Genomic DNA, 240,573 nt, shown 5'->3' on the forward strand with positions numbered 1-240,573 from the left:
AATTAAAATCTTCATTGAAGATTTTAATTTATTAAAGAAATGACATTACAAATTGATAAAATTAAAACATCTACTCATGATATAAAAAACTCAGATTAATCAAATTAAAAACGGAAAAAATAATTAATGTAAGTAATTCACAATTAAAGAAAATGGAGGGATTTTACCCTTTTTAATTCCTATTTTAGCACAGCTCTTGGTACAGGTGCTCTATCTGGTTCTGCCTGTTTTTGTGTTAATGAAACGCTAAGTAAAGTAACTGGATATGGTTGTAAAAAAGATCTGGAAAGGAAGCATTTAAAATAACGAGGTATATCCAATAAGATGATAGAACAGAATATGAAAGATGTCAAAGTATTCAGAGGTACTTATACCAGATTTATCACTTAAAAAGATGAAAAAGTTTGAAAGTAGAATTATTAATTTAAATGTATCTACAGGACTTGGACGCAATAGTTGAACTCATTGGGTCTGTTATTACAATAATCCTAAGTATAAGTTTAGAGAATATTTTGATCGTTCTGGTGAATGTGATTATGAAACAATAAAATTAAATAACGTAATTATATTGAAAAAATTTCAAACTACCCTAAAACATATGGTAAAGAAATAAGATATAATTCAAGTTTTCTGCTAGAACCAACCTCGGTAAGCTGTCGTTATTTTTAATGTTGAATATTTTATTCCTTTACTGAGAACCAAGTGATTATAATGAAGAATGTTTTAGTTTTTCAACTTAATAAATGCGATTGTTAATTTTAGAATAAAAAATGCTGAATCAGAATATTTTACAATTGAATATGTTTTTCCTATTCCTGTTAATAAGGATTCAAAGATGGCTTTAAAATCTATGTCTATCTGGGTTTCATGGAATAATATTGAAATATGATATAATATGCAAATAATACATCAAGGATTTCGATATATACTTATTGCATGTGGAATCACACATTAAGATAATAAAATTTTTTTAATAAAACTACTTGTAGAAGACCCTCTTATTGAAATAATTTAAGCTAATTTTTGCTATATAAAGATTTGTAATTGAGTTAATATATGAATATAAAATCGATTTAAGAGAAGATAAATTACATCTAATTTTGGGATTTGAACCAAAGTTAAATGGAAATAACCATCAAGAAGGAAAATATATGGCAAATATTTCTAGAGGAATTGATGATATTCATATTCATTGTGATGTAATTACAGGAGCTCAAATATAATAATTTTAGTTCAGATATTTTATATTCGTATAAGCCATCTAAACCACCTGGTAGTTTAATTAAAATTTATAAAATTAATACTTTATTCTTTCCTGTTATTAGAACAGATGACGTTCTTAGAATTCGAATGTATATTTCGAATCAAGATAATGAACAGATAGATTTGAATATGAGAGTTTTATATAGATTACTTTTAAGCTAAAGATATAAACTTTTCAGCTTCATAAAAGAATTAAAAGAAACATAGATTATATGCAAATCGAAAACAATATTAATGTGGTAATATATTCACTGAAGGAATATATACTGATGATAAACAATTATTAGAAATTTTAGGAAAATCAAAAAACAGCGATTGACGATTAATCTAAAAAGTTATTCAAAATAAAACTTGAAAATATATAAACTAAAAAACCTGTTGCTAAAAAACTTGTAACAATCGATGGCATACTAGCTAAAAATAAAATACAAGATCGATATGGATCTAGTTTGAAACAATTTTCGTAGGCTGAATCCTCATAAATTGAAAACATTTGGGATTTAAAATCTATTCTAGATTATTATCACAGTGAAATTGCTAAATATGTATATAGAAAATATAAAGAAGATAATGTTTATGTTAAAGAATCTGAGCGATATAGGTTTATTACTACAAATGTAAATTCACCTATATTATATAGTAATGGTTAGATATGCTTAAAAAATAATGCTTCCATAGGAACTGATAATAATTCATTTGTAAACGGTGGAAATATGTTTAGATCTACAAGATTATCAATCGCTAATGCAGAATCAAATACTGACTGGGCTTCATTAATTCATCAAGTTAATGGACATAAATCTTTCAAGATATTATTCCACTTCAGAGCTAAAGATGTGTTATATTACATTGATATTTCAGAATAATAATAGCAGATCCTGATAAAGATATAAAAATGATAATTTATCAAATTGAAAGACAATGTATCTTATAATGAAGGATTTAGACTGAGATGGATTCTAATAAAAAGAGTAATATAGTATAATTTTGGATTCCATTAAGACAATTATTTGGATTTTCTTAACGATTTTAGAATATTAAAGAATATTAAATTATAGTTTGAATTTCAAAGAAGCAGTGGTAATGATATGGTTTTTACAGATGTTGGAAATCCTAATTATAAAGTTATCGTATCTGATTTTGCATTAAGATTATCTAAGGTAGTAAGTATCTATTCATCTATTGAAGCTGTATTTAGACGTATAGCTTTGAATTCTGTACCGATTGAAATTACTTCGTATTCTGCTACAATAAGTAAAAGTTTTCAACAAACAACATCAAATGATGCATGTCTTATACGAACTACGTCTGATGAGGTGTTAAGTGTTTCTGTCATTCCACTATATGTAGAAAATAAATATTCAGTACAGTATAATATGATTTTTGATAATTTAGATGTGATTGAATGCTGGGCGATGTGTAATAATGAAAAAATTCCAATAGAAAGTTATAAAACAAATTTAAAGGTGGACAGTTAGAATATAATTGATTTTATTCTGAATTATTAGCAGCTGGTTTAAACACTACAGAAAGTGGTTGTCTTATAAGTTACGTTATTTATTTTATCTCATTTATTGAGTTATGATTGCATATCATTACATTACATTACATCTCATTCATTTAAATTTTCTTTCAAAATTATAAAATTGTAAAACAATTGAGTTACACATAGGAGTTACACATCCTATGTGTAACTCAAAAGCATGAGCTAATCCATGGTACAAGAAGTGTTGCAATTACACAGCATAAATAGTGAACAAAAATATTGACGACATATTTAGAAAATAATTTCCTTATCCTTATAAGGACTGGCTTAAAGGGGCGAAGCAAGAATACTTTTCATCTTCCCCGTTATCTGTAAAGGACTGTGTAGGGATAAGATATTATTGAGCTATTAAAGCTCTGATCATGGCAGAAGGGTAACAGCAATAGCCGAGCCTCAGTTAGAACTTCATTGGCTACAGCACTGCCATCCATTACCCTCCAAGGATATTGGATTGAATGAATGAATCACCGCATCTCCACTTTAGAAAATAATATTTTTCTATATATAATATATACTACTCATATATGCATATGGAATAAGTGTTCTTATTCCAGGTGAAGAACACTTATATATATATATATATATATATATATATATATATATATTATACATGTGTACACGTGGAATAAGAACGATGCAATTCAGTAATTACTTGAATATTTTGTATTGGTTAATTACTTTCTGTACAATTACTCTAAACAAGTTTTCAATATTCTTATAAAAATTTAGGTACTGTCTAATCAGATTTCCGTATGTGTTCGTCTTGTTTTCATTTCGTGTTAAGAGCGGTAAGCCGTTGAAGATTTTGGAAGCCAAAAATAAAATGTCTGTGTATTATTTCTTTTTTTTGCGATTTAGTGATAAAATATTTTAAGTCAGCTTTCCTGCAGAAGTATCTTTTCTACTATTTACGTACTGGTTATCAGCCTTTGGGAAAAGTAGCATCCTATGAATATATAGTTGTCTAAGTCAAAGATATTTAATACGGTACATTTAGCGTTTATTTAATGTTGGATAAAAGGTGTATTAATTTATTTTTTAAAGAGATTAATGGTGTCAGTGTGGGGTGATATGTTCCTCCCCAGCTTAGCATACGGTACTGTATATCAGTTTATATCCAGGTGAAATATAATGTTCTTAACATTGTGAGAGTTAAGAATTTCTTTAAGAAGACTCGAGATAGCATAAATCTTACTTTGTTGCATACGTCTGTAGTATGTGACTTCCAGCTAAAGTTGCTGTCTATTTTTAATCCTAGGCAGGTTATAGCACTCACATTTTCTATCTCTATATACTTACAAGTATGTTTACTGTTGCAGCTCCAGTTATGAAGGAATATATGGTTGAAAAAAATTGGTTTTAATATTACGTGATTTTTGAATTCAAAAATTATAAATTTCGTTTTTCCAGCATTGAGAATGAGTTCGTTCACATGAAATCAATTTGTCACGATTTGCAAATCTGTGCTCACCATATTTTGCGTTTCATTTACATAAATTGCAGTGAAAATCAATGCGGTATCATCTGCACAGGTATTTAATTTACTTCATAACTAGGTCACAGAAGTCGTTGTTGTAAATTATAAATATAAATATTACTGGCCCAAGAACAGAATTCGGAAAACACACCTAATTTTACCTTAACGAAACTGCAGTAACTTTTGTTGTTTTTTACTGCCTGTGGTATAGACCTTAAATACCTCTTAAACTAGTCATGTGCAAATACTTGGTTTCCCTGAAAGGTTTCCCTAAAAAATTATTGGTCATTACAAAATGAAATTAACGGTTATTATTTAAATTGATATCTATATTTTTTTTCTAGTTCAGATATTATGCTCCAATTTTATAATAAGCGATACTTTTGCATATATATATATATATATATATATTGCATATATATATATATGTATATATATATATATATATATATATATATATGCATATATATATATATATATATATATATATTGCATATATATATATATGTATATATATATATATATATATATATATATATATATATATGCATATATATATATATATATACATATATATATATATATATACATATATTGAAAGGAGATAAAATGGAAATGATAGAAGACCTGAATGAATTGTTTGATGTAGCAAAAGAAAAGAGTGAGAGAGTTAGAATGATTAGTCTTTTGCCACGGTATGACAGTGAAATGTTTAAAAGGAGGGCTATAATTGCGAATGACTTTATGCATGGGTTATGTATGACGAGTGGTGTGGAATTTGTGGATGTGTGGAGTGAGTTTGATGGGCGAAAGGATCTATATAAGATAGATGGCTTACATTTGAATGGTTACGGTGTAAGAAGACTTGAGAAAGTGTTGCTGAATGTAGTGGATGTGCAAATTCAGGGAAATTAGATTTGTTAGGGGGGGGGAGTAGAGATACAGTCCTTATGGAGGCAGTTGAATGTAAGAATGAATATAATATGCCAGAGCAAATAAGGACAACAAATCTGAGTGGGATAGTTAATATAAGGCATCAAGGTAGGGTTGGGGCTAATTGGGGTCTTAAATTCATGTACACTAATACTAGGAGTATTAGGAACAAGAAGGAAGAGTTTTGGGCTATTGTTGGCACTTCCAGACCACAGGTTATAGGTATTAGTGAAACATGGCTGACTGTAGATGATATAACTAGTGGGATTGAATGTGATGGGTATAGTGTGTTCAGGAATGACAGAGAGAATAAAATGGGGGGAGGAGTATTGTTGATGATAGCTGATGAGCTCCAGCCAAGGAGAATAGAAGTTGAATTGCAGGATAGAGAAAAGAGCACATTTGAGGCGATTTGGTGTGAGATTGTGGCTAGCAGAACTAAATATACAATTGGGTGCTGCTATAGACCAGGTGATGGAAAAGATGGTGGTGACAGTATGCACAAGCAAATAGAAGAAGTGGGTGGAAGGAGGGTGATTATGATGGGAGATTTCAACTATGGTCGCATTGATTGGAGTGAGGAGAGGACACACGGGAGGAAGGAACTGGATTTTATGCGGTTATTAAGGGATAACTTTCTGCGACAGCATGTAATGGAAAATACTAGGTCAAGTAATTACATCCTCAGATGTAATTAGTAGGTCAAGCACAGAGAGTGCTTGACCTAGTAATTACATCTGAGGATTTGGCTGTAACAAATATGACCACATTGCCACCAATCGGTGAGAGTGATCATAGGGTCTTAACTTGGGAGGTGGCTAAAGGTTTGGAATTTTTAATTAAGACAGGGTACATGTGGAATTATCGTGCTGGAAAGTATGACAAGCTTAGGAGTTTGATTGGTTCAGTGCCATGGCATGTACAACTGCAAGGACTAGAAGTTGATAGTGCATGGGAGGTAGTTAACAAGTGCTTGCATGAAGCAATGGCTGACTGTATACCTAGAGTCCGAATAATAAATCAGGTAGGGGTTAAATGGATGAATAACACAATTAAGCTTGAGTTGCAAAAAAAGAAACAACTATGGAGGGAATTTAAGGAGAAGGGTGACCGGCAGGCACATGAACGGTATAAAGCGCAGGCCAGAAGGGTGACGAGTGTGGTAAGAAAAGCAAAAAAGGATTACGAACGAACATTGGCCATGCAGGCTAAAGAGAATCCTAAACAGTTTTTTAGATATGTAGCAAGTAAAAGGAAAAATGTACATGGCAGATTGATTTTAAAGAATGCCGATGGTAGGGAGGTAACTGAATCAGTTGAGATAGTTGAGTTACTGAGTGAGCACTTTGCAAAAGTATATCATCCAGGTGGTGACATTGCAGAAACGAATAAACCAGTAGATTATACAGGAATTGTGGTTAATGAAGTGGAAGTGAGTAGTCTATTGCATAACCTCAATGTCAATACACCTGTGGGATTGGATGGTATACCAGCTCGTTTTGTACGAGAAGCAGCTAATGAATTGTCAGTACCCTTGACCATTTTGTTTAATTTGAGTCTCGGGTCTGGGTTAGTCCCGAGCGGGTGGAAAGACGGGAAAATAGTTCCACTGCATAAAGGTGGTTCCAAGACTGCTGTTGTAAATTACCGACGGATTAGCATATCAGGAATCATTGTCAAGGTCTTAGAGAAATTAGTCAAGAAAAGAATACAGGATTGGATAGATGAAAATGGGATATTGTATGGGGGACAACATGGTTTTGTGAAGGGTAGATCATGCCTCAGTAACTTGCTCACGTTTTATAACACAGTGACGGCTGAACTGGATAGGGGTAATGGGTTTACAGTGATACTACTGGACCTTGCCAAGGCCTTTGATAGGATACCACATGGAACCCTAATCAGTAAACTGGAGCAGATGGGTATAGATATAGGGTTGGTGAGATGGATAAGAGGGTGGTTGAAGGAGAGATATCAAAGAGTGGTTTATTCAGGAGTGGAGTCTAAAAGACGTCTTGTGACTAGTGGAGTGCCACAGGGCTCTGTTCTTGGACCACTGCTTTTCAATTTGTTCATCAATGATATTGGAAGGGATCTGAGAGGAAGTGTTCACTTGTTTGCTGATGATGCAAAGTTGGGTAGAGCAATTGTGAGTGCACAAGATGTCAAAATTTTACAGGATGATTTGGATAGTTTGGAGGACTGGGCTAGGAAAAATGGATGTCAGTTTAATGTGGCAAAGTGTAAGGTTATGCACTTTGGGGTGAAAAGAATAGCAGAAGTATATCGCATTGGTGGAATCATACTCCAGGAGATTGATGAGGCCAGGGATTTTGGAGTGTTGGTGGATAGGGAGTTGAAGTTTAGGGCGCACATTGCAAAAGTAACTAAAACAGCTCACCAAATCACTTGGCTTCTGAAAAATACTTTAACATGCAGAGACGAACAAGTTGTTGTTCCTCTGTATCGAGCCTTGATAAGACCCCATCTGGACTTCTGTGCCCAGCTATGAGCACCAGGGTTTCTTCGTGATGGGAGGAAGTGGAGAGGGTCAAGGGACGAGTGACCAAGATGATAGCAGGTCTGTGGAATGAACCTTATGAGAATAGGTTGAAGATTTGTGGGTTGCAGATATTGGACGATAGGCGAAGGAGGGGTGATATGATTGAGACATTCAAATTACTGAAGGGTTTTTATAAGATTGATCCAGAAGATATTTTTGAAAATATGACTGGTGGTGGGAGGACTAGGGGCCATGCATGGAAGCTGGGCAAGAGCGTGGTTGACAAGGGTGTTAGAGCTAGGTTCTTTACTTGGAGAGTGGTAAATGAGTGGAATAAGCTTCCAGAGTCTGTTGTGGGTGCTACGACCGTGAATGAGTTCAAGGCAAGGTATGATAGATACTGTGTGAATGTTGAATAGTTGTTCTTGACATGATGTTAGGGCCTCCCTCAATGAGTCTATCGACTCCTTGGAGTTTCCCGGAACAATAATAATAATAATAATAATAATAATAATAATAATAATATATATATATATATATATATATATATATATATATATTTTTTTTTTTTTTTCAATTACAAAGTTTTGTATTACAAATTTCCGCTTCAGAAGTTCGATGAATCAACAATATTATTGTCATATTTCTTTTTCTCGTGTGGGAGAAAAACGGTAAAACGTCACTCATAATTGTACCAGATGTTATATAGCCAAATATAGTAAGAAAAAATCATTTGTACTTTCTTTTCAACTTTTCAAAACACATAGAAAGAACATTGCAAATTCACCCAAGGAAAAAGAAAATACTCCATATTTTTCTTGTGTTATCTGTTTTTTTTATTGCACAAAGAAAACATCTCTGCCCATAAGAGGGTAGAACACAAGAGAGCAAAAATATGCAGATTGATTACATTATAACTAATAGAGAAATCTCAGAAAAAATTATTTATCTAAAAGTTCTAACATCAGCAAATATAACGAAATTTCTTCCAGTTTATATACATGGCGTTGTTGAAGTAGCTAAACCTTTGCTGCTATTTACACTAAAATGAATGGACATGTTTCCCCAAGTGATCTACGTTTGTAACAGTTGTCTTGAGAATGATTTATAAAATAAATTCTCTAACATACCTGCACATTGAATGAGTTTATAACCTTCCCCCTCCCCCCCAAAAAAATAAGATTATGCATATGCTCCTTTTCTTTTAAATTAATTCAAATCCTCTTTATCAAGATAATTGTATGAAATAATTTATAATTTTTCGATAATAAAAACGAAACTGATCATTATAATTTAAGAATTTATTTTAGCATAAATAGTGCATTAGCCTAAAAAAAAGTCTATATATATATTTTTTTTTTTTGTTAGGATGTCTACTAATCAAAAATTGAACACGAAATACGACATTCTTGATGTACCTCGCACTACAGCTTGAGGCATTTTAGTGTCCCTTCTGGCTAAGTGTTCTGTTTTCTTTTTCAATAGCTTTGAGAGTAATCTAAGCCTTTATCTTTTCTTCCAGTTAAGAGAATTACTATCAGGTATTTCTAAGGCGTAAATCACTTCAGAAATAGCAACCAGCAGCAGAAGTAGATGTAAAAATATTTAGATTATTTTGAGAAAAAGTAACAAAAATAATAATACTGAACTTTCTTTTGTGTGGTATGCATATAAACAGTTTTACATGGTAAAAATATATAGCATAGTAGTTCTAAAATTTCAAATAATGTCAGAAGACAGTAGAACAGCTTATTTTAGATTGCAAAGAAACAGCACAGAATTAGAAGTTTCATGGTACAATAATCTGATTGCCTTATTTCTTTTGTCAAAATGATAAAACGAAGTAATATATTTTGAATACGGTATGGAAACGTTTTCAAAAGTGCAGAAATTTAGAGCGGTTATGTAATTGAATGCCAGGAGAGGATTAAGAGGAAGGGAGTAAGAATTAGGAAATCTTCAAAATGAGCATAATTTTGAATCATTCTGTATTTGATATCCTTCATATTATATTTTCAACATATCTGTGGTGATTACGCATTGGATATTATCGTAATGTGCATCCTACAAAAAAAAAAAAAAAAAAAAAAAGAAAAAGCGAAGAATTCCTTCTAAAACATCATTGGATAAATAAAAAGAATAGCAGTCGGAAACCGAGTTATGCAATATAACATCTTTTTTTGCTCATAAAACAAAACAAAAAAAATCGTTTCTAAAACTGAAAGTGATGATCCATATAACGGTATTTTGCTAGAAAAGAAAGCAAAAGGTCATACTTATTTTAATAAATATTGTTTAAAATATAAATATGTGACATATGTTGAAAGCAAACATTTGAAAATTCGCGAATAAAATTATTTCTATATTTTGAGTAAAGAGAAAGAACAACCAGTGCAACTGTTCTGTTGCACTTATTTGAAGAATAAAATATAGCAAATTTACTATTACTAAATACATTCACTGCAAATGCTGATCGATGGTCATTTCAGGATTGATTTTCGCAGATGTGAAATTCGTTTCAATTTTTGAGAAGAAACACCATAAATCATTTTAGAGGCAAAAAAAAGTCAATTACCTTAGGACAGTATAGGAAATTCCAAGTAAAACAGTGTGGGTAAAGACAGGTGACACAAAAGTCATCTACTAACAGTTAATCCGCTAATTGCTCAAAAATAGTTGCAAATGGATTAACAGTGGAGGGTGGTAATGGCATGATAAAAGGTAGAATGCTGATGAAGTTTTGATCCAAGCAGAATGTTATGGTGGTCTGAATATTTCATTCACCTCGGCTGGTAGGAAGGTTAAGCCCGGAAACTTGGGATTTTCATTTTGAAAAATGGCAAACTGGCGGGAAATAACATGGGCGACACATCTTGAGATGCTTCGAGAGTAATTCCAAATATCAGAAAACTATAAACAAAAGCTGTCATAAAATAGAAACTAGCATCATTCAAGTACAGAGAGTTCCTGCCGGATTATATTTTTCTATCTTTATATATTTTTTTTTTCAAGCAGCAACATTGAAAATATCAAAGCGCCTCCTTAGTACAAATGGAACAAGAAAGTTTAGTTGCGATATTTGATTGGAAAAGTCCTGATTTCTATTTCGTCATCACGAGAGTTGAACTCAATTCGACGGATTTGATGTAGATTAGCCAATCTACCTCAGATGTGTACAGAGGAAAAGATTGGAGTATCCTCCCGTGATGAGTTCTTGGAGGTGTTACGTGGTAATAATAAAAAAAAAAATAATGGAAATTACGAACGCACCGGGAAAGCTGGTGCGTTTAATGTGGTGCGTTAAATTTAACCCATGCTTATACATGCTATCGTGCTATTTATAACGAAAACAATCTTGGAAACAAACGACTCATAATTTTCTTGGTTATGCTTTAATATTTTGGAAGGTTCTTAAAAAAAAAAAATAAATAAATTTTCATTTCTTTGGATACATAAATCATTATTTAAGGAGAACTGTTGTTTGGATAATCTTTATTTATTATATCCGTTTATCTGTTACCCCTGATGGGATATAGTTAAACCCATAGTACATTCGTACACTCGGTACGAAAAACTTATAGCGCAATCCTGAGTACGTATCAGAACTAAAGTTTTTATTTATTCATTATTATTATCTCTTCTTGATTAATCTTACTTTTAATTTTTCTTTTTACATAGTTCCGGAAATCCAAACCTTTAACTTTTTCAATGAAATTCAGGCCTTCAGTAAATAGAGCGATGTTCCCATCGTATTTAATACTATTGTACTTAATAAATTAAAGAGCCAAAAGGCTTCCCTTCGGCGATGCAAAATCATCTACATAAAGTGCATATTAAATCGAGCATCATGTCAAATTCGAATGCAGAAACTATAAAAGTATTCGGCTACAAAAACTATAAACTATAAAAGTATACCTGTATTCGGCTTTGAAATGATGTTGGATTTAATATCCACTTGATTGAGATAATTATGCATCGCCTCTCCGACGCTTCAAGTTCCTTAGTATCGAGAGTTTTTGCTATCTTAGGTTTCTTCCGAAATTTTGCTACCGGTGAGGTGGACTTACATTTCGGAAGAGTTTTGCCGAAGACAGCATTTTCAGTCTCTGGGGAAGATGATTTCCAGTGTTGCCCACATGGGGCCATGTCGGTGGTTGCTTTTCCCTGGACCCCACCCCCCCCCCCCCCCACCCCCCCCCCCCCCCACCCCCCCCCCCCCCCACCCCCCCCCCCCCCCACCCCCCCCCCCCCCCACCCCCCCCCCCCCCCACCCCCCCCCCCCCCCACCCCCCCCCCCCCCCACCCCCCCCCCCCCCCACCCCCCCCCCCCCCCACCCCCCCCCCCCCCCACCCCCCCCCCCCCCCACCCCCCCCCCCCCCCACCCCCCCCCCCCCCCACCCCCCCCCCCCCCCACCCCCCCCCCCCCCCACCCCCCCCCCCCCCCACCCCCCCCCCCCCCCACCCCCCCCCCCCCCCACCCCCCCCCCCCCCCACCCCCCCCCCCCCCCACCCCCCCCCCCCCCCACCCCCCCCCCCCCCCACCCCCCCCCCCCCCCACCCCCCCCCCCCCCCACCCCCCCCCCCCCCCACCCCCCCCCCCCCCCACCCCCCCCCCCCCCCACCCCCCCCCCCCCCCACCCCCCCCCCCCCCCACCCCCCCCCCCCCCCAATGGCTGCTTCCATTTCCTGTTTTTTTTATTTTCTTTTTTCTCCTTGCTATTGCAACGACCAGTTGCCAGTAGAATAAACGTTTCTTCCGTTTTTTTTTTTTTTTTTTTTTTTTTTAATGTTCCATTTTTCTTCTGTCCTTTCTGAATATGACGCATTTAGTCATAGCTACCGTAATTACCGGTCAGACTCGTAAAGGTTTCGTTACTAACGGTTACGTCGTGAGTTATCGGTGTTCGGCAAGCCGTTCTGAATTTTACTGCCGGTAAATGTAAGTACACTCTCACAATAGTGAGAATTTAAGGGCGAATATCATTATAATTTTGCTTTCGATACGTGCTTCCCATAATTCAAATTTGAGATATAATTGCGAAATGAAATGTTAAATTACAGAACGATAAATATACGTAATAACTTTGCAAACAGCAGTAAATTATCTAAAATAATTCACTGCTTTTTAAAACTTATACGGCATGAAGTGCAGTATGCGTTTTAATCAGAAATTCTGCGTATTTGTACAGATAATTGTCGCTAGGGGACAATCCGCTTATCTTCGTATCAATCTCTATATACAAGCGATAAACTTCCCCTCGTGCAAAGTGATCTGTGTTTTAGTTTAGTTTTGGTTGTGTTCCAGAAATAGCACAGCCTTCGATAGGTTGGGTAAGTGACAATTATGTCCTTTATCTGTTTATTTGTCAATCATTATTCCTTTACATTTTAGAGTACATAATATTTCTTCTGAAATAAATAATATTTCAAAATACTTTTGAAGAGAAAACAAAATGGGCATGAGCTAGGTAATTTTCATTTAATGTCATAATTTTCCCTTCCTTCCTGCATCAGTGAGTGCGGTGAAGAGCGAGGTAGGTCGTGCAGTTTTCGTGATATCTATCGATTTATTATTCAGTGCATTTGTCGCGAAGAGAAGACTACAAGGGACTCGGATAGGTTGGAATTACAGTCGTATTTCTTGTGTTGTCTCCGGCAGTTTGCTTTTCGGGATGACCACTTTAGAGCAGAGACTAAAGGATTAATGTTAAAAACTTTTTTTCATGTAATCGGGAAAAGTTGTGCCATTACCGTTGTTACTTAAGTAGGATGGTTTTGTTGGGACTCTCTCGCACAGGAATGAAATATTCCCATTACAAGTTCTATTTTTAGTACTTGAATTTTAAGGTCCATGCAGTTAGTCTAGTGGCTATGCGCTTTGCAACCATATGCCTGGGGAAAGGGTATCCTAGGTTCGATTCCCGTCGAATAAGGAGCCTAAGGATCTTCTCAGCCATAACCAATTTAGCCGGTCTTAGGCGTGGACAGCAGGGTTTCTCCCCAGTTTAGCTGGGGTTTTTCATCCCGCAAGCAGGTAAACCGGCCCCGTGAACACACACACGAATTACAGTCATGATTATCGTCCTTTGGGAATGCAGGAGAGGAGTGACGAATCGGCTGCATTAATTCGCCAGTCTCATGAAGAGGGGACTCACCTCATCCTAGGACGGACGAGAAAAATAGTATTTTAAGATGCGTGCCTTCTGCTTCCCAACGATCTGCATTCAAGTTTAACTTATTTCACTTTTTTTTTCTTTTCCCACAACCATACTGTAAGCAATTTAAACTTAATCCTTGTGATTACTTCATGGCTTTGCCTTTTTGCATACTTTTTGCATCAAGGGATTTTGCCAGAAGTTTTATTCAGTATTATCTAAGGTACATTTGCTTGATATTCGTAAGAGCTCATCAGATGAATCACGTACAAGTTTCTGATGTCTTATATCCACGTAAGACAATGATAAAATATGGAGAAGTCAAAGCGTGAGATTTTGCTATATTCCACTTCACAAGAAACTGAATACAGACAAAATTCAATTCAGCAAAAGGTTTAAGAACATTATGAAGAGGGGGTGGGGTGAGAGTTTGTAGTATTTTATGGACTCGCCAACTTACGGATCGTTGGCAATATCCTCCTCACCTTTATTCAGAAATAATTAAACCTTTTAACTCCTTTACATTCTATTACGAAAACGGGCATTATTTCTTCTTTGAGCCCAACCCTTTGAAAATCTGTACCAATTTGATGACAATCTCTCGCCTTTCAAAACCAAGACTTTTCCATTTCGCATATTCCTCATGCGGCCATGAGATATATCGGAAACTGTAGTGTTACAGCCGTTATATGTGCGGTGGGGGGGGGGGGGGAAGAGACTTGCTCTAAAGATCGACTATACAAGCGGATGAACAGAACATTTAAAATAACCTCACTTGAACAGAAATGAACTCATACGGGTCATTCTTGTAGAGACCGCGTCATGAAAATTATCAGGTAACTAGGCACTTTTATGATCTTCATTCGCTCATAAATTATCCGGCTAAATGGAAATGTCATTTGCCAGCTGATTATTTTTGTTACAGTTTGTATCCCCTTGTGATATAACAGAATCAAAGTTATTTGGTCAGTCGGTGTTGACTTTGCGTAATCTGTTCATTCGATTAAAGAGTATACATCTGTTGCTCACAAGGATATTTACAGGAAGAAAATTAGTGGTTCTGCACTAAATAATGATATTGACACGATTCTGGTATTGGTAATTATCTGCAGGCTGCAGATTCAAATTCCACCGTGGCGTTTTGGGAATGTCTCTAGGTAGAAGTATATATGAGCTTAGGTGTTAATTAAATTTTAAGTGTCAAAAACCATTTAAGTCTTCATCACGAAATATTGTGCCAAGTGTTTGGCATAAATATGGATATTCTAAATCTAAAGAAAATTACCCAAACATGAGGTAAATACCTGCCTTTAAAACAAAATCCAGAAACTATTTCCACAGCAAAGTTGTTGGACGCATGTGATGTGAACCGGAAACAATGTTTCATTTAGAAAACTGAAATATGTACACCCTCAAAAAGCAGCTTTTCGCACCAAATAATTCGAAAACAAACTACAGAATATGAACACAAATAATGGATGCTCGCAGAGCTTTTTTAAAAAAAAATAAACAGATGTACGGTGAGAAACATACGCCACTGAAATTATGTAAAAGTAAGCACACCATAATTGGGGACAATCGGATTAGACTAAGATGTAGAACTGGAACAAGTGAGCCACCTAAGAGTAAACAAAATATATTTTAGATGTAAACAGGCCCCTCCCCCAAAAAAATTGGATCATGCGAGTATATGAGACTAAACCTTTCTGAGATTTGTCTAGGACGGAGCGATGCAAGCTGAAAGATTTCTTCTGGAAAGAGCAATGGAATGACATTGCTTTTCCACTATTGAATGAGATCCCAGATATTGAAGTTGGCTGATTGATGAATGGTAAGAAATATTTTGTGTGTGTGTGTGTGTGTGTGTGTGTATATATATGCACACACACACTAGAAATATAAAGCATATTAGTGCTGTGTGGGATTACGAAATCCGATAACCTTTGTATAAATGAAACTTCTTTTTTTTTTCAGACTATTTCAGCCTTGCAGTACAACATGCAGAACAACTTACATGATTTTTCACCGCAGTGAAAAATCATGTAAGTTGTTCTTTATGAATATCCATACCACAATGCGATGTGAACCAGTCTGTTGGAAACGGAGCAGAGGCTCTTCTGTTCATTAGTCCATCAGTTTATCTCTCAGAAAATTCCATGCAAACCAGCTAAAATAAAGTGTCAAGCGCTACCTACAATTCATTTTTCACTTGTTCAGTAATGACAAATTTTTTTCAATACTTTGTGTTTTGTTTTTCCCATTTACCCTCGGTTCGAGTATCCAACTATGCTGAAGTAGTTTTCCCGGAAGGCAAGGATATGATTTCGATTTGTATTATCATTCATATGGTAGCGCTTAGTGTTTTTTTAGATAAAGAAAAACAGGAGGTGACTGTAAGTAATATATGTTGGACACAGGTAATTTAGTCATATAAGCCCAGCTCTTGCAGCTCAATTATAAAAGCCTATTCTATTCTGACATTCGTTTAGTGATCCTTTATTTCTTACTTTTCTTTTTGGCAAGTAAAGGGGGGGAAGATGAGAGATCGCCAAAGCTTAAAGAAATCGGAGCAAAATAAAACCAGTAATTCTCAGATTTATCTGTATGAATTTTGGTAAATATAAATCGAACTATTGATTTCCGTTTATTTATTTATTCTTATGGGAAAAGGAAAACAAAGCAGCTAAAGCTCAATGTCCAATCCAGAAAGTCAATCCAGGGCCTCATTCGTCACCTCGTGGATATCCTGGAGGGCAACACCATGAAATTGGCGCTTTGGGCAGTCATTCACAATATGAGTACAGGTATCCCTTGCTTAACGCGGATTTGATTAACGCGGCGAAATTAATTGCTGCAAGAGTTTTTATTAACGCGCCTTGAACCCTGCGGAGCTCGCAGCTGATCTGGCAGATGCATGCAAAACGTTAATATAAATATTCTTACACAATTCAGTGTATATAGCTTGGAGGTCATGAGTAGCTGTGTATTCTTATATTACGAGTGATATTCCGCACTGTTTTTTGCTGCAAGTTTGGTTTAACACATATCATGTAGACGATTGTCATATTTGACAGTAAATTGTATCTGAGAGATACCGCGACATCCGATGTCAGTTTAGCATGGTTTAGTTTTTTTTTTTTCTTTGTTCAATAATTTCTAGATTGTAACTGAAAATAAATAAACCATCGTGTATTACTGAAATAGAGAGCCAAAGGCTTATTTATCATACATCTCCTCTAGGAGATGTGCTTTACATTATGGAAAATACTAAGGAAAGCGATCTAGAGCTTGTTCCACCTTTATTACGAGTTGCCCATAAGGTTGCTTATGCTTGCGTAAGCCGAAATTTTAGTTTCTATATATTCGGCACGAAACTCTTGTAGTTTCTATATTCGGCTATGAAATAATGTGGGATTCAACATCCACTTAGTTTGTACCGTCGTGTATTATATTTGCAGTGTTTTTTCTTTGTTTCATTGCTTGTTTGCCCAGGTGTGGAGAGTCATTTTGCTTGTTATCGTCGAATTTATGCCGATAAGAAAAAAACAAACTGTTCAAAACGACTCTTGATAAACTTCTTTTGATAAAAAAAAAATTGCAGTAAATAATGTTGGTACAAGTATTTATTAAACATTTATTTTCATTCATTTTTTATCTTTCCTAAAATAGTACCATATAAAACGAACTATTACTATAGTAATCGATCATGGGCGAATTGTAATTTTTACCATTGATTACTAGATTTGATTAACGCGATTTTGATATCCCCGGTAACATCGAGGGATTAGTTAACCGCGTTAATCGAGGGATACCTGTATTTGATTTCTGTTTACAATACATTAGCGAAATATTGGTATATTAATGAAGCCTTCCTAAGTCTCGTTTAACCTACATTTAGGGGGAGCCTATATTGTCGTTTGTGTTTACTTCATATCCCCAATAATAAAACCTTTGTTTTATGGAGAAGGGGGAGTGAATCTGTGAAGCAGTCATCGTCCACAGTTTTTGCCATTTGAGTCCAGTGATATCGTCTACTCACACCCGAAATTTGATAGGAAAATCGGCTGGAGCTGGACTTCAAAAGCCGAGAGAAAATGCTGATATGAGTGCTTCATCTTTCTTTAATATTACTGGATTTTGAGGAGAATATTGCTTTGTAATGTAGTATAGGCCGCTCTTCCTGATAGAAAGGGTCGGTGGCGATATCCACTGTCCTCTAGAATGGTGAGAAGGAATTTACTGAAGATACTATCGACTACTTTCCTTCGATATAAACCAGAGCTTAAAAGATTTTTGTCTCTGGTAAATGTAGTGAAGGAGACCTCTCATTTTCTTGAAATATCAAGAGGTTTTCAGGGGCGAATGCTGGTCTTGAAATTCACGCTTGCTCTTCTTATCATTCAGGGAGTGATTGAAGTCTAATTAGTGGAATAATGAAATACTGACTATTTAAAACTATATATATTTAGAAATTTATGTACATTTAATCATACAAATACAGCATTATTTTACAAATGATATTCTATATTTTTCAATTTAGCTACTTGAATACAAATTCTACCCTACGGTTCTTCTTTAAACTGGTCAATAACATCGTCATAAAAAGTTGGTTGTAACTTAACTTTCCCAAGCAACACGCACACTTGTAAAGGCTGGCTGAAGCTCACTGGCTAGAGCTACTTTGACTAGTTATCAACGTACGAGGGGTGGTCGAAAGGTTCTGATAAACGCCTAGAACAAAAATGCTATTAAAATCAACTGATATAATCACACGAAAGAACATACTAGTAGCAGAGTTACGAAGGTAACTTATGTTCTTTCTTGTGGTTATATCAGTTGCTTTTAATATTATTTTTGTTGTATTTGTTTATCAGTACTTTCCAGACTCCCCTCGTATGTAATAGCATTGTTAGGAATTTAAGTTCTCTTTGTATCGATGTGAATGAGGAGGGAATCCTATTTAAACAGTAACTGCAATATTAAAGACAAATTTAGCTTTTTCTTTATTAGCAATTATCATTTGAAAATTTATATTCATTATTTTTATTTCTTTTAATTAGTTGCATTTGTCCATCATGCCCACGTGTCATCACTGCAATATATGGGTTTCTGAGTGGAATTTCGACAATCATCTTTACAAATGTCCCGAAAGACTTGTGAATTGTTCTTACTGTGGATATGCTTACCAACAACATTCCGTAAGTAGTTTTTATATCTTATTGATTGCGTTGTATTCGCTATTGTTGTTAGTTTAGTTGAGCAATAATTTTGTTCAAGGGCTTGTTTTATGGTTTAAAAAAAATTAATATTAGAAAGAAACTATTTGTCGTTAACTTTGGAGATTGAAACAGTTCACTCCAAAACATGAAAAAAAATCTCTGATCGCGACACACATCTTTCTGAAATTTCTATTTCTAGTGATTTCAATGCATATCAAATGTGCTCTAAAAAGCCCTTCTGGGTTTCTTCTTGGAATTTCGACAACCTTCTTTATAAATTCCCCGAAAGACTCGTGAATTATTCTTACTGTGTTATTATGTTAATTTGCCTATTGCACTGTTTTTTGTTGTGTTTAATAAATTCCAATTTAGTTGTGAATATTAACTTACATTTCTTTTGCTGTTTTTTTTTTTCCCTGTTTCTCTACCAGAATCACGAAAACAACTGCCAGTCCGCTATAGAAGAATGTCAGGACTGTGGAAAGCGGATTCACCATAAAGATATGGCTGATCACAGAGAGTATTTTTGCTCACGGGTGGAGGAGTGTCCTGGGTGCTACAAGAGATTTGCTTATGATCTTATTGATGTAAGCTCTACAACAAAAGTCATTTCTTTTGAATTTATTATTATTTACTATGCAAGTAGTTATGTGTTTCCAAATCATGACTATTCGCTTAATCTTTGTCCTATAAAATGCACACTTTCTGGGTGGAATCAAACAAGTATCAAGATTGACTTTACTTGCTGATAATTTTTTACGATTTACTCTGCAGGAAATTTCTGAAAAGGGGCAACTCGAAACTGATCAATAATTCTTTTGCACATGCACTTCACTTCAGTGTAATGTGCATTGACATATCTTTCAGTCGACTCAAAATATCTGGGTTAGTAGTGGTCTGGGAGGAAGTCGAGATGTTTCATCTAACGTTATACACCCTCTGTCCAAAAAGAAACCGAACTTTTCGAAAATAGAAGAAACTAGCGGCGCTACCTGTTGTATCTTTTTGTTGTCGAAAGGGGCAACCTTCATTAGTGTTGTGTGAACTATTTATTACATTTGTTTCATTACAAGCAGAGTTATAGTGCCAAGAGTGACAGTGTGTTTTGACGAGCGGTCGGTCGCGGCGAATTCTCGCTATGAATCGCTTCAAAACTTCGAGATAAAACTCACCATTGACCGTTTGTCCAGGCGGAACAAATTATTTGTAGATAATGCCCTTGGAATCGTAGAAACAAATCCACATTGTCTTTAATTTTGACTTCTCCAAGCAAATTTTTTGCGGATGCCCCTTTTCTGGTGTTCTTCACTCAGCACTCTGATTCGGGCTCATACTCAAACCACTACGTTTCGTCACTAGTAACGATCGTTTCAAGGAAACTTGAGTCCTTACGAGAGGTTTTAATGAGGTCCTTAAAGTGTTCAATTCGATACATTTTTTGATCGTCGGTCAACTTGTGGGGACGAAATCACGAATTCAATTTACGAAGGCCTAAACTCTCGGTCAAAATGTTGTGCACAGTTGATTTTGGAATCCCCAATTCATCTTCAATCAATCTCACGAACGATTTCCGGCTTTCTTTGATGAAATCATGCACTTTTTGGATGTTAACTTCGCTCAGTCCAGTTTTTGGACGGTCCTGCTTTCCGTCGTCCTCAAGCGTCTCACGACCACTTTGAAATCGATTAAACCACTCCTAAACTTGAGTACGGGATAAGCATTCATCACCGTATGCTTTTTGAAGCATTTGATGCATTTCGGTAAAACGTTTACCAAGTTGAACACAAAAGTCAATCGCAGCTCTGTTTGAAACTCATTTTCCGACCGTTCGTCAAAATACTGTCACTCTTGGCACTATAAATCGTCTTCTAATGAAACTAATGTCATAAATAGTTGACACTACACTAACGAGGGTTGCCGCTTTCGACAACAAAAAGATACAACAGGTGACGTCACTAGTTTCTTATATTTTCGAGAAGTTCGGTTTCTTTTTGGACAGAGGGTATAATATCCGGAATAATATGATGGTGGCGGTAGTTTTGTTTTGCAAGCGCGCATTTTTTTATCTTCACGATAGCTAAGTCAGCAGAAAAGCACACTCAATTAACTTTGACGCAAAACATAATTGTCTTTTAATGTGTCGAATGCCTCAATTTTTCTGCAATTCTGGAAACTTCTTTGATAGTCATAGAGTAGATTATTTTTATTTGATCTTTAAAGGCTGCTTGTATCGATATTTAGATATGCAAATGATATGATGATTATTTTTAGGATCACAAGAACCATTGTCTGTCTATTAAGTTCGAATGTGAATATTGCTTGTGCAAAGTAAATCGAATGAATTATGCTCTTCACGTGAATGCGAGATGTCCAAAAAGATGGGTGGAATGTTCCTCGTGTGGAAAAGAAGTAGCAATGAAATGTTTGGATGTAAGTCTAAAGAAATCGCTTTTTGAAATTTAAAAATTGTACTAATATTTCTCATTTGTTTCTAAATAATTGAGCATAACCCTTTCTCTAATCACATAAAGGGATACTTAGAAAAGGGATTATGCTTTCTCATACGGAGATCAGGGTGATTTTGCAGATTCATAAACTAAATTTCTCCAAGAAGCTGTTTTTCCCTGGAGGAGATTCAATAAACCCTGGAGATTAGATATAATCAAGAGATTATGCTGTAGTCTTAGTTCTCTAATTAATCATTTAGTCTGCCAACATTTCAATTATGCCAGGTTCGCTTATTATTATTTTTTTTTCTTTTAGGATCATGAAGAAGAATGCAATTATGTTAAGATCCCATGCGAGTATTGTAATGCTAGAATAGCACGCAAGGATTATGACGAACACGTCAATTATCGGTGTTCCAAGAGAATGGCGGAATGTTCCTTTTGTGCAGAAGCTGTGATGATGAATTGCCTCGATGTAAGTCTGAAAAACAACAATAAGTAATGATATAGCAAGTGAAGTTCACATAATTTCTAACCTCAGTTGATTTTACGTTATTCATAAAACATTTTATCTAGAGAGACTAAGCAATTTGATACGAAAGTTGCGAACGTTCTGTAGAGGACAGTGTAGGGATAAGGTGTTACTGAGCTATTAAAGCTCTGATCATGGCAAGAGGGTAACAGCAATAGCCGAGCCTCAGTTAGAACTTCATTGGCTACAGCATGGCCATATGTAAAGGTAAAGCCGTCTCTAAAAATTCGGACGATCCCTAGGCCACTCAATTGTGGCCTAGGGATCGTCCGTCCGGCGAAAAACCGTCCATCTCAGTGTTGGCTCCACTCAGTGATGGCCTTCCACCCACATACCACCACCGAGCAGAACCGCTCATATTCCGAAGAAAAGCATTCACCAACAAAGCCCCTCAGCGGGCCGTGCCGGAAAACACTTTTCCCGGAGACTCAAATTGCTCCCTTAAGGCAAAAACCTTAAGAGAGCGAACTCTAACTCTCGAATCTCTTTTCCCCATTGGGTAACAGCAACAGGCCGAGCCTCAGTTAAACCTCATTGGTACAGCATGGCCATCTATTACCCTCCAAGGGTTTATATGATAGCCGAACTTCATGACCTAGTCCTTATAAGGACTGGCTTAAAGAGGCGAAGCAAGAATGCTTTTCATCTTCCCCGTTATCTGTAGAGGACAGTGTAGGGACAAGGTGTTATTGAGCTATTAAAGCTCTGATCATGGCAGGAGGGTAACAGCAATAGCCGAGCCTCAGTTAGAACTTCATTGGCTACAGCATTGCCACCCGTTACCCTTCAAGGGTACATCTACATACGTTGGACTTTCCCATCTTCATGACCTAATAAGAAATTAAAATATTTATACATTTTGATAGGAAACAAAAATGTGTTTTGAAATTGTCAAATAAATCTAAAATCAGTCAACTAATTATTTTAATTATTTATTTAAAGAAATAAACTAAAAATTAAAATGCATGAGAATTTTTTACAATTTATCTTATATTTTTAAGAAATGAGATGCCAAATAAGCTTTCAAATAAAGTTACATGGCAATGTACTTAACTTCCTTAGAGTAGTCGTCAGACTTCGCATTCTTTTCGAGTCCTCGTTTCTCAAAATGCACCAACACACTGAAGTCGTTTTGTGTGTCCATTCAGACAAATGGACAGAAAAAACATTCTGGGATTCTTGCTGGATAGACTTAATTCAATTTCAGACAAACTTTGTCTCGTCTCGTCACTCTATTTCCCTCAGATCACTTGCCGTGGCACAAAGGGGAGAATGTGTGGACATTATTTCAATAACTGCTCTGCTGTGACTAGCTATCCCCCTGAAAAAAAAAAAAAAATGTTGCGATTTAGGATAAGCAGAAATATTATTACATGACACCTCCGAAAGAGGGCACTCTACTCTTCGTCTGTACTATTTAATCCACCAACTACACAAACTGCTACTACCATCATCATCTACTTCCCACCACCACTAGTATTTTTTCTTGTATATTGCGTGTGTTCAAGGCCGATTTGTCTGTATGCAGGATTAAAAACTCGAGTTTCCAGGGGTGAAAAAAACAAAAAAAAAACTAGGTTATAGCGTATTTATGATGCAACATTTCTGAAAATCTTCAATTGCTATTTTGTTTTTATTATAAGAGAAACATTAATGCAAAACAATTACTTAATAATATTAATTAAATGTTTGCTCTACGGGGATATGGCACATAAAACTGTTTATAAGCTCTTCTAAATTTAAATTATAAGCTATTTCCGCCTCTATCGATATAGTTGCTAGACCAACCAATCTTTCTTGGGTGATTTAAACTGATTAAGCTTGTAAAAACTTCTTTCCGCACTTGCTACGCTAACAGGAATTGTGAGTGTAACGACGGCGCCTACCGCAATATGTCTGAACGAGCGCCCGTATTAAACCCCGCCATGAGGCAGGCTGCCTCTATTCTATACCCTATCGATGTTTACACATTTGGCGAAACGCAACTAAGTCTGAACTCACGCAGAAATAAGTGATACTCAACATAAAGTGTAGAATTTAATAGAAGGAAATAAACACAGAAATCTGCCAAAGTTGGTTTCTATCTTTATTTCCAAGTGAAAAACGTGCCATTTCTAAACGATAAAATGGCCAAAGAAGCACATTTGGCCATTAAGTAATGGACAAATTTTTGGGTTAAAATATAAAAACAAAGTTTTTTTTTTGTAATTTTCCTAATGTACGAGATTGCTTTTAGCGAATCAAATACTTGGATATGCAAATTAAGATTTTTTTTGTTTATTTGTTTGTTTTATATTCTCTAGGATCATGAAGATAAGTGTCATTTCGCCAAGGTTGAATGTAAATATTGCTACTCTGGAGTAAACCGGGGGGATTTTGGAGACCACGTAAACTTCGAGTGTCCGAGGAGATACGTGGAATGTTCCTCTTGTGGAAAAGAAATTTTGCTGTTATCTCAGAAGGTAAAATGAACATTTGTTACTAGTGTGTGTGTGTGCGCGCTCATTTAATCAATGTACACTTACGAACTCTTTTTTCCAGAATAACGCAGTTGCATTCTCAAGTCATACTTTAAATTCTTAGGTCCTATGACAGAACTATTAAACAAATAAGAATTAATTACACATTTCCATCCTTATAAGGACTGGCTTAAAGGGGTGAAGCAAGAATGCTTTCATCTTCCCCGTTATCTGTAGAGGATAGAGGACAGCATAGGGATAAGGTGTTATTGAGCTATTAAAGCTCTGATCATGGCAGGAGGGTAACAGCAATAGCCGAACCTCAGTTAGAACTTCATTGGATACAGCATTGCCATCCATTACCCTCTAAGGATACGCTAATTTAATAATAATATGATATAGAACTGTTAATGGTGTATTTAACTTTAGTTAAAATTAAAAAAAAAAAATTTCAAATTTTAAATAAAAGTTCTTAAGTAAAATATGCTTCATAATAGTTTCATAATTATTTTTAAAGAATACAAAACGTTTTATTGAAAATATGTAAAAGTAGCATTAATGTCTCCATTTCAAAAGTAGCTCTTATAGAGATAATTATAAGAAACGTTTTCCACAGTAGTTGCTACCAAAGAAGCAACCCATCGATCACAAATGCCACCGATCATCAGGTGGAATAAGAGAACATTCAGTGCATCCATCTGGTGACATATTAACTTAACAAGGTTAGCACACTGACGTTATTTCGTCAATAGTGTCATAGAAGATTACACGCAGTGAGGTCTTACTTTTCCACAGCTAACGATGCATTTTTGTCTGCACATTTTACCTGGTGAGTATGCCACCGCCAAAGTTGTCTATTTATGCACTTTTGAGTACTAAGAAAGTTGATTTTCTTCCTAATCTTCACTGGTTACATAATTCTGTCATTAATGACTTGTTCACCCTCATAATTTTTCTTAGCACTTTCCATATCTGCATTTTGTGGAGATTTTCATCTTTTATTTCTACCCCAGCTCTTAGATCCATAAGTTAAAATTAGTTTGAACACTTGGTTCTTCATGTTGGCTAATTCCTCTGACTGTTTTTGTCAAGCTTTTGACTTTCATCATATCCATGCATTACACGTCTTATTAATTCCTTCTATCTGTATAGCCTATAAGTCGTTAGATTGCCTTCATTCCTCTTGGTGACAGTCATCTGTGTTCACATTCACACAGTTCATGCTATGACTGCGACACGAATCGAAGTATTAATGTCAAGACCAGTGGCGGCTCGTGGCTTGAAATCCTGGGGGTGCTGCAACTTTCGAAATATACATACACACTGTAAGTACAGTGTATACGTGTTTGGATAAAATATCAAAATTTTTTTTAAAAAATTAAACATGAAAAAATATTGTTTATTATCGATAAAATTATAGTTTAGTATAATTCAAAATTACTTGAAAATTAAATCCATTTAGAGACGGAGTAAATACATGAAAAATACACGATGAGCACTACGAACACTCTACTACTGGCGCAAACTGCATATAAACAAAAAAAAAAAAAAGTGGAACTGCGCGACGGACAGTGCCGCATTACGCTAATAGCTTGTATCTCACTATGACGTGCATATGCTTGCGCGCGTAGCAATATGACACTGTGGTAAACACAGTGCTGCTAGCGTCCTTTGTCCTCTTAAGTGCTACAAGATGGATTTTTATTATTTTTATACAAAATAAGAAAATTGTATAGGATTGTTGATGATAAAATTAAATATTACAAAGCAAATATAAATAAATTAATAAATAGATTTATATATCGAGAAAAAATGGGTGTGCTGCAGTTCCACAGTGCCTGTGCATGAGTTGCCCCTTGTCTTGTATTGCTTGAAATTGTCAATAATTTGAAATCCTTATTTCTAGAAGCTTATGATGTGTTTGCTATATTGTGCTAAGTAGTAGCATAGTTTTTTACTATGTAAAATCTGAGCCCAAACACACTTAAAAAAATACTTATATTATTCATTTCATGAATATATTTCACCAATTGAAGATAATGTTAATGATTTTTTTTTTTTTTTTAGGAGCACGAATCTAAGTGTGATTTTGTCAAGTTGAAATGTTCGTATTGCGATATTCAGGTGATTCGCGTCAACTACGCTGAACACATAGAAAAGTGTCCTCAACGAAGAACGAAACTGTGCAAATTCTGTGGAATGCGTATCAGAAATAACGAGATTCTTGTAAGTTAGATTTTAAAACAAATTATTCAAATAATCAATTGATAAATCCTCCATTATTTACACTTTTATTTCTATTTTTTATTTATTTTTAATAAAAAATAGATAATACGATAAATATCATAGCAAATTTAAAATACCTTATTAAGGGATGTACAAGATTCCATAAGTTGCTATTGGAAAAACAGATGCATCCCGAATCGATCTCTGGTACCCTTGCTTTTGGCATGTTTGTATACTTTATTAGGATGAAGTTATTGGTATATACAATGAGTCATCATTAAAAATATAATATTAGGTATTCGAAAGATTTATTTTATACTTGTAATATAACTTATATTAGCTTTTTAAATAGCTTACAATCTTTTATTTTTATATAATTTTCCCTTGATGTAGGAACATAAAGAAATTTGTGAATATTTCAAACTCAAATGCCAAAAGTGTTCAGTTTATGTTTATCGAAAAGACTGCTATAATCACGTGAGCTACAATTGTCCAAAGGCGCTTGTAAGATGTTTCTTTTGCAAAGGACAATTTAAAAGAGAGAAAACAGGTGTAAGTATTTTAGAGTAATGTCTGTCATCAGTGCTCTGTGTAGAAATCTGTAGATACTTACACAGAACTAAAACTGGTATTTCACACTGAACCGCAATAGATATTTTCTCTTTCTTTCTTTTTTTTATTTAAAGGGTAGTTACTGTTAAGTATCTTAAACACTGTAATGATATTAAAAATTCGAAAATAATCACTTATATAATATTTATTAATATTATATTTTATTATATAATATTTTCTTAATATTCAATTATTTAATATAATATTTATTATTATAAAATATTATATAATAATCCCTAGTGTTCGAAGAATAAATTGGCTTGGGGTAAAATGGATGTGCAACCTTATTAAGCAAGAAATTTAAAAGATTATGTGGAAATAATATCTTGAAAATAAGATGGGTTTTGAAATATATAAAGCTTGGGCCAGAAAAGTAATGGGCATTGTAAGGAAAGCTAACACGGAGTATGAAAAGAAATTGGGCATGCAACAGCTAAAGGCAATCCAAAAGAATTTTATCATTATGCCGCAAACAAAAGAAGGAATGGAGGTGGATGAATAACTTTATTGAATCCAGATAGCACTCCAGTGTCCGAAGCTAAGGAGATTGTTCAGTTGATGATTGCTCACTTTGCTAAGATATATCAACCAGGTGTATGTAGCATGGTGCACAGTGCTGCTGCTACGTTGGATGAAGAGTTACAGGTTCATGAAAATGAGGCTGAAGAGCTCTTGCATAACCTGGATGAGAATTTGTCAATAGGGATAGATGGAATATCAGCTTGTCCGCTAAAGAAATGTTCTGCTGAATTGGATAGGCCTTTCACACATTTGTATAACTTCAGTCTCAGCTCAAGAATGATACCACAGGAATGGAATTAATGTATGATAGGTGCAAGGGCGGTGCAAAAACTGATGTGTCTAACTACCGACCTATAAGTATCTCTGGTGTGGGAGTGAAGATTTTACAGAAGTTGGTAAGAACTCGCATACAGTGTAGAATGCTTGAATGCTTGTTCCCTTCAGAGCATAGAATGCTCTGAAGGGAACAGCATGGGTTTACTTAAGGAAGGTCATACTTTAGCAATTTGCTCATATTTTATAACAATGTTATGGCCGAGTTGGATAAAGGGAATGGATACACTATGATACTGTTGGATTTTTCTAAGGCATTTGATAGGATACCACATGAAAAGCTGTTGCACAAACTGGAGAATATGGGATTGGAATATAATCTCTTGACGTGGATCAGGGGTGGTTGACAGAAAGGTATCAAAAAGTGGTATACACTGGGTGTGAATCTGCCAGATTTAAGGTAACCACTGGTGTACTTCAGGGTTCAGTCCTTGGGCCAGTATTGTTCAATCTGTACATTAACGACATCAGGCAGGGTCTAACATCAGATGTGCTATTGTTTCCAGATGATGCAAAGATAGGCAGGACAATCAGGAATGCTACGGATATTCAGCAATTGCAAAATGATTTGAATAGGCTGGAAATTTGGGCAAAGGAAAATGGCTATCAGTATGGCACGCAAATCCTGAAGCGGGCCCCTACTTGCCGCTCAGGTTAAGGATAACGCATTGCTATACAGTCTACAGGGTTTAAGTTCAATTAGTTTAAATGATAACACAAAAGTAATCCCTCGATTTATACGTTCTTTAAAACAGGCGCATTAATCGAAAACGCACTAATCGAATAGAATAACCTGTGAGAAAGTTTTTAATTCAAAAAAGAAATTTGTTCCCCAAATTTCTTTTTTGACCTTTAATTTATAAAAGAATTAGAGTATATCTCGGGGCCTAGTTAATAGAAAACCATGAAGCTTAAAGACAATAAAACATATTCAGCATATAAATTTATTATTCTACTTCTTAACAAAGAACTGAGCTAAAGTTTGACGGGCATTCCGTTTCTTTCATACAACTGGAAGTATGGCCCTATTGCCTCTTCTACTACTTCTGCAAATTTTACTGTTTCTCTCTTCATCTTAATCTAAGCATTGCAGATTAAAAACTTCGATTGGACGAAAAATATGTTCAAACTGTTTCTGTGAAACCTCTTTGGGCTTGTCAGTAATTAAATTTTCTTCATATTCTTCAGGATCTTCCCGCTGTGCATCTAAATTTAGTAGGTCGAAATCACTCAACTTCTCAAAATAAGATTTAATTAACTTAGATTCATTTTTGAAAAGCCTATAAAATCATTTGCACAATGTGCAAGAATGTGCTTCCAAACAGCTCGCATATTGCTAAGAGCAATTTCATTTTGCTTTGTGACTTTATAACCCGGCTGAGATTTCTCTCATTTGGCCAGAAAAGTCTTGGAAGGCATTTACTTCCAAAAAGGCCGGGTGCATCGACATTAAATATTTGTTGGTCACAACCAGCCCTTTCTTATACAAGTTTCTGCATAATTAGCAGCCACCTCCATATCTGCACTTGCAGCTTTGCCTGTGATTAGAACATTTTTGGGCTATTTCTCTTTCTGAAACGTTCAAACCACCCAGCACTAGCGTGGAATTCTTCTTTTCCACCATTGATAGCCCTTTCTTTCTAGGTTTCAAAGAAACTTGATGCTTTTGATTTAATAAAGTCAGTGCTTAGCAGGATCCGTTTTTGGTTACAATCTTCTATCCATGTAGAAAGAAGTCTCTCTAATCCAATCATAATACTTTGATTTCGAGTGGTCTGCATGCATGATGAACTTGAAGCAGCCTTACCTTTCTTTTTGTATTCAGCAGCTTTGCTTAAAATTGCTCTCATAATTAATTCACTCATTTTTATGTTCTTGTCTTACCTTTGTCTGGACTCGCCTTCTTCATTTTCCTTTATTATTTCAAGTTTTTCTTCCAATGGATACTTTTAAAATCTTTTTCACGCTTCCACTTTTTTGCTCGCTAATTCTTTTATTCATGATTAAAGATTAGGAAAATACTTTAAAGTAAAAAAATGAGGAAAACAATTGCAAAGGAGGCACGAGATATGATTATCAAAATGATTACCAGAAGACATAAATTTTGCGGGTAAATTTGGAACATATATACACATGGAAATAGTGTAATATTACATTCAAAAATAATTTTATAAAATGTTTCAAATGGGTAACTAAATTATTTCATCCCGGTGAGTGATTTCTAAAATAGTTGGCCATAAAAATATATAGACAGAAAATGTTTAAAATTTGTAACATTTATTTTTAAGGTGTATATAGGCGCACTAATCGAATTTGGGTATCGAAAAAAATGACGCACTAATTGGGGACGCATTAATCGAGGGATTGCTGTTTATTTAAAAGAACTACCAACATCTGCATAATAGAAACTAATGATAATATTCAAAATTACTTCAAAGTATATTTTATAAAATTACTTCAAAGAATATCAGTAAAATCAACTCGCTTAGCCAAATCATTTTCGATGCACCAAGTTGCAAGGTGATTAAGTCGTTCTTGGCTACTAAATCAGACATTGAGATTTTATATATTCGAACTAGAACGTCTTTGCTTACTTGAGAAATTTCTTTAAATATTTTTAATATCTCAAATTTGTATGATATGAAAAGAAATAAGTTTATTTCATACAAAAAAATCATAACTAAAAAAAAAAAACTTATTTTCTTTTACTTACTAACTAGCAAAATTTTAATTAAAATAAGACAAATCTTCTCAAATAAAGAATTTTGTAGAAAATTTTCAATTTCTTGAGATCAACTTAATTAAAACTATCAAAAAGCTTTCTCTTTTACGAATAAAATAAAATTCTCTCGGCATCCGTAGCATAGGCTGGTAACGTCAGCGCTGCATTGAAACGACGGCGTGCATAGAAAGCAAGACGGACGAACGAAAACCGAAAACTAAAGCGAATCCTTTCGAATGGGAAGTTCGAAAGAGCGACTATTAAGTCTGAAAAGATGGTAATTGGCTGGAAACGATTGCAAAAGCTAGTAGTCTCCCTCGGCATATATTCATATTTTATTTTATAAAGGTTTCTTTTTGTCTTTTGTTAGTCTCACTAAACTGGCTGATCCGACAAGACGGGCCCATTATTCCGGTCCCCCAGGCTACAGCCCTGTCAGCCCTGCCTTATGGGGCTCTGGCTATCAGTTTAATGTTAGTACGTGTAAAGTTATGCACTTTGACGTGATTAGATTTCCAGCGGCATATTATATTAGCGGGGTAATGCTACAAGAAACTGAAGAGGCAAGGGATCTTGGTGCATTGGTGGATAAGAATTATCAGCTAACTCCTTTTTATTCCCGCTTATGGAGCGGGCGAGGCCATTTAGCCCTATCTAACTAATTAAGCTACACACAGTGTCGCTTAATTAGAGAGATGGCTCAACATATGCCGCCATCTCGTGGTCCCTAACATAATATTTTTAATATCTGAAAATATTGTGGGTTCTACGGTCGATTTTCTTGAGTTTACGAGACGAAAAACTCGAGTTTCCGGGAGTAAAATCCCGCTTTCCCCTGCCAGAGATCGACTAACTTGGGAACCGTCAAAAAAAAGCTTAGAAAAATTTCCTCTCGTCGTCGACTAGATTCGAAAGCAAGTCTTCCTTCGTGCGAACAAGCGCCGTGGTGTACAAACGCCACATCCACTGAGCTACACAGGCTCCCGGATAAGAATTTAAATTTCAGAGGTCACATATCGAAAGTTGCAAATTCAACTTGGAGGATAATTGCGATGTTGAAGCGAACCTTGACATGTAAGGACAAAGAAGTCTTCCTCTTTATAAGGCTTTGATAAGGCCACATATGTATTATGTGGCCTTGTATTATGTCGGTTCCAAGGGGATAAAGATGCTGTGGAAAGGGTACAAAGAAGAGTTACAAGGATTATATCTGGATTATGGGATTTAGATTATGAGGACAGATTGCGAGTATGTGGATTGCTGACTCTGGTTATCAGGAGAAAGAGGGGTGATATGATAGAGGTCTATAAACTTTTGAATGGGTGTTATAGCATTTCAAATGACGAAATTTTTCGTTATTTGGAAAGCGGGGAGAGAACAGGGTGGCATCCATGGAGAGTAAGGTTGTTCTCAGTCAAGAAAGGGATAAGAGCTAGGTTTTTCTCCCAGAGAGAGCAGTGAGTGAGTGAAATAATTTGCCCTTAGGGGTAGTGAGTGCATCTAGTGTGAATGAATTTAAGTGAAGGTATGATAGCTGGTTTGGTTGATTTATAACCTCCCTTGATGAGTCATTGACTCCCTGGAGGTCTCAGATAGTAATAATAACATAAATAAAAATGACATTATTCGTTATTAACATACGTAGAATTTTTCTTCATTTATACGGGAAATATCAGTTACTTGTTAATTGTTTACTTAAGTTACTTGTTTCCACTGTTTCTTTAGGACCATAAGGACGCGTGTGATTTTATTGAAGTTAGATGCAAGCTTTGTTCCATGAACATACTTCGCAAGGACTATAGGACACACGAGGATCAAAACTGTCCCAAAACCCTGTTGAAATGCCGATTTTGCGTAAAATACTACCAAAGGAGTACTCTCCAAGTGAGTGATACTCTTTAGAAAAAATTATTGCTAGTTTTGAACTTTATTTGTATATATAATTGAGAAATTCACGTCATATCAGATTGAATAATTGAATGAATAGATTTAAGTATCTCTACCGCGCTCAGTCTAATTTATTTATATTGTTGGCCTACTGAAGAGTGCCTCTGCTGTACTATACATCGTGGTTTACGAAACCACAAAGATCGCGGTTTCGTATTCCACTGTGACGTGGTTATTTGGGAATGTCTTTAATAGTGATGGAGGATTTATTTACTGCCTGTTTATCGAAGACCTCGAAAATTGCCTGGGAAAAAACACCGAGAGAATAAAATCGTTTTTATTGTTCTGCTATCGGTGATTTATTGAAGGAACTATAATAGCAGCTATCTAGTTGAGGGGGGAAAAAAAGTCCCTATTCCTACTACTACTATAGTCAGTTTTACATCGCAGTATGTTGCTAAATAAATAAATGGATGGTCTAAGAATACAAGTGACACTTGTGACATTAAATTAAGAATTATAAACACGTTAACACAGGAATATTTTAATGTTTGCCAAATATTTCAGTCTGAAACTAACAGACTATCCTCAGTGGCTTGATAGGAATAGTTTTTACAAGGTGGAATACAAACAATTGATCATTCAAAAGTAGAACGAGCCGCGTGATGTTACATTGCTAAGCATTAAAGAGATGCAAATTTCATCAGTGATGAATAAATTATAGGTATTAATTCACAATTTCAAATAACCATCTTAATTTATACATTCAATTAAAGATAACATTAGACTAATGTAAGAATTAAAGGTCTGAATTTAAAAAAAAATTTAGTGTGGTATCCGGATTAAATGTTCTCATATTTTTGACAAAGATACACAGCCATTTCGATTAAAGTCAGGGCGTTGAAGTAAGGCCTCAGCACTCTTTGAATAGGCGTTCGAATTTATAGCGACATTTGTGTAGAAGGCGAGTCTTGGACCAGAGAATGTTGTGGCTTGTCTCTATCCCGTGCTTTGCCAATCCAGACATCGGATTTGTTGTGAAGAATGTATGATTGATGTTCTTTAATTCTTTTTTCTATAGAGGGTCCAAAGTAGGATGATTACAGTTACAAGGAACTTGATACACACCAGGCAAACACATAGTTGAGGGTTCATCTTGAAAAGAGGGGAAATAGGTGGATATTTTGTTAATAGGTATATAAGTGGCTGTTGAATCATATTTCTTCAGAATTCTTGAAATTGGTTCTGAAATCCCGGAAATATATGGAATTGGAACTCGATGTATTTCATTCTTTGTTGTTGTTCTGGATTGGATTATAGTGAATCGAACAGATGTGTATTTTTTTTCGGAGAAGCCATTTAATTTCATGTGATGTTTAATAGTTGAAAGTTCTTTCTGTAATTCATGGGGAGTTGAGCAATTAGTTCTACCTCGTCGAATTAAACATTTTATGATTCCTGTTTTTTGATAAGGATGATGGGCAGATTGTTTGACAATGTAACGTCCAGTAAAAGTGGGTTTTCTGTAAACTGTTGTCAGAATACTTGAAGGTGAACGGATGAGGAGGATGTCTGAAAAGGATAACTTGTTGTCTTTTTCAATCTCCATGGTAAACTTAATAAGAGGATGTAAGGAATTGATTTTGGCTAAGAAGGAAAGGAATCTGTTGTGAGGCCACACTGAAAAGATGTCGTCTATATATCTAACCCAAAAAGATGATTGAGGGAATATAGACGAAAACCGGACGTCTTCTAGATGTTCCAAATAAGTTGGCTAAAGCAGGTGAAAGTGGACTTCCCATGTTAGTTTTAGACTGAAATATTTGACAAACATTAAAATATTCTTGTTTTAACGTGTTTATATTTCTTAAGAATACAAGATTTGACAGCTAAAATAACTGTAAACCATGTTTCTATCTGTTTTGTTAATTTATGATTTATATAGCATACCGAAAAGCTCTTTAATTATCAGTAAAATACTGAATTACTTGTTATTAATTTCTTCGCTACAGAGTCATGAAAAGAACTGCGACTTGGAGGTCATCAGTTGTTCCTCTTGCAATGACTGGCTATCTCGCAAGGATATGTCGAATCACATCAAAGAAGAATGTCCAGAAATAGATATTTCTTGTTCTCACTGCAACAAACTATTTTTACGAAAAGATATTCAGGTAAGTAAGGAAAAATTCTTGGATCATCCTGTTCAGTAATTTACTGCATAAAGAAAATATTTTTAATTTGAGATTTCCACGCATAGGTGGGCCAACTTGATGTTTTAAATACTCGTATTAGTTCTTATATGATCATTGAATTTGAAAATGACATGTTTTTATCTCATTCAGACTCATCAGAATAACTGTGACCTTGTCGAAATACAATGTCCACATTGCCGCATTACGATGCTACGAAAACAATTGGAGTGCCATACCAGAAAAGATTGCCCGGAAACAGAAGCGACGTGTTCTGCTTGTGAAAAACAAGTTTTGCGAAAAGAATATCAGGTATTTTTTTTTTTTATGAAATCAGAAATAAATATTATACAACATAATCTTAAACTATACCTATTTCTTTGCAAGATTCATGGCAGAATGAGCTGTAAAATAGTAATTTTATGTAGTAGCGAATCTTTAGAAGCATGTATTCGATTGCAGTAATTATAGCAAGATAAAAAGGGAAAACCAACTTTTTACAGGATCATCTGAAAAATTGCGATCATGCTGAAATCCGTTGCCCTCAATGCAGCAATGGAATTTTGCGACTCAATATAGATTGTCATTTAGAAAACGAATGTCCAGAAACGGATGAAAAATGTTCAACATGCGGAGATCTATTCCTACGCAAAGACATGTCGGTAAGTCTTATTTTCTTTTTCTTACTATTAAATTAAACTTAATAAATAAATGTAATTAAGTTAAAGGTGGACACAATGAAGTACACATTTGATGCGAGTTTAAATCACTTGGCTATGATTACTTAAAATAGTAAATTTTTTATTCATGCTGAAATACTAGCTCGTCCAATTAAATCTAATTAGTAAATGTTAATGATATATTCAATACCTTTAGAAATGAAAATTTAGCGAAGCGTGGTCATATAAAACATTTTAAATACGTCATTTTTAAATGCCGTATTTAAAATGTAATGTTTAATTTCCACCGTGAACAAAAACCTTGCTTGTCGCGTGAAGCTTCCATAGTTCATAGACTATTCGCTGGAGGGCAGTCTTTTATAAAAATTTATAGCATTACAGTTATAGCATTGGAATTGTGCTCGTTTGCGCATGCTCTCTTCGAATTGCTAAATGCCAGGCAGATTGTTTCAGCCTCTGACTGCCCTTTTCAATAATGAACAACTTACTAAACAAATCCAGTTTGGAACTATTGATTTAATACTTTTTCTGCGCTATTCCCAAGTTTCAGTCATCATAATTCTAAGGAACATTCTAATTCCCCTGTGCCTTCAAGGTTTCCTTACTTCCAGCTTTTCTATTTAAATAGCTTATAACTATTTCTGGTTAATCTACAATAATAAGGCTTCTTTTTCTTAAGATTAATAAATAACTATAGAACTTCTTGATAATCATTAAGATACTAAATATTTTTCAATAACACAGATTAATTCAAGTGAAGTTGTAATAATTCAGTACACCATTTTATTTTCTGTATTAATAAAAATGATAAGGAGCTGAATTAACTTTTCCTTCTTTCGTTCGTTCATAGATCTTTTCTAGGTTATTCTTCCTCTGTTAGCTTTTTTTTTTTTTTAAGAATCGTTATATATTTCAGATTTTGTGTTTTATAAAAGAGAGGGCTAGAAAGTTGTGATAAATACCTAGAATAAAAATGATTTGGTTTGTGCAACAAAAAGGATTTTTTTTGACTCGCAGAATTGCAAATGATGCAGCAGCGTTGTAGCAAGTTAATTTCTTGGGAAATATGTAGAATAATGTTTCAGTTACATGGTTCTACCTCAGTTCCTTCGTCGTGATTATCAGAACTTTCCAGACCCCCTTTGCATTCATTTTATTGTTTTTTTTTATTAAATAGGCATTGAACAGCATGAATTTACTAAGGGAAGATAATGTTTCAGTATCTTGCTAGCATTTTATAATACTATTAGCATTCAGTTAAGCACGCGGAATGATACACCATGATGATCATGGACTTGCTGAGGCTTTTGACAGTACACGATTTGGGACACTATTACAAGAGCCGCAAGATTAAGTTTATAACTATTAGCATTGACTTAAAAATAACTGACCGAAATATATCAAAAGGTGGGGTGTATTTGGAGAGTGAGTCTGCAAAATATAAATAGATGATTGTATCCTAGGGATCGGTTCTTGGTCCGTCCTTTTCCAATCTTTACATTAATTTACATTCGGAAGGAATTGAGAGGAGACTTACAGTTGCTTGCTGATGATGCAATGATAGCCAAGGTTCATTACAGTATATACAGTTGCATTGACAGCAATGCAACTGTATATACTGTACTTGCAAAACGATTTGAATAGGCTGGCATTGTGTGCATGAATAAATGACTACCAGTGCCGTTTGGTAAAGTTACGCACTTTGTTGTGATGAAATATCCACACGGCGTACTACATTGGTGGGATTATGCTAGAAAAGACTGGAATGTCGAAGTTTTAGTAGATTTGAAGTTGAAATTTAGAGGCCGTATAGCAAAAATCGTAAATATAACTCGCAAGATTTTTATGTTGAGCCCATGCACGAGAGGTTGGTAGATCAACCTATAGTACATAAGTACCGTGTATGGGTTAAAGATAATTGCAATATTAAAACGAACAGTGACATGTAAGGATCAGGAAGGCATGCCTTAATAAGACCTCACCCGGATTACTGTGAGAGGTGAATGGTAGTTTTGATGTCATTACTATGGAACGTAGATCATGAAGTCAGATCGAGAATTTGTGGGCTGGAAACAGGAGAAAGATGGTGATATAATAGTTTTTCAAACTTCTGAAAGGGTCATCGTGTGATACTAGTATATGGAATTTTTTTATTTTATGGAAATAACTGCACTGTTGATGCAGGGAAAGAGGCCATCGATGGATGTGTCGAATGAACGAACAGAGAGGGATGAGAGGTGAATATTTCTTTCACATTGCGATGCGTGATTGAAAAATTTGCATTTGGGGGTAGTGGGTGCAGGCAGTGTGAATGAATTAAAGATAAGGTATGGCAGCGGGTATGAGTAATGTGCCTTCATTGACAAGACCTTGATTATGGTGATATCATTTCCTCATTGTGTTACCCATACATTATATTTACACATCCAGAACTTTCATATATCTAACAAAACTTTTGTTCGTTGGGTTCACCGTATCATGGATAAAATAGGCCTGACATTAACAAGGATAGCTTCGATAAAATATATAAAGTGACAAGATGAATCCTGCTGACTGCAATATAAAGTTCTGCTTCATGCACTTGGACAGTAATATGCATTCTTCAGTCAAAATATTACCACCCTTCTAATAGTTCTTAGACCTCCGTCTTTCTGCTAAAATTGCCACTAGTTCGGAAATTACATGGGCCTTTGTGATCTCCGAACACTACAGGAAGAATGCAGGTCTTCAGATTTCCTCCCTTAAATATCACCTGGAAGTCAATGGTGGGGTAGGCGAACTCCTCACGGCAAAGTGATATCATTTTGTTGTAATCTAGGCAAAATGATATCAGGAACATTTTGCCATCTAGGAATACAATCACCACGAAAGGGTGGTGATTCATCACCCGTAATGGAGATGTACTTTATAGCTTTCATAGTGCGGGTGCACCGGTATTAAGAATGCAAGAAATTGCAGAAAAATATCCCCCATACCAAAAATCTGTAGTCTTGCCTGTTTCTGCTGGACAATATTAGGTCATTCTGCTTAAGCCTCAGTCTATCGTCCATTCCATTTGGCTAGAAACAAGTTTCATCCAAAAAAAAAAAACTTTCTTTCGAAAGTCAGTTGCTCAGCGACGTCTCTCAAACGCAGTGTAGACGTAGTCGTCGATGATTTGTAGTAAGTAAATTACCCTTAAAGATATAGGTGGTTTTTTTCTGTTGACCATATTTCTGAGTCCCACCGAGATGGGTCAATTTTATTGTGGTTTGGAAAAATGCTGCCTTCGTCACATGGTTAAATTCCATCCTGCTCAGCCTTTCTAGTTTTTGATGTTGGGTTGCAAAAAGTAAAACACACTGCAGTCACGTTGTGATGACCGCAGAGTGCCTCGATTAGGCGTGGGTGCCTACCATAAGTCCAGCGACTGCTGTTCTGCCCAGTATCCTTCTAAACTTGGAACATCTAAACTGAAGATCTGCAAACAGCCTACAATACTGTCATTTTTCTGGACTATGTCGCCCTTCAACGAGTATCCTACAATCATGCGTTTTTCAAGTGTCAGATTTGCATCCCTTGGCGGGGTAGACGGGCACTCTACGTTACATAAATTAAGTATGGTATAGACCGTAATGCTGATACCATATGATGAGATGGAATGGTCTATTGTGTAAGACAGTGTTTCTCAAGGTGGGGCAATTTGAATATTTTGGGGGCCAATTAGAAAATGTACATGTACATATTTATATTATACTTTTTCAGAACTTGGCTGACTGCTATGCTAGAGGGGGACCTCAAAATCTTTGAGACGTTGAGGTGGGGAATGAACCAAAAAACGTTGAGAAACACTGATGTGAGACGTGGTCATAATATTTTGAGTGGACAGTATATTTTTATCGCCAAAGTTACCGATGCATTATTAAAATATCAGTCATCAGCGATGGGAGTAATTTCAGGACGTACTTTGAAAGCATCCATTAATAATTCACATGTACTCTTATCTGATAATGATATAAGTACTCATGAGGAACGAAGGCATTTACTTCATTACATGTAATCAGAGAAACAAGATGTGTTATATTTGTGTTTGCAGTGCTAAAAGAAGAAACGATTTCGCGATGACAGGGCTGTTATCTGCAGTGCCGAATTTGACAAATAAACATGTATTGTCATTTAAATAAACTATTTAATTTTTGTTCAGTTCAGATTTCTTATTTGATTTTAATACTGGTATTTCAGAAGCACCTGGTTTCGTGTGTTCAGGAGATTTCCAGTTCTAGTACTGATGAAAACGAGGATTGTCTGGATCGTAATGAATCAACGCCTACTGATTTAAGGAAGGAAGAGATAGAGGTTCGTTGCAGTATTTTGATTTCCCCTTACCACGTTGAATACCTTTCTAATATAACAACTCAAAACGTGCTGTATAAGGGTGTTTAAAAATTACTCGCCTGAAATAAAATCGGTTTAAGGTGATGTGTTCAGACGAAACCATTCAATAGTTAGTATATTTCTTAATCATTTGTCTTTCTAACTCAAGCTAACAATTTTCGATGGCTCACATTTCTTTAAACTTTCATCCAACATTTTATATACAGAATATTAACAATTGATTTATCATTTCAGATCCTGAGAGAAGAAAATGCGCAGTTAAAAAGAAAAGTGAAACTGCTTGAAGAAATGGCTGATGAGGGAGAGGTTAGTCTAGTAGTCTTTCTTTTGTTTGGCTGATTATTGGAGGCACTTATGCATTTAAGAATATTTAAATGTCAAAGTATTGTGAGTGTTTGCAGGAAAACAAGTCCACTTGCAAATTTCTTCATTAAAGTCGGAACAACAGTCACTCTTCAATGTTTTATTGAGTTCAAAGATTCTAACTTAAATTACTGGAGGATTGTTTGCAATGTAAGAGGTCTAACAGAAAAGTAGACACAAAATTCGTATATAAAAGTGTGTATTCAATGAATCGTCTAACTCGTAATCAATTTCACAGTAAATTCTCTGCTCGAAGCCCACTGGTTCTAATTTTTCTTCTGTTTAACAGGATCGGAAGTTCTCTTCTACCATGCTCATTGGACGTTTTCTACAGTCTCAAATTTGTATACCTGCCATCTTATTCTTGAGCTTGTAGAAAAGAAAGTCAAACGAGCAGAAAAAATATATTCCTGTTCCAACACAGGAATGTATTTTTTCTGCTAAATACTCGCGAGCTGACAGAGCAAAATGTTCTTCTGTTCATTGGACATCCACAGATGCCTCATGGTCGCTCTGATGCTCGGTATGACCATACGGCATATTCTGACTACTTCTTACACAGACCATGACATCCCATCATATGGTATCCGTGATGTGCCACACTAGTCCTCACCATACAGTCGTGTTTTATGCTTTCCTGGAGACTTCAGCTCTCTGAAAACCACTCGCTTCACGCACACACATACCATCCATCCATCTAATTGAGATCTGCCCTTTCTTCTTTTTCCAGGAACTTTACCTTCTATTACTCTTCTGAAAAGTCCTCCTAAGAAGGCGCATTAGCCTGATACAAGATCCAATCATTTGTAATTTCTGGACGCAACCTTTCAATGATTTCTTTTATAGCAAATTTGACAGACATTCTTCCAGGAGGTTATGACAGGCCGCATGTACGATGCTCATCTTCCACGCTCCCACCCCCTCTTAAAACATCTTGTGCCATTTAAACGCTTAAGCATGTGATAAAGGATCAATACCATAAACTCGCTTAATTTTATCGAACGTTTCAGTAGCAATTTTGTTCAGTTTAGGCAATCGCACAACGTTGTTGAAGATTTCGCTTTCGTGACGAACATACCACACATACACCTACTAAAAACACTGACTTGACAACTGTTTTGGAATTTGCGCAGCTTCTTTTCTTAAATTAATATATAATTTTGAATTTTTCTTCTTTTTTAGGAGCTACGGAAGGAAAATCAAGAACTAAGAAGCCAACTGCAAATCACTACAAATAAACTTGATGGTTTACTGTATGACCTTTCAATGTATTTACTGGTAAGTTAACTACTAACAAATAAATAAATAAAATAATGAATTACTTGGTGTTTGGTGCAACGTAATGGTAATATCATTTTTTAAGGAGATTAAATTCAACACTGTAGGCATCTAGGTTTGTTGATTGAGGTTGTAATACTGTATAACTTTAAGATGATTATTTGGATTCATCTTAAGTTATAGAATAAGTATATTATGGAATGAAAAATGTTTATATAATATACTCTCCTTTAATCGATGCCCTTACTTGAAAAACAGTATAGGTTAACTCGATAGTCGTATTTGCATATGTATCGATTTTAATGAATCTTCTTGTTGCTGAGGTCTTGTGACTTGATTGTTTAAACTAAGTTCAAATGCTTTAAAAACTTCCCTGAGGTTTCTAGCACTAAAAGAAATAATCGGAAGCATATTAAAAATAAGATATTAATAAATGAAAATGTATTTTTATAGCTTCATTATTATATAAAAATGCATATAAATTAAGTTCATTTCTAAAATATACTTCAAATTTATGAAATTTTTAAAATTAAGAAAATATTCAATTTTATAAATACACCATTTTCTTAAATAAATGTGATAATTAAAGGAAATCGGGAGAGCAGATCGACCGTGAGATGCGGTGATTAATACCCTTGGAGGGTAATGGATGGCAGTGCTCTAGCCAATGAAGTCCTAACTGAGGCTCGGCTATTGCTGTTACCCTCCTGCCATGATCAGAGCTTTAATAGCTCAATAACACCTTATCCCTACACTCTCCTCTAAAGATAACGGGGAAGATGAAAAGTATTCTTGCTTAGCCCCTTTAAGCCATCTTTATAAGGATAAGGTAATGTAAATTATGTTACCCTGGTGTCAACTCACTAATCTCGCCATTCAAAAAAGTTATGTTTATTAATTTCTGAAATAACGATTTCTTCGCTAAATTCATTCTACTTTCTCCTTTTTCATAAATTACAGTCCCTTAATTTTTGAACTCTAGAGTGAATTAGCATGCCGGCCTGGAGAAGGTTGCTCCATAAATATGCTTTGGCAACAAAATTCATACAAAATAAAATACGATTAGATTAGCTGGATATTTCAATGCTACACTGTGACTATTCATGGTGAAGAAATATATACCAATTAAAAATTTTTATTGTAAACAAGCAGTGTATTTTGTTCATTTATAATGTATTATAGATTAAACCCATTTTATTTTTAATTTAATCCAGAAACAAGGTTTTGGGCCTAACGCAAGGCATGGTAACATGTGTTCGACCAATCCAGAAAGACAAAAACGGATCAATGATCATCTACGTGTCCTGTTGCATGCCCACCAGTGTCGACATCTTCAACTATCCACAGATCCAAAGGAATCGTACTGTTCCTTCTCTTTGTGTCAGAGAATGAGAAATGTAATCAACCACATGAGTACCTGCAAAGTTGGGAAAACCTGCCCAGTTCCACATTGTGTGTCTTCGAAAAAGATCATTGCCCATTGGAACATCTGTACCGTCAGGAAATGTCCGGTGTGTACCCTTAGTTCCGGTTTCACGCCTCAGGGAGAATCCGATGAGCAAACCCAAGCAATCTTGGAGACGGATGGCACAGACAAATTAGATTCAATGTCCTAATAGTGGAATTAAAGTAAAATTTCGGATAAACTGTTGATGCTTGTAAATACATTTATATATAGCGTCTTAAATATATAACGAAATGGTTATTTTCCAGGAAAATAAACGACGATATTTGCTAATTTTGTTAATTTCTGATCTTTTGAAATTTGCTAATCTTTAGGTTTTGTTGTATTCAATAATACAAATATTAAAAACTAAGTCTCGTTTATTATTTGAATCACCAGATTCGTCTGTAGCATTTTTAATAATTTTCGAGGAGAAACTATATTACCTAATTGCATTTTAACAATTTTATTATTTCGTCGATATTTTTTAAATGCTTTCTATCAGATTTTTGCTATATGTTGAAATGCTTATGCATTCTGAAACTCATCTATGGCGAGAGTATAGCATCAGTGACGTTTCAGTAGTAAGTTTTTAACTATAAATGTTAGGAAAAGAAAGTGACAATGTTTTTTAAATCATGATTGCCTAATAACAGTTTGTACTTAGATATTTAGTTGTATAGATCATGATCCCAACTTTAGTGCTACGAGAGAACGATAGGCCCAAAATCGAGATCGTATGACGACAATCGGTTGGGTCTTGTGAACCTTTCACAACTTGAACTCAAACCTTTCATTGTTTTGTATTCCTTAGGATAAACAGCAAAATAACTGGCCTATGCGATTAATCGGCAGCATAAAGAAAATTGATGGACACTTGCCATTATGCTCCATACTAAATGCATGAAATCATACCGTGGAATTGACCAAACAATTCCTGAACCAACAAAACTAACATTTGAGCATGCGTACCACTACTCCGAGGATTCAATCTCTTATTTGAAATATAAAAAAATCTGCCAGAAGTAAGACTATCAGATCAATGCATTTGATTTTGAGGGATACTTGTGGATATCCAATTTGCCAGTGACTGCGTTAACTGTGTGTGTGTGTGAAAAATTGCTCCAAATCCTCGTACATCATGTGCCCTGTTCATTGTGTTACATTTTACGGATGTTTCATGAAAAAATAGCTAAATTTTCTACTTTAAAATATTTAATATTAGCTTATAATGCGTACTACCTGCTCACTGGTTTCAATGTTCAAATCGGAAAAATCAGTTCTGCTGATTTTCCAGTTTGAATAGTAGTTCTGCAAACTACTGTGCAGTTTGCAGAACTACTGTTCAAACTATACTGTGTAGTTGCCAAATTGCTTCAACAGTCTGAGTAGGTTGCTTTTATTAAGAGAGAGAGGAGGGGAACACTAATGCATCATGAATGTAAATAGATGCATGAGCGTATGGCGCATACTTAAATATTTCAATGAAAGACATTGAATAAAACCAATTCTCGTAACAAATTCCCAACAATAACAAATCCAATCCATTTTTTTCGTTATAAATGTATATTTAATGCGTATTGGTGGGTTTCATATCATTTTTGTGTTAATTACATTTAGAATTCTTAAATATTTATTTCTTTAGAGGATTATTTTTTCTTCTCCTACCCGAAAAGGAGTAGGGACAATTCCTTTTGCGCCAACTTCAGGAAATAGGTGGGCACTCCTCATCGTCAGCAGTAGAGTTCATTTCTACCAACCGTTTTTAGAAGAAAGAATGATGAGAAAAGTATACAACTGCCATCCTCTGTTCTAATCGAAACTAGATTATAATATGGTGTGAAATCATTAGTTCACGGGTGCCATTTTCTATATTAAAAACGTATTTTTCAACCGTATTATCTGCTCCATAAATCAGTTCCTTTAGTCGCTGATTAAATCAAATCTAAGAAGTTACGTATTACCCTTTCTATTGTTTTATTTTTAGCATAAGGTGGCAATACGATCGAAGGCAAATGCATGTATGATTATTATTACATATCTCCTGGAGTCACTTTGAGGGAGAGAGAGGTTTATACCATTAACAATTAAAACTATAATGAGAAATATGCATTATATTATATTACAATGTGAATAAGTATATAGAGATTACCAAAGTCCACAGAATTACAGAAAATCTCTCTGCCTGTAACATATACTGAAGCTTAAACTCATTCACAACACACTCGGGCAATGCATTCCTTGCGCTGCTTCCAGGGGCGCCCTCTAGTTCTCGCCCTTTCCTTATTTTCCAATCTGAAAAATCTCTCAAATCCATTCGATAAATACTTCTCAATCATATCATCCCTTCGCCTTCTATCAGCCAAACTCTGCAGATTACACGATATCAATGTATCCTTATAGCTAACACTACACAGTACTGAAATCGTTTCAGTCAACTGCCTTTGCACCACCTCTCCAAAATATCTTCGTCCCCCCTCTAAATTTCGGTGACTAGATGTGAGCATAGTAATACAGATGTGGATTGATCAGGGCCTTATACAGTGGAATCGGTACCATTTTATCTCTGTTAATTAATGTTCGTCTTAATATTGTAGCACTCCTCTAAGTTGTGTTAATCACCTTTGCAACACGTCCCTTAAATTTAAAATTCCGATCCACCGTAACCTGAAGATCCGTACTTCCTCCAGCATACTTCCTCAATAGAATAGGCAGTATCCCATCTGCAGTTTCCAAATTTCAAAACCTTAAATTTAACATAATTAAACCGGTATCTCCATTCATATTCATCTGCTCTCGTTTCCAGCTTATTCAGATCCATCTGAAGAGCCACTACATCAGTACTACTCTCAATAACCTTCCCCAGCTTCAAATCATCTGCAAACAATTGAATATCTCCTTGAATTTTAGTGACAATGTCATTGATGGAAAACTTGAAAAGAAGCGATCTCAATACAAATCCCTGTGGAAGTTACTCTACTATAACTTTCCTTTTCCCCAATATTGTCGCTCCATACATAACTCTTTGAGTATATATTAGACAACCAATTGCCAATCCACTCCAACTTAATATCCAAATCCATACGTTGCAGCTTAATAATAATGAAACTCGTGTGTTCGTTATAATCATTGTACCCACTTAAACTACAATGTGCCTGAAAAACACAAATGATCATGGTTATCAATAAGCAGTAAGGAATTTCACAGTTGCTGAATGCCAGTATACTGATACATTAGTAAACTGATTAAGGCTGGAATTTGTAAATATTCGTTTTGTAAATATTCTGCAAGGCATATTTATTATATGCTTTCCATAAGGGGAAAAAACGCGGATATATAAATGCTAATATGAAATGAAATGTTAACTGCAATAGCATAAAAAATGTAGGAAATCTTACTAAATGGTATTTCATCGAGTAGTTTTCATTTAATGTTGCAAATGTATTATTATTAAGAGCTAGCGTGCAAACTCAGGAAGATTTGGGTATTTTAGTTATGAACATTAACACAGATTTGTTCAGGGGAAATTTAAGTAATCTTTCACAAAAAAGCTCCTGTAACATATAGAATAAAGTAATAACGATAGTGATTGATTAGAGAAAAGTACAAACTTGTTTTTAGTTTAATTTGCTGTTCGACAATTTTATTACGGCATGAATGATGGTATTAAACTTTTTTTTATGATCTGACACTGAGAATGGGGACTTCATGTGATGACTACGAGGATCAGTGCTACAAAAGTGAGTAATGTATGGCAAGGTGTGATTGTGCAGGAAAATTTGAATAAAGTTTTGAACACCTGTACCCACTGATGGAAAATCATACTGTTTGGGAAACTATATCGGAGGAAGCACAGGATCTTTGAATGATGATTGGATATAAGTTCGATGTTCAGGAAACGTACCACAACAGTCTTGAACTTCCAGTCAGTCTCTAAAACGTTAAGTTATATAGGGCTAAAAATGCCTCGTTTCCTCCGTGTAAGGCAATTTTAGGTCCTTATTTTAGGTTGTTCTTAAATACTGTTATAAAGTATGGTAATGTTAATAATTTAATATAGCAATTAATTAGCGATAGGTGATGTTACACAATTTCACCATACATACAAATAGGAACTAACAGAAAAACAAAACCAAATATAAAGAAATAACTGCAGAAAAAAATGAAATGGTTCTTAGATAAAATGAATCATTGTAGATAGATTTATTAATACTAAGGTTATTATTATATATGAACGAGCAAAAATCAATTGCGTTTAATTCTACATCATTTTGTTTATCTAATTCAGTAGCAGGGGCGAATTCTGCATGGTTGCTATGCTTGCTGCGCGAGCTCATTAATCGAGAAAGAAATAATATTTATTTGTGAATAAATGCACTCATTTATAAGCATTCCATTTAGGCTTTTATTTTTGTAGACAGAATGTCTTAAGCTTGCGCGGCAATAATTGAGCTTTGCGTTATGTATCGAAGGCCGATGCTTGCTCGTCTAGTCAAAGCTACCTTGGCTTGCTCGGTTGTAAGAGCTTCCATATCCTCGCAGCAGCGCTGTGATTTCATTCGCGCGCATAGCCATTTCACATCGTCTCACTCTCTTGCTTAAACACAGGCCATACGCAGTCACCGTAGCTCTAGCCAGTGAGCTTCAGCCAGTCTTTGCAAGTGTGCGTGTTGCTTCGGAAAATTACGTTACAACCAACTTTTTTATGACGATGTTATTGACCAGTTCATAAAGAAGAACTGTAGGGTAGAATTTGTATTCAAGTAACTAAATTGAAAAAGATACAACATTTATTTTACAAATGATATTTTATTTGTATGATTAAATGTACATACATTTCTAAATATATAGTTTTAAATAGTCAGTAATTCATTATTCCGCTAATCAGACTTCAATCACACCTCTCACTCTCTGAATGATAACAAGAGCAAGAGTGAATTTCAAGTCCAGCATTCGCCCCTGTTCAGTAGTACATCTGTTAAAAAGAAAGTCTGGTATTACCTAACAGAGTTTAAACAGCCGTACAACCGTATAAATTATTTAATTGACTTTCGAAGTAATAAATTTTTCTTTACAGAAAAAAATCGAAGAAATTTCGATGTTACAGATGACTTACGTTTAGTTAAGTGCAGGTTTACTAATACCAGAAGCATCCGCAATAAACTGGTGAAATTCTTAGCATTATTAAATGCAAACCAACCCCAAACTATTGGTATTAGTTAGACCTGGTAGAAAGAAGAAAGATATCCTTACAGGGATATAATGCAATGGATAAGGCGTATTCAGAGAAGACAAACAGAATAAAAAGGGAGGTGGACTATTGCTTAAGATTATAGACAGTGAACGTGATCGAGTCATTAATCCAACCAAAGGCTTTAAGGCAGTCTGGTGCAAAGTAAAAGTTTGCAGGAAAAAAATATACTTGGGTGGTGGAATAAACAAGGTCAACTGAAGATGATTTAGAACTGCACAAATTAACCAAAGGAATATTATTATACGCATACCAGTCACTGAAATAGAAACCTTTATGCGAATATAATTAAACGCCACTTACGCAGCATATATGCAAAATACTGTCACGTGCATCACCACGTGCTATAGGCAGCTCCTTAGGAATACTGCTGGTCAGTAATGGTCAATAGTGTTGATCATAATGGGAAAAACAAACGATCTTTCGGAGATGTGGGCGCCAGCCTGTCTGGCTGCAGCCACGATTACGAAAACAGCAGAGCTGTTTTCTCAAAAGGTGAGATACCCCGGCTGTTTAATCAGTGGAAAAATAATATAAATTGCTTGCTAAGAGGAGTAACTGTGGTCCTAAGACTGTCAGTAATGCGACAATGGCTGCACAAAGAACTTCCTGTATACAGTAGCTGACGAAGCATTTCATAAAGACCATTGCCGACTCATATCTCACCGAATTATGCGCTGGGTATTGGAAGAGGATTGGTATTGCCAGTTTCATCCCTATACGGAAACCAGTCATTTCTGCGAAGTTTCCAGCTCAATGGTCAGTATGTGTAGGTATTAGTGAGACTTGGCCTCAGAGGCAAATGAAATAAGTTGAATTGAATGTAAAGGATCCAGTGTTTTTAGGAAGGAGGGACATGACAGCAGAGATGGGAGTGTGTTGATAATAATATCGAATCATTTGAGTCCTGTTAACTTAAAAAAAAGCTACGATTGCAATATTAGTCATCACAATTAACCACGCAGCAGTGATTTTAAGTTATTTAGGGTAAAATAGAGTCTAATAAGATCAAATACTTGGATCGTTGCTATTAATGACGAATCATTACGGACGAATTTAATTATCCTAATATTAAATGAGTTGCAATAAAATCTCACTAGGCTAATTATTTGAACTACTAATAATCCTCCTCAAGCAGTATATAATAGATGAAATTCGAAGAGTGTATACCTGATTACACTACCAGAAGTGGTTTTAGTTAAAGACCAGAGATTGTACTGGGAGAGAGTTTGCAATGTACTGATCAACGAAATGGCTCAGTATGTGGATGCTCCATTAAGAAATGGGTTACATGCTGAACTACAGGCAGGAAATTATAACCAATTGAGAAGAATACTGGATTCGCTGTCGTGGTGAAGAGTGCTGGATTGGAAGGATCGGCAGTGTATGGAAGAGTAAAAATATTTAAATGATATAATATCGGAATGTATCATTTAAATATTTCGAAGATCAAATAGGTGCATCATGGATACATTCTTATTGAGCAAGCGAATTTAAAGAAAAATATTATTTGAAAGAAATACTGTGAACTGCCTCAGTAAGCTGAAGTCAACCTAAAAGAATAAGTTTGCTGATGGTTTGCTAAAGAGCTGTTTCAGCTAATAAGTGTCTTTTATTAAGGGTTATCAACCGGTATATGCAACATGGAGCTAAGTGCTATCTGTACACCGGATGAAGAATGTTAAGTGCATGAAGAGGAGGTAAAGTTGTTGCATAAACTGAACAAGTATTTGACAATCGCGCTGATATTCCATTAGAATGAATGGGATGTCGATGTAATGCTTTTTTGATTTCTGCAAAGCTTTTGATAGGAAACAGCATTTAAGATTATTGCATAAGTTGGAGGGAAAATGATTGGACCATAAACTAGTAACATTATAACAGGATGGCTGTCATAATGTCGAAAAGTGTGTGTAGGTGGTGTCAGTCTGCAAGATTTAAGGTGCCCATTCTTGTGCTCCAGGGATTAATCCTCGCTCCATTGTTATTCAGTCATTCCATTAATTACATTAGAAAGGCTTTGACTGGAAACATACACTCTGTTAGACGATGGTGCAAAGATAGGTGGTGCAATTAGGAATGCTACTGACATCCAAGTCGTCCAGAATGATTTAAATAATCTGGAATTGTAGATATATGTAAAAGATTGTTCAGTGTTAGTAAATGCAAAGATATCTTGTATAAAGATATTTAAAGGTAACAATGTTATCACTATGGTGTGATAACATATCGAGTGACGCATTATATTGACCTCATTACGCCAGAAGGAAAACGATCAATTTAGAGATCACGGAATTTTAGAAGATAGGAAAGGGAAGTTCAGTGACCATATAGCAAAGACTGCAAATACATACAGAGCTCGGAGGATAATTGCAATGCTGAACCGAACATTGATATCATGTGGGGAGTGCAGGTAGTGTGAATTTTTTTTTTTTTTAATTTATGTTGAACCCATACACGAGAGGTTTGTTGATCAACCTGTAGTACATTAGTGTCGTATATATGGGTAGTGGGTTGGGAAAGGAGGAACTTGTTCATATTCCTTGGGAAACACAACAGAGGGAAGACTGTTCCACAATACAGCAGTTGTAGGGATGAAGGAGGAAGAAACCTGTTCAGTAGCTTTCAAGGTGCACTCTGAAGGGATGCTGAGCAGCAGCTGCACGTGTTCCAACGAGCTTAGTACTAAGTAGGGGAATTATTGATGCTTTTCAGATGAACATTTCCAATGGAAATATTTTCAGAATACACATAGTGCAGAAATCAAACGTCTGTGTGAAAGTCGGGGAGTGAGTTGGTAAGAGATGGGTCATTAATAATTGTAATTACTCTCCTTTGTTTTGAGTCAAACATTTTGAGGGAGTCTTTATGAGCCCAAACCCATATCTGTGGACAATATTCAATAGCTGGACGGATTTGTGATTTGTAAAAGGTTAACAGATGTTTTGAAGTGAAGTAGTGTCTTGAAGAAAAGAGAAATCCTAGTTTTTTAGAACTTGAGGATGCAACGATTGCGATGTGTTTATGCCAGGAGAGTCTTGATGTCATGGTATTACCTTAAATTGCCTGGAAATGTGGGTGTTGTCAAAAATAATAATGGGGGTTCTTTTTATGAGAGATAAGACAGAACAGGGTTTTATTAGCATTGAAATTGAAGAGGTTATCTGAACCCATTAGAGGATGGCTTGGAAATCAGAATTGAGGGCGGTGATGATTAATGTTCTGTAGGTTGAGGTGAGTAAGGTTTTTCAAATGAAAGGGAGTAGTGCAACGTGATGTCATTTGCGAAAGTGCGTAATGTGTTAGATGTCAACTGAAGTAGATCATTGATATATAGCAAGTAGAGAGTTGGTGAGAAGATAGAACCTTGTGGAACCTCAGCATTAGTTGAGTGGTGAGAAGATAAGGAACATCCACAACCACACATCATGTGCATCCAGACAAAGTTGGCAATCCAACTACAGACCAAACGATGGCAATTTGATTAGTAAGCTGTTATGACAGACCCAGTCAAAAGCTTTGGAGATATCAAATGCAACCACTTGAGATTCACCAAACTTCTCCAAGGCATTTGTCCACAGATATGGGTAAACATATGTAGTAGATTCATTGAAAGCTTGAGTCACTATCAGTGAGAGCTCGATGGATGGAGACTGGCTGTTCATTTTATCTTCAAAAAGTCAGAATTGTGATAAAGGAGCTCCGCCCATTCCATGTGGGGGATAGTAGAGTTAGAATATTTATTATTACACACTTTCTCAGCAAACCAAAAGTTTCTCAGTAACAAAAAGCAGACTTCTTTTGGTTACTGAAAGAAATACATGTTTGGTTGGAAGTCAATAAAGAGATAAACTACTCTCGTAATAAATATTCTAACGTAATCCTTCCTTTTTTGTTCCAATTGTCTCTCAGAATAATTCATACTTAATTGCAACTCAGAACAGGCATTTCCCAACAAGTATTGTTCACCAAGAAAATGCTCCTTGTCACAAGGCTCGCGTTGAGCAAGCATAGTTTGAAGAGAATAGCCAAACATTTCATATGCTCATCTAGCTGCATAATTATCCTGATGTGAATTTCATCGAACATTTGTCAGATTCATGGGAAATCTCCACATTGTCTGGTTACAACAAACCTCGCTCGATCACTGACATGAGGTACGTTATTCTGTCTAGTTGGTCAAGAAAACCGCAGGATACCTTTTTTTTTTTTTTTTCGTGGTCTAGTGGAGTCGATGTCAAGACGAATAAGTGATTTTCTCGGTCAAAAGATGCCCACCACGTTAATGGGTAGATGGTCCTAATGTTTTGTCTCACGAGTGTATGAAATATATATATACACGTATATGAAATGAAATATCACACTTATCTTGCTCAGTATAGATAGGGCAACCTGATGGACAAACATTCCTATATCTTTCATGCGATAAATGATAGCGTTCACTTCATCCTCTGATTACACAGGATATGATATACTTGTTAAAAAAATGCTTTGTAGACGATTTGTTGCAAAACGCAATACAGACAAAAAAGGAATGATGGCGAAATACTTTACGTGTTGTGTTGGATGTAATTTTATTTTGTGCAAAGAATAATTTACCTCTTAGAGGTGCGCAAGAAATTATTGGTAATCCGAATGCAGGAATTTTTCTAAACTTGATTGAATTAATAAGCCGATATAATATGACCATCGCAGAACATGTTGCTAATCATAAGGGGTCTGTTTCATACTTATCTAATAAGATTCAAGACGAATTTCTTTTGCTCTTAGAGAACCATGTGCGAACTGAAATTCGAACATGGTTCGAACCATGAATTCAGAATTAAACAATCGAAATACTTTTCCTTGATGTTTTACTGCACACCTGATGTATCGCATCACGAACAAATGTGCCAAATTATTTGATATGTAGTTATTAGGAACGATTCTATTTCGATTGAAGAAAGCTTTATAGATTTTATAGCGATAAAAGAAAAAACTGGTAGCGGTTTAGCCTATGAAATTGTCAATAAATTAGAAAAAGATGGACTCGATATTCTAAACGTTAGAGGTCAAGGATATGACAATAGGGTGAACATGGCGGGTGTTTATAATGAAGTACAAGCCATAATTTCTAAAAAAAAACGAACAAGCTATGTACATTACTTGTGCGGCTCACAGCCTTAATTTGGTTTGTAAAAATGCTGCTTCTTCAAATGCTAACATGATCACATTTTTCGGAATCGTTCAGAGACTTTACACGTTTTTTTTTTGTGAATTCGACGACTAGATGGGATAAACTAATGTCTGTATTAAAAACAACTTTAAAAGGTCATACAGACACACGATGGGCCTCAAGAGCAAATTCCGTCAAGGAATTGCACCAACAAATACCCCAAGTGTATAAGATATTAATTGATTTGGAAAATGAGCATCATTGCAATGCGCTGAAATTAAAAGCATATTGAAACAAATACATTTTAAAATTCTTATGTACGTTATCTACCTGGAATTTAATATTGCAAGAAGTTGATAAAATAAACAAAGTTTTGCAATAAAAAACGATAACTATAATTAAAGCTTCACGTTTAATAGAAGGATTATCTAATTCCTTGCAGACTCCATATGGGATGATTATCTAATTCCTTGCAGACTCCAAATGAAAGACTCCATATGGGAAAATATTTTTTCTAAGAGTGAAAACTTGGCTTCAGAAATTGAATTGTCTACAGATTTTGAAAACAAACGAAGCCAAATTATTAAATTAGATGATCAATCTCAGCAATCAGTTCCTTATAATGATAAATATTTACTTACAGTAGAAATGAAAGGAGTAATAGATATTTTAAAAACACAACTTAGATAGAGATATGAAAAACTATATGGGATTTCGCCTGACTTCGAATTCTTAATAGGTGAAAAATGAAAGTCGATGGATACAGAAAATTAAAAAAAAAAAAAACAGTTTGTGATTCATCCTTTAAACATCCAAACGATATAAACTCTGTAGAATTATTATCAGAAATAATCAGTTTCAAAAATCAGGCAATGACGTTAATTCCAGACCTTAAAGCAGCTACAAGTTTAGATCTTTTAAAAACGATTCATGAATATAGTTTAGTTCTCAGTCCTATCCAAATTTAGAAGATTCATTGGGAATAGTCCTAAGACTATTCTGAATGCATCTTGAGTGAAAGAGGCTTCAGTAAACTAAAAAATTATCAAAACATATTTAAGATCGTCACTTGCTCAAGAAAAATTGTCAAATATGGCAATTTTATCAATCGAATAGGAATTTACAAAACAAATAAATTTTGATAAAATAATTGATGAATTGGCTTCACCAAAAGCAAGAAAAGTAAAACTTTAAAAAAAGATTTTATATTGCACATTTATTTATATAAGTATTATTAATATTATTTTGTCTCTATTATTAAATTAAATTATTGAAAAAATTTTAATATTCTAATTCATCTCATGTGCAATACTTATTTTCTGTTTCTTTTGTTAAGGTTGGCGTGATTTCATTTTTAATATGTGTAATTTTATGTTCCTACTACTATTGTATTATTACTGCATTCTGTGACTTTTTTTATTTAATAATTAATAAATTTATTTTGTTCCCAAAATCATTTATTTATTTATTTATTTTTAATACTTATTAGAAATAAAAAACTATATACATAGGGGCGAAAATTTATCGTCCTGCCTCAAGTGAAAATACCTCTAGGCCCGGCTCTGATGCTAACCATTCTTCGTGCTATGATACGCCGCTATGCATGAAAACCTACCAGTTAATCTGCCCAAACAGCTTTTGAAGTATCGAAACTATGAAACATTACAGCATGCGCGCAGTGTAAGTATGAAAGAGGGCATGCGTACTGCGCTTCTGAAATGTGTGATTTGTGACATTACTGAAAAGATAAAACAACTTTACGAAGCAAAAGTTTACAGATCAATATTTGTATGCTTTTTACAACTTTGCGAAGGATGTTTCGTAATAACTCTCTGCACCAAGAATTTACCTCACGTGAATCAGAGCAATATTCAATTAACTGTCGAAGTAACGTATGAAAACAAAATACAAACAAAAAAGAAGAGGAAAGTTATTTCCTTCTCTTCTACTCTCGTGCCAGGATCATGTCCTTTTCATGGTATTCCATGTAAATAATGTAATTTCATAGGATATTAAATATTTTATTTCGAAATATTTAATATTTTTCATAATGCTTCATACTTGCTTAAGCTTAAATACATTTGAATGGATTACTTGTTATATAACATAATAAAATTAATTTTGTGGTGGCGCTTTTACTCATAAGGTCGCTTTCACTAATGGTCTAAAAGTAAGTTTTTTTGTTTTTGCCTGTTTTGTGCTTAAAAATCAGTAAATTGAATACTTGCATTTTGTATCTAGTTAAAAACCAGAAGTTAAACTGACTCTGTACTGAGATAAGCCGCATTATGAGCTCTGCATGCCACGTACACTAACAGTATCGGTTCAGTGTAAAGTATCGCTTCTGCGTTTGTTCGCCATATTAAGTAGTGGACTATTTTCTCTTGACATATACAATATAAACAGGAGGTCAATTTTTCTTACTTATTTTCAGGAGAAATATCCTTATCCCTCTCAATAACTCCTTACTTTTCCAAAACGATCGTTTTTATAATTAAGCAAGCGGTTGGCAAAACTTCACGTGCCTGCTAGCCGATGAATTGAATTACGACATCAGATATGACGTCATTGTCATCTTACACCAGGCCTACATATGTTTGGGAGTGGAATTAGTTTTGATTTTATGTAACGCTAGCCACGTGGGCAGAAGCACGTGCATATATAATTGTCCCACGTTATGCCGGGTAGTGCTCTCTCTGAGAGAACTCGTTGCGCTGTAATGGGTCGATTACATATGCTATTTCAAATTTTTTTTTTTTTTTTTTTTTTTTTTTTTGATTGAGGAAAAAACATGTGGACGAGTCACTGAAAAAACTGCAGAGTAGTATAATACAACTGAAATTTCGAAATAAGCATAACATGCAATTTCTTACATTTTAGTTATAACAGACAAAAAAAAAGAAAATTACGGCTCTTCACTACATTTTGAATTATTCTATTTCGAAAATCAGACTATTTCCATTCCTATGGTCTTTTCATGAACATGGGAGCCTAGGGGAAAGCGCAGCAGAAGCATTTGTGTACCAAATTTATTTTATATGTATACCAAATGGGTTATGCTGTTATCAGATTGTTATAGTGTAATTTATATGTATTGAAAAATAGGAGTGATAGCATTCATCCTTGTCCTACTGCTCTTAATATTATTATTACACCCTCCATGGAGTCAGCTGACTCTTTGCAGGAACATTCAACTAAGAACATGTACTCAATCTTAATATCCTTAACACTCCATACATTAACAGCATATTCCAGTAATTCATGCCATTCATGCACAATTCTCCATGTAAAAATCTACTCCTCACGCCCTTCTTCATCAGACACCTGGTTTTCAGAAGGATAAAGAGATGTTGGAAAGGGTCCAGAGGTGACTGACCAAGGTAGTTTCTAACCTCTGGAATGTCGAGTATGAGGAAAGATTGAAAAGATGCAACTTGCAAAGTCTGATGGAAAGGAGAAAGAGGGGAGATGTGATAGAGACCTAAAAGTTATTAAGGGGTTGTTATAGGATCAATGCTGGAGTGGTTCTAAAGAAAATAGTGGGAGAACAGAGGTCATCTCTGGAAACTGTATAAAGAGGGTGTGTGAGTAGGGGAGTGAGAAGCAGGTTTTTTACATGCAGAGTTGTGAATGATTGGAATGCCTTGCCTGAGCGTGTGGTGTCTGCAGAGAATTTGAGTGTGTTTAAAGCACAGTATGATGAGCTGTGTGTATGATAAAAGGAGCTCCTAGATGAGTCTTTGACTTCGTGGTTCTTGGGTAATAATAATAATAATAACTTCTAGGGATGGCTTATGGTTCTTCCCCTCTCACCTTCTACTATTTTTATAATCCTCGGGATTAAACTAATAAAATCTCCTCACTAACTTCAACGTCTATGCCTCTATCATAACTCCTCTTTTCCTCCTATCCACCAAACTGCAATCCACATTCCTCCATAGCCAACATTCCAGAGTCCTGATATTGTCAGTCACTCATCTCTGGACCCTCAACAATGTTTTCACATCACAGTGAACTCCAGGTAACCAAATCTGATCTGACCAGTGCTCTAAACTTCAGACTACTGTCGGCCATCACTCCCAAATCTTGAATCTCATCCACTTCCTTCATGACAGTATAGTATGCCCACAGATGTGAGACCCTTCAACACTTCTGTGCATGTCAAAAGAAGGAGAATCCATTCCGTTTATAGGGTAATTAGTCCGTATTGTGGGATGAGTTGTTTATTATTACACGTCGGAAAATTAACTTCTCTTTTATGATCATTATAGTTTTTAAAGTGGTAACTATTTTGCTTGTATAACAGAAAATTTTACGTATAAAGCATGTGATTTCACATGTTGGTGACCAATTCATACATTGCCTTATTTCTTTCTTCCCTTCAACATGAATTGACTCTTCTTGACAGCCTGCCATTTCATTTCTGCACTCCAAAATGCACTCCTTTTACTTATTAATGTGAAAACTACAATCCCACTGCTTTGTTCAAATCAAAAGATTATTCAAATCTTTTTGAAGGGAATTTGAATCATCAGCAAACAACTGAAGACTCCCAGTCAGTCTACATGATATATCATTTTCAAACAAGTTAAGCAGCAGGGGCCTCAAGAATAGAACCCTGGGGCATGCTACTTGCTACTCTCCTTTTTTTTTTTTGATGCATTTTTCCATCATACACAACTTGCTGGTATCATTCAGAGAGCCAATCACCAATCCATCCTCTGCAGCTTGTTCACCAATTTATCATGTGGTAATTTATCGAACACTTTTTGCAGAGTCCAAGAATATAACTGTATATGATTCTCCCTTATCTAACATGCTTGTTATACAATGCAAATAAATTTCTAGAACAAGATATACCCTTTACATATCCATGCTGAGTATCATAAAGAATACTATGTTCATCAACCCAATCTTGTATTCTCTTTCTAACCAATGTCTCCAACACCTTGACTATAACTGCAGTTATACATAGTGGTCTGTAATTGTTCTAGTAGCAATGTAAGGTCCGTAATTGGAAACTTCTGTCCTAGAACCATGCTTGTGGAATGGTACTATTTTCCCTTCTTTCCACTCCTTAGGAACCTTACCTACTGCAGACTTTCATTAAATAACTAGGTTGTGCACTGGTTATTTAATGTTGTGCACATTCTTTAAAAATGTGTGCATAAATTCCTTAATATCTAATCCAATCAACATCTGCTAAACTTCTTTCACTTCCAATCCTCTTAATACTTTTCTCCCTTCTACATGTTGCACAGCATCATTTACACCATTATGATATACACTGATGACTATCCATGAATATCAGCCTCCCATAATTATTTTTCCTCTTGCTTGCCATATATCAGAAGAATTCCCTTGAATTAATCTTGGTCTGACCAGACACTCACCGCTCATATGGCTGAGTGGTAAGCGTATCCGCTCTCCGACCAAACGGTTGTGGGTTCGTATACCGCTGTGGACATAGATGTTTGTAAGTCTATGAAAATACTAGTGAATGATGGTGGGCAGTAGATGGCATTGGTGTAGTTCATTGTAGTGGGTCAGTTGAGTGGTGGAGACGGAGGGTTGTGGAGGAAGTGTGCCCTCCCTCGAGGACTCCCTGGAGATATCACATAATAATAATAATAATAATTTTTCCTTTTTTACCATGCTTGTCACCTTCCTAGCCTGTAGTTTATATTCTTTATGGATCTGATTGTCACGAACTGTCTTATACCTAATCCATAACCTTTTCCTTTCAAACATAGCTGCTTAATTTCACTATCCATCCATTTAACTCTTAACTCTATTTACTCCCCTAATCCTTGGAATGCAGTTATACATTGCTTGTGTCGGAGCTTATGAATTTCCATGCACTGTCATCTTTTCTGCACAGTTCATCTTGCCAACATATAGTTGCATTGTAGGTGCATTGTAATGTAGTTGCACCGTTGTTGCTAGCCTGGTTGGCTGAGTGGTTAGTATATCTGCACTCCAGCCAAAAGGCTGTGGGTTTGAATCCCACCATGGGTATGAATGTTTGTGATTTCTGTGAAAATACTAGTGGTGGCGGACAGTAGATGCTATTTGTGTTGTTGCAGTTCATTGCAGTTGGTGGATTGAGTGGTGGAGACAGAGTTGTAGAGCAGGTGCCCTCTCTCGATGAGGCTTTCGACTCCCTGGAGGTATCACATAATAATATTGATGTTAGTGACTACAGAGCTTCCTATAAACACCAACTTCAGAATTCCACATGTATCTTTGGCAGTAACCTTTTCTTGTTTCGCCACTTCCTACACAAGTACCTCATGATCACTCCCACCGACTGGTGACATTGTTAATACCTCATTAACAACTACATCTTGTGAAGTTGTAGCTCAGGCCAAAAAAGCAACGAATATTGTGAGGAAAGCTAAAAGAAAGTACGAAGCTAAAGGCAATCCGAAAGAATTATATTGTTATGCCGCAAGCAAAATAAAGAATGAATATGGAAGAATAACTTTATTGAATGCAGATAGTACTCAAGTGTTGGAAGCTAATGAGATTGTTCAGTTAATGAGTGCTCACTTTGCTAAGATATATCAACAAGGTGTATGTAGCATGGTGCACAGTGCGACTGTTACGTTGGATGAAGAGTTAGAGGAGGTTGAAGAGCTGTTGCATTACCTGGATAAGAATTTGTCAATAGGGACAGATGGAATATCAGCCTGTTTGCTAAAGGAATGTTCATCCGAATTGGCTATGCCTTTTACGCATTTATAGAACTTGAGTCTCAGCTCTGGAATGATGCCACAGGAATGGAAGGAATGTATAATAGGTTCAAGGGTGGTGCAAAAACTGATGTGTCTAACTACCAACCTTTAAGTTTCTCTGGTTTGATAGTGAAGATTTTAGAGAAGTTGGTAAGAACTAGCATACAGAAATGGGTAGACAAACATGCTATACTCTGCAAGGAACAGCATAGGTTTACTAAAAGAAGGTCATGTTTTAGCAATTTGCTCATATTTTATAACAATGTTATGGCCAAGTTGGATAAAGGGAATGGATAATGTTGTATTTTTCTAAGGCATTTGATAGGATACCACATGAAAAGCTGTTGCATAAACTAGAGAATATGGGATTGGAATATAATCTCTTGACTTGGATCAGGGGATGGTTGACAGACAGACAGATATCAAAAAATGGTATACACTGGGTGTGAACCAGTGGTGTACCTCAGGGTTCAGCCCTTGGGCCATTAGTGTTCAATCTATACATTAATGACATCAGGCAGGGTCTAACATCAGATGTGCAATTGTTTGCTGATGATGAGATAGGCAGGGCAATCAGGGATGCTACTGATATTCTGCAATTACAAAATGATTTGAATAGACAGGAAATTTGGGCAAACAAAAATGGCTATCAGTTTAATGTTAGTAAGTGTAAAATTAGGCACTTCGGTGTGATTAGAGTTCCGGCATATTATATCAGCGTGGTTATGCTGCAAGAAGCTGAAGAGGCAAGGGATCTTTTTATCAGTGGATAACAAGTTCAAAGGTCACATAGCAAAAGTTGCAAATACAACTCAGAGAATAATTGCGATGTTGAAGCGAACTTTGACATGTAAGGATTAGGAAGTCGTTTTACCTCTTAATAAGAGGCAAAACGCTCATCGAAGGCTTTATTAAGACCATGCCTGGATTACTGTGCACAGATTTGGTCTCCCAGGTTCCAAGGGGGATAAAGAAGCTGTGGAAAGGGTGAAAAGAAGAGTTATAAACATTATATCTATATTTTGGGATTTAGATTATGAGGACAGAGTGTGAGTATGTGGATTGCAGAACTCTGTTTAACAGGAGAAGGAGGGGTGATATGATAGAGGTCTATAAACTTTTGAATGGGTGTTATAGGATTTCAACTGATATTTTTTGCTATATGGAAGGTGGGAGAGGGAAAACACAGGGGGGTCATCCATGGAAGTTAAGTTTCTTCACAGTCGAGAAAAGGATAAGAGCTAGGTTTTTCTCGCAGAGAGAGTGAGTGAGTGGAATAATTTGCCCTTAGAGATAGTGAGTGCATCTAGTGTGGATGAATTTAAGGGAAGGTATGATAGTTAGTTTCGGTGATTGATATCCTCCCTCAATGAATTCTTGATTCCCTGCAGGTGTCAGATAATAATAATAATAATAAGTTATCACCAAATCTAAAACACTAAAGTTTTTTCTATATGCCTTCCCATTCTGATATTTGTTGTAATTTATTATATTTTATGAGCTGGTTTGGATATATATTTAAATTGGTTAATGTTTTAAATCATTTTTGTCTATTTATTTCATCAAAAGGCTTTTTCATAATCAATGAAGGGCACATTTCTTTTTTGAAATTCTCTTCTCTTTTCAATTAATAATTTTAGAGTGAAAATTCAGTATATTAGCATTTTTGGAATTCATTTTATTCTAGTAGTTTGTCCTCTACAATAATGTTTAGTTTCTCTTTTAATATTCCTGCATATATTTTGTATCCTGCATTTAGCAGCCTAATTCCCCTGCAGTTATTGCAGTCATCTTTATTTCTGCTGGCATGATTTGCCGAGTAGTTAGCATCTTCGCTTTCCAGCGAAGAGTCTGTGGGTTTGAATTCTTACCAGGGGCATGAATGTTTGTGATTTTCCTACTAGTCCTGGCACAGTATGGTCTTTGTGCCATAAAAATCAAAAATAACTAACTCTTTATTTTCTTTTGCATATTACATATACAAATACATATTAATTATTATTATTATTCAGGCCTCCATGGAGTCAAAAGACTCATCGTGGAAGGTCTTTCCTAAGAAACACAAAGTCTATCATGACTTATCGAGAGGAGGTCACCCCTAAGAAACACAAAGTCTATCATACCGCTCCTTAAACTCATTGACCATTCTCACTCTCACCACTCCATCAGGCAATGCATTCCATGGTTCAACCACCCTCCATGCAAAGAAACCACTCCTCATCCTCTTGCTCACAGTTTCCTTTCGTAACTTCCAGGGATGGCCTCTTGTCATCACTCCTTCCTGCTGTTCAACCAAGCAAAAGAACTCCCCAGTGTTAAGTCCCAGGAAATTTGCTCACAGTTTCCTTTCCATGGAATCAAAAGACTCATCGTGGGAGGTCCTTCCTAAGAAACACAAAGTCTATCATGACTTATCGAGGGGAGGTCCCCCCCTAAGAAACACAATGTCTATCATACCGCTCCTTAAACTCATTGACCGTTCTTGCTCTCACCACTCCATCAGGCAATGCATTCCATGGTTCAACCACCCTCCATGCAAAAAAACCACTCCTCACCCTCTTGTCCACAGTTTCCTTTCGTAACTTCCAGGGATGGCCTCTTATCATCACTCCTTCCTGCTGTTAAACCAAGCAAAAGAACTCCCCAGTGTCAAGTCCCAGGAAACTTGCTCACAGTTTCCTTTCATAACTTCCAGGGATGCCCTCTTGTCATCACTCTTTCCCGCTGTTCAACCAAGCAAAAGAACTCCCCTGTAACTACCTCTCAACAGTTTAAAAGTCTCAATCATATCACCTCTCCTTCTTCTATCTACCAACCTCTGCAGTCCACATTCCCTCAGCCGATCCTCATACCTATCATTGTACAGTCTTGAAACCATCTTTGTTATCTGCCTTTGTATCCTTTCCACAGTTAATTTATGCCCTTCAAATCCTGGGGACCAAATCTGAGAACAATAATCCAAGTGTGGTCTGATCAGGGTCTTATACAACAGAATGATAACTGTTTTATCTCTACAGATCAGCATCCTTCTCATTATTATAGCAATCCTCTGTGTTACCTTCACCACCTTTGCAATATGTCCCCTAAATTTCAGGTTTCTATCAATCATCAACCCCAGATCTCTTGTCTCCCCTACTTCCTACAGTTTATTTCCTCCCATAGAGTATGCAGCGTCCCATCGATGTTTCCCAAACCTCAAGACCTTACATTTTGCTGCATTAAACTTATACCCCATTCATTTGCCCATCTATCTAGCTTATTCAAATCCTCTTGCAGGGCTACCACATCTGCACTATTACTATTAACCCTTCCCAGCTTTGCATCATCCGCAAACAACTGAATATCCCCTTGCAATCCACTGACATGTGTCATTGATAAGGTTAAACAATATGAGTCCCAGTACTGAGCCCTGTATGACCCAACTTGTAACCCTCTGCTTCCATGAAACTGCCCCACCATACACAACTCTGATACCTATCGGACAGCCAATCCTGAATCCAGTTGACCAATCTGACTTCCAGACCCATGTATTGCAACTTGAATATCAGCTTATTATGTGGCACCCTGTCAAATGCCTTTGCTAAGTCTAGGAAAATGGCAGTATATGCCTTTCCCTCATCTAATGCTCTTGTAACTTTATCATAAAAGGCTAGCATATTGCTAAAACAAGAGCGCCCCTTCACAAATCCATGTTGACTCTCACAGATAACATTACCCTCATCTGTCGAATGCTGTATACGGTCCCTCACCACTTTCTCCAAGATCTTACTAACTACTGATGACACACAAACTGGCCTATAATTAGACACTTCCAGTCTGCTACTGCTGTTATGCAATGGCACTATCTTACCTTCCTTCCATTCCATGGGCACCTTTCCCGCAGCCAGCTTTTCATTGAAAAGCTGGGTCAAAGGCACCGTCAGTTCCCTACCACATTCTCTCAAAACTCATGGTGAAATACCATCCAGTCCCACAGCTTTACTGACATCCAGAGTACTCAGTATTTGAAACACACTCTCCTCCTGTACCTTTAAACATCGAACCTGCCCAATCCCTCCAATGAAGTTTTCATTGAACAGTTCCACTATGTCCTCTGCATCAGTCACTCTATTCCCATTTTTTACATATTAAGATATTTACATATTAATTATAATGAATTTTGCATGGCAAATACTGGCTTGTGGAATATATTGTCCCTAAATGTACATCATTAGAAATATATGCTCATTTTTGTAATTCAAAATTCATCATTTCTTATATCATTTAGTTGTGGTGTTTCAATATCTACATCAGTAACTGTAGATTCATTTCATGCTTACATTCTCCAGTATGGTCGAAGCAGATAACTTTTGTCGGTTGCCATGTCAGCACTGTTATGCTTTCGTAAATGTTGAAAATTATGATTTTCATGTAAATGAACGATGCCCAAAAAGACTTGTGGAATGCTCTTTGTGCAGACTAGAAGTACCAATGGAATCTCTAAAGGTAAGTTGATAAAAAATAATTCTCAGTCAGAAACTTCAAATGAAATATCACTTTTAGTTAATCAAATTGCTAGTGAAGTTAATTCTTTTTTGTTTATAAGCATATCTTATCTCATCATCTTTTGGCTGTTCACTGTCTCTATAGAATAGGAGACATTGAACAGCCACCTAAGTTCTCATCCCACGATGAGTCTTCGGACTCCTTGGAGGTGTCAGGAATAATAATAATAATAATAATAATAATAATTTTCAATGCAGAAACTCAACTTTTCAGCGGAAGGTAAGTTAGTCAGTCTCATATAAAGGTGGCAAAACTTTTTTTTTTACTTCTGAAAATACATAATTTTCTTTCTGAGAGACTGTCAAACTGACCAGAGAATACATGTGATTAATATGACATAGTATATTGGCCTACATAGCCTAATCTACCTTGGGCTAAAATAACTTCAATTGATTATTATTTTTTTCTTGATTTTCCCTGATGATTTCATTCCAAGTGGCTCCATGGAAATGGAGCCACAGGACTCATCATAGGAGATCAGCACTAGTCAATACAAAGTTTATCAAACCACTCCTTAAACTCATCCAGTGTTTGCACTTTCACCATTCTCTCAGGCAGTGCTGCACCCAGAGGGAGGGGCAAGGGGCTCTGTCCCCCCAAAGAAAAAGGAAAAAACATGAGAAAATTTTCCAAAAATCTTTTCCTAATTCATTTTCCTAGTTCATTTTTTTTATTTATGTTGTGTCGTGTCTTCTATTTCTATACTACTTATGAATTAGCGATCATTGTAGATGCTCAGTCATAGGTCGTGTGCGATGCATAGTGTGTATTCTCAAATCGACTACTCACCCCCCCCCCCCCCCCCCCCCCAAGATTAAATCCTGAGTGTGCTACTGCTCTCAGGCAATGTGTTCCATGCTCCTACCACTCTCCAGGCAATAAAAAAAAAAAAATAAAAAAATAAAAACTTTCTTACCTTCTTACTCACTACTTTCTTTTGCTACTTCCAGGGATGACCCCTTTTCCTTGTTCTTTCCACTCATTTTACCATATGAAGAATCTCTTCAGTGTTAATACAATAATATAAATGTTTCAATCATAACCCCCTCTTTGTCTTCTATCCACCAAACCCTGCAGTCTGCATGCCCTCGTTCTGCCCTCATAATCAACACTGTACAGTCCTGATATCAATTTTGTAATACGTCTCTGCACTCTTTCCAGATTACTTCATCCCCTTCAAATCCTGGTGACCAGATCTGATCTGTCAACGGTCTGATCAAAGATTATATGATGGGACCACTACACTTTTATCTATTTTCGTCAATATTATTATTATTATTATTATTGTTATTATTACATGACACCTCCAGGGACTCATCGAGGGAGGACACCTACTCTTCAGCACTCTGTCTCCACCATTCAACCCACTAACTACAACACACACAGTAACTACCATCATCATCATCATCATCTACACCAATGCCATCTACCACCCGCCACTATTATTTTCACAGACAATCACAAACATCCATGTCCATGGTGGGATTTGAAACTCGCCATCAACATGGATGTTTGTGATTGTCTGTCCTCAATATTGCAGCATTTCTCTGAAATGTCTTCACAACTTTTACAATATGTCTTCTGAACTTCAAATTTCTATTTAAAATCACACCAAAATTCCTTGCCTCCTCCACTTCTTATAGTATAACTCACTAAGTGAGTATGAAGCATCCCATTTGTCGATCCCAAATTTTAAAACTTTATATTTAGTTGCATTAAACTGATATCCTGCTGTTATTTCATAATTTCCTGAAAATAATATAAAATTTATTATTATTATTATTATTCGTGACACCTCCAAGGAATCCGAAGACTCATCGCAGGAGGACACCTACTATACAACTGTCTCCACCACTACACTGAACCTCTACTACCAATCATCTCCATCAACGCCATCCACCCCCCCCACCACCACCACAACTAGTATTTTTTGTCTGTAAATTGAGTGTGTTCTGAAGGGCTGATTTCTCTGTATCCGGGATGAAAAACCCAAGTTTCCGGGAGAAAAAATCCTGCTACCTCCGTATGAGATCGGCTAACTCACCTTTGATTGAAAAATTTTACATAAAGATTCCTCCCATCACGATGAGAATTGAACTTAGGCCTATTCCAATCGAAGGGTGCAATGCAGTGGTATAGCTAGAGCTTTTGCCACTCAGAGCGGTCCCCGAGCTTGCTGCCCCTCTCAATACACACCAGAAATACTACAAAAAGTCAAAATGATGTATAGGGAAATAAATTAAAACACTATGTTTATTTTTGAAGTAAAACTTTAATTCCAACATTCTAAAATGTTATTTGTCTTGCTTTTCTGTTAGCAAAATCATCAATTACATTGGCAAAGTCTATTTCATAGTAATGTAGGTAATTCTTAATCAATTTTATTTAGAAAAACTCCTCTCACTCACAACTAGCAACACTTACAGCAATTGTGAGGAAAATTCGCAGTAGTATTACAATATTTGGAAATGAGTTCTCAAGACTGTATTTCAGAATTAACTGCAAAAGTTCAAAAAGGTTCAAAGTGCTGCCCGGGGTGGTCCGCCACCTCCGCCCCTCCCTAGCTACGCCTCTGGCACAATGTACCGTTGTTCTAATTGCGCTATGGAGACATTTAATAATATTTTATTTTATTTTCATTAATTTTATTTATACATTTCTTAAGCTATCTTTCTTAGATAACCAGTTTCTAAAGACAGTAAGCTGTCTTTAGAAACATGATTTTTGATTTTCTGAATCTTTCATTTCATTATTTCTGATTGTACAGTCTTTCTGAGTCCTATCAAACAGCTTCAGAAGTTTTTGTTAACTAATCACAAGATGCAATTTTCACTTTTATTTTACCTTACTGTATGAAATGACTTGTATCCTCACAGTAAAATAAAACATACTTGAATTTCTTTCAACTGTTTTTATAATAGCGGTCCAAAGTATTCCAAATGTAATAGAAATTTTAGATGTAATAGAAATTATTTTGTGTGCAACAGCAGATTCCTATCTTTCAAGTGTGGTCTGATCAGAGTCTTATACAATGGAATGATAACCGTTTAATCTCTGCAGGTCAGTGTCCTTCTCATTATTGCAGCAATCCTCTGTGTTACCTTCACTACCTTTGCAATATGTTCCCTAAATTTCAGGTTTCTATCAATCATTAACCCCGGATCTCTTGTCTCCCCTACTTCCTACAGTTTATCTCCTCCCATAGAGTATGCAGCGTCCCATCGATGTGTCCCAAACCTCAAGACCTTACATTTTGCTGCATTAAACTTACACCCCATTCATTTGCCCATCTATCTAGCTTATTCAAATCCTCTTGCAGGGCTACCACATCTGCACTATTACTATTAACTCTTCCCAGCTTCGCATCATCCGCAGACAACTAAATATCCCTTGCAATCCACGGACAATGTCATTGATATAAAGGTTAAACAATATAGGTCCCAGTACTGAGCTCTGTGGACCCCACTTGTAACCTTCTACCTCTTTGATATTGCTCCACTATACACAGCTTTCTGATACCTATCGGACAGCCAATCCTGAATCCAGTTGACCAATCTGACATCCAGACCCATGTACTGTAACTTGAATATCAGCTTATCATGTGGCACCCTGTCAAATGCCTTTGCTAAGTCTAGGAAAATGACAGTATATGCCTTTTCCTCATCTAATGCTCTTGTAACTTTATCATAAAAGGCTAGCATATTGCTAAAACATGAGTGCCCATTCACAAATCAATGTTAACTCTCACAGATAACATTACCATCATCTGCCCAATGCTGTACATGGTACTTCACTACTTTCTCCAAGATCTTACTAACTACTGATGACACACAAACTGGCCTATAATTAGACACTTCTAATCTGCTACCGCCCTTATGCAATGGCACTATCTTACCTTCCTTCCATTCCATGGGTACCTTTCCCGCAGCCAGACTTTCATTGAAAAGCCAGGTCAAAGGCACTGGCAGTTCCTTAGCACATTCTCTCAAAACTTGTGGTGAAATACCATCCAGCCCCACAGCTTTACTAACATCCAGAGTACTTAGTATGTGGAACACACTCTACTCCTGCACCTCTAAACCTCGAATTTGCTGTATCCCTCTAGTATTCAAATTGACTCCTCCAGGATGAAATACTCTAATAAAGTGTTCATTGAACAATTCCACTATGTCCTCTGCATCAGTCACTCTATTCCCATTTTTATCCCACAATATCATTCTTCCACAGTCATTTCTCCTTCTACTGGCCACATAGCTAAAAAATTCCCTACGAATTTCCTTGGATCTAAGGGCCAATCTTTTCTCATATTCCTGTTTCTCCTTCCTTACTATACTAGTCAGTCTCCTGGCCTATCTCTTATATTCTCTCATGCATCTTCTCTTCGCCTGTCTCCTTATATCTCTCTTCCATAGCCTCTTTTTCGAGTACAGTTCCTGTTTAATATTGTTTGTCATCCACTTTACTCCAAATTGTGTCCTCTTCATCACTCGTGGAATACAGCTTACCAATGCTGCTAACAAATATTCCTTCACAATTTCCCAAGCACTAATGATATCCCAGCCTTCCAATTCCTCCCTCCACGAAACTTCCCCAAGTTGACGTTTAAGACTATTATAATCACCTGCTTTATAATTCCACATACGTTCCCGCCTGTTTGATACTCCTGCATGTCTATTCATTTTCCAAGTCAAAACTGTATGGTCACGCTCTCCAACTGGTGGGAGAGATGTCATCTCAGTTATTATCAACTCTTCTGATGCTATGACCAAATCCAAAACTCTTGAACCTCTTGTTCCCTCTGTTACATGTTGTCTAAGACATTTGTCCCTCAAGAATTCTAGAAATTCCATTCCCTTATTGCTACATGCATCTTCCTCTCCCCAATTTATACTGCTGTAGTTAAAATTTCTCATGACAATCATTCTTCTTGCACTTGCCACGCTCAACTCTCTCAACATCTCCTGGTCCCCACCCTCTGTGCTCCTTGGTCTGTAGTAACACCCCACTAAATATCCTGTCTTACCCACCTCCACCTCAGACCATATGCTTTAAAAATCATTAGTGTCACAGCCTTCCAAAGCCTCCACTCTTAGAGGACATAGGTCGTCACTTATCATAAGCAGTGCTCTACCATAGAAAGGGAAGGGAAAGCAGTACTCTTTCCCTTCCTATTCTGCTGAAAAATGCTGTACCCAGCAACTTCTATTCCTGTTATTATATCCTATTGTGTCAACTACGTATCGGTAATCCCGATAAATTATGTATCGATTATGTGAGGCAATTTGTACCTGTAATTTCCAGTTTGTTTAAATAATTCAATGTTTATTAGTATTCCTTTATAAATACCTGAAGAAGGCTGCCATATGCCGAAACTAGTAGTATTTATCATTAAAATCTTTATATGTTATATCGGTTTTATAGTCATTAAATTTATATTTTCTTCAAATGTACAACAACCGAGTAAAAGCCGATCACCACATATATATATATATATATATATATATATATATATATATATATATATATATATATATATATATATATATATATATATATATATATATACATACACACACATACTACATGTGATTTAAAAATATTAAAATGTTAATTAATATTAATATTTAATTCATTCATCCATCCACGAGTTTACTGGATATCATCAGATGCTGTATGGTCACTTAGTGACATTCCACACTAGTCCTTGCCAGTTGGTCCTGTTATATGCTTTCTGGAGGTGCTTCAACTCTCTGACGACCAGTAACTTGAATGGCATAATAGTGAGAATGTGTCAGAAGGGAGGATTGGAATATGTGGATGCTTGGAGTGCATTTGAGAGCAGAGAGGAATAGTATATGAGAGACCACTTGCATTTGAATGAGGAAGGCTGTAAGCATCTGGAGAGATTGCTGTTCTGAATGACTCAGTGTGTCCCAGTGTGGATGGTAGCAGGGGTGGCCTCTTGTGGGAATGGGTACTTGGGAGAAGGGTGATGACATCAGGTAACACTGAGCACAGTGGAGTCTAGAGTGATAATGCCGGGTATAGAAACAATGGCATTTTATGCTTTATACTAATGCCAGGAGTCTTCGGAATAAGGGAGAGGAATTGGTGGCACTGATAGCATCAGCCTGGCCTGGGTTCGGTTCAATACGAAGAAGTTTCACTAAATGATTAGGAATGAGTGAACTTGCTTTTTCTATTTTTGTAAGGAGAGATTCTTTAGGGATAAATTTTGGTGAGGGAATAAAATTGATATAGATAATTCAATGTTTATTAGTATTCCTTTATAAATACCTGAAGAAGGCTGCCATATGCCGAAACTAGTAGTATTTATCATTAAAATCTTTATATGTTATCTCGGTTTTATAGTCATTAAATCTATATTTTCTTCAAATGTACAACAACCGAGTAAAAGCCGATCACCACATCTGTAGCCTAAATGACGAGGCATCTCTAATGAACATACAAAGGAATTTTAAAAAAACATTGAAGAAAATAGGATTGAAAATAAACAGGTTAGTTTTCCTCAAATGTTGTAAGTTCCATACAGTTTTTCCAAATTTCATCTCTTTTAAAGAAAAGATAACAACGGAACACGCTAAAAGAATCTATCGTAAAGCTAAGATGGATCTCCTCAGCGAAAGAATTACAGACACAAAACGTTGTTTAGCTGTTTTGTTCAGCACAAAAAGATCTTTAACTCAAAAACTTGAAGAAATTATGGATAATGTTAACTTATATGATTTTATCATTAACAGTGAAGCACAAGCCACACGAATACAAAACAAGAATAAATATACTCTTATCAAGAAATTTAATAATCTAATAAGGACACAAAACGGATCTGGTCATAGTGAAGCCTGTATTAATCCTGAAAAGGTAGTAGTGAACAAATCTTCTCATATGTTAACGGATGCAGAAACGGATATTCTTAGCAAAGGTCTCAATTTTATTCCCTCACCAAAATTTATCCCTAAAGAATCTCTCCTTACAAAAATAGAAAAAGCAAGTTCACTCATTCCTAATCATTTAGCGAAACTTCTTCGTATTGAATCGATTTTCATTATAAATAATGCCAAACCTCCAACAGATAATATTTCAGTGGCTGAAAGAAGAGCCCTAAAAAATCTAAAACAGAACAGCAACATTATTATTTACCTGCAGATAAAGGCAACTCCACGGTCCTCCTCAACTCCGAAGATTACCACAACAAATTGCTTCAATTACTTGGAGATAGTTCAATATATTCAATTCTTCAGGAAGATCCTACAAGAGAATTACAAAACCGAACAAACAACTTGTTAAAGACTGCGAGTGAACTTCCTCATAATGTTCGCCTCTCATTACGCTCTCTACATCCTCTTATCCCACGCATCTATGGAGTTCCCAAAATTCATAAAGAAAACACCCCTCTTCGCCCAATTGTGGAAGGAATTGATTCACCTACATATAAACTTTCAAACTATTTAGCAAAGTACCTCAAGTGTTTCTCCAATAAATCTTCATCTTTCATCAAAAACACCACAGATTTTGTTTCTCATATTAAAGATATTCTCATCGATGAAAATGACATTCTAGCCAGTTTTGACATTATATCTTTATTTACTAACGTTCCTATGGACGAGGTACTTACATTACTACAGGACAAATTATCCAAAAAAATGTTCACTTTATTAAGCGTTGCATTCATTCAGGTTACTTCAGATATCAGGACTTCATTTACCAACAAAAACAAGGCCTGGCAATGGGAAATCCTTTGTCCCCAGTGCTAGCTAACATCTTCCTTGAAGATTTTGAAAAGATAGCCATATCTTCCTCCTCACTTAAACCAAAAGTTTGGAAAAGATATGTTGATGATATATTCATTATTTGGAATCACGGGCACACATCTCTCACAGATTTTCTTCGTCATCTAAACATCCAACATCCTAATATAAAATTTACTGCTGACTTAGAAAATAATAACTCCTTACCTTTCTTGGATGTTATGCTTACATGGTGCTCTGAAAGATTAAAAATCTCTATGTACAGAAAACCTACGCATACCAATAGATATCTGCATAATCTTTCTCATCATTGTCCACCACAAAAACTTGGAACTATATCTACCTTAGTACACAGAGCACGTTCTCTCTTAAATGAACAAGATGAACTACAAAAAGAAATGAATCACCTCACTCTTATTTTTAAACAAAATGGATACTCTGAAAAAACAATTAAGAAATTTCTTCTGGATCCTCCTAGGCAGTGCACAACAGAGACTATTAATTTTAAAGGTAGCATCTCCATTCCATACATTAGCACAGTCTCCAAAAAAATAGCTAAAGTCCTTAAAAAATATAATATCAGGACCTTCTTCACCACACTTCCTAAAATCCGTTCTCTAATCAGCCATCCAAAACCTACTCATCACAACCTTAAGTACCCTGGAGTATATAAATTGTGGTGCGATTGCAATATCCCATACTTTGGACAAACAAACAAATCTATTGAACAAAGAATAGAAGAGCATAAGAGAGACATCTCTTACAAAAGATCTCATGCAACGCCGTTATCCAGTCTTATTCTTTTTTCAAATAATCCTAATGATAACCAACAAAGCCACTCCGTTTGCTGGAATAGATCAGAAAATATCTTTCACTGTGATGATGAGTTTGAGAGGAAAATTGTAGAATCAAGAGAAATCCTGCTGAATCCGGTCCACTTAAACAACAATTTAAGTTATAACATCCCAGATAGCCATGCTACAGTTGTTCAATATTGGCGTTCACGTGAACCTTCACGCACGATTGCAATAAACAATGGCACGTCAGTTGGAACAACTTGAAATAATACAACATTTTTATGTATCGATTATGTGAGGCAATTTGTACCTGTAATTTCCAGTTTGTTTAAATAATTCAATGCCCCAAGGGGTCCTTAGCCTCATCGAGGGAGACCTTAAACATCATGTCAACATCTATTCAGCTTCCACACAGTATCTATCATATCTTGCCTTGAATCCACTCACATTCGCACCCACAACAGACTCTGGCAACTTATTCCACTCATTCACCACTCTCCACCATGCAAAAAGCCTAGTTCTAACACCTTTGCTAATCACACTCTTGCCCAGTTTCCAAGGATGGCCCCTAGTCCTACCACCACCACCACCATACCTGTTCTGAAAAATATCCTATGAATTAATCTTATAGATACCTTTCAGTAATTTGAATGTCCCAATCATATCACCCCTCTTCTGCCTATCAACCAATGTCTGCAATCCACAAATCTTCAACCTGCTCTCATAAGGTTCATTCCATAGACCTGCTATCATCTTGGTCACTCGCTTCTGGATCCTCTCTAGCTCCTCCCCATCAAGAAGAAACCCTGGCGTCCAGATTTGGGCACAGTAGTCAAGATGGGTTTTATCAAGGCTTGATACAGAGGAAGTAACTTGCTTGTCTCTGCTCGTCAAAGTATTCTTCCGTATCCAAGTGATTTAATGAGCTGATTTAGCCACTTTTTCAATGTGCCCCCTAAATTTCAACTCTCTATCCACCAATACCCCCAAATCCCTAGCTTCGTCAATCTCCTGGAGTACAGTTCCACCAATGTAGTATACTGCTGCTAATCTTTTCACCCCATAACCTTACACTTTGCCACATTAAATTGACATCTATTTTCCCTAGCTCAGTCCTCCAAACTATCCAAATCATCCTGTAAAATTTTGACATCCTGTGCACTCGCAATTGCTCTACCCAACTTTGCATCATCAGCAAACAAATGAATAGTTCCTCTCAGATCCTTTTCAATATCATTAATGAACAAATTAAATAGTTTGCTGTTTTAAGGATACTTGTGACATAAGACTGAATGATAATTGCACGTAAACACAAGAAAGATATTTAATCAACCAGATATTTCGGTCTGGAAATAGCAGACCATCCTCAGTGGTATTACAAGAACAATTATAAAAAATACAAGCTAGAATATTAACAATAGATCGTTTAAAATAGAACAAGCCACGTGATGTTATATCACTAAGTATGAAACGGAATATTTTGAAGTAAATTTATAATTGTTCTTGTAATACCACTGAGGATGGTCTGCTATTTCCAGACCGAAATATCTGGTTAATTATATATCTTTCTTGTGTTTACGTGCATTTATCATTCAAATTAAATAGTTGGGGTCCAAGAACAGAACCCTGCCGCACACCACTAGTCACAGGCCATCTTTTGGACTCTACTCCTAATAAGCTACTCTCTGATATATCTCCGTCAACCACCCATCTCACCAACCCTATATCCATCCCCATATGCTGCAGGCTGATTAGAATTCCATGTGGTATCCTGTCAATGGCCTTAGCAAGGTCCAGCAGTATGACTGTTAACCCATTACCCTTTTCAAGCTCAGCCATCATTGTGTTATAAAACGTGAGCAAGTTAGTGAGGCATGATCTACCCTTCACAAAGCCATGCTGTCCCCCATTCAGTATCCTGTTATCATCTATCCATTCCTGTATTCTTCTCTTGACTACTTTCTCCAAAACCTTGACAACTCCTGATATGCTGATCAGTTGATAATTTGCAACAACAGTCTTGGAACCTCCCTTATGCAGTGGTACTATTTTCCCCTTTTTCCACTCCCTCGGGACTAACCCAGACCCAAGACTCAAATTAAACAAAATGGTCAAGGGCACTGACAATTCTTTTGCCGCTTCACTTAACATCCGAGCTGGTATACCATCCAAACCTATAGCTGTATTCACATTAAGGTTTTGTAATATACTATTCACCTCTATTTCATTCACCACAATTCCCATATAACCTGTTGGATTTTTCATTCCTGCAATATCACCACCTGAATGATATACTCTTGCAAAGTACTTGCTCAGTAATTCCACTATATCAACTAATTCAGTTACCTCCCTACTATCCACATTCCTTAAACTGTTTGGGATTCTCTTTAGCTTGTGTGGCTAATTTCCTTTCATAATCAGCTTTTGCTTTCCTACCACACTCGTTACCTTTCTGGTCTGTGCTTTATACTATTCGTGTGCCTGCAAGTCACCTTTCTCCTTAAATTCCCTCCACAGTTGTTTTTTTTTTTTTGCAGCTCAAGCTTAATGGTGTTATTCATCCATTTAACCCCTACTTGATTTACTATCTGGACTCTAGGTATACAGTCAGCCATTATCTCCTTCAAACACTCCTTAACCACTTCCCATGCACTATCAACTTCCAGCCCTTGCAGTTTTACATGCCATGGCACTGAACCAAGCAATCTCCTGAGCTTGTCATACTCACCAGCCCGGTACCTCTGCATGTACCCTTTCTTAATTGAAAATTCACACATTTGGCCACCTCCCAGGTCAAAACCTTATGGTCATCTCACCAATTGGTGTTAAAATGGTCATATTCATTACAGTCAAATTCTCTGATGCAATTACTAGGTCAAGCACTCTCAAACCCCTAGTATATTCTATTACATGCTGTCTCAGGTAGTTATCCCTTAATAACTGCATAAAATCCAATTCCTTCCTCCCATGTGTCCTCTCCTCCTTCCAATCAATGTTACCATAGTTGAAATCCCCCCCATAATAATTACCCTCCTTCCACTCATTGCATCTATTTGTCTATGCATACTATCTCCACCACTTATTCCATCACCTGGTCTATAGCAAGACCCAACTGTATATTTTGTTCTGCTTGTCTCAATTTCACACCAAATAGCCTCAAATGTGCTCTCTTCACTATCCTGCGGTTCAGCTTCAATTCTCCTTGGCTGCAGTTCATCAGCTATCATCAATAACACTCCTTCCCCCATTTTTTTCTCTATGTCCCTCCTGAACACATTATACCCTTCACATTCTATCCCACTAGCTATATCATCTTCTGTCAGCCATGTCTCACTAATGCCAATAACTTGTGGCCAGGAAGAGCCAACCAAGGCCAAAAATTCTTCCTTCTCGTTCCTAATATTCCTGGCATTAGTATACATGAGGTGCTGAAGCCTCTTAGTCCCACTCCTATCTTGATGCCCTATACTAGCTATTCAATTTTGATTTGTTGTCCTTCGTACTAGCTCAGGCATATTATTCACATTCTTACACTCAACTGCCTCACTGATGTCCGCATATGCACTCCCCCTTCTCCCTCCCCACCTTAACAGCTCTAGTTTCCCTGATTCTGCACATCCACTTTCACTTTGTTCGGCAACACTTTTTCCATTCTCACCAAATCCATTCAGATGCAATCCATCCATCTTATATAAGTCTTTTCGCCCATCAAACTCACTCCACACATCCACAAACTCCACACCATTCCTCATACATAACCTGTGATTAAAGTCGTTTGCAATTATGGCCCTTCTTCTGAACTCTTCTCTGTCATACCATGGCAACAGACTCACTATCTTAACTCTCTCACTCTTTTCTTTTGCTACCTTTAGTAATTCCTTCAAGTCTTCTCTCATAGTGAATTTATATCCTTTCAAATCATTCATCCCTGCCACTATTATCGCTTCTTTCACCCTCTGCTTTTGCACTCTAATAGCCTTACTTACATCCTTAATTTTCGGACCCAGCATGTATGATTTTATTGAACTCTCATCTTTTATACCTCTTACAAGTGAATCTTGTATACCTCTTACAAGATTCACTTGTAAGAGGTGTACAAGTGAATTCTTAGTTTAATCTTTATCCAAGTGAAAGCAAACAAAATTTGCATGTGAAATAACTTTACAACACTCGTTCCTTCATTATCCTTTCACTACCAATCATGCTCTCATTTTTCTTATCACACACTCGCTTCCTTCCATTAGCTGATGCACTCGGTAAGCAATTTTGTAATTGCTCCAGCTCCCTATGTATCACTCTGCGCAACCGTGCAATCTCCCTCATTGCAACTAACTCCTCATTTTTATTATCACTCCAACTATTCTCACACTCTGTACTTTTACTTTCACTCTCAATCTCATCACCGTTCTCAATACTATCTGGCACTACCTCGCGAATTTTATCATATCACTATGTTCTATCACATTATTGCTTTCATCCATTAAATCGTGACCTGAGACACACTTCAAATCCTCACATTCCTGACACTTTTGGTGCACTTTCCCACCACTATCATTTTCGAACCAAACTCCCACCGCTCTCAGGAAAGCATACATCCCGCAGATGTTACATTGAACAAAATCCTTTGGGTTAAATTTATTCAACAAAGAAGGCAATTTGGACGGCATTGTTTTTTTGCTTATTGGTGGCATGTGCTACGCTATGTATATATCTTATCAAAGTACTAATTAACACTAATTTAAAACAAACTTTTTATGCTAAACAGATTAACTCTGCAATATACTATAATTCGAGCACAGTTGTTAATTAATAACTCTATTTTTTTTAAACTAAATTATTTATCTTTTGCAGCTCTTCAGATGTAGGTCTACCTGTTACCTTGTGCTGCTCTAATTTTCATATTGGCACAGCATGGCCTTTGCTGTCCTTGTGCAAGTAAACTTTAAACAAACCAAACCAAATCCTACTCCAAGTCACCAATTCACCCATTTAAGGATACCCATTCCTTTTTTCCAAAGTAATGTTGTTCATGAGATAGTTTAAAATGTTATTGTTTGGGAGCTCCTTGTCCAGGTTTTTTTGCAGAGGCTCACACTATGTATATGTGTGTGTGTGTGTTAAAGATATCAAGCAATTTTAAACCTGGTTTTAATCCATTTCTTAAGTAAGCAAACAGACAAGTAAGTGAAGTTTGCACCTGCAAGTAGTGCAAGTCTTAGGCAACTCATGGTAAAGGTGGAATAAGCTCTGATCACTATTCTTAATATTTACCCTTAATGCAAAGCACATCTCCTTGAGGAGATGTATGATGCTATGCATTAAAGGCAAGGGCCACTACCCAGACCGGTTTCGACCTTTATTGAGGTCTCATCAGTAGGATCCAGGCTTAGAAATACCAAGGTTTAAATAATATAGACCTTATAAGTATTTTACCAAAACAAGTTACCATAAGGTGCTTGACCTTATTAAATAAAAATCTCAGGATGAGAGATAGATGTAGAAAGTTCTCAATATTATCTACATATATATATGATATAAGCATACCCTAAACCAATTTATTTTTATATTTAATGTTCACAACCTAAAATAACAGTATCAGCTTTTGCTGTGACTGGGTAAATAACACAAAATTTATTCACTGATGTTGTATCCACTTTCCTGGTAGCCATTTCCTTAGATAAATCTGCAGTTCACCCCTTCCCCCTTATTGCTGTACTCTTAATACAACTTCCATTTATTGAAAAATCTTCACTGAATCTGGCTCATAAAATCCTCTTGTTTAACTTATATATATAAACTAAAGATGCCAAGAAATTATATTCTTGGTTTAATCTTTATCCAAGTGAAAGCAAACAAAGTTTGCATGTGAAATAACTTTACTACTGGGCAACTCATATATAGAGGCTAATGACTTCACATCACTTGCCTTAGCATACTATAATGCAGTATGTGTGGTTAGCCTAGTGGCTTTGTAACCATATGCCTGGGGAAGGTGTGTCCTAGGTTCAATTCCCATCGGTGCCGAGAGGAGCTTAAGGATCTTTCTCGGCCATAGCGAAGTTATCCAGTCTTGGGCGTGGACAGCAGGATTTTCATCCCGCAAATAAGCAAACCAGCCCCATGAACACACATATATACAGATACAGTCAGGAATACCTAAGACAATCCCTCCAGCCATAGGTCTGAATTGTCAGTTATGCTGGTCCCGAGCCCGGATAAAAAATAGAGGGGATTGAGGCAGTGCCGTACCTCCCCGTAAAAGGGGCTCAGGGCCATTGAATCACTATATGAAATAAAATAAATAACCATAATGCAAAGGACATATCCTTATGGACATCCATAATGTGCCTCTATATACGAGTTTCCCAGTTGTGAATTTACTTCACGCGCAAACTTTGTTTGCCTACACTTGGATAAAGGATTAAAGAAAGAATATATTTTCTTGGCATCTTTAATTTATAATATAACCAAGTGGAAAAACTTTCAACATTATCTTATATATCTCTGTTCTGTCATCCATTCTCTGCGCTACAAAATCTGCAGTCCACTGTTCTGAAATCATTTCAATCATTCTCCTTTGATCCCTTTAAACTGAGGAGACCAAATAAGTATTCCAAATGTGATCTAATCTCTGTCTTATATAATGGTGCAGTCATTTTTTTGTCCTGACATGTGAGTATCCTTTCATCATTCATCGGTTTAGCTGGGGTTTTTCATCCCGCAAACAGGGAAACCAGCCCCATGAGCACACACAGATACAGACAGGAATACCTAAGACAATCCCTCCAGCCGTAGGTCTGAATTGTCAGTTATGCCAGTCCCGAGCCTGGATAAAAAATAGGGGGAGGGGGATTGAGGTGGTGCCATACCTCCCCGTAAAAGGGGCTCACGGCCATTGAATCACCATATGAAATAAAATAAATAACCATAATGCAAAGGACATATCCTTATGGACATCCATAATGTGCCTCTATACACGAGTTTCCTAGTTGTGAATTTACTTCACGTGCAAACTTTGTTTGCTTACACTTGGATAAAGGATTAAAGAAAGAATATATTTTCTTGGCATCTTCAATTTATAATATAACCAAGTTGAAAAACTTTCAACATTAACTTATATATCTCTGTTCTATCATCCATTCTCTGTGCTACAAAATCTGCAGTCCACAGTTTTAAAATCATTTCAATCATTCTCCTTTGATCCCTTTAAAATGGTTTTCTGCATCTCCTCTTCTGTAAACTGAGGAGATCAAATCAGTATTCCAAATGTGATCTAATCTGTCTTATATAATGATGCAGTCACTTTTTTGTCATGCCCTGTGAGTATCCTTCTACTTTCATGCTATCTTTTTGTCTTCCAATGTTGTATGCAATACAGTTCCACTGGCATGCAATAGATATTTCATCCATGGAAATAGCCTTTAAATATTTATACTATATCTTCTACCTTATTTACCTTCTTATCTTATAACCCTTCTTGGTTATAATTCTATTAGTGGCAGGACACTTTGTATTAGACTTAAAGCTCACCCTGCTAATGTGTCAAGCATGGTAGTTTATGCACCCATAAGTAGGATGAAGAAAGTGAGGACTTCTATGAAAACTTACACATTGTTTTGGACTTCCTACCAAGGAGAGATGTACTTTGCTTCTTAGGGGACTTTAATGCAAAAGTGGGAAAGAGTATGAGAGTTAAGCCTGAGCATGGCATGTTTGGTCTGGGTGAATGTAACACCCATGGTGAAAAACTGCTGTTGGAATTTGCCCATACTAACAGATTAGTTATTACCGATACCTACTTCCAGAAACACCCACGATGGACCTATACTTGGACATCTAACATTGATAGGTCAAGGCACCAGACTGATTACATCCTGCCTCTCCAACAGTAGAAGACAAGCATTTCTGACCTGCACACTTTTTTTTTATGTTGCCCACGAAAGGCTATTTTGTAAACATATAGTACATTTTGTACCTTGGGTGCAAAGGATTTTTTGTTTCTCTTTTCAATTTTATATATATGTTGTTGTGGTTATAACCTTTCAGCTGTTTAGGGGCAGCTATATATGCTACCATCTAGGGAAATGACTATGAGTAAGATGGTATCCCTTGCCTTCCTTGCTGTACTAATCTTATGACTGTAGCTCGAAGAATTCAGACTCCTTTTGGTAATGTGTTTCTTAGACTAAAGTTTTTGATTGTGACCAGCATGCAAAACTGTTGGAAGTAATGAAAAGAATGGGTTTCCTCAACACAATCAGGCTGATAGCTAACTTGTACAGGGAGCAAGAAGCCATTCATATGGGAATATCCCCATTCCTCATCTGTTCCATAGGACTGATTGAGCCCTCCTAATGAGGGATTATATATTTATGAATGTAAATCCATGTGTGTTCATCGGGTCGGTTTGCCTGCTTGCAGGATGAAAAACTAAACAGATAAACTGGGGGGAAACCCTGCCGTCCACGCCCAAGACTGGCTAACTTGGCTATGGCTGAGAAAGATCATTAAGCTCCTTACGTCTTCAACAGTAATCAAATCTAGGATACTCCTTTCTCAGGCATATGGTTGTGAAACACATAGCCACTAGGCTAACCGTATGGACTTTATATATATAAAAATATATAGAATCCAGTTTACAATGGGAAAAGGAAAATAATAATAGTTTACCCTTCCTGGACACCTTAGTAACACTCCTTCCTAATGGTAACCTTTCCTTCACTGTATGTAGAAAACCTATTACACAGGCAGGTACATCCACAAACTCCCCCACCGTCCACCCCTCTCAACAATATGGCATTATTAAAATTCTTACCAATACAGTCCAGAATCTTTGTTCCAGTGGAACCTCCCTTTCAACTGAACTAAACCACATACACAACACCTTCCTTTCTAGTGGCTATTGCAATTACAGAATTAAAAAAATAATCATTTCCTTCCCCATCCCCCCAGCCATCTCTTCAGAAGGATTTAAGAAATGCCATCACATACCCTGCATCTATGGGACATCAAAAAAAATAGCCAGGTCCTTAAAAATGTACAACCTCCACACAGCATTTAAGTCCTACTGTAAACCTGCTACCCTTATCCATTCTACCAAAGATCAGTTATCTCCTCTCTCTCTCTCAGTACCTGGAGTATATAAAGTACCCTGTTCCTGAATGCTGGCTTACTTCAGACAGAGGTAGATTAGCAATCATCCGTTTAGAAGAACACAAATCATACATTTGCAATCACAACTATGGTCAGTTTGTCCTTGCAGACCATGTTTTGGATGCAATCCACAGGATCTCTTGGAGAAAAATCACCTTGCTCCACCATAGTAAATTCAAAAAAGAAAGACTGTTTTTAAACATTTTCCAAATTTCTTAATTCGGGAAATGTTTCCCAAACTTACCAAAATTTGGGAAACATTAATTATCAAAGGTCCCACTTTACATCCTAGACCACCTACAAATGCCCATAGAGGGTACACCACCTAGATAGGAATTTAGAGTCACCCACATGTTTCACTTAGTATTGTGTTGTATTTGAGTGTGTGTTTCAAGAGTTATTTGTAATCCCTGAAGATGTCTCAGTGACTGAGACAAAATATTGAAAGTATTAAAATTAGTTTTTAATCCTTTCATAGTGCTGTAAATATTCCATTAAACCTCCAACATGATTAAGAAAAATTATGATAAAAAAAGACACAAGTATTTTGATATTGTTGTCGCCAAAATGATTTTGGAGAAATAGAGAATTAATTAAAAAATAGAAATTATATTAGAGAGCTAAAATAGTTATATTGTAAAACACTTACATGGCTAACACTTGCGAAAAGAAATATAAAATTTATTAAAAAAAACTTCGATATATTTTTCAATACTATCCAACATGGACATCATCAGGGAGAGAAGAGAAGATGTTTTACATTTAAAACATGAATCACAAGAAATGAGTCACATAGCATGTGTTTCTTAACTTTTGTCTAAGTCACAGACAAGTTGACAGGTGAATGCACCATTATGGTTCAAAGGGCCAAGTTGGATAGCTTCTGTAACTAAAATTTAAATAAGATGATCAGTATTTTAAAAAATAAAATAAAATATGAACTGCTAATGGCATTACTTCCCAAAACATTGAAACTGGTACTCATTCAGAGTGATTTGGATGATTTTATAAGGTTTCACATGTTTCATGGTACAGACAATCAAATTTGAATATGCTAAAATAAAGAATCTTTTTCAGTTTCCATAAAATCCTGTGTTTAGTGTCATTGGTATGGGAAAAAATTCCATTCTTGTCAGATTCTAAAAATGCAATGTCTATACCAATATGTTCTTGGATTCTAATCTTAGTAGAATAGCCAATCTCTCCAAAGTAACAAAACCAATTAACAGGGCACTTGATAGACACCTTGTAAGGAGAGAGACAGAGAGAGGTGATAATTTGTCCTGGATAGATTATAGAAAAGAGGACAGCTTTGGATCTGGTTTGAAGGAAGTATATAAATTGTATTTAGGAAGCATCCGTGCTGTTTGTTCAGATGTTCATTTAATTTGATGATGTTGATGATTTATCCCTTCAGTCATTTTAGACTCTATGTGACTTTGTTGACTTGCCCACAAAGTGTTTCTGGTGAGATTTTTACAGGATAGTTCACCATTGCTCCCCCCCATTTTATCAATACTGGACGATGTCCTAAATGACATCGTCCAGTATTGTTCGACGTCAATAACGTTTTATATCTGCATTCTGTTATTTGAGTTTATGAATAGCCAGACGGTTATGATTTGTATTTATTAATTCTCTTGTTTAAACTTTAAGTTATACTATTTACACCCTGAAGATGTAAAAACTACGATTTACGAAACTTGTCGGGAACTATTATTTCAGTATTTTGTATAACTGATGTAATCACCGAAATATATCTTTTGGTAGTAATTTTTTTTCTGAGCAGGACGAAACTGCAAAGTTCAGTGAAATGAAACCCAATATGAGGTTGAGGAAAAATGTACAGAAGAGTAGATTTTTCTGGATGTTCCATAAAATAATCACCCAAACTTGTGAGATAGGACTATCCATCATTATTCTTTTTGATTTGATCAAACAACTTACTCCCTCCCATAAAATAGCTTGCATCAATAGTGAAATCTGGTTAACAATAGATTTAGGAAAATCAGCTTGTTAAAATCAAAGTCTCTTGAAGTGGTATGTTAGTGAAAATGGAAACTACATCAGTGGGAACCTGTATTTCATTATCTAGCAGACACAGATCGGTAATTACTTCTTTGAAGTCAAAATAGTTATATGAACATTTAAACATTAATGACAGGCAAATCAGTTTCTCCATCCATTTATTATAATATTATGAATTATCTAAAATAGAACATCGAAACGAATAAATATAAAATGTGAAATATTTTACGTATTTATATATTATTGTATATGTGGACTTATATTAATACCTGTGTATTAATACCTTCAATTTCTTTATAATGTTTTTTTTTTCCTCTTTTCTAGTCTTTTATAGGCCAATATTTCTTAATTAGTATGTTTTTAATTAGACTTTGGTATATGGCATTTCAACAGAGAATGAGGAAATATCTGATATTATTATTAATATTATCATCCCAAGACTGTCATGCAATCAAAGACTCATCTAGGAGGTCCTTTTGTTATACACACAGCTCATCATTCTGTGCCTTAAACTCAAATTCTCTGCAGACACCACACTCTCAGGCAAGGCATTCCAATCATTCACAACTCTGCATGCAAAAAAACCTGCTTCTCACACCCTCCTTATACAGCTTCCAGGGATGTCTTCTGGTCCCCCCCCCCAATATCCTGCCATTTGCTGTAAAACCTTTCTAATATTGATCTTATAACAACCCCTTACTAACTTGTAGGTCTCTATCATATTACCCCTCTTCCTCCTATCCACTAGACTCTGTAAATTGTATCTTCTCAACCTTTCCTCATATTCGGCATTCCAGAGATCAGAAACTACCTTAGTAAGTCGCCTCTGGACCCTCTCCGACATCTCTTCTTCCTTTTGAAAACCAGGTGACCAAATTTGTGTGCAGAAGTCCATGTGTTGCCTAATCAAACCTTATACAATAGAACAAGAATCTCCAAGAAGAACAAGAAGTCAGTGTCCTAAGCATCATTCCCAGAATTCTTTGTGTTGTCCTCACAATTTTGGCAATGTGTCCCTAAATTTCAGATCCTTATCCACTATCATCCCAAGATATCTTATTTCCTCCACCTCCAATATAATATGTCTAATAGCAATGTGTGCATTCTCCATCCGGTATGTTTTGAATTAATAAAAGCCCATGTTTCTAGGAGGAAGAAAAATCCTGTCATATGAAACCAGCTAAATCACCTTCAATAAAAATGTCTATAAACAACTTATGTTCAAGATAGGATTTGAAGTATTATTATTAGACCACCAGGGAGCCAAGGATTTATCAAGCCAGGCCATACTTCACCCACAAGAGCTGTCATACCTTCTCTTAAACTCACTCACACTAGATACACTCACTACTTCAAATTGGCAAACTGTTCTACTCACTTGCTGACTGATCTGAGATAAAAATTTAGCTCCTACCCCTTTCTTAATTGTACAGAAACTTAACTTCTATGGAAACCCTCTTGTCGTCTCCCCCACCTTCCATATAATGAAAAATTTTATTAACCAATTCTCTATAACAATCTGTCAGAAATTTAGAGACCTTTTTTATCATACCAATCATCTTGCTCCTGTTTAGGAGTGTCTGTTACTCTCATTATGTCCTCATAATCTAAATCACATAATCCTAATATAATCCTTGTAATTCTTCTTTGCACCCTTTCCATAGCTCCTTTATCACTTTGGAACTCAGAGACCAAATCTGAAAACAATAGTCCAGGCACACTCATATCAATACCTTGTAACGAGGCAAAATGACTTCCATATCAATGCTTTTTTTAACATCATGTATTATCCCCTGCTTTGTATTTGCAATCTTTGCTATGTGAACTTTGAATTTTAACTTCACATCCACCATGACTGAAAGATCTCTAGCCTTGTGAGTTACTACAAGCATAATCCACCAATGGGTAGATTATGCTTGTTGGATATCTAATCATGCCAAAGTGCATAACTTTACATATACTTACTTAATATATGTATTAGTGTTAACTTCTTTGTAGGATAAAACTACCAAATAATATCAGTTTTATGTTTCATTCTCTAGAAACACCAAGATAAATGCGACTTCGTTAAGCTTCAGTGTGAATACTGTGATGCCAAAGTGAATCGAATGAATTATGTGGATCACGTGTCCATCAGATGTTCAAAAAGCAAAATATCAAATGCCATCAAATGTTCCTTTTGTGGAGAAAAGATACCAAAGGAATCTCAGAAAGTAAGAGAAAAGAACTTTTCTACATCAGTCACATGAAAATCATTCTCTTATTTCAGTGAAATACTTGTCTGTTTCATCAAATGATTTGTATGCTCACCATTTTCATGAAAATTCTGAATTAGTGGACTATTTGGTAAAAATGTGATAAAGTGAATCACATGAATTATGTAGGTCATCTGTCTAGTAGATGTTCAAAGAGAATGGTCACATGTCCCTTTTCTGGAGAAAAAGTATGCAAGGAAAATTGGAAAGTAAGTGAAAAAATTTTTCAGTAGCTATGAACATCATTCTCTTTTTTGTTGAAATACTAGTAATTTTTAACAAATGGTTCACATGTTCACCATTTTATCTTTGCAATGTGTGATACTATTTCTCTTTCAGATCTCTTCCTCATTATTATTGTTTTCTTCACATTAAAAAACAAAAAGAAACTTTACCTTCAAACACAGGAGGTCCGAACTTCTCATCACCCTTATGGCTCCAAACCTATAGCACTATACTGCTGTGTATATTATTATTATTATTATTATTATTATTATTCAGGCCTCCATGGAGTCAGAAGATCATCGTGGGAGGTCCTTTCTAAGAAACACGTCTATCAAGACTCATCGAGGGAGGTCCCTCCTAGGAAACACAAAGTCTATCATACCGCTCCTTAAACGCATTGACTGTTCTCGATCTCACCACCCCATCAGGCAATGCATTCCATGGTTCAACCACCCTCCATGCAAAGAAACCACTCCTCACCCTCTTTCTCACAATTTCCTTTCATAACTTGCAGGGATGGCCTCTTGTCATGACTACTTCTTGCTGTTCAACCAAGCGAAGGAACTCCCAGTGTCAACCCTGTAACCACCTCTCAACAGTTTAAAAGTCTCTATCATATCACCTCTCCTTCTTCTATCCACCAAACTCTGCAGTCCACTCTCTCTCTCAGCTGATCCTCATAACTAACATTGTACAGTCCTGACACCATCTTTGTTATCTGCCTTTGTACCCTTTCCACAAATAATTTATCCCCTTCAAATCCTGGGGACAAGATCTGAGAACAGTGGTCTAAGTGTGGTCTGATCAGAGTCTTATACAACGGAATGATAACCATTTTATCTGTACAGGGCAGCGTCCTTCTCATTATTGCAGCAATCTGATGTGTTACCTTCACTACCTTTGCAATATGTCCCCTAAATTTCAGTTCTCTATCAATCATCAACCCGAGATCTCTTGTTTCCCCTACTTCCTCCAGTTTAACTCCTCCCATAGAGTGTGCAGCGTCCCATTGACGTGTCCCAAACCTCAAGACCTTACATTTTGCTACATTAAACTGAAACCCCCATTCATTTACCCATCCATCTAGCTTATTCAAATCCTCTTGCAGGGCTACCACATCTGCACTATTTCTAATAACCCTTCCCAGCTTCGCATCATCCACAAACAACTGACTATCCCCTTGCAATCCATGGACAATGTTGTTGATATAAAGGTTAAACAATATAGGTCCCAGCACTGAGCCCTGTGGAACACCACTTGTACCCTTCTGCCTGTTTGATACTGCTCCACCATACACAACTCTCTGATACCTATTGGACAGCCAATCCTGAATCTAGTTGACCAATCTGACATCCAGACCCATGTGCTGCAACTTGAATATCAGCTTATCATGTGGCACCCTGTCAAATGCCTTTGCTAAGTCTAGGAAAATGGCAGTATATGCCTTTCCCTCATCTAATGCTCTTGTAACTTTATCATAAAAGGCTGGCATATTGCTAAAACAAGAGCCCCCCTTCACAAATCCATGTTGACTCTCATAGATAACATTACTTTCATCTGCCCAATGGTGTATATGGTCCCTCATTACTTTCTCCAAGATCTTACTAACTGCTGATGACATGCAAACTGGCCTACAATTAGACACTTCTGGTCTGCTACCGCCCTTATGCAATGGCACTATCTTACCTTCCTTCCATTCCATGGGCACCTTTCCCGCAGCCAGACTTTCATTGAAAAGACAGGTCAAAGGCACTGTCAGTTCCTTACCACATTCTCTCAAAACTCCTGGTGAAATACCATCCAGTCCCACCGCTTTACTAACATCCAGAGGACTCAGTATGTGGAACACACCTGCCTCCTGCATCTCTAAACCTCGAATCTCCCCTCTCCCTCTAGTATTAAAATCGATTCCTCCAGGATGAAATAATACTCCAATAAAGCGTTCATCGAACAATTCCACTATGTCCTCTGCATCAGACACTCTATTCCCTTTTTTATCCCACAATGTCATTCTTCCACAGTCATTTCTCCTCCTACTGGCCACATAGCTAAAAATTCCCTAGGATTTTCCTTGGATCTAAGAGCCAATCTTTTCTCATATTCCAGTTTTGCCTTCCTTACCATACTAGTCACTTTCCTGGCCTGTCTCTTATATTCTTCATGCATCTTCTCTTCACCTGTCTCATATACAAGTTAAGCTATTTCAGTGTGTTAGACAGTGAATGGATGTTGACCAGATGCTGATTATGTGATTATTGGCTAGCTGGAAGGAAGAACATCCATGAAAATATCTGTATAAACAAGCTTAAGGCAGAACCATTGTCTTTGAGATACTTACTGTAAGATTCTGTGTTAGAGAGAGAGAGAGAGAGAGAGGCTAATAATTAACCCAGTGTCTTCTTTCAGAGAGTGTTGTGGTGCACCATCCCATAGGTGTAAGTCTGTTTAAGCACACATCTGACCTCACATGGAGTTCTACATAGCTCTAATAAAGTAATATAAAGTTAGAAATGAAGACTTCAAGAGGAATTTTTTTAAAAAATGAACCTAAAGAAAATAGCTTCATGTTAGTTTCACAAGAAATTATACAATTTGGTTAAGGAGTTTATGAATGAAAGAAAAATGAATACTAGAGAAAGATGAAAAATGCTTGGTGGTTTAATACAAGGGTAAGTGTGAGATTGGATGTAAAATGATAAAGAATGAGTCATTTATACAATAATGTGATTAAGCAAGAACAGGAGAGAGGAGAGAGAGGCATACACTTCACAAGTTTATAAACTGTTAGTCCAAATTCTGATTGGTCAGACCGTTAAATCAAATTCTTTATTTCATGTGGGTGTGGCTGGGCTCTAACTAGTGATGAGTGGATTCAAATCTAACTTTAGATATGAATATTTGTAAATGTTTTTGGTTGGTAGAGGAATTTTTCAACATGTAAAATTGTCTGCTTTCTTATTTGGAGTTGTGAAGTGGCTAGAAAGGTTTCCTGATTAGTCCCTTCTGACGTAGCACATAGCCCACTAACAGTAGTTTTATTAATATTCTATAGGCTTACAATGTTTCATATGGTGAAAAAAGAGCTATTGTTCTTAGCAATATGCTTGATACCAGAAACTGCTTGTTTTTACATTTCTGCAGTGTATTGATATATACACTGTTCTGTATTGATATATACTCTATAATTAATATTATTTTTATTTTCTTGATCAGTATGAATGTGCATGAAGGGAAGCTGTACTGTGTAAAGTGATTTCTGAATTCTGTCCCTACTGCATTGATTTTTTGCAAAAGCGAACATGTACTGCTCAAAACAATTAGGGGATATTCTTGTTATTCTTGTTAAAATTATAATTTTTTAATCTTGTTAAAATAAATATCAATTATTTAAACAATATCTCATCAATTACACCCTATCCATAAGAGATATATTTATTCATGTATAAAGTACCCAATAGTTATAATTATTTGCAGAAATTTATAATTATCCGACAGAAACTAAAATATCGTCTAATTGTTTTGAGAGCAGTGTATATAACATCACAACCTGCAGAAGCATCTATTAAAGACAGAATTGTGTTGCATTGTGTTTGTCATAGTGGTTGAAATCTATATCTATTCTATTTGGATGAGTGTAGTGAACGGATATATTTTCAGTGTTTAGTGACTGTTCCAATAGTAAAGTTTTTACTTTTTGCTCTGGTTCACTGATGAAAACAATGGAGGAAATTGTAATGTTCAGCAAGGATAATAGGTGAATATTGGATCACTTGGTTCCAATATCCCTTAGTTCTTCATGTCTGTTAAAGGCTAAGTGACGATCTTCCCCAAAGTCATTTAATTTTGATATGAGGGTCGGCTGAGGGAATGTGGACTGCAGAGTTTGGTGGATAGAAGAAGGAGAGGTGATATGATTGAGACTTTTAAACTGTTGAGAGGTGATTACAGGGTTGACATTGGGGAGTTCTTTAGCTTGGTTGAACAGCAGGAAGGAGTAATGACAAGAGGCCATCCTTGGAAGTTACGAAAGGAAACTGTGAGCAAAAGGGTGAGGAGTGGTTTCTTTGCATGGAGGGTGGTTGAACCATGGAATGCATTTCCTGATGGAGTGGTGAGAGCGAGAACGGTCAATGAGTTTAAGGAGTGGTATGATAGACTTTGTGTTTCTTGGGGGGGGGGGACCTCCCCTCGATGAGTCTTGATGGACTTTGTGTTTCTTAGGAAGGACCTCCCACGATGAGTCTTTTGACTCCATGGAGGCCTGAATAATAATTAAGTGATCACTTATCATTTTTAATAATTTCAAATAATTAACATTTGAAAAAAAGTATTATTATAAGTACAATCAGCATTATTAGAACATTGCTGATGAAACTGAGACTAACTTCATTGAAAGGATGAAACATGGTGGATAAAAGAAACTCAATAAACAACAGAAAAACAGAATCAAACAAACTGAAGGAAAGGGACAAGAAGATCTGTAACTCAGTTCAGTGTGTCCAGAGTAGTCTGTGTGTATAGATAAAATATGCTACACATATTTTATCTACTTACCTTCATAGCTTACCTTGCTTCATTTCTGTGCAACACATGCTGACAAGCTATGCATAACTGCAAGCAGTGCTCTGTTTCAACTTGTGTGAGTACAGAAGCTAGTGTGAGTGAGCATCAGACAGTTGGAAAGCTGTGATATGAAGAGTTGCAATATTCTCTCTCAAATAAGATGAACATGAAATTGTAGCATGCATGAAGCAGTTAAGTGTACTTACTAGAAAAAAGTATGGTGATGAAGCTAGCGTATGGTGATATTTCTTGATTAAACTGTGATATCTTTTATCATAGCAATGGATAAAGAACACCAAAGTTATGGTGTCATTTTGGACATTTCTATATTCCCTTTCAATTTATTTAACAGTTTGTGGTGTGGAAGTCTATCAAAAGGTTTTGCAAAATCTAAATATACCACTATATATGCATCTCCCTAGTCCATGACATTTGTCGCCTTGTTACAATACATTACCAAGTTAGTAAAACATGATTGCTCTTTAACAAACCCATGCTGATAACCACAGAAAATACTGTTATCTATTATAATGCTGCTGTCATCAACCCATTTCTCTTAACTTTTTTATGTTAATTGCTTTTTGTTTTTTTATGCAATGTATTTTCTTAAAGAATAATGCAAAAATATCTGTTTCATGATGTTCTGTACTGTTAGTTTTTCATATATAGAAATCATTAAAAATTATATCAGTTTTATGCTTTATTCTCTAGGAACATGAAGATAAATGTGACTTTGTTAAGCTTCAGTGTGAATACTGTGATGTCAAAGTGAATCGCATGAATTATGCAGGTCATGTTTCCACCCGATGTTCAAAGAGAAAAATACTAAATGTTATTTGTTCCTTTTGTGGAAAAGAAGTACTGAAAGAATCTCAGAAAGTGAGTAAAATGAATTTTTCTACACAAATAACTATGAAAAGCATTCTCTTATTCAGTGAAATACTCATCATTTTTAATAATAGTCTACATGTTCACCATTTTCTTCACCTGTCAACTGTAAGGAGATGTGAGCAGAGGAGAGTGGTTTGTGAGTGGAATGCATTTCCTTAGTGTGTTGTGAAGATAGACGCATTGAATCAGTTTAAGGCATGATTGGTTGAGCTTTGTGTATTATTATTATTATTATTATTCCGGGCAACTCCAAGGAGTCGACAGACTCATCGAGGGAGGCCCTAACATCATGTCAAGAACAACTATTCGACATTCACACAGTATCTATCATACTTTGCCTTGAACTCATTCACGGTTGTAGCACCCACAACAGACTCTGGCAACTTATTCCACTCATTCACCACTCTCCAAGTAAAAAACCTAGCTCTAACACCCTTGTTAACAACATTCTTGTCCAGCTTCACTGCATGGCCCTAAGTTCACCTGTAAAGTTTAGCTGTAGGTTCACCGTTTTTTGTTTTTTTTTTTGCAAAAAAAACACAAAAAAATGGTGAACTTACAGCTAGCTCAATTTCCAAACTGAGTGTCACAGTGATTTTTTTAATTCTTTCAGTATATTTTTCAGACTGCTACTGAGTTAGTTTGGACCCAACTACTTAATAAACAGAACTGTCACGTATTTCTTTTGGCCTAGGGATATGATAAAATTACCGGGACACTAAGAATGGGAAACCAAGAAAGTTTCAAATCTTAATCAGTTATTATTATTATTATTATTATTATATCCCAAGACCTCATGGAGTCAAAGACTCATCTGGGAGGTCCTTTTATGACACACTCATCTCATCATACTGTGTCTTAAACACACTCAAACTCCTTGCAGTCACCGCACTCTCAGGCAAGGCATTCCAATCATTACAACTCTGCACGAAAAAAACCTGCCTCTCACTCCCCTACTTACACCCTCTTTATACAGTTTCCAGGGATGACCTCTGGTTCTTCCCTGATCTCCCACTATTCTCTGTAGAACTTCTCCACCATTGATCTTATAACAACCCCTTACCAACTTTTAGGTCTCTATCATATCTCCCCTCTTCCTTCTCTCCACCAGACTCTGCAAATTACATCTTCTCAATCTTTCCTCATACTCAACATTCCAGAGGTCAGCCTTAGTCAGTTGCCTTTGGACACTTTCCAACATCTCTTCATCCTTCTGAAAACCCAGTGACCAAATCTGGGCACAATAGTCCGTGTGTGGCCTAATCAAAGCCTTATACAATGGAACAAGAATCTCCCTACTTCTACACGTCAGTGTTCTCCGCATCATTCCCAGAAGTTCTTTGTGTTTTCTTCACAATTTTGGCGATGTGTCCCCTAAATTTTAGATCCTTATCCACTATCACCCCAAGATCTCTTATTTCCTCTACTTCCAACAATATATTCTCACCAAGCATAAATTCTGCATCCCATCTTTGTTTTCCAAATTTTAAAACCTTACATTTTGCAACATTGAACTCACATCCCCATTTGCTTGCCCAATCACTCAATTTATTCAAGTCTTCTTGCAAGGCCACAACATCTTCACTACTCTTTATGGTTCGTCCCAACTTTGCATCATCTGCAAACAACTGAATATCTCCATCCAAAATATCATTAATATGCAAGTTAAAAAGTAATGGCCCTAAAACAGACCCCTGAGGAACTCCACTAGTGACTTTTATTTTCCTGGATATTGCACCCCCATACACAACTTGTTGATACCTATCAGATAGCCAGTCTCCAATCCAATGCACTAATCTAATATCCAACCCCCATCTGCTCTAGTTTGACTGTCAACTTATCATGAGGTACTCTATCAAAAGCCTTTGTGAAATCCAAGTATATTACTGTGTATCCTTCCCCTCTGTCCAAGGAAGCAGTCATTTTATTGTAAAACATGACCTCCCTTTAGCAAATCCATGCTGTCCATCAAAGATTATACCATTGTTTTCAACCCATCTCCGGATCCTAGTTCTCACAAGCTTCTCCAACAACTTAACCACAACACCTGACACACAGATAGGCCTATAGTTTGATGCTTGAGTGCAATCTAACTGCTGTTCATACCTCTCTTTAGCTACTCTCACCAACCAAGTCACCCTCCTTGCATGGCCTTTGTAGACCTCATGAAGTGGCACAATCTTGCCCTCCTTCCACTCTTTAGGAACTTGACCAAGTGCAAGATTCGTACTAAAAAAATATGTCAAGGCAAGTGTCAACTCTCTGGCACATTCCTTCAGAATATGCAGTAATATATTATCAAGTCCTACAGCCTTATTTACATCTAGTTTACTCAACTTCTCAAACACCTCTTGCTCACTTACAGTCAGTCTCTCCTCTTCATCATCAACTGCTCTCAATCTCTCCATGAAGTCACATTCACAAGATTGAAAGATCTTTATGAACTGCTCATTAAGTATCTTCACCACACATTCTGCAACAGCTGTCTTTATACCATTTCCTCCAATCAATGTCATCCTTCCATAATCATTCTTTCTTTTGCTGGCTACATATCGAAAGAACTCCCTAGGATTCTTTTTGGCTTCATTAGCTAACTGCTGTTCATACCTCTCTTTAGCTACTCTCACCAACCAAGTCACCCTCCTTGCATGGCCTTTGTAGACCTCATGAAATTGGTTACTTCCACTTCTCTTATGCTGCCTCCACAATGCCTTTTTCTCTGTGTCGCATGCTTAATGTCTTTATTCATCCATCTCACACCTACCTTATTTAACCTTCTCACCCTTGGAATACATTTAGACATTGCATCTACTAAATAGTTTTTGAAAATCCCCCAAGCTGCATTGATCTCTTTTCCAGCTAACTCCTCATTCCATGCTACACCCGCAAGCTGTCTCCTGAGCTCTTCATAATCACCCCCCCCCCTTGTAGTTCCACATATACCCTTTTTTCACAGGGGTCCTTGCACTGCTGGCAACCACCCAGGTAATCACCTCATGGTCACTTTCACCAATTGGTGGATGTTTTGACACCTCATTTATAATTACATCCTCTGATGAGATGACCAAATCCAAGACCCTTAATCCTCGTGTGCCCTCTGTTACATACTGTCTGAGGTAGTTATCCCTCAAAAACTCAAGAAACTCGTTTTCTTTACTTCCAGTTGCTATCTCTTCATTCCAGTCTATATTGCCATAATTAAAATCACCCATAATGATCACCCTTTTCTTATTTGCTTGGCTTATTTGACTATACATTTCACTATCACCACCATCCACATTACCAGGTCTATAACAACATCCCACCAAGTATTTGATTCTATTCACCTCTATCTCACACCATACTGCCTCAAAACCACTGGCCCTATTTCCCTCTTGCATCTCTACCTTGTATGGACATAATTCTTTCTCTATCATCAATAGCACTCCCCTCCCTTTTTACCCCTTCTGTTTTCACGAAACATATCATACCCTTCCATCTCTATTCCTGTCAGAATGTCGTCCTCATCTAACCATGTCTCACTTATTCCGACAATCTTTGGGTGAACAGACGCAATTAGTGCAACCATTTCATCCACCTTGTTTCTTATACTTCTAGCATTGGTATACAAACATGACAACAGCTCATTTCTGGATCTACAGCTAGTTCCACTGATACCACTCACTCGATGTGATCTCTCCATGCTGGACTGGGGCCATTTCCCTTTCTGCTTCTTCATTTTAGAACTCTTTTCAATTTCATCTGTTTGCTCTTGATCCCTGGTTATCCCATTTCTTTCCTGCCTACACATGCTCTCACCTCCTCTTGGAGCATCCACCTTTCTCACGCTGTGTACCCCTGGCCACCCTGAGCCTCCCTGTTTCCCTGCTCCTCTTGCACACCCATTCTCTCATTTTCTATACTCATACCACTCACTTCCCCATTCATTTCCACTTGTTCAATCTCTCCTGCTCTTCCACATCACTTCCCACTCGATCTGATTCATTCTCTCTATTCACTTCTCTACCTTCCAGCAGCAGTCTCTCCAAGCAACTCACACCATAACCACTGAAATGCAGTCCATCGCTCCCATACAGCTCACTTTGTCCCTCAAACTCATTCCACACATTAACAAACTGTACTCCCATCTCCTCATACATTTCAGCCAGAATATCATTCATAATCCTTGCTCTCTGCCTCATTTCACCACAATCATACCTGGGCAACACACTGACTACCCTTCCTGTCACACTATTCTCTTTTATCTTTCTAAGCAGCCTCCTGACATTCATTCTGACATGCTCTTTGTTCTCTCTCAAATCATTTGTACCAATTAATACAATTAATTCTTTTGCTTGCTCCCGACTCATATCCAATGCCTCAATCACTCTACTCATTTTATCGCCTGGAAAACATACCTTGTGCATTTTATCCTCTAGCACACCTTTAATAATGGAGTCACCATACAATGCCACTCGCTCATCTTTCGTTAACTCTTTCATGCCATCATGATTTATTTTAATAGTTTTGACCTGAATTCTCTTAATTTCATTCCGCATCCATTTCATTTCTTGCCTCATTCAATCCAATTCACTTTTCGAATCTCGCGACACATTCTCCCTACCATTAAATCTTTCCAACTTTCTAACTCTCGACCCCATCTTCTCATTTTCCCTCTCATTCATCCTTCTTTGTTTCCGTAATTTCAGTCCAACATACATCCAACTTTCACTCTCATTTATCTTGCTTTGTTTCCATACTTTCAGACTAACATGCATCCAACTTTCGCTATCATTCTTCTCACTTTTACTCTCATTCATCTTTCTTTCTTTCAGTATTTTCAGTCCAACATGCGTCCAACTTTCGCCATCATTCATTCTTTTTTCGCTATCATTTATTCTTTCGATTTTTTTTACTTGCAATTTCTGCATCACGCCATTTCTACTTTCATTCGTTCTCTCAATTTCATTTCTTTCCATCACTCTCGCCTCACTTTCATCCCTGTTAACATCCGTTACTGTTTTCAAATCGCTCTTTTTCTTTTTTCCTGATTTTTTAACATTTTTTCGCCTCTCTTTCTCACCATCCCTCTCTATCAAACGTGCACTCACAACACAATCGTTACTAACACTTTCTGTCATCAATTTCATATTTGCATTCATCATTTCCTCATTCAGGTCACACCTTGCACACACACTCTCCTTCCATCCGCGCTAAACATCCACAAATCATTTATGTAATTGAAGGAATACATATAACAGACCTCACACTCAACGAAACAACTGAAATCTAAATTAAAATCATGGAATGACAATGCCGCTGCCATTTTTTTTTTTTCCCTGCAGGTCACTAGGTCTAATAATAACGATTTTCTAATTGGTTTAGGCAAGAAAAATCCCCCAATACTCTTACTCAAACAATTACGCATATATAATTAATTATTCCTAGAATAACTTATCTGAATCAGGAGCTCTTCTTAGGCACGTCCACAGCGCTTCAAACAGTTGCTGAACAAGATGATAAACTAGGCTGCTAATATTCAGAAAATAAAATGTGGGCATGTTAAGGATATGTGGTAATTGTTTCTCAGCTGCATAAATTCATTTTCTGGTATTTTAACACTAATTAAAATGTTCTGGTGCTTTTTTTTTTGTTGCAAGTACTTGATCACTTCAGTTGCATATCAGTCTTAAATATATAAATTGGACTGACATTTATGTTTACATCTCTAATGTGCTGGAATGGCATGCTAAGTCTTTCTCATTTGCTTATGCCTATGAGGATTCCAATTAAAGTGTTAGGAAAAAAATTTCTACAAATGAACTTCATTGGCTGAGCTGGTGAGTAGCTGAAAACTGTGTATAAGACTGCGTGTGTACTTCGTATGATGAATCTCTGACTCAATGGCGGTTAGATGTTAATAATAATAAAAATAATAATAAAATTATTTACAGATTGACATTTCATTAATCAATTGATGGCACTATTTGGGAGTAGTTCCTTAAGCCTGAAGGGTTGGAATGCATGGAAGAGTCACCAACGATATGACATAGTTAGTCCAATGCCACACGTTCAAAAGATTGATTGTGAAATTTCTCACAGGCTTTATTCAGTCCTAAATCTGTTTAGTTCTGGCTCCCGAAGTGTCGAGGTAGATTGAATCCTGGAAATTTGACAGTTGGATCTGTGATGAAATACTTATTTGTAGTTTGAAGTACACACACAGTCTTATTAATTTAATTTAATGGAACTTCCAGAGTCTTCTCCGAAAGTTCCATTAAATTATAACACAAATGTAAATCAGCACCTAAGCTTAACTACTAATTAGGGTCATCGGTTAACTTCTTGGGTTTTGACAATGTTATTATCTTTGATTTATGCCAAAGTTCATATATAGGGAGCAGTAAAGTAATGTTTTTTTTTTTTTTTTTTTTTTTTAATTCTCTAGGAACATGAAGATAAATGTGACTTTGTTAAGCTTCAGTGTGAATACTGTGATGCCAAAGTGAATCGAATAAATTATGTGGATCACGTGTCCATGAGATGTGCAAAGAGAATGGTCAGTTGTCCCTTTTGTGGAAAACAAATGCTGAAAGAATTTCAGAAAGTAAGTGGAAAGAAATCTTCTCTGTCAATGAATATGAAATCATTCCTGTAATACTTGTCACTTTATTTTTACCAAATAGTTCACATGTTTGCAGTTTTCTTCACAGTGTAGCAGTGTTTGCACTGGTATCTCTTCCTTATTATGAATGCCTTTTGTGCATTAAAAATTTATCATTTATAAAGAGGAATCTAAACATGATTTGATCTGGAGATTGTAATACCTAAAGCACATCAGTGCCATGTATTGGCAAGTTAAGAAAAAATGAAAGAGCTGTGTATATTTTTAAAACAACTAGAAATTGTACTCCTCTAAGACACTGAGGTAAATGGGATGGATGAAAGAAGACAAGCTGGTTCAGTATGTTTTGAGTTGGACAGTGAGTGGATGTTGACTGGTAGTTCTTAGGTGGTTATGGGCTTGACAAAAAGTGGAGGAATAGTGCCTAGCAGTAGAGTGGAGCTCTTTTGGGGCACTATCCCACAGGTCAGAAGAATATTTTAAAATAGGGCAGATCTGAGATTTATATAGTTTTAGGAGTTGCATAGGAGAGAAGTAGTCTTGAGAAGAAATCACACCTAAAGAAGAAGCAGACGAGGCTGTGGATATGATGTGATTTGCTTACACCACAAACACTGGAGATACATCTGTTCATGAAGACATATCTGATCTAGCATGGAGGTCTAGATATTATCAAAGATGTAAGGAGGTGAAGCGTGGTCATTCTTACATAAAATAAGACAGCATTGCATTTTAGTAGCAATGAAAGTTTATAAAGTTATTTCTCTCACTAAAATATCACAAGGATATCAGTGTTAAGGTGGATACTCTTTTTAAAAGATCATCATTATGATGATCTCTTATCTTGGGATTTATGGGCTCTGTGATGTTTGACAAATGGGAGAAAAAGGAATGGTGAGAACTGTGATCATGGATAGGAGAAAGAGCACATGCAAAAGTTCCATGGTGTACTCCCACTTTGGTGGGAACATCTGCAGAAAGGAGGTTATCCATCATGATATACGAGGGTAGTCTGAAAAGTTCTCGGCCTCGACCATAGATGGCAACACTGTTGGCAAGATTTTTTTTTTCTAAGTTAGTACATCTTTCATAAGCATCCATGTGAAATTGCAAGTCATTCTATCAAATAGTTTGTTTTATACAGCTTTCTGAAGCAAAAGTGTCATCTGTATCCCTTGAAATGGATAAAATTGAGTATTGTGCACTTATAATATAACTGTACAATTTTCAACAAATAACTGTACAATTTTACAAAATTCTTTGTAAAAGAAGGTTTAACAACAAAAGAAATTCATTCAAAGTTCATAAAAGTTTATGGGTACTCTTCTCCTTCATTTTCGACAATTAAGAAATGGAATGCCGAGTTTAAATGTGGCCTTACCAGTCTTGAAGATGATCCACGTGAAGGCCATGCAAAAAGTGTAACAACATCAGAAATCATTGATCAAGTGCACGATATGGTATTGGATGACCATTGAGTCAAAATGCGTAAAATTGCTGAAACTATAGGCTTTTCAAAAGAATATATAGGATATATTTTGCATGAAGAATTACAAATGAAAAAGCTTTGTGCAAGATGGGTGCACCGCTTCTTCACAGCAGAAGCTGGTTCTTTGCTGTTGAACAACCTGTTCAACAGCAAAGAAGACAAAGTTGGTTCCATGAAGGAAAGGTCATGGCATCGGTGTTTTGGAATACTAAAGGCATTTTGTTTATTAATTATCTTGAAAAGGATAAAACAATAACCGGGCAGTATTATTCCGATCTTTGAACCAGACTAGATGAAAAAATTAGTGAGAAAAGACCTGGTTTGCAGAAAGAAAAAAAACCATCTTTTATCAGGACAATGCACCTGCCCATTAAGGTGTTTTAGGAATGGGAAAATTAAGAGATCTGCATTATGAATTGTTGGAACATCCACCCTATTCAAAAAATATTCCCAAACTAAAACTCTTTCTTGTTGGTCAGCATTTTTCTTCGAATCAATTGCAGTTGTAGAGGGGTATTTTGCAGATCTTACTGAGAACCACTATAGGGACGGGATAATGGTGCTGGAGCATCGCTGGAATAAATGTATTAGTCTTAAGGGAGATTATGTTGAAAAAAAAATTTTGAAATTATAATTTCATTTTTTCATTGTTAGGCTGAGAACTTTTCAGACCATCGCCATGTGTATGACTGGCATAGGGAAATTGGCAGTCTAGTTGCAAAATAAACAAGTTAAAAATGAGAGGAGATGAAGGGAAAGTGTATGTAAGTCATGCAATCCAGTGGTGGGGAGACAATAATGAGAGAAGGGAGAAGGGAGATACCTTTGAACATTTACAGATTCATTCAAATTCTGATTTGATAGAACATTAAAACATATTGTGTACATAATTTTTTGAATGTAGGGGTGCTTAAGTAGGGGTGCTTAAGGGTCAAAGCTGTATAACTGAGAGGAGACCTCCACATAGCCTTTAGAGGAATGCGGAGAACCGACCAGGGCTTCTGACCTAATGTCCAATCCTCACCTTCTCGTGGTGCACCCTGTTGGGTATCTACTTTGATACTGAACGAACGAGGATGGGCTGGCAATTTGGGATTTAGCCGACCAAATTGTATTCTTATTGGTTAAACCAAAATAAAAAATGATGGTACAACATGACAAAATTTCATGCCGGCTGGGGCGTCGCCCGGTTAAACAAGGCCCCCGTTGTTTTCGCCAGGGAACCAGGGCGAACAGCGAAAAGTCAGCTACTGGAACAAATCTGAAAACAAACCCCAACTCAACATCACCAGAGTTAAAGATCGGTACTATCAACGTAAGAAGCCTGAATGGCAAAGAAATGGAGCTAGCTGAGGAATTAGATAAGTACCAGATCGACATAATAGGGGTGACTGAAACAAAAAAGATCAAAACTGGTGAGATCTTTCTGAGCAATAAATACAAAATGTTATATTCAGGCAATGACAATCAAGGAAAAGAAGGAGTAGCCATAGTATTCAACACAAAATACGAGGCTAATCTTCTTGAATGGCAGTCAGTCTCAAGTAGAGTAATGTGGGCAAATATGAGAATGGGGAACTGGACAATGAGACTTATTTGTGCCTATGGTCCCACAGAAGGTTCTACTAAGGTAGAAGTGGAGGAATTTTTTGAGGCTTTAGAAAAAGCAACTGACACAATGAAAAATGAAAAGTTGGTCCTTGTTGGGGATCTAAATAGTAGAGTAGGAAATGATTGTGAGACATACAAAAATATTTTGGGAAAATTTGGAGAAAAGAGCAAAGCTAATAATAATGGCAAATATCTGTTGGATTTCTGCTCAGGACATGGACTGGTTATTACTAACACCATGTTCCAACATAAAAATGTGCACAAATTCACATGGAGAGAAGAGGCTAGGAATAAGAAAAGTCTCATTGACTATGTTATTGTTGATAGTGATGTTTTCTCCCTGGTGCAGGACACCAGAGTGTACAGAGGATTTGAAATTGGAAGTGATCACTATTTAGTCTTGAGCAGGATTAAATTGAATTTCATATTGAAAAGAATAACATGTAAGAAAGTTTTAAAGCGAATAAAAGTTGAGCAGCTCTCAGATGTGAACTGTAGACTAAAATACAGAAATATTATTGAAAAGAAAATGAAAGAGTTTGAGAACAGGAATCAAACCTTGGAGATTCAGTGGCAAACTCTGAAGGAAACATTGATTGATTCTGCCAGAGAGGCATGTGGTGAGGTTGTGTGCAAGGATAAAAAAATCAGAACTCCCTGGTGGACACAGGAAGTTAAAGAGGTAGTGAAGGAAAAGAAGAAAGCATATCAAAAGTTCCTGGCAAATAAGTCAGCTTTTACTCTTACAGAATACAGAGACAAATGTAAGAAAGCTAAACAGTGTGTAAAACTAGCTAAACAAAAGTCATGGGAGGACTTTGGCAAGAATATAGAAAATAAATATCAAGAAGGTGGCAAAATATTCTGGAGGTTGTTGAAGAAGCTTAGGAATGGAGGAAAGAGTGCTGTAAAAGGAATTAGAGATGATAAAGGTGAAATGAAAACAGGAGAAAAAGATATCCTTGAAGTATGGAGTAATTACTTTGAAAAACTGCTAAATGAAACAAGCAGTGATGACAGCACAGTGATAAAAAACACTGACCAGGTATGCAGTCAGGAATACATATCCATACTTGAAGTAGAAAAAGCCATCAAAGGCTTGAAATGTGGAAAGGCAGCAGGAGTAGATGATATTCGACCAGAAATGCTGAAGTATGGTGGTATAAGAGTCTTACAGTGGCTGCACTGCATAGTTCAGAAAGCCTGGACAGAGGGACGAATTCCCGATGATTGGAGTAGAGCTCTCATAGTACCTATATATAAAAAGGGAAATAAAACTGAATGTGAGAATTACAGAGGTATTTCCCTACTGAGTGTTCCTGGCAAGATCTATGCAAGTATACTTGAGAAACGGTTGAGAAGAATTGTGGAAGAAAAGCTTGGTGAAGAACAAGCTGGATTCAGGCCAAATAGAGGCTGTCAGGATCAGATCTTCACTTTACGACAAATAGTCGAGAAAGCATGGGAATATAACAAAGATCTGTATTTAAGTTTTGTCGATTTGGAAAAGGCATATGACAAGGTGCCAAGAGAGAAGCTATTCAATACGCTGCAGTTATATGGTGTCAATGGGGCATTATATCAAGCAATACTTAGTCTTTATTTGAGTTGTGAGTCAGCAGTTAGAATTGAAGGAAGTACAGGAAGATGGTTTAATGTTAATTCTGGTGTGAGACAAGGATGTACATTATCCCCTCTGTTATTCATTATCTATATGGATCACATTATGAAGGAATGTGGTATTAAACCTGATATCAAAATTGGAGATGTTAATGTCAGCTCTTTGCTTTATGCGGATGATGTTATACTTCTAAATAAATCCGCTACAAGTCTGCAAGATTCTCTGACTAAATTGAATAGCTGTTGTAATAGATATGGTATGAAGGTCAGCAATAAAAAGACAAAGACAATGAAAATAGGCAGAATCATTGAAAATGTCAACTGTGTTGTGAATGGAGAACCTGTGGAACAAGTAAAACATTTCAGCTACTTAGGCACAATTTTTACTGAAGATGGTAAACTAAATATAGAAATAGACAACAGAATCAGCAAAGCTGGTATGGTGGGAAGTCAATTGAATAAATTCATATGGAATAAGAAAGAAATTAGTCGGAACACTAAATTAGCTGTATACAAGACTGTGTTCAAACCAATTTTAACTTATGGATCTGAGAGCTGGGTTAGAAGTAAAACACTTGACCAAAGACTAGAGACCGCAGATATGAGAGTCCTGAGAAAGATTAGAGGCGTGAACAGATGGCATCAATGGCAATATCATATTAAAAATGAGGATATTAGGAAAGAACTTGACATTGTCAGCATCCAGGAATGCGTTAGCAGAGCTAATCTCAGATGGTATGGTCACTTAAATAGAATGGGAGAGGAAAGATTAGCAAAACAAGTGTTCTCTGCCAGGTTGGCAGGAAAACGACCCAGAGGAAGACCAAGATATAGATGGATTGATACGGTACAAAGTGCCTTAGATGATAGAAATATAAGATCTGATAATGTTGGAGTCTTGACAAGTAACAGACTGATTTGGAGGAAAATTGTAGATAGGAAGTTAGTAATGATGTAATTTTTTCATGTAGTACTGTCATATCCTGTACACCCCTTGAGGGTACATGGCAGGAATTTGATGATGATGATGATGATGATGAATTTTTTGAATATCACTTATCTCCCTAGGTGGCTGAGTGGTTAGTCTTTTCATCTTTTTCAAACCAAATTAGTGGGTAGATCAATTTCACCACTGCATATGAATGTCATATTAGTTTATAGAGTTGTGCAATAGCTTGAAAAAAAAAAGTTCCATGTTTGTGGTCTCAAAGAGTAGTTTTCCTGGCTGATCCATCCCTGAATTTTCTGGTAGTATTATTAATATTCTATAGTATTATTATTATTCTATAGTATTCTATATTATTAATATTCTATTTTAAAATGAATGGAAGTATAGGTTTACAACTTTGCATGGATGCTGTTCACAATTAAAAAAAAGTTTCAGTACTGGTAATATGCATTTCTAGGATAATGTATGCCCTTACATTTCTGCAATGTATTGATGTATGCTGTAATAAATCTGTAATATATGCTGTAAATAAATGTAAATATATGCTGTAAAAAAAAAAATGTATGCTGTAATAAAGGATTAGTTTAATCCTTTATCCAAGTATCAGCAAACAAAGTTTGCTCATACTTGGATAAAGTATTAAAACGCATAATGCAAAACACATCTTCTTGTGGATATGTATAATATTATGCATTAAGGGAAGGGCTGCTACCCAGACTAGTTTCGACCTTTATTGAGGTCTCTTCAGTGGCAGCCAGGCCCAGAAGTGGAGATACCAGGCAGAAGCAATGGCAAGGTCATCTTTACCTATAGGAGTTGCCAAAAGGTGTGCCACCTTTTTATTAAATTACTCTGGATTTAGAGAAAGATATTGAAAGTTTATTTTTCACTTGGTTAGACTATAATAAATTTAGTTTAATCCTTTATCCAAGTGTGAGCAAACAAAGTTTGCATCTGAAAATATCTTCAGGACTGGGGTAAGGTAGTACAACACTGGACAACTCATAGCAAAGGTGGACCAAGCTAACATCACTCCTATCTCAGTATTTCCCATAATGCAAAACACATCTCCTTGTGGAGATGTATAATGTTATGTATTAAGGGAAGGGCTGCTACCCAGACTAGTTTCGACCTTTATTGACCACACTTGGATAAAGGATTAAACTAAATTTATTACAGTATAACTATCATCATCATCATCATCATCATCAAATTCCTGCCATGTACCCTCAAGGGGTGTACAGGATATGACAGTACTACATGAAAAAATTACATCATTACTAACTTCCTATCTACAATTTTCCTCCAAATCAGTCTGTTACTTGTCAAGACTCCAACATTATCAGATCTTATATTTCTATCGTCTAAGGCACTTTGTACCGTATCAATCCACCTATATCTTGGTCTTCCTCTGGGTCGTTTTCCTGCCAACCTGGCAGAGAACACTTGTTTTGCTAATCTTTCCTCTCCCATTCTATTTAAGTGACCATACCATCTGAGATTAGCTCTGCTAACGCATTCCTGGATGCTGACAATGTCAAGTTCTTTCCTAATATCCTCATTTTTAATATGATATTGCCATTGATGCCATCTGTTCACGCCTCTAATCTTTCTCAGGACTCTCATATCTGCGGTCAAGTGTTTTACTTCTGACCCAGCTCTCAGATCCATAAGTTAAAATTGGTTTCAACACAGTCTTGTATACAGCTAATTTAGTGTTCCGACTAATTTCTTTCTTATTCCATATGAATTTATTCAATTGACTTCCCACGATACCAGCTTTGCTGATTCTGTTGTCTATTTCTATATTTAGTTTACCATCTTCGGTAAAAATTGTGCCTAAGTAGCTGAAATGTTTTACTTGTACCACAGGTTCTCCATTCACAACACAGTTGACATTTTCAATGATTCTGCCTATTTTCATTGTCTTTGTCTTTTTATTGCTGACCTTCATACCATATCTATTACAACAGCTATTCAATTTAGTCAGAGAATCTTGCAGACTTGTAGCGGATTTATTTAGAAGTATAACATCATCCGCATAAAGCAAAGAGCTGACATTAACATCTCCAATTTTGATATCAGGTTTAATACCACATTCCTTCATAATGTGATCCATATAGATAATGAATAACAGAGGGGATAATGTACATCCTTGTCTCACACCAGATTTAACATTAAACCATCTTCCTGTACTTCCTTCAATTCTAACTGCTGACTCACAACTCAAATAAAGACTAAGTATTGCTTGATATAATGCCCCATTGACACCATATAACTGCAGCGTATTGAATAGCTTCTCTCTTGGCACCTTGTCATATGCCTTTTCCAAATCGACAAAACTTAAATACAGATCTTTGTTATATTCCCATGCTTTCTCGACTATTTGTCGTAAAGTGAAGATCTGATCCTGACAGCCTCTATTTGGCCTGAATCCAGCTTGTTCTTCACCAAGCTTTTCTTCCACAATTCTTCTCAACCGTTTCTCAAGTATACTTGCATAGATCTTGCCAGGAACACTCAGTAGGGAAATACCTCTGTAATTCTCACATTCAGTTTTATTTCCCTTTTTATATATGGGTACTATGAGAGCTCTACTCCAATCATCGGGAATTTGTCCCTCTGTCCAGGCTTTCTGAACTATGCAGTGCAGCCACTGTAAGACTCTTATACCACCATACTTCAACATTTCTGGTCGAATATCATCTACTCCTGCTGCCTTTCCACATTTCAAGCCTTTGATGGCTTTTTCTACTTCAAGTATGGATATGTATTCCTGACTGCATGCCTGGTCAGTGTTTTTTATCACTGTGCTGTCATCACTGCTTGTTTCATTTAGCAGTTTTTCAAAGTAATTACTCCATACTTCAAGGATATCTTTTTCTCCTGTTTTCATTTCACCTTTATCATCTCTAATTCCTTTTACAGCACTCTTTCCTCCATTCCTAAGCTTCTTCAACAACCTCCAGAATATTTTGCCACCTTCTTGATATTTATTTTCTATATTCTTGCCAAAGTCCTCCCATGACTTTTGTTTAGCTAGTTTTACACACTGTTTAGCTTTCTTACATTTGTCTCTGTATTCTGTAAGAGTAAAAGCTGACTTATTTGCCAGGAACTTTTGATATGCTTTCTTCTTTTCCTTCACTGCCTCTTTAACTTCCTGTGTCCACCAGGGAGTTCTGATTTTTTTATCTTTGCACACAACCTCACCACATGCCTCTCTGGCAGAATCAATCAATGTTTCCTTCAGAGTTTGCCACTGAATCTCCAAGGTTTGATTCCTGTTCTCAAACTCTTTCATTTTCTTTTCAATAATATTTCTGTATTTTAGTCTACAGTTTACATCTGAGAGCTGCTCAACTTTTATTCGCTTTAAAACTTTCTTACATGTTATTCTTTTCAATATGAAATTCAATTTTATCCTGCTCAAGACTAAATAGTGATCACTTCCAATTTCAAATCCTCTGTACACTCTGGTGTCCTGCACCAGGGAGAAAGCATCACTATCAACAATAACATAGTCAATGAGACTTTTCTTATTCCTAGCCTCTTCTCTCCATGTGAATTTGTGCACATTTTTATGTTGGAACATGGTGTTAGTAATAACCAGTCCATGTCCTGAGCAGAAATCCAACAGATATTTGCCATTATTATTAGCTTTGCTCTTTTCTCCAAATTTTCCCAAAATATTTTTGTATGTCTCACAATCATTTCCTACTCTACTATTTAGATCCCCAACAAGGACCAACTTTTCCTTTTTCATTGTGTCAGTTGCTTTTTCTAAAGCCTCAAAAAAAAACTAAATGAAAAAAAAACTAAATCAGTATAACTAAATGAAAAATAAACTTTCAACATGATGTATGCTGTATTATTAGTGTTGTCATTATTACTTTATTTATTATCTGTTGATTGGTATAAATGTTCAAGAAGGGGAAGAAGCCGTAGTCTTGCGAGTGATATTGGAAAATCAACAACGAAAGTGAAATTCTTTCATTGCTGTGCTGATTTTTTCCAAAGCTAATGCATGAAGCAACACAAATGGCTGAAGTATTTCTCGAGAGAGAGAGCATTGTATTTAAAACAGTGATTTAAATATTGCACTTTATTGGAATGAGTGCAATGATGGTACCTACTTCTGTCTTTCTGAGGTTATTCCAGTGGTTGGCATTTCACTTTTTGCTGTAGTTCCTTCATAAAAACAGAGTATGACATATGAGGAAGTCAGGAGTGTATATGAATTCAATACCTCTCAGATTTTATTTCCCTTGAAGGATGAATGAAGATCTTCTCCCAGGTATTTAGTTTACCTCCTTAAGTGACCTCTTCCTATTTTTAATAATTTCAGATGATTAAAATTTGTGAATTGAAGTTATTATGATCGTAGCACAATTAGGGGATTGATAATTGAATATGGCTTACTTCATCGAAAGGAGAAAATACGTATATTTTCTCCTTTTGGTGTATGCTAGACCTCCTTAGCAAGGAGGTCTAGCATACACACACAGATAGGAGTGTGTATATGCTAGACCTAATTGATGTGAGATCAGCAGATGCCATATAGTTACATACAAACTTTCTTTGCTTACACTTGGATAAAGGATTAATACAAGAATATAATTTCTTGGGAGTCTTTAATTTATGGTATAACCAAGTTAAAATACTTTCAACATCTATCTCTGACCCAGAGTATTTTAATAATAAGATGATACACCTTTTCACTTCTTATATATATGTAAAATATATGATCTATGCATTACTTAAAACTGGCAGTGAATTCTCTGCCTTTAGCTTCTGGACACTTTTCTTGATATTTGAGACGGTTTTTGACTTTGACAAGAATGGACACATTTTAATCGATCCTGATTAGATTGCATATAAAGTTTTTCAGGAATCTCACATTACACTGGTGCTGACACAGTTTGATTCCTACTTCCTCCACTCTGCATGAAACATGCAAGAGGTCTAACCGCCGGCAGGCCCCACCCGCTATGAGGACCAGTGGTGGATTTATGGTATTATAGGGAGGTAGGATCTCAATCTGTTAGCCAAGTAGATTCTTGACACTCCTTTTCCCTATTTTAGGGCAGTTATCTATAATATTTTGTTGCTGGTAGACACCTGTGTCTACAGGATTTGCTAGTGGACCCTCAAAAGTCCGCTGGATTATCTGTAATCTGCTCGGGACACCTGAGCAATCCTAATTCTTTCTCTATCTGTGCCTTTATACATTTTTCACCTATTGTTGTCATGGCAAAACTTCTGAATGAGGCCATATTTGAGGAGGTGTATAAGGAATTCCTCAGATTGGGAAAGCTGCTGAGTGACAACTGGCTTGGGAAAGTTAAGCTTTTTGATACATTTTCCTCCCTCAGCAGTCACAGAAGACAAAATGGATGATTTAAGTGACGAACACATTACTCAGATGCAATCAAACTCTGTACACTCCCCAAATTTAGAAGCTACATCCCAAGACAGCATCTATCAAACCTTGGAAACAAATACAGAATTCCAAACAGTCAAGAAGAAGAGGAAAATCTCTACCAACATCGAAGAACCCGAAACAACAGGGATGGAAGCACCCAATGTACCTAAAGAAAAGGTACCACCAGTTATCTTAAGGGATAAGGATAAATGAATTCCTGTCTCATCAGCCCTCAGGGAGCAAAACATCACATTCTCATGGGCCAAAAATTCTGATGAGGGAGTTAAAATGCAACCTGCTACAGTCATGGATTATAGACAAATGACCAGATTTATGGACAATACCAATCTTCCATACCACACCTTCACTTTACTCAGCAAAAAGAACCTGAAGGTGGTTCTTCGTGGGGTAGCCGAATGCATCACTCCTGAAGAACTGATCACTGACCTCACAAGACGGGTCCTGTCCCTAGTTAAAGTCAGCAGGATGTTCATAGATCTGATAGTAGTATGTGGACTCAAAATATCAACTGAGCCACTCAGGAAAAGAGCATCTGCAGGACAGTGTCATCGATGCCAAAGGTTTGGGCATGCCCAAAAATTATGTAAGGCAGCCTTCAGGTGCTTGAAGTGCGGCGAGGGACACCAGACCATCACATGCACCAAGCCACGCTCTAGTCCAGCCTGCTGTGCAAACTGCAGAGGACCTCACCCCACCAACTGCAAGAGATGCCTTTCCAATCCAAAAAATTGAGGATCAGCAAAAGTCAATCTTGCTCCTCCAAGTAACAACGTTTTAAGCTACCAAGCAGGTTGTCCCCCAGTCCAAAACACCTCACCTTCAACTACACAGGAAGGAATAACCATGACCAAAACATATGCTGAGGCTGCAAGAACTAAGCCTCCTACATCTCTCGAGCTATAAAGCTCCAACCTAACATCATTTTTAACAGCTTCGCTTGCCACCATGCTGCAGGAATTCAGCAAGACATGCTCCTCACCATCTTCCATAAAGAGATTCCTGCAAGGCACTCAAACCATTATAACAGCTATCTGTCATGAGTAAAAAATTCAAACCAAAAGCTCTTAGGATAATGCCATAGAATGCAAATGGATTGATGAACAAGGTCTTGGAACTTCAAGAATTTGCGACTCGTCTTGGTGCTGATATCACCTTGATTGGTGAAACACACCTAAGACCAGCTGATAACCCAAAAATCCGTGGATACACTATGTACAGAAACGACAGAATTGGCACAAGAGGTGGAGGCACAGCCATATATATTAAGAGTTACTTGAATCATAATACAATAGCCAAGCCCCAAACAGTAAACCTGGAGGTGACCGGTGTGGAGGTACATACCTGCAATGCTGGCAGTCTCAAGATCTATGCTGCTTATAATCCTTCGAGCATTCCTCTGCTGACAACAGATCTGGACTCCATACTTGGTCCAAATGACTCCATAATAATAGCAGGAGACCTCAACTCAAAACACACAGCTTGGTACAGCTCTTCAATTAACACCAAAGGCCACACACTGTTCAACTTTGCAATGCTCAACTCTGCTATTGTGGCCGGACCTACCGAGCCCACCTACTTCAGCCCTTCGGGTAGCTCGGATGTACTAGACATCATCATCTTTAAAAATATAAGATACCAATTCAAACTGGAATCAGTTAACGAATTATCTTCTGACCACAGTCCCATAGTGCTTAATCTAGGTTCATCAGATCATTTCTCTCCTCCGCACACATTCATACCATGGGACAAGTTAGCCAAGGTTCTTCCCGATGATATTGGTCCGGTGACCAACATCAGTAAAAAGGAAGAGATAGCCTCAGCAGTAAATAACCTAACACTACAAATTCAGAAAGTAATAGAATCAGTTATGCAATCCACTGTCTTCCACCCAACCAACTGTATCCCAGAGGAAATCATGGAGCTAATCAGAGCAAAAAATAGAGCCAGAAAGAGATACCACAATAAAAGAGCCCCACAAGACAAAACAGTATTGAACAACCTAAACAGACAAGTCTGTGAAGCTCTTCAAAAACACAGAAACAACCAATTGGAAACCAAATTGGCTAACATCAATACTGAAGATCATTCTGTCTGGAAATTCTTAAGAGCAATCCGCACCAAAAAGCAACTCATACCTCGCTATACAAACCAAGAAAGAGACAGTTCACAAAGATGAAGAGAAAGCTGAAGCGCTAGTAGATAACCTTGAATCTCAGTGCAATCCATTTTATACAAATCTTAATCTCAACCTTATATACAAGATTCACCGTCATCATGTTAGGACAACCTTACGATAGAACACTGTTAATTCTGAACACATCACTCCTAGAAATCCAGCAGAAATGATAAATATCATCACCCATCTAAACAGTTAAAAAGCTCCAGGACCAGATGGCATAACTAATAGAATAGTAAAACTACTTCCAAGAAAGGCCATAGTCCATCTCGTCAACATTACAAAATGCCATTTTTAGATTTCAGCATTTTCCTACTACATGGAAAACTGCCACCATCATGCCATTGATGAAGCCAGGAAAAATACTCACCTTCCCAAAAGCTACAGACCCATAAGCCTGTTGTCCAGCCTCAGAAAGGTGAAAGAGAAAGTGATCCTCTCAAGATTCCAAGCAGAAATAGATAAAGTTAAGAATTTTGCCTAACGAACAGTTTGGCTTCCATAAGGCCCATAGTACAGCTCAACAAGTACACCGGCTGGTAGAAATCATTACTAAAGGCTTTTTTTTACTAAGTAATTTAAGGAAATTACAATGTCATCTAGGATATACATTAAAATAAATTTTAATATACTTCAATATTTCGTCAACGTCACGTTGCCATTTTCAAGAAACTTAAGAACAAGACACGTGCACGCAGGCACAACAAACAGTAAATGAGGAAGCTATTATTTCTCCTAAAGTTCTATGATGCCCCCAAGCAGGCAATGTTAGTATTCTTGGGCAATTTGGCTGAAGGTCTTCTGATGTAGGTTTCCCAAATTTGAGGCAGTCTCATGCAGCCAAATTTGTTGAAGTTTGGATTGTTTCTTAGGGCTGAAGCTGATTCCATGAAAAGCCTTTCATATTTGTATTTACTACAGTGTACTATCATGACTTTCTTCCACCATATTCTATGGCAGGTATCCAACGCATGGTCATAAAGACCAGAGTGGCTGTATTGGTGAAACCGGATGTAGTCCTTGTGTTCTGAAATTCTGATATTGGCTGTCCTGCCTGTATGGCCAAATTAGGACAGCTTACAGCTGCAAGGGACCAGGTATACACCAGGTAGGTCTGGGGGGGGGGGGGGGGGAGGTCTTTAGTAGAGCGGATAAGGGATGCCAATTTTTTATATGGTCTGTAACAAGAAGTTAAGTCATGTTTTTTTAGGATTTTTGTAATTTTTTCCAAGGTGCCTCTGATATAGGGTATGGTGATGGATTTAGAGTAATCCTTGTTGTGAGGGAGGGGGAGGAGGGGGGTTGTGGTTTACTGGTTTCAATATTTTTTGGATTTTTTGGGGGGGTAGCCAATGGCTGAGAAAGTGTTGAGAATGTGGTTTAGTTCTGTGGTTAGGGCATTGTCATTTGAACAGATAAGTTTAGCCCTGTTGTGTAGTGTCTTAATGACTCCATATTGTTGCAGGGAGGGGTGGTGGGATTGTTGGTGAATGTATCTGCCTGTATGGGTGGGTTTTCTATAGACTGAGAAAACCAAGGTTCCATCAGGCTGGCGGGTGACTAGTGTGTCTAAGAAAGGAAGGCAGTTGTTTTTTTCCTCTTCCAGGGTGAGTTTGATTCTGGGGTGTTGGTTGTTTATATGTGTTAGGAAGGAGAAGAGTGCATCAGAGCTATGTGGCCAAATAGCGAACACATCATCAACATAGCAAAGCCAAATGGTTGGTTTTTGTGGGGCAGAGTTTAAGGCGTTCTCTTCAAAATTCTCCATGTAAAAGTTGTCCAAGGGTGGGGAGAGTGGAGTACCCATAGCTGTCCCCTCTATTTGTTTGTAGAATTTTCCATGCCAAACAAAATAACCTGAGTTCATTGTGAACTGAAAAAGGGCTGTGATATCGGGAGGAAATTTAGCTTGGATTAGCTCTAAGGATTCTTTGAGTGGGACATTTGTGAATATGCAGGAGACATCAAAACTGACCATTATGTGTGTGTTTGAGTGTAAGGTTTTCTATGCTGGCTTTGAAGTGGGCTGAGTTTTTTATGTGTGAAGGTGTGTTGCCAGTATAGTGTGAGAGAGCTTTGGCCAAATGTTTAGCTAGTTTGTATGTGGGGGAAACAATGCGATCCACTATGGGATGTAATGGCACATTTTCCTTATGTATTTTTGGGAGTCCATGCATACGAGGGGGGGGGGTATGGAGTTAAATGGTTTTAATTTTTTAGTGATTTCCACAGGCCAAGAAGTGACCTTCTTAAGGAGCCTGTGGAGTTTTCTAATTTGTGAGTTGGTGGGATTGTATTCGATAGGGAGGTAAGTAGCCTGATCTAACAATAAAGCTTTCAGATTACCTGTGTAATCCTTTTGGTTAAGCAATACTGTGGCGTTCCCTTTATCAGCTTTGGTGATTACCAATACAATTTCACCAATACAGCCACTATGGTCTTGCTGACCATGTGTTGGATACCTGCCATAGAATACGGTGGAAGAAAGCCACGATAGTACACCGTAGTAAATACAAATATGAAAGGCTTTTCATGGAATCAGCTTCAGTCCTAAGAAACAATCCAAACCTCAACAAATTTGGCTGCATGAGACAGACTGCCTAAATTTTGGAAACTTACATCAGAAGACCTTTCAACCAAGCCCAATCACCCAAGAATACCAACATTGCCCACTAGGGGACACCATTAGGACTTTAGGAGAAATAATAGCTTCCTGCTTCTTCCTCATTTACTGTTTGTTGTGCCTGAGTGCACGTCTTGTTCTTAATTTCTTGAAAATGACAACGTGACGTTGCCGAAATATTGAAGTATATTAAAATTTCTTTTAATGTATATCCTAGTTGAAGTTGTAGTTTCCTTAAATTACTTAGTAAAAAATGCATAACCAACGTCTAAGCCTTTCCACGAGAATTACAATAATCCACGGAAATGATATCGCACATAAACCATGTCATTACGATAAAATGAAGTTAAAGCTATCAAGACAAATGAATCGTCTCACCTTCCTAAAATTCTGACAGGATAACCAGGTAATTCTTAACTGTGTGAAATTCAAGTACCGTTTCTCTTCGCAAAAGGCTCTTCGTATTTATAACCGTGCCAGCCAAGCCTTACTCATAGAACAAATTGCTATGCCTCACCGTTTCCTGAATGATGCTAACTTAGCTATACAGGCACTTGAAGATGACCTTTCAAGCACCTTAAGCCACAAAATTTTGGTCTATTTTATACAACATCTCGTGCACTGCAGCGGAGAAAGAATTTAAAAAAGTACGAGATCGACACATCAAAAAATTTGAAAATTTAAAAAATAACTCAATCTCGAAACCACAACTTCCTACCGAAATGGTAGTCAACCTTTCGTGATTTAGTGTAAAACCTGAAGCACTCGACGGCCTCGCATATGACCACAACTTCGCTAACGCGCCCAGAAGAATATCTGCTGAAGATATTATGATAAGAATTGAACGCGGGATACGACACCTTCCAAACCGCTTCGCCAAAGATATTAGACTGGATGTAGCTTGTGTTCTGACCAAAGCTAAACCACCAAAAGCCAACATGCCCAGTAAGGAAATTAAGTCTCTACTGGAATTAAAGAAAAACCAGAAAATAATAATGAAGTTAATAAAAATAATCCACTCTTACCTGAAAGACAGATATATGCAGGTCAGGGTCAGTGAAACGGTTTCGACCAGACACAGGGTCTCGGCAGGCGTGCCTCAGGGATCTCTTCTGGCCCCTCTCTTGTTCTCAATCTATGTAGCGGACATCCCTCTGAACCCAAGAACAACATTCACTGCATTATATACAGATGATATGGCATTGATGGCAAGATCTCTGAGCACAGAACTGGCAACTAGAAGACTTCAAACCAGCATACGCATTTTAGAAAAGTGGATGGCGGACTGGAGGATCCAAGTTAACCTCCAGAAAAGCTCATCCATACTGTCTACTAGAAAGAAAATTCATAGCATGGAGGACATTTATTTATTAGAAGTAAATATTCCATGGCAGACTGAAGTTAAATATCTTGTAGTGATTCTTGATAGTAAACTCCTATTCAGCAAACATATAAGTTACATTACCTCAAAGACATCCAAAGTCTTAGCATAGCTCTACCCTATGATCAACAGACAAAGTAAACTGGACACACAAAAAATTAACAATTTACAAGATGGTAATTTTTATTATTATTATTATTATTATTATTATTATTATTATTATTATTATTATTATTACAGGTATCTCCATGGAGTCAGTACACTCATCGTGAGAGACCCAAACTAGCAAAACAATATCTGTAATATCTCTTCTTGAATTCATTTACAGATGAAGAGCTCACAACTAAGTCAGGCAATGAGTTCCACTCATTCACCACCCTCCAGGCAAAAAACCTTGTTTTGACACCCTTGTTAACCACTTCTTCTTCTTCTTCTTCTCTTCTGTCTAAGACGGGTTGAGTCTTCTCTTGAGCAGGATCTTCCAGTCTTCTCTATTCCTTGCTGATTGAAAAAGTTCCTTATATGTTCTGCATCCCGAGATGTTCTTTATTAATTTCAGCCAGGTAATTCTTGGTCTTCCAGGTCTTCTTTTTTTTCAGTTGGAAAAGTATTGATTAGGATGTTAGGAAGTCTGTCTGCATCCATGCGTACAGTGTATCCAAACCATCTCAGTTGTTGTTTTCTAATTTTTTCTATTATTGTCTTTTTATACAATAGTTCTTGTCTGACTGTGATGTTTGTTTTCTTTTCTATCCAACTTGTTCTATTTATTTTTCTTAAGCATTTCATTTCAAATGCCAGCAGTCTTTTCTCCTCTCTTTTTTTAACTGTCCATGCTTCTGCTCCATAGATGACTGTTGGTATAATTATTGCTTCATATAATTTGATTTTGGCTTGTTTAGATATCTTGTTTGTTTTCCAGATTTTCTGTAATTTTCCCATGGTGGTCCATCCTATCGCTATTCTGTGTTTGATTGTTTCGAGTTCATCTATTGTCTCTGTTAGTTTTGATCCAAGGTATATGAAGTTGTCTACTTGTTCTATTTGTTCTCCGTTTAGGGTGGCTGAGATGGTAGTTCTGTTCCTCCCTATTTTCATCACTTTTGTCTTTTGTATATTTATTGTCATGTCATATGTTTTACAGGTTTCATTTAGCTTGTCGATCAACTTTTGTAGTTCATTTGAGGTTCTTGCAAGAAGGACGTGATCATCTGCATATTTGATATTATTTATGTTTAAACCATTGACATTGATTCCAGGCTCATTGTCTATTGCTTTCTTTACAACTTCTTCTAGATATATGTTGAATAGGCATGGGGATAATGAGCATCCTGGCATTATTCCTTTTTGGATCTCTATGGGTTCTGTTGTGAGAGTGTCCTTTTTAATTATTGCATTTGTCTTAGAGTAATATTTTATCAGAAACTGTATTATATATTTGTCTATTGCTTTTTCTAGTAGAATTTTGAGAAGGATTTCTCTGTTGATGTTATCGAAAGCTTGTTTAAAGTCCACAAAACAACCACACTCTTCTTTAATTTCCAGGGATGACCTCTTGTTCTTCCATCACTATCACACAGCTGAAACATTTCCCCTGCATCAATCCTATAAAAACCTTTCAGTAATTTAAATGTTTCTATCATATCCTTTCTTCTCCGCCTATCAACCAACCTCTGCAATCCACAAGCTCTCAATCTATCAATGTAGGGATCATTTTTTACATCACTAACCAACTTAGTCACTCTTCTCTGAAACCTCTCCACAGCCTCCTCATCTCCAAGGAATCCAGGTGACCAGACCTGAGCACAGTAATCCAAATATGGAAGTATCAACACTTTATAAAGGGGAATAACCTCTTTATCTCTGGATGTCAGTGTGTTCCTCAACAACCAAGTAATCCTATGTACAATCTTGGACACCTTAGCAATGTGTCCTCTGAACTTCATCTCCTATCTACCAACACCCCTAATTCCCTAGCCTCATCAATCTCTTGGAGTACTGTTTCATCAATGTAGTACACAGCTGGTAATCTTTTAATCCCAAAATGCATGACTTTACACTTTTCCACATTGAACTGACATCCATTACTTTTTTCCCATTCTACCAGCTTATTTAAATAATCCTGCAAACTTTCAACATCAGCTTGATTTTTTATTGCGCTACCAAACTTTGTATCATCAGCAAACAACTGAATATCTCCCTGTAAACCATCCTATATCATTTATATACAAATTAAACAACAATGGCCCAAGCACAGAGCCCTGAGGCTCTGTGCTTGGGCCATTGTCACCTGCCTCATCCTGGACTCGGCTCCTCCATACACCACCTGGTATCTCTCCCTGAGCCATTCTCCTATCCATATCACCAATTTAGTATCCATTCCCATCTGCTCCAATTTGCATAACAGTGTTCCATGGAGTATCCTGTCAAAAGCCTTAGCAAAATCCAGAAGTACCACTGTGTAGCCAGTTCCTTTGACCAACTCACATGTCATTCTATTATGAAAAGTTAATAGATTGCTAAGGCAGGATCTACGTTTAACAAAACCATGTTGGCCTCTATAGAGTATCATATCCTGATCCACCCATTCTTGAATTTTGTCTTTAACCAACTTTTCCAATACTTTTACCACTACTCCTGAGATGGTGATTGGTCTGTAATTAACTACCGCAGTTTTTGAGCCACCCTTATGCAAAGGATCCACTTTGCCTAACTTTCACTCCCTAGGGACCATACCAGAGTTCAAACTTAAATTAAATATCCAAGTAAGAGGGGTTGACAATTCATTTGCACTTTCACGCAATACCCGAGCTGATATTCCATCTAAGCCTATAGTAGTGTTTGCATTTTAATTTTGCAATATTAAATACCTCTGATTTCTTAGCTTCATTTCTCACATTAGTTATTTCTACAGTTACAGAGATATCCTCACTTGGGTGATAGACTTTTGAAAAGTGATCATTCAGTAACTCGACTATTACATCTGATTTTGTCACCTCAATATCATCAGCACCCACTGAAGTTATCCTTCCGAAGTCATTCTTCCTTTTATTTGCCACATAGTGGAAGAACTCTTTGGAATTACCCTTGATCTCTTTGGCTAAGGTCTTCTCACAATCTGATTTAGCTTTTCTTACTATGCTGGTAACCTTCCTAGCTTGAGCCTTGTACTGCTCATGGGTGTACTGATCGCCTTTCTCCTTTTAAATTTTCCATAACATTTTCTTTTTTTTTGCAGGTCAAGCTTGATACCACTACTCATCCATCTAACACCTGCCTTGTTTGACTTCCTGACCATGGGGACACAATCTGATATTGCTTTCCTCAGATACCTGCTTATTTTATCCCATGCACTGTTAACATCTTTCCCCTGCAATATGTTCTGCCATGAGATGACTGCAAGCTCACTCCAAAGCTTGTTATAATTGCCTAACCTGTAGTTCCGTATATACCCCTTCTTAATAGAAAAATCCACAGATTTTGCAACCTCCAAAGTCAATACCACATGATCGCTTTTACCAATTGGAGGTAACGAGGACACCTTACTTATGCATATATCCTCTGAACCAATAACCAGGTCCAACATTCTCACACCACGTGTCCCTTCATTTATGTGTGTTTCAAGTAATTATCTCATAGAAGATGTATGAACTCCATTTCCTTTTTGCTACATGATATTTCCTCCTTCCAATTTGTATCAACTTAATTAAAATCCCCCATAATAATCACTAAACCTGCACTCATTGCACTAATTTGCTGATGCATGAATTCAATATCCCCCCCCCCCCTGTACTCCCTGGCCTATAGCAGCATCCAACTGTATATTTGGTTGCATTGGTCACTATTTCGCATCAGACCGCCTCAAATGAACTCTCATTCACATGTCTATCATCTTGATATACTACTTTCTTTGACTGCAACACATCAGCTATCCTCCTCTCCCCTGTTCTATCTTCTCTATCCTCCCTGAAAATACTGTACCCATCACATTCAATTCCAGTGACCACATCTTCTACTGACAGCCAAGTTTCACTAATGCCTACAACTTTTGGTGAGATTGCACTGACTTATGCCAAAAATTCTTCTCTCTTATTTCAAATGCTTCTTGCATCAGTATACAAAAATTGCAGATTCCCTCTAGATCTTGTACCGGCTTTAGAACTGATATATAAGTCACTAATTTCAGTAGTCCCATGCCGATTTTTATCCCCTCTCTTCTGCAATTTATTTTGTGAATAAGGATCAATAAATATACAATCAGTGCTAAAGTTTCTCTCTCTTACACTCAACCTTTTCAATATTAGTTTCTCTGCCCAATTACTTTAGCTTGTTCAGATCACTTATGCCCTTCCATGTTCAGATGCAGCCCATCTCTAGCATACAACTGTCTTTTTCCTTCAAACACACTCCAAACATGAACAAATTCCAGACCTCTTTTTTTCCACATTCTTGCAATCATATCATTTATTATCATCGCTCATCTACTTAACTCATAATTGTCAAAACTAGGCAGCATACACACTATCCTCCCATTGACACTTTTCCTCTTCACAATATCTAACAATGTTCTTAAATCTTTTCCTACCCAATTTATACCACCACTCAGGTCATTTGTACCCACCATAACTATCATCTTGTCTGCTTCATGCCCTTTCTTTATTGCTAAAGCCACTCTTTCTATTGTCCCACCAGCCAAGCACTCCTCATGCATACCACTCTCCATACCCTTAATCATAGAATCACCATATATCTTATCACTCTAAACTTCATTCAACTCCACACAAGCGTCACTCATGGACTCATTTTCTATGCTATTCAGCATGACTCTCCCAGTTTCATTACTCAATGCTCTATTACTTACCCCCCTCACACACACTCTCACGACATCTCGTTTCTTCTAGGGCTCTTGTGGTTTTATTTTGTTGACTCCCAATCACTCCCATACTATTTATTACTGCATCATTCACCAAAGACTCACCCATACGTAATCCTGTTCTAGTTACTTCATCTGAAGTAATCTCTATAGTCCTAATTTCTCTGTTTAACACATTAAACTCAGTTTTAACTTCCAGTATCTCCTTACTGAGCACTTCCAATTCCTCATGCAGAAGATGAAGGCCATTTTTCATTTTCATGAACTCCCGCCGAAGTTCTTCTGCTACGGTCCCAATGTCAGCTTCCATTCCTAAACGCTCCAGCCTATCCTGACACTTCTCACATACGTCGATATTTTCGTTCTTCTCATTTAGCCAGACCGACCACAGATCCTTCATATTCTTTGGTGCATACATGTAGCAGTTTCCACAATGCATCCATTGCGAAAAATCTAACGCTGAGCCAGCCTTTTGTGTAGAAGTAGAAGTCCTGCGCGCCGCTGACGTTTCTTATTGGACACCATCTTTACACGTTGAAGTAGTGAAACAAACGGCAGTGAAAACACAATATATACAACACAGTTCCAAACAATAACACCACTGAAGGACACTTGTATCTAACCGATGCACAACTGCAGCACAATTTGAGACAAAAAGCCACACTATATTTAAATTTAAAAACACATTTTCTAGCCTAACTAAACATGACCGACACATTCACCAAGGACACTAGCGCCACCCATTTGACTGGTCAACACTTACACATCCCCCGCATGGAGCCAGACCACGAATTCAAACATTCTGAAACTTCAGAGATTACAGAATAAGTGCCTGAGGATGATTCTAGATGCCTCTTGGTTTATTTGAAACTCCCAGATCCATCTATAATTTAATATCTCTTATATCTTTTCCCTTCTCCATGATCTAGCAGGAAAGTTCTTACCATGCCAGCAAAGGTTGGTCGATTGGTAGAGCCTCTGCTGCTAATGGCTCAGTTAAGCAAGCTTGAGCGTGGTTAGTAGTTGGAAGGGGACCAATCGTTCGATGCTGTTGGCACACTTTCCCTCGATGAGTCTTTGGACTCCCTGGAGGTGTCAAATAATAATAATAATAATAATGACAAGCAATCCCAAACCCAAGGCCCAAGTCAATCCTACATCCAGCTGAACACAGCTAATCTCACTGCCCTCACAGGGCGAGCTTAAAGTTCAATAACACTCCATTCAAAGATTTTCCTTCACAAACAAAGAGGAATATGAAAAGCATTATATGCTTCACCCATCAAGCCAATAACGTTCTACGTTCTGAACCTTGGTATCCTTCCAAATGGAGATTGCAAGTAAACTCCCAAAAAAGCACAGCCATGCTCTTCACTAGAAGACTGGTATCTCCTATATGAGACGTCTTCCTGTTTAATACCAAACTTCCTTGTCAGACAGAAACCAAATATCTCTGTGTAATACTGGACAAAAGACTAACTTTTTACCATCATATCAAGGCCCCATGTGTAAAGGCATCTAAAGCCATCGCCCAGCTCTACCACCTCATTAATAGGAACAGCAAGTTAAGCAGTTTTATTAGAATTAAATCTTCTATTCCAGCTGATGATTCGTCCTATAATCACTTATGCTTCTCCAGTCTGGAGCCATACCTCCAATACTAATACTCTCAAATTGCAATGTGTGCAAAACAAATGTTTACCAATGATTCTGAACACTCCATAGTTTGTCAGACACGTTCATCTTCATCGAGACACAAATATCCCTTATATATACTCTTCCTTACAATGTCTAGCAACAAAGTTCTTCCTAAAGACGTCTACTCACTCCAATGAACTGGTTCAGCAAGCTGTCAAGTATGATGAAACGGGTCTATTCAAACACAAAAGACCAAAAACCATATTAATTTCCTGTAATGATGCATAATCTCCATGCCTCTTCAGGGCGAGCAAACAGCTTATATATTTTCCCCTCACTGTATCCTTATCAGATAGCAGGGAACATAAAAAGCATTATCTTCACCCTTGTAATCAGTTCTGTTATGTTATGTTAAACCTTGGTATCCTTTCTTGGTCAGGCTCCCAGTGATGATATTTAATGATATTTTTCTTTGAGTTTTGCTTTTGGGCAGTAGAGAGTTTCTACTTAGCAGCAGGCTTTTCTCTGTTAATGATTGGGGCCACCACTGAGTTTTCTGTTCAGGAGTAATGACTCCAGGTCAGGAGTGATGAGTTTGGTGGTGATCCTTTGTGGTCACTTATTGAGAGCAGTTCTACTCTTTGATAGGGTGAGTCTGTCACTGGGTGGAACCATCACTGAGTAATGGGTTAAATGATCCTTCAGTTCACTCATTGATCGGATAATCTAAGGGATTGTCTGAGTTTTGGAGAAAGCTTACACTTGAACATTAATGATGTTCATCTTTGGCCCTGCTTTCTTCCTGGGGAATAGAGAGGTTCTGATCAGTGTCAGGTTTTTGCCTGTTGCTGCTGAGTTTCATGCCTTGGCATTAGTCAGGTCAGAAATGATTAGTTTAGAGTAGTGATCTGTTAGAGCAGGCATGGGCAACCTTTCCTAGTTTGGGGGCCAAATTATCATTCTGTCTCCGAGACAAGGGCCAGACCAAATTATTAAATAAAATAAATTAATGTTAAATGAATTAACACAAGTTGCTACTTTATATTTCATTTATTTATAATAAATGGAATTTTTTATAAATTCCATTTATTATACTTGCTTTGGTTTAAAGCTCTACATAAATTTTATAATATAATGAATGACATAACAATTTAATGTGAAGATTGGCCTTGTACTTCAACTTCGAGGCTATCAATATTGACGTTAATATTACTTAAGGATAACCGCATAGAATTTTCAAGGTTTTCATCGTTATTCTTGTCCGAATTTTTGATTTATTGTATTTCATCTTTTAAAAAAACTGTTCACACATATATGTGCTGCCAAAAAGACAAATGCTTTTTCTTGAAAATTCACATAAATTTGTATATTTTTCTTCCACCAAAAAAAATTTATTCCGTCAAAGCAATGTTGTTAAATTGTGATTTTAGCACTAAATCCACCTGAAGCTCAATAAGTTCTGTAAGTTTTCTGGCACATTATTTACATCAACATCCATTGGACGAGCAAATATAGTGAATGTGGAGTCTTTCTTTTTGAAGTCGGCAAACCTTGTATCAAATTGCTCTATTAGTTCCTTCAGTTCATCTCCATAACAATTATGAGAGATATTTTTATGAGTTGCTAGAGTAGGAAAATGATAACAATTTTTAGCTCTTATCTGACTTTCCAACAATCTTAGTTTATTACAAAAAGCTTTGACATGTCCATGTAGTTCATGAACCAATTGTCCTTGTTTTTACAATTTAAGATTCAGTTCGTTTAGGTATCCGGTGACATCTACAAGGAATGCTAAATCACACACTCACTCATCATCTTTTAATTAGTTAATTGTGTTTCCTTTAAGTCCATAAAATCTGCAATGTCTTGTCTCAGATCATAAAATAGTTTTAACATTTTACCTTTACTCAACCACTTCACTTCACAATAATAAGACACATCTTCATAATCCGAAAATAGGTCTGCCAAATACTCCTTAAATTGACGGTGATTAAGTGCACGTGACTTAATAAAGTTAATACTGGCTACTACAACTTCCATAACATTTGTGAATTTAATCGATTTTGCTCACAGATTTTGTTGGTGGATAATGCAGTGAAAATTTGTTAAATTTTCTGGATAGATCTGTAGTTCTATTGCTCTTTCATGAACTATTCCAATAAATTCCTTCTGTGCACCAACCATTGTAGAGGCTTCATCAGTGCATATGCCAGATAATGAACTCCATTTAAGCCCAAATATCTCGAAGACTGTGTTGACTGTTTCAAATATATCTTCACCGGTAGTTGTTCCTTTTAACGGCTGAAGGGCCAATGATTCTTCTGGGATGTTGAAATCAGCATCAACTCCTCGAATAAATATTGCTAGTTGTGATGTATCGGAGGCATCGGTGCTGTCATCCAAAGCAATTGAAAATGCTTCCAATCTAGCAATCTTCTCTTTTAAATTTTTTTTGATATCATCAGATATAATTTCTATCTGTTGGACAACAGTACGTCTCGACAAACGAATATTCTCGAAGTCTTTTTTCTTTTCAGGACATATTATACTTGCAACATCCAGCAGACATTCATTGATAAATTCTCCTTCACCAAATGACTTAGAATGCTTAGCAATATTTTTGCTTACCACAAAGCTGGCTTTGGCAATGCTGTGGTGCTGCGTTCTTTGTTTGTTGAACATTTGCTGCTGGGTATCCAAGTTCTTCTTCAACTTCTGTATTTCATCTTTTTGTAGTTGTCCATCAATTTTTAGGTGATCCACATGTCTCGAAGTAAAGTGTCTCTTCAAGTTATATTCTTTGTTGACGGATACAGATTCGTTGCACAGCAAACATACAGGCAAACCTTTATTCAGAATAAAATAATAATCCTCCATCCAGTTGTCTTGAAAATGCCGATTCTCTGCATCTACTTTTCTTTTTTTTTTTGCAATAACCCCTGACATTGTCCCAAATTTATAACCGATATTCAGAACTGCCAAACAAAACTGTCTTCTACACCGCAGGCACTGAACAGAACATAACATCAACGCAGGCACCGAACAGAACATAACATCAATGCAGGCACTGAACAAAGCACAACACCAACACAAGTACTGAACTGACACATTGTAACACGTTCACGCACGCCGCTAGTCAAAGTGAGAAAGAGACCTTGGTTGGAGAAAACATAGTCTGTTTTGCGCAAGTCATATGACGTCAGCTTAATGTGAGTTAGTAGAACATAGCATGTTTTCTCCCACCATGACTCAGACAAACTTCGCTGAAATAGATTAGGGCCAGATCAAAAGAAGTAGAGGGCCGGCCCGTGGGCCAGGGGTTGCCCATATGTGTTTTAGGATCACTGACATTTAGATCTATAACTCGAAAATTTTTTGAGAGTTACCTCCACATATTAACAGAACCTCGACAAAAGTTGAAACTGGTCTGGATAGTAGCCCTTCTCATAATGCTTAGCATTATACACATCTGAAAGTGAGGTGTGCTTTGCATTATTATTATTATTATTAAGAGAGACCTCCAGGGACTCAGATGAGATGGAAACAACATTGTATTGCAGATTGAACAAGTTTATTTACTAGAATATCTCATCTCCTATTTATAAGCTGTGGTGATTGTGGTGTAGTTTTAGTGTAGTGATATTCCTGCTGATTAAGCTAGGAGATGTTAAAAGTTTATTTTTCACTTGGTTAGACTATAATAAATTTAGTGTTTAATCCTTTATCCAAGTGTGAGCAAACAAAGTTTGTGCCTGAAAGTATCTTCAGGACTGGGGTAAGGTAGTACAACACCAGGCAACTCGTTGCAAAGGTGGACCAAGCTAACATCATTCCTATCTCAATATCTCCCATAATGCAAAGCACATCTCCTTGTAGATATGTATAATGTTATGCATTAAGGGAAGGACCACTACCCAGACTAAACTAAATTTATTATAAGCTAGGAGACCCTTTATTGTAACTCCAAAATAGCACCAGAACTTCTGTTGTTCCTTTGGATGTCATCTTTCTGTATTTCATATGATGCTGTGGTTGTGCGAGTAGAAATCTGTCTGAGAATTAACAGTGTAATGCACAATGGCACATATAAGAATTGTAAAAGAATGATTTCAGGAAATAAGTGTGCATTATGTGACTGTGAAATTGGGGAAGAAATAGTACAAAAAATCGAATACAGAAGGAGCATTTCTAATTATGATTAATGTTTGGCCATGTACTCATGGGTTTGTGAAAAACAAGATAAATAAACACTGTGTAGATTTAAACAAGATCACTGATATATAATTCCAAGGTATTTTCTTCTGAATTGTGATTGTTTCTCCACGTTTTTTTTCCTCTCCTGAACTAGATTATCTTTGTCACTCACTTAATACTTTACTTTTCTTTAAAAAATATCCAACTTCATCATCAAGTTTTTAAATACAACCCAAAATATCTTTAAATCAGATAGAATAAGTTTTTTCATCCTCTTTTCGATAACCATTTGTGTAATGCATTTGTTTAAATAATGAAAAAGAGACTAATAATGAAAAAGTAATGAAAAAGAGACTACGTATCTGATGATATTTATGAGTATGCTTTCTTAGATAAGAATCACTAAAATATTATAAGTTTTATGCTTTATCCTCTAGGATCATGAAGACAAATGTGACTTTGTTAAACTTCAGTGTGAGTATTGTGAAGCCAAAGTGAATCGCATGAATTATGAGGATCACGTGTCCAGCAAATGTTCAAAAAGAATGGTGGAATGTTCCTTTTGTGGAAAAGAGGTGCTGATGAAGTGCCTAAAAGTAAGTTAGTAAATTTCTAAAAGAAAATAAGTTACTAATACAGAAAACTTCTGTATTAGTAAATTAACTAAATTGCAAGGTGATGAAAATTTCCAATGAATTGTTACATCCCACGAAACAGTGAAGACACTATGGAATAAAATAAAAAAAATGGAATATATGAATCAACTGATTTCATGCTACTGTTCTTCTAAACTGCGATCATTTCCTAAAAATTTATTTTCTCTGCCAAACTAAATTTATTTTATTCTTACTCTTCAGCTATCAAAACTCTGACACTTTTCATCAATTAGTTAAATCACTAAAAAAAATATTCCTCTCAAGCTGTTAGCAAAACCACTAACAAAATAATTTTCCTGTCAAGCTGTTGAAAGAGATATTGTATTTTTCTGTAGACAGTGTCTACTGAATGTAATGAGTGCTCACTTCACTAAAATAAGATATATCAAACAGATTTTCCGTCATGAAATATTTCATTATATGGAAGGTGGGGAGAGGGCATTCATGGAAGCTGTTTGTTTGCAGTTATGAAAGGGATAAGAACTAAGTTTTTCTCTCACAGAGCAGTGAGTGAGTAGAATAGTTTGCCTTTAGGGGTAGTGAGTGCATCTAGTGTGAATGAATTTAAGAAAAGGTATGACAGTTAGTTTCGGTGATTTATAACCTCCCTTGGTGATTTATAGCCATGATAATCATAATGATATAGAGGCTATATCATTATGATTATCGGAGAACTTGAGGTCTCAGATAATCATATTGATAATAATGTTTAATTCCTTCATATGTCATTTTTTAGAGTTAGCTCTTTACTTTTAAAATGTATAATATTGAATATTTTATACTTTTTACTTTATTGAACATTAAGTTGCTGAGTAAACAGCTTTTTTCTGCTTGAAGCACAAAATGTTAGCTGTTTCTAGTGTAGTTGAAGAAAAATATGTCATTTCTACTTTCTTATTAAAGAAGGAATCAAATTTTTCATAATTTCCAGAGAATGTGTGGAAGGTATGGTTAAAAGGGTATACATGGAAATTAAATTTGCTTTAAATTAAAAGAAAAGAAACTGAAAGCAACTTCTAAAGTGTTCTTCATCATTGACAATATTGAGCACATCATTCAACTTCTGCAATAATTGAAATAAATAAAAAAATTAAGGAATGAGGTTACCATTTGCCTAAAAAATGTACACTATTGTTAGTTTTCTTTTCTATTGTAAACTGGTTTCTTTCATGTAGACTATTTAGGTGACAGAGGAAAGAGCCTAATGTGTCTGGGCCATGAGGCCGATGAGAACACATCATCTATATAACTTAGCCAGATAGGTGGTTTGAAGGACAGATGAGTCTGTGGCTCAATTTTCAAAAAAAAAAAAAAAAAAATCAGCTAACGCCTTTTTATTCCTGTATATAGGGCAAGGCCCTATATACAGGAATTAGATAGTTAGATAGGGTTGAAAGGGCAAGGCCATTTCAGCCCTATCTAACTTTCGGAAACACTGGTACCTAATCAGAGATAGCTGGCACAAGGCTATCACTAATTAAGCGGCACGCAGTGAAGAGAGACGGCTCAACAAGTGCTGCCATCTCGTGGTCCCTAACCCTAACACTCGTATTTAATGTCTGAAATAATGTGGGTTCTACGGTCGATTTTCTTGAGTTTACGGGATGAAAAACCCAAGTTTCTGGAAGAAAAAGCCTGCTTGCCTGTGCCAGAGATCGACTAACTTGGGAACCGGTCGAAAAAAGGCTTATAAAAATTTCTTCTAGTCGCTGACTAGATTCAAAACCAAGAAGTCTCCTTTCATGCGGTCAAGCGCCATGGTGTGCAAACACCACATCCACTGAGCTACACAGGCTCTCAGCTCATTTTTCAATGTTTTTTTTTATTTTTTTTTTTAACCCAAGTAAAAATTGGCAAGTAGGATGAGAGAGGAGAATCAATAGTAGAATAGTAGAAACCAAGAAAAATATTCAGAATCAATGACAAATTAAAAGAGATCTATGTTGTCAGAAGGAAAAACATTTTTTTAGGAGTGTTAAGGTTCAAGGGAATACTGGTAAACAGGTGATATCTTCTCCTTTACTGTATACAGAAAACACTCACACAGCCAGATACACTTCTCCACCTCACACATGCCTCAACAATATGGTGCCATTAAAAGTCTAACCAATGTAGCCTACAATCTTCATTCCAGTGAAACCTCTCTTTCAACACTTCAACCATATACAACAGTTCAGACTTAGAGCTAAGTCTGAACTAAGTTATGTTTATCTATGTTTTTCCGTGAAGTCACTTTAACAAAAACTAAATATACAACTGTATATGTATGCCCCTTGTTCATTGTACTTGTTATGATAAGTAAGCAGATTGCTAAAGCATGATCTTCCTATGCTGGCCATCAAAGAGAATTTTGCTGCTGTCAACCCAGTTCCGAATCCTTGTCCTCGCTAGCATTTCCAACACTTGATCATAACTCTAGACAATCAGATTGGCCTATAATTTGAAGCCTTAGTCGTATAATCAGGGCCGTATTCATGGGTGTGCGAACTGTGCGGTGGCACAGGGCCCCACAAAGCACAAAAAATTGAAAAAATAAATCAATTATTTTTTTTAATTATTATATAAATTAATATTGAAATTATTGTATAAAAAAATATATGTATATAATTTTACAACCAACTATTGTTGTTATAGTAAGCGAAATAAGATTGTAGCACTAGAGCGATAGTATTTGAAAGTACTCTAAGAATACAGGGTGTTCGGGATAAATTTGACAGTTTCGTAAGGAAAAAGAAAATCTTCTTTGTATCTATTAAATTTAATGAATTGACAAAAAAACATTACAGGCAGAGTTAATTACAATACTATCAACAAGATTTACTCAAAATAACCACCATTAGCATCGATCACAGCTTCAATTCTGCTTCGGAACCTCGAACAAGCTGATGCTACAGTCTCCCTGGGAAGAGCCGCAAAAACTGTTTTAATTTTATCCATTAACTGGGCTTTTGTATTACTGGAAGTGCGATTGGTGTCTTTTTCAACTGCGCCCCATACAAAATAATCCATGGGGTTAAGGTCTGGGGAGTTTGGAGGCCAAACATTTGGACTGGTGAAGTCGTAGAAATTTTCAGACAACCATTTTTGACTTTTCCCAGAGGTGTGGCAAGGGGCCGAATCCTGCTGCCATACATACAGCCTACCATTGGCTACCCTTGTTATCCAGGGCTTGACTACAGTTAGCAACTCCACGAACAAAGCCCGAATTCCAATGCCAGGGTTCTTCAACACCTGTTCCTGCAGATTTGCGAGGAATTCTGCTGTACGAACGCAATCAGATCGTCTGCTAGGGATCTTTCTTCTTGCTACATCCTCGTAGTCACCATTGCAAGTCTCTAGTTCATTCCTGATTGTTTTTACTGTATTCAGGGAGCATTGGGCAGCAGTCGTAATATCCTTATTTTGATGGCGGGCACGAATCATCATGATACAAGTTATTCTCTTCCATGATTCAGGTGGGTTCCAGCTATCCATCCTTTCTGACATCTTGTATATGAATGAAGAAGGGTCCAAACTTTTAAATGAAGAGAAGTGTGTGTTAATACATGTAACTTACGGAAAAATATAATTAATTATAAATATGTCAAATTTATCCCGAACACCCTGTATATAACAATATCGTACAACACAGTGTTAAATAGGGAAAAGTGCATTTTAAAACAGGTGTTTTTAATAATTGTAAGAAGTTTTTTTTATTTTAGTTTATGATTTTATGAACAAGTAAGCATATACACGTACTGTCATGGCAATTTTTTATGTGACATTACTTGCAAAACATCTTAAAAAATATATTTTGTAAACTGGTTTTAGGTTATCCGACATCAAAATTTTTCTTCAATTGCAGTTTTCAATCTATATTAGATTTATTTATTTTCTAATATTATCTATTTTAGATATATTTTATTTATCAAGTAAGTAATTTTGTTTTAATTTATTAACTTATTTTATAATTAAGTCTATCGTAATTAATTCTAGAGTATGACTAGTCATGAGAGAGATTATTATGGAAAAAAATACCCAAGTGGTCATGAAAAACGAAAGCAAAAACAAGAAAAAGAAGCGGCTGAGGAACATCAAAGAAATTCACTGTTTAAATTTATGAAGTTGAACTCATATTTGTTCAGATATATCAGTTGATAACGGGAGTTTTGAAATTACTACAAACAGTTCTTCGGCTTCAACATTAATTAATAATGAGAGTTCTGAAATACTCAAAGGAAGCAGAGAACATGATGTTTGGTCAAACAGTGAGTATTGAAGATCCTAAAACTGAGACACCAGAGGAAGGTGAACTATTTACTATTGATGATCCAGCAGCATGGCCCAAAATTTTGAACAACACAACACTAACACAAATTATACAATGTGGTCCACCGTCTCCTCCAACTAAAAATGATTTTCCAAATGATGACAACAAGAGGTGTTTTTCCACAGCTCACTATGTTAGCACAATTGCAAATGGAGAGAAGCAAAACAGAAGATATCTTGTATATTCAAACTCTTCCAACTCTATTTTTTGTTTTTGTTGCAAATTATTTCTTCTGATGATAATTTTTAATCTAATAATGGCTTCTCTGACTGGCGACATGTAAGTGAAAGATTAAAGTCGCATGACGAAATCCAGTGCACATGAAATGCATGTATTCATGAACACAAATGGAATGTAATTTAAAAAATCACAACACAATTGATCAGGCAAATCAAAATGTCATAAAATTTGAAGCAGAACGGTTAAGAAATGTTTTAAGATGAATAGTAGCAGCAATTCTTTATTTATCCAAACATAATTTAGCTTTTAGAGGTAATTTTGATACTTTGTACACAGCCCATAATGGTAATATTTTTGGAATCATAGAATTAATTGCAGAATTTGATCCACTTTTAAAAGATCCATTCAATGCGATGTTCGGGAAAAAAAATTATAGGTAAGAAACAAAATTCGCATCTATCACCCGTTGTGCAAAATGAATTAATTGTTGATATGGGAACCAAAATTCACAAAATATTGTAAATATGATGCGACAGGCAAAGTACTATTCAATAATTCTCGATTGTACTCATGATGTTAGTCATCAGGACCAAATTTCAGTAATTTTTAAATTTTTATATATATTTGAAGCAGATATTGAAATTCGTGAACACTTTTTGATGTTTTTAACAACTAATCACACTACTGGTAAAGGTATATATGAAAATATAAAATCACTTTTGAATAAATTAAATCTTAAATTGTCAGATAGTAGAGGGTAAGGGTGTAATAATAGAGTGAATATGACATGAGTATATAACGGAGTCCGTGCTTACATTTTAAATGAAAATGAAAAGGCATTTTATACTCCTTGCACCTGTCATAATTTAAATTTGATTTTAGGGAATGTCACAAAATCATCAATTATAGCAATAATTTTTTTTAATGTTATACAAAAAATATATACATTATTTGCTGCCTCAACTTCACGTTGGGATATGTTAAAGAAATTTGTTAAACCATTAACTCCAAAACCATTATGTGATACAAGATGGGAATGTAGAAAGAATCAGTTAGAGCTGTCTGTTTTCAAATTCCAGGATTTTTAAATGGACTAAAAGAATTATTTAAAACTGCATCAGATAATACTATCAAAGTAGAAGTGGTTTCAATATATAAAAAAATAGATTCATTTGAGTTTATACTAAGCCTTGTAATTTGGTATGAGCTTTTGTCAAAATTTAATTTAGTAAGTACAGTATTATAAAATGCAAAAATTTCCATAGACGTAGCAACTAAGCATATTAAAGAGTTAGCGCAGTACTTTGAAGAGCAGAGAATGTCAGGATTTGATAGCTATTTTGAGATTGCTAAAGAACTCTCAAATCTATTAGAAATAGAAATTAAATTTAAAGAAAGTCGAGTACATCGAAGAAAAGTATTTTTTGATTATGAGACGCCTGATGAATCACACATAGGTGATAAAGATAATTTTAGGATAAATTTCTTTTTTGTAATTTTAGATACCGCTCTACAATCTGTCAAAAAAAGATTTGAATTGTACGAAATTCATGAAAAATCATTTGGATTTCTTTATAATATGAAATTAATAAGAAAAATGACAGAAAATTAATTAAAATTTTGCTGCAAACAGCTGTATCAAAAATTAAATACAGATATTGATGAATCTGAATTTTACAATGAATTAATTATTTTTAGAAATATTGTCGCACCCATTATTATTTTAAAATTCATCATTGCAAATAATTTGTCAGATATTTATCCAAATATTACTACAACATTTAAAATATTATTGACTAGTCCAGTTACAGTCGCATCAGCAGAAAGGTCATTTTCCAAATTAAAATTAATAAAAAACCTATTTGCGATCTTCTATGTCTCAAGAACATTTATCATCCCTAGCAATAATATCTATAGAGTATGAAATTGCAAAAAATTAGAATTTTGATAGCATTATAAATGATTTTATTGATAAGAGCATTAGGTTAAATAAAGTTTAATATATTAAGATTTCTTTTAAATCTTATAAGTTGTTATACATATATTTCATTCTTTATAGTAAAAATTGATTTTTTTTTCATATTTTTATATTATTATTTATATTATTAAATAAATCATTGTTCTGGCATATTTATGTGATAATGTGTACTTACATAATAAAATAATATATCATATACATACAAACATTTATTTTTTAACTAATTTTTTTCCCTTTACTTAAATTGATGCTAAAGAGCATATTTGTTTATTGATGTGCATAAATATTTTTCATATTTGATTTAATTAATTAACAAGATATTCGTCTATTTAAAATTTCCATAAAGGTTACTAACTTTAAGGGGCCCCGCTTTTCCATTTTGCACAGGGACCCGCAAAATGTAGAAATGGGCCTGCTTATCATCCCCTTTATGAAGCAAAACAATTTGGCTCTCTTTCCATTCCTTTGAAACTTGGGCCATTCTAAGACTCATTAAATACTTCAAAGGCATTTTTGGGCCAATCTAAGACTCGTGTTAAAAAGTAAGTTAAATACTTTGTAGGTATTTTTATCAAATAGGTAACTAACAGTGAATTCATGAAATGCAAGAATATCTGTCACTTAGCATATTTATGCATCCTTATACAAAATGACTCTGACCTGAAGATGCTCAATAGGCTTCTTAATCCCACATGTGTTCTGCACATACCTGCAGAACAAATGAACAATCAAATTCATTCAGAGCAGCAAACATTGCGATGCTACTTAAAATAACTTTTAAGTAGCATGTGCAATGATTAAGAATAATTGCTCTCCTTAAACTGGAAAACTTACAAATCCAATTAGAATTATTTTGATTTACAACAAGATTATGTTCAAAAATCATAAAACATAATTACACATGAAGCTGTAAATTAAATTTATGCAGAAAAAATGTTGAATATTGTATAATGCTCTCATAGATATTAGAGTGACAGTTATTATATTTTATCTTCTTTAGGACCATCAAGATGACTGTAAGTTTGAGAAGCTTGAGTGTAAGTATTGTTCTGCTAATGTGAATCGCATAAATTATGATGATCACGTGAATGTCAGATGTCCTAAGAAGATGGTCAAATGTTCCTTTTGTGGGGAAAATGTATTAATGAAAGCTCTGATGGTAAATCAAAATAAATATTTATTCAATACCAATATAAAATGTTTTTATACCTGGCTATCCTGATCCTTAATAAAATAATTTGTAATTGGAAAGTGGTGGGGGTGGATGAATTTCCAATAATCTAATGGTTTTGTTATATATGATGCATAAGAAACATATTCTTTATATAGAAACATTGAAATCAAAGGGGAAAAACAACATGTTGTTCCATATCTTTTATAATAATCATAACTCAGTCAATAAGCTGTGAACCCCAGGGAAACACTCATGACTCTCCAACCTAGGGCCGTTACCAGGTTAGATCACGCTCTGAGGCAAACAATTAAATATCACTTCCTGCTGAATTATAAGGCAAAAATATAAGAAACTCTGCAATTGCTATTTTGTTTTTATCACAAGAGAAACATTAATGCAAAACGATTACATAATAATATTAATTAAATGTTTGCACTACAGGGATATCACCCAATAAAACTGTTTATAAGCTCTTCTAAATTTAAATTATAAGCTATGTAAGACTAACCAATCTTTCTTGGATCATTGCTGCTCACAAATAATTTTTAATCAGTTTAAGCTTGGAAAAACTTCTTTCCATTGCTAACAGTAATTGTTATCATAGCGACACCATCTACTGTAATATGGCTGAATGAGCTCCCTTATTAAGCTATGCCATGAGGCAGGCTGCCTCTATGCTACACCCTGTCGTTGGTACTGCTCCAACCATTAGGTCATTGATTGAAAACCTACTACCAGTATGGGAATTTGTGACTGTCTTAAGGTATCAGATAATTTTTATTGTCTAGCATATGACCACCCTGCTCGTTGGAGATCTAAGGTGGATTAAAAAAAGTTCTGTTTTAATTTATTTAGTGGACTAAAATTATTTACCATATATAACTATTATTTAGAGGACTAAAGTAGTTTCTTCGGGATTCTGCTCTGTTTAATTCAGAGTTGTTTTTTTTTTTGGCTCAACCTCATGCAGTGTGATTTGTGTGTTGAAACTGACTCTTTGAAAGTTCTATCCCTCTCAAAATATGAGACTTGAGAAGAGCATAAGGATTTATTTGGTGTTCCAAATTAAGAAGTAGAGTATTGTCTGTTGAAGTCTCTTAATGCTGGGGATGCTAGTACATGAGGTTGAATGTCAGGATGATACCAAAGCAATATAACCTACTTACAAGTTGATTATACTAGTTAACTATTCTTATTTTCTAACCAGTTTGCATAATATATTGTAATATATATTGTACAATATACAGTATACTATATAGCAGCATTTCCCAAATTTTTTCTATGACGGAACCCTTCACAAATCCTGATGTTTTAATGGAACACCTTGGTTAGAGTCGAGTATCATCAATCTCATATTCAATGTAAAGCTATGCACACACTATTGCTGAAGCAGGCTGTATCGCATTGCAAATATGTGACAGCGCACTACAGGTGTGCCAGGCTACATCTCATCGCATTGACCTTGCTTGTGACTGCAAGTTTCCTAAAACAGATAGCTCTGTACTTCACTTCATACTCAGAGTTGCTGAAATCGCGTGTGGCTGAGTCAAGGCCAGCGCATGCTGGCCTTAATAGCACAATTCACAAGGAAAATGAGAAGCTCCTGATTTTCAAACATGTTTGAACTTGTTTCAGCATTTAAAACCATTCCAGGCTCATATTAATTTTGATAATTTTTCACGGAACACTTATTCACTTTCCACAGAACATCAGTGTTCTGCGGAACACAGTTTGGGAAACCCTGCTATATAGTATAATATTTTGAGGCAGTACAAGATGAATAATGACAATAATCAATTACATGTAGAGTATGAAAAACAAGCCAGGAGAGAGACTCAGTTAGTAAGGAAAACAAAAGTGCAGTATGAGAGAAATTGGTAAATCAGGCAAAGAAAAGAAAAATCCTAGAGTGTTTTTTAGAAATGTGGCAAGAAGAAGGAAGAATGATCATGGTAAGATGATGTTAATGGATGAAAATGGTAGAATGGCAACTGCTGCAGAAGACATTGTTGAGGTATTCATTGATCAATTTATGATAGTATTTCATTCTGATCAAGGTGGAGTCATGAGGAACTTAAGTGTAGAGAACATAGAAGAATATGGCTTAATTGTGAGGTGAGCAGGAGATATATGAGGAAATAAATAATCTTGACATCAATAAATCAATAGGATTTGATGACATATCACCAATAAGGGAATGTTCCAGGGAATTAGCAACGGAGTTGGCATGCCTGTTTAATAAGAGACTTACAAACAGCACAAGTTCCAAGGCAGAGTAAAGAAGGTAAAATTGTTCCTATGCATAAAGGTGGTGATAGGGCTGTGGCTTCAAATTATAGGCCAATCTGTATATCTAGAGTTGTGGTTGAAGGTACTAGAGAGATTGATGAGAAGTAGGATACAGAATTGGATTGAAAACAGCAGTATTATTTGTGGTTATCAGCATGGGTTTATTAAGGGAAGATCATGTTTACAAACTTACTTAAGTACTATAACAAGGTGACAAATACCTTGAACAGGGAAGAAGTATATATATAGTGGTGTACTTGGATTTTGCAAAAGCTTGCACACAACAAATTATTAAATAAATTGAAACAGGTGGAATTGGATAACAGACTTCCGAGTTGGATCAGTGACTGGCTGTCAGATAGGTATCAGAAAGTCGTATACAGGGGGTGCAGTATCTTGAAAAAGGAAGGTCACTAATGGTGTACCACAGGGGTCAATTTTGGGACCATTGTTGTTTATTTTGTATGTTAATGATATTGGGATGGGTTTAACTAGTGATATGTAGCTATTTGCAGATGATGCAAAACTGGGGAGAACAATGCAGTGTCAAGCAGATGTTATGACCTTACAAGAGGACTTAAATAGATTGCATGAATGGGCAGGTAGTGAGTGGAACTGTCAGTTCAGTGTTGCAAAGTGTAAGGTTTGAGATTTGGTAAGCAACAATGGGATGCAAAGTATACACTTGGTAGGGAAACTTTAAAGGAAGTAGAGGAAATGAGAAATCTAGGAGTGATGATAGACAACAACCTGAAATTCAGGGACCAGACTGCACAAGTTGTGAAGATGTCACATCTGATAATTGCAATGATGTGAAGGGCTCTGACATGCAGAAATAGAGAGGTTATGATGCCATTGTATAAGGCCTTGATCAGGCTTCATATAGTTTATTGTGCACAGATTTTTTGCCAGGTTTTCATAGTGAAGAGGATATGTTGGAAAGGGTCCAGAGATGATTCAACGATGGTCAGTGGGCTTGTCTTTGGAATGTGGAGTAGGACAGATTGAGAGAATGTAAATTGCAAAGCCTCATGAATAGGAGGAAGAGGAGGATTTGGTTTGAGACATATATGTTTATGAGACATATATATAAAAATTACAAACTAGTCAGGGACTATCAGGTTGACATGGATTAGATTCTTCATAAAGTGATCTGGGAGTGGTGTTGGACAAGGACCTGATATTCAGGCACCATACTTCACAACTTGTGACATCTGCACAAGTTGTGAAGATGTCACATCGGATAATGGCAATGATGCAGAAATAAAGAAGCTATGATGCCAGAGGGAAATGGGGATAGAACAAGTGGCAATTGTTGGAAACTCTATAAGGTGGGTGTGAGCAGGTGAGTGAAGAGTAGGTTCTTTGCATGGAGAGTGGTTGTCTGAATGTGTTGTGAATGCTGACACATTGAGTCATTTTAAGGCACAGCTGGATGAGCATTGTGTGCAATAGAGTGTACTTCTCATGATGAACTTCTGACTCCATGGAGGTTGGATGTTAATAATAATAATAATAATATTGATAATGATATGAAATGAAAATCCAAGACTTGAGCTCCAGGAGGAAAAGTCTCATTCAGCACAAAAGGAAATGACTAAATGATTTTTTTTTTAATTTTTAATTTTTTTTAATGATCTTCTCATCCAGAAAAGATTATTAGTAAACCTACAATGCATTTATACCATGGGTGAGGTAAGGTTTTTTTCCTTCAATTTTATATATACAGGTAACCTTCATATAAAGCGGTACTTATACAACGCGGTTTCGATATATAACGCTGTCTACAAATTGTATTATCCCTTGTTGAACGCAGTACTCATACAACACAGTTTCAATATAAGATGGTCTACAAACTGTAGTAACCCTTTATCTTTTCATATATTTTTCAATGCGTGACTTAAAAATCAAATTTTATCTTCGTTAAATTTGCGTCTTCCCGTATCGTGCATGTAGTTATAAGTAGCGATTTTATATTAGGGGAAATACCCTTTAGCACGCATGTACATCAATTGTATATCGCATAAAGTGTTTATTGTTGAAAATTGGCTTCGTTTTCTGCCAGGAAAGCACATTAAAAATCATAAGTGTGTTAATCTCAAGCTGAGCACTTTATTTTTTGGTGAGTTACATACAATATGTAATGCTTTTTTTTTTTCATGTAAAAAAAAATTATTTTTATAGTAATGACGATATGGTTGAAAATGAAATTAGTGAATTAATTGATGGGGAAATAGAATTAAATGAGGAGGAACTGGTACAATTAATAGATGACGTCGAACCAAATTACTGGGAAAGTTCTGCGAAGATTCTGATTGTGATGAATCCATTAAAGAATTCAGTTTAAAGAAATTAGCAGAAGGATTGAACTTGGCAAGAAAGTTATTTTATGGGTAATAATCCCTCAATGGAGCACTCTGGAAAATTCACCAGTCAATTGGATATTTGTTTAGCTCCGTATTATTAAATTTTATAAAAAATTGCAGCATATTGGTAAGCATGGTCTTATTACTGACTTCTTGATAACTAAACCAGCCAAAGTATGCAATAAGAATTATACAAATGATGTCCAAGAGATTTCAAGTGATGACGACGTCCAGCCACTCATAAATAAAGAACATCTACGAAATGTTATTTTTGAAGACAGTGATGATGATTAAAATATGCACTTTATTTTTATTTTATTTTGCCTAAAACATTTATGCTTTATATGCAATGAAGTTTACGTACAATTTATAATTTTTTATAATTTTATACTATGTATTTGTTTCATAGTTTATATGTTTTCTTAACTTACATGAATTACCTGAATTAAATAAAAATATTTTTTTTGTTGGATATGTTATTGTTTATATAATCTTTTATATATAAACTTTTATATATTTTTTTTTATATAATTTTTTATATAAAAAAAAAACGATTTTGGAACCTAACCTTACTTTTTTCTATGTGATCTGAGTCTCGCATAACGCGATTTATATAACGTGGCATTTCTATGGAACCTAACATCCGTGTTATATGAGGATTACCTGTATATGTATTTGTAATTTTGATTTATTTTTACATTATGTTTATTTAAATAATAAAGTAACATAATAACCACAGTGAAGTCTTTAATTATTTAAAAGGACAGATATTTCATACTAAAATTAATAGTACACCTTCAGTGTCTGTAACAATAATAGGAATTGAATACAGGCAAACTTTCGGTGGATCACCTATTAAAATACAATTGTTACCGCATGCTAGGAAATAATAGAAATAACAAATTTAATCTATTAAGATAAATGGATTTTACATAAGATAAAAGTCTCCCAGATCTTTGAGAGAGACATACAGTCATTTCTATTTAAATTCGCTCAGTGTAAGATAGTTTCACAACTTTCTTTGAATAAGCATTCATATTTGAATCTGCATCTGTGGAGGAGAACTGCTTTATCCCACTGGACACTATGAGTAGAGTCAATACTGTGCTGCGCCAGACCAGACCAGACTTCAGAGGTTTGTTATAATCAATATAATATTGATGTTTTTTTATTCTTTTTCCCAAAGAACGCCCAGTTTATCCAAAATAAGAGACATCGCATTCGCAAGGTATTTGGTAAACGCCAGCCAAAGATAGAGAAGACAGTTTGTCCTTTGTAGAAGCTAACAGAGAAGAAATTTTGTTGATAGGAATATATGTTGGAATCAGTTGATACTTTTTCAGAATTCTACCTCTAGGTTCTGAGATTCCTGGAATGTACGGAATAGGAACTCTGCAGACTGTTGAAGAAACTGTAGGTGTTGGAACATAACAGTCAGGTATCTGTTGGATTTGATTGGAGTTGTAATCATCTGATTCCATTAACTTTTTAATGATGGAAAGTTCTTGTTGTAAGATTATTGGGGAAGAGCAAACTTTATGTGCTCTATGAATTAGAGATTTAAGAATGCCAAATTTTTGAGACATGTGGTGCATAGACTTTTTGTGAATGTATCTGCCAGTAAAAGTGGGTTTTCGAAAGACACTTGTAGATAAGGTACCAGAAGACGTTCTAGTAAGGAGGATATCCAAAAATGGTAAAGTACCAGAGTTTTCTTTTTCCATAGTGAATTGGATGCGTTGATGAAGGTTATTTATCCCTTGCAGAAAAGTGGAATGGTCATCTTCAGTGTGTGGCCAAACAACAAAAACATCATCGACGTAATGGTACCAAAGAGATGTTTGAGGATGAATGGATGAGAAAATAGTATCTTCAAATTGTTTCAAATAGTAGTTTGCCAAAGGTAGAGACAAAGGCCTACCCATGGCAGTACCTTCAATTTGTTTGTAGATTTTGTTTTTCCAACTGAAATAACCTGAGTGGATGACATATTCGAATATCCTTGCGATATCTGTAGGGTAATCTTCATATAATGAATTGATTGTGTCGGTTAATGGGATATTGGTGAACAGAGAAATGATGTCAAAAGTGACTAATATTTCAGAATCTGTAATTTTTATATCCTTGATTTTTTCAAAAAATCTGTTGAGTGTTTTATATAGGATCTGGAATGACTAGTGAGAGCACTTAAGGAACATGATAATACCTTTGCAATCTGATAAGTTGGAGAGTCAATGCAATTTATGATAGGTCATACAGGACAGCCTTCTTTATGGATTTTTGGGAGCCCATAAAGATGAAGAGTTCTTCCAAAGTAGGTGTGTATTTTATCCACATAGTTAGGATCCCAACTTATAACCTCATCAGGTAATTTATTTTGCTGTTTAATTTGTGAATTAGTAGGATTACGTGCGATCTCTTGGTAGGTCGTGGTGTCTTCTAATAGGCTGGATACTCATAGTCATAGTCTCATGGTCTCATAGTCAGTCTTATTCATAATTACAATAGCTTTTCCTTTATTGGCCTTAGAAATGGATATTATATTATCTTTTCTTAAAGAAGTTAGACCTTTAATTTCAGCATTTGATAAATTGCATGGAGGTAATTTGCTTTTGAATAACGAAGTCGCAACTTCAAAACGTAGTTTGTTGGCATCTTCGCTAGAAAGTCCTGACAAATTGCGTTCTATATTATGTAAGAAATCAAGATAAGGAATGCGTGAAGGAATAACAGCAAAATCAAGGCCCTTTGCTAAAGCACTGGTTTCGGCGGTGGATAATGGTTTGTAGACGTACTGTCAGAGGTAAGGTTTCTCTTTTGCTTGTTATATAAAGAGTTATATTTTTTGCATAAGATTTTGAAGATTGTACTTATAAGACCTCTTATAAGTACGAAATATCTAACTTGTTTAAGAAAAGATAATACAATATCCATTTCTAAGGCCAGTAAAGGAAAGGCTATTGTAATTCTGAAAATTCTGAAAAAGTATCAACTGATTCCAACATATATTCCTATCAACAAAATTTCTTCTTTATTACCTTCTACAAAGGATAAACTGTCTTCTCTATCTTTGGCTGGCATTTATCAAATACCTTGAATGTGATGTCTCTTTTTTTGGACAAACTGGCCGTTCTTTGGGAAAAAGAATAAAAGAACATCAATATTATATTGATTATAACAAGCCTCTGAAGTCTGGTCTGGCACAGCACAGTACTGACTCTACTCATAGTGTCCAGTGAGATAAAGCAGTTCTCCTCCATAGATGCAGATTCAAATATGAACGCTTATTCAGACAAAGTTGTGAAACTATCTTACACCGACCGAATTTAAATAGAAATGACCTCATGTCTCTCTCAAAGATCTGGGAGACTTTTATCTTATGTAAAAAACCATTTATCTTAACACGTTAAATTTGTTATTTCTATTATTTCCTAGCACACGGTAACAATTGTATTTTAATAGGTGATCCACTGAACGTTTGCCTGTATTCCATTCCTATTACTGTTACAGACACTATAGATGTACTATTAATTTTAGTATGAAATATCTGTCCTTTTACTAATTAAAGATTTCACTGTGGTTTTTACATGTTACTTTATTATTTAATTACTATGCCACAGGTTCCACTTAAAATCATTATGTTTATTTATTTATACATATTTTTACATTTTACATCTATGACAACAGATGAATCAGGCATGTGTTATCCAGTCAGTTGAGAATTTTGTTTGGATCGTATTGGATAGTACAGAAAATGCCAATGCATTTTCTGTACTATCATATTATTTTCACTCATGCTGCTATGGCTAGTCACACCTTGTCTACACCTTCCTTGCAATGCAAATATTGCACAGCAGGATTTTTATTTGTATAGTGAAATGACAATTTAATAGCATCATTAACTAAAGAGCAGTAAATTCTGCTTTCTTAGCAAAAAAAAAATTATATTATATATATGTTGTAATAGATTTAACAGTATTGATATGAACACAGATCGATAAGAAAATAACTATTTATTACCTTAAAAGCTAATATTTAGCTGCTGGTATTATATCCAGCATCTTCAAAGCACACAACACAAAGTTTGTTACAAATGCAGGACAACCAATAAGTTAATAAGTTAAGTTAATAAATTTTCTTATCCATCTGTGTTCATATCAATACCGTTAAATCTATTACAGCATGTCTGATGAACACTTAAGCCTATCCATGCTTTTATATATTATATATATTTCCAAAATTTCTTATATAATTTAAACTGTTACAGATATTGATTATAGTGATTGATTAAAGTGTCCTCTTACTGCTTTAATGATTATCAGTTTATCAATTGTGACTTTGACCTGCAGATAGTGGACAGATAAAATTTTATAAGATTAATATCACATGTTTTTTCCCACTTGGTTAGACTATAATAAATTTAGTTTAGTCTTTTATCCAACTGTAAACAAACAAAGTTTGCACCTGAAGTATCTTCAGGACTGAGGCAACTCATGGTAAAGGTGGACTAAGCTCTCATCACTTGTCTTAGTATCTCCCATAATGCAAAGCACATCTCCTTGCGGAAATGTATAATGCTGTGCATCAAAGGAAGGGCCACTACCCAAACCGGTTTCGACTTTATTGAGGTCTCGTTAGTGGGAGCCAGACCCACCTCTGGGTCTGGCTCCCACTAACATATAGGTAAATATGAGTTTGGCAACTCATATTTACCTATATGAGTTGCCAAAAGGTGTCTCACCTTATGATTAAATTACTCTGGATTAGAGAAAGATGTTGGAACTTTTTTCCAAGTTGGTTAGACTATAATAAATTTAGGTTAATCCTTTATCCAAGTATAAGTAAACAAAGTTTATGCCTGACATGTAGACATGTCTGCAAGGAGATGTGTTTGCATTATTGGAGATACTAAGACAAGTGATGAGAGCTTAGTCCACCTTTACCATGAAGATACTTCAGGTGCAAACTTTGTTTGCTTACACTTGGATAAAGGATTAAACTAAATTTATTATATTATTATTACCCCATACCCATGGAGTCAAAGACTCATCTAGAAGGTCCTTTTATCATACACACAGCTCATCATACCATGCCTTAAACACACTCAAATTCTCTGCAGACACCACACTCTCAGGCAAGGCATTCCAATCATTGACAAATCTGCATGCAAAAAACTTACTTCTTACTCCCCTGCTCACATATACAACTTATAGGATGACCTCTGGTTCTCCCCCAATCTCCCACTTTTCTGTAGAATCTCTCCAACATTTATCCTGTAACAACCCCTTCCTAACTTGTAGGTCTCTATCATATCTCCCCTCTTCCTATTATCTACTAGACTCTGTAAATTGCATCTTCTCAACCTTTCCTCATATTCGACATTCCAGAGGTCAGAAACTTAGTCACCTCTGGGCCTTTTCCAACATCTCTTCATCCTTTTGAAAACCAGGTGACCATAAAACCATATCTATGCACAGTAGTCCATGTGTGGCCTAATCAAAGCCTTATACAATGGAACAAAAATCTCGTTACTTCTACATGGCAGTGTCCTCTACATCATTCCCAGAAGTCTTTTTGTTGTCCTCACAATTTTGGCAATGTGTTCCCTAAATTTCAGATCCTTATTTGTGGTACTTCTGGCATGTATGCATCTCAGCAGTTGGATATGTGGCGGGTGAGAGAAGGGGAAGTGCGTATATGCACAAAATGTCAGCAATGGGGGGGGGGGGGATTTAGTGAATTAGATATTACGATAACTGACCTCGTTACATCAGGAGCAGGAGTATTTTGAGAGATGAGTAGTATGATAGGTGAGAATGACAAATGAAACATGAATGAAAAAATAAGAATGGGGAGTGTGGAAGCGTTGAATGATTGTGAAGTTTTCAGACATTGTCTTAATTGGGAGGATGAATGTGAGTAAGAGTGACTAATTTGTGCAGAGGGATAGATGAGCTGAAAGAGGAGATGGAAAGTCTCAGGAATGAGAAGTATGAAAGATGAGATTAGGCGAATGGAAGAGATGAGTGCAAGGCAAATCAGAGTAGGAGTGAGAGAGGGGTATGGGAATGATTGAGGGGAGAATAGAAACAGTAGAAGAGAGGGAATAAGAGAGGTATGGGAATGATAGAAGAGGAGAGAATAGAAGAATAGAAACAGTCAGAGAAGGGGGAATGAGAAGAATGAGAGGAAGTGCTGAAATCAGGGATAGAGTAATGCCAGGACAGCAGTTAAGTAGGGGCACACAAAGTGAAAGAGTTAGAGGAGAGAAAGTGAGGATTGCAGGTGAGCAATCAAGGAACAGAGTGGTAAGAGCTGTGATGTATGGAGACTCGATGATCCATGGTGTGCAAGATAGGATGCCAGAGAAGCGTTTGCCTGGAGGAAAACAGTAGAGAGTGTGGCTACAACAATTAAGCGGGGTGAAAGGGTAGATGAGACAATTGTCATGGTGGGCACAAATGACTTAAGAGGCAATGTAAACCGACTGGAGAGAGATCTGAGATTCTTGCTCGAGGTTGTACAAAAGAAAATGCAGAGAGGAAAGATTGTGTGTGTGTAGCTGAGGTATGATAGTGATGAGCTGAGCAGAAAAGCAGTAATAATGAATAGCATAATAGCCAGAATGTGTTAGAAGAGTGGATTGGAATAGGTGGATGCTTGGAGGGCATTTGAGGACAGAAAGGAACTGTATGCAAGAGACCACTTGCATTTGAATGAGGAAGGATGTAGGCATCTAGAGAGATTGCTGTTTTCTGAACAAGTCAGTGTGTCAATGCAGGGAAACTAGAATTCCCAGAGTGGATGGTATCAGGGGTGGCCTCTTGTGGGAATGGGTGCTTGAGGGGAAGGGGGGGATGACATCAGGTAACACTGTCCAGTGTTACCTGATGTCATCCCAGTCATATCATATCCCCATCATATCATATCAAATCCCACTGGACTGATGTCATATCAGTCCAGTGGGGTTTGGAGAGGATATGACAGGTATAGAAACTGACATTTTTATACTTTATACTAATGCCAGGAGTATCAGGAATAAAGGAAATGAATTGGTGGTGCTGGTGGCATCAGCCTGGCCAAAGATTATTGGGATCTCTGAAACATGGTTGATGGAAGATGATATAATAACAGGAATAGAAGTAGCAGGTTACAGCATTTTTCGGCAGGATAGGAAGGGAAAACGTGGTGGTGGAGTACTGCTTATGATAAGTGATAACTTATATCCTCTAAGAGTGAAGGATTTGGAAGGCAGCAACACCAGTGGTTTTGAAAGCATATAGTATGAAGTAGAGGCGAGCATGACAGGCTATTTAGTGTGGTGTTGCGACAAGCCAAAGAGCTCAGAGGATGGGGAGCTGGGGCAGTTCCATGGAGGGTGGAATTGTAAGGCCAGGATATCGTTATTGCTTAGGAAATTGTGAAGGAATATTTGTTAGCAGCATTAGTAAGCAGTATTCCATGAGTGAAGAAGTGGACACAATTTGGAGTAAAGTGGATGACAAACAACATTAAACAGGAACTGCATGTGAAAAAGAGACTATGGAAGAAATATAAGGAGACAGGTGAAAAGCAAATGCATGAAGAATATAAGACTCAGGCCAGGAGAGTGACTAGCATGGTGAGGAAGGCAAAACTGGAATATGAGAAGAGATTGGCACTAAGATCCAAAGAAAATCCTAGGGAATTTTTTAACTATGTGACTAGTAGAAGGAGGAATGATTGTGGAAGACTGACATTGTGGGATAAAAATGGGAACAGAGTGACTGATGCAGAGAACATAGTGGAGTTGTTCAATGAGCACTTTATTCGAATATGTCATCCTGGAGAAGTTGGTTTTAATACTAGAGGGATAGGGTAGGTTTGGGGTTTAGAAGTGCAAGAGGAGAGTGTGTTCCAAATACTGAGTATTCTGGATGTTAGTAAAGCTGTGGGACTGGATGGTATTTCACCACTGATTTTGAGAGAATGTGCTAAAGAACTGACAGCTTTGTTGACCTGGCTTTTCAATGAAAGTCTGGCTGTTGGAAAGGTACCCGAGGAGTGGAAGGAAGGTAAGATAGTGCCATTGCATAAGGCTGGTAGCAGACTGGAAGTATCTAATTATAGGCCAGGTTGTGTGCCATCAGTAGTTCTTTTAAAGTCTTGGAGAAATTAGTGCGGGGCTATATATAGCATTGGACAGATGAAGGTAATTTTATCTGTGAAAATCAACATGGATTTGTTAAGGGATGCTCTTCCTTTAGTAATATGATTGCCTTTTATAATAAAGTGACAAGAGCAGTTGATGAGGGAAAGGCATCACTTTTTTTTTTTTTTTGGATTTTGCAAAAGCATTTGACAGAGAACCACATGATAAGCTGATATTTAAGTTGCAGCACATGTGTTTAGATGTCAGGTTAGTCAAATGGATTCAGGATTGGCTGTCTGATAGGTATCAGAGAGTTGTGTATGGTGAGGCATTATCAAGGAAGCAGCAGGTTACAAGTGGGGTTCCACAGGGCTCAGTACTGGGACTGTATTGTTTAACCTGTAGGGAATTTTATTCAATGGCATTGTTAATGGATTGCAAGGGGATATTCAGTTGTTTGCAGATGATAAGAAGCTGGAAAGGGTTATTAGTATTAGTGCAGATGCACTTGCCCTGCAAGAGGATTTGAATAAACTAGACAGATAGGTAAATGAATGGGGCGTTGGGTGTCAGTTTAATGCAGCAAAATATAAAGTCTTGAAGTTTGGGCTACATCGATGGGAGGCGACATACTCGATTGGAGGAGCAGTACTGGAGGAAATAGGGGAGACGAGGAATCTGGGGGATGATGATTGATAGAAAACTGAAATGCAGGGAGCAGATTGCAAAGGTGCTTATGGTAACCCAGAGAATTGCTGCAATAATGAGGATGATGACCTGCAGAGACAAAAGAGTTATCATTCCATTGTATAAGACCCTGATCAGACCACATTTGTTCTCAAATTTGGCCCCCAGAATTTGAAGGGGATAAATTAACTGTGGAAAGAGTAGAGAGGTAGATAACAAAGGTGGTTTCAGGACTGTACAATATTAGTTATGACATTCGGCTGAAGGAATGTGAACTTCAGAGTTTGGTGGATAGAAGAAGGAGAGGTGATATGATTGAGACTTTTAAACTATTGAGAGGCAGTTACAGGGTTGACACTGGGGAGTTCTATAGCTTAGTGGAACAGCGGGCAGGAGCGATGACAAGAGGCCATCCCTGGAGGCTGCGAACAATAGGGTGAGGAGTGGTTTCTTTGTGTGGAGGATGGTTGAACCGTGGAATGCATTGCCTGATAGAGTAGTGAGAGCAAGAACAGTCAACGAGTTCAAGGAGTGATGTGATAGGCTTTGTGTTTCCTAGGAAAGACCTCCCACGATGAGATTCTTGACTCCATGGAGGCCTGAATAATAATAATTATTATTATTATTATTTACTCTCAGTGGCACACCCAGTGGGAGGGGCGGGGGGGGGGCCCTGGCACCCTCTATTATTTATTACAATTATGCACGAAATACGCACAATAAGTATAAATGAGAATTATATTTAATAGTCTTATTATTATAAGTGCACCTCTGTGATTCAAAGATTCACTGTAGGTTGTCCACTAACTTCAAAACTAACCATCAGTACCTGCACAATACCTGTCACCTATTCCTTTGAACTCATTCACTTAGAAAGCAATTACAACTGGCGTTGGCAAACCATCCACTCATTCACTACTCTCCAAGCAATATATTAGTCCTCACCAGTGGCGCACTCAGGATTTAATCTTGGAGGGGGCCGAGTGCTCAGGATTTAACCTTGGGGGGGGGGAGAGTTGAGTAGACAATTTGCGAATACACACTACGCATCGCATACGACTTATGACTGAGCATCTGCAGTGACTGCTAATTCATAAGAAGGAGTATAGAAATAATAGAAGACATGACACAACATAAATAAAAAAATGAATTTTAATTAGGAAAAGATTTTTGGAAAATTTTCTAGTGTTTTTTCCTTTTCTTTGGGGGGGGGTGCCCAAAGAAAAGGAAAAAAGGAAATGCCCCTTGGCCCCTCCCCCTCTGGGTGCACCACTAGTCCTCACACACTAGTCGTGTAGTCAAAAACTTCCTCCATATCAGTCCCATAAAACCCCTAAGCAACTTATGTCTCTATCATATCCTTCCACCTTCTTATCTGCCTATCAACCACCCTCTGTAACCCACAAATCTCCAATCTCTCCTCATGTGGACCACACTATAGGTGTACTACTGTTTTATTCACTTACCTCTAGATCCTTTCAACCTCTTCCATGTTTCTGAGAAACCAGGGACATCACATTTGCACAGAGAAGTCCAGATGGCACCTTATCAAAGCTTTATAAAGAAATACATTTACTTGCTTATCTCTGTTCATACCAGTTTTCAACAATAAGGTGAGACTATGAACTATTTTAGTGACTTTTGCAATATGGCCTCTGAAATTCAATCCTCAATCTGTCAATGTGGTAGACAGCTATTAAGTTTTTCAACAGAATGCATAACCTTACACTTGACCACAGTAAACTGACATCCATTCTCTTTTACCTACTGTGCCAGTCTATGTGGTTAGTCTGAAAGGTTCTCTGTATCTACCATAGATTACTATTATTATTATTACTATTATTATGGGTGACTCCAGGGAGTCCTTAGACTCATCGAGGGAGGCCCTAAACATCATGTCCACACAATTATACGACATTATCACAGTATCTGTCATACCTTGCCTTGAACTCACTCACCATCATAGCACCCACAACAGACTCTGGCAGCTTATTCCACTCATTTACCACTCTAAAAGTAAAAAACCCAGCTCTAATACCCCTGCTAACTACACTCTTGCCCAGCTTCCATAGGTGTCCCCTAGTTCTCCCACCACCAGTCCTGATCTCAAAAATATCCTCTGAATTAATCCTATAGAAATCCTTTAGCAATTTGAATGTCTCAATCATTCATAAAAAACATGTCTCAATCATTCATAAAAAACCCAGCTCTAATACCCCTGCTAACCACACTCTTGCCCAGCTTCCATAGGTGTCCCCTAGTTCTCCCATCACCAGTCCTGATCTCAAAAATATCCTCTGAATTAATCCTATAGAAACCCTTTAGCAATTTGAATGTCTCAATCATATCTCCCCTTTTCCGCCTATCAACTAATTTCTGCAACACACAAATCTTCAACCTATTCTCATGTGGTTCATTCCATAGACCTGCTATCATCTTAGTCACTCGCCTCTGGATCCTCCCCACCTCCTCCCCATCAAGAAGGAACCTAGGTGACCAAATCTGGGCACAGTTGATGAGGTCTTGTCAAGGCTCGGTACAGAGGTACAATAACTTGCTTGTCTCTGCTCGTCAAGGTATTTTTCAACAACCAAGTGAGTTGATGAGCTGATTTTGCTACTTTTGCAATGTGCCCCCTAAACTTCATCTCCCGGAGTACAGTTCCACCAATGTGGTATACTGCTGCTAATCTTTTCACCCCAAAATGCATAACCTTACATTTTGTCACATTAAATTGACATCTATTCACCTTAGCCCAGAACTCCAATCTATCCAAGTCGTCCTGCAAGATTTTGACATCTTCTGCATTCACTATTGCCCTACCCAACTTTGCATCATCAGCAAACAAATGAACTGTTCCTCTTAGATCCTTCCCTATATCGTTAATGAACAAATTAAATAGCAGTGGTCCAAGAACAGAACCCTGCGACACACCACTAATCACAGGCCATCTTTTGGACTTTACTCCTGAATAAACTACTCTTTGATATCTCTCCATCAACCACCCCCCTATCCATCTCACCAACCATATATCCATTCCCATATGTTGAAGTTTACGGATTAGAATTCCATGTGGTATCCTGTAAAATTCCCTAGCCAGGTCCAGCGGTATCACTGTAAACTCATTACCCTTATCCAGTTCAGCCGTCACTGTGTTATAAAACTTGAGTAAATTACTGAGGCATGATCTACCCTTCACAAAGCCATGCTTTCCCCCATACAGTATCTTAATTTCATCAATCCATTCCTGTAATTTTCCCTTGACTACTTTCTCCAAGACCTTGACAACGACTCCTGATATGCTGATCGGTCAGTAATTTGCAACCATAGCCTTGGATCCTCCTTTATGCAGTGGAACTATTTTCCCCTCTTTCCACACCATCAGGACTAAACCAGACCCAAGACTCAGATTGAACAACATGGTCAAGGGCACTGATAATTCTTTAGCTGCTTCACGCAAGACTCGTGCCGGTATATCATCCAATCCCACAGATGTATTGACATTAAGATTCTGTAATAGACTATTCACATCCACTTCATTCATCACAATTCCCATATAAACTAATGGTTCCTTCATTTTTTCAATGTCACCATCCGGATGATTTTGCAACTCCACTATATCGACTGATTCAGTGACCTCCTTATCATCGTCATTCCTTAAAATCATTTTGCCGTGTACAGTTTTTTTTTTTTTGCTTGCAGCATATTGAAAGAACTGTTTGGGATTCTCTTTAGCTTGCATAGCTAGTTTCCTTTCATAATCTGCTTTTGCTTTTTTTACCACACTCATTACACTTCTGGCCTGCACTTTAAACTGTTTTCGTGTGCCTGCAGGTCACCTCTTTCTTTAAATTCCCTCCACAGTTGTTTCTTTTTTTGCAGCTCAAGCTTATTGGTGTTATTCATCCATTTAACCCGTACTTGTTTTACTATTCAGACCCTAGGTATATAATCAGCCATAACCTCCTGTAAATGCTCCTTGACCACTTCCCATGCTCTATCGACATCCAGCCCTTGCAGCTATACATGCCATGGCACTGATCCAAAAGCTTGTCATACTTGTCAGCATGGTAATTCCACATATTAATCAGAATCTTAATCAAAAATTCCACACCTTTAGCCACCTCCTAGGTCAAGACCTTATGATCACTCTCACCATTAGATGATGATGATGATGATTTATTACTATGGATGAGACTTGGATTCAAGAATCCATACAGCAGTCAAAACTGGACAGAAGCCGGTTCAGCAGCGAAGAAGACAAAGTTGGTTCCATCAGAAGGAAAGGTCACGACATTGGTGTTTTGGAATGCTAAAGGCATTTTGTTTATTAATTATCTTGAAAAGGATAAAACAATAACCGGGCAATATTATTCCGATCTTTGAACCAGACTAGACAAAAAAATTAGTGAGAAAAGACCTGGTTTGCAGGAAAAAAAAAAAACATCTTTTATCAGGACAATACACCTGCCCACAAAGGTTTTTGGGGAATGGGAAAATTAAGAGATCTGCACTATGAACTGTTGGAACATCCACCCTATTCCCCAGATTCAGCTCCCTCCGACTTCTATCTCTTTCCCAAACTAAAACTCTTTCTTGTTGGTCAGCATTTTTCTTCGAATCAAGAGGTGATTCCAGCTGTAGAGGGGTATTTTGCAGATCTTACTGAGAACCACTATAGAGACAGGATAATGGTGCTGGAGCATCGCTGGAATAAATGTATTAGTCTTAAGGTAGATTATGTCGAAAAAAAAATTTTGAAATTATAAATACGTTTTTTCATTGTTAGGCCAAGAACTTTTCAGACCACCCTTGTACATTCTTCTGACCTTCCACCACTTCACTTTCATTATTATCACTCAATATTAACATTTTCCAGTCTTTTATCAATACTCTCTATTCTACTATCACATAATTCTTTCTCTCTGCACTCGCTCTTAAAACACTTACTATGCTCTCGCTCACCACTTTCACTCTCCTTTCACAAATCTTTCATTTCTCATGGTGAATACATCTCTCAAACTCTACACTGGATAAAATCAAACAAATGTAATTCACCCAACAAAGATGTTCTGGCTGCCATTGTTTTACGCATTGTGCCGTACCGAGAGAATATATACTTTAAAGAAATATACATATTTTACTTAAATCTAAATAACTCATTCTATCATTCACTCTCATAAAAAAAATTAACTGAAATAAGTAAACTCAGTATTATCAGCAGAAATTTAATAAAAGTTATTTATCTTTTGCCAGGGTTATGAACCAGCGATAGTTACCAAATATCCTTAAATCCAATTCATAAGGGAGATGATAAGAGTAAGGCTTTGAATTATAGACCAGTCTGTGTGTCTGGAGTTGTGGTCTAGGTATTAGTGAAGTTAGTTAGGAATAAAGTTCAGAATTGGGTTGACAACAGAAAAATGCTCTTTGGTGGTCAGCATGGATTTACTAAAGGAAGATTGTGCTTTAGCAACCTGCTTACTTTTTATAATAAAGTGACAAATGCATTGGATAAGGGTATTGCATATACAGTGGATTATTTAGATTTTGCAAAGGTGTCTGTTAAATTGCCACACGACAAGCTGGTAATTAAATTGGAACGGATGGGGCTGAACAGTAGATTGGGTCACTGGATTGGAGATTGGTTGTCTGCTAGGTATCAGCGAGTTGTCTATGGAGGAGCGATATCCCAGAAGAGGAAAGTTACTAGTGGTGTACCTCAAGGGTCTGTTTTGGGTCCATTGCTGTTTAATTTGTATGTAAATGATATCTGGAGAGGTCTGAATAGTGATGTGCAGTTGTTTGCAGATGATGCAAAGTTCTGCAGAGCTATCAGGAGTAGTAGTGTGGATGCTGTAGCTTTGCAAGACGACTTGAATACACTGTCTGAATGGGTAAATAAGTGGGGATGTCAATTCAATGTTTCAAAATGTAAGGTTTTGAAATTTGGCAAGCAGATATGTGATGTAAAGTACACAATCGGTGCGAATATCTTGGAAGAGGTAGAGGAAATGAGAGATCTGGGAGTGATTGTAGACAAGGATCTAAAATTTCTGGGACATGTTACTAAAATAGTGAATACAACACAGCGGATAATGGGAATGATGCAGAGGACATTCTTGTAGAAGTAAGGATGTTATGGTTCCTTTGTATAAGGCTTTGATCAGGCCACATATGGATTACTGTGCACAGATCTGGTCACCTGGTTTTCAAAAAGATGAAATTGCATTGGAAAAAGTTAAGAGGCGATTGACTAAGGTGGTTTCTGGTCTCTGGAATGTAGAGTATGAAGTCAGATTGACAAAATGCAATTTGCAGAAATTGGTGGATAGAAGGAGGAGGGGGGAGAGATATGAGTGAGACCTATAAGCTGTTAAGTGGTTATTACCAGATTAACGTCGGGGAGGTTTTGCACAGAATGGGTGAGGATAGCAGGTGAACAAGAGATCATTCCTGGAAGCTGTATTAAGGAGGGTGTGAGCAAGGGAGTGAGGAGCAGGTTTTTTGCATGGAGAGTGGTGAGTGATTGGAATGCATTGCCCGAGAGTGTGGTGTGTGCAGAGACAGTGAATATATTTAAGGCATAGTATGATAAACTGTGTATAACAGTGGACCTCCCACGATGAGTCTTTGACTCCATGGAGGTTTTTATAATAATAATAATAATAATAATAAATCCAGCTGAAATAGGTTTATAGCAATAATATAGTATATTCTGCAAATGCATTTTATTTCAATTTATTAAAAATCTGGCATCATTCTAAAAAGAATTATATAAATAGGAAGACCTCATGCTATACTTATATAGTTGAAGTTCTAAAATGGGATTGTTTTTCTGCGACTGTTCTCATGAATATCTCAATAAGAACATATGGAAACAGTCACACAAAAAAAAAAAAAAAAAAAAAAAAACTCTAATTTTGGAACTACACATAAACTGTGTCTTTATACTTAAACAGTTTACATGTAACTTATACAGTGCAAATAATGTGCAATTATCTCATAGTAAATGTAAAACATCATTATGTAAATCTTCAAATCAAATAATTTTTTAATATTATCCAAAGCATATAATAAAATAAAACATGAAAACATTCAATAATAGATAAAATTACCAGTTTTAATATAAATATAGAGAAGGCAAAGATACACCAAAATCTTTTTTTTGTTTTATGTACACATAAAAGGAAAAATAAAGACAAGGATTATGTAATAAATTACATCATTCAAAATTCATGATCCAGAGTAATGAGAAAGATATTAGTATTTTCATTTAATATATACACTATATGAAATATATAAGATATCAGGAGGTTGTGGAGAGGATTCAGAAATGAGTGACCAAGCTAGTGACAAGTCTGTCGAATGCTCCCTATAAGAATAGACTGAAGATGTGTGGGTTATAGAGTTTAGTTGACAGGGTGGAGAAGAGGGGACATGATACAAACTTATAAGTTGCTAAAGGGATTCTCTAAGATTGACACAAAAGAAATATTACAAAGCATTAGTAAGGAGAGAGAGAGAGAGAGAGAAAACAAGGGGTCACCACTGAAAGTTGTGCAAGAGTGTGGTTAGTAAGGGTGTACAGATCAGGTTCTTTGCTTGAATGAATGGATTGTCATTCACCATTGCCCCAATGGTGAATAAGTTTAAGGAGAAGTATGATAGATACTGTGGGAATAATGGTTAGCATAAGTCTTCTTCAATGAATGTTTCGACTCTATGGAGATACCATTCAATAACTATTATTATTATTATTATTCCGGGCAACTCCAAGGAGTCTACAGACTCATCGAGGGAGGCCCTAACATCATGTCAAGAACAACTATTCGACATTCACACTGTATCTATCATACCTCTCCTTGAATTCATTCACGGTCGTAGCACCCACAACAGACTCTGGCAGCTTATTCCACTCATTCACCACTCTCCAAGTAAAAAATCTAGCTCTAACACCCCTGCTAACCACATTCTTGCCCAGCTTCCGTGTATGGCCCCTAGTCCTCCCACCACCAGTCCTATTCTCAAAAATATCTTCTGGATTAATCTTATAGAAACCCTTCAGTAATTTGAATGCTCAATCATATCACCCTTTTTCCAACTATCGACCAATTTTTGCAACACACAAATCTTCAACCTGTTCTCATAAGGTTCATTCCACAGACCTGCTATCATCTTGGTCACTCGTCTCTGGATCCTCTCTGCCTCCTACCCATCAAGAAGAAACCCTGGCACCCATATCTGGGCACAGTAGTCTAAATGGGGTCTTATCAAGGCTCGATACAGAGGAACAATAACTTGTTTGTCTCTGCTTGTTAAAGTATTTTTCAGAAGCCAAGTGATTTGATGAGCTGATTTAGCCACTTTTGCAATGTGCCCCCTAAACTTCAATTCCCTATCCACCAACACTCCCAAATCCCTGGCCTCATCAATCTCCTGGAGTACGGTTCCACCAATGTGATATACTGCTGCTATTCTTATCACCCCAAAATGCATAAACTTACACTTTGCCACATTAAATTGACATCTATTTTCCCTAGCTCAGTCCTCCAAACTATTCAAATCATCATTTTACAATTTGACACAGGATGTCAAAATGTAAAATTTTGACATCCTGTGCACTCATAATTGCTCTACCCAACTTTGCATCATCAGCAAACAAGTGAACAATTCCTCTCAGATCCTTTCCTATATCATTGATGAACAAATTGAAAAGTAGTGGTCCAAGAACAGAGCCCTGCGGCACACCACTAGTCACAAGCCGTCTTTTGGACTCAACTCCTGAATAAACCACTCTCTGGTATCTATCCATCAATCACCCTCCTATCCATCTCACCAACCCTATATCCATCCCCATCTGCTCCACTTTACTGATTACAGTTCTATATGGTATCCTGTCAAAGGCCTTTGCAAGGTCCAGTAGAATCACTGTAAATCCATTACCCTTATCCAGTTGAGCCGCCACTGTATTATAAAATGTGAGCAAATTACTGAGGCATGATCTACCCTTCACAAAACCATGTTGTCTCCCATACAATATGGGATATTTTATGGGAGACATATGGGATACAATATGGGATATATTGGATAGATAATATTTCATCTATCCAATCCTGTATTCTTTTCTTGACTAATTTCTCCAAGACCTTCACAATGATTCCTGATATGCTAATCAGTCGGTAATTTTTACAACAGCAGTCTTGGAACCTCCTTTATGCAGTGAAACTATTTTCCCCTCTTTCCACCCTCTCGGGACTAACCCAGACCCAAGACTCAAATTAAACAAAATGGTCTTATTCATCCGTTCAGCTCAAGCTTAATGGTGTTATTCATCCATTTAACCCCTACTTGATTTATTATTCGGACTCTAGGTATACAGTCAGCCATTGCTTCATGCTAACACTTCTTAACTGCCTCCCATGCACTATCAACTTCTAGCTCTTGCAGTTTTACATGCCATGGCACTGAACTAATCAAACTCCTAAGCTTGTCATACTTACCAGCCCGATAATTCCACATGTACCCTGTCTTAATTGTAAATTCCACACCTTTAGCCACCTCCCAAGTCAACACCCTATGATCACTCTCACCAATTGGTGGCAGTGTGGTCATATTTGTTACAGCCAAATCCTCAGATGCAATTACTAGGTCAAGCACTCTCTGACCCCTAGTATTTTCCATTACATGCTGTCGCAGATAGTTATCCCTTAATAACTGCATAAAATCCAATTCCTTCCTCCCATGTGTCCTCTCCTCACTCCAATCAATGTGACCATAGTTGAAATCTCCCATAATTATTACCCTCATTCCGCTCATTTCTTCTATTTGCTTGTGCAAACTTTCTCCACCATCTTTTCCATCACCTAGTCTATAGCAGCACCCAATTGTATATTTTGTTCTGCTAGCCACAATCTCACACCTAATGGCCTCAAATGTGCTCTTTTCTCTATCCTGCAATTCAATTCTATTCTCCTTGGCTGCAGTTCATCAGCTATCATCAACAATACTCCTTCCCCCATTTTATTCTCCCTGTCATTCCTGAACACACTATACCCATCACATTCAGCCCCACTAGCTATATCATCTACAGTCAGCCATGTTTCACTAATGCCAATAACCTGTGGTCTGGAAGTGCCAATCATGGCCAAAAATTCTTTCTTCTTGTTCCTAATACTCTTAGCATTAGTATACATGAATTTCAGACCCCACCATTAGCCCCATCCCTACATTGATGCCTTATACTAACTATCCTGTTCTGATTTGTTGTCCTTATTTGCTCGGGCATATTATACTCATTCATACACTCAACTGCCTCCCTAAGGTCTGTATATCCCCCCCCCCCCAATAAATCTAGTTTCCCTGATTCTGCACATAATGATAATGATGTATCACAATATAGAGAATGCCCAGTTACTTTTAATAGCTGCACTGATATATGCTTACTTTGTTTACATTAGGATCATAATAATGTGTGCCATTTGAGAGAAGTTGAATGTGACTTTTGCTCTGTGAAAGTAACTCGCAAAGATTATGAATCACACAAGGATTTGTATTGTCCCAGCATGGTTGTCAAATGCTCATTTTGTGATAAAGGATACCAAAGAAAATATATTCAAGTGAGTCTGATAATATTGGATGCTCAAAATTTTATTCCCAGTATTACTAATGTGAATACAACTAAATTGAAATTATAGCTTCCTAACTGGTGAAAATGCTTGACTATGGAATTTAGAATAAAAATTTGATATACAATATGATTTTATTATGTTATGATACTCTATGATTTATGACAGAAAATATTATAAATAAAAATAAATCCTTTAATGTTCTTTATTCCCAAAGGAATAAGTAGAAGCTCTTTTACTCCTAACTTTCTTGAAATTTTGTGGGTAGGCAATCTCCACTTTCGCTCATCGCTGATAATGAGTTCAAGGCTATCAATGCCTTCATTGATATGAAGGAAGAGAATACCACAGCAGGCAACTGCCATCATCTCATGGTCCTTATCCTTATCATCATGTCTGTATTATTTTCTTAAATATTGCGAGTTCTGTGGTTGATTTTCTTTGGTTACAAGGTTGAAAAACATGAGTTCCAGAAAGAGAATAAAATCCCTGCTTTCCTATGCCAGAGATTGATTAACTCAGGGACCACTTGAAAAAAAAAAAAAAAGCCTAGAAAAAGTTCCTCTAGTTTGCACTCAATTGTAATTCTAGCAATTAGTACCTTTTGCTATATTATACTATACCATATATTATACTGTAGTGTAATATCCATAGTGGGGAGCTGCAAACAGAATGAACCATTAAGGTTTGTCAGATAAGTGTGGGTGTACTGACTGTATAAACAAAACATGATTGACATGTGGTGCATTAGGAAAGTATGAAGGAAAAGTACAGTGTACTGGCTCAGACATCACCTGAATAAACAAGGTCCTCATATGCTGAGCGATTCGAATTAACAACTCAGCTACCAAAAGAAATGCAAGAGTAAAACTACCAAGAAACATGTTGTCAGTAGGAACTAGAAATGTCTGCACTTTATGTGTTACCAGAAGAAGATGGAGTGACACCAATGTGATGTGATTTGACGAGGTTGAATTTCTCCGTAAAAGTGGAAAAGAAGGCGTTATTAGGATATAAACCAATAAATGAAAGAATAATAATGGCGACATTTGCAGCAAAATCATTCAACATCACAGGTTCAGATTTAATCATCCCACTTCAGAAAGTATTGGAGAAGAAATAGCTATTTTATAGCAACTTGGAAGTCATCTTAAAATCAGTACCCTAGAAAGATATTATTAGATTAGATTACTAAATCACTTAAGGAGTTGACAACATAGATAAGAGTATAAATTAAATTACACTTTAATAAATATTTCCGATATTTCGGTAACATCATGTTGCCATCTTCAAAAGGAACTTACTAAAACGGACACGTGCACGTAGGCAAAACAACACAGTAACTGAGAATGAAGTGTTGAAGCTATTGTTCTCCTAAAAGTCTTGATGGTGCCCCTAGCGGGCTAACTAGGTGTTCTTGGCCATTGGACTGAAGGTCTGCTGATGTAAGCCTCCCGAATTTGGGGCAGTCTCATGTAATAGATGAGATTGGAACAGATAATGGGGCATGGGAAAGAACAGTAGGCAAATATGGATATGGAAAAAAAGCATTGGTTCCAAAACCAATGGTTTTTTTCCCTTCTACATTCCAAAAGGAGTGTAGAAAGTGGTCATGGCAGTCATCTGAAAGAGCAAAGAATATGCTTGACATGATGCTCATAATCAAGAGCTATAATCAAGATGAGCTGCATTAGTCCAACAATGTCAAACAATTCTCCTTTCTTCCATAGTTATATAATGATCAGCATTAATTTTTAAAAAAAATATGGAAACAACTATCATGTTATAGTAAAACTTTAGTTTGATATAAACCAAAATGATGGTTAAAACCAATGTTGTAACCTTCATATCAAAATCATCACCTGGAGTTTACACGTATAGACAAAGAAACCAGCTACGTTACAGTCTTCATAGCAGACTGCTAGAGAGATATGTATGGACATTGAGTAAGGAAATCAAAGGGAAAGTGTACAGGTTAGTGCTCAAGAAAGAACTGGAAGAGGAAACAGAGCGCCTGCAATCAAGACAGCAGTAGAAGAAACAGCCCCATAGACAGAGAAGCTAAAAAAAAAAAAAAAAAAGATGTGGAACTCACAAGTGGCATTAAATCTAATTCAAGGAAAAGAACATTAAGATGCAACAAAGTGAAGATGGCAGTTAGAAGAGATAAATCAAAGTTGTTATAAGAACAGTACAAGGATATCAATAAATACTATGGGAATACAGACCAAGAGAGGTGTATATACAAGATGATCAGAACCATCAACAAGAAATGATGTCCAAAGCACAGAACCATAAAAGATGAAAAGAGTTAAATTTTGATGAACACAGAATAAATACAACACATGTGGTCAACATACTGCTCAGAGTTATAAGAAATATGGAAATGCCATCATTAGAATAATCAAATACCTGATATGTGCTCTCAGTTGAGTGTACACGATATTACAGTAGTACTACTATATGGAAAAGTTACATAATTACTAACTTCCTATCAACAGTTCTCCAGATTGATCTGCTATCTATCAAGACTTCACTGTTATCAGATCTTATATTTCTATTTTTTAAGGCATATACTATTATATCATTCTACCAGGACCTTGTTCTTCCTGTGGGTCTTTTTCCCTAACATTCTGGCAAACACTTGTTTTGCTAACTTTTCCTTTTCCATTCTGTTTAAGTGACCTGAGATTAGCTCTGTTAACACATATCTGAATGTTAACAACATCAATTTTCCCTCTTTCCAACATCAATCTTTCCTCATTTTAAATGTGATACTGCACTTAATACTATCTGTTCATTCCCTTATTCTTTATCAGAAATCTCATATCTGGGATCTCTAGTCTTTGATCAAGTGTTTTATTTCTAACTTAGCTCTCAGATTTGTAAATTAAAATTGATATGAACACCATCTTGTATACAGCTAGTTTAGTGTTTTGACTAATTTCTTTCTGTTATTCCATATAAATATTTTTGTTGTCCATTTCTATATTTTAATTTGCCATCTTCACTAAAAATTATGCCTAAATAGCTGAAATTTTTTGTTCTATAGGTTCTCCATTTAGGATGCAGTTAATGTTTTTTTTAGGGGTGGGGGTATTTTCATTGTCTTTGGTATTTTATTGTTTTTTTTTCATACCAAATTTATTACAACAGTTATTCAATTTAGTCACAGAGACTCATGAACTTGTAGTTGACTTATTTATTAGTATAACATCATCTGCATGAAGCAAAGAGCTGGGATTAACATCTCAAATTTTGATAACAGGTTTAACTCCTATTTCCTTCATAATGTGATCCATATAGATGAATAATAATGAAGATTATGTGCACTCTTGACAGGGAGATTTTAAGGTTCAAAGAGAGGTTAATTGATGAATTGAGGGATATATTACCACCAAGCACAGAGGATGAGATAGGTGTACGGAATGAGGTTGTAAAAAATCTGGAGAACCATAAACTTCCACAGGAAACATGTGCTTACTGGGAGATGCTGAAACAGGCTGGTGAGGTGATGATAAATGAACTGCTGGTTGTATAATATTGTGTGCAGTGAAGGGAATGTACCAAAAAGAATGGACGGAATCAATTCTAATATCCACAGAAAAATAAAACAAAATGGACAGCAAAAACTGCAGAACAATTACCCTGATGAGTCATATGGGGAAGTACTTACAATAATAGTAACAGAAAAAATAAATAAACTAATGGAAGAAAATCTAGAAGATTCAAAGAAGCTGGAGTGCTGTGCACCAAATATTAATATTAATTGTAGAGAAAATATTCATACCTGGTTTGCTCACTTTCAGAAAGCATTTGACAGTACAGATCAGAAAGAGTGGTGGACAGTACAGGTACTCAAATCCATGACTTATTTTTTAACAGTATTAACAACACCAAAATTTTAAACAAAGAGATGTTTTATTTACTGCTTATATTTTGCTGAATTTCAGCTCAGCATCATTGGAGCAGTACACACTTGTACACATGATGGTGAATGAGTGAAACAATACAATTTCAATGGACAAAAGAGCTAAAGTCATATTTTTGGCACCCTCTAATGAAAAAAAAAAAAAAAACCAGCTATGTGGGAGTTTCTCTTAGGATAACAGTCTCCCAAATTTTTGGCAAATTAATGCATCCATATTTGTTAAGGTTGGGAGAATTCTTCAAAGCCATTGCTGACTCAAAAAATAATCTTTAAGATCTGTAACGACTCCTAAATATCACATTCGTTTTCTTCCATCTGATCCTGTGTGAAGGAGTGTCCAATGCATGGTCTGCCAGTCCTGACTTGCCATAGTAATAGTAGCGAATGTATTTTTCATGTTCTTCCAGGCAGATCTTAACTGATCTTTCTGTTTTCCCATAATACGCCAAGTCACAGGGAACTTCATACACTCCTGGGTGTGCTAAAGGGTGAAGTTTATCCTTAGGTGAGTGGATCAGAGTTGCTAGTTTGACATGAGATTTGAAAGTGGTGTGAAAGCCATGTTTCATCAATACTTTGGCTATCTTTTCTAATGTACCGCTGACATGAGAGATACTACCCATAAGGAATAGAAATGGTCATGTTGTGTTCTTGTGTATTAGGGGAGGGCAGAATAATGGGACTCTGTAGTATTTTATCTATTTTGTAGGGATTATAGCCATTGGCCAAGAATGTATGGTGCAGATATTTGAGTTCTGTGGTCAGAGCTGTATTGTTAGAACAAATGGCTCTGGCTCTGTGTGTAAGTGTGTTTAAAATGTCATACTGTTGGACTGGATGATGACATGATTGTTTATGTAGGTATCTTCCTATGTGTGTAGGCTTTCTGTAAATGGAAAGAGATAGTTATCCATCTGAAAGGCTGGTGATTAATGTGTCAAGAAATGGTAAGCAGTTATTCGATTCTTTTTCTACCGTGAAGTGGATTTTGGGATGTTGTTGGCTGTTTAGGTAGGTGACAAAAGCCTCCAAAGTGTCCTGTCCATGGGGCCAGATGGCAAACATCATCTACATAGCATAACCACACTAGTGGCTTATATGTAGCTGTAGTAAGTACTTTGTTTTCAAAGCGTTCCATATAAAAATTTCCTAACAGGGGAGAGGGGGGAACCCATGGCAGTGCCATTAATCTGTTTGTAGAATTTTCCTTCCCATGTAAAGTAACCTGCATTCATAGTAAATTTAAATAATTCAAAAATATCAGGGGGAAATTTAGACTTGATTAAATCAAGAGTGTCTATAAGTGGTACATTGGTAAATAAAGAGGTGACATCAAAACTAGCCATTATGTCTGAATTTTTTAGGATAAGATTTTTAACTAATTGAAATGGACTGAATTTTTTACAAAAGTAGAGGAGCTGCCAGTAAGGGGAGCAAGTGACTTGGCTAAATGCTGGGCCAGTTTATATGTGGGACTATCTATGCTATCTACTATAGGGCGTAAGGGGTCAGGGGTCAAATCTTATGGGGTCGACAGGAACCTGATATGTCTAATGCAGAATATAAATGATAATGCAGAGGCTGCTGTAAGAAATTGTGGAGTATCATGAAAATGGTTCTGGACAACAGTAGGCACGAGACACAGAGATCTAATATCCCTGAACATCTTTATCATGTTTATGGAAAGAACAGTGCATCTCATAAAGGAGAAATGTAAGGGGAATTTCAATTCACGTTACAAAACTCAATAGTAGACAATTTTGTCATTATCAAACATGATGAAGAAGAACTAGCAAGTATAGTGCTGAGTTTAAATGAAGAAGGAAAGAGCTATGGTTTGATAATGATCATTGAAAAAGCTTCTTCTTCTGCTTCTTAAAGTGTCATCCCCTAGAAGGAGGTTGGCAACCATCTCATGGAACTTTTTTCTTTCTTTTGCTGCTCTGGAACATTTATCATAATTCAAGCCAGTCCAGTCCTTAATGTCTTCCAACCACATTCTCCTGGGTCTATCTCTCCCCCTTTTTCCATCTAGTTTCCCTTCTAATATTAATTTCTGAATGCCATCTTATCTAGTTAGATGTCCGAAATATTTAAGTTTTCATTCTTTACTTATTTTCATTAATGTTCTTTTCATTTTTGCTTTCTTTAAAACAACTTTGTTTTTCATTTTTTTCTCTCCACGATATTTTTAACATTCCTCTGATGGTCCACATTTTGAAAGCTTCTAATTTTTTCTCTCTTCTTTATTTAGAGTCCAAGTTTACTGTTGTAGAGAAGGCTTGACCAGATATAGCATTTTATTAATCTTTTTCTTGTGTCTATGTTAATGTCGCTGGATGTTAGAACAGATTTCATATCAATAAAGGCTTTTCTTGCTATCTCTATTCTTCTTTTTATTTCTTTAAGGGAATTTCCTGTCTGTGAACATTTGTCCGAAATATATAAAAGACTGGACCTGTTCAATTTTCTTTTTGTTAACAGTTATGTTTAGTTTCTTATTTATTGGTTCTTTTGATATAATCATGCACTTTGTTTTCTTTAGGTTAATAATTAATATCATGTTTAAGCTTCTGTTGTAAATTTTTGTGACTAAATTTTGAAGATCATCTTCAGATTGAGCTATATGGAATGTGTCATCTGCATACCTGAAGTTGTTGAAGTTCCTACCCCTGACTTTTACACCATTCAGTTAAATATTTTTAAAAACTGGCTCAGTATATATATTATAGAGTAAGGGTGTTAAGACACACCCTTGTCTTACTCCTTTTTTCATTTCAAAGCGTTGTCAGAATATGCATTTTTATATCTTATTGAGGCTATTTGATTCTAGCATATATTTGTAATTATACGTAGATCTTGTCCTTGAATAAGTTGTCTTGAATGCAGAATTGTATCAATCTCTCGCCTTTCTGATCCCACAGGTAGTGCAAGACCAAGGCAACTCGTGGTAAAAGGGGTCTTGCACCACCTGTGGAATCAGCTAGTCTTGCATAAATTTCAGGCGCAAACTTGACATTTTGTCTGTTTGCTTACTTGGAAAAAATGGAGTAAAACCAGGTTTAAAATTGCTTGGTATCTTTAACATAACTATACCCAAGTTAAAAATACTTTCTACATCTATATCTCCTCCGAGATTTTTATTTAATAAGGTTATAACACCTTATGGTAACTTGTTTTGGTAAAATACTTACAAGCTCTGCATTACTAAATCTTGGTATTTCTAGCCTAGCTCCCACTGATGAGACCTCAATAAAGGTCGAAACCGGTCTGGGTAGTGGCCCCTTGCCTTTAATACAAAACATCATACATCCCCTTCTTGGAGATGTGTTTTGGCATTAAGGGTAAATATTAAGATTAGTGATCAGAGCTTGCTCCACTTTTACCACGAGTTGCCTTGGTCTTGCACTACCTGTGGGATCAGCTAGTCTTGCATAAATTGCAGGCGCAAACTTGACATTTTGTTTGTTTGCTTACTTGGAAAAAATGGAGTAAAACCAGGTTTAAAATTGCTTGGTATCTTTAACATAACTATACCCAAGTTAAAAATACTTTCTTCACTCCCCTAACCTAAACAGATCCGATGGTCTACGTCTTTCCCCCTTGTGGGAGATAGTACTTTATAAAGCAACAAATCTTTCCTAACATATAATTGTATACACATATATAATTGCATACACATATATATTTATAAAAAAATAAAAATAAAATAAATAAAATGTATTTATTTATTTATTTATTTTAAATTATTATAATTGAATAATTAAATAATTAAATAATTATTATTTATTAATTAAATAACTAAATAATTAAATTTAAATAATAAAAAATAAATGAATAAATAAATAATAATAATAATAATTAAATAAATTTAGGAAATTTAACCTTAGCTACTTAGGTGGTGTTTTGTGAATATAAGTTATTGTTTAATTAGCTTTGTACCTATAGTGATAATGCCTGTGATACTCAGGTGAAAATTCTACGAATAAAGAATAATTTACATGAGTTAATTCCGTTATTATAATAGTTAGTAATATGTCTACTCATGGTATTTCCTTACTGAAACTGTTTGCGGCTTGGGACATTGCAGAGGTTCCAACTTCCAAAGCATAGCTCGTAAGATATTTCCGTTTCTCCATGGTCGACTATAGGATAGTAACGTGGTGAGGACCCAATCCCTTCCATGTCTGCAATAGCCAGCTAACTTAGCTCACTCTGCCAGCCATTGATCTGTATTGAGATTCTTCTGCCAATGATGAAACAGCAGATATCATTGCAGTCCTAACATCTTTGCCAGAGTCCCTTTAGTCAGCCATTTTTCAAGGTTCTCTGTAAGCCTTCATGGCTACCATATCGGCCTGAGGTACACGAAGTCCCCACTGTGCTTCACCTTACAAAGCAATCCTCTACTTAATGCTGCTTCCACCCTCTACGACGTGGACATGGGGTTGGGCCTTGGAGAGTTTGAAAAAGCTAAAACAATGATATTCAGAGACAGGAGAATGAAGTGGGAAGAGACGGGGGGGGGTCATTTATACCCAGGGTGCATCATGATACAAGATTTAGACCTGAAAAGGAGATAAGATCTTGTATAACAAAAGTGACAAAGCTGAGTGCTGGAAAAATGTGTATTCATAAGCTCCCTCTTTGTGAGACATCGGTAGTAGTGAAAGGGTCTGTGAGAAAAATATTGGTTTTGAAAGCACTTACACAAGAATTCTATGAATTGGAATGGGTGCAACTGAAGAAATGCATCCATTCAATATGTAGAAATATATAGAAAACTAAACTACAAAGAAAATCTAATGCAGAAAATAATTTGAAGGAATCTTCAGCTGTTTGGACATATCTGCACAATGAATAACAGTAGAAAGATCAAAATCTTGATATTTGGTGTAATAAATGATAATAACTGAAGAGGACTGCCAAGATCAGGATTGGTAGATGATGTGAAGGATTGGTTTGGAAACAGTTTGTAGTTAGTCACTTGGCAATGGAGTAAGACAAATAGCAAAGAATGATGAGAAGAGCTTCAGACCCTATTGGACAGTGGACTGATAATGATACTGGATTATAATTACATTAATTTAATAAAATTAGAATCAATGTTATGTTCAACACTACATTATTTATTGATAAATATATTATTTGAAATTTTAAATATACATTAGCACATTATTATTAGTTAGAAATATTAATTTAAACATAAAGTATTATTGCTTGTTGGAAGATTTTTTCCACTTGGTTAGACTATAAATTATATATTTAGTTTAATCCTTTATCCAAGTGTAAGCAAACAAAGTTTGCACTTGAAGTATCTTCAGGATTGAGGCAACTTGTAGCACAGGTGGACAAAGCTTCACATCACTTGCCTTAGTATCCCATAATGCTTTGCATTATGGGATACTAAGGCAAGTGATGTCCTTACAGACATGTATGCTATGTGTTATGTAAAGGGTCACTACCCAGACCTATTTCCCTGTAATAAGTGCATGGTTACCTCTCCAAAAAATCGTGAGATCCCCCAGATCACCCACCAATGAGTGACCCAAAGGATCAAAAACTCAGCGTTGTTCCCCACAGTAACAGGCTCATCTGTCACTGAGAAGAACTCTTAGCATTTGGCTCTACCCAGTTGCAGGCTCACCCCCACCACCTAACAGAACTTCTCATATTTCATCTGAGTGGTAACAGCAACAGCCGTGCCTAAGTTAACTTCATGGACTACAGCATTGCCATCCATTACTCCTCTACCTGGGTAACAGCAACAGCCAACCCTCAGTTAGAATTCATTGGCTACAGCATTGCTATCCATCACCCAAGCTTCCAACCGGTTTCGACCCTTCGAGGTCTCATCAGTGGGAGCCAGACCCAGAAGTGATACCGAGGTTGAAGCAATGCAGAAATCATATTTACCTATACAAGTTGCCAAAAGTTGTCACACCTTATTATTAAATTATTAAATTACTCTGGATTATAGAAAGATGTTGGAAGTTTTTTTTTTCCACCTGGTTAGACTATAAATTATATATTTAGTTTTATTTAGTTTAGTTTAAATTATATATTTAGTTTAGTTAGAGAAAGATGTTGGAAGTTTTTTCCATTTGGTTAGACTATCAATTATATATTTAGTTTAATCCTTTATCCAAGTGTAAGCAAACAAAGTTTGTGCCTGAAGTATCTTCAAAACTGGGACAACTCGTAGCAAAGGTGGACAAAGCTTCACATCACTTGCCTTAGTATCCCATAATGCATAGCACATCTCCTTGCAGACATGTATAATGCTATGCATTATGGGATACTAAGGCAAGTGATGTGAAGCTTTGTCTACCTTTGCTACGAGTTGCCCCAGTCCTGAAGATACTTCAGGCGCAAACTTTGTTTGCTTACACTTGGATAAAAGATTAAACTAAATATATAATTTATAGTCTAACCAAGTGGAAAAAACTTCCAACATCTTTCTCTAATCCAGAGTAATTTCATAATAAGGTGTGATGACACCTTTTGGCGACTCGTATAGTTGGCAAAAGGTATCACTTCTGCGTCTGGCTACCACTGAAGAGACCTCAATAAAGGTCGAAACTGGGTGGAAGCTTAGTTGATGAATGGCAATGCTGTAGCCCATGAAGTTAACTAAGACTCAGCTGTTGCTGTCACCCAGGTCCTGGGGGAGGGGTAATGAATGGCAGTGCTGTAGCCCATGAAGTTAACTGAGACACGGCTGTTGCTGTTACCCCCCAGATGAAATATGAGTGGCTCTACTCGGTGGTGGGGTGAGCTTGCCATGGAGTAGAGCCAATGCTGAGAGCTCTTCTCAGTGGTAGAGCAAGTGTGTTACTTGGGGGGGGGGGGGAAACAACGCTGAGTTGTTATCCTCCAGGTCGCTCATTATTGGGGGATCCCACATGTTTCTACAGAGAGAGAGAGATAACCCTGCACTTAAACAGGGAAACCGGTCTGGGTGGTGACCCTTTTTATAATGCATAGCATTATACATGTCCACAAGGAGATGTGTTTTGCATTATGGGATACTAAGGCAAGTGATGTGAAGCTTTGTCCACCTTTGCTACGAGTTGCCCCATTCCTGAAGATACTTCAGGTGCAAACTTTGTTTGTTTACACTTGGATAAAAGAGTAAACTAAATATTATATATAATTTAAAGTATTATTGCCATATATATATATATATATATATATATATATATTGCCATATATCAGCACACTATCCAAAAATCTCAGTAGAATCTTAAAGAAATTTAACATACAAACTTGCTTCTCGACTCTTCCAAAAATAAGATCAAGTTTCAGCAACCACAAACAATCTCACAAACTTCTACAATTCCCAGGTATACAAAGTCACATATGAGTGCGGAAAACCTTACTATGGCCAAACGGAGAAATCTGTCCTCCTACATCTCGAGGAACACCAGAGAGACATTGCTTACAAGAGAACCAGAGCTACTGCCCTATCAGGCCATGTCCTGTTTTCAATAAACACAAACAATAAAAGCTGCCAACATGAAGTAAATTGGACAACAACTTCAAACCTACACATTTGCAATGATGAGGTAGAATGCCGCATTGTCTAGTCAACAGAAATCACCTTGGACCCTCTTCATATGAACAATAATCTCAGCTATAATTTGCCTGACTCTTTCGGCTCTACTATCAGATACTGGAGATCACGTGGTTCCACACACGCACAAGTGTACAACAATAGAACTTTAACGCGGACTATAGCTCAACTTCATAATAACCGTAATTTACAGTCGAATATTATAGCTTTAGAGTGTCTCAATGTTTTTTTTTCAGTGTCTTTTAATAGCTTTCTGTGTTCTTAATGCCTGATGAAGTCCATCCCGATTTATTTAAAAACAAAACATGTCGCGTTTTCAAATAAATCTCAATTTGTTATAATTCTCGGATTTTAAGTCAGTTTATATTAATATTAACATATCCAATCTCCGAGTTAATAGTAATAGTCATATATATATATATATATATATATATTAATGCCATATACTAATATAGTATTATGTTGTCTTATTATTATGATATAATATTCATAATAGGTCAGCTCTTTGGATTTGAATACTGAGTTAATTCTCCTTTTCATTAGGAACATCATGATGTGTGCGATTTGAGTGATATTCAATGTGATCTGTGCTCTTTGACAATGACTCGAAAGGATTACAAATCTCACTTAGATTTACAATGTCCTAATATTCTTGTGAAATGTCGATTTTGTGATAAGGAACATCAAAGAAGTTCTCTTGAAGTGAGTTTTTCAGTTAGTTGTTCAAAATTTTGCTCTAATTAAATATAAGGATTAATCAAACCATTTCAATGAACTTAACATAATTCATGAATATATCTGAAACATTTCATATCTTCACCCATTCAATGGAATATCAAGTTTAAATAAATTTGTTTAGCATAACATAATGCCCTCCCTCAATGAGTCTTTGGATTCCCTGGAGGTGTCATGTAATAATAAAAAGAAAAAGTGGTGCTAAATTGTTTCTCTGGAATACGAGTGTACTTAAGTGGTTGTTTTTGAAGTTATTTGTTGTCGTGATATTGTGTATTTTGGTTACCGAGAAGACTGGATCGGATATATAATGGTGGAAGACAAGACGAAGCTAAATTTCAATTACTGTGTTTAGTTTTATTTCATTTTATTTAGTGTACTTAATGTTTTGTTTTGCTTGTAATTGTTTATACTTTTCTGATTTATTTATACACCGTAATACTTATTTAGCGTTTATTTTTGACACTAATTAGCAACACTATTTTGAATAATTAACGATTACGCTAGTAGTCCCTCAGCATTAACGAATGATGGTGGATTCAGCTGCAGTCGCAAATGGCATGTAACTAAGTCCTCCGCCATTCAAGAACTCTATTATAAGCAATATAATAAGGGAGTTTGTGGCATGCAGTACTTGCAGCATGTATGCGTCTCGGGAATTGGATATCTGGCTTGTGAGAGAGGGGGGAGTGCATAAAGTGCAGGCAGTGGGAGGAAATAAATGCAGTAGATATCTCAATAACCGACCTTGTTGCTCCAGGAACGGGAAATGAATACCGGAAGACGAGTAGTATGATAGGAGAGAATGAAGGAAAAAAAATATGAATGAGAAAATTATAGTTGATGGTGTAAAAGACATGAGTGACATGAGAGAAATTTTAGGAGATGGTTTTGTTTAGGAGAATGAATTTCGATTAAGAGCGACTGACCTGCAGAGGGAAATAGAGGAGCTGAAAGAGGAGGTGGAATGTCTTGGGAGAAGCATGAAAGATGAGATTAGGAGAATGGAATAGATAAAGCAATGCAAATCGGAGTAGGGAAGAGAGAGAGAGTTTTGGGAATGATAGGAGAGGAGAGAATGGAATTGGATGTGGAAATGGAAATGGAGAGAATGGAAACAGTAGGAGAGAGAGTATTGGAGTGCTAGAAGAAGAGAGAATGGAAACAGTAGAAGAGAGGGAATGAGAGAGAGGTATGGAAGTGCTAGAAGAGGAGAGAATGGAAACAGTAGAAGAGAGGGAATGAGAGAGAGGTATGGGAGTGCTAGAAGAGGAGAGAATGGAAACAGTAGGAGAGATGGAATGAGAGAGAGGTATGGGAGTGCTAGAAGAGGAGAAAATGGAAACAGTAGGAGAGAGGGGTATGGGAGTGCTAGAAGAGGAGAGAATGGAAACATTAGGAGAGAGGGAATGGTAAGAGGTATAATTTATGGGAACTCAATGATCCGTGGTGTTCAAGATAGAATGCGTGAGGAGTGTTTGCCAGGAGGAACGATAGAAAGTGTGACTTTGGCAGTGAAGAGAGGTGAAAGGGTGGATGAGATGATTGTGATGGTGGGAACAAATGACTTGAGTGGTGGTGTAAATAGGGCAGCGAGAGATATGAGATTCTTGCTTCAGGTGGTACGAAAGAAGACACAGAGAGGAAAGATAGTGTGTGTGTGTTGCCTAGGCATGATAATGACTAGCTGAGCAGAAGAGCAGTAATATTGAATGACATAATAGCTAGAATGTGTGACAAGAGAGGACTGCAATATATGGATACTTGGAGTGCGTTTGAGGACAGAGAGGAATTGTATGCGAGAGACCTCTTACATTTGAATGAGGAAGGACATAGGCATCTGGAGAGACTGCTGTTCTGAACAAGTCAGTGTGTCTCAGTGAGGATAGTAGTAGGGGTGGCCTCTTGTGGGAATGGGTACTTGGGAGAAGAGGATGACATCAGCTAACACTGAGCCCAGTGGAGTCTAGAGGGGATAATGCTGGGTATAGAAACAACGGCATTTATATGCTTTATACTAATGCCAGGAGTATCCAGAATAAGGGAGAGGAATTAGTGGTGCAGATAGCATCAGCCTGGCCAAACATTATTGGGATCACTGAGATGTGGTTGACAGAAGAGGATATAATAACAGGAATAGAAGTCGCAGGGTACAGCATGTTTCGGCAGGATAGGAAGGGAAAGCGTGGTGGTGGTGGAGTACTGCTTATGATAAGTGACGACCTATGTCCTCTAAGAGTGGAGACTTTGGAAGGCAGTAGCACTAATGATTTTGAAAGCATGTGGTGTGAGGTAGAGGTGGGCAAGACAGGATATTTAGTGTGGTGTTGCTACAGACCCAGGAGAACAGAGGGTGGGGACCAGGAAACGTTTAGACAGTTGAGTTTGGCAAGTTGCTAGAAGAATGATTGTTATGGGAGATTTTAACTACGGTAGTATAAATTGGGGAGAGGAAGATGCATGTAACAATAAGGGAATAGAATTTCCAGAAATCTTGAGGGACAAATGTCTTAGGCAACATGTAATAGAGGGAACAGGAGGTTCAAGAGTTTTGGATTTAGTTATAGCATCCGAAGAGTTGATAATAACTGAGATGACATCTCTCCCACTAGTTGGAGAGAGCGACCATACAGTTTTGACTTGGAAAATGAATAGACATGCAGGAGTATCAAAGAGACGGGAACGTATATGGAATTATAAGGCAGGTGATTATAATAGTCTAAGATGTCAACTTTGGGAAGTTTCATGGAGGAAGGAATTAGAAGGCCGGGATATCATTAGTGCGTAGGACATTATGAAAGAATATTTGTTAGCAGCAATGGTAAGTTGTATACCACGAGTGAACAAGAGGACACAATTTGGAGTAAAGTGGATGACAAACAATATTAAACAGGAATTGCATGCGAAAAAGAGGCTATGGAAGAGATATAAGTGAAGATAAGATGCATGAAGAGTATAAGACACAGGCCAGAAGAGTGACTAGTATGGTAAGAAAGAGGAAACTGGATTATGAGAGGTGATTGGCCCTAAGAGCCAATCTCATAAAGTTACAAGAGCATTAGATGAGGGAAAGGCGTATATATTGCCATTTTCTTAGCGAAGGCATTTGACAGGGTGCCATATGATAAGCTGATATTTAAGTTGCAGCACATGGGTCTGGATGTCAGATTGGTCAACTGGATTCAGGATTGGCTGTCCAATAGGTATCAGAGAGTTGTGTATGGTGGGGCAGTTTCAAGGAAGCAGAGGGTTATAAGTGGGGTCCCACAGGGCACAGTACTGGGACCTATATTGTTTAACCTTTATATCAATGACATTGTCAGTGGATTGCAAGGGGATATTCAGTTGTTTGTGGATAATGTGAAGCTGGGAAGGATTATTAGTAATAGTGCAGATGCGGTAGCCCTGCAAGAGAATTTGAATAAGCTAGATAGATAGGCAAATGAATGGGGATGTCAGTTTAATGCAGCAAAATGTAAGGTCTCGAGGTTTGGGAAACATCGATGGGACACTGCAAACTCTATGGGATGAGTTATACTGGAGGAAGTAGGGGAGACCAGAGATCTGGGGTTGATGATTGATAGAAACCTAAAATTTAGGGGACATATTGCAAAGTTGGTGAAAGTAGCACAGAGGATTGCTGCAATAATGAGAAGGATGCTGACTTGTACAGATAAAACAGTTATCATTCCGTTGTATAAGACCATGATCAACCACACTTGGACTATTGCTCTCAGATTTGGTCCCCAGGATTTGAAGAGGATAAGTGAACTGTGGAAAGAGTACAAAAGTGGATAGTAAAGATGGTTTCAGGACTGTACAATGATAGCTATGAGGATCGGCTGAGGGAATGTGGACTACAGAGTTTAGTGGATAGAAGAAGGAGAGGTGATATGATTGAGACTTTTAAACTGTTAAGAAGTGGTTACAGGGTTGACACTGGGGAGTTCTTTCACTTTGTGGAACAGCGGGAAGGAATGATGACAAGAGGCCATCCCTGGAAGTTACAAAAGGAAACTGTGAGCAAGAGGGTGAGGAGTGGTTTCTTTGCATGGAGAGTGGTTGAACCATGGAATACATTGCCTGATGGAGTTGTGAGAGTGAGAACGGTCAGTGAGTTTAAGGAGTGGTATGATAGACTTTGTGTTTCCTAGGTGGGGGGACCTCCTCTCAATGAGTCTTGATAGACTTTGTGTTTCTTAGGAAAGACCTCCCACGATGGGTCTTTTGACTCCATGGAGGCCTGAATAATAATAATAAAAGACTGGAGTTTAATAAGTAATTATCTTTCATAAATATTTATGAGCTATAGCAAGCCAGATTTTATTTACTTAACATGTTTTGCCATAACATCTCTCATGTTTTTGTACTATATATAGATTCATGAAAAGATCTGCAATTTTGAGGTGATCCCTTGCTCAAAATGCACAACTCGGATTATTCGTAGGGATATGCAGAACCACCTGAATGAAGAATGTTCGACGATGGATGCTACATGTTCTCAGTGTGAAAATTTATTTTTGCAAAAGAATGTGCAGGTAAATTTTTAAAAATACTTAATTTTTATTCATTTCTGATTTTCAAATTATAAATATTAAAATAATACTAAATGAAGAAAATATATGAAAATTACTCCTCTTTACTGTTTTGTAAGGTGGGATAGTTGTTATTTTAGTAATTTTATCTCCTGTGGTGAGTTTCTCTCACCACAGGAGACAAAATTTTGTAAACACTCACTAGTGCCACAGTCTTTTTTGTCTTGAGTATTTCATATTCATATAATTAAATAACAGATAATTAATAAAAATCATTCAAACTGAATATTGCTTTAACACATAAATAAAATAATATCTAGAATCTTTTTTTTTTCTAGATACATCAAGAAAATTGTGATCTGGCAGAAATATCCTGTTTGCATAACAATGAGAGAGTTCTTTGCAAAAATATGGATTGTCATGCAAGTAAAGAGTGTTTGGAGAAAAATGCAGTTTGTTCAAGATGTGAGCAGCTATTTCTACTAAAAGATCTGATTGTATGTTTTTTTTTCTTATTAGTTTTGTAATTTCATTAGCAGTAAAATTATATACATTAATAAGTCAAAATATTTGGTATGTGTTTAATAAATTACAACAGCAATACAGAATGTATCAGTGTATCATTTGTCAACAAAGTTCTCCAACCAAAATAAAAAAAAATAAAAAAAACATTTTGTCTATCTGCACATAGGACTGTATATTTGCAGAAAACTAAATAAAATGAATAAACTTCTAGGCACTTAGCTTGCATTTTTCACTTTTGATATCTTATTCGGCGCTACCATTTAGGCAAACTAGGCAACCGCCTAGGACGCAAGCCATAAAGGGGCGCAAAACTTCAAGCTATGCTTTATTCATACTTTACTAAAATATCAAAATTAATACCTGTCTACATTCCGATGAAGCTGGAATGTAGGCAGGTCTTGGACTGCAATCTTCCTGGTACTCAAAACCTCAGGTAAGAAGTTTCAGCATACAAGCTTGAAGATCGCTTTTGGCTTCATTGACTTCCTGCAGCACTAGGACATCTGATTGGCACTTAGCATTGGCTGTTCTCCCAATTTTTCCTATTGCGTGGGTTCGCCGTAAAGTCTGGTCCTCTGGGTCCGACTGCTTCTGGTTCTTCGCCAACTGCCTCTGGCTCCCTTCGGTAACAGCACTTTGCCTCTCTTGCTTCGGTAACTGGATCTCACCTCTGTTCTCTCGGCAACTGGATTTCGGCTCTCCTCTCTTAGCAACTGGACATGGACTCTCCCCTGTCAGCAACTAGACCTCGCCTCTCTCTCGGCAACAGGGCCTGGACTCTCCTCTCGATGTTCGGCTCAGTCCTCTTTTATTTTTGCCTTCTCATGACCTTGCACCAAAGGTTGTAAACCCCGAAGAAATCGGCAGTTCTTCTTGATCTTTTTGTTAAGGCTGAGCCATTCTTTTTTCTCCTCCGTGCACTCTATTTTTCTTTGTCTTGTCGGGTAGTGGAAACTTCTCTGAAACTAGAGGATCTCTTTGATACGAACTTTGAAGGTGTTCATGCACAGAGCTCGCAAACAATTTTCTCACACACTATAATCATAAACAACTTTCTTGTGCTCTTATACATAACTATTATACAAAGTTCTGATGGCAAGGCATTGCCTTTGTTTTTGATATTCTAGAAATTTTAAATAAAACAGTTATTATGTTAAATATTATTTACATTAATATTTAACATAAAATACATAGAGACAAACAAGGTTATTTTTGTAACTATCTCATGAGACTTGACCTCTGTAAAAATCGATGTAAAACGCTTTGATATTTCTAAGCAACATCAAGTTTTACAAAGTACCACCCCTTCATGAAAAATTTTTAAGCCATGAATAATTTTTGCATACAGTGCTTCTGTGTCGTGGGTCATATATTCTCTGGGTTGGACAGTACTCAGGTTTGTCATCTAATTTTGAGCTGGGACTGCCATCAGCCTGATCTGTGGGCTCTTCTTTTGGGTGTGACTGATGCTGTGATTCATGTTTGTCACTATCCCTTGAGCGTCTAATTCCCTTCTGACCTCTTGCTCTCTTTCTATTTCTCCTGTTACCTATGTGGTGATCTCCACTATCATTTATTTCTAAAGTGTTTATTTGTATTCCATTCTAAGTATTTTTATCTGTGGCCTCTAATTCCTCTTTCTCATTTTCTGCCACCTTGACACTTAAGATATGTAAGGTCTCTCCCGCTTTTACCTGTTCAGTATCTCTAACAGTAGGGGAATCAGGCATAGAATTTTCCCTGTCTTTCTTATCAACAATTTTATTTTTCCTTGCCTCCCCCTTTCCTAACTGGAATGGTCATTCCCTGTGTTGTTCTCATCAACATTTTCACCAGCTCGATGCCTTTGACTACCTCTCTGCCAGGCAACCTGGTTAAATCCCAAAATGGAAATTTCCCTTTTAGAGAAATCACATGAGAACTTATGTTTCTCTAAAAAGTATGTTCCGAGAACTACCTTTGCCATGGTTTCAGAGGATTCCCAAAGAATTAACAACTGGTGAAAAGTTTAACTTAAAATCCGGCAACCACATTTTCACCTTCACTTTCTCCAAGGCATAAACAGAGGAGTTTGTTATTCCCTTCTACATGACAGGTGTTCTTAGTTTAGTGATACCGTCGTATACTCGGGAATCCAACTTTCTGAACAGAGATCCGGTTATCACTGAAACTTGGGAACCAGTGTCTAGCAAAACTCTGCACTTTAGCCCTCTTATTTTTCCCCTTATTAATGTCATGGAATTTTCATGCTGATTTCTAATGTTTCTTGGCCACTTCTTAGTCCTCCATGTGGGATGATGGTGAGTCATTACCACAACAGATTTCCATTACATCCTTCTATTTGAGTCTCTTCTACTTCTATAGCAAATTTTGGCAATGTCCTCAAATTTATTGCATTTATAGCACTGAGGTACTTTCCTCTTGTTTTCCCTTTCAGTACACTCTTGTTCAGAGCCCAGCTGCTCCTTGGAGGTTTTTGCTTTGAACTCCCCTAACTGGTTTAGAATGGAGTCAAGTTTATCTAACAAGGGCTGCTGTAATCTTTCTACCTCTTTTTTTGATATAAGAGTATATTTCTTCCATGTTAATAGACTTTGCAACACTCAATCTGTTGTGGTGTATGTTATTTACTTCTGTGGCCTTATTTCCCCTTTTTTTTCCTTTTAATTTGTCTTTACTTTTTTCTTTAGAATTCCCTAGATTTTTCTCTTTCTTAACCTCTCTCTTTTGATCTGACACTTCAGTAATGTTGCATATCTGGCTGGCACTGGATTCAGGATGAAGATTGCCTAGCCTTTCTTCTTTTTTTTTTATGGCCTGATAGCATTCTTCTAAATTATTTATCTTCCTTTTGTATGCTGTCACTTTATATTCTTCTCTCACTCCTAATCTGAATTGGTTGAAGACAGCCCAATCAAAGTGATTCTTTTCATCACTGGACACCCTCAGGCTATTAGCTAAGATAAGCAACCTATTGTAATAGTCAGTGATAGATTCTTTTTTCTCTTGTTTACATTTTTGCAGCCTCCACAGGTTCGGACCCACGCTTTTAATCTTGGAAAACTGAGATATCAGGGTATCCTTGAATTTGTTGTATTTCAAAGTGTCTCTCAAGACACTTTGGAATACAATAAATTTGTATTCCAAATTTACTTGGCCCTGCCAATCAGTTCATTCCTTAATATTATTAGAAGCTGGAAGTCCGATCAGTTTCCGACATTCCTTGGCTCCTCTACAAACTTGAAGACGGACAACACATCATAGTGGTCCTCTCCAGAGAATTGAGAGATTATGAGGCAAGGATTTACTATTCTAAAGAATTCTACATCCTCCATTGTGTTAGTACTAGTGGCTCCCGAGTTACTACTGTTCACATTCATGGTTCTTAAAAAAATTTCTTACACTATATATATATATATATATATATATGGGAATTCATTTTTACTCGGTTGGAATATTATGTGAGAACTTTAATGACTGAAATCGAGTTTCGGTTTCAGTCATTAAAGTTCTCCCATATATATATTTATGAAGAATTGAATGACTAAAACTGAGATTTAAGTAACAAGATTTTAATATAAAAACACTACTAGTTTCGGCCTGTAACAGCCTTCATCAGGTGACATTATAAAAGAAAGAAAAAAGAAAAAACACTAAACACTGAAGGTTAGAAGACTATGAACAACATAGAGAGTCTCTATACATAATTAGCATGAAAACATAGTTGTATTTAAAGCTGTTCTTTCATTTGTTGCATTGTTGGGAGAGTGCGTGCTTGCAGCATCACGTGAATGCCAGTACATGATTACAGCTGAATGACTATCTGGGAGGTTGTAGCTCAAGTTATTATTTAGATGAACAGGATTGAAGATGATTTCTCTAGATTCCACGATTTTTCTCTCTAGTTCATCACTGCAACGGAAGATGTTAGTAGATTTTTTCCCAGCAGACTTTGTGACTTTGGTTTTCATCATTAGGATTAGGAAAAGGATATAACTTGATAATGCACTGGCTCACTGTCTCATGTAAGTAATGTCCCTCATGTGTTCTTCCATACGCAATTCGACAGATTTGTCTGTCTGCCCAAAATAAGGAATATCACAGTCACACAATATTTTATATACACCAGGGTATTTGAATTGATGATGACAAGGTTTTGGGTGGCTTATTAAGAAACAGATCTTTGGAAGTGGAGTGAACAAGGTTCTGATATTGTATTTTCTTAGAACTTTTGCTAATTTATCTGAAACTGTACTTATGTAAGGAATAGACATCACTCAGAAGAAACAAATAGATTGAAAGGCAATATATCTATTCCTTACATAAGTACAGTTACCTCTCCTGCTTCAGTAACTGGACCTCACCTCTGTTCTCTCTCTACTCTCCTCTGTTGGCAACTGGACCTTGCTTATCCTCTCGGCAACTGGACATCGACTCTCTCCTTTTGGCAACTAGACCTCTCCTCTCCTGTCTTGGCAACAGAACTGACCTGAACTCTCCTCTGTCAGCAACTACATCTCGCCTCTCCTCTCTCGACAACAGGACCTGGACTCTCCACTCGATGTTCAGCTCAGTCCCCTTTTATTTTTGCCTTCTCAGGACCTTGCAACAAAGGTTGTAAACCCCGAAGAAATTGGCAGTTCTCCTTGATCTTTTTGTTAAGGCTGACCCATTCTTTTTTCTCCTCCGTGCACTCTATTTTTCTTTGTCTTGTCAGGAAGCAGAAACTTCTCTGAGACTAGTGGATCTCTTTGATACTAACTTTGAAGGTGTTCATGCGGAGAGCCCTCAAACAATTTTTTCAAACACTTAATCGTAAACAACTTTCTTTTGCTCTTATACATAGTTATTTTACAAAGTTCCGATGGCAAAGCATTGCCTTTGTTTTTGACATTCTAGAAATTTTAAATAAAACAGTAAATACAATCAATTCCCATAGGCTTATTTACATTAATATTTAACATAAAATACATAGAGACAAACAACGTTATTTATGTGACTTGACATCTGTAAAAATTGATCTAAAGCACTTTGGTATTTCTAAGCTACATTGAGTTTTACAAAATTATATTCTTGGTTTCATCCTTTATCCAAGTATAAGCAAACAAAGTTTTGTTCGTTGTTTTGTTAGTGTTGTACGGTGACTCGTTATTAAGAGGTGTGATAGATGAGAGTTTAACTAAATCGTACTTACTGGGTGTAAAATTTAAGGATGTAAGTGAGAGTATTAGAGCGCAAAAACAGAAGGTGAAAGAATTGATAGTTGTGGCGGGTACGAATGAATTAAAAGGAGATAAATTTTTTATGAGAGAGGACTTGAAAGTATTGTTAAAGGTAGCAAAAGAAAAGAGTGACAGAGTTAGGATGGTGAGTCTGTTGCCGCAGTATGACAGAGAGGAGTTTAGAAGAAGAGCCATAATCTCAAATCACTCTATGCGCAGGTTATGCAGACTGTGTGGTGTGGAATTTGTGGATGTGCGGAATGAGTTTGATGAGCAAAAGGATTTATACAAGATGGATGGCCTGCATTTGAATGGATTTCGTGTGCAGAGACTGGAAAAAGTGTTGCTGAATGAAGTGAAAATGGATGTGCAGAACCAGGGAAACTAGAACTACCAAGGGGGGGGGGGGGAATGGATATGCAGACATCAGTGAGAAAGTTGACTGTAAGAATGTATATAATGTACCCTAGCCAGTGCTAAAAACAGGTAATCAGAATGGAATAGTTAGAATAACTCATCAAGATAGGGGTGGGACAAAGGGACCTCTGCATTTCATGTATACTAATGCCAGGAGTATTAGGAACAAGGAAGAATTTTTGGCCTTGGTTGGCTCTTCCTGGCCACAGGTTATTGGCATTATTGAAAGATGGCTGACGGAAGAGGATATAGTTAGTGGGATAGAATGTGTAGGTTATAGTGTGTTTAGGAGGGACAGAGGGAATAAAATGGGGGGGGGGGGGAAGGAGTGTTATTTATGATAGCTGATGAATTGCAACCAAGGAGAATTGAAGATGTATTGCAGGATAGTGAAATGAGCTCATTTGAGGCTATTTGGTGTAAGATTGTGACTAGCAAAACAAAATACAGTTGGGTGCTGCTATAGATCAGGTGATGGAGTAGATCAGGAGTGGGGAACCCCTCACCTGTGGGTGAAATTTCGCCCGCGAGTCTATTTCAATTCGCCCCTTTGCTGATGTACTTGTATGTACATCAGCACACTACATACACCATATATAAGAATTAAAATTTTCCAGTCACCCCCGGAAGTTTTTAAATTAGCAATTTTCACCCTTGATACTAAAAAGGTTCCCCTCCCCTGGAATATATGGTGGAGATAGTATGCATAAACAAAATGATGAAATGAGTGGAAGGAGGGTAATTATTAAGGGGGATTTCAACTATGGTAACATCGATTGGAAGGAGGAGAGGACACATGTGAGGAAGGAACTGGATTTTATTCAATTATTAAGGGATAACTATCTGAAACAGCATGTAACGGAATATACTAGGGGTTTGAGAGTGCTTGACCTGGTAATAGCATCTGAGAATTTGACTGTAAGGAATATGATCATGTTGCCACCTATTGGTGAGAGTGATCATATGGTCTTGACCTGGGAGGTGGCTAAAGGTGTGGAATTTTTGATTAAGACAGGGTATATGTGGAATTACCATGCTGGCAAGTATGAAAAGCTTAGGAGATTGCTTGGTTCAGTTCCATGGCATGTAAAACTGCAAGGGCTGGATGTCGATAGAGCATGGGAAGTGGTCAAGGAGCATTTACAGGAGGTTATGGATTGTATACCTAGGGTCCGAATAGTAAAACAAGTAGGGGGTTAAATGGATGAATAACACCATTAAGCTTGAGCTGCAAAAAAAGAAACAACTGTGGAGGGAATTTAAAGAGAAAGGTGACCTGCATGCACACAAATGGTATAAAGCGCAGGCCAGAAGGGTAACGAGTGTGGTAAGAAAAGCAAAAGTGGATTATGAAAGGAAACTAGCTATGCAAGCTAAAGAGAATCCCAAACAGTTCTTTTAATATGCTGCAAGCAAAAAAAAAACTGTACACAGCAGAATGATTTTAAGGAATGCCGATGGTAAGGAGGTGCCTGAATCAGTCGATACAGTGGAATTACTGAGTGAGCACTTTGCAAGAGTATATCATCCAGGTGGTGACACTGAAAGAATGAAGGAACGATTAGTTTATACGGGAATTGTGATGAATGAAGCGGAGGTGAATAGTCTGTTACAGTACCTTAATGTGAATACATCTGTGGGATTGGATGGTATACCGGCACGGTCTTACATGAAGTGGCTAAAGAATTATCAGTGCCCTTGACCATGTTTAATATGAGTCTCGGATCTGGTTTAGTCCCAAAGGCGTAGAAAGAGGGGAAAATAGTTCCACTGCATAAAGGAGGACCCAAGACTACTGTTGCAAATTACCGACTGATCAGCATATCAGGAATCATTGTCAATGTCTTGGAGAAAGTAGTCAAGGGAAAAATACAGGAATGGATTGATGAAAATGAGATACTGTATGGGGGACAGCATGGCTTTGCGAAGGGTTGATCATGCCTCAGTAACTTGCTCAAGTTTTATGACACAGTGACGACTGAACTGGATAAGGGTAATGGGTTTACAGTGATACTGCTGGACCTGGCTAAGCCCTTTGACAGGATACCACATGGAATTCTAATCCATAGACTGCAACATATGGGAATGGATATAGGGTTGGTGAGATGGAGAGATATCAGAGAGTAGTTTATTCAGGAGCAGAATCCAAAAGACAGCCTGTGATTAGTAGTGTGCCACAGGATTCTATTCTTGGACCACTGCTGTTTAATTTGTTCATTAACGATATAGGGAAGGATCTAAGAGGAACAGTTTATTTGTTCGCTGATGATGCAAAGTTGGGTAGGGCAATAGTGAGTGCAGAAGATGTCAAAATCTTGCATGATGATTTGGATAGATTGGAGTTCTGGGCTAAGGAGAATGGATGTCAATTTAATGTGACAAAATGTAAGGTTATGCATTTTGGGGTGAAAAGATTAGCAGCATTGGTTGAACTGTACTCCAGGAGATTGATGAGGCCAGGGACTTGGGAGTGTTGGTGGATAGGGAAATGAAGTTTAGGGGACACATTGTAAAAGTGGCTAAATCTGCTCATCAAATCACTTGGTTACTGAAAAATATGTTAACAAGCAGAGACAAACAAGTTATTGTTCCTCTATATCAAGCCCTGATAAGACCTCATCTCGACTACTGTACCCAGATTTGGTCACCTAAGTTTCTTCTTGGAGAGGAGGTGGAGAGGATCCAGAGGCGAGGTACCAAGATGATAGCAGGTCTATGGAATGAACCTTATGAGAACAGGTTGAAGATTTGTGGGTTGCAGAAATTGGTTGATAGGCAGAAAAGGAGCAATATGATTGAGACATTCAAATTGCTGAAGGGTTTCTATATGATTGATTCAGAGGATATTTTTGAGATCAGGACTGGTGGTGGGTGAACTAGGGGGGATATCAATGGAAGCTGGGCAAGAGTGTGGTTAGCTGCCATAATAAGCTGCCAGAGTCTGTTGTGGGTGCAGTGAATGAGTTCAAGGCAAGGTATGATAAATACTGTGAGAATGTCGAAGAGTTGTGTGGATATGATATTTAAGGCCTCCCGCGATGAGACTAAGAACTCCTGGAGTCTCCCGTAATAATAGTAATAATGTTTGCATGTGAAGTCACTTCACAGCTGGGTTACTTGCATATTGAGGCTAATGATTTCACATCAGTTGCATTATTATTCTATAATGAAATACACATATCCTTACAGACATGTATAATGCTTTGCATTAATGGAAGGGTAAACTATCCATTCCAATTTCATTGTATAAGTGAAAGGAAGTCTCCAAAACCACAGTTTAGAACTATCTCCCATATCACTCTATACTGAGCAAGTGCCAGCAACCCAAAGGATCATTTTCCTCTGCAGTTGTCCCACTCAGTGCCAGGACACCCTTGCCATGCACAGGAACCCTCCGTGGTGGCTCACTCCACCACCAAGGAGAGCCATAAAGTCAACAGTGATTCCTGCCACTGAGGAGCCACTCATATCGCTACACAGTGACCACTTTGCTGTTTTAAGTGGAGGATTATCTCCAAAAACTCATCAGATCCTCCAGGCCACCCAATAATGAGTGAACAGAAGGGCCTTTTAACTCAGCGTTGTTTCACTCGATGACAGACTCACCCCATCACTGAGAAGAACCTCTCAGCATTGACTGTACTAATGGCAGGCTCACCCCACCACCAAGCAGAGCCGCTCATATTCCAGGGAAAAGCATCTACTGACAAGTCCCCTCACTGGCCATGCCAGAAAACATCTTCCCCAGAGACTCAAAATGCTGTCTAATGAAATCTAAGCTCCCCCCTCACTGGGAACTGGATTTGGAAGAAACCTGAGAGAGAGCAAAGCTCATATCCCTCCCTGGGAGAGCAACCACTTCTGCACAAAAGCACATCAGTGGGAGCCAGATCCAGAAGTGATGCCAAAGTTGAAGTAATGCAGAAGTCATGTTTCCATATACAAGTAGCTAAAAGGTGTCACACCTTATTACTAAAATAATCTGGATTAGAGAGAGTTGTTTAAAGTTTTTCACTTTGTTATGCTATAAATTAAAGATGCCAAGAAATTGTATTCTCAGTTTCATCCTTTATCCAGGTGTAAGCAAACAAAATTTGCATATGAAGTTCGCTTCATGACTGGGTTGATATGAAGTCATTAGCCTCTATATACAAATAACCCTCTCCATCCAATAACTTAATCCACGGTATTGTTCCAATTGCCTCCTAAGTTTGTCATAATCTCCTGCTTTATAGTTCTATATATAACCCTTTCTCACAAAAGTGTTGGCCACCACCTAAGTGATAACTTAATGCTCACTTTCACCAACTGGAGGAAGATGTGACACTTCATTTACAATAATATCTTCTGATGATATAATCAAATCCAAGTCCCTCAATTGATGTGTAGCCTCTGTTACATACTGCTTAAGATAGTTGTCTCTCAAAAACTCAAGAAATTCATTCTCTTTCATTCCAGATTCTCTCTTCGTTCTAGTCTATATTGCTATAATTGAAATCACTCATAATGATCACCTTTATCTTATTAGCTAGATCAGTTTGCCTAGGCGTTTCCTTCTCACTGCCTTCCACATTACTATGTCAATAGCAACACCTTAACTGAACATTTCATCCTATCCACTTCCACTTCACAAAATACTGCTTCAAACTACTGTTACTATTTCATCCTCATTAAATCATGACTCACTTATTTACCAACAATTTTGGTCAAATGAACTCTATCAATGCTACAGTTTCGGTCCCCTTGTTTTGAATACTTCTAGCATTTGTAAACATACACATTAGCTCATTTCTATTTCTCTAACAAATCCCATTCATCCTGTTTCACAGATATGACTCCTTCACACTTCCCCCTGTCCTCCATTCCTCTCTCTTTCTATCATCACTGGTGTCCATGTGTTGGAGAGGAAGACCAACCGGTCTTAGACCAACAGGTAGATCACCAACCATCCACTTAGAAGAACACAAATCATACATCTGCAACCACGACTATAGTCAGTCTGACCTGGCAGACTATGTTTTGGATACAACCCACAGGATCTCCTGGATGAAAACCACCATTCTCCACCACAGTAAATTCAAAAAAAAAAGACTGTTTTTAGAATCTGCAGAAGAACTTGGAAATCAACGGAATCTAAATAAATATGGTTGCATTAAACTTCCAAAAATTTACCTAGATAGGACTTTAGCACGTGTTTAGTGTTGGATTTGAGTGCATTATTACATTTGTTTTGTAATCCCTGAAGATGTCTAAGTGGCTGTGACAAAATATTGAAAGCATTAAAATCAGTTTTAATTCTTTCTGAGTGCAGCATACATTCCATTAAGCCGCCAACATAACATCACTGGTGTCATATGCCTCCCCAGACCTATATTTCACCCCCCACATCCTTGAGTTTCTTAATCCTTTCTTACACACCCAGTCGACTCCTAAAAACATCTTCTGCACTTCTGACGTAGTGTCTGCTTCGTACATTTTCCTGTTCACCCTGTGTTCATTCTCTCTCATTCTTTTCACTTGTGCCACTCATCTCTCCATTCACAAACTCGCCTATCTTACTCTCTTGCTTCTTCAGGTCTTACATTGACGTTATTCATTATTTTCTCTTGCAGCTATAGTTTTTCCAACTGACTCACACCAAATCCATTTAATTATAGCCTATCTCTTTTATACAGCTCTATCTGTCCCTCAACTGATTCCACACTTTCACAAATGGAACTCCTATCTCCTCACACAACTCTACTAGCATACCATAGCAAACCATTCATAATCTTCTCTTGCCTTCTCAATTCATCATTATTATACCTGGGCAACATGACTAGCTTACCTACCACACTGCTATCTTTCACTCTCCTTAACAGTCTTCTGAAATACATCCTTTCATTCTCCTTTCCAGTCAAATGTTTTTGACTAATTTTTCTCTTATTCCATATAAATTTATTCAGCTAACATTTATTACCCCGCATACCAGCTTTGCTTATTCTGTTGTCTATTTCCAGATTTAACTAACTTGTCATCTTCACTAAAAACTATGCTTAAAATAGCTGAAATATTTTACTTGTTCTATAGACACTCCATTCAGAAAGCAACTGAGTTTTCTATGCTCCTGTCTGTTTTCATAGTTGTCTTTTTATTACTGATTTTCATGCCAAATTTGGTTTATTCAATTTGGTTACAGAATCCTAGAAACTTTCTATATATATATTTATATATATAAATATAACAATGTTATGTCCAAATTGGATAAAGGGAATGGATACACTATGATAATGTTGGATTTTTCTAAGACATTTGATAGGATACCACATGAAAGGCTGTTGCATAAACTGGAGAATATCGATTGGAATATAAACACTAGACTTCAATCAGGGAATGGTTGACAGACAGATATCAAAAAAGTGGTGTACAGTGGGTGTGAATCTGCCTGATTTAAGAAGACCAACGGTGTACCTCAGGGTTCAGTCCTTGGGTCATTATTGTTCAATCTGTATATTAATAACATCAAGCAGGGTCTAACATCAGATGTGCAATTGTTTGCCAATGATGCAAACATAGGCAGGGCAATCTGGGATGCCATTGACATTCAGCACTTACAAAATGATTTAAATAAGTTGGAAATTTGGGCAAATGAAAATGGCTGTCAGTTTAATGTTAGTGCTTTGCGTGATTAAAATTCCAGTGATATATTATATTAGTGGGTTTATGCTACAAGAAACTGAAGAAGCAAGGGATCTTGGTGTATTGGTGGATAAGATTTTAAAGTTCAAAGGTCACATTCCAAAAGTTGCAAATACAACATATCCACAAGGAGATGTGTTTTGCATTATGGGAGATACTAAGGCAAGTGATGAGAACTTATACCACCTTTTCCATGAGTTGCCCCAGTCCTGAAGATATTTCAGGTGCAAACTTTGTTTGCTTACACTTGGAGAAAGGATTAAACTAAATATATAATTTATAGTCTAACCAAGTGAATAAACTTCCAACATCTTCTAAGAACTCAGAGGATAATTGCGATGTTAAAGCGAACCTTGACATGTAAGAATAAGGAAGTCATTTTGCCTCTTTGTACGTCCTTGATAAGACCACGCATGGATTATTGTGCACAGATTTGGTCTCCCTTGTTCCAATTGAATAAAGAAGCTGTGAAAAGGGTGCAAAGAAGAGTTACAAAGATTATATCCAGATTATTGAATTTAGAGTATGTGGATTACAGACTCTGGTTAAGGGGAGAAAGTGGGATGATATGATAGAGGTCTATAAATTTTTTAATGGGATAGGATAGCATGTGATGAAATTTTTCATTATATACAAAGTGGGGAGTGGACATCCATGGAAGTTAAGTTTGTTTACAGTTAAGAAAGGGATAAGAGCCTGGTTTTTTTTCTCACAGAGCAGTAAGTGGAATAGTTTGCCTTTAGAGATAGTGAGTGAATTTAAGGAAAGGTATGACAGCTAGTTTGGATGATTTCTGGGCACCCTTGATGGGTCCTTGACTCTCTGGAGGCTTTAGATAATAATTCTAATAATAATGTACATGACTAGTTACTATATATAAAAACTATAGGTAAGCACTTGATCAAGTAGTCACAATCTCACTGTTATAAAATCACAGTTTTATTATTATTAATGAAAAAGGGGGGGAAAGTAGCTGTTTTTCTCTTTTTAGTGCTTTTCAAGTGAGAAAGAGTGAGAGAGTGTATGAGGATTTTGCTTTCAAAAATGAGTTTTTCATCTGGCTGAAATTGTCAGAAGAATTAATTTATGGCTTCTATTTGAATGCCAGGTTACTCAAACAAAATGTAATCATTTCTTAATAAGCTTTTTTCTTTCTTTTATTTATTTATTTATTTTTACTGCTAAAATTTTAAAAGAAATACATAAATTCTAAGTTGGAAGGACTTGGTCTCAAAACCAAACTGTTAATGCAGTATATGATTTTAGTTAATACATACTTATTTGTACTTTTATTTTATGATTATTAATTGAAATGTAGAGTGTTTCCCTCTATGCAGCTGAAACTTGGACATTGAAGAAAGAAGAAATTAAGATTTTGGAAAGCTTTGAGATGTGGATTTGGAGAAGGATGGAAAAAATCAAATGCGCAGATAAAATAACTAATAAAGAGGTCTTAAAAAGAGTAGAAGAAGAAAGAAGTCTGTTAAGGAGAATAAAAAGAAGCAAGGGGAAACTGGATCGAACATATTCTGAGAGGGAATGGAATCATCAGAGATGCCGTCAAAGGAAAAATAGACAAAAAAAGACCCAGAGAAAGAGTAAGGAAAACAGTGCTAGATGACATGCTGAATAGAGGCAGGTACACAACCTTGAAAGAGAAGGCTCAGAACAGAGGAGAGTGGAAGGAAAGTTTCTGCTACTAAAAGAAGAACCTGCTCAATTGCAGAATACTCAAGAAGAATTGAAATGGAAGCAACAAAAAATTTATGAGAACACCTGATTCTAAGAACATCTGATCCCAATAAAGCATGATATCTCAGATGTCACTGGGATACATTTGGCATCTTAGTTTCCATTTTCCATCTGAACAACTGTTCAAACAGTTTTTGGATTAATGTGATTGCACATCACATAGTCACATCGTTTCTGCAGTGAACAGACTTTCAGTTTTTTAATGAAAGTTACAGAATAGTAAGCCTTCTTCAACAAAACACTTGAAACACTTTTACTGAAATGCATTTTGGAGTATCAAAAATTATCTTGGTGAAATTACCTTATTTATTTATTTTTTGTTTGAATCTCAAGAAAATCAACTATAGAACTTCCATTTCAGACAATAACATATTGTTTTAAGGTTAGAGACTGTGAGTTGGCAGCAGTTGTCTGCCATACTCTATTCATCAAATGCTGCTTAAAACTAGTATTAGTTGTGGGCCAGCTATCTGGGTAAGGATGGAGATTGACTTGCACTAGAGCTGCAGAAAGTTAGATAAGGCTAAAAGGGCCTTGCCTACTCCCTTTTAGAATAAAATGCATTCTTCTTCTTCTTCTGCAGCTTCTCCCACTTAAGTGGGGTCACTGTTTGTTATGAGTCTCCTCCACACCTTCCTGTCTTGGGCTGTCACCACATCCAAGTTCTTCATCTTCAAGTCCTCTTCTACCAGCTCCCTCCATCTCTTCTTTGGCCGCCCACGCTTCTGCCTTCCTTGCACATCCATCTGCATGACCCTTCTTCCCACATATTCGTCCTCCCTCCTCATCACATGACCAAACCATCTCAACCTTGCCTCCTGTATTTTCGCTCCTAAGTTCGTAACTTTCACTGTTCCCCTGACATAGTCATTTCTCAGATGATCCTTTCTGGTCACGCCGCACATCCACCTAAGCATTCTCATCTCTGCTACTTCCATCCTGCTAATGTTATTTTTCCTCAGGGCCACAGTTTCTATAGCATATGTCATAGCTGGCCTCACTACTGTCCTATAAATTTTGCCTTTCAGATTGATCGGCACCCTCTTATCACATAACACTCCAGCCATCTCCCTCCAGTTCCTCCAACCTGCTTGTATCCTGCATCCCACTTCCTTCTCACCTCCTCCATCTTCTTCCACTGTCGAACCTAAGTATCTAAAGTCTCTCACCTTCCTGATGACATTTCCTTCCAGCTCCAGGTCTGTCTCCTGCCCACTGCGCAACACATATACTCTGTCTTACTTCTGCTCAGTCTCATACCTCTCTCTTCCAGTACTTTTCTCCATCTTTACAGTTTAGTTTCTGCTTCTTCTCTTGAATCTACACACAGCAAGATGTCATCTGCATACAACATTGTCCAAGGTGCATCTTCTCTCACCTCCTCTGTTATCACCTCCATCACAATATTAAACAGAAACGGACTTAATGCTGACCCTTGATGCAAGCCAACTGTTACTTGAAAACTTTCTGTCTGTCCCAAACAGGTCCGAACACTTGTCTTCACATTTCTGTACATTTCCTGCACCAACCTGACATATTTCTCCGGCACCTTCTTCTCCCTCAGACACCTCCAGACTTCTTGCCTTGTCACTCTATCGTATGCTTTCTCCAGATCAATAAATAGCAGATGTAGCTCCCTTTGTTTCTCTCGATATTTTTCCATCATCTGTCGTAACCCAAAGATAGCATCTGTTGATGATCTACCAGGCATGAAGCCAAATTGTTCCTTTGCAATCTCCACCTCCTCCCTCAATCTACCATCAAGAACCCTTTCTAGGATCTTCATTGTGTGGGACATCAACTTTATTCCTCTGTAATTTTTACAGTCTTGTGCATCTCCTTTACCCTTGTAGATGGGAACAAGAGTACTCTCCCTCCATTCCTCGGGTATATTTTCCTGTTGGCAAACTTTCATGAACAGGTCCCACAGCAGGTCAATTCCCTCTTCCTCCAGTGCCTTCCATGCCTCCACTGGAATTCTGTCGCGGCCCACCGCTTTTCCATTCCTCATCCTCTTCATGGCCTCCGTCACTTCCATTCTACTGATGTTCTGCACCATCCCCTCAGAAGGCTGCCCATCTCCTCTGTGAGTCCTTGCATTTTCCTCATTCAGAAGTCCCTCAAAGTATATTTTCCATCTGTTTCTTATGTCCACATCCCTCCATAATACTCTTCCTTCAGCATCTTTGATCTGCCTCACATGTAAGATGTCCTTAGCTGCTTTATTTCTACATTTCGCTAGTTGGTAAATTTTTCTCTGTCCTTCCTTTGTTTCTAATTGATCATACAGATCTTGATATGCCATGGCCTTCGCCTGTGCTACAACTCTCTTGGCTTCTTGCTTTCTCTCTTTGTACACCTCTCTGTCCTCTTCCACTCTTGACTCATCCCACTTCTGCTTTGCCTTCCTCTTAGCTGTCACTGCCACTTGTACATCATTATTCCACCACCAACCCTCCTTCTGCTCTCTAATCTTTCCAGATGTCTCACCAAGCACCTCAATTGCACAGCTCAGGATTACTTTTGAATTATGTTTCCACCAATCTTGTACAATTTCCAGTCCATCCGAAATCCTCTCTAACACTCTCTCCCTAAAACGATTCCTCACACTCTCTTCTTTTAAGCGAAACCACTTAATTGTCTTCATAAAATGCATTAACAGATTTATTTATATTGATTTTATTGAATCTAAAGAATAAACAAATGGTGCATAGGGCTAAACTTTGCAAATTATGCTGATGTTCTGTTTTGACCAAAAAAATGCTTGTGTGTGTTTGTGTGTAGTAGAGATTAATTTTAGATTAGTGTTTCATGGTGATGAGGGTATGTTAGAAATGGTTCCAGAGAAGATTCTCAAAGGTAGTCAGTGATCTTTGGAATGTTAAGCCTTGTAAATAGGAGGAGTGGGAGGATATGATTGAAACATATAAGTTAATCAGGGGATGTTATCAGGTTGACATGGAAGAGATTTTTCATAGAATGGGAGGGGGGGGGGAATAGAACAAGGGGCCATCTCTGAAAACTATAAGGAGGATGTGAGCAGAGGCTTGAGGAGAAGGTTCTTTCATGGAGAGTGGTTGGTGAGCAGAATGTGCATTGTCTGAGTGTGTTGTGAATGTAGACACATTGAATCAGTTTGAAGCATGGTTGAATGAGGTTTGTGTGCGATAGCATGTACCTTCCATAATGAGTCTCTGACTCCATGGAAATCAGATGTTAATAATAATAATAATAATAATAATAAACAGAAAATTTGTAATCTTAATGTGAAAGCCATAAATGTATTCTGTATAAGCCTATATTTGTCAGAGAAACTGTTCTCTAAAAATTCTGGTGTTTTCAGGCACATATGGTTTCCTGTGTTCAGAAAGGTCCGGGATTTCCTTCTAGAGAGGAGAATAGGGATAGTTTGGACCAAGAAAGTCAATGTGAGTACTCCACCACTGAAGAAACAATGGTAAGTGCACACTGCCCTATTGTCTTATAACTGCACTGCACTGCAATGCAGTCTCTGTGATCATTTCAAATTTGGATTTTTAAGATATTTAAATTTATTGAATTCAAATTAATTAAGATGTTTTTATTACCAATTATATTTTGTGTTTATATTTTAAAATGATATAAATGTACATTAAGCTAAAATACAATATAATTTCCTGATGCAATACCCTTGACTACTTTCAAAAATATTACTCTAAGATATTTTCATTGAAGGCATTATTTTCTTATCTGCTCCTGCTGTTTATTTCACAATACTTTAACACATTCTTTTCTATTTTCAGAAACTCTGGAAAGAAAACGAGCAACTGAAGGCAAAACTGGAAATGTTTGAAGACAGTCATGAATCAGTTGTAACTGAATTGAACAGAGAAAACATAGAGGTGGATCTGTATCTTAGTGATTATTTTATTTTTCTGCTTATTACTAACCTAAATTTTAGAATATGTGAATATACCAAGTATATTCACAATCATTTTATGGTAACATATTATGTGGGTAATATTTATTTGGTTTCCTTCCCTATAGGAATGCCAGCATAGCTGTGGTTATGTAATATTACATCAAGGTAGTTAATATCAGGTGCACTATGTCTGTAAGCAAATTGTATTCTTTTGTTAGTTTTCTGTTTATAGAGGAAGAGTCCTTTAGGTGTCTTCTTCAGTGACATATATAGATTGGTTGCCTTCCTTGGATAATTGGAGACAGTATTCATTGTTTGGGCGATTTTTAAACAAAAGAAGTTCATATCAATAATGTCCAAATTCTAACTGGTATGAAGATGGCAATTGTAGGTGGGGGGATGATACCATGTTAAATGTTAGAATCAAAAGTTACAGGATGTTTAATTTGATCTAAAACTTATTCTTTAAGAAACAGACATTTATTTTAAGAAAAATATAGCTCTTGAACATTTGCTCAGCATTTTTGTCTTACGTTCTGCTCAACACCAATTATTTTGATGATTAACATTGTGTTCAGATATAATACCATATAATCCATTTTCCTGCAGATATGGGTGCATTATCAGAACTTTTAGGTAATACCAAAGTTGCTATTAGCATTAATCTTTGACCCACCCAGGATCCTGAAGGCACTATAAGTTTACAACCTTTCCTAGATAAGAATGTTATAAAAATGTTCTATGCAAAAAACATCTGTTTGTCTGTTCCACTGTCAGTGATATTAACATTTGTAGTTTTGGATGTTTAATATTGGGGATAAACAACTAAGGCTTTAAGCATTATCTGTCAGATGCATGTATTTTTTCTGACTGGCTTGTCTCTTTTGCAAGATAGAGCCCTGTGTTTCTCAGAATAAAATCTATCACCTCTATTAGACTAGCTCACATTTAGCCAAAAATTTCTTAAAAATGTTCGTCTTCACTTAAATAGGGAAACCTTTTTAGTCAAAGGTTTAAAAAGCCTGGTTGATAAAGACTTCTTCTATAAAGGGATTGAATTTATTATTTTATTTTAATATTTGACTGACAAGAAAGCTCACAAGACCTATAGCATATCAGTGTCATGTATGGCAAGTAGATAAGAGGAAGGAATATATTCACTTTTTTTTTTTTTTTTTTTTTTTTTTGAACAGCTGAAGTATTCTTTGATTCTTTGAGGAAGACTGAGTTGGTGAGGCTGTTCTAAAGAACAGAAGCAGGTGGAATAACAAACAGAGGAGGCAGAGAAATTGGTTTGACAAGTTGCAAACTGGACAGTAAATGGGTATTGGGTGTTATACAAAAGTATTATTATTATGTGATTAAGTTTTAAAAGAGGTAAACCGTGAGTAGACATAACTATACATAATAAATAACGGAAAAACTCACATAGAAATATTATTTAATACTATAATTTTCGCCTGTGTGTCACAGGCATCTTCAGTACAATTGAGCACAAAATTAAACACTGACAATTCCAAAAAGCGCCACCTAAGTAGCTGGTGTAAGATAACTAAAAAGGTCAATCACTTTCCTAAAAAAAAAAAAAAAAAAAAAAAAAAAAAAAATTAATACAATAAAAAGTTAGGAAAGATTAGCTGATTTGTAAAGTACTATCTCCCATAAAGGGGATAGACGTAAGCCGTCGGATCTGTTTAAGTTAGGAGAATGAAGTAGAGTTTCACATGCTTCTTTATAAAGGCGTTCCATGAGAAACTGACTTTTGTGAAGAACTCTTGTCTTTCTCCAATGAACTCTGTGTCTAGTGAAGATGGCATGTTCTGCAAGTCCAGACTTTTCAGGTTTAAAGTATTCAATATAAGATTGGTGTTCTTCTAGCCGAATGGAGACAGATCTTCCCATTTGTCCGAAATAACATAATCCACAAGAGCACGGAATCTGGTAGACACCTGGATGATTAAGATGTGGAAGCTTGTCCTTTGGAGAAGCGAGAAAGGTGGAGATTTTTCTAAACGGTCGAAAGGCAACAAAAATATTCAGTGGTTTTAAAATTTTTGCTATACGTTCACTGATGCCTTGTATATAAGGGATGGTAATGCGCGTTATTTCCTCTGGGTTTGAAGAGGGAGACATATTAAATCTACTCAAAGTTCTTTTAATGAAGCAATTCTTATAGCCATTAGATAGAAAGGAAGAAGTTATATATCGTATTTCTTTCTGTAAAAGATCGTCTGTAGAACAAAAGGAGTGGGCCCGATGAACCATTGTTTTAATAGTTCCTGCCTTTTGACTGGGATGGTGATGAGATTCCGCATGGATATAATGGCCTGTATGAGTCTTCTTTCTATAAACTGAGAAATGTAGGTTACCATCTGGTTGGCGAAGAATTAGAAAATCTAAAAAGCATAACTGCTTATTTGATTCTACTTCTAGGGTAAACTTGATCCTAGGATGAAATGCGTTTAACTTTTCGAGAAATTGTTGAAGTTCATCAGAAGAGCCATTCCATACAGCAAAAATGTCATCGACATATCTGAACCAATGAGTAGGTCTGGGAGAAATATTGTCAAAGATACGTTGTTCAAAATGTTCCATAAAGAAATTGGAGATAGCAGGAGACAGAGGATTACCCATTGCTGTTCCTTCAATTTGTTGATACAACTTATTTTTAAAAGAAAAAGAACCAGAATTTATTACAAAATCAAATAAGTTTACAATGTCTGAAGGAAATTCCTGTTGTAGTAATTCAATACTTTCCGAAAGAGGCACATTTGTAAATAAAGAAACAACATCTAAACTGATCATGATATCAGAAACGTCCAAATGAAGATCTGAAATTTTATTTTTGAAATCCAAAGTATTTTTTATATAAGTATCAGTTCTTCTAGTTGAAGAGGAGAGTAAATTAGATAAAAATTTTGAGATTTTGTAAGTGGGGCAACCTATACAATCTACGACTGGTCTTAACGGAATGCCTGGTTTATGAAATTTTGGAAGACCATACAATCTAGGTGGACGACCGAAGAAGGTTTTAAGTTTTTTCTTTTGATCTTCATTCCATGTAGATACATTATCTATAAGAGAATTAAGTCTCTTCCATTGACTCCGGGTAGGATCCGATGTAAGAGGCCTATAAGTTGAATAGTCGCGAAGTAAAAGAGACATTTTTCTCTCATATTCCTTCCTATCTTGAATCACTACAGCCTTCCCCTTGTCAGCTTTCGTAATTATTAAATTATTGTTATTCTTCAGTGATTTCAATGCTTTAAATTCAGAGTAAGAAAGATTAGGACGGAGGAGGCTTGGCATGAAAAAGAATTTGTGCACATTCAAAACGTAATCTATTGGCTGTTTTTTGGGATAAGGATCGAATACCCCTGTCTATGTTATGAAAAAAATCCATAATAGGCACCTTATTCGGCGTAACAGCGAAATCATATCCTTTTGATAAAACAAAACGTTCACAGTCTGTTAGTGGACTTCCGGAAACATTTATGACTACTTTATCTATATCAATAGTATTATTACTGGATCTAGGTAAGCTGACTAGTGATTCAAATTTACGTTTTAGCTTGTCACGAGAATCATTGAAAACCTTTAAGTAAGAACTCGAAGATATGCGCATTACAGTAGTAAAAGTTTCAACAGTTAAAATAGATTCCAGAGCAATTTTTATATCCATAATTTCTCTATTTAAGATGACAAGAGATTTTTTAGCTTCGTGTAGCTGAATATTTAAAAGAGACTTACTAGCTTTGAAGTAGATCCGATGAGCTTTTGGGGACCTAAAAACTTCTTTTATTTTACAACAGGTTGGAATAACCTGGGCCATCTTACATCGTTTAAGGAATATTAATCTGTTAATGCATTTGGCCTTCTTTACCAATACTTTACCGTATCTAGCAGATTGTCTGGAAATAGACTCTCCGTGAAGTCTAGCAATAAGTTTTAAAAGAGATAAACCATGAGTAGACATAACTATACATAATAAATAACTGAAAAACTCACGTAGAAATATTATTTAATAGTATAATTTTCACCTGTGTGTCACAGGCATCTTCAGTACAATTGAGCACAAAATTAAACACTAACTGACAATTCCTAAAAGCGCCACCTAAGTAGCTGGTGTAAGATAACTAAAAAGGTCAATAACTTTCCTAAAAAAAAAAAAAAAAAAAAAAAAAAAAATTAATACAATAAAAAGTTAGGAAAGATCTGCCTCCATTCGGCTAGAAGAACACCAATCTTATATCGAATACTTTAAACCTGAAAAGTCTAGACTTGCAGAACATGCCATCTTCACTAGACACAGAGTTCATTGGAGAAAGACAAGAGTTCTTCACAAAAGTCAGTTTCTCATGGAACGCCTTTATAAAGAAGCATGTGAAACTCTACTTCATTCTCCTAACTTAAACATATCCGACGGCTTACGTCTATCCCCTTTATGGGAGATAGTACTTTACAAATCAGCTAATCTTTCCTAACTTTTTATTGTATTAATTTTTTTTTTTTTTTTTTTTTTTTTTTTTAGGAAAGTTATTGGTCTTTTTAGTTATCTTACACCTGCTACTTAGGTGGCGCTTTTTGGAATTGTCAGTTAGTGTTTAATTTTGTGCTCAATTGTACTGAAGATGCCTGTGACACACAGGCGAAAATTATACTATTAAATAATATTTCTACGTGAGTTTTTCCGTTATTTATTATGTATAGTTATGTCTACTGACGGTTTACCTCTTTTAAAACTTATTGCTAGACTTCACGGAGAGTCTATTTCCAGACAATCTGCTGGATATGGTAAAGTATTGGTAAAGAAGGCCAAATGCATTAACAGATTAATATTCCTTAAACGATGTAAGATGGCCCAGGTTATTCCAACCTGTTGTAAAATAAAAGAAGTTTTTAGGTCCCCAAAAGCTCATCGGATCTACTTCAAAACTAGTAAGTCTCTTTTAAATATTCAGCTACACGAAGCTAAAAAATCTCTTGCCATCTTAAATAGAGAAATTATGGATATAAAAATTGCTCTGGAATCTATTTTAACTGTTGAAACTTTTACTACTGTAATGCGCATATCTTTGAGTTCTTACTTAAAGGTTTTCAATGATTCTCGTGACAAGCTAAAACGTAAATTTGAATCACTAGTCAGCTTACCTAGATCCAGTAATAATACTATTGATATAGATAAAGTAGTCATAAATGTTTCCGGACGTCCACTAACAGACTGTGAACGTTTTGTTTTATCAAAAGGATATGATTTCGCTGTTACGCCGAATAAGGTGCCTATTATGGATTTTTTTCATAACATAGATAGGGGTATTTGATCCTTATCCCAAAAAACAGCCAACAGATTACGTTTTAAATGTGCACAAATTCTTTTTCATGCCTAGCCTCCTCGTCCTAATCTTTCTTACTCTGAATTTAAAGCATTGAAATCACTGAATAATAACAATAATTTAATAATTACGAAAGCTGATAAGGGGAAGGCTGTAGTGATTCAAGATAGGAAGGAATATGAGAGAAAAATGTCTCTTTTACTTCGCGACTATTCAACTTATAGGCCTCTTACATCGGATCCTACCCGGAGTCAATGGAAGAGACTTAATTCTCTTATAGATAATGTATCTACATGGAATGAAGATCAAAAGAATAAACTTAAAACCCTCTTCGGTCGTCCACCTAGAGTGTATGGTCTTCCAAAAGTTCATAAACCAGGCGTTCCGTTAAGACCAGTCGTAGATTATATAGGTTGCCCCACTTACAAAATCTCAAAATTTTTATCTAATTTACTCTCCTCTTCAACTAGAAGAACTGATACTTATATAAAAAATACTTTGGATTTCAAAAATAAAATTTCAGATCTTCATTTGGATGTTTCTGATATCATGATCAGTTTAGATGTTGTTTCTTTATTTACAAATGTGCCTCTTTCGGAAAGTATTGAATTACTACAACAGGAATTTCCTTCAGACATTGTAAACTTATTTGATTTTGTAATAAATTCTGGTTCTTTTTCTTTTAAAAATAAGTTGTATCAACAAATTGAAGGAACAGCAATGGGTAATCCTCTCTCTCCTGCCATCTCCAATTTCTTTATGGAACATTTTGAACAACGTATCTTTGACAATATTTCTCCCAGACCTACTCATTGGTTCAGATATGTCGATGACATTTTTGCTGTATGGAATGGCTCTTCTGATGAACTTCAACAATTTCTCGAAAAGTTAAACGCATTTCATCCTAGGATCAAGTTTACCCTAGAAGTAGAATCAAATAAGCAGTTATGCTTTTTAGATTTTCTAATTCTTCGCCAACCAGATGGTAACCTACATTTCTCAGTTTATAGAAAGAAGACTCATACAGGCCATTATATCCATGCAGAATCTCATCACCATCCCAGTCAAAAGGCAGGAACTATTAAAACACTGGTTCGTCGGGCCCACTCCTTTTGTTCTACAGACGATCTTTTACAGAAAGAAATACGATATATAACTTCTTCCTTTCTATCTAATGGCTATAAGAATTGCTTCATTAAAAGAACTTTGAGTAGATTTAATATGTCTCCCTCTTCAAACACAGAGGAAATAACGCGCATTACCATCCCTTATATACAAGGCATCAGTGAACGTATAGCAAAAATTTTAAAACCACTGAATATTTTTGTTGCCTTTCGACCGTTTAGAAAAATCTCCACCTTTCTCGCTTCTCCAAAGGACAAGCTTCCACATCTTAATCATCCAGGTGTCTACCAGATTCTGTGCTCTTGTGGATTATGTTATTTCGGACAAACGGGAAGATCTGCCTCCATTCGGCTAGAAGAACACCAATCTTATATTGAATACTTTAAACCTGAAAAGTCTGGACTTGCAGAACATGCCATCTTCACTAGACACAGAGTTCATTGGAGAAAGACAAGAGTTCTTCACAAAAGTCAGTTTCTCATGGAACGCCTTTATAAAGAAGCATGTGAAACTCTACTTCATTCTCCTAACTTAAACAGATCCGACGGCTTACGTCTATCCCCTTTATGGGAGATAGTACTTTACAAATCAGCTAATCTTTCCTAACTTTTTATGTATTAATTTTTTTTTTTTTTAGGAAAGTTATTGACCTTTTTAGTTATCTTACACCAGCTACTTAGGTGGCGCTTTTTGGAATTGTCAGTTAGTGTTTAATTTTGTGCTCAATTGTACTGAAGATGCCTGTGACACACAGGCGAAAATTATACTATTAAATAATATTTCTACGCGAGTTTTTCCGTTATTTATTATGTATTATTATGTGATTGTATAATATATGTTTCATATGTTAGTGGAGCAAAATCTTCTAGGAATCAGAGAACTCTGAAGGTGGTCATAACAAAGAATTTGTGATTCAGGTATTAAACAAGGTGTTTTGAAACATACTGAAACCTTTGAGGTATTTGTTACTTACTTTAGTATTTATACATTAGTCATATGTTTAGGACTTCAAAACAAATACAGTGAGATCCCATGGAACACTAAGAGTACTACTGTATCTTCAGCAGAAATCAGGTTTGAAAGATAATTTGCCACTATGTAGGATTGTTGTTATTTAAGTAGCCATTCTTCTTCTTCAGCTTGCTGAACCTCTGAGTTCTTTGCTGCATATACCAACTTCTTTCATTCCAGTCCTCAACCCAGATATGTCTTTTTGGATATTATCCTCCTCTCATTGCAGCTGCAGTCTACTTCTAGATCACTTTCCATCAGGCTTGATCTTGAATGCTTGTTTAGCCAGTCTCTCCTCACCCATTCTTTCCACATGTCCAAGCCATCTCAATCTGTAAGCTGTGATTTCATTAGCTGGAAGTGGGGATCTATTGAGTTTATATAGTTCTTAATTATGTCTTCTTCTCCTGTTATGTTGTGTCTTACAGGTCCATAGATTTTTCTGAGGATTTTATTTTCAGAGAACTGCAACACTTTTTGCATCTTGTTCTGCTATGCTCCAAGTTTCTGCTCCATATAAAACAATAGGTCTAATGATTGTCCTGTATATTTCTATTTTAACTCTGCTTGATAAAATTTTGGAAGATAGTAAATGATGTAATGGATGATAAGATCTATTGAAGGCATGTTTTCTAGCTTTTATTTCTGTACTAAATTTATTACCTTGAGTAATCAATATTCAAGATATTTGAAGGAAACAGCACATAGTTAATAAAGTCCTTTTCTCTGAACCACCACAAAGAGAACAAGAAGATATTGAATATATAAAAACGATTGCAATTCCATTTGTAAGTGGCATCTCCAACAAGCTCGCCAATCTCCTCAAACAACACAAAATAAGAGTAACATTTAAACCAATAGAATCTATTCGTAAACTACTAAGATCTCCAAAAGAAAACCATCCTTTCTATAAATATGCTGGAGTTTATAATATTCCATGCTCATGTGGCTCTGGTTACATTGGACAGACTTCGAGAAGCCTCGAAATCAGGCAAAAGGAGCACATTGGCTATGTCAAAAACAACAGACAGGACATCTCTGGCCTATCGTCTCATTTCTCTACAACTAACCATGTCATCGAGTGGGACAAAAGCTGTTCCCCTTACATAGAGGAAGATTACCATTCAAGAATTTTCAAAGAAGCAGCCACAGTCGCCCATTCTATTGTCAACCTTATCAGAAATCAAGGCCTAATACTCCCAGAGATATAGAAAACCCTAATCAGAACCTTAAAAACGTTCGGAAGAAATGAACTTTAATACAAACTACAGAAAGTTCCTCAGCAACAGCTAGCTGATCTTGTACACGTGATACGTGTTTCACTCACGTTCGATACTACTTTATTTGTAATTATTCTTGTCAGTTTTGCAGTTACGCATAATTGTGACATTGTTTAAACCTATATGTAAGTGCCCTGAAGATGCCAACAGATAAGTGTGGCGAAATTAGTTGGTTCAGTTAATAAAATTGATCAACACTTGATCAGTAACCCAAATATTATTATTTATGACTGTTACTATTCTGCTTCTTTTTATTAAGTTGGAAAGTTGTTTTTTATCTTGTTATTTTTATAAGTCTTATGTTATTTCTTACTCACCTGAAGAAGTCGGAACACCGATGAAACTAGTCGTGATTTATTAAAGTTTTTTGTTATACTTTCTCGGGTTCTAGTCAGTTAAATTTTAATTTTATAAATGTATACATCCCGAATCAATCCTAATTAGAACAATATATATCTACCTTCTGACGAGGTTAATGTACATCATATCAAGGATTATGAAAAAAACTCTGGTAAAAATTGGACTTTTCATTAACAGGTTAGTTTTTCTGAAAAGATGCAAATTTCACTCTATCATCCCAAAGTTTTTAGAGTTCAAAGGATCGATTCGCACTAAACGTGCTCATAATATCTACCGCAAGGCTAAACTTGATTTATTAAATGAAAGAATAGCAGATACCAAGTCCACGTTAGCTTCTTTGTTCTGTAAAAGAGATTCTTTTGAAAATAACTTAATTTCATCTTTAGATAACAGGTCCTGGATTGATATTAAAAACATGAATCTCTCTGTGCTTCTAGATCGCAACACTCCAACAAATTAATTCTCATCAGAAAATTCAACCAACTTAAACAGGAGCAAACTCTCCAACCCCATATCAATTCACAAAATTTAAAAAATGTTGTGATTAACAAATCCTCACACACACTTTCTCCTGCAGAACTTAGTGTGCTCTCAATAGGTCTTAACTTCATTCCTTCTCCGACCTCCATTCCTAAAGAACTCTTTCTTAAAAAAGTTGAAAAGGTAGCTGCGCAGTTACCAAAACAAACTGCGAATCTACTTAGGATCGATGCCATCTTTACTATAAACAACAGTCGCCGTCCTACAGATAATCTATCTCCAACAGAAAGAAGAGCAATCCACCAGCTTCGTAACAACAATGACATTATTATCTTATCTGCTGATAAAGGGAATGCAACTGCAATCTTAGACAAATCTGACTATCGTTCAAAGATTAACAACTTATTAAGTTCTGATACCTATTCTTTAAAGTGCTCTCACAAGAGAACTTCATAAATACAAACAATCTTCTGAACTCTACTTCTGAACTTCCTAGACACACAAGACTATCCCTCTGCTCTCTCCATCCCCTCATTCCTCGTTTGTATGGCCTTCCTAAGATTCACAAGGCTGACACTCCTTTAAGACCTATTGTGGAATATACTGACTCACCTATGTACAATCTGTCTAAATATCTTACAGCTTCTTTAAAAAATCTAGTTGTTAATTCCTCCTCCTTCATCAAAAACTCTGAAGATTTCATCTCAAAAATAAAAAATTTAAATCCCATAGACTCTGACAGAATGGTGAGTTTTGACATCGTGTCTCTTTTTACAAATGTACCTACAGATGAAGTTCTGACTCTTCTTAAGGACAAGGTTTCTAAGAAAATATTTGCTCTTCTAACTCACTGCATCAATTCCGGCTATTTCTGCTATGAAGATAAAATATATAAACAAACAAGTGGGTTAGCTATGGGCAGCCCTTTATCCCCAGTCTTAGCTAACATTTTTTTTAGAAGATTTTGAAGAGAGAGCTATTTCTATAGATACTTTAAAACCTAAACTGTGATTACGCTACATTGATGACGTCTTCCTTATCTGGGAACATGGTTTAGAGGAACTTCAAAACTTCCTAAACCATTTAATAATCAACATCAGAACATTAAATTCACATCAGAAAGATTAACAGCGTTCTCCCCTTCTTGGATCTAAAGATCAGTAGATTACCTGACTGTCTTAAATTTTCAATTTTTCGAAAAACCACCCACACTGATAGATATTTCCATGCCTCTTCTCATCACTTCCCTCTTCAGAAACTGGGCATCATCTCCACCCTTGCCCATCGAGCAAGATGTCTCACTTCCACAGAAGAAGACTTTCAAACAGAGCTTAACTTCCTGAAAAACACCTTCTTAAATAATGGATATTCATCTCTTAACATCAGAAAACCTTTGAGACCACGCCAACAACCTCAACAAGAAGATGAATCCAACCCTATCACTCATATACAGTTACCATTTATCAGCTCTCTTACCCCAAAACTATCTAGGATCATGAAGAAATTCAACATAAAGACCGACTATACTACTCTGCCAAAACTTCGTTGTTTTCTGAGTCGACCAAAACCAAAACACAACCAACTGTATTAACCTTATTTTGGCCAGACAGATAAATCTATTTCACTTCGTCTTGAGGAACGTGACATCTCCTACAGTAGAACACAAGCGAGCGTCCTTTCCAGTCATGTTCTCTTCTCCACAAACTCTAACCTCGAAGAATAGCCACTCCAAGTTGTTTCGGACCACACAAACAATTTATATATATGCAAGGATGAATTTGAAAGACGAATTATGGAATCCAAAGAAATAGTTCTGGACCCTTCACACTTGAACAACAATCTAAGCTACAATTTGCCTAATTCCTATAGCGCAGTAATCCAATACTGGCGCTCTAAAATTAGCTGTCACACACACACATTCAACTCATGCTAACAGTAGCACGCAGTCACCCTATTCAAATATGACTGTTACTATTCTCTTTCTTTTTATTATGCTGTAAAGTTCATGTTTTTTACCTTGTTATTTTTATGTCTTATGTTATTTCTTACTCACCTGAAGAAGTCGGAACACCGATGAAATATATATATATATATTTATAAAATTAAAATTTAACTGACTAGAATCCGAGAAAGTATAACAAAAAACTTTAATAAATCACGACTAGTTTCATAGCCTTTAAAGGAATGCAGAGAACCGACCAGGGCTTCTGACCTAATGTCCAATCCTCACCTTCTCGTGATGCACCCTGTTGGGTATCTACCTGGATACTGAATGGACGAGGATGGGCTGGCAATTTGGGATTTAGCCAACCAAATTGTATTCTTATTGGCTTAAACCAAAATACAAGATGATGGTACAACATGACAAAATTTCATGCTTGCTGGGGCATCGCCCAGTTAAACAAGGCCCTCATTGTTTTTGCCAGGGCAAACAGCGAAAAGTCAGCTGCTGGAACAAATCTGAAAACACACCCCAACTCAACATCACCAGAGTTAAAAATCGATACTATCAATATAAGAAGCCTGAATGGCAAAGAAATGGAGCTAACTAAGGAATTAGATAAGTACCAGATTGACATAATAGAGGTGACTGAAACAAAAAAGACAAAAACTGGTGAGATCTTTCTGAGCAATAAATACAAAAATTCAAGAATTCATGGATCAGGATATGATACTCTATAGACACCAACATGGTTTTGTTAAAGGTAGATCCTGCCTTAGCAATCTATTAACTTTTCATAATAGAATGACATCTGAGTTGGACAAAGGAACTGGCTACACAGTGGTACTTCTGGATTTTGCTAAGGCTTTTGACAGGATACCCCATGGAACACTGTTATGCAAATTGGAGCAGATGGGAATGATTACTAAATTAGTGATATTGATAGGAGAATGGCTCAGGGAGAGATATCAGAAGGTGGTGTATGGAGGAGCCGAGTCCAGGATGAGGCAGGTGACTAGTGGTGTGCCTCAGGGCTCTGTGCTTGGGCCATTGTTGTTGTTTAATTTGTATGCATATGATATAGGAAATGGCTTAAAGGGAGATAATCAGTTGTTTACTGATGATGCAAAGTTGGGTAGCGCAATAAAAAATCAAGCTGATGTTGAAAGTTTGCAGGATGATTTAAATCAGCTGGTAGAATGGGCAAAAGGTAATGGATGTCAGTTCAATGTGGAAAAGTGTAAAGTCATGCATTTTGGGATTAAAAGATTACCAGCTGTGTACTACATTGATGGAACAGTACTCCAAGAGATTGATGAGGCTAGGAACTTAGGGGTGTTGGTAGATAGGGAGATGAAGTTCAGGGGACACATTGCTAAGATGTCCAAGATTGCACATAGGATTACTTGGTTGTTGAGTAACACACTGACAATCCAGAGATAAAGAGGTTATTATTCCCCTTTATAAAGCATTGATACTTCCATATTTGGATTACTGTGCTCAGGTCTGGTCACCTGGAATCCTTGGAGATGAGGAGGCTGTGGAGAGGGTTTAGAGAAGAGTGACTAAATTGATGAGTGATGTAAAATATGCTCCCTACATTGATAGATTGAGAGCTTGTGGATTGCAGAGGTTGGTTGATAGGCAGAGAAGAGGGAATATGATAGAAACATTTAAATTACTGAAAGGTTTTTATAGGATAGATGCAGAGGAAATGTTTCAGCTGTGCGATAGTGATGGAAGAACAAGAGGTCATCCCTGGAAATTAAAGAAGAGTGTGGTTAACAAGGGTGTGAGAACAAGGTTTTTTGCCTGGAGGATGGTGAATGAGTGGAATTCATTGCCTGACTTAGTTCTGAGATCTTCGTCTGTAAATGAATTCAAGAAGAGATATGACAGATATTGTTTTGCAAGTTTGGGTCCTCACTCCATGGAGATACCCGTAATAATAATAATAATATATTCAGGCAATGACAATCAAGGAAAACAAGGAGTAACCATAGTATTCAACACAGAATACTAGGCTAATCTTCTTGAATGGCAGGCAGTCTCAAGTAAAGTGATGTGGGCAAATATCAGAAAGGGGAACTGGACAATGAGATTGCTATGGTCCCACAGAAAGTTCTACTAAGGTAGAAGTGGAGGAATTTTTTGAAGCTTTAGAGAAAGCAACTGACACAATGAAAAAGGAAAATTTGGTCCTTGTTGGGGATCTAAATAGCAGAGTAGAAAATGATTGTCAGATATACAAAAATATTTTGGAAAAATTTGGAGAAAAGAGCAAAGCTAATAATAATGGCAAATACCTGTTGGATTTCTGCTCAGGACATGCACTGGTTATTACTAACACCATGTTCCAACATAAAATGTGTACAAATTCACATGTAGAGAAGAGACAAGGAATAAGAAAAGTCTCGTTGATTATGTTATTGTTGATAGTGATGTTTTCTTCCTGGTGCAGGACACCAGAGTGTACAGAGGATTTGAAATTGGAAGCGATCACTATTTAGTCTTGAGCAGGATAAAATTGAATTTCATACTGAAAAGAATAACATGTAAGAAAGTTTTAAAGCGAATAAAAGTTGAGCAGCTCTCAGATGTGAACTGTAGATTAAAATACAAAAAAGATTATTGAAGAAAAAATGAAAGAGTTTAAGAACAGGATTCAAACCTTGGAGATTCAGTGGCAAGTCTTGAAGAAAACCCTGATTGATTCAGACAAAGAGGCATGTGGTGAGGTTGTCTGCAAGGATAGAAAAATCAGATCTCCATGGTGGACACACAAAGTTAAAAAGGCAGCGAAGGAAAAGAAGAAAGTATATCAAAAGTTCCTGGCAAATAAGTCCGCTTGTGCTCTTAGAGAATACAGAGACAAATGTAAGAAAGCTAAACACTGTGTAAAACTGGCTAAACAAAAGTCATGGGAGGACTTTGGCAAGAACATAGAAAATAAATATCAAGAAGGTGGCAAAATATTCTGGAGGTTGTTGAAGAAGAGTAATGGAGGAAAGAGTGCTGTAAAAGGACTTAGAGATGATGAAGGTGACATGAAAATGGGAGAAAAAGATAATCTTGAAGTATGGAGTAATTACTTCGAAAAATTGCTAAATGAAACAAGCAGCGATAGCACAGTGGTAAAAAACACTCAACAGGCATACAGTCAGGAACACATATTGTTGGATCATCGCTTCTGCTTAATTATGTTTTATCGTCTTATAACTCTCTCATTAGTATTTAATTAGTTGTAGGCTGATATATCATCTGAACATGAAGAAAATTTATAGTATATTGCGCCACTCCATGTTCTGAATTGCATGAGCAACTTTGATAAATCAACCTTCAACTGTACCAGGTTATTATAAAACTGATTTTAGGCCGAGGTTCTTTGTATTATATAGGGTTCCCACTAAGATTCGAATTATTTTAATGAGTGGTGCAATGAAAAAAATCAGGCAAATACAAGATTCAGTTCAAATAAAATTATTTAATGCAGTGTCACATAAATTACATCATAACACAGTATTCCAATAGGTACATTACAATTAAACGAATATAAAGCTCTCATTAAGATACTATTATACTACTCAGCTGAGCTTAAAATTTATAATTAAAAACTATATTAACAGATCTTATTCTTCTTGTTACAAAGAACTTCTATCATAATTTCACTCTGACCAAGGTTACATCTCAAAACAATATCAAATCAGTTCAAGATATTCAGAAAGAATACAAATCATGAACCATCAGACATTCATTTGTAATTCTCTAAGCTCAGTCAATCAAATGTAGTTCTTGTAAGTTCGAGATTCCTAAATTACAACAAATATGCTTCTCAATATTCTCGTTCAGTCAAAGAACACTTAATTCAATAATATAGCATTTGTCACTTGAAGAGGGAAAAGTCTTAGCACATCACACATTAAATCTTGACTCGCTGAATGAGTTTATTCAACCGAAAGTAATTTATCTAACTAGAAATAAATTACTTTCAGCAGAATTAATTTTCTTTACTTCTCACTAAGTATAGTTCTTATCAGGATATAGCTTCATCACATCATAAGGAGGTCAAAATCAGTTTTCACAACTGATTTATAGAATTGGGAGAATATAACCTTTATGCACTTGGTTTAAATTATCTACCCATTTCTTCCTTTTCTTATAAGTATTATCCTATGTCCTGCACTATTCCACTGCTAGGCATTAGGAAGTTTTGGAGTTAGAAATCCAACTCCGACAAAAGGTAAGTTAAATTTCCAAACGATTCCCAGTCCTTTCTATTCCATTTTCAGCATCAAAATTCCCCTTCAGTCTCTAGCTACTGTTCTCTATACTCCCCTACTCGATTCTTCTTTTTACTCTCATTTTCGTGTGCACTTGTTCCTTTTTCCCGCCAGTAACTGGTTCTCATGGTTTAGCTCACATCGAACTTGTTTTTTCCTTGGTATATAGTAGTTCACGCTCCAACACGCACTAGAAGAAATTTGCATGATTTCTCACAACAACCAATCAAATGATATCACAAGGAATGTTCTGGATATATTAAAATTTCATACATCACAGTTTCTTATATTATTATTTAAGGAATAAAGCAAATAAAATAAATGACATTTTAATCCAGAGCCTTTTCATGTCTATGATATATCCTGAAATTAAATAAATAAAATTAATTAACAAAACTCAAAAGGAATTACATGAATAACATTTTATAAGCTAGAGCATAACAAAATAAATTTAAATAAGTCCTGCTTATGATATGGTAGATCATGTTAATTATGAATGAAGTATTATTAATTATAATTATCTTCATTCACAATTTAACAATATCCATACTTGAAGTAGAAGAAGCTATCACCGGCTTGAAATGTGGAATGGCAGCAGGAGTAGATGATATTCAACCAGAAAAGCTGAAGTATGATGGTATAAAAGTCTTACAGTGGCTGCACTGCATAGTTCAGAAGTCCTGAACAGAGGGACGAATTCCCGATGATTGGAGTAGAGCTCTAATAGTACTCATATATAAAAAGGGAAATAAAACTGAATGTGAGAATTACAGAGGTATTTCCCTACTGAGTGTTCCTGGTAAGATTTATGCAAGTATACTTGAGAAACGGTCGAGGAGAATTGTGAAAGAAAAGCATGGTGAAGAACAAAGGCCAAATAGAGGTTGTCAGGATCAGATCTTCACTTTACGACAAATAGTCGAGAAAGCATGGGAATATAACAGAGATCTGTATTTAAGTTTTGTTGAACAGGAAAAGGCATATGACAGATGGTTTAATGTTAAATCGGTGTGAGACAAGGATGTATATTATCCCCTCTGTGCTATTCATTATCTATATGGATCACATTATGAAGGAAAGTGGTATTAAACCTGATATCAAAATTGGAGATGTTAATGTCAGCTCCTTGCTTTATGTGGATGATGTTATACTTCTAAATAAATCTGCTACACGTCTGCAAGATTCCCTGACTAAGTTGAATAACTGTTGTAATAGATATGGTATGAAGGTCAGCAATAAAAAGACAAAGACAATGAAAATAGGCAGAATCGTTGAAAATGTCAACTGCGTAGTGAATAGAGAACCTGTGGAACAAGTAAAACATTTCAGCTACTTAGGCACAATTTTTAGTGCAGATGGTAAATTAAATATGGAAATCATCATCATCATCATCATCAAATTCCTGACAGTACCCTCAACGGGTGTACAGGATATGATAGTACTACATGAAAAATTTACATCATTACTAACTTCCTATGTACAATTTTCCTCTAAATCAGTCTGTTACTTGTCAAGACTCCAATATTATCATTATCAGATCTTATATTTCTATCGTCTAAGGCGCATTGTACCTTATCAATCCATCTATATTTGATCTTCCTCTGGGTCGTTTTCCTGCCAACCTGGCAAAGAACACTTCTTTTGCTAATCTTTCCTCACCCATTCTGTTTAAGTGACCATACCACCTGGGATTAGCTCTGCTAATGCATTCCTGGATGCCGACAGTGTCAAGTTCTTTCCTAATATCCTCGTTTTTAATATGATATTGCCATTGATGCCATCTGTTCACGCCTATACTCTTTCTCAGGACTCTCATATCTACGGTCTCTAGTCTTTGGTCAAGTGTTTTACTTCTGACCCAGCTCTCAGATCCATCAGTTAAAACTGGTTGGAACACTGTCTTGTATACAGCTACTTTAGTGTTCCGACTAATTTCTGTCTTATTCCATATGAATTTATTCAATTGACTTCCCACCATTCCAGCTTTGTTGATTCTCTTGTCTATTTCCATATTTAATTTACCATCTTCAGTAAAAATAGTGCTTAAGTACCTGAAATGTTTAACTTGTTCCACAGGTTCCCCGTTCACTACACAGTTGATATTTTCAACAATTCTACCTATTTTCATTGTTTTTGTTTTTTAATGCTCACCTTCATACCATATCTATTACAACAGTTATTCAGTTTAGTCAGGGAATCTTGCAAACTTGTAGCAGATTTATTTAGAAGTATAACATCATCTGCATAAAGCAAAGAGCTGACATTAACATCTCCAATTCTGATATCATGTTTAATACCACTTTCCTTCATAATACGATCCATATAGATAATGAATAACAGAGGGGATAATGTACATCCTTATCTCACACTAGATTTAACATTAAACCATCTTCCTATACTTCCTTCAATTCTAACTGCCGACTTACGACTCAAATACAGACTAAGTATTGCTTGATATAATGCTCCATTGACACCATATACTGTAGCGTATTGAATAGCTTCTCTTTTGGAACCTTGTCAAATACCTTTTCCAGATCAACAAAACTTAAATACAGATCTTTGTTATATTCCCATGCTTTCTCAGCTATTTGTCGTAAAGTGAAGATCTGATCCTGACAACCTCTATTTGGCCTGAATCCAGCTTGTTCTTCACCAAGCTTTTCTTCCAAAATTCTTCACAACCATTTCTCAAGTATACTTGCATAGATCTTGCCAGGAATACTCAGTAGGGAAATACCTCTGTAATTCTCACATTTAGTTTTATTTCCCTTTTTATATATGGGTACTATGAGAGCTCTACTCCAATCATCGGGAATTTGTCCCTCTATCCAGGCTTTCTGAACTATGCAGTGCAGCCACTGTAAGACTTTTATACCACCATACTTCAGCATTTCTGGTCGAATATCATCTATGCCTACTGCCTTTCCACATCAATCCTTTGATGGCTTTTTGTACTTCAAGTATGGATATATATTCTTGACTATATGCCTGTTGAATGTTTTTTACCACTGTGCTATCACTGCTTATTTCATTTAGCAATTTTTCGAAATAATTACTCCATACTTCAAGGATATCTTTTTCTCCTGTTCTCATATCACCTGTGACTCCTTTTACAGCACTCTTTCCTCCATATCTAAACTTCTTCAACAACCTCCAGAATATCTTTCCACATTCTTGATATTTATTTTCTATGTTCTTGCCAAAATCCTCTCATGACTTTTGTTTAGCTAGTTTTACACAGTGTTTCACTTTCTTACATTTGTCTCTGTATTCTCTAAGAGCAAAAGCTGACTTATTTGCGAGAAACTTTTGATATGCTTTCTTGTTTTTCCTTCACTGCTTCTTTAACTTCCCGTGTCCACCATGAAGTTCTGATTTTTCTATCCTTGCAGACAACCTCACCACATGCCTCTCTAGCTGAATCAATCAGGGTTTTCTTCACGGCTTGCCACTGAATCTCCAATGTTTGGTTCCTGTTCTCAAACTCTTTCGTTTTTTCTTCAATAATCTTTGTGTATTTTAGTCTACAGTTCACATCTGAGAGCTGCTCAACTTTAATTCGCTTTTAAACTTTCTTACATGTTATTCTTCTCAGTATGAAATTCAATTTTATCCTGCTCAAGACTAAATAGTGATCGCTTCCAATTTCAAATCCTCTGTACACTCTGGTGTCCTCCACCAGGGAGAAAACATCACTATCAACAATAACATAGTCAATGAGACTTTTCTTATTCCTTGCCTCTTCTCTCCATGTGAATTTGTGCACATTTTTATGTTGTAACATGGTGTTAGTAATAACCAGTCCATGTCCTGAGCAGTAATCCAACAGGTATTTGCCATTATTATTAGCTTTGCTCTTTTCTCCAAATTTTCCCAAATATTTTTGTATGTCTGACAATCATTTCCTACTCTGCTATTTAGATCCCCAACAAGGACCAACTTTTCCTTTTTCATTGTGTCAGTTGCTTTTTCTAAAGCCTAAAAAAATTCCTCCACTTCTACCTTAGTAGAACCTTCTGTGGGACCATAAGGCACAAATAAGTCTCATTGTCCAGTTCTCCATTCTCATATTTGCCTGCATCACTCTACTTGAGACTGCCTGCCATTCAAGAAGATTGGCCTGATATTTTGTGTTGAATACTATGGCTACTCCTTGTTTTCCTTGATTGTCATTTCCTGAATATAACATTTTGTATATATATTGCTCAGAAAGATCTCACCAGTTTTTGTCTTTTTTTGTTTCAGTCCCCCCTATTTTGTCGATCTGGTACTTATCCAATTCCTCAGCTAGCTCCATTTCTTTGCCATTCAGGCTTCTTATGTTGATAGTACCGATTTTTAACTCTGGTGATGTTGAGTTTGGATGTGTTTTCAGATCTGTTCCAGTAGCTGACTTTTCGCTGTTTGCCCTGGCAAAAACAACGAGGGCCTTGTTTAACTGGGCGACGCCCCAACCGGCATGAAATTTTGTCATGTTGTACCATCATTTTCTATATTGGTTTAAGCCATTAAGAATACAATTTGGTCAGCGAAATCCCAAATTTACAACCCATCCTGATTCGTTCAGTATCTAGGTAGATACCCACCAGGGTGCACCACGAGAAGGTGAAGATTGGACATTAGGTCAGAAGCCCTGGTCGGTTTTCTGCATTCCTTTAAAAGCTATATGGAGGTCTCCTCTCAGTTATACAGCTTTGACCTGGTATGATAGGAAGTCAATTGAATAAATTCATATGGAATAAGAGAGAAAGTAGTCAGAACACTAAATTAGCTATATACAAGACAGCGTTCAAACCAGTTTTAACTTATGGGTCTGAGAGCTGGGTCAGAAATAAAACACTTGACCAAAGACTGGAGACTGCAGATATGAGAGGCCTGACAAAGATTAGAGGCATGAACAGATGGCATCAATGGCAATATCATATTAAAAACTAGGATATTAGGAAGGAACTTGACATTGTCAGCATCCAAGAATGTTAGCAGAGCTAATCTCAGGTGGTATGGTCACTTAAACAGAATGGGCGAGGTTGGATTAGGAAAACAAGTGTTCTCTGCCATGTTGGCAGGAAAATGACCCAGAGGAAGACCAAGATGTATGTGGATTGATATGGTACAAAGTGCCTTAGACAATAGAAAAATAAGATCTGATAATGTTGGAGTCTTGACAAGTAACATGCTGATTTGGAGGAAAATTGTAGATATGAAGTTAGTAATGATGTAAATTTTTCATGTAGTACTATCATATCCTGTACATCCCTTGAGGGTATATGGCAGGAATTTGATAATGATGATATATATATATGTATATATATATATATTTATAACAAATAATTATTATAATTTTTTTCTTTCATATAAAGCTCCGAAAAGAAAATCAGGAACTGAGCAACAAATTGAAGATCGCTACCAGCAGACTTGATGGGCTGTTATATGACCTCTCAATGTATCTACTGGTAAGTTTAACCCATTCCAGAATTTTATTACTTTGCTGAAATTTTGTAACGCATAGGACTTTTGTAATATTGCTATTTATTATACTTTGGAGGCATGAGTTTTGTGAATTATGAATATATTTTTAAAGAAAGCCCTCAAAAGAAAATGGACATGAAGAAGTCCAAACGGAGAAATAAAAAATGAAATAGATTATATACTGTATAATAATAAAGAAATAGATCAAGATACCTCAGTTCTAAATCAAGTAAAAACAGGAAGTGACCACTAACTGGTCAAAGCCAAAATTAAAATAAACCCCAAATTGGAAAGAATAAAATGGCTAAACAACAAAAAATCAAGAAGTTTTGACTTAAAACCTATTGAAAACAAGAAGAAGGATTATGAAGAAAAACTCAATCAAAAACTGGACTTAATAAATATATTTGAAGAAGAAATAAATAAAATAACAAAAACCTAATGGAAGTAATAATCTCAGCAGCCAATGAATTCAAAAGCAACAAACAACAAAAAGACCATAAACTATCAGAGGAAACTTACAACTACTAAAAAAGAGATGAAATATGAAACAAGACAAAAACTTAATTTCTAAAATAGAATATGCACAACTATGCAAAACAATAAGGAAAAAGATGAGAAATGAAATAAGATCTTATAACACTAAAAAAATAAAAGAAACAATTGAAAAGAATAAAAGTTTGAAAATACTAAGAAAACATTTATCAGTTGGCAAAAGTCAAATAACTGCAATAAAAGATAAGAAGGGAACTACAATAAGGAACCAAGAACAAATCCTAAGGAGGCTAGAAGAATTTTATTGAGAACTTTATAGTGAACCTTCAATAGATAAATCAAATATAAATAATTCTTCTCCATCGCTTATGGAATTCATCCCACATTCACTTCAGATGAAATAAAACAAGCATTAAAATAAATGAAAAATGTCCTGGTGAAGACCTAATGCACATAGAATTAAATAAATGGGGAGGAAATAATATAATTCACCATGTGACAAACTTTCTAAATCTATGCCTAGAAGAGGGGAAGATATCAGAAAATTGGAAAAATGCTACTCTGATACTGTTATTTAAAAAAGAGGACAAAGAAGAAGTAAAGAACTATAGACCAATTAGTATTCTCTCTAATCTGTACAAAATTCTCACAAAAGTAATAACAAACAGGTTAACATCTCTTCTTGACTTAAATCAACCATTTGAACAAACAGGATTCCATAAAGGCTTCAACACAATTGATAATTTGTGTTGATAATTATAACATATCATAATTTTTGCAAACACTCCAGAAGACCTTAATATAATGATAGAAGACCTACATCATGAAAGCAGAAAAGTTGGTCTAAAGATAAATAGAGAAAAAACTAAAATCATGTTTAATCATTTTGTAACATCAAAAAACATAATAATAGAAAACAATTTCTTGGAAAGAGTCTCTTCATATACATACTTAGGTCATCTCATTGGTCTAAACTGTGGACTCCAAAAGGAAATAAATAGGATAATTCAACTTGCCTGGAGTGCATTCAGAAAATTGAAAAGCATTTTTCAAAACGATGATGTCCCACTCTGTTTAAAAAGGAAGACATTTAACCAGTGTATACTTCCAGTCATCTCATATGATTGTGAAACTTGGTCACTAACAAAAGCACTGAAAAATAAATTAACTCAAAGAAAAATGGAGAGGTTGATGCTAGGCATCACATTAAAAGATGACAAGCAAAACACCTGGATAAGAATCCAGACTTGCATCACTGACATCATTCTTCACCACAAATGACTAAAATGGAAATGGACCGGACATCTATCCAGAAGAGAAAATGAGCGATGGACTACCATACCAATGAACTGGATTCCAAAAGAAGGGAAACGAGGCCGGGGATGGCCTAAAAGGTGGAGTGATGAATTGTCAAATTTTGTTGGGGAAAATTGGTCAACCATTGCCAAGAACAGAGAAAGGTGGAAAGAACTGGAGGAGGCCTTTGTCCAGCGGTGGACAGAAAATGGCTGAAAAGAAGAAGAAGTATAAATCATGTAACAGCATTTATTGACTTTTTATTTCTGAGGAAATAAACCCAAGAGGAGAAAACCTGAGTAATTTCTTAGATGAAACAGGACTAATAACTCTCAACAGTGGAGAACCTACTTATCTGTCTCATTCTTATGGTACAAAAGATGCCCAGATATCACTGCGGTGTCTCCAGATCTTCACGACAAAGCTATTTGGTCTGTTTTGGAACCAGTAGGAAGCGACCATACTCCAATATTAAGATCTAGATGGTGATCTAGATCTTAATATCTAGATCCAATATTAAGATCCACTATCTAGATGGTGCACCCTCTCTAGGGCCTGTGCCCTAGAGAGGACGCACTATCTAGATAGGACTTTAGTTTCACTTGGTATTGTATTTGTGTGTGTGTTATTACAAAAAGTTTTTGTAATCCCCGAAGATGTCTCTGTGACGGAAACGAAATATTGGAAGTATTAAAATTAGTTTTAATCCTTTCTCAGTGCTGTTAATATTCCGTTAAACCTCTAACATGAAAGAGTATTTCACTATTGTGTGATTTGCATAGTTGCATTAGTATAAATAAATATGTTTTTTATTTACAAAATGTGCTGCCTGGTCTTTCATCCGATACCCTATTTCAAAATAAACACGATCCTGTGAGCATGGATGTTAATGAAAGCTCCGACTGTTTATTGTTAGGAAGGGATTAAGTGAAGTTAAATAATAGCCACAACTGTTAATTGTTGAGAAGGGCTTTAGGATAGAAAGAGAACTCTATTGGAAGTATTGATATTTCTTATACCACAAGGACAGCAATAGTGGTGCAGTCGATAAATCAAAAATAAATTTCTAGAGTTCTTCCAGTATAAGAAAATTACTGAAGGTATAGCAAAGATTAATAAAGTTTAATAAGGGTAATAAGGAATAGAGAAAGTATAGAACAAAGATAATACAGAGATAGAGTAGATAGAATAAAATACAGAATAAAGAAAGAAAGACATCACATTTTACACCTTAAACTTCAAGTTTGTATTAGTCATCACGGCAAGGTCCCTTGCCTCCTCCATTACTTCTAGTACATTTCCTCCAACAGAAAATGCAACCTACCATTGATGGATCCATCCCAAACTTCAATACCTTACATTTAGTCACATTCAACTGATATTCTCCCCCATTCATTTTCCCGTCATTAATGCTAGATCTTTTAAAAATTCTAAATTGAGAAGTCGGTTTAAAAAGCCATTATATTTATCATTTGATACAAAATGCTTGTAAAGCTGGATAATTTCTCCACACAGCAAGAGCCGTTCGTAAACTTCAATTTGCCCATTGTGGGCAACTTGAAGTCCAAACACACAGCTGATCTTTAAAATTTCAATACCAAGGTCTTTTGCAATCGTATTTAATTCTCTTTGATTTTTTGGTGATTGATGATAAAAAGCATATAATTTATCCATAAATATTTCAAACTGATTTATTTCTTTAATGTTTTTATCGAATGGTCTAATGCTAAGTGTAAACTATGAACACAATGCCAAATCACAACGCTGGGAAATTTTCATAGAAGCTTGATTGCAACATCTGATTTGTTTCCTAACATTATACTAGTTCCATCAGAACAAAATGCAATGAAATTATTTTTTATATAGTTATCAGAAAATCCATATGAATTTAAAGTAGCAATTATAGTAGCATATATACATTCCACGGTAGTATTTTCTGGTTCTACAAGATTATTAAACAAGAAGAACGCGGAGCTCTCAAATTTCAGAAAAATTTAACAAAGAGCTCGCACGAGCTCCTTATAGCTCACTACTGCTAATAACCCTTCTCAGCTTCACATAATCTGCAAAGGACTGGACATCTCTATGCAATCTATTGATAAACCTACACCCCAGATCTGTGCATAGTCTCTAAAGACTCTGAATTCCACCCTCTGCAAACAACCAGAACCATCCTCAACAGATTCCCTAATAGCATTGTTTTACACTAATAGAGACAGGCGCATCAATCCCAATCATCAGTGGAACACCAATCACTAGAGGGAAACCTTTGCAGATCCAACTGGAATGCATTTGAGAAACAAACTGAACAGATCATACAGCAATACCACCCATACCTAATTGCTATCCCAGATTTGTTAATCTAATCAAAACTGCAGCCAAAGCCTCTGTTCCTATAGGCTACAGAAAACAATACATCCCATGCTGGAGTAGAGAAACTGAGGAACTTTTAGCCAAATATGAAGAGACTGAAATCCCAACTGTTGCTAAGGAGCTGATAGCAACGCTGGACAAAAACAGAAAGGAAAGATGGATCTCAACCATCCATGAATGTGATTTCACAACATCTAACTGGAAAAGCTGGTCACTTCTGAGAAAATTAGGTGGGGCAGAACCAACAACACATAAATCACCAGAGATAACTCCTGATAAAATGGCTGAAAACCTCCAAGATATGTCCAAGCTCTATCAGGAAAATAACTGTTCAATCTTCCATCAGACAAAACCTGAAGACACACCCCAAGCTTATTGAACTTGTACACCCAGTATCTCGGGAAGAGATACAGGAAGCCTTAAAACTCACCAAGAATGGCACGGCTGCAGGAGTGGATATTATCCTCCCCGAGTTTCCAAAACATCTCAGCCAATGAGGTCAAACATAGCTGGCCGCCCTTTACTCAAAAATTATGACTGGAAAACTACCAAATCTGTGGCTGGAAGCCAAAATAATTGCTATGTCCAAACCAGGGAAGATCCAAATGAGGTCAAAAATCTGTGACTTATCTCCTTGCTTTGCTCCACCTTTAAGCTCTTTGAAAGAATTCTCCTTAAAAGAATTTCACTATACATCGAAAGAGCACTCCCAATTAAACAAGCTGGCTTCAGGCTGGGAAGAAGTTGCTGTTACCAGGTCTGGCATTGACAACACAGATTGAAGCAGGCTTCCAGAAGAAACTTAAATCTGGAGCAACTTTCTTTGACCTAACATCAGCTTATGACACAGTCTGGATCACAGGCCTCCTCCTAAAGCTAGGCAATATTATAAGGCAAAAAAACACTTTCCAGCTTTTTGAATCCATTCTCTCCAACAGAAAGATCTGAGTCCATATTGGTGGAAAAAAATAGTAGGCCCAGATTCCTCCACAGCAGTCTCCCAGAGGGCTCTGTGCTAGCCCCTTTACTCTTTAACATCTGCGTGTCTGACTTTCCACATACCAGCTCAAGCAAATATATGTACTCCAATGACCTAGCTATCCTACACCAATCTACTTCCTTTGCCAACTTGGAATCAACCTTGAACACAGACCTGAACATCCTGGAAGAGTACTTCAAGCAGTGGTATCTCTGCATTATTCCATCTGAATAATGCAGAGGCAAATCGACACCTCACCCTCTCTTTTTGTGGCAAAACGATACAACATGAGCCTCACCCAAAATACCTTGGAGTGAGCCTGGACAGAATCCTAACCTTTAAAAGGCACATGACCAACCTGTCCAACAAAATTAAAATGAGAAACAATATCATTTCAAGGCTCGCTAGAACAACCTGGGGGTTGTGGTGCAGAAGTCCTAAGGTCATCCGCACTAGCCCTCACATTCTCTGCAGCAGAATACTGTGTCCCCCTCCTATCTGGGAAAAAAGTGTGCACACTAACATTAGAGACACCCAGCTAAACTCTGCCCTGATCACAATTAGTGAGACACTGAGAAGCACCTCTCCCCCCTGGCTGCCAGTCCTATCTAACATTGCTCCACCAAACATACGGAGAAGACAAGTCCTGATTACAGAATTTAATAAAGTAATGAGAAACTCACTCTTCCCCCTGCACCAGACTCTCATAAATCCACCTGATATTTGCCTAAAATCAAGAAAGCTCTTCGTCCATGAATGAACTCTCTTCAGCTGCCTTACCTGATTTTGCTCTTCCTAGAAAGATTTGGTCATCCATCAAGAGGATCAGAACTAACCAGAGCAGATGTGGCTACCTACTACATAAATGGAGGCTGGTAGACCATCCTTATTGTGATTGTTCCCTATGGCCCAGACGATTACTTATATTGTAAACGACTGCCTAAGGTGTCAATTTCATGACGGTGGCCTCCGGGATATCCACGAGGTGATGGATGAGGTCCTGGATTGGCTTTCTAGATTGGACATTGACCTGTAGCTTATTGTATTCCTTTTGCCATAAGAATAAATAAATTGATAATGTCATTAATGATAGAAGTTAAACAATATCATTCCCAATAGTGAGACATGAGAGATTCCACCTGGAATCTTCGGCTTCCTTGATACCATCCTCTTGTACACAACTCTCTGATGTTTATCATACAGCCATCCCCAATTCATTTCATTAACCTCATATCTAATCCTATACACTGCAACTTAAATCAATTCATCATGTGGCATCCTGTCAAACCTCTTTGGGAAAAAAAAGGGCAGTATATGCCTTTGTGAATACTTAATTTAGTTATTAAATTGGCTGTTTCATTCCTGTTCTATGTAGTTTATTCCAGAAATTTCAACACAAAAGTATATGCCTCTCTCTCTCTCTCTCTCTCTCTCTTATCAACTGATCTTGTTACTTTATTATAAAAGACAATTAGATTACTAAAACAAGAGGGCACCTTGACAAACCCATGCTAACCCTACGGATGACATTACACTGATCTGCCCAATTCAAACTCTCACTAATTTCTCCAAATTCTTAACAACAACAGAAGAAATACAAACTGGTCTATATTTTGGTCAATATGCAACAGCTCCTTTGACGTGACTTACCATGGCACTAATCTTACCCTCCTTCCACTCCTTGGGCACCTTTTCCTTAGCCAGACTCTCAATGAAAAGCCACGTCAAAGGAGCTATCAGTTCCATAGCACATTCTCTTAACACATATGGCGAACTCCCATTCAGACTCATTCTAGATGCCTTATTGATATCCAGAGTACTTAATATTTGTAACACACTATCCTTTTGCACTTCCAAAGTTTGAACCTCCTCCCTCCCATCCTTCTAATGAATCTATTATTATTACGTGACACCTCTGGGGAGTCCAAAGACTCATCAAGGGAGGGCACCTACTCTACAGCTGTCTCCACCAATTATGCCAACGCCATCTACCATCCACCATCAGAACTGGCATTTCCACAGACAATCACAAACATCCATACCCATGGCAGGATTCCAACCCACAGCCTTTTGGCTGAGAGCAGATACACTAACCACTCGACCAACCAGGCCATTATTATCATTATTACATGACACCTCCAAGGTGTCCAAGGACTCATCAAGAGAGGGGGTAGACATCTACTCTACAACTTTCTGTCTCCACCACTCCATCAATCCACCAACTACAACGAACCGTAACTGCCATCATTTACACCAATGCCATCTACTTCCCATCACCACCACTAGTATTTTCACAGACAATCACAAACATCCATGCTCAAAGCAGGATTTGAACCTGCAGCCTTTTGGCTGGAAAGTGGATATGCTAACCACTCGGCCATCCAGGCTGGCTAATAATAAAACCATTTCCATGATGAACTACCCCATTAAAGTGATCATTAAACAACTCCACTGTCTTCTGTGTTAGTCACTCTACTCTTATTTTCATCTAATAATGTCATTCTTCCACTATTTCTCCTTCTACTGGCTTCCTACTGGATTTTCCTTGTATCTCAGGGCTGATCTCATCTCATATTTAAATTTTGCCTTCCTTACCATGCTTGTTACTTTCTTGGCCTACGTCTTATATTCTTCATGCAACCTCTCTGCCCTCTCATTATATCTTTTTCCATAACTTCCTTTTGATATCATTAGTCATCCACAGTATAATAAGCATTGTTCTCTTTCTCACTTGAGGTATAATATTTGCTGCTAATAAATATTTTTTCATTAGTTCCCATGCATTAATGATATCTCGCTCTTCCAATTCCTCCACCCATGGAACTGCTCCATGCTGATTTCTAAGATTATTATATTCAAATGCCTTATATTTCCAGGTAAATTACTTTCTACTTGATACTTCTGCATGTCTATTTATCCTCCCAAGTCAAGACTACACAATTACACTCTCCACCTGTGAGATGCTAGGACCAAAACTCTTGACTCTTGAGGATATTTGTCCCTCAAGGATTCCAGATATCCCATTCTCTTACTACTATTATATGCTGTTCTCTCTTGACAATTGATACTGTTTTAGTTAAAATCTCCCAAGTAGATCACTTGTTTTGTACTTGCGAAATTCAGCTGCCTAAACATTTCCTGCTCTTCAAACTAAGTGTTCCCTCTCCAATAGTAACATCCAATAAATACTGTATATCAGTGGTGAAGCCAGAGCTTTTGCCACCCAGGGCGGTCCCTGAGTTTACTGCCCCTCTCAATACACCCCAAAATACTACAGCAAGTCAAAACGATGTATAGGGAAATAAATTAAAACACTATGTTTATTTTTGAAGTAAAACTTTAATTTCAACATTCTAAAATGTTATTTTTCTTGCTTCAATTTTATTTAGAAAAACTCCTCTCACAATTAGCAACACTTACAGCAATTGTGGATTGAAATTCAGTAGTATTACAATATTTGGAAACGAGTTCTCGAGACTGTATTTTAGAATTAACTGCAAAAGTTCAAAAAGGTTCAAAGTGCCACCTGGGGCAGACCGCTCCTTCTCCCCTCTCCCACCTACGTCTCTGCTGTGTATATATATATATACACACTCTTAAAACCATTAGTGCCATTTTGCACTACAAAGCCTCTGCTCTGAGAGAACACAACTCATGACTATAAGCAATACTCCACCACTGCATTTGCCTTTTCTATTCTGCAGAAATATGCCATACTACTTCCATTCCTATCAGTTTCAATGGGGCAAGGACAACTTTGTCATGTTCAGTACCAGTCTTGCATTATATCTTGCAAAAGAGATCTCAGCTCACATTTCCTTATCCTCAGTAATGCACAAATCACCAGACAAGATCAGATCTTTCTGCTTGGATTAACAGCTACCTCATTCTTTCCTGGCATAAACACATCATATCATAACTCATCAATAGCTTCCTCAGCATTCAAAAAACTAGGCATTCTCTTTCATTCAAGATACTACCTTGCATCCAACCAACTCTTAACTATGTATGGATTCCAAATCCATACATGCTTAGAATACTACTTATATGTTTGGGATACAGCACCTGAAACTTCTTTAAAAATTCTTTGGCACTGTCCAGGGAGAAGCATTTCAGCTCAAAGATGATCCCTCTTTTACAGATTCATTTCAACTTCTATCTCAAAGATGCAGAGTTTTGGCTCTGTATCTGTTACACAGATACTTATATAGTCATTGCTCCATTGAAATGGCAACCATCATTCCTGCACTTTCTTTTGCACCCAATAATGTCATTGGGTGCAAAAGAAGGGATACGCTGAACCTGCTTTTTCTTTTTCTTTTATTCTGCCTCTATCTGGAACAGCCTATTACAAGATATATTTCCAAACAACTACAACCTGCAATTCTTCAAGCTAAATGTCAATAAACTTTTATCTTAATCCTCACCTGTACCCCAGACACAGCACTGATGTGTTTATACAGGGTGGTCCTCAAGTCACAAAGAGGTTTAAATATTTAATAACTTTTTTATTAATTGTTATTATTATCTATTCTATCCTATCCCTCTCTTCTGTCCTAGGACAGATTGTATATCCTAATGAGGGGTTACTGGTGTATTAATTCAGCCGATTCGCAACTCCTCTGCTGCATCCCCCTAAGGGATGCAGCAGAGGAGTTCATGACTGTAATCCACGTGTGTTCATGGGAAGGGTTTGCCAGTTTGCAGGATGAAAAACCCCAGATAAACTGGGGGAAAAACCCTGCTGTCCATGCCCAAGACCAGCTAACTTGGCTATGGCTGAGAAAGATCCTTAAGCACCTACATCGTCGACAGGAATCGAACTCAGGACATTCCTTCCCCCAGGCATATGGTTGCGAAGTGCATAGCCACTAGACTAACTGCACAGACTGTTATTATTATTATTATTATTATTATTATTATTATTACTATTTTAGTTATAATAAAATACAGACTGGAGATTTTTTTGTTAGTTATGAAAAATCACATCACATAAATGCTTTCCATTTTCAACTTCACAAAGATAGGCACTTTCTATTGCATGTTCCATGGCAGCTGTAAATGTTTCTAGCTGCAGCACACTAATTTCTGCATGACTGTTCTTCTTCAGCTGTTGGATGTCTGGAGCATGTTCACCTTTTCCTTCAGATAACCTCATAAGAGAATGTTTGTGCAGAAATAATCATTAATTATTATTATTAATTAACAGTTCTTGCCACATAATTGTTTGTCTGACAAGTGATACGAGATAGATGTAATAAAGTATCTAGTTATGACAAAGTTTGGAATATCAAGATGAGAGGCGTGGTGTGGTCTTTTGCTAAGTGACCTACAATGGGATTTATTATTTTTTAAAGTTCTTCATTTGATACTAGTTTATTTTGTAAGTGTTTTGTTGAATAGTGCATGAAAAAGAGAATGAAATGTTAGTTTTTTTAGCATGAACCCCAAAAGGCATTTGTTATTAATGAATTTATATAATTTTTAAATGGCTTTTTTTTTTCATTAATCTCATTATTTAGAAACAAGGTGCTGGACCTAATGCAGCCACTAGCAGCATTTCCTTTCCTCCTGCAGATCCTGAGAGGCAAAACAGACTCAATGATCAGCTGCGTGTCCTCTTACATGCTCACCAATGTCAAAGCCTTAAAACAAGTGATGGTACCAACGAGCCACACTGTTCAGTTTCTTTATGTCAGAGAATGAAAAATGTGCTGAAACACATTAGTTCTTGCAGTGCTGGAAAGATGTGTTTGGTCCCACACTGTGTATCTTCAAAAAAGATTATTGCTCATTGGAATATCTGTACCATAAATGAATGTCCTGTCTGCAACATTAGTAGTGATTCCACACACCAGGGGGCTGGCAAATGATCAAAACAATTCTAGAAAAATCAACAAAAGAATTGCGTATTCTTTCTTAATCATGCACAAAATAAGTAAATAAATAAATAAAAGCAAATTGAAAATTAAAACAAAGTGTAATATATTTTTATATTAATAAATTATTCATTAAATCAACTTGTTTTAAGTCTTTCTGTATATTTGTGTGTATAAAAATATACTTATAAATATTTTTCTCTACAAAAGCATGCAAGCACATTTCTTACATGCACTTTAATAAGTTGTTAGTTGTTGCATATGAAGTTGGTAGACTCTTTCCTCCAGGAATCTCGGCTTTCCTTACCATGTACTTAATAAACAGAATACACATTATTCATCATCTTAATTTACTCTTTAATAGTAAAAACTATTAAATTAGCAGATTAACATGAAAGAAATCTAATGAAAGAGATAATACACCAAAGATGATTTTTTTTTTAATGTTGATGAAGCTATACATTTGTTGTGTAATAGAAGAGAGAGGGTTAAACTGTTTAAATATTTGAATATTATTATTTGTGAGAGAATTTATCTTTTTATTTTATTTTATTTATTTTTTTTGTTTTGAAAGAAATTTCTTTGTTGGCTGCATCAAATTCGGTGAAATAAGAATATAAGTGAAAGGCTATAGGCAATCTTGAAACTTTGTATGTTTTACCATCACAATGAGGTACATAGGATTTGAGGTCACAGATATCATTTGTGAATAGGAATAAGAAGTTAGGCAAAGAAATTGTGCCCTGGGACACTCCAAATTTAATAAAGAAAGCTGATGAGAGAGAACTGTCCATCATTAAATGCAGTGAGCGGATGTACACAAATCACATGGTTATAAAGGGAAGACACATTATTGGATGTCAGTTTACCAATTACACACTTCACTGCAGACTCCATCAAATGCCCTGGAAATATTAGGAGCAGTACCATCAACAGGGTATAGCATATAGGCAGCCTGCCTCATGGCACGGCTTAATAAGGGTGTTCATTCAGCCATATTGCAGTAGACGCCTTCGCTATGCTAACAATTCCTGTTAGCGTACAAGTGTTGAAGGAAGTTTTTTCAGCTTAAACTGATTAAAAATTATTTCAAACAGCAATGACCCAAAAAAGGTTGGTTGGTTCTAGCAACTATATTGATAGATGCAGACATAGCTCATAATTTAAATTTAGAAGAGCTTATAAACAGTTTTATTGTGCGATATCCCCTTAGAGCAAACATTTAATTAATATTATTATGTAATCGTTTTGCATTAACATTTCTCTTGCAATAAAAACAAAATAGCAATTGGAGATTTTCTTATATTTTTGCCTTATAATCCATCAGGGGCAATATTTAATTGTTTGCCTCAGGGTACAATCTAATCTGGCGATGGCCCTGATTAGGAGCAATTTCCTGACTGTTTTGGAACTTTTTAATCACACATGTACAGAGGAGAGTTATATGGGTAAGGAGTCAATTGATTGTTTAGTATGGATGAAGAATCTTGTATAAATGGTCAGTAATTGGAAGATGAGTTTCCAGGTTGTGAACGAGGTAAGTGAATATGGTTATTTTGCTAGTTTAGAAGGGACTGCAAAGCAAAATTATATTTTGCATTTTTTTATGAATAACTTAGATATGGGCTAAATTGCAAATAGATAAATTGCAAAAAAGTATGTGGGATGGACTCAAGATCGATGTTCTACAGCGTTAAAATATTTTGAGTGGCGCATACTCTTATTATTGGAAGGCATTTATTTATTGTTCTCCAATTTTTTAAGGTTTTTGTAACATCTTTCTGTGGAAAAGGCAAAATCAGCTGAATGTCGTAAGGAATTCATTTTTCTGTAGGAGGGGTCGGGAAGTAAACTTAGTCATCCCCATATGATTCTGTTTAGCTCTCATTTACAGTTGAAAATAGAAGTTAGGTAAGAAGTAGTAATGTGTGTACCTCCTCAGTGCGAAACTTCTCAGACAACAATGATTCCAGCATTATCTTTAATGATGGTATGGTAGAACTGTTTAAACAAAAGAGACAGAAAGAGAGAGAGAAACTAGCATGCTGGTAAGATGAAAATTTTGAGAGGAATGAGGAAGTTTGGTAAAGTGTGGAACACATTATAAGATTGTGAACTTTCATTAAATATTATATCATTGTGCATTTTTTACACATAACATTATTATGGAGAAATTAGCATGTGGATAAGATGTGAAAATTTTGAGAGGGATGGGGAATGTTGGTGAAGTGTGAAACACATAACATTGTAATCTCTGTAGTTGTTTAATAGAGATATGCACGTTAGACATATTATATTTTTTCAATAATAGCTTCACACATGCAAGAGAAAACTGAATATAATTTATTGCTCCTATATATTTTGCTCAATATTTCATAAACTTCTTTCAGGGAGAAGACAAATATTGGTAATAATATTTAAATTCTGAATGCAAGAACTAGTTGTACAGCATGCATGTCTCGGTCACAGCTGTCCAGTAGGAGGCAACACTATTAGAGTTCAGAGACGTAGGAATAATATATAATTAATTCATTCATTTAAAAAATAATAAATAAATAAAAATATTAAAAAAATAAACAGTTAACAACAATCACTTCCCAAAACTTAGAAATAGGTATACAATCTCTGTCCGATTAAGATTTGGACAGTGGCATTGGGGGCTTCACATAATTCAAAAAATAGATGATCAGATTTGGACCTGCTGTAGCATAGCATCTTGGTATGGTTCCATTGAAGTATGCATCTAGTGTTGATGGCATGAGAAGCATGGCCTGAACCCTCAGAATCTAAGAATCTTATAAAATATTGATTTCTTCAATTGTAATAGTAGCAGAACAGCCAGTCTGTCTTACATTTATCTACTCTATAATATAAAATGATAAGCCTTGTTTTGTAACGTTTTTTGTCAAGTTATTTGAAACGTTTTGAAACTCAGGGCTACCCCGAGTGTCGAGTCTTCAAAATTCGAGTCATCAGAATTCAAGGAAAACAGACCTATCAGTCCGGAACTCAGGGGATTGGGCGCCGTATACACCAGGGGGGCCCCCTTTCGAGTCATCTGAATTCAAAGAGAACCGGCCTACTAGTCCGGAACTCGGGGAGTGTGTGTGCCGTAGCCGTCGGGGGGGGGAGGATCCCCCATAGTTTTAATATAAAAAGAAATATTACATAACAAAGATAGTTTGGATATATGCTTTTAACTATATAACAATTAGGATAAATGTAGATTTATTTTACATATTTATCGGTCTTACTTTAGCCGCCACAAAATGTTTAATAATATATTTAATGTCTAATGAATCCATAATATTATTTTCAATTGATATAATTGATAAATCCGTTAGACACTCTCCAGACATCGTTGACCGCAAATAATTTTTTATTAGTTTCAGTTTTGATAAACGTTTTTCCCCTGATGCTACAGATATTGGTAATGTTAAATAAATACGCATCACAATCGTAGTATGCGGAAACATGTCGGTTAATTTATTTTCTTATATATAATTTAAAACATCCTGAGGAGCCTCTTTTTTAATGAATCATTGCAAAGTTTTTAATTCCTCGAATAAAGTCATACCATCAATATCGCGATTGTCGGAATCTTGATTGTCGCTCAGTTTTAAGTGCAAATCTTTACAATGTTTCATTAAATCTTCATCGCTCCAATCTTTTAATTTGCTAATGTCTCTTATAACTTTAAACTCCTCTCTATGTTGTTTTAAGAATATGAATCTTTCCATGACTGAAGTTATTGTCGTTTCGAAAATCGCGAAGAAAAAATTTATTTTAAAATTTTGTTTAGGATCATGCATTGTCTCACCTGATGCTTTGTAACCAAACGTTTTTGTTTTTGTTCTTTTGCGAATGTCTTGAAAAATAGGATCAATCTTAAGATCGTTTGCTACTTCTTTTGCGGTTCTAATAATATTTTTAAAATATTGGTCTGTTCGGCGAGTATTTAATTCTTCTATAATATAATTAAGATTTTCTGTAATTTTTCCTATATCAAATGTCGGATTCTGCATTATTTTGCTTGCAACATTTACGAGACTTAAGATTTCGTGCCAAACATGAACAGAGCAAATAAATTTAAACGAATAAATCTTTGAATCGTTGTCAGCTTGAACTCTAGAATCGATATCTTTAGTTTCATCTTCCGTGATATCAAAAAAGAGCGTAGTAAATTTCCTTGATATTATTTTTAAGTGGCTTTATGGCTTCTACTCTACTTTCCCACCTAATAGCAGGAAGTAGTTTCATATTTAAAACACGAATGTTTTTTTTAATATAGCCCAACGCTTCACAGATAATGAAAAATAATTATATAATTCCTGTATTACCCCAAAAAAATTTACAGTTTCACAGGATATCTTAGCTGCATCATTCACTACCAAATTTAATGAATGAGCAGCACACGGAATAAAAAAAAAGCCCTTGAATTTATTTCAATGATTTTTTTCTACAGTCCATTATGTTTGCCTCACATATTTGAACCGTTATCAGAAGCTTGGCCGCGTAAATCCGAAATGTTAATATTCAATCATTTTAAATAATTTTTTTATAAATTGAAATAGTCCTTGCCCAGTGGTATCTTCTACAGATTGAGAATCCAAAAAATGTTCATGAATTTCTGCTATATTTGTATCTTTACTTTGATTAACAAATCTAATAACAATTGATAATTGTTCTGTGTGGCTTATATTCGGAGTAGTATCAAGAATGAATGAATAATATTTCGCCTCTTTAACCATTTCTAAAATGTTTTGTTTTATAGCTTCAGAAATTATACGGATGATTTCATTTTGTATTTTATCACGTAAATAATGAGCAATGTTCCATTTTTGTGATGTTTGGATGCGATGCAAGTGTTCTGCCATTATCGAATTAAATTTAGCGACAGTTTCTACTAACTTGAAAAAATTGCCGTTTTCATTTTCAAAAAGTTTTTGTGAAGAAGCTCTAAAAGCTATACACTGTCTTGATACATATTGTATTATGTAGATTAACCGTTCTATAACAGATTGCCAGTATTTTTTCTCATTTCGTATAATCTTTGTTGTATGCAATCAATAATGCATTTCTTAATCAACGACATTTTAAGTTCGCTGTATTTTGAACAGTTTTTAATGTGCGCGGAACTTGTCTCGTGTATTTTTAGTGTATGACTCAAATGTTGCCAATCGTTACAACCGTATTCGTTAGTAAGTTGGAAATTTTGACTACCAAATATTTTGCAATAATAACAGAAAACCGAATTTCGAGATTCTGAATAAACTAAATAACTTAGTAAAAGTTTTTCTCCATTCTAAATTTCGATAATAGTATGAATCGGAAAACTTGCGGCCAGATTCATCTTTGGGAAATTCTTTATTAACTACTTGATGCGGGCACTGCTCAACCAAACAATCCCTAACTTTGGTAGTTATATGATTCGGCCAAGTACCTGGATCATTAATATTAAAATTTAAAGTAAAATTTGAAGTTTTGTGTTTCGCTGAATAGGAATCCAATATTTCTTCTGCTGCAACTTCTGTAGACAATCCAGTTTCATTTTCGCATATAACATTTGTTTCTTCATAGTTACCTTGTGTCCTCTCTTTTTCTGTAGTAGAGCTATACGGAGTACTTGCTTCGTCAGAACTCTCTGTTCTTAGTTTTTTATGTGGTCCTGAAGTTAAAAATTTATTCAGCGATCCAGCCAATTTATGTTCCAGTTGTACTCGTTGCAATTGTCTTTGGGCACCAGATAACTATGGCTTTTTCGACATCTAAGGGTTAACACACTTGGTTAGACTTTAAAATAAGAAGAGCGTTCAAAGTTGTCCACCAAAATAAATAATAATTTCTGAAATTTTCCCTTAAACTTATTTTTTAACCCCTTAACCGACTATTATTTTTAAGGTGAATGGCCCAAGATTGACTAGATGTATACTTTACGTGAATAATAATCCAAATTCACAAAAAAATTTACTAAACAACAATAAATATATTTTATAAAACAAAAGGCAACTTCACAGTAACACTGTTACCGTAACGCACAAAATGAAATTATTCAAAAATACACCAAAAAATATCAAGAAAGGGTCAATTGCAGTATGGGTAAACAAAGATCATCAGAAGGATTTTATAGCTCATAAATAATCTGTTTATTAATTTAATTCGAGCCGCGTCAGCCTGACGCGCCGTTAGTCTATCCTGCATATATATGGGACTTTTAGCTATGGCTCCTCAGCTGATTAATATGTTTATAATTTATAAACTATTATCTTTAAAATTTTATTTGTCTATCAAAAATCTAAAAATAAGTACACAATTAAAATCAAAGTCAAATTGTCAAAGTCACTTAAACACAGAATACACAATACACTCAATATGTTTCACATTCAAAACTGAAATGACTCCGAAAAAAAATGTAAGTGCGTATTTGGATAGACGCTATTTCGTCTATCCAAATTCGAAGAAGAATTTAGAAAACGAACATCGTAATGACACCAATGTTGCAGAAATATATTTGGATAGATCAGTGTTTCTGAAACTTCAGATATCCGTGTACCCCTTCTTTAATTTTCATATTACCAAGTACCTTTTCAAAATACCCTTATCAAAATAATAAATAAAAATATATTTCTTTGTAAATGTCTGTTTTATTTCAATTTAGATGTACATTTAAACAAAAAAAATATGATTTATTTTTAATAGAACAAAATTTATAAAGATACTATACATTTTTACATAATATAAATAATTTATCAACAATGATAGGAGTGAAATTGCTTATTTCTACATCTGCTATATTGCTCTCTTTTGTGCGTTTTATAAATCCAGTCTTTAACCAATGATCTATACTTAACAATTTGAAAGCTAAAAAAATGACCGTATTTACTCGACTATAACTCGCACTTTTTTCTCAAAATTAAAGCTAAAAAAATCTATGTAGGGATTTTCGGAAACTAAAGTTTTTCAGAAAAAGAACTGAAAATGGGTATGACTTACCAAGAAGCTTCTATTCTCCATCACTTTTTCTGTCCTCGAAAGCAGTTTCCTTGTGTGCAATCAAAGTTATCTACCCAAATAGAGTCATCTTCTTTCCCATTATATCAAGCAAAAATTACCAGTAATTTAAGACTTGAGATACGTAATGAACAATCCTTGATAAATTACTAATGAGAAGTGAAAGATTTGCGCGATTGCCGGCCAGTATAATAGAGAAAAAGCCACTATTAGGAAGTGCATATGATTGGTGCGGTATTAACAAAAGATCGCACCACCCAAACAAAACAAGCTGACAATGGAATTGAAATGCTAATTCTCTTAAACCGATTTCCATAATATCTGAAATGCATTCACTATATATTTCTTAGTTTTAACACGTTCATGACGGGGAGGGGTTAGTGGCAAGCAAAACCGTATGTTGTACCTGCTGTATATAGCAGTTTCTGTTGCAGGGAAGACGTAATTCATTAGTTAGTGTTTATATTCCCAGTTGTCTGTAATTTCACTATTTGTTGAGAAATATATTACACAGTCTGCAAATGATGTCTGTGAACCTTATCCAGTGATATGATAAAACTAATTGGTTTTCGTGTTTCTGCAGTATAATGGCTGTTGGGGATAACGTATTGTTTGCTACAGGCAGCGAATTATCGCTCAAATGCGAAATTCGGGGCGATGAGACTCGCAATTTGAGTAGGAAAATTCATGCATAATATATATATATATAAACTAAACGCTGTATTTTTGTAAAATATCAGGCTGCCTCTATGCTACATCCTGTCGACGGTACTGGGCAAAGCACAGCGTAAGAATGAATTCACGGTCTGTCTTAAACTAACAATTTCCACTAAAAATGTAATAAATAATCGATAATATTTATAAAATTTTCGCTGAGTCGATGCTTACTCTGTGAAATAAAATCTGTGGTAATATTGATAACGTTTCACTTCAAACGATATAATTCAAGAATAAGAAAATTTATATATATTTTTTAATTATTTCCCATGGTGAAATGGCACCCCTATCTTCAAGCGCCCTTGTGCGGCGCAAAACTGCACGGCTCGGCCCTGACTGTCTGAAATAATGTTGTTTCTACGGTCGATTTTATGAGACGTAAAACCGGAGTTTCTGAGAGAAAAAGCCCACTTGCCCGTGCCAAAGATCAACTAATTCAGGAACTGGTCGAAGAAAGCCTTATAAAAAGTTCCTCCAGTCAGCAACTAGACTTGCACTTAAGTCTACCTTCAGGCAGCCTAGCGCAGAGGATGCAAGTGTAACTTTCACTGAGCTACACAGGACTGATGTCCATACCAGATATGTCTTTAAAATATTTTTTGTTATTAATATTGTCTGTACAGTTTCAAAGGACAACTCGTTTTTTTTTTCATCAGTCCAACATCGTTCAATAAAGAAAATTCCATCTCTAATGATGCATCGGTGCCGTATTCCTAACACAAAACTCGCAATCTGTGTCATGTTCCTAAAAGCAATGTATTCATTCTTCATTATCTCAGTCTACCTCATGCTAGCTTCATACCACATTTCTTCTGATGATCTATCTTGGATTCATATATATTCTTCAAATGGTTCACTTCACTGAAAAGTTCGTTTTCATCTATTACTTTTAGTACAGTATAATGATATCAATTTTTGATATATTTTGTACACGCAGTTGAACAACACCACAGTGGAGGGATCCTTAACAAAACCCATTATAAGTTATTGCTCAGCAAAAATCTTGGCCCAGTTTTCCATATATGCTAGGAAAGTAAAAGTATCCTGATTTCCGGAACATCAGATGCAAAAAATGTTACTCCTTTCTATCAAGCATTTGTTCTTGTGCCACTTCACTTCCACAAATGTCCTCTGGTTCAATATTTTTAATGCATTTTTAAACATTTTAATTCGGCTGTGAATGAATTTGAATCAGAGTGGACTGTGAATTATAAAAAATATCCCTCAAAAGTTTAGGGTATTTATCTTGTGATAGGAAATATGACTTGAGACCATCGAATATTTAGATCGTTCTTTCCACAGCCAGTGGCATGGAAAACCATCTCGTCTTTCCACTTTTTCTTGTATATCACAAACAAATTTGCAGGATTCCACTGCCTCAACTTTAATAGCAAAAATATGTAGAATTTCGAAACACTTTGAATAACTGAATCCTCATCAATTGACAACATATTTCTACCTCTGCAAAGCGTTATGCAGAATGTAACAGCCTGCTCCTAAGATACTCATTTGCATGTTTTTGCTTAATGTACAAAAGACATTATTGTTGCATTTTCTCGCAGTGCTACTAAGGTTGGTGTTGCAGTCGTCACCACAAAATGCTATTGTCTTAGCGAAGGATTTAAGTTATACCTCCTAAGATTTTTATAAGATTGATACAGGGGAAATATTTCAGCAGTGGGATAGTGGGAGAAGAACAAGAGGTCATTCTTGTTCTTCTCCCATTTGTGGATAGTTTGGGTCTGCCACGATGAATTTTCTGACTCAAAGGAGGTTCCCGTGTAATAATTTTTTAATATTTTAAAATAACAATAATTTTAATTATATTAATAATAATTTATATTTCTCCAATATGGACAGAATGTGATCCATTAATATCTTAGACATATCTCCTAAGAGATTTTGGAATTCCAACAATTTCACTTGTATTCCTTTGGTAGGCACAAAATGCCTCACCAACACTGAGAGCAACTTGAGGCTTGAGAGATTTGACGAATCTACATATTTTGTATTATAATACCACCTGGAATCTATGAAAAAGTCGTCTGAATGGATTATATTACCGCAAAGGAAATATGGTAATATTCCACTAATTTATAATAAACTGCATAGTTAGGTTAGTATTTACGAAAAAGAGGAATTATAGCAAAAATGGGACGCTTTTTTTAAAAAGAAATTTGGCGTCTCACCGGACAATAGGAACAGTCACTAAAAAACGGGAGAAAACCTGAGTTTCTCGGGAAAAGCTCGATTTTTTTGTCGCGTTGCATTATAATAAAGTTGTAACACTGGACGGGGGGAGGAGATCACAAGCTATGTACTACTGTATAATACTATGTGCTGCCAGACTGGTTGGCCGAGTGGTTAGCGTATCCGCTCTCCAGCCAAAAGGCTGCAGGTTCGAATCCCACCCTGGGCATGGATTTTGGTGATTGTCTGTGAAGTGGTGGTGGTGGGAGGTATATGGCGTTGGTGTGGTTGCAGTTCGTTGGGGTTGGTGGATTGAGTGATTGGTGGAGACAGTGAGTTGTAGATGCATTCAGTCGATGAGTCTTTCGACTCCCTGGAGGTGTCACGTAATAATAATGATGATGATGATGATGATGGAATTGAACTGCAGGAAACAGATAATGCCAAGGTGTTGAGGAGGTGGAGGGGGGGAAATTGTGAACAAGGAGTTGAAGCTTAGAGAGCATATTGCAAAGATAGCCAAAACAGCACATCAAGTTACGTGGTGAATGCACCAACAAGTAAGGATTAGGTTATTTTTCCTCCCTTATCAGGCTTTAATAAAGACACATCTGGACTCCTTGAGGATGAAGTTGTGGAGAGGATCCAGATCCGAGTGATAAAGATTGTGGCAGATCTGTGGAATGCTCCTTATGAGAATATACTGACGGTTCTATAGGCTTCAAAAATTAGCTGATAGACGAAAAAGAGAAACTTAACGAAAGCAATAAGATGTTAAAAGGGTTTGTTGTATTGACGCTGAAGACTTTTTTTTTTCAGCATAGCGAAGAACAAGAGGTCACACGTGAAAACTTTATAAGTGTGTGCTTAGCAAGGATTTTAGGATCGAGAAGAATCTTCAAGGCAATATCGATTTCTTTTCTTGGAAGGCAGTGAATAAGTTTCCACCCATTCACCAAGTGAGTTGCCAGGGTTGTGAGCACTTCGTCAGTGAATGAATTTATGATTGTTATTAGAGGACACCTCCAGGGAGTCCAAAGACTCATCGAGGGAGTGCACCTACTCTACAGCTCTCTGTCTCCACCGCTTCATCTACACCATAGGTGGCGGCCCGCGGGCCGCATGTGGCCCGCAACGTGATTTCGCTCAGCCCGCGGCAAGATAAATACTATATTAAATTATATGTATTATCAATCTAGCTATTAGTTTCAACCGCATATTTTCTGATTGTTATACTAATTATATTCATTATTTCTGATGACGGAAACAATTTATATTCTCAACACGGAATCAAAATTGCTTTAAAAAGATTACTCAATTTATAAAATCTACTGCTTCTCTGTGCGAGTTGTAGTAGTGAGAGTGGTAGATTTCTATGCGCTCCAGAGTAACGCATCATTGAAAGTCACTTGCTCTGCTCTGGGTACAGTGATCAGTTTCATTATACTTATATTTATATTTAAATCAATCAAGTATTTTATATTATTCTTCCAGTAGTAAAATGATTTATCAAATATAGTAATTCGATACATATAACTAGGATTACCATATTCTAAAATGCCAAAATGCTGACACCCTATTGCCTGACCAACTCGTTCCGGACACAAACATCTAACACAAAAATAAATATATATGTTTGAAATTTTTACCTTTGTAAGCTCTTCATTAATTAGATGTGATGAGTATGCTTTTTAGAACACGCAAAAATATGAGGTTTTAAGTGTCATCATAAGTCTTATGAAACAAGAGTAGGCCTACATGAAAAAGAATTAGACTTATCACACTACATACATTACTTTTCAGCCCATGCATATATTTCACTAGACCTAATTTTCTTTAGCAGTTCTTTGTTTCGACACAAATAGTCGAACATATTTTTACATGTAAAATGTCTATTAAATTTAATTACAGCAAGTCCTTTCACAGATTCTATGGTAAGTCAATTTCTTTCCTTGGTCCACTGAGCTTGTATTAATGAAAAGAGCCTTTCAACGATGGCATTGTGACCTGGAATTGCAAACAGAAACTGAGCCATCTTTACAATTTCATTGTACTGTTCTTCACTTTTGCAGAATTCAGTGTAGTCACACCATTTTTTCTGACTTTACACTTCTTTTCCATCATATGAAGCAACAAATCTCTTCAAGTTGGAAAATTGGTCAAAACATTTGCTGTCATCAACTTGCACGCCTCGCTCCATCAAGAAGTGTATACATTCTTCTACACTTTCCAGGAGAGTTCTTTAAGAACTAACCACTTAAAACAGGAAAATTCATTAAACTTTTGCATCCATATGTTCAAATAGTATAAACACCCCACATAGAGTGTTTCCACATTATACCACAACTTTTTTTACCCCAGATTTGAAGCCATCACTTTTCATTTACTTCAACATGTCCTTTGCTTTCAATGGTACGAAATGTTCATTTTTCCTTTCCTGCAGAAGATCATGTAATGAATATAGTATTTCCATTACATCAATAAGGGAATTGTCTTCTTTCTCTAGCCTACTAATATGTGAATGGAACACACCAATTAGAGACTGCAAATGCCATAGATAGATTTCACTGAAAGGGTCTTCAAAAAGTTATTTTATTACAGCTGGTGGTCTATTTTGAAATAAAAAGAATGATTTAAGGGCGGGATACATTTGAATTAGTATTTGAACAGCAGGGTACAAAGATAGTCATCGTGTTTTACTGTGATTTAAAAGTTGCTAGTATTCTATATCCACCAACTCACAGAACTTCTTGAGAGACTCCACACGGACAGTGTATATTGGAAAGTAATTATATATTTTAACTATTAACGCAATGTTACCAACACAGGAGAAAAGACAAGATAAATCTAAAATGCTCCCAGAGAAATGCGGACAAAACGGGTGTTTTTCGAAAATGTACGCTGACAGATATTTTCATTATCAAAATGCGGACATGTCCGCATAAATGCTGACGTATGGTAACCCTACATATAACTATTGCCTTAAAAAAATGCAGAGTTTATTTTTATTTTAGTTCTGTCTAAAAGTGTGCGGCCCGTGACGCTACCACTCATCATATATTGGCTCTCGTATAAAATGAAGTTGGCCACGCCTGATATACACCACTAGTATTTTCACAAACATTTATTATGCCCATGGGAGGGTTCGAACTCGCAATCTTTTGCCTAGAAAGCGGATACGCTAACCACTCGGCCAACCACGTCGGCAATTTAAGGGAATTTAAGGTGACGTATGATCGGTGTGGGTATTGTGTGAATAATGGACCTCCTGAAAGTAGTCTTCTAACTCTCCGAATATTAGAGTACTGTGTACAGTAATTTTATGTTATAATTTGTAACAGATTAAAATTAGTTTTTAAATATAACACAACATACCTACACATTTTAGCACTCAGCGATACGACTTAGTAGGATCTTTACGAGTTCTGATGGGATTGCAGTAACGGAACTATGTGGAAGAGATAGGGTCCTGACCACATGTCGTTACACCCGTAGTTAACCATGAGTCACATCATGTTTGTCAACCTCCTAGATAGGAGACGGCA

The 240,573-nt window shown here is 36.4% G+C and overlaps 2 protein-coding genes across 8 annotated transcripts; both read left to right on the top strand.

Annotated features, from left to right (window-relative positions):
- Window positions 1-12,503: 12,503 nt before the first annotated feature.
- LOC150106114 (uncharacterized) lies at window positions 12,504-43,525 on the top strand. Of its 3 annotated transcripts, none has more exons than XM_090394486.1 (16): window positions 12,504-12,662; window positions 18,939-19,076; window positions 19,529-19,684; window positions 21,369-21,527; window positions 21,861-22,019; window positions 24,380-24,538; window positions 26,603-26,761; window positions 27,155-27,313; window positions 32,676-32,834; window positions 34,850-35,008; window positions 35,180-35,338; window positions 35,530-35,688; window positions 39,928-40,041; window positions 40,315-40,386; window positions 41,626-41,721; window positions 42,936-43,525. In XM_090394486.1, exons 2-16 carry the CDS (start codon window positions 18,954-18,956, stop codon window positions 43,335-43,337), a joined length of 2,394 nt encoding a protein of 797 aa, XP_090250612.1. In that variant the 5' UTR covers window positions 12,504-12,662; window positions 18,939-18,953; the 3' UTR covers window positions 43,338-43,525. The 3 variants fall into 3 exon arrangements, with proteins under 3 accessions (XP_090250612.1, XP_090250611.1, XP_090250613.1); XM_090394485.1 differs by lacking the exon at window positions 12,504-12,662 and adding an exon at window positions 12,711-13,054; XM_090394487.1 differs by lacking the exons at window positions 12,504-12,662; window positions 27,155-27,313 and adding an exon at window positions 12,715-13,054 and having other exon boundaries at window positions 42,936-43,522.
- A 12,012-nt stretch (window positions 43,526-55,537) lies between these two features.
- LOC150106115 (uncharacterized) lies at window positions 55,538-227,205 on the top strand. 5 transcript variants are annotated; one of them, XM_090394488.1, is made up of 15 exons: window positions 55,538-55,558; window positions 64,576-64,793; window positions 86,643-86,813; window positions 92,355-92,522; window positions 98,962-99,120; window positions 127,576-127,734; window positions 135,262-135,420; window positions 159,369-159,527; window positions 171,587-171,745; window positions 176,158-176,316; window positions 176,652-176,810; window positions 194,251-194,364; window positions 194,690-194,788; window positions 215,980-216,072; window positions 226,754-227,205. In XM_090394488.1, the coding sequence occupies exons 2-15, from the start codon at window positions 64,620-64,622 to the stop codon at window positions 227,102-227,104; spliced, it is 2,283 nt and encodes a 760-aa protein (XP_090250614.1). In that variant the 5' UTR covers window positions 55,538-55,558; window positions 64,576-64,619; the 3' UTR covers window positions 227,105-227,205. The 5 variants fall into 5 exon arrangements, with proteins under 5 accessions (XP_090250614.1, XP_090250616.1, XP_090250617.1 ...); XM_090394489.1 differs by lacking the exon at window positions 55,538-55,558 and adding an exon at window positions 55,723-55,741 and having other exon boundaries at window positions 64,637-64,793; XM_090394490.1 differs by lacking the exon at window positions 64,576-64,793 and having other exon boundaries at window positions 55,539-55,567.
- Window positions 227,206-240,573: the final 13,368 nt, after the last annotated feature.

Source organism: Typopeltis vanoorti, chromosome 6 (genome assembly GCF_054136105.1).
Source record: "Typopeltis vanoorti isolate ZY-2024b chromosome 6, IOZ_Tvanoo_1.0, whole genome shotgun sequence".
In the NCBI taxonomy this organism is placed as follows: domain Eukaryota; kingdom Metazoa; phylum Arthropoda; class Arachnida; order Uropygi; family Thelyphonidae; genus Typopeltis; species Typopeltis vanoorti.

What these genes read in the sequence shown, in the direction of transcription:
- LOC150106115 (XM_090394488.1), top strand. Translation starts at nt 64,620, where the DNA reads ATGCTTACATTCTCCAGTATGGTCGAAGCAGATAACTTTTGTCGGTTG. An exon ending in TTTTGCAAAAGAATGTGCAG is followed by an intron (nt 176,317 to 176,651) that starts GTAAATTTTTAA and finishes TTTTTTTTCTAG; the next exon opens with ATACATCAAGAAAATTGTGA. An exon ending in TTCTACTAAAAGATCTGATT is followed by an intron (nt 176,811 to 194,250) that starts GTATGTTTTTTT and finishes TGGTGTTTTCAG; the next exon opens with GCACATATGGTTTCCTGTGT.
- LOC150106114 (XM_090394486.1), top strand. Translation starts at nt 18,954, where the DNA reads ATGCCCACGTGTCATCACTGCAATATATGGGTTTCTGAGTGGAATTTC. An exon ending in TCAGAAATAACGAGATTCTT is followed by an intron (nt 26,762 to 27,154) that starts GTAAGTTAGATT and finishes CCCTTGATGTAG; the next exon opens with GAACATAAAGAAATTTGTGA. An exon ending in TTTTACGAAAAGATATTCAG is followed by an intron (nt 35,009 to 35,179) that starts GTAAGTAAGGAA and finishes TATCTCATTCAG; the next exon opens with ACTCATCAGAATAACTGTGA.